Source organism: Bubalus bubalis, chromosome 4 (genome assembly GCF_019923935.1).
Source record: "Bubalus bubalis isolate 160015118507 breed Murrah chromosome 4, NDDB_SH_1, whole genome shotgun sequence".
NCBI lineage: Eukaryota > Metazoa > Chordata > Mammalia > Artiodactyla > Bovidae > Bubalus > Bubalus bubalis.
In genome coordinates, this window is record NC_059160.1 from 62,936,599 (window position 1) to 63,194,155 (window position 257,557).

Genomic DNA, 257,557 nt, shown 5'->3' on the forward strand with positions numbered 1-257,557 from the left:
TTTGTGTCTGCCTTAATAAAAAGTCATTATTTCAAGCCCTTGATGAGTCTGGAATATGTGTGTGGGGGAGTGGAGGTTAACTAGGAAAGGAAGAAGTAAAGTCTAGAGCCTGCCCGCAGGGAGGTTTGCAGACAGGGTGAGATCAATTCAAATACCTGAAATGAGGGGAACCAGGATATCAGGCAAGAGGTGTCCCATCCTGAGGATCATGAGGCTGTGGGAAGGTTCGCAGAGAAGGCAGGCTTTGAGCTGGGCTGTGAAGGCTGGCTATGAGTTGGATGGGGTCAAAGAGTCCTGAGGAACAGGGACAGTGCTGGTCTTGAGTAAAAGCGCAGAGAAAAGTCAGTTGTGCTCAGTGAGAGGTTCTAAGGGTCTGCTTTATTCACCACTGAGTCCCTAGTGCCCATTCCAGGCTAGCTCAATGCTTTCGGTGGTGCTTAATAAATGTTTGTCAGACGAATGACCAGGGTGGGAGAGTGACTGGCAGGCAGAGTTTAGAGAGGGTCTTCAACGCTATTTAACATAGAAGAGAAAAACTTACGTTAGGAAAACCTACTTTAAAAAAAAAAAGGGAGAAGAAAAACCTACTTTGGACCCACCAAGGTTATATGATTTTTCCGCACTGTTAAACTTCATTGTAATAGAATGAGAAGAAAAAAAAAAACAAAACTTTGTGTCAGGTGATTTCTGTATTGTGCTGTGCTAAGTTGCTTTGGTTGTGCCTGACTCTATGTGACTGTAGCCCATCAGGCTCCTCTGTCCATGGGATTCTCCAGGCAAGAACACTGAAGTGGTTAGCCATTGCCTTCTCCAAGGAATCTTCCCCATTCAGGGATAGAACCTGCATCTTCTGCAGCTCCTGCATTGCAGGTGGATCCTTCATCGCTTGATCCACCAGGGGAGCTTTCCATTTCTATATTATTCCATTTAATTCTCACTATCCTCCTATGAGGGAATAATTATTCTGGCCCCTTTTTTTTTTTTTCTTTTTTTGTCTTTCCCATGGCTTTTTTTTTTTTTTTTTTCAATATTGTAGTGGTTTTTGCCATACATTGACATGAATCAGCCATGGGTGTACATGTGTCCCCCATCCTGAACCCCCTCCCACCTCCCTCCCCATCTCATCCCTCAGGGTCATCCCAGTGCACCAGCCCTGAGCACCCAGTCTCATGTATCGAACCTGGGCTGACGATCTATTTCACATATGATAATATACATGTTTCAATGCTATTCTCTCAAATCATCCCACGCTCGCCTTCTCCCACAGAGTCTAAAAGTCTGTTCTTTACATCTATGCCTCTTTTGCTACCTCGCATGTAGGGTCATTATTACCATCTTTCTAAATTCCATATATATGCATTAATATACTGTATTGGTGTTTTCCTTTCTGACTTACTTTGCTCTGTATAATAGGCTCCAGTTTCATCCACCTCATTAGAACTGATTCAAATGCATTCTTTTTAATAGCTGAGTAATACTCCATTGTGTATATGTACCACAGCTTTCTTATCCATTTATCTGCTGATGGACATCTAGGTTGCTTCCATGTCCTGGCTATTGTAAACTGTGCTGCGATGAACATTGGGGTACACGTGTCTCTTTCAATTCTGGTTTCCTCAGTGTGTATGTCTGGCCATTTTTTAAGAGAGGAAATGGAGAGCCAAAGAAGGAAACGACTAAGGACATGGAGCTCCTAACTGGCCTGGCATATGTTCAACTCCTTCTGCCAACTCGTAACCTATGCTCTTTCCATTCACCATGCTGACTCTTAGAGCCTTTTTCTGTGAGTGGTTAGGAGCCGCTGCAGTTTCCACCATCATTTGTGCATCACACATTTCTATGCCATTCATATGCACAAGGAAGTAGGGATAGAAATGAGGGAAAGGGTTACTGAACTCATGTTCTCAGTAGGATGCAGTTCTGAGCCTTTCCCCACACCCCAGGCTGAAAGACTGGCAGGCCACTGGAGAACCCTTCACACCCCCGGAGGGAGGTGGGGGATCCTCCTGATTCATCGTTGGCCTCAATGATGCTGGTCGTCTTGACCCACTCAGCACTCAACTGGCTCACAGTCAAGTGACTAAGCCTCAAATGACTGGTCAAGCAAGCAAGGACAGAGCCACCAACTGATGAGTGACAAAAGCCATGAGTGAGGCCATGATCAAGGCTGATGCCCCCAGGAAATGAGAGAACTTGGGAACCAGCCCCCTGCAGGGTTTTTCTCAGCTCTGCCCTTCTCTCCCTCTTTCTATCACCGCTCAATCCCTCTTCTTTTAGAATAGGACATGGGCCAATTGAAAATTATATATTTTTTTCTGATTAAAGTCTTCTCTATTTTTTTTTCTGAATAAGTTATCCATTGCTCATTACAGTAAATTTGGAAAATACCAAAATGAGCAAGAAAGAATGAAAACCACCAGTAAATTCTACCCAAAAGAGAACCACTAGCAACATTTTGATGCAGTTACTTGAACCTGTCTGTGGCTCTGAGCTCAGCTCCAGCTTTGTCCACCCAGCCTCAGGCCCTGGGTGGGTGGAATGGAAGAGAAAGTGATAGGAAATACTGAAGTTAGTAGGGGAGGGACAGGAGCTTTGCAGGCTGTGGAGAGAGGGAAAGGAGTAAAGTAAAAAGAATGTGATGGCAGATTACTCCTTCCCTCTAGACACCTCATAGAGGAGGGGAAAAAAAGCGGGAGTTGGGGAAGAATGTTTAAGAGTATCGTTAGCGTGTTAGTGAGAGAGATAGTTGTTGTTGATGCTGTTTAGTCACAAAGTCGTGTCTGACTCTTTTGCGACTCTAAGGGTTATAGCCCACCAGGTCCTCTGTCTGTGGGATTTCCCAGGCAGGAATACTGGAGTGGGTTGCCATTTCCTTCTCCAGAGAATCTTCCCAATTCAGGAATTGAACCCCTATCTCCTACGTCTCCTGCATTGGCAGGCGGATTCTTTAGCACTGAGCCATCCAGGGATGCCCAAGAGATATTGTGGTTATTATACAAGGTAAAGTGTGGACACTCACTCTGGCCCTTGAAGTCCCTAGGGGATGGAGTCACATTCTAGACATTAAGGAGCCAGAGAGAGAACAGAGAGGGAAACTGTAAAAGCTGCCAAATAGTTTATCTCATTTAAATCTTGACAACATCCCTGTGGGCTGGCATTATCACTTTCTACAAAAAAGGGAGGGCTTCCACATGGCTCAGCAGTCAAGAATCTTCTTGTAGTGCAAGAGATACAGGAAGCATGGGTTTGATCCCTGGGTCAGGAAGATCCCCTGGAGGAGGAAACGGCAACTCGCTCCGGTATTCTTGCCTGGAGAATTCCATGGACAGATGACCCTGGTGGGCTACCATCCATGAGATGGCAAATAGTTGGACACAACTGAGCACAAGTACAAGAGATCACAGAAAAAGGAACTGAGTTTCTAACAGGTCATTTCAGGTCACACAGCTTGGAAGCAACAGAACCTCAGGCTCAAGCCATGATCTTTGCAGTCTCTCAAGAGTTTCCACAGGCACCCAAACAAACCCCCCAGAGCCAGAAGCTGCAGACTGGATGTGTATGCAGGATTGCATGACTAACTGTTCCCATAATGGTATCAAGACCTCCCTGCCACCAGTCCCCACCTCTAAGCCATGCTGACTCAGCTCTTTTCCCCTCTGAATTTGTCATCACTCACTGGGGGACATGTGGGAATGTGTGTGAGGGGTTAGGACGTGCTGTCTGCCTGACCCAAAAAGAGAACTTAAGTCTGAGAGAACTCCTGGTTCTTTGGCTGGCTTGATCCCATCCTGCAAACTGGTTTTCCTCTCTGCTGAAGGACTGTGGCAAAAGAGTTTGTATAGAAATATTGTTTAAATTAAAATATTTTAACAGTAGGAGCAGGAAGTAGGTTAAGACTCTGAGAGTATTCTCTAATGTTCAGGGTCTAGGGGGCTGTGGGTGGAGGGCAAAGGTTGTTAGAGGTCTCTAAGCCCAGGAGAAGCCAGTCTCTAAAACATCCCCACCCGTCTTTGACAATATCCTTCCCTGAAGGGGGTGACTTGGAAGGCTGGACATCCTAGTTAGTATATAAAGGGCAAGTCCGGGGTCTAAAACTGGAGGTGAGAAAAATGTAGGGTGTAACCAAGTTAGGACTGGCCTAGACATTGCTCTTGACGTAGAGAAATGTGGGAAAAACAGTGTTAGCTTCTGGCCTGTTTTCTCCTTGGAGACCTGAGACAGTCAGGAAAGAGGGAAGTTTCCCTGGCTAAATGGGATTGATTTCTCCCCAAGCCGTTACCTTGGAAACCTCTGTTTTTAAGAGTACACCCCCTCCCCTTCCACACACACTCCTTTAATTAGTCATGAGTTCCTAGAAGCCAGATGGGAAACGATTTGCCAGGACTGTGCACAGCTGGATCTGTTTAGTAACTGGGAAGTAGGAGGGGCCTGGGGATGGCTCAGGCCTGGCCGGTGTATTCTGTTCCCCGAATGCCCCCAAATTCCTCAACCTCCATTACAAACACTTTTTGGCATTCCCTCCTGCTGCTCCTCAAACAGCCCCACAGACACTAGCTTGAACTGTCTCATTTGACAGGACATCAGACCCAAACCCCTCAGTCCTTCAGTTCCTGTCAAATATTAGGGAGATCAAGATCTTCTCCCCTTCTCCAATTCACAGACAAACGTATTATCCCACAGGACTCCCCTGGAGATGCTGGAGGCTTCTGCTGGTCCAGCTGGTGGTCCCACTACCCAGCACAAAGCAGAAGGGATGCATGAAGGGGTAAATTCTAGCGTCTGGAATAGGAGGGGAGGAGAGGAATGAGTTTAAGTGTTCTTTCAGCATCTGGAATGACAGAGAAATGATTTTTGCTCCTTCTGGAAACATCAGCCTTTTTCTTAATAAACAGCAGCCTTTTTCTTAACAAGACTCAATTTTTTTTTTGTTTTGAGTTTTTCCAAATGAAGTGGGATGTCGGGGAGCACTTTCACCGTCTGTTCTCACTCAATGACCGCAGGAAACAGATCTGTCTTCAAGTTTGGGGACTGTCATGGGCCTGGAAATTTCATGTTTGGCTCCCTTTGGTGTTGGCAAAGTGTTCCATAGGGGGTTAGCCAGGGAAGGAGTTCCGCACTGACTTCCCCTTTTGAAGAGGGCAGTAACTAGATGAGGGAGGGAGACTGTGGAAAAGACCCAAGTTTCTGTTTTCTGTCAGGTCAGCAACTGCTGAGGAGAGGGCTATTGCAGTGAGAAGACTGCACTTGACCTCAGGGTGGGGCTATGTAGGAAGAGAGTTCTCCTCTGCATCCCCTTTTTTGCCCCTTGCTTAAGGATAGTGGGTGTTCACCACTGTAGTTTTATGTATATTTATTTATTGGCTGAGGCATGTGGGATCTAGTTCCCTGACTAGGAATCTAACCTGGGGCCCCTGCATGGAGAGTGCAGAGTGTCAGCCACTGGACCACCAGGGAAGTCCCCCACCAGCACCAGCGTAGTTTTGTTTTTGCTTTTTAGTGCGTTCATTAATTTGACAATGGGGTAAGCACCGACACTGTACGAGTATATCCTGCGCAGAGTGAGGAAGAAAGAGCTAGAGAATTTTAAAGTGACAGAGACACAATTCCCATCTGAGTTGGAGCTGCCAGCCGCTTTGGCATAGTGAACACTTCCCCTCAGCTGTGAAAGAAGTTTTGGAAAAGAGAAATAGGGGGAAAAAAATAGCAGAGGAAGAAGACCACTGATCCTAAGGAAGACTGTATTCTCAGATTTTTTTATCTAGAAGCTATTACTAAGTATGTATGCTTGCCTGTTGCCCATTTTTGTAAGACCTTAGTGTGTGTGGATGTGTGTAGATGTGTTATTACAAGAATGTATTGTAAAAAAAAAGTGAAATGTTACATAATTATCTGCCTACTTGCAAAAAGGAAGCCAGATATTGATGGGATAGAAGCATACGGAGAGGAAAGAGCAGAGAGATCTTTGAAAACCAAAAAGATCACTGGCCACAAAGCATGGCTGGAAACTGACCAGAGTAGCTATGGTGATCAGTAAGTTCAGAAAGAACTGGTTGGCAAGATGTAATCCCTCTGCTATGAGGCCAATGGTGGTGGTGAGCAGTGGCCAGAAGAGTGTAAAAGAGAAGCAAGAGAAAAGGGCAATTAGATTAGGGAGCTGAAAGAACACACGAAACCAAACCCAGCTTGGATTAAGTTTATGTATTGACAGCAAATTGAAAGTGGCTTTTCTGACTAGACAAATACAACAAATGAGCATTCATCTCTCATACATTACTTTGCTTACTGACTCTATCAGTGCTTTTCAAACTTTTCTGCCAAAATTCCCTAGATAGAGCATGAAAATAAATGTGTAGAGGGTAGAAGTGTATGTAGGTAACTGCAGTGTTTACTTCCTCAGGGTATTTGTCCATCTCATAATGATTACTCCTTCTCTGTCCCCCTTCCACGGGGTCAGATGGGTGGCTTCCAGCGACTATGTTTATGCTATGTAAAACTAAATATAGAATTATATGTTGATAGTTTTTTTGTGTGTGTACTTAAAACTGTCTTCTAATCTCCAAAGTTTCTGATGAGAAATCCGTGGTAATTCAAATCACTGATCCCTGTATGGTAACATGTCATTTTTCTCAAACTACTTTCAAGATTGGCTCTAATTTTGGGGTTTTTAACAGTGTGACTGTGATGTGCTTAAATGTGGTGTGTTGAGCTTCTTTATTAATTTTTACTTAATTTTATCTATTTTTATTGAGGTATAGATGACTTATAGTATCATATATTTCATGTGTATAACATAATGATTCACAATTTTTAAAGCTTCAGATCAGATCAGTCGCTCAGTCGTGTCTGACTCTTTGTGACCCCATGAATCGCAGCATGCCAGGCCTCCCTGTCCATCACCAACTCCCGGAGTTCACTGAGACTCACATCCATCCAGTCAGTGATGCCATCCAGCCATCTCATCCTCTGTCGTCCCCTTCTCCTCCTGCCCCCAATCCCTCCCAGCATCAGAGTCTTTTCCAATGAGTCAACTCTTCGCATGAGCTGGCCAAAGTACTGGAGTTTCAGCTTTAGCATCATTCCTTCCAAAGAAATCCTAGGGCTGATCTCCTTCAGAATGGACTGGTTGGATCTCCTTGCAGTCCAAGGGACTCTCAAGAGCCTTCTCCAACACCACAGTTCAAAAGCATCAATTCTTCGGCGCTCAGCCTTCTTCACAGTCCAACTCTCACATCCATACATGACCACAGGAAAAACTATAGCCTTGACTAGACGGACCTTTGTTGGCAAAGTAATGTCTCTGCTTTTGAACATGCTATCTAGGTTGGTCATAACTTTCCTTCCAAGGAGTAAACGTCTTTTAATTTCATGGCTGCAGTCACCATCTGCAGTGATTATTAAATATGGGTTATAGCTCTGTGCTATACTATATATCCTTATAGCTTATTTATTTTATATAAAGTAATTTGTACCTCTTAATCCCCTATCCCTATCTTGTCCCCCTTCTTCCCTCTCCCCTCTTGTAACCACTGGTTTATTCTCTATATCTGTGAGTCTGTTTCTTCTTTGCTATATTCATTGGTTTTGCTTTTTTTAGATTCCATATGTAAGCGATATCATACAGTATTTCTTTCTTGGTCTGATTTATTTCACTTAGTATAATACCCTCCAAGTCCACCTATGCTGTTGTGAATGGCAATTTTCTTTTTTATGGCTGAGTAGTATTCAATTGTGTGTGTATCTCACATCTTCTTTATCTGTTCATCTGTTAATCAACCCTTAAGTTGCTTCTACGTCTTGACTATGGTAAATAGTACTGCTATGAACATTGGGGTGCATATATTTTTTTGGATATATACTCAAGAGTGGAATTTCTGGCTCATATGATAGTTCTATTTTTAGTTTTTGTGGAATCTCCATAATGTTTTTCCACATTGGCTGAACCCATTTACATTTCCTATTAACAGTTGTGGAGCACCTTTGATCTGAAAATTTATGTCTTTCACCAAATTTGGAAAGTGTTCAACCATTATTTCTCCACAGAGTTTTTTACCCCATTCTCTCTTTCCTCTCCTTCTGTGACTCCAATTACATATATATATATTAGATTTCTGATATTATAAGTTTCTGAAGTTCTGTTTACATTTTCAACCTTTTCTTTTTCTCTATAGTTTTCAAACTGAATCATGTCTATTAATCCATCTTCAAGTTCACCAACTTTTTCCCATCTCTAAAGCACTATTAAGTTCATTCAATACTTTTAAATTTTCAGATACTCTATTTTTCAGTTCTAGAATTTTCATTTAGCTCTTTTTTATAGTTTCTAGCCTTTTTAAAAAAAAAAAAGAATTAAGCTACATTGGTGATCATTTTGTAAAGTATAGAACTATGGAATAACTATTTTGTGCAACTGGAACTAACATAGTGCTGTATGTCAATTATACTTTCACTTTAAAAAAAAAGAATTAGGGGATTTCCCTGGTGGTCTAGTGGTTAGAATTTCAGGTTTTCACTGCCACAGCCTGGGTTCAATCTCTGGTCTGGGAACTAAGATCCCGTAAGCTGCATAGTGTAGGGGAAAAAGAATTAAGCTATAAACATTAGCAAGTAGTGGATCATGACAGAGTTAGGCAAAGGCACCAATTTAAGCAATAAAATAGTTCCAAGTCTAGACAAAAGAAACAAAGAAAATGCAGAAGGAAAGAAAGGAAGGAAGGAATAAGAGGAAAGAAAAATCAGGCCAATCAAAAGGAGTTTTGCTAGTCATGGAGGTATCAAAAAGCAGTCCCAGAAGCCAACATTGGCAATGGCCATCCAAGCACTGTGTTGAGAAAGTGAATCTTGGCAATGGATTTGAGTATTCAGGCCATTTGACAAGGCTCTTCCTGCTGTGAAAGTAAATGTATCACACAGTGCAGTCTGGTGCCTTCAGCGTTTCTAGTAGTATAATTTACTTTTCAGATCTCAATTTCCAACCTGTGGTAGGCTGAAAAAATGTGTATCCCCAGAAAAGATTTCCATCTCTGAATCCCTGGAGCCTATGAATATTACCTTACATGGCAAAAAAAAAAAAAAAAAAAAAAAGTGAGGGAGGGCTTGGCAGATGTGATTAAGGATTTTGAGATGAGGCGATTAGTTTGGATTATCTGTGAAAAGTGAAGTCACTCAGTCGTGTCCGACTCTTTGCTACCCTGTGGAGTATAGCCCATCAGGCTCCTCTGTCCATGGGATTTTCTAGGCAAGAATACTGGAGTGGGTTGCCCTTTCCTTCTCCAGGGGATCTTCCCAACCCAGGGATCAAACCCCGGTCTCCCGCATTGCAGGCAGATGCTTTAACCTCTGAGCCACCAGGGAAGCCCTGGATTATCTGAGTGGGCACTAAATGTAACCAAAGGAATCCTTACAAAACAGAGAGAAAGGCAAATTTCACATACAAAGAGGAGAAGACAGTGGGAAGATGGAGGCAGAGATAGGACTGATGCTGTCACAAGCTAAGGAATGCTGGCACCCACCAGAACCTGGAAAAGGTCAGGAAGAGGTTCTCCCTTCCAGCCCTGAGGGGAGTGCTGCTTTGGTGTACCTTGATTTTGATCCAGTGATGCTGATCTTGGACTTCAGGGATCCAGAACTGTGACAGAATAAGTTTTTGCTGTTTTTAGTCACCCACCATGTCTGTGGTAATTTGTTACAGAAGTCATGGGAAATATGCATGTTCACCAAGTGACCTTCTGAATACAGTTTGGTAGACCAAATTAGGAGCAATGTTTGTGGGAAGTGCTGATTGTGCTGACTTAAACTTTCTGTTTCTCATGGGAGATGGAATAGGTGTAAATTGGTGAATTGGCACTATAGTTTATATGTTCTGGTTTTTACATGTCTTGTGAGCTTGACTAATATAAGTCTGACCCCAAGATTTCCTCTTGCAGTGACAAAACCAGATGTTTGAACTTGCAGGATATTTGTAAGATCCTGCCTATGGGAAACATACCAAGAGAATTAATACCATCTTGTGGAGGCTTTTGGGAGTCATATATCTGGTCTCTCCTGGTTATTCCATGATCTTACAATCATTTCTCTACTTTAAGACTTCATTAATAACAAATTTATCATGGGACAGACAGTTTAAAAAACTTTCCTATTCATTCTTTCATTTAATTCTCATAACAATGTTACAGTCTAGGCACTGCCAACGGAAGGCAGGCTCCCTGTGCCATGAAGGTGAAGGTCAAGTGCTGAAACAGCATGGTCATTTGGCTCTGGGTGGCCAACCATGAGAACTACAGCATCTTCCACATGGCCTTCAGTGGCAGCTGCCTGGACATCAAGATGCTGAGTGACGACTGCCTGCTGCTGTGGGGCCAGTGCTTCTACTGGTTCCACATGCATAACATCCTCAAGAGGCTCAAAGCACAGCAGGTACAGCAGAGCCCAGTGTGCCCCCAGAATAGGAAGTTCAAGGAATGAGGCTAGTGCGGCCCAAGGCTCCCTCTTTGCTCTGAAACAGCCCCACCCCACAGTGGCTCTGAGTGGCCATGGTCTCCACTGGCCAGTACCCTTTGGGCTATGACAGGGTTGAAACAAGGACCAGAGATGCGTTTGTTCTGGTGTTGTTTTATTGATTGATTTTGCTTACACTGGATCTTTGTTGCTGCGGCCAGCTTTCTCTACTTGCTGTGGTCTGGGGTGAGGGGGGCCTCCTCTCTAGTTGCAGTGCTCTGGGTTCTTATTGAGGTGGATTCTCTTGTTGTAAAACACAGGCTCTAGAGTCCTTGGGCTTCAGCAGTCGTGGCTTCCAGACTCTAGAGGGAGGGCTCAATAGATGTAGCACACAGGCATAATTGCTTTGTGGCATGCAGAAACTTCTCAGACCAGGGATCAAACATGTGCCAGCCGATTACTAGCCAGGGTGCCACCAGGGAAGTCTGACATTTGGTTTTTTCCATTGCAAAACTGACACTTTTATCCAATAAATAAAACTCATTAAACCACCTGAGCCTGGCCAAAAAAAAAAAAATCTGATTTTTATAATGGAGGAAAGTAAAATTCAGGTCAACTATGAGTTTTGACCTTGGCAAGTGGAACTGAGATTTGAACCCAGGTCTTCTGACTCTGAATGCTAGTGGCTAGGGTTTTTAGTTCAACAAACATCTGTATTATGTTTCATTATATACTAGGTAACAAGAACCAGGAATTCATATATGAAAAAGACTAGCCTTATTTCTACTGCCATAAGGAGCTCCAAATCTAGTAGGAATAAATATGTACAAAGTGCAAAAAAGTTTATACCAAGGGCAGAAACAAATGGAGCAGAAAACTCTATACCTTACATTGTGCATTAGGAACTATAATTCACTGAATTTGTATTTGTATTTGACTGTTTTAGCATATTATTATCTGGGACATTATTGCTAGATAAAATATTGTTTTTTAACAATCCAGTTAAAACAAGCTTGCCATCTAAGAAGAGGAACTCTAAGCAGAGGATTGGCATTAAACAAAAACACACTTGTAATTAATTCTATGTCTGTCTATGTTAACTGCTTGATGAATATATAAGTAGTTTACATAGTGCTGTTCTTCCCAATAATTTCCTTTGTTTATAAATCCTAAGTTAAATAAGTCATTCAAATATCATTAACCTTAGAAATAACCTGAATTCAGGATGACCCAGTCCTTTCTCTAGATCAGTTTTGGTGTCTAGATCAGACTAGCTCCTGTTAGGGTGCTAATCTGAGTCATACAGATTGTTAATCAAGGGACTTCCCTGGTAGTCCTGTGGCTAAGACTCCACGTTCCCAATGCAGAGGGCCTAAGTTTGATCTCTGGTCAGGGAACTAGACCCACATGCCACAACTAAGAATCTGCATGCCACAACTGAAGATCGCACATGCCACAGTGAAGATCGAAGGCCCTGTGTGCAACCACCGAGACCCGGTGCATCCAAATAAATAAAAACATTTTTTTTTTTTTAAGAAAAGATTGTTAATCAAGTGGCGTGGAAATAGTCAATATCCCTGATTTAGGTAGTGCCTGATAAGGTAGTCAGTCCCACATATGCTCAGCAGGAGAGGCAAATCAGATTCATATTAATAAATAACTTTAATACATGGCGTATGTGATAAGTACCATGAGAGACATATAAGGGGTTATAGAATTTGGAGAAAGAAAGAGTCATATTCAGTTGGAAGATTCTGAAAGCAGTTCACAGATGAACAGCTTTTCAGCTGATCTCTGAAGGATGGATAAAACATTTAAAAATTAACTTCATTTCTTTAGTACATTAAAATTCATATTTATTGTAATAAATTTAAAACAGAAAAAGTACATAAAAGAAAAATTTCCATTTATAATCCCAGTATCCAGAAGTAACCACCGCTAACATTTTACAGTATTTCTTCTTAGTCTTTCCATGTAATTCAGTATTCTTCTTAAAAAGAACTTACTTCTTTTTTTAAATGTCTCTATGGCAGTTTATCGGAGAAGGCAATGGCACCCCACCCCGGTACTCTTGCCTGGAAAATCCCATGGATGGAGGAGCCTGGTAGGCTGCAGTCCATGGGGTCTCAAAGAGTCAGACACGACTGAGCGACTTAACTTTCACTTTCACTTTCATGTATTGGAGAAGGAAATGGCAGCCCACTCCAGTGTTGTTGCCTGGAGAATCCTGGGGATGGGGGAGACTGGTGGGCTGCCGTCTATGGGGTTGCACAGAGTCGGACACGACTGAAGCGACTTAGCAGCAGCAGCAGCAGCATGGCAGTTTATTGTCCATCATAGTATATTTCATCAATGGCTTGTTTTAGGATAATAAAATTGTATTCTAGGGAATTACCTGGTGATTCAGTGGTTAGAACTTCATGCTTTCACTACTGGGGCCTAGGTTCAATCCTTAATCAAGGAACTAAGATCCCACAAGTCGGGTACCACTGCCAAAAAAAAATAAATTGTATTTGCTTTTATTTTGTCTCATTTTGTTTTTGTAAAAATACTCTTAACAAAACATTCTTGTGATTAAATCTTTACATACTTCCTTGTATTTTCCTTAGGATACTGTCTTGCAAGAATAATTGCTTTCTCCAAAAAAAAAAAAAAAAAGGCAAAAAAAACCTTTTGTAGGCCTCTCATTAACATTTTTAAAAATTGTGATAAAATATACATAGTTTAAACATTTTTTAACTAAAAATAAAATGGCATTAAGTACGTTCACAACATTGTGTAACTATCACCACTGTCTATTTCCAGAACTATATTATCTCAAGTAGAAACTCTTTACCCATTGTAGCAATAATTCCCCATTCCACTTCTCCCAGCTCCTATTGCTCTCTACTCTACCGGTCATCTCTATGAACTTGCCTATTCTAGGTACCTCATTTAAGTGGAATTATATGTTTGTCCTTTTTGTGTCTGACTTCTTTCACTTACATGTTTCCAAGGTTCAATCATCTTGTAGCATGTAGCAGAATTTTATTGATTTCATGGCTAACATTATATTATATGTATATACCACATCTTTTCTATTCATTCATCTGCTGATGGAAACTTGGGTTTTTCTTGATTTGGGGCTAAAGGCCTCTAATCTTTTTGATAAATTGTCCCTACAAGAAAGCTTTGACAATGTGCACTACCAGAAATATATATGCACCCATTTCTCTTTTACTTATGCACGCTATACTCTTTTTTATTAGCAACATAGTAGTAAAATATATCCTATTGTTGTCTTACTTTTCATTCCTGATAAGGACACATTACATTTGGAAAAACAAAGATAGCAGTGCAAGACAGAAGACAATGTCTTTAAAGAATAACATCTTTGAAGTAAAAAAAAAAATCCAACTATAATTCTATAATGAGGGAAAATTTAATTTTCTGTTTATTTCTGACATGGAAAAGTAATCTGACAGACTAGCTCTCCCACCATTCAATTTAAAAAACTAGAAAACTACAGAATAGATGAAACAACTGTTTTAAGATATTGGACAAAGGCAACACAAGACAACAATCCCTGAGAGAAGAGGAAAGAAAGCAAATTATGTTAGCCTTGAATTCTCCCAACTATCTAACAAGAGATATTCTCCAAACACTATTACAGGGACAGCAAATCCAAGCAGAGTACAGTGGTTTTGCTAAGATGAAGGGACAGAGATTAGATTTGGGGAAGGCTGAGGAGATATGATCTTGTGGAAGAACATACTAGAGAGAAGAGAGCTATGCAAAAAAGGAGCTCCACAAATTTTCATAGTGGCCCTGTGAGTCTTTGACTAATAAATAGACTGCGCATCCATGGAAGTGCAAGGGGAGGTTACATGAAACTGGCCAAAAGTCAACTACCAGGTAAAAAACAACTGCTGAAAAATTACAAAGTGAAAAATTACTGGCACCTACACAGGGATGGGAAAATTTGGGTTCCAACAGTCAGAGTGAACAGACCTTGTTGAATACTCAGAGCATTCAGTAGAGATCTCAAAAAAGCTATGTCTTAGAAGTAGGACTCTATAAACCTAAGAATAAAACTAGACCTATCCTATGGCACCCCACTCCAGCACTTTTGCCTGGAAAATCCCATGGACGGAGGAGCCTGGTAGGCTGCAGTCCATGGGATGGCTAGAGTCGGACACAACTGAGAGACTTCACTTTCACTTTTCACTTTCATGCATTAGAGAAGGAAATGGCAACCCACTCCAGTGTTCTTGCCTGGAGAATCCTAGGGATGGGGAAGCCTGGTCAGCTACCGTCTATGGGGTCACACAGAGTTGGGCACGACTGAAGCAACTTAGCAGCAGCAGCAGCAGACCTATCCTAACATAGTTTAAATACATGCCTCAAAAGTATCAAGCTGATAGTCAAGTAAATTAGCTGCCTGCCAAAACAAAGTCCAATACTCTTTAAAAGAGAGAAATAAAATCCAGAAACTGAACAATGTAACATTTACAATGTCTAGCATCTCATAAAAAATTACTAGACTTGCTTCTTCCAGCCACCAAATAAATAAATTAATTAAATTAAAAAAGAAAATGTGACCTATAGTCAGCAGAAAAATCAGACAATAAAAATAGAGTATTGTATGGCTAAGTCCCTTTCCTGTTCACCTGAAACTATCACAAGATTGTCTGTTAATCAGCTATACCCCAATACAAAATTAAAACTTTTTTAAAAAAATGAATAAAAATAGATGCAGAAAAGAGAGAATTTATGAAATTAATGGCTAAGAATTTTTCACCATCTATTATAAGTTCAAGAACAAAGAAAACCATAAATAAAGTGAGGAAAGAAATAGAGACTACAAAAAATAAATGCAAAAAATACTGTTATGGCTAACAGCAAATTAAACAATGCAATTAAAAGATCAGTTATCTTGAAGACATAGAAATTAAAAAAACTGTATAAAGTAAAGCATAGAGAGAAAAGAAAGCTGGCAGGGGGATAAATAGAGCCTCAGTGACCTGTTGGACAATAATCCCTTAGAAGAAATGGACTAGCCATCATGGTCAACAAAAGAGTCTGAAATGCAGTACTTGGATGCAATCTCAAAAACGACAGAATGATCTCTGTTCGTTTCCAAGGCAAACCATTCAATATCACAGTAATCCAAGTCTATGCCCCAACCAGTAATGCTGGAGAAGCTGAAGTTGAACGGTTCTATGAAGACCTACAAGACCTTTTAGAACTAACACCCAAAAAAGATGTCCTTTTCATTATAGGGGACTGGAATGCAAAAGTAGGAAGTCAAGAAATACCTGGAGTAACAGGCAAATTTGGCCTTGGAATATGGAATGAAGCAGGGCAAAGACTAATAGAGTTTTGCCAAGAAAATGCACTGGTCATAGCAAACACTCTTTTCCAACAACACAAGAGAAGACTCTACACATGGACATCACCAGATGGTCAACACCGAAATCAGATTGATTATATTCTTTGCAGCCAAAGATGGAGAAGCTCTATACAGTCAACAAAAACAAGTCCAGGACCTGACTGTGGCTCAAATCCTGAACATCTTATTACCAAATTCAGACTTAAATTGAAGAAAGGAGGGAAAACCACTAGACCGTTCAGTTCAGTTCAGTTCAGTTCAGTCTCTCAGTCCTGTCCAACTCTTCGAGACCCCATGAATCGCAGTACGCCAGGCCTTCCTGTCCATCACCAACTCCCAGAGTTCACCCAGACCCACGTCCATCGAGTCAGTGATGCAATCCAGCCATCTCATCCTCTGCCGTCCCTTTCTCCTCCTGCCCCCAATCCCTCCCAGCATCAGAGTCTTTTCCAATGAGTCAACTCTTCGCATGAGCTGGCCAAAGTACTGGAGTTTCAGCTTCGGCATCATTCCCTCCAAAGAAATCCTAGGGCTGATCTCCTTCAGAATAGACTGGTTGGATCTCCTTGCAGTCCAAGGGACTCTCAAGAGTCTTCTCCAACACCACAGTTCAAAAGCATCAATTCTTCGGCACTCAGCCTTTTTCACAGTCCAGCTCTCACATCCATACATGACCACAGGAAAAACCATAGCCTTGACTAGATGGATCTTTGTTGGCAAAGTAATGTCTCTGCTTCTGAATATGCTGTCTAGGTTGGTCATAACTTTCCTTCCAAGAGTAAGCGTCTTTTAATTTCATGGCTGCAATCACCATCTGCAGTGATTTTGGAACCCAAAAAAATAAAGTCTGACACTGTTTCCACTGTTTCCCCATCTATTTCCCATGAAGTGATGGGACCAGATGTCATGATCTTCATCTTCTGAATGTTGAGTTTTAAGCCAACTTTTTCACTCTCCACTTTCACTTTCATCAAGAGGCTTTTTGGTTCCTCTTCACTTTCTGCCATAAGGGTGGTGTCATCTGCATATCTGAGGTTATTGATATTTCTCCTGGCAATCTTGATTCCAGCTTGTGCTTCATCCAGCCCAGCGTTTCTCATGATGTACTCTGTATAGAAGTTAAATAAGCAGGGTGACAATATACAGCCTTGACATACTTCTTTTCCTATTTGGAACCAGTCTGTTGTTCTATGTCCAGTTCTAACTGTTGCTCCTTGACCCACATATACGTTTCTCAAGAGGCAGGTCAGGTGGTCTGGTATTCCCATCTCTTTCAGAATTTTCCACAGTTTCTTGTGATCCACACAGTCAGAGGCTTTGGCATAGTCAATAAAGCAGAAATAGATGTTTTTCTGGAACTCTCTTGCTTTTTCCATGATCCAGTGGATGTTGGCAATTTGATCTCTGGTTCCTCTGCCTTTTCTAAAACCAGCTTGAACATCAGGAAGTTCATGGTTCATGTGTTGCTGAAGCCTGGCTTGGAGAATTTTGAGCATTACTTTACTAGCATGTGAGATGAGTGCAATTGTGCGGTAGTTTGAGCATTCTTTGGCATTGCCTTTCTTAGGGATTGGAATGAAAACTGACCTTTTCCAGTCCTGTGGCCACTGCTGAGTTTTCCAAATTTGCTGGCATATTGAGTGCAACACTTTCACAGAATCATCTTCCAGGATTTGAAATAGCTCAACTGAAATTCCATCACCTCCACTAGCTTTGTTCATAGTGATGGTTTCTAAGGCCCACTTGACTTCACATTCCAGGATGTCTGGCTCTAGGTCAGTGATCACACCATCGTGATTATCTGGGTCATGAAGATCATGTTTGTATAGTTCTTCTGTGTATCCTTGCCATCTCTTCTTAATATCTTTTGCTTCTGTTAGATCCATACCATTTCTGTCCTTTATTGAGCCCATCTTTGCATGAAATGTTCCCTTGGTATCTCTAATTTTCTTGAAGAGATCTCTAGTCTTTCCCATTCTGTTGTTTTCCTCTATTTCTTTGCATTGATCGCTGAGGAAGGCTTTCTTATCTGTCCTTGCTATTCTTTGAAACTCTGCATTCAGATGCTTATATCTTTCCTTTCCTCCTTTGCTTTTCGCTTCTCTTCTTTTCACAGCTATTTGTAAGGCTTTCCCAGACAGCCATTTTGCTTTTTTGCATTTATTTTCCATGGGGATGGTCTTCATCCCTGTCTCCTGTACAATGTCACAAACCTCAGTCCTTAGTTCATCAGGCACTCTATCTATCAGATCTAGGCCCTTAAATCTATTTCTCACTTCCACTGTATAATCATAAGGGATTTGATTTAGGTCATACCTGAATGGTCTAGTGGTTTTCCCTCCTTTCTTCAATTTAAGTCTGAATTTGGTAATAAGGAGTTCATGATTTGAGCCACAGTCAGCTCCTGGTCTTGTTTTTGCTGACTGTATAGAGCTTCTCCATCTTTGGCTGCAAAGAATATAATCAATCTGATTTCGGTGTTGACCATCTGGTGATGTCCATGTGTAGAGTCTTCTCTTGTGTTGTTGGAAAAGAGTGTTTGCTATGACCAGTGCATTTTCTTGGCAAAACTCTATTAGTCTTTGCCCTGCTTCATTCCATATTCCAAGGCCAAATTTGCCTGTTACTCCAGGTATTTCTTGACTTCCTACTTTTGCATTCCAGTCCCCTATAATGAAAAGGACATCTTTTTTGGGTGTTAGTTCTAAAAGGTCTTGTAGGTCTTCATAGAACCGTTCAACTTCAGCTTCTCCAGCATTACTGGTTGGGGCATAGACTTGGATTACTGTGATATTGAATGGTTTGCCTTGGAAACGAACAGAGATCATTCTGTCGTTTTTGAGATTGCATCCAAGTACTGCATTTCAGACTCTTTTGTTGACCATGATGGCTACTCCATTTCTTCTGAGGGATTCCTGCCCGCGGTAGTAGATATAATGGTCATCTGAATTAAATTCACCCATTCAAGTCCATTGTAGTTTGCTGATTCCTAGAATGTCGACATTCACTCTTGCCATCTCTTGTTTGACCACTTCCAATTTGCCTTGATTCATGGACCTGACATTCCAGGTTCCTATGCAATATTGCTCTTTACAGCATCAGACCTTGCTTCTATCACCAGTCACATCCACAGCTAGGTATTGTTTTTGCTTTGGCTCCATCCCTTCATTCTTTCTGGAGTTATTTCTCCACTGATCTCCAGTAGCATATTGGGCTCCTACTGACCTGGGCAGTTCCTCTTTCAGTATCCTATCATTTTGCCTTTTCGTACTGTTCATGGAGTTCTCAAGGCAAGAATACTGAAGTGGTTTGCCATTCCCTTCTCCAGTGGACCACATTCTGTCGTATCTCTCCACCATGACCCGCCCATCTTGGGTTGCCCCACGGGCATGGCTTAGTTTCATTGAGTTGGACAAGGCTGTGGTCCTAGTGTGATTAGATTGACTAGTTTTCTGTGAGTATGGTTTCAGTGTGTCTGCCCTCTGATGCCCTCTTGCAACACCTACCATCTTACTTGGAGACCATTCAGGTATGACCTAAATCAAATCCCTTATGATTATACAGTGGAAGGGAGAAATAGATTTAAGGGCCTAGGTCTGATAGATAGAATGCCTGATGAACTATGGACTGAGGTTCATGACATTGCACAGGAGACAGGGATCAAGACCATCCCCATGGAAAATAAATGCAAAAAAGCAAAATGGCTGTCTGGGGAGGCCTTACAAATAGCTGTGAAAAGAAGAGAAGCAAAAAGCAAAGGAGGAAAGGAAAGATATAATCATCTAAATGCAGAGTTCCAAAGAAATGCAAGGCAGATAAGAAAGCCTTCCTCAGTGATCAATGCAAAGAAATAGAGGAAAACAACAGAATGGGAAAGACTAGAGATCTCTTCAAGAAAATCAGAGATACCAAGGGAACATTTCATGCAAAGATGGGCTCAATAAAGGACAGAAATGGTATGGACCTAACAGAAGCAGAAGATATTAAGAAGAGGTGGCAAGAATACACAGAAGAACTGTACAAAAAAGATCTTCACGACCAAGATAATCACGATGGTGTGATCACTGACCTAGAGCCAGACATCCTGGAATGTGAAGTCAAGTGGGCCTTAGAAAGCATCACTACTAACAGAGTTACTGGAGGTGATGGAATTCCAGTAGAGTTCTTTTAAATCCTGGAAGATGATGGTGTGGAAGTGCTGCACTCAATATGCCAGCAAATTTGGAAAACTCAGCAGTGGCCACAGGACTGGAAAAGGTCAGTTTTCATTCCAATCCCTAAGAAAGGCAATGCCAAAGAATGCTCAAACTACCGCACAATTGCACTCATCTCACATGCTAGTAAAGTAATGCTCAAAATTCTCCAAGCCAGGCTTCAGCAACACATGAACCATGAACTTCCTGATGTTCAAGCTGGTTTTAGAAAAGGCAGAGGAACCAGAGATCAAATTGCCAACATCCACTGGATCATGGAAAAAGCAAGAGAGTTCCAGAAAAACATCTATTTCTGCTTTATTGACTATGCCAAAGCCTCTGACTGTGTGGATCACAAGAAACTGTGGAAAATTCGGAAAGAGTTGGAAATACCAGACCACCTGACCTGCCTCTTGAGAAACGTATATGCGGGTCAGGAAGCAACAGTTAGAACTGGACATAGAACAACAGACTGGTTCCAAATAGGAAAAGAAGTATGTCAAGGCTGTATATTGTCACCCTGCTAATTTAACTTCTATACAGAGTACATCATGAGAAACGCTGGGCTGGATGAAGCACAAGCTGGAATCAAGATTGCCAGGAGAAATATCAATAACCTCAGATATGCAGATGACACCACCCTTATGGCAGAAAGTGAAGAGGAACCAAAAAGCCTCTTGATGAAAGTGAAAGTGGAGAGTGAAAAAGTTGGCTTAAAACTCAACATTCAGTAGATGAAGATCATGACATCTGGTCCCATCACTTCATGGGAAATAGATGGGGAAACAGTGGAAACAGTGTCAGACTTTATTTTTTTGGGTTCCAAAATCACTGCAGATGGTGATTGCAGCCATGAAATTAAAAGATGCTTACTCCTTGGAAGGAAAGTTATGACCAACCTAGACAGCATATTCAGAAGCAGAGACATTACTTTGCCAACAAAGATCCATCTAGTCAAGGCTATGGTTTTTCCTATGGTCATGTATGGATGTGAGAGTTGGACTGTGAAGAAAGCTGAGCGTGGGAGAATTGATGCTTTTGAACTGTGGTGTTGGAGAAGACTCTTGAGAGTCCCTTGGACTGCAAGGAGATCCAACCAGTCCATTCTGAAGGAGATCAGCCCTGGGATTTCTTTGGAAGGAATGATGCAAAGCTGAAACTCCAGTACCTCATGTGATGAGTTCACTCATTGGAAAAGACTCTGATGCTGAGAAGGATTGGGGGCAGAAGGAGAAGAGGACGACAGAGGATGAGATGGCTGTATGGCATCACCAACTCGATGGAAGTGAATCTGAGTGAACTCCAGGTGTTGATGATGGACAGGGAGGCCTGGTGTGCGGCAATTCATGGGATCCAAAAGAGTTGGACACAAATGAACGACTGAACTGACTGAACTGATTGACTGACCATATATGTGATTTGGAGAAACAGAAAAGAATATTTGAGGAAATAATGGCAAAAAAGAAAGCACATTTAATGAATAAAATATCAACACACCAAGATCCAAAATGTTTGACGAACTACAAGCAGTATAAACACAAAGAAAATGACAGCAACACACAGTACTGACAAAATTGCTGAAAACCAATGATGCACCAGAGATCAAATTGCCAACGTCTGTTGGATCATAGAAAAAGCAAGAGAATTCCAGAAAACATCTACTTCTGCTTTAATGATCACACTAAAGCCTTTGACTGTGTAGATCACCACAAACTGTGGAAAATTCTTAAAGAGATGGAAATACCAGACCACCTGACCTACCTCCTGAGAAATCTGTATGCAGCTCAAGAAGCAACAGTTAGAACTGGCCAGGGAACAACAGATTTTTTCCAAGTTGGAAAAGGAGTGTGTAAAGGCTGTATATTTTCACCCTGCTTATTTAACTTATATGCAGAGTATATCATGCGAAATGCCAGGCTAGATGAAGCACAAGCTGGAATCAAGATTGCCAGGAGAAATATCAATAATCTCAGATATGCAAATGATACCACCCTTATGGCAGAAAGTGAAGAGGAACTAAAGAGCCTCTTGATGAAAGTGAAAGTGGAGAGTGAAAAAACTGGCTTAAAACTCAGCATTCAAAAAATAAGATCATAGCATCTGGTCCCATCGCTCCATTGCAAATAGATGGGGAAACAATGGAAACAGTGACAGACTTCATTTTGGGGAGCTCCAAAATCACTGCAGATGGTGATTGCAGCCATGAAATTAAAAGATGCTTGCTCCTTGGAAGAAAAGTTATGACCAACGTAGATGGCATATTAAAATGTAGAGGCAATACTTTGCTGACAAAGGTCCGTCTAGTCACAGCTATGGTTTTTCCAGTAGTCATGTATGGATGTGAGAGTTGGACTGTGAAGAAAGCTGAGCTTTCTTGGGAGAATTGATGCTTTTGAACTGTGGTGTTGGAGAAGACTCTTGAGAGTCCCTTGGACTACAAGGAGATCAAACCAGTCCATCCTAAAGGAAATAAGTCCTGAATGTTCTTTGGAAGGACTGATGTTGAAGCTGAAACTCCAATACTTTGGCCACCTGATGCGAAGAGCTGACTCATTTGAAAAGACCCTGATGGTGGGAAAGCTTGAAGGCGAGGGGAGAAGGGGATGACAGAGGATGAGATGGTTGGATGGCATCACCAACCCAATGGACACGGGTTTGAGTAAACTCCGGGAGTTGGTGATGGACAGGGAGGCCTGGTGTGCTGCAGTCCATGGGGTCGAAAAGAGCTGGACACAACTGAGCGACTGAACTGAACTGAACTAGTCCCATTCATGAGAACTCCATCCTCATAACCTATTAACCTCCCAAAGCTCTCACCTCCTAATACCCTTTGGGGGTTAGGATTTCAACATATGAATTTGGGGTGACATGAACATTCGGACCATAGCAACTGTCTTGATTATTTGATGAAGGAGCTTGGTCTTCATTGGGTAGATGAAAGGGAAATAACCAAAGGTTGTTGTCTGATGAAATGATACCATCAATGTTGGGCTTAGGGGAAGTAAATCTTTCTGAAGAACAAAGTGTGTGGGACTGATTGGGGAAGTGGGTGGTGGAGAGAGATCTAAGTTGAGACTAGTTAGTGTGTTTTTGCAGTTGCTCAGACAAGTAGTGACTAAGACTCACCTAGATAAGGATAAAAATTATATGACTGCTGTGAAAACCAATAGCCTCAGGCTGCTTTCAGTGTTTGGAGATACTGGATAGGCTTATTTTATAGATGGTCTGGTTAGAGAAAGATTAGGAATTATTAACACAGGTAATTATTGAAATCACAAAATTGAAAGCAAATTTACCACGTACTTTTCATGCTGCCATGCGTTTGTACTTACTTGCTCTCCCCTACCTTTCTTGAGATGCTAGTCATGATCTTCTTTAACATCTAACTCCACCATTTAGCCTCCCCATCCTCCACAGTCAGAATAGCTTCTTTCTTAGCTCTCCCTCAGCTCATTACTGATACCTCTACCACTGCACATTTGACTAGTACTTAGTGATTTACATGACTGGTGCAAAAGTAGTTGCAGTTTCAGACCATGAGTTTTAAATCATTATAACTAGGCTCCGACACATCTTTATTAATCAAAATAAGAATCATTACAATCAACACATTTTTGTCAATGAAAAATAAGTTTTTTATTCCTATAGTGTAAAAATCCATGCTTCAAGATTCAATGAACTCTTGAAAAGCATTTTCTGCATGCTGCTGGTCGTGGAAATGTTTTCCCTGTAAAAATTATGGAGCTGCGTGAAGAAATGGTAGTTGGTTGGTGAGAGGTCAGTTGAATATAATGGATGAGGTGAAACTTCGTAGCCCAATTTGTTCAAATTTTGAAGCACTGTTTGTGTGACATGCAGTCGGCATTGTTTTGGAGAAGAACTGGGCCTTTTCTGTTGACCGGTGCCAGCTGTAGGCTCTGTAGTTATCAGTGCTAAGCTAAGTCACTTCAGTCGTGTCCGACTCTGTGCGACCCCACAGACGGCAGCCCACCAGGCTTCCTCGTCCCTGGAATTCTCCAGGCAAGAACACTGGAGTGGGTTGCCATTTCCTTCTCCAATGCATGAAAGTGAAAAGTGAAAGTGAAGTCGCTCAGTCGTGTCAGACTCTAGCGACCCCATGGACTGGAGCCTACCAGGCTCCTCCATCCATGGGATTTTCTAGGCAAAAGTAGTGGAGTGGGGTGCCATTGCCTTCTCCGGTAGTTATCAGTACATCTCATCAATTTGCTAAGCATGCTTCTCAGGTATAATGATTTCACCAGGATTCAGAAAGCTCTAGTGGATCAGACCAGCAGCAGACCACCAAACAGTGACCATGACCTTTTTTTGGTGCAAGTTGAGCTTTGGGAAGTGCTTTGGAGCTTCTTCTCAATTCAACCACTGAGCTAGTTGTCCCCAGTTGTTGTATAAAATCCACTTTTTGCTGCATGTCATAATCCAATCGAGAAATGGTTAGCTGCTGTTATGTAGAATAAGAGAAGACAACACTTCAAAATGAATTTTCTTTTTTGATTTGTGGTCAGCTCATGAGGCACCCACTTATCGAGCTTTTTCACCTTTCCAACTTGCTTCAAATGCCAAATGACCTTAGAATGATCCATATTGCATTCTTTGGCAATTTCTCATGTAGTTGTAAGAAGATCACCTTCGATGATCCTTTCATTTTGTCGTTGTCAACTTCTGATGGCCAGCCACTGCACTCCTCATCTTTGAGGCTCTCGTCTCCTTTGCAAAACTTCTTGAACCACCACTGCACTGTACATTTGTTAGCAGTTCCTGGACCAAATGTGTTGTTGATGTTGCGAGTTATCTCGCTGCTTTATAACTCATTTTGAACTAGAAAATTGCTCGAATTTGCTTTTTGTCTAATATCATTTCTATAGTCTAAAATATATATAAAATAAACAATAAGTCATTAGCAAAAAATATAACACATCAACATGATATAACATAAATACATTTATTTAAGAATGTATTCTAATATCAAACAGTAAAGTTCAACAATGCAAAAACCACAATTACGTTTGCACCAAACTTAATACACTGAGCTCATAACTGCCTCTCTCCAAACTAGCCCAATGATTAAGATCCAACAAATAATCAAAATAAACTTTAAGCAAACCAAAGATCCAGGATATTTCAAGGTTTACTGTGAGAAGTCCTGTTGCAAAGCAAATAGTCTCTCCTTAATAATAATTGTGAAAGTATAGGGACTTTCCTGGTTGCTTAGTGGTTAGGATTCCAGGCTTTCACTGTCATGGCCTGGGTTCAATACCTGGTCAGGCAACTGAGATTTCACAAGCCACACTGCATGGTTAAAAAAAAAAATCTGAAAATATAGATTCCTCTATAACCTATGAGCTTACAAATCATCAAACACCTACTTATAAGTTAATTAAATCTTATTTAAAATCTTTATAATTGTAGGGGCCTTATACAGGGGAGTTTCTCTTTCAGTATCCTATCATTTTGCCTTTTCATACTCTTCATGGGGTTCTCAAGGTAAGAACACTGAAGTGGTTTGCCATTCCCTTCTCCAGTGGACCACATTCTGTCATATCTCTCCACCATGACCCGCCCATCTTGGGTTGCCCCATGGGCATGGCTTAGTTTCATTGAGTTAGACAAGGTTGTGGTCCTAGTGTGATTAGATTGACTAGTTTTCTGTGAGTATGGTTTCAGTGTGTTTGCCCTCTGATGCCCTCTTGCAACACCTACCGTCTTACTTGGGTTTCTCTTACCTTGGGCGTGGGGTATCTCTTCATGGCTGCTCCAGCAAAGCACAGCCATTGCTCCTTACCTTGGACGAGGGGTATCTCCTCACAATGCCAAAGAATGCTCAAACTACCGCACAATTGCACTCATCTCACACGCTAGTAAAGTAATGCTCAATATTCTCCAAGCCAGGCTTCAGCAATATGTGAACCGTGAACTTCCTGATGTTCAAGCTGGTTTTAGAAAAGGCAGAGGAACCAGAGATCAAATTGCCAACATCCGCTGGATCATGGAAAAAGCAAGAGAGTTCCAGGAAAACATCTATTTCTGCTTTATTGACTATGCCAAAGCCTTTGACTGTGTGGATCACAAGAAACTGGAAAATTCTGAAAGAGATGGGAATACCAGACCACCTGATCTACCTCTTGAGAAATTTGTATGCAGGTCAGGAAACAACAGTTAGAACTGGACATGGAACAACAGACTGGTTCCAAATAGGAAAAGGAGTTCGTCAAGGCTGTATATTGTCACCCTGTTTATTTAACTTATATGCAGAGTACATCATGAGAAACGCTGGACTGGAAGAAACACAAGCTGGAATCAAGATTGCCGGGAGAAATATCAATCACCTCAGAAATGCAGATGACACCACCCTTATGGCAGAAAGTGAAGAGGAACTAAAAAGCCTCTTGATGAAAGTGAAAGTGGAGAGTGAAAAAGTTGGCTTAAAGCTCAACATTCAGAAAATGAAGATCATGGCATCCGGTCCCATCACTTCATGGGAAATAGATGGGGAAACAGTGGAAACAATGTCAGACTTTATTTTTCTGGTCTCCAAAATCACTACAGATGGTGGCTGAAGCCATGAAATTAAAAGACACTTACTGCTTGGAAGGAAAGTTATGACCAACCTAGATAGCATGTTCAAAAGCAGAGACATTACTTTGCCAACAAAGGTTCGTCTAGTCAAGGCTATAGTTTTTCCTGTGGTCATGTATGGATGTGAGAGTTGGACTGTGAAAAAGGCTGAGCGCCGAAGAATTGATGCTTTTGAACTGTGGTGTTGGAGAAGACTCTTGAGAGTCCTTTGGACTGCAAGGAGATCCAACCAGTCCATCTTGAAGGAGATCATCCCTGGGATTTCTTTGGAAGGAATGATGCTAAAGCTGAAACTCCAGTACTTTGGCCAGCTCATGCGAAGAGTTGACTCATTGGAAAAGACTCTGATGCTGGGAGGGATTGGGGGCAGGAGGAGAAGGGGACGACAGAGGATGAGATGGCTGGATGGCATCACTGACTGGATGGACGTGAGTCTCAGTGAACTCCGGGAGTTGGTGATAGACAGGGAGGCCTGGCGTGCTGTGATTCATGGGGTCGCAACGAGTTGGACACGACTGAGCGACTGATCTGATCTGATTTATACAAGGGAACTTGGGCTTTTGGTCTCATACTGAGGTGGCCAATCAAGTTCTCATTAACCTCTCAGGTGTGCAAGGCACAAATTTTCCCTCATTTTCTGTTTCTCCATAAGGCTTACAGCTTCATTCATTCAACCAAATATTTGAGAATTTACTATATTAGGCATTGGGATGCAATGATAATAAACACAAGCCTAATGCTCCAGGAGCGCAAGATCTAATGAGGAGGAGGATGGCTAACAAGAAAATAAGTGTGATAGCATAATGTAATAAATGGCATTATAAACATTAAGGGTGGAGTGTTAAGGAAGGAAATTAAAACACCTAGAGGGCTTCCCTGGAAAATCCCATGGACGGAGGAGTCTGGTAGGCTGCAGTCCATGAGGTCGCTACGAGTCAGACACGAATGAGTGACTTCACTTTGACTTTTCACTCTCATGCATTGGAGAAGGAAATGGCAACCCACTCCAGTATTCTTGCCTGGAGAATCCCAGGGAAGGGGGAGCCTGGTGGGCTGCTGTCTGTGGGGTCACACAGAGTTGGACACAACTGAAGTGACTTAGCAGCAGCAGCAGCAGCAGCAGAGGACTTCCCTGGTGGTCCAGTGATTAAGACTCTGAGTTTCCACTGCATGGGGTATGGGCTTGGTTCCTAATCAGGGAACTAAGATCCCAGATGCAAAAAAAAAAAAAAAAAAAAGACCCCTAATTAATATTTGAGGGTAACAGAAGTCTTCCCAGGGAAGATAACATTTAGGCAGAGATCCAAAGGTTAAGAAAGAATTGATTAAGGAGAAGAGATCAGCAAGTGTTCTTGGCAGAGGAACCATCAGGGACAAAGGACTAAGGCTCAGAGAGAATATGGCTCATTTGATGAACTGAAAGTAGTTCAGCAGAATTGAAGCCGTTTGACCAGAGTTAAGGAATGGCAAGAAATAAGGCTGGATTGAGTAGGACCTTAATAGTTAAGCTAAGAACTTTTGAACTCTTCAGGTAGTTCATTAAGGCTGACTTCCCTTCTATTCTGGTAGTTGGCTAGAAAGATTGTGCTAAGTGAATGTGTGGAAGTCAGAGGATATGCAAAAATTAAGTGACAGCTTAATTTCGGCTGTAAATTCCTCTTCTTGTTTGCCCCACAATGCCATCTTGGGGTGGCATCTGATAAGGTAAAATTTCATAAGAGCTGTCCTGGGACCTCCTTGGTGTTCCAGTGGTTAGGATTTGGTGCTTTCACTGCAGTGGCCCAAGCTCAATCCCTGATTGATGATTTTCAGAAATAAACAGTAAGGGAGATACTAGGGCTCCATTGCTAGGCAGCACGATAACGATAATACATGCAAATTAATATCAAATTAAATTTGTTCTAAGTTACATTTTATTATAACACTAATTTCTGTTCACTGATGTCTGAGCAAACATGTACAGAAATCAGTGTTGCTAATTTGGTGATATATGTAATTTTACAAAAGCAAAAAGACACTACTCTGAACACATATCTTCCTGTGCCCAAATGAAGAGGATAAAACAACTACTAGAAGCTGAAAAGAAAAGAGACAAAGCAAGACATGTTGTCTACTTGAGTTTATTCTGTTCTTTTTAAAAAAAGGAAAAAAAAAAAAAAAAAAAGAGGTGAGGGATGGAAGGGGAGATAACCCATAAACACTGTGAACAGGAACCAAGACTCCAAGACTTGGGTGTACTTCCCCAATCCTCAACCTCAGTTCTCCAAGAGACTCCCACCCACCCAATTTTCTTTTAAACAAGACACCCAAATCAGCAGCAAAGGTACCTGGGATAGTCACTGAGATCTTGAACACTGGGGACAGGAGAGAGAGAAGTCCAAAAAAACAGGAGTTAGGGGAAAAAGGGAAGGAACGAGGGAGAGGCTAGGCTCTGGAGGACGGAGTCGGGCCATGAGAAGTGGAAGTGAGCCAGTCCGGGTAGGGGTATCCCCTCCCGACTGCTGCTGCCCACGTTCCCCAGGACCCCAGAGAGCCCCACGGTTTGTTCTGCAGTCCATCCCCTAATCCCCGAAGGCCTCACAGGCCCAGCTCCAAGTCCTCAAGCTCCTCCTCCAGTGCCCTCCTCCTCGCTAGCTTCTCCAGCTGCTCTTTGCTGGGCTGGCTGATTTCTCCAGCCTGGATCCGCTGCTGCAGCTCTTCCACCTGCCGAAGCTTCTTCTTTAGGTTCTTTATCTTCTTGGCCTTCTCAGTGGTGGCAGCTGAATCGGGCTGGTCTGAGGCAGCCGTTGGCGCTGCCCGGGAGGCCTGTGGGGCACTGGGGACCTGGGCTGTCTCTCCCAGGGACACTTTCTCAAGAGTCCGGCTCAAGGCCTCCGCCTCCCCTTTCTCTTGCTGCTGCCGTCTCTTCTCCTTCCGCTTCAGGTTGCGTTTGGCGGTCTTGGAGAGGGCTGGCTCACCGCCTTCAGGCCTGGAAGCGGTGATGGGGGCAGTGGCCTCTGGGCTCAGGCCGGGGGGCAATTCTGGTTTACTCTTGAAAAACTTCACATACTTGTTCTCATACCTGTGGGGAACAGTGTCAAAGAATCACTGACTTTTCAAGTCCTTTTCCCAACCTCATAATTTACATCAGCCTTTTCATTTTCCTGCTGCCCTCCTCTCCCTCCAGGCCCTCCCCAGCTTTCCTCAGCTCTGCAGATTGGAGGATCCCTAGGTTTTGGTGGCTGATGGTAAGGCCTGCGATGCAGGAGACTCAGGTATGATCCCTGGGTCAGGATGATCCCCTGGAGAAGGGAATGGGAATCCACTCCAGTATTCTTGCCTGGGAAATCCTATGGACAGAGGAGCCTGGTAGGCTACAATCCATGGGGTCGAAAAGAGTTAGACTGAGTAACTAACACACATGTAGGTCCTAAAGCTCTGGATCTCTGAATGCTTTTACAGATTCTGCTGATCAGAGGCCCTAGAAACCGAACTAGTCATTCATTTGGTTACTCATCCCTCACTCACCCCTGAATCGCAGCCCCCTCCTTCCATTTCTTAGGATCTTGGGACCAGGAAATTCACATGTTCTTTCTTGCTGTATGGTGCCCATTAAATACCCCCACCTCATGCCTAACCACTCACACTGGGACCTCCTCCTGGGGCACATAGCCTTCTTTCACCCTCCGCTGCTTTCGCCAGGTCCCGTCAGGTCGCTGTGTTGAGGCGATGTACTTGCCTGAAATGGGAGAATTAGGTTGGAGAGTTACTCTAATTTTCAAATAGCTCCCAAGATGAAAGAATGCATGAGTGCATGGTTTCCCCCAGTCCCTTCCACTAAATGCACCCATTAAGGCACTCTTTTCTCATATCAACCTTTACTCTCTATTTACTGAGTGCCTATACACTGTATAATACACCATTCCTGCCCTCAGGGAGTTTCTATCTTTATAATCTAGTTGGCAAGATGCGGCAGACACAGAGGAAGTTTAAAAAAACACAAGCAACATGAGGACATCAAAAGACAGTACATGAATAAGAAGCCAGAAAGGGCAAAAACAAGAATCATAAGAGGGAGAAATAACCAGAGATGTTATAGAAAAGAAGTTTTACTAAGGTGGATGGTTAAAAACATTGGTCAACTTTCAGGAATCCATACTGTAGAAATAAAAGGACCAGCACACAAGGCTATATGCAAAGGATGCTCACATTATAATAATGTTGCTACATTATTTAAATTAGCAAAAAGCTGAAAGCAACTTGAATAGCCATCAACAGATGAGTGACCAAATAGATGTAGGTCATCCGCAGGCTATAACACCATGTTATTTTTAAAAAAAAGTTAGATACAAATGAACTGACCTTGAATGGTATCCATGATATACTAAGTGAAAATGCAAGCTGGAGGATAATATGTAGAGATCCTCAAACTTTTTTCAGAATCTCCCATACACTCTTATTTTGTAATATTATACATTTCATGATGAGATTTGTTTTTAAATCATAGCCATTGATGTTATCAGAAAACTCTTTACTGTGAAGCTGCTGTGCTCATAGTGGCAGATACAAGTTTTCCAAAATTCTAATTTCCACTTGAAGGCTTGAATTTTATCACTGGCAATAAGCGCTGTCAGTTGATTTCCATGAAATGACAGGCTCACTTCTTTCATTTACAGGAAAATGCCTATCAGATACTCAGGTCTGAATTATAGTTGGTCAGTCTTTCTTCCAAGTAAAAATAGAGTTCCAAGAAGAGGAAGCTTGTTTAGCTTGCAAGTTGGACAACCATGGCAGTGCTATTCCTTGAGAGGCCACATCACTTCAGGGGGCAGCAGTGTCTCATGTTTCCTTCCCATTTAATTCACAGAGAACACTAAAAAGATGTGTAATTTTCAGTTATAAGATCAATAAGTTCTGCGGATATCAGGTACAGCACGGTGACTATAGACAGCAAAACTGAAATACATACTTGAAAGTTGCTGTGAAGAGTTTTCATGTTCTTATCATAAATCAATGAAATGGTAATTATGTGAGGTAAAGGGTATGTTCAGTTCAGTCCCTCAGTCCTGTCCAACTGTTAACTAACCTTATTGTGGTAAACCTTTCACAACATATGTAGTGTATCAAATCAAATCACTACATTGTACACCTATAACATTGTACATAATGTTTTATGGCATACCTCAATAATGCTGGAAAAATAATAAATAAAAAGATGTGTATTTAAGGGCCAGCCAGGGTTTAATCAAATTAATAATTTTTAAACTTTTGAAAAAAAAAAAAAAATTTTTGGCCATGCCTCTGGGCATGTGGGTCTTAGTTTCCTGACCAGTGATCAAACCTGTGCCCACTACAGTGGGAGTGTGGAGTTTTACCACTGCACCGCCAGGCAAGTCCAAAATTAATCATTTTTATTGCATCATCAAGGACATTCTTAAGTGAAACTGGCATTATTTATTATAAGCATGTGGCAGTGAAGAACACAGTGACTAGTACAGTGTTGGTCCCACCACCTTGATTAGTGCTAAAGGGTCAGTTTTACCCACCATTCCTTTTGTACTCTCAGTGCAAACCCTCAGTAAAAGACGCAAATAGCATCTTAGTACATTATCAAAATAGTTGTGCTTCTAGACCTCTGGAAAGGGTCTTAGGGAATCCCCAAGGCTCCTGGACAACATTTTGAGGAGTGCTGGTCTAGAGGAGGCTCCCATTCTTGTTGGGGCAAGGACAGGCACTTAGACCCATACGGTTTGTGTACAGGGACAAAGGGAAAGGTGTGGAAGGACACATACCAAGATTATCAAGACTTTAATGCTGGTTACCTTAAGAGGGACAACCTGGAAGAAGATGTAGTAGAAACCATTAACCTTTAATAACATAAGTTTTACAAACATATATTTATATCTTATGTTACACGTGTTTTTGTTTTTTTTTTACTATAACTTCTGTTTTAAAAAGGGGAGGCAAGAAAGTAAAAAAGATTAAAAAAATAAAAAGTCAAGTCTAGAGCCTCCCACATGGATTACACAGTGTTATCTGTGTTCATAATGCAAACATCATTAATAAACTAAAACCAAAAAATATGAAAGAAAAATGGATAAGATTTGACAGGTAGAGGGGATGGGAGAAAGAACAAACATGAGCCAAGAAAGGCTTGGATTGTGGGGACGGCCTGGAGTATGCAAGGATCATAAAACAGAGGCGTGCAGGAGAACCAGACAGTTCATGTTGGGGAATAATACAAAGCCACATTGAAAACTACAAATAGGGCCATGTCTTAGAAAGTCTTAAAAAGGTCAAGGAATTCAGAATTTATCGGTGAATGAAAGAGGGACACTGAGAACATTGCTTAGCTGCAATAGCTTAGAGACAAAAATAAAAACTCAGTAAGGAGAAAACAGAGGCTCCAAGAGAGGACTGAGATTAGGGCTTTGGAGAAAGAATCAAATTAAAGCCAATGAAAATGGAAGGAGAATGGATTCTAAACAGAATCCTATTCTAAAACAAAATTTCCAACATGGCAGTGTATTCGGCCTGGGCAGGACATGGTGACTAGACCAGCATGGCTGAACCAGGGCTGATGTAAAGTAATGAGAGAATGTTCAGACTTTGAAATGCCAGTTAAGGAGCTTAATATCTGGCACATGGCATGCATTCACTAAATAGCTGTCAAATGAATGAATCTTTTATCCAATGCAGAGTTTTAGGGCAATTAATCTGGCATGATGAAAAGATGAATTGTTAAGGGAAAACACTGGAAACTGGGGAAATCAGTTAGGAAAAAAAAGACTGCAATAATCCTGGTATGAGACAGAACTGGCTGAAAAAGGAAAGGAAGAGAATGATGCCAGATATATTATCAAAGAAACAACAGCACTTGGTAATTCACTGACTGGGAGAGGGGTAAAGACTTTTAAAGTCAAAGACAACACACTTTGTTTCCGTAAAATCAATCTTGAAAATTTAGCATGAGGAAATAGTTCCAACTGGAAAAAACAAAGAAAAAAGAGACCAAAGAGAAAAAAAGATTCATGGTAATCGTGAAACCATGGCAGTATTTATAAATAGCTAAAAATTAAAAACAAATCACATCCAGCTATATAGGAATGGTTTATAATACAGCCATTAAAAAATGATAATTTTAATCATTAATATGATGTAATGGAATGTGAAACATATATATACTATGATTTCTGATATTAAATGTTAGATTCATAAATTACAAAAAGAATGTGCAATATGCAAAGCTATGTTTGGTGATTGTATTATGAATAACTTTTCCTTTCAAAAATTCCCATTGTTATATTGTGGGTTTTTTAAAATCTCATTTTGGGTTTCAGAGCTAAACGGCTTAGAGAATGAGTACACAAAGGAGGGTGAAATCATTTTTGGCTAGGTGACTTATAAAGATTTTATGTAGGACAAAGCAACTTTGTGATCTTGGGAAGACAAGCAAGATTTAGACAGGTGGGGGTAGGGGTGTGGTTATGAGGAAAGAGAAGAAAGGGAAGTAGTTCAGGCTTTTAGGACAATGTAAACAAAGGGACAAATTAGTCATTCACCTACCTAAATTTCTTCCTGGATTCCTGTTTCCCTCAGGGTATTTGGATGGACATGAAACCACACACAAAAGCATTCTTGACCCTGGTCTTGCTAGTCTCCAGCCTCTATGCCACTCTCTGCTCTGGCCACTGACATAGTCACAAATCTCACCTGTGTCTTTATTCTCTATGCCCTTCCTTTGGCGTGGAATAGACTTTTCTTCTTATCTTAATGACTACTGGTCTTTAATTTTTATGGGCTCCAAAATCACCGCGATGGTGATTGCAGCCATGAAATTAGGAGACGCTTACTCCTTGAAAGGAAAGTTATGACCACCCTAGACAGCATATCAAAAAGCAGAGGCATTACTTTATCAACAAAGGTCCATCTAGTCAAGGCTATGGTTTTTCCAGTGGTCATGTATGGATGTGAGAGTTGGACTGTGAAGAAAGCTGAGCGCCAAAGAATTGATGCTTTTGAACTGTGGTGTTGGAGAAGACTCTTGAGAGTCCCTTGGACTACAAGGAGATCCAACCAGTCCATCTTAAAAGGAGATCAGTCCTGGGTGTTCACTGGAAGGACTAATGTTGAAGCTGAAACTCCAATACTTTGGCCACTGGATGCGAAGAGCTGACTCATTGGAAAAGACCCTGATGCTGGGAAAGATTGAGAGCAGGAGGAGAAGGGGACGACAGAGGATGAGATGGTTGGATGGCATCACTGACTCAATGGATATGGGTTTGGGTGAACTCCGGGAGTTGGTGATGGACAGGGAGGCCTGGCGTGCTGCGGTTCTTGGGGTCGCAAACAGTCGGACATGACTGAGCGACTGAACTGAACTGGTCTTTAAAGGTCAAGTTCAAGTATAAACTCCTCAGTGAAGTCTTTCCTGACCTTTCCACCCCAAACCCATTTAGAAGTTGCCCTTTGTGCACTCACAGCACCTGTTTTGGCCTTTTATCAGGATCTAATGTTTAACATGATTGTTTGCTTGCTTGAGAGCAGAAACTTTGCCCTTGATCTTTGAAGCACAGGGCCTGAACCATCAAAGACTGTAATCAATTCAAATTAATGAATAAATAAATCTAAATACCATATTAGGGAACAGTAAGAATCCAACATAGTTTGGGCAAAAAACACATGTAATGGGAAAAGAGACTAGAAGTAAGTTAATCAGAATATGAAGGATATCCACCTCCTCTTGAGCTTGAACTCAAGCTTCCTAATGTGAGAGAACAATGAAGGCCATTAAGGGAGTGGAGATGATCTGCTCAAAGCAGTGCTTTAAGAAGGTTAACCTGAAAATGTGTAACATAAACTAAAGGCAAAGGAAAAAAAAAAACAATAGTTTCAATGTGAGAAGACTTGATTTAAATGGTCTGTATGGATGTTGAAAAGAAAATGAAAGAAAAATTTATTATAAAGAGTAAGACAGGATCTCAAGACTGCCAACATTTGAATGAGAGGAAATTATTGCGCTACAGTGGATTTAATCTGGTGCTTTTCACGTCTCGTATTTTTCACAACATATCTGTGGGTACACAGGCACACAGTAATAACATTCTTCACACATGGATTTTAAATGTTTATTGAGTACCTGCTGTTGTGGCAGGCACTATAACAGGAGCTATAGATACAACAATGAATAAAGAAAGAAAGCAAGGGTCTTGCCTTCTTGTAGCATTCATTCTAATGAAAAAGAAAGGTAAGAACACTAACTGCAATATCACTCTTGAATGTGGACAATTTGGAGGAGAATATAAACTACTGATATACTGAAAATCCAAAGGAGAAGACAATTTTGTGAAAATGACTAATTCAACTCTAGGAAGGCAGTGTTTTTACATGGAACTAAGAAGAGACAGCTGGGGCTTCCCTTGTAGCTCAGTCGGTAAAGAATCTGCCTGCAGTGCAGGAGACCCAGGTTTGATCCCTGGGTTGGGAAGATCCCCTGGAGAAGGAAATGGCAACCTACTCCAGTATTCTTGCCTGGAGAATCTCATGGACAGAGGGGCCTGGTGGGCTGCAGTCCATGGAGTCGCAAAGAGTCGGGCACGACTGAGCGACTAACACACTAACACACAACACAAGGAGAGACAGCTAGGAACAGACGTTTAAGTAAACTGCATAGAGATTACAGTTGAAGGCTTAAGACTAGTAAAGATGGAATGTGAAAAAGGACAGGGACAGAAACTTCTTGAACAGCCATCCTAACTGGAAACCGCTGGAGATACAAACAGCCCATTATCACAAAGGAGCACCTATTTTATGTTATCTTTGGTTTCACTCTCTGGCCTTGATGGTATCCAAGTGAAGTGAAGTGAAAGTCACTCAGTCATGTCCAACTCTTTGCAACTCCATGGACTATACACAATCCATGGAATTCTCTAGGCCAGAATACTGGAGTGGGTAGTCTTTCCCTTCTCCAGCGGATCTTCCAAAGGTAAAGTCAAAAAGGAAGGAGAGATTTACAGATTCCTAAACCTAGAAATAAAAACCGTGGGCAGAATATCATGGGCCGGGAGGAGCAACCCCACGCCCGAGGCCAGGGGCGGCGGCCGGGAGGGCCAACCCCACGTCCAAGGAGCGGTGGCTTCGCAGCAGGTGCAGGAGGGCCTAGAGGAGCTATAACACGTTGAAGGTCAGGAAGGGTGGCGGTGAGGAGATACCCCTCGCCCAAGGTAAGGAGCAGCGGCTGCACTTTGCTGGAGCAGCTGTGAAGAGATACCCCACGCCCAAGGTAAGAGAAACCCAAGTAAGATGGTAGGTGTTGCAAGAGGGCATCAGAGGGCAGACACACTGAAACCATACTCACAGAAAACTAGCCAATCTAATCACACTAGGACCACAGCCTTGTCTAACTCAATGAAACTAAGCCATGCCCATGGGGCAACCCAAGATGGGCGGGTCATGGTGGAGAGATCTGACAGAATGTGGTCCACTGGAGAAGGGAATGGCAAACTACTTCAGTATTCTTGCCTTGAGAACCCCCTGAACAGTATGAAAAGGTAAAATGATAGGATACTGAAAGAGGAACAATACCCAGCTGTGGATGTGACTGGTGATAGAAGCAAGGTCTGATGCTGTAAACAGCAATATTGCATAGGAACCTGGAATGTCAGGTCCATGAATCAAGGCAAATTGGAAGTGGTCAAACAAGAGATGGCAAGAGTGAATGTTGACATTCTAGGAATGAGGGAACTAAAATGGACTGGAATGGGTGAATTTAACTCAGATGACCATTATATCTACTACTATGGGCAGGAATCCCTCAGAAGAAATGGAGTAGCCATCATGGTCAACGAAAGAGTTCGAAATGCAATCTCAAAAACGACAGAATGATCTCTGTTCGTTTCCAAGGCAAACCATTCAATATTACAGTAATCCAAGTCTATGCCCCAACCAGTAACGCTGAAGAAGCTGAAGTTGAACAGTTTTATGAAGACCTACAAGACCTTTTAGAACTAACACCCAAAAAAGATGTCCTTTTCATTATAGGGGACTGGAATGCAAAAGTAGGAAGTCAAGACACACCTGGAGTAACAGGCAAATTTGGCCTTAGAATACGGAATGAAGCAGGGCAAAGACTAATAGAGTTTTGACAAGAGAACGCACTGGTCATAGCAAACACCCTTTTCCAACAACACAAGAGAAGACGCTATACATGGACATCACCAGATGGTCAACACCGAAATCAGATTGATTATATTTTTTGCAGCCAAAGATGGAGAAGCTCTATACCGTCAACAAAAACAAGACCAGGAGCTGACTGTGGCTCAGATCATGAACTCCTTATTACCAAATTCAGACTTAAATTGAAGAAAGTAGGGAAAACCACTAGACCATTCAGGTATGACCTAAATCAAATCCCTTATGATTATACAGTGGAAGGGAGAAATAGATTTAAGGGCCTAGATCTGATAGATAGAGTGCCTGATGAACTATGGAATGAGGTTCGTGACATTGTACAGGAGACAGGGATCAAGACCATTCCCATAGAAAAGAAATGCAAAAAAGCAAAATGGCTGTCTGGGGAGGCCTTACAAATAGCTGTGAAAAGGAGAGAAGTGAAAAGCAAAGGAGAAAAGGAAAGATATAAGCATCTGAATGCAGAGTTCCAAAGAATAGCAAGGACAGATAAGAAAGCCTTCCTCAGCGATCAATGCAAAGAAATAGAGGAAAACAATAGAATGGGAAAGACTAGAGATCTCTTCAAGAAAATCAGAGATACCAAGGGAACATTTCATGCAAAGATGGGCTCGATAAAGGACAGAAATGGTATGGACCTAACAGAAGCAGAAGATATTAAGAAAAGGTGGCAAGAATACACAGAAGAACCGTACAAAAAGATCTTCACGACCAAGATAATCACGATGGTGTGATCACTGATCTAGAGCCAGACATCCTGGAATGTGAAGTCAAGTGGGCCTTAGAAAGCATCACTAAGAACAAAGCTAGTGGAGGTGATGGAATTCCAGTTGAGCTATTTCAAATCCTGAAAGATGATGGTGTGAAAGTGCTGCACTCAATATGCCAGCAAATTTGGAAAACTCAGCAGTGGCCACAGGACTGGAAAAGGTCAGTTTTCATTCCAATCCCTAAGAAAGGCAATGCCAAAGAATGCTCAAACTACCGCACAATTGCACTCATCTCACATGCTAGTAAAGTAATGCTCAAAATTCTCCAAGCCAGGCTTCAGCAATACATGAACCATGAACTTCCAGATGTTCAAGCTGGTTTTAGAAAAGGCAGAGGAACCAGAGATCAAATTGCCAACATCCACTGGATCATGGAAAAAGCAAGAGAGTTCCAGAAAAACATCTATTTCTGCTTTATTGACTATGCCAAAGCCTCTGACTGTGTGGATCACAAGAAACTGTGGAAAATTCTGAAAGAGATGGGAATACCAGACCACCTGACCTGCCTCTTGAGAAGTCTGTATGCAGGTCAGGAAGCAACAGTTAGAACTGGACATGGAACTACAGACTGGTTCCAAATAGGAAAAGGAGTACATCAAGGCTATATATTGTCACCCTGCTTATTTAACTTCTATGCAGAGTACATCATGAGAAACGCTGGGCTGGATGAAGCACAAGCTGGAATCAAGATTGCCAGGAGAAATATCAATAACCTCAGATACGCAGATGACACCACCCTTATGGCAGAAAATGAAGAGGAACTAAAAAGCCTCTTGATGAAAGCGAAAGAGGAGAGTGAAAAAGTTGGCTTAAAGCTCAACACTCAGAAAATGAAGATCATGGCATCCCGTCCCATCACTTCATTGGAAATAGATGGGGAAACAGTGTCAGACTTTATTTTTTAGGGTTCCAAAATCACTGCAGATGATGACTGCAGCCATGAAATTAAAAGACACTTACTCCTTGGAAGGAAAGTTATGACCAACCTAGATAGCATATTAAAAAGCAGAGACATTACTTTGCCAACAAAGGTCCGTCTAGTCAAGGCTATGGTTTTTCCTGTGGTCATGTATGGATGTGAGAGTTGGACTGTGAAAAACGCTGAGCGCCAAAGAATTGATGCTTTTGAACTGTGGTGTTGGAGAAGGCTCTTGAGAGTCCCTTGGACTGCAAGGAGATCCAACCAGTCCATTCTGAAGGAGATCAGCCCTGGGATTTCTTTGGAAGGAATGATGCTAAAGCTGAAACTCCAGTACTTTGGCCAGCTCATGCGAAGAGTTGACTCATTGGAAAAGATTCTGATGCTGGGAGGGATTGGGGGCAGGAGGAGAAGGGGACGGCAGAGGATGAGATGGCTGGATGGCATCGCTGACTGGATGGACGTGAGTCTGAGTGAACTCCGGGAGATGGTGATGGACAGGGAGGCCTGGCGTGCTGTGATTCATGGGGTCGCAAAGAGTCGGACACAACTGAGGGACTGAACTGAACTGAAACCTAGAAATAAAAACCATGGGCAGAATATCAAGATTCTTAGGTAGCATCTTTTTTTTTTTAAGTACATATTTACTTTTATTCATTTAACTTGGCTTTGTAGGTCTAAGTTGTGGTATGTGGATCTAGTTCCTTTACTAGGGATCAAACTCAGACCCCCTGCAGTGAAAGTGCAGAGTCTTAACCACTGTACTTCAAGAAAATGCCCTCAGGAGGCATCTTTGAGAGAACCAAAAACAAAGAGGTTAGAGACTGCTACCGTATAAACTTCGTAAATTTTGTTATTTCCTCACATCTCCTGTTTTATAATTCTCAAACTATTTCCTTAAATTGAAAAAGTTTTCGGGGAGTGGGGGTGGGGAGACAGTGAAGATACGACACAGGAAGGCTTGAAAGAACTCCAAAGGGTGACATGGAAGTGACTGTTAAAGGTGTGTTGAAGCCCTGGTGCCTGCTTCAAAGTTAAGATCAGGGTTACAGATCTGAGCCTGAGGATGACCTCAAGGCCACCAATTATAATATTCGGGTGTGGTTTCTAACATAGAATATTAAAAGAGAAGACCCAATTTGGAGGAGTGACCCCAGAAAAACAGTCCTGATTATTCTCCTTAAGAAAGAAAAGGTGTCAGAGACACCAGGAAGTAATCCTAGAAAAGAAAGACTAGGACAGTACTATTCCATGGAGACCAAGAGTCTGAAGGTAGGCCAGGTGATTAACAGTATTAAATACTACAAAGGGATTAAGGAAAAGGAGAACTGAGAAGAAAAAGGTTATTGATTTTGGCAATTTGGAAATTCCTAATTATGTTCAAGAATACAACTTCAGAAAAGTAAAGTGGTCAGAAGCCAGACTACAAATTAATCAAATGCAGTAAACATTTATTGAAAGCCTATGAGAAAAATCCTCTACTAAATGCTACGGAAATTATCAAGATCAGTAAATTGGCCCCCGCTTTCAAGAAATTTACAGTTTAAGTAAGGAGAAGGGTGAACAAGTTAGGTAAACAAAGAATAAGATAAATATATAAATGTCTTGGGACTTCCCTGGAGGTCTGGTGGCTAAGACTCCACTCTCCCAAGCAGGGGTCATGGATTTGATCTCTGATTGGGGAACTAAGATCCCAGATGCTGCATGGTTCTGCCAAAAATATACAGATACAGATATATATGAATGTTTTAGGTACCCCTAAGAGACACTGATACATACTAATAGGCGATTTCAAGAGAATAAATTACCACACCCTACTTGATGGGGGAAAGTGACATGAAATTAGGAAAAACTCAGGGACTTGATCTCAAAGACTATGTAATAGTAAATAATAACAATAGTAAATCAGTGGCTGATATTCGTGTAGGCAGAGAAAGAAAGGGCATTCTAAGAATAACAACAAGCAAAACTATGGCAGTGCAGGGACTTCTCTGGTGGTTTAGTGGCCAATACTCTACACTCCCAATGCAGAGGACACAAGTTTGATCCCTGCTCAGGGAAACAGATCCCACATGCCACACCTAAGAGTTTGAAGGCCACAACCAAGATCCAGTGCAGCCAAATAGATAAACATGAGTAAATAAATACAAGAACCTTTCAAAAGCAACACAATTTTTTCAAATATTTGACAGAGCCGGATCTTGGCATCTGTGGCCTGTGGGATCTGTGGATCTGGATCTGGATCTGTGGCCTGTGGGGTCTAGTTCATTGACCAGGGATCAAACACAGGACCCCTCCATTGGGAACTCGGACTCTTAGCTGGTGGACAACCACGGAAGTCCCAAAAGCAACACAATTAAAAAAAAAAAATGATGGCAGTGTAAAACTCACAGTATGTTGAAAACAATTAGGAAAGAACATTAATAAGTGGCCACAATACACCAGGAATTTTACATATACTACCGCAGTGATTCTAGACAATAGGTAGATTATCATCATCTACAGCTGAGGAAACAAAGCCTTCAAGAGATCAAAGATATGATTAAGATCACAAAGGCAGCATGTATTAATATGTGCAATCTGAACTCAGTTCTGATGTGATTACCTATCAGCTTACTGATATGTAGTTTCCCTTGCTTTATACTTTACTGCCCAGTTTCACTGGAGGATTTAAGCAGAGACATAGTGTGTGAAAGGCTTTCCTTGTGGCTCAGCTGGTAAAGAATCCGCCCGCAATGCGGGAGACCTGGGCTCGATCCCTGGGTTGGGAAGATCCCCTGGAGAAGGGAAAGGTTACCCACTCCAGTATTCTGGCCTGGAGAATTCCATGGACAGTCCCAGGGGTCGCAAAGAGTCGGACACAACTGAGCGACGTTCACAATAATAGTATGTGATGATACTGTATTGAAAAGTGGTTTGTGCTCATACTAGAGAGGAGTATCTTTAATGTAAGAGCAAATAGGCTGTATGTTAGATAGCCAATTCCAAAAAGATAATAGCAGCTACCCTTTATTAAGTGTTTGTTTCATGCCAATTAATATAAACATTCAGTATTTATACTAATTTGCCCAAAGTTACAGTGTCAGTAAACTGCAGAATTCGAATCCAATCTGTGGGTTCCGAAGGCTATGCTTTTTACACTACTATTGTGTATTGTGTTATAAGTGAAAAAGAATACCAGAAAGTTCAACCTCACTAGTAATCAAAGGAAATAAAAATTAAAACAATAGAATATTATTTTAATCTATCAAAGCAGTAGAATTTTTAAAGATAAGAATTCCAATGTAGTCAAAGAAGTGCTGAAACCAGTATTTTCACATATTGTCAGTGGTAAAATCCTTCAGAAAGCAATCTAAGCAAGGGAATAAGGTAGTCCTAATATTTAGCAGCATTTCCAAAAAATATCGTTATATAAAACACTACTTCTGTAAGATATTAACAAGGGTTACCCCTCAAAATTTGTTAAGTTTGAGAAATTCTGGGTTAAAACACAGGAAAAAAATTTTTTTTGTTCTTATCAACAAAGACTTAAACACATTATGTTCTTATTCATGTGAATATTCTGATGGGAATATGGTTTACAGTGTTTCTCAAATTTATTTGACCACAGGAACCTTATTTTTATTTTAGCCTTTTATTTTATAGCACATCTCACAGGACTACTAAGTGTTCTGAGAGTTACATCCTGGAAAGCACAGCCATTCAGTATGATCCGAATTATGTTAAATAGATAATGCTATATATGTGCATAGAAAGAAAAACTAAAAGGAAACATTAACTGTAGTCATCTTTGGGCTCTGGAATTACCAAACATGCATGTGACTTATACTTTACACTAGTTATGAAAATATTTCCTAAGTTTTCTATAATCAATATGAATTTTATAATTAATTAAAAATAAATAAAAGTTTGTACCCTCCAAAACAGTAAGTCTATTTCTGAGAAATCTATCCTAAGAAAAAATCCTTAATGCAGACAAAAACATTCATCAAGTTTTTATAACAAAAATTCTAGAAACAATCTGGAAGTCCAATAACAGAAAAAAGGTAACAGGGTGCATGCTCAAATAAAACACTCTGCCAGTATTTTAAAAGATGTTTACAAAGAGTTTTTAATAGCAAGGAAAAATATTTATGTCATGAGGTTAAATGAAAAAGCAACACATAAAAACGTAAATACCGTCTGATTAAAAAATGTTCTTAAAGTGCACAGAACAATAAAGATCAGAAGGGTATATGCCAAATTTAACAGTTGAAAAATTAAACTGAACAAACTTTACATAATTAAACTGCACTTGAGCAGTAATCTGGCAACAGTGTGTCAAACCGCAACAGAGAGACAGAGGTAGAACCACCGTTTAGGAAGTCATGGCAATATCTGCAGGTTAAAGGAAACTAGAATTTTATCAGGCAGTTAGATTGACTCAAGTCTTCTGCTTGATACTTTACACATATAATTTCTTCTAAACCAAATCTTTACATAAAAAGTAACAACTACAGAACCATGTCTTAGGTACTGTCCATGTGCTTCCTTAGGACTTACGTACTTTCTTAGGACTTCCCTGGTGGCTGAGACAGTAGGTAAAGCGTCTGCCTACAATGTGGGAGATCTGGGTTTGATCCCTGGGTCAGGAAGATCCCCTGGAGAAGGAAATGGCAATCCACTCCAGTACTCTTGCCTGGAAAATCCCATGGACAGAAAAGCCTGGTAAGCTACAGTCCATGGGGTCACAAAGAGTCAGACATGACTGAGCAACTTCACTTTCTTTCTTTTCTATGTACTAGACATGTACCTTAATTCATTTAAATTTTAATTAATTCTCACAATAATCCTATAATGTAGGAGTTACTATTCCTATTTCATTGATAAGAAAACTAAATCTTGGATTTCCCTAGGCTTAAAATTCCCAGGCCATATAGCTAACCAATATTGAAGATGGAATAACGGTAATGGCAGCAGGAGGAGAAAAATGATACTTTGATTGAGGGGGTGGGATTGAAAGACAATGCGAAAATAACACCCCAGTTACTTTTGTTGATAATAACAAAAACATCTAGTGTTCTGATCTTGGTTTCCTACATCATTCTTCAGTAAAAAGAACAAGGGTTCCTTGGAGAAAAAGACGACCTTAGTTCTGGGACAGGAAATATACAAGATGAGCCTGGAGCACCTTCTAGTGTCAAAAAGGAAGCACTGAAAAACAACAAAAACAAAAAACCCAAAACAACAAAAACCTACACTGATGAGGGTATGTCAAAGGGACACAGGGCCAACTAAACCAGCTCTCAATGTTCAAAGCTGGAACATCTGAACAGTAAAATAAGTAAAATAACCCAACGTCCATATTGATACAAATAAATTCAGTTCAGTTCAGTCCTTCAGTTGTGTCTGACTTTGCAACCCGATGGACTGCAACACGCCAGGCTTTTCTGTCCATCAATAAATTATTGAATAAATGTATCATGGAAAAGAGAAAAATCTCCTGTGCAGATGAATTCCAAACGTGTATAAATATTACATTCTTAAAGGAAGTATAACTCTTTAAGTGTGGACTGTGGATAGTGACTTTCTTCTGAAGAGTACAAAACAGAAAGGAGAAGGGGAAAAAAGTAACTTCACAGTGGAGAAATCTTACAAATACCACCTCTGGCAGGAGATCATGGTAACTATCAAGAGTAAAAAAAAAAAATCGATGTGATACTATGTAACTTCAATATGATACGATGAAAATATCACTTTACTTCTATGGTCCCTCCCTAAAAAGCACTTTAGTTCAGTTCAGTTCAGTCGCTCAGTCATGTCCAACCCTGCGACCCCATGAATCGCAGCACGCCAGGCCTCCCTCTCCATCACCAACTCCCGGAGTTACTTAATCCCAGACTAATTATGAGAAAAACATCAAATTCCTACAGAGGGGATCCTACAAAAATACCTGGTCAATACTCCTCAAAACTGTTAAGGTCATCAAAAACAAGGAAAGTCTCAGAATCTCTCAGAGTTGAAGGTGACATGAGAACTAAATCTAATAAGGGATCCTGGAACAGGTTAAAAAAAAAAAAAGGTAAAAACTGAGAAAATCTGAATAATGTATGGACCTTAGTTTATAACGCTTCCCTGGTAGCTCAGATGGTAAAGAATCTGCCTGCAATGCAGGAGACCCCAGTTCGATTCCTGGGTTGGGAAGATCCGCTGGAGAATGCATAGGCTACCCACTCTAGTATTCTTGGGCTTCCCTGGTGGCTCAGCTGATGAAGAATCTGCCTGCAATGCACGAAACCTGGGTTTGATCCATGGTTTGGAATATTGGTTCATTAATTGCAATAATAATCTCATACTAATGTATGACGTTAATTAACGGGGCAACTGAGTTTAAGGTATATGGGAATTGTCTGTATCATTTTCTCAATTTTTCTGTAAATCTAAAACTGTTCTAAAAAATAGTCTATTTAAAATTTAAAAAGGGAGAAAGAAAGAGAGGAATGATGCAATAAGTTCATCTTAGGTTGGGTAGAACAGTGGTGCCTTTAGCAGAAATAAGGAAAAACTGATAATGATTTTGGTCAGACAGGATTTAAGGTGTGACTGTATATCTAAGAATAAAAGCTACTCACCAAACAATTAGAAAAGGGAACTGACAACTCAGGAGAGAAATTGGTACTAGAAAGAAGCCATTGTAAAGACTTAAGGAACAAGGAAATTTCCTGGCAGGCCAGTGGTTAGGAAGATTCATTCAGTACTTTCACTGCTGTGACCTGGGTTCAATCCCTGGTCAGGGAACTAAGATTCTGAAAGCCGTGAGGCCAAAAAGAAAAAAAAAGTTAAGGAACAAGTAAGCAGTAAGGAAATGGAAATAGTATGTGTGAACCTGATATTCAAATCAGGCTATGAAAAGGAAGGAAAGAGAAATAACAGACCTTAACTTAATGAAATAGAAAGTGAGGCCAGTTGCCACAAGGAGAAGGGAAAGTCACAGAGCTGAGAAAGGTAGGGAAAATAGCCATGTTAGGATGTAAGCATATGGAGAAAGAAGAACTGGATGCAACTTCCCTAGTGATCCAGTCGCTAAGACTCTGCGTTCCTAAGGCAGAAGACCCAGGTTTGATCCCTGGTCGGGAAACTAGACCCCACATGCTGCCACTAAGTAAGAGTCTGCATGCTGCAACTAAAGATTCTGCATGCCACAACTAAACACTCAGAGCAGCCAAATAAATTAAAAAAAAAATTTTTTTAATAGAAAGAAGAATTGGAGAAAATCCATGACCTTGACAGAAGTTAACATTGTTATATTACACCAAATGTGCTGCAGTCCATGCCTTTTCTCTAGCCATGCACTGTGGCCTAGAAGCAGAAGCCAAGAAAAAAGTTGATGGGTATGATTCAAGATAACAGAAGTGCTTGCTTAGTACAGAAGATCAAAATGAATGAAGAAAGCAATGAGGATAGTGACTGGTCACAGAGATCCAGCAGGGCAGCATCAAAAGTAGTCACAACAGGGATTTCCCTTGAGGCGCAGTGGATAAGAATCCATCTGCCAATGTGAGAGACACCAGTTGGATCGCTGGTCCAGGAAAATTCCACATGATGTCCAGCAACCAAGTGCATGTGCCACAACTACAGAGCCTGAGTGCTGCCAACTGCTGAAGCCTGTGCACATAGAGCCTGTGCTCTACCACAGAGAAGCCAAAGCATCACAAGAGTAGCCCCTGCTCCCCACAACTAGAGAAAGCCCATGCACAGCAACAAAGACCCAGCTCAATCAAAAATTAATTAATTTTTTAAAAACTAAAAAAAAAAGAAATAGTAGTCATAAAGGTGCTGGTAGACTCAATGAAATGAAATGGAAGAGGTCAAGGACCAGAGAAACTAAAGAGGGCAAAAAGCTGATTCTATGGGTGTGTGGAAGTAAAAAAGGTGACTGAGTAAGGAAGTAAAGTAAGTGATGGGGAGCCCTGTCACTGGTGGTGTTCTGTGTAGTAGGATATGTAGTAGGTCCAGACTGCAGTGGTTCTGATGTGTAACTGGCTTGAAAATTCAAAGGAAAATCAATAATCTCACGTTGAGGAATTATAAAAGTATTGCAGGGACTTCCCTGTTGGTTTAGGGGTGAAAAGTCCACCTTGCAATGCAGAGGACACAGGTTCAATCCCTGGTAGGGGAACTAAGACCACACATGCCCTAGGGCAACTAAGTCTGTGTGACCCAATGGAAGATTCCACATGACACAACAAAAATCCCCTGTGTGGATGCAGCCAAATAAATAATAAATATGTATCTTTAAGTATTCCATAGATGCTGAGTGGAGACACTGAGAAACAGAATGAAATGATATGATACGTCTTGTCCTTGTGGGCAGTGGATGTTGGCCCTGAAGTTTTAGAGAAAATGCTACAATTGCATGGCAGCATCTTCCAGGAGAATTACAGTGACAGTGGTAGATCAATGATCTGGAAGCAGCAAGGGAAAGCAAAAAAGCAGTGTGATTCCTTCTCTTCTACACAGTCACATGAGAACAGAAGATACCTCTTGGGAGGGTAAGGTGAGATGTCATATCTGAATTTTCATTAAATCAGTTTAAAGAAAACAGTTAATAAGTAGAAATGTACTGGACAATGAGTAATATTTTCAAAGCACACATCAAAAGAGGCAAATTGAAGAAGTACCTACTATGTAGAGAGCAAGAGAACTTGTACCACTTTGAAAGGTGATGCTGCAGAGAAGTAGCAGAGACTTGGGTTGTCATTAGATACCATATGAGAGGTGGGTTGAGAAGTAACATGGAAAACAAGAAAAGCAAGAGGCATAAAAGGTATATTTTAAAACAGACTGCATGTACCAAAGTACACACACACACTCACTGCTATTACAAATACACAATGAGGACTACAAAAAAACAGTAACTCCTTGCCTTGCACAGCATTTTATAAATCGCTTTCACATATACTATCTTATTCGACTGTCACTGAATAGATATGCACATTTTTCCTAAAGATGAGGCAATTAGGAATGGGGCATAGCCAAAATGAAAATCTTGATTCCCAGTTTTCAATATATAAACCTCACATACACAGCAGACACTTCAGCATCTCAATCAGCCAGGTTGGAAAATCTTCCCTGACTAGAAGAAATAGTGGGTTCCATAAACTTGTCAGAGGACTTGAGAGGCCACTAGACACCTTCTCGTTTACCTTCTACCGCCTCAGATCCCTCAACTCTTATCACCATCACCAGAGAAGGTACCGAAGGGTGATGGGTGGTGTTATCAAGGAGAGAACTCCAGCTGAAAGTTGTATTAGGTTCCTCTTCTCCTCACACCTCTGGACCTCAGTGAACTAACAATTAAGATGAGGAAGAGTGGAAAAAGAACTATGTAGCAATGAGGAGGTCTCCAACAGATACAGTTTTGATAAATAGTATTTAAAAGGAGCTCCGGTAGGGTAGAAAGCAGGTACACTGAGAGATGGGGGAGGGGGAAAGGGGGGGGATCAGGAATTGGAGGGAATTGAGAGTGGAGGCGCCCCCAGGCTGAAGAACCCAAAAGAGATATGGGAGCTCCAAGTGCTGGAGAAAAGCTAAGGGCTCGTGAGGGTCCTGGATCAAGGACCAGCATTGAAGGACCCCAGGGCTTGGGTGACCGGAAGCGGAGACCCCCAAACAAGAGACCAGAAGGGGGCGCAGGTGACACCCCGTAGGAGAGAATGAATGGGGAAGGCGGTCCGGAGGGCGGGGCAAAGGAGGGGCCCCGGGATGGGCGGGGCACAGACCCCTTTCTAAGTCCGAACCCCTGCCCCGAGAGCCCGGGGAGAAGCGGCTCCGCGACTCCCGCACTCACCGCCGGTCTCGTCAGTTACATAGGGAGTCGCCATCTTGAAAACGCAAACCACTTCCGGCGTGAGCGGGCTGGGGTCCCGCCCCCCTCCCCACCGGAAGTGGAGTCCAGATCGTAACAAGCCACCATTTTAGTCTTAAAGGGAGAGTACACCATTTGGTGGACAGAAGTGAAGGAGGCGGAAAGAAGCTGAAGACTAAAATAAAATAAGAGCTGTAGCCTCTTTTACTGCCATTGATAGCAGTATTGAGCGCCTGCTGCGTATATAGCAGTTCTCTGGGCGCCGAGAGAAGTTCCGAAGCACAGCCCCTATCCCACAGGCACTCTTCGTCTGTCTAGGACCTGCGGGAGAAAAGGGGGCAAGGCCCACCTGCATCCAGAAGGCGGGGGAGAGGGAAGGCTAGTGAATGAGGAAAAGAAGGATATTCAGGTCCTGGCCTGCGCCCAGGTTCCAGAGCCGCTTGGGGATACGGGGCGGGGCAGGCAAACTCCGGGAACGCACTGGGGCGCACCAGTGTTGGGGGCGAACGCAAGACCCCAACTGACCCTCTCTTAGAAGATGGGGAGGTAGAAATCGCGCGCCGATTGCCCTTGGCCGCTCAGCTCAACCCTCCCGAGAGAGACGTGCAAGGCCGAGGGCGCTGCCTGTCGGTCATTTGTCCCCGCAGCTACAGGGTTGCTGGCGACTTCTACGGCTGAGAAGGCGCGGTGGGCGGGCGGGGCGGATAGCCCCGGCCTGGCCCTGCCCCTGGGGCGGCCCCAGGGACTCGGGCGGCGAAGTGACGACGCCCAAATTTGTGGCCTTCGACCCGGGAGCCTCCTCGGGCTCGCCCCAGGGTCAGAGGGTGAGGTGAAGGCTGCTGGGCGGACCCAATTAGTATTCTAATTAACCTCGGCCAAGTCTCAGCGCTCTGGGGATCCAAATCAGGGCAAAACGCCAATAATCCGAGCCGCACGTTCACTCCCTTTGCAGCCCTGCTGGGCCCCGTGTCTCCCTTTTCTTTAGAGGAACCCAAATGTTCTCCCTCCCCCGCTTTTTTCGGCAGCTCTTGTTCCTTCAGGGCTAAGTCCTGCTAAACTCGTTTCCCCCGCAGCTTGGGAGGGGCCGGCTACAGGTTCCTCTCCTCAGGTGTCTGCCCGGCCCTCCCTCACCCCCTGTGTTGTTTTTTCCTCAACAAGTTTTATCTTCCTCCAAATCCCCACTTTGGCCTAGGTTAATGTCCAACAAAAAAAGTGACCACCTCCAACACTAGGCTATATGTCCCACTTAAAAAAAAAAAAAAACAACAACAACCCAGCTGAGAGCAATGGCTGACTAGAAATTTACTAAAGCTTTGAAATGAAGCTTCTGAAGTTTTATTGGGGTCACAGCTTGCCTTCTCTCCCGTACTCCACCTTCCTGACTTCCACCAGAGGCCCAGCTCAGAAAATCTCAAAAAGACTCGTGTAAAAACTGATATACATTCAATACATAGTCATTGCAAGTGTTCTAACACTGCCATCCTTAACCCTTGCCCTTCTTTCACCAATCGTTCTTCAGCCCTTCTGGATCTCCTTTCCATAACCCTGTTACTAATGATTAAAGGTAAGAGTGAGATAAAGTCTCTAAAAACTAGAGGAATGCATTGTTCCTGTCTGTACTATCTGAGGTGTACTTTCTGCAAGAATCAGTCCTAAAGTGGCTCCAGTTGACCACCCAACCCTAGGCCCCCCACTGTGCCCTCAGACATCCTGTCTCAGCTCTGGGGCTGACAGGAAGTGAAACTCAATTGTCTGCATAGCAGACCTGCCTGGGACCCAGCCCTGAGCCCCGGATGTGCCACCTCCCCCCTCCAACCCAAGGAGGAAGAGGAGAACGAAGAGGCTGGGGAGAACAAGGCTGTTGTTTTTTCCTTTCCCTTTGTTCGTTGCGGTTTCTTTCTTTCTGATTTTTATGATGTGGTTGATTAAAGAAATGAGCACCTGGAACTGTAGGCATTAGAAGCCTCCTCCTTAGATGTTTCTTGGCCTTTCTTCCTCTCACACCCATCAGTAAGTTACTGAGGTATGATGGAGCACAGACCTTGAAGAAGATTCAAGCCCAGAGTATAATTGATTCCATCTTATTCCTTATTAGAGGCATCATCTCATGCCCCACTTTGAAGTCTCAAAAAAATGTCTTAAAAGGAGTATCTTTAACTTCATGTAGGAACACAGCTGAGCATGACAGAGTGAAAAACACACGTTGTACATAGGGTGGTAGCACTACAAATGTTATTTACGAGGAAATCTGAGTTCCTTGAGGATTAGTATCATACCAAGATTTCTAGGTGAGGTGCACAGGAGAATAAAACTGATTGGAAGAGGGGCTAAGGGAGCCTGTTCTTACATCTTTCAGGATGGTTTACACACATACCCATACTCTTTGGTGCAGTCCCTAAGCTGGGCTATCTATGTCTTTGGCCGTTCTGCAAAACAAAGTAGAGGACCTGATGCATAATAATCCTTCAAAAGTGCTTATGATTCCATGACTAAGATCATGTAGGAAGACGAGACGAAGGATAGAGGGTGGCAGGGTTCTTGTCTTTTTAAGATTAGAGGGGAGACAGAAGCAGAGAGACAGGCTGTCTCCACTCCCTACCTCAGATCTCCAGTTCAGATTCAACAATAATACTCCAAACTCTATTACTCAGCAGCTATATTTCTGATAAAAATGGAGGGTTCTCTTCCAAGTCTCAAAAGTCAAGAGCTGCTTAGATCCCTGTTTCCACTAGAGGGCCTCATGTATTCATTCCTACTCCTCTCCAACCCCCACCAAAAATATGTGTATATTACACGTGTGTTTATGTGTACTTACACGCACAACATACACACAACACCCAAATACACCCTTCCAATCAGAGTTCCCCGCTCCCTACTCTCCACCACCAGGTGTAAAAGGTAAGATTCCAGGAACTCAAGCCTTTGTTACTGTGTCCTATTTCAATGAAGGGTAGGACGGGGTTAGACCGGCGTTGGGGCGGGGCCAGGGAGCTGGATGCCTGGGTCCTCAGTTCCTACCAGTGAGTCCCTAGGCCTCTGTCTTTCTCCCCTGCTCTACCAGCCTCACCACCATCCATGCTGCCCCAAGAGCCTTAACTCGGAGCAGATTCCAGACAGGAGAAGCTGAAAGGATCTCCTTTCACCCCGACTTTTGACCAGGGCCTCCACACCACCTGCCAAGGCCAGCAGGTAAAGTGAGAGGGTTAGAGCACAAAGAAAGGGCGGACACAGAGGAAAATGCTCTTTGCACCTGAACCTTGACCCCAGAATTAAGGGAAGAATCTGTGTCTTGAGAGGAGTTGTTCTTAGCCTGGGGAAAACAAATCTGAGACATCTGGGGTTTGGGTTTAACGGAGGCGAGAAAACTGGAGGCAAAGGTGGGCAGATTCTCTCAAACTGTGTCAAGCACTGTGGAGCCCGTGGTGGCAGGGAAGTGTTTGGTCATAGGATGTGCAGTTTGGCACTCTGGCCTTGCTGCTGAAGCATCTCCTGAGAGTAAATTCAATCCATGGTGGACGGAAAGGACTTGGGAAGTCCCCTGATGGCAGCATTTAGGAGAGGGTGAGACGGTGGCTGGGTGGGCAACTGCCAAGCTGTCTCATCAGCGGGCTCCCCCTCCCATTCCCACCTATCTTCGCCTGCCTGGGTTGGGATTCGGGGAGAGGCTGTAAGTTACTGGAAAGACGGAAACAGAGCTGTTACCGGGGCGGGAAGATGAGCAGCGTTGGAATGCGGAGAAAGTGGCACAAACCAGAGCCTTGGAGATCTGGGGATCGGGGGAGGAGGGAATCGGGTCTGATGAACTAGAAGTTCCCCGAGTTGGGGGCGCTGGGCGCCGGCTGGCGGGCGGGCTGGCCGGGGTGGGGGGCGGGCAGCTGTGTCGTCAGGAGCGGGGCGGCCCCGCGGCGGCCGCGCCTGCCTGGCCCGTCCCCTCCAGCCCAGCTCGAGCTCCAGCTCCCGCGCCGGCGCTCCAGCTCCGACCGCGCGCCCTCCGCATGCAAGGTAGAGACCCCGCGAGCCCCGCGCCGCCTCCCACCCTCCCGCACTCGAGCGGGTCGGGTCGAAGGCCGCGGGAGGGGACGCCCCACGGGCTGGGGTAGGGCTGCTGGGCCGAGAAGGAGGAAGCGTGACAGATGGAGTGGGTAGCTAGAAAGGTTTGCGCCAGGAGCCGGGGGCAGCAGGAGGGTTGGCCAAGAACCCCATAGGCAGCATTTTCCCTATACCTTTCCCTCCATCTCTCGGATCCCTGATCACTCGGACGGATGCTGAAGCTGGCTCCTAGGGACCCGAGTCGGAGGAAACTCAGCTTTGGAACCTCCACAGCGCTGCACGGGTGAACGGTACTTGTTTGGCCTCCTGGTGCCCAACTTCCCACCCCTCTCCTTTCTACACCTGTCAGCGGGAAGTTTCTGAAACTACCTGAGTCTGAATCCCACTTTTCACCTTTAAATTGGGAAAATGAGGTTTATGGAGGAAGGCATGCAAATATTACCGGGCATCTTCCCAACCTCCTAACCATATGAACCCACATCCCCCAACCATGCCAACATTGTAACTTCCCCCTGTACTACACAGCGACACTCCCCCTACCCCACACACACAAATAGCACCCCCTTAATCAGACAACACTACCGTCTGCGATGTTTGTGGAAGCTTAACAAATTTCAAGGCTTCAAGCCAAATGATTCCCTCTCAGGGGCCACTGATAGCAAGGATGGGCAGGAAAGAAGGGATCCTCCCTCAATCCTCAGAAAGAGGAGGAGGATGCAAGCCCTGGAATGGCTAAGGGATTCAGAAGTCCAGGTAATCTGTTCTGGGCGGTCAAAGAGGAGTGCTTGCCCCTTGGGGTTCCTTGCTGATCAGCCTGAGTGTTCTGGGGACATAGCTGATTCTTGGGTAGTGGTAAACCTACATGACTTGGAATGTGAGCCGTGAGTGTTGAAGTGAAAAAGAAACTTTAAATGTTAGCATAGGCTTTGGAAATCATATTTATCTCTCAGTTACCAGCAATTTTAGTACTTAATGTTTAAAATAAGATCTAGACGACCAGAGACACTAAGATTTAATGGAATGGACTAAGGATGGAATGTCTAGAGTCTGGGTGTGACCTTGAGAGAGTAGTTCACTCTCTGGGCCGCAGTTTTCTCCTCTGTAAGATAAGAGAGTTGGTGCCTCCCAGCTTGGAGGATGTTCTAGGATTCTCTGCCTCCATGTCAACTTCTTACTTTCTCACCCCAAGTTAGTAGGGGCAGGCAGGGAAACCAGAGGAGGGAAGGGAAGGGTGAGTCACAAATAGCTGGCAGGCGGGCAGCAGACCCCACCCTCCCAGCCCTAGAATTTGCCTGGACTAGCCCAGGTTATGGCTTCAGGGTTGGGATGGAACAGGACAAAACTGGACTTGTTTCAGATTTTTAAGGCCCTGGACACCTGAAAAAAATCCCAGGAGGCTTTATGTCCAAGTTCTCAGCCCAGACGTGTCGTTGGACCCTGATCATCTAGTTTCTATAGCCACCTCCTCACCCTCCCAGAGGCATAGTGCAGGATCTTGATATTACATGTCTGTGCCTGAGACACGGCACAAGTGGGAAGCTGTACAACTGGGCTTCCCTGCCTCTGGGAGTCCCTTGGAATTTATGCCATCCTGGGTCCAAGGCATCATTTTTCCTAATCTTCAGACATGTTTCTCTAGGTACCACCCTTGTATAATAACAACAAGCTAATGTTTATTGAGTTATTTCTCTGTGCCATGCAGTTTGCTAAGTATATTGCATGTTTTACCTTATTTAATCTCCACGTGGTGACTGATTTCTCCAGGTACCCATTTTACAGATAAGAAAACAGGTTCAGGGAGATGAAATAACTCATCCGAGAGCTAGAATTCCAATCCATGCCTATCTAATTCAAAAATCCATTCTTTTAACTTCTACTATATACTACATTTAAGACCAGAAGGGTTTGAAAAGACAGGCAAGAGAGGAGTATTGTGCCTTTCCTGTTTGCCCCTTGCTTGCTCACTCAGTCATTTTCTCTCTCAGATTCCATTTCCTGGAAACTTGGAGCCATCTAAGGATCCCCAGGGGTAATCAGAGGCTAATTAAGCCATACAGGCCCCATTAAGCATAAGACAATTATGTATTCATTAGATCTGTTGGCAGGCGAAGTTAGATTATAGTCATTGAAAGGGCCAGATGGGTGGAGTCCTTTCTTCAGAATATTAGTGTCTCAGTACCTGCTTTTAAGTGTTCCCAGAGAGTGTCCAGAATAGGAATGCTATACTTGGAGGTATGTGGCAGAGATGTCCCAAAGGCAGAGGCTGCAGAGAATGTTCTTGCGTCATCAGAAAAGAAATTTTAGTGGGCCCTAACAGCCTCCTTAAGCCTGCCCCAACAACCCTAAATAAGTGGGCAGAAGTGAGACAGAAGGTTAGGGCCTTGGGTTGAGTACCACAGTAAGTGGCTTTTAAACATCATTCATCATTTTCCTTCTTCAGGGGATCTTCCCAAACCCAGGGATCGAATGGGTTTCGATCCCAAATCAGGTCTCCTGCATTGCAGGCAGATGCTTTAACCTCTGAGCCACCAGGGAAGCCAACAAATAATTAGTTAGCACCTACTGTGTGTGCTCCAGGCTTCCCAGTGGCTTAGTGGTAAAGAATCTGCTTGCAATGCAGGAGACCTGGGTTTGATCCCTGGATTGGGAAGATCCCCTGGATGAGGAAATGGCAACCCACTCCAATATTTTTGCCTGGGAAATCCCATGGACAGAGGAGCCTGAAGGGCTACAGTTCATGGGGTTGCGAAGAGTCAGACATGACTTAGCAACTAAACCACCACCACCACATGTGCTCCACGTTTTCTTGTATTCCCCTCGCTGTCCAGATGGATGCTCTAGCATCCCATTTATCATTTTTGGATTAATATTCCCCAAATATGACTCCCTAACTTAATACAACTATCTGTACAACTGTTACGGAAGACTTAAAACATGATGGGCATTAGGTACTGAGGACAGAGTGGTGAACAAGTCTGATAAGCTCCTGCCCTGTGAAACTTACATTTTGGTAGGAGATGACAAACAACAAACAAAGAAGCAAATGAATTGACAAGATAATTTCCAGTTGTGATAAGTTCTGCCAAGGAAACAAAGGAGGTTGCTATGTAAAGGAGGGGGCCTACCTTAGGACAGAATGATCTGGAAAGGTCTCTTGGAGGAGCTGACATTTCAGCTTAGGCAAGAAGTCATCTTTGCTAAGAGCAGGGAAGGGTGTTCCAGGCAGACAGAACAGTAAGTCTCATGGCCCTGAGCAGGGAAGAACTTCGTGTGCTGGAGGAACAGAAAGGAGGGCAGTGAGACTAGAGAGCAGTGTGTGAAGGGGAGAGTGGAACAAAAGGACAGAGAGGCAGGAGTGTGTGTGGGGAGAAGTGGGCGGGGGTAAGGGGGGAATGCACCGCACAGTTCTTGGGTTGGAGCCTTGGCGCCTCCACTTTTCACCTGCCATGGGAAGTCCCAACCTCTTTGAGCTCGGGTTTTTTTCATCTATCAGATCAGATCAGATCAGTCACTCAGTCATGTCCGACTCTTTGCGACCCCATGAATCGCAGCATGCCAGGTCTCCCTGTCCTCCCTGTCCTGTTTTTCATCTATAGAATGGCTATACCAATTATTTCTTATCTCATAGAGTTTGATTTTACTTCTTAATACGATAATAACTACCATTCCTTGTAGACCGTCTATATATGCCAGGTGTTATACTAGGTACTTTTCATACATTCTTTTTTTCTTTTCTTTTCTCATACATTATTTGACTTAATCCTCGCAACTATGAAAGACAGACATCATTCTCCCCATTTTATAGATATAACTTGCCCAAGTCACACGATGGTATCAGAGCTAAGAATGGAATCCCCATATGACTAACCCCAGTTCTGTCTGATTCCAAAATGGTGCTGTACTATGCTAATGTAATTTATTATTGTTACTGCTGTTATTGAATCTTCAAGGCAAGTTGCCCCCTGCAGCTTGGCCCCTGGGCCAGCAGTGGTCAACATGATCCACACACGGCTCCTCCTTCGTTCCTGAGTCCCACAGCTGAATGCTGGGGCTCCCTAAACACTGCCAACCTAGCAGGGTGGAAAGAAAGCTCCCTCACTCAGCACAACCGTCCTGGAGCTGATGCTCAGCGCCTTCTTCCCCTACCTCCTCCCACTTGTCTCCTGCCTGGGGCCCGCCCTTCCCCAGTGGAGCTCCGCAGGACGCAGACAGGCGGGGCCGGGGCTGGGGGCCCGGCTAGAGGTGGTTCTGTGTCGCGCGCGTCAGAAGCGCTAGAGGTCGTTGCGGGGCGTGGGTGATTCTGGGAGTGGTGGCTGAGCGGGGCTGGGGACCAGGGCTGGAGGCGGAGCAAGATGGGGTCGTGGCCCGGGAGGCGTGCGGCCATCTCAGTGAGAACCACTGCAGGGCCGGGACTGCGGGATCGAAAGGAAAGGGAGATGGGACTGAGCTCAGGGCCGGCCGAAACTGAGATTGTGGAGATTGGGGGTGGAGGGAGAAAAGGTAGAAAAGCGGCCGAAGGACACACCCGCAGAGACACTGTAGCCTAGGAAAGCGGGGGTGGGGGCGGGGAAGTGAGGGTGGTCAAGAGATGAATCAAGACAGACTGGGGCAGAAATCAGAGAGCTGGAGAAGGATCCAGAAATGTTGGAGATGGAGTCAAGGATGAGTCAGAGAAACAGACACAGAGAACAGACACTGTCAGGGAGAGATGGAGACACAAAGGCAAGTAACAGAGGAAAAGGAAGATACTTGGGGAGGGACTCAGAGAAGGAAGAGAAACAATAGTAGGAGTGGGAAATGAATGGAGCAGACAGAAGCGAAGAGGCACAGATAGTTGATCAGTCCTACCACATGCTCTTGTCATCTTCCAGAACTGCCCTTGGAAGCAAAGTTCCAAGGCCCAGAAGTACTACAAACAAGCTGCCTTTGTGTTCATCCTTAAGAAAAAAAGAAAGATGGCCAAGGAGAGGGGCCTAATAAGCCCCAGTGATTTTGCCCAGCTGCAAAAATACATGGAATGTGAGTCTTTCCTCTCAGTCATTCAGTCCTGGAGACCTTACCCTTAGACAATCCCTCCTCCTCATTCCCCCCAGCTCCCTCTCTTTTCCCTAGTGGCCTTGAGACTGGATGCTCTTGAGATATGCCTGACTGGGAGAAGGAGGGCAGGCAAATCAGGAGACACCTGGGGTCTTAGCTTTCTACTCACCTTCTCTAAATCTTAACTGCCTGCTTCAAATCTCAGAGAAGAGAAGTAAAGAGGGCAACCAATTTGGAGGAACTGAAAGGTTTTTCTCTCTGTATTTCTGTTTTTTCTTGAAATTTCTTTTTCATCTCGCTGGAATCTTCTTTCCTGTTGGATGTCTGGGGGGTGACTAGCAGAGGGTAGGGAAATCTGAACCAGAATAACACTATCTTCCCCCTCTTCACTCCCTAGACTCCACCAAAAAGGTCAGTGATGTTCTGAAGCTCTTTGAGGATGGTGAAATGGCTGAATATCTCCAAGGAGATGTAAGTGGCCACTGGGAAATCGTCTCCTTCACCAACTCTTCCCACCTTTGTTTTTGCTACTCGATTGGGATCCCCAACTTCCAGGGATTATTCTGGCCGAACCCTTGCTGTCCTCTCTCCAGATTCCCCCAGCACCCATGGTTACTGCAGCTGTTACTTAGGACAAAACGAGATTCTGTGAACTCGGGACTTAGCCCAATAAACCACACTCCTGCCTTGGATGCTTCTCAACTCTGCATTTATTGTCATGTCCCCACCACTCCCAACGCAGTCCCCAACTCCCATCCCGCAGATCTCCCTGGGGTAATGCTTGCTCTCATCACAGGCCATTGGATACGAGGGGTTCCAGCAATTCCTGAAAATCTACCTGGAAGTGGATAATGTTCCAGATCACCTAAGCCAGGCACTGTTTCAGTCCTTCCAGACTGGCTACTACGTAGAAGATACTGTAAGAGAAGGTATGGTCACACGTGGGTGGGACTGGGCTGGGCCTCCAGCCCAGAAGAAAAGTCAAATTACGTGGGAGTTTGGGGAGTGAGAGTTGAATTGAGTCACATCTTGGGGGCAGGGTGGTGGGAAGGAGAGGTAGAGGGTAGCCAGGCTGGTCTAGGAGCCAGAGGGAGAAAAGTGAAAGGTGAAAGGGGAGAGTTGAAACAAACAAAGGAAAAGAGAAGAGCCAGATGGAGGGAGCCCCAACCTGAGATCTGCTGCACTTTTTGTGACCAGATGTGGTGTGTCTCAGTGATGTCTCCTGCTACTTTTCTCTTCTGGAGGGTGGCCGGCCGGAAGACAAGCTAGAATGTGAGTTGCCATTCTGGACTGGGAGAGGGGAGGAAAGGTGAAGGGAAAGAGGGTATTCCCTAGCCAGACAAAGGTGGGGTCAGAGAATGGGCCCCATTTCCTTTGTTTCCCCAGACTCCTTATACCTAACGCCATCTACCAGAGTCACCCTAGTTCCCATGTCTTGTATATTTTCACGTGGGTGACCTAGGATGTTCTTGGGATTTGGGAGGTGTATACTGTTGCCCCTCCCTTTTTGTCTCCTGTCTCAGTCCCAGCCCCAAGTCCTGGGTTCTTCATCCAAACAGTCTCTCCTTATCTCTTTGTTTCCCCTGTATTCGGTTATGAATTCTTTGGATATCCCTCACAAACTGACCCCTAAAACACCCCACAGTCACCTTCAAGCTGTACGACACGGACAGAAATGGGATCCTGGACAGCTCAGTGAGTTGGGGGACCTATATGCTGGGCAAGGGAGTATGTGTCCGTTTGTCTGTGCCCTCCTGTCCCAACTCTTCCAGGACCTTAAGCAGAGGCAGCTAGAGGGAGAAGCTGAGTCCTCTAGGACTAAATTTGGGAGTAGGTCCCAAGCTCTTGGGGCTTCCTTGATGGCTTAGCGGTAAAGAATCTGCCTGCCAGTGCAGGAGACTCAGGTCCGATCCCTGGATCAAGAAGATCTCCTGGAGAAGGAAATGGCAACCCACTCCAGTATCCTTACTGGATTCCATGGATGGAGGAGCCTTGTGGGCTATATAGTCCATGGGGTCGCAAAGAGTCAGGCATGACTTAGCGACTAAACAACTACAACCCAAGCTCTTGACGCCTAAAAGCGGATGCTGGAGACATGATCTGGGGACTCCCTTGCAAAGATAAACACATAGGCACTCATTTACTTGACAGAGGCACTTGAGAATGAGAGGGGATCTGTGGGTGGAACCTTGATCTCTAGGGAGTTTGGACAGTGGTAGTGAGGTGGGATATGGCTGTGGCTCTTACCCTCTTGGTCCCCAGGAAGTGGACAGGATCATCATACAGATGATGCGAATGGCTGAATACCTGGATTGGGATGTGTCTGAGCTGAGGCCGGTAAGGCGATTCTTCCTGCATGTCCCTTCTTATACTTCCTCCTTAGTCAGTCCTTTATTTGTCCTCCCCCATTTCTGACAGGCAGCTTGGTTGCCCTCGGCTAGGATGGCTAGGCTGAGTGTCCTAGGGGGCAGTAGAAGTAAGGGGTTACTCACCCCAAAAGTCTATCTCCCTGCCTTCTCTGCTCAGATTCTTCAAGAGATGATGAAGGAGATTGACTATGATGGCAGTGGCTCTGTGTCCCTGGCTGAGTGGCTCCGGGCTGGGGCCACCACCGTGCCACTGCTCGTGCTGCTGGGCCTGGAGATGGTGAGTAGGAGAGATTTGTGAGGATGGGTAAAACAGTTGTCTTGGGTTGTAATTGCCAGAGTTGGCTCTCTAAGGGCTTAGACATTCCCCAGTGTCTGCTATGCCCTCCCAGACCCTGAAGGACAATGGGCAGCACATGTGGAGACCCAAGAGATTCCCCCGACCAGTCTACTGCAACCTGTGCGAGTCGAGCATTGGTCTTGGCAAACAGGGGCTGAGCTGTAACCGTGAGTGATGGGGCCTAGAAGTGTGGGAGCAGAGGGGAAGCCCAGCTATCTGTAGGAACACGGTGCTCTGAACTCCGAGAGACCTGAGTTTGAATCCTGGGCTCTTCCAGTGACTGGTTATGTGACCTTGTTGTGATTGTTTCAGGTCTCAGCCATACATATACATGTATCCATTCTTCCCCTGACCCCCTTCCCATCCAGGCTACCACATAACATTGAGCAGAGTTCCATGTGCCATACAATAGGTCCTTGTTGGTTATCCATTTTGAATATAGCAGTGTGTTCATGACTTTGCCAAACTCTCTAACTATCCCTTCCCCCCAGCAACCATAAGTTCATGCTTTCAGTCTGTGAGTTTCTTTCTGTTTTGTAAGTTCATTTGTATCATTTCTTTTTAGATTCCACATATAAGGAATGTCATACGATAGTTCTCCTTCTCTGTCTGACTTACTTCACTCAATATGACATTCTCTAGGTCCATCCATGTTGCTGCAAATGGCATTATTTCATTCTTTTTAATGACTGAGTAATATGCCATTGTATATACATACCACATCTTCTTTATCCAGTCCTTTATCGATGGACATTTAAGTAGCATCTAGGTCTAGCCACATAACATCTCTAAGTCTTAGTTTCTTCAACTGAAAATGAGATAATATGAGCGTTAAATAAGTTGATACCAGAAAAGTACTTCATTCAGTGCATGTACCTACTATTAAGTCTGCAATAAAAATTAGCTATTATTTTTGGTGGTGTTATATCTGGGCATCCTTTTACATCATCCAGCTCAGTTTCTTGACACGTGAATGGAGTGGGGTTGAGCATTTGGTAGCAATTGCTCTTTTAGGGGGAAGAGTGAGCAAAAGACCCAGGTCTTGGAGGTGAGTCCAAGTCCAAGTCCACCTCAAACTTTAATTCTGTGCCACACCCTCACAGCAAGGGGTTAGATGTCAGCTGCAATGAGTAATGCTGTCTGTCTCCCAGGTAAGGAGGAAATAGGGGATGGGGGCAGCAGCTAAGGTGCTGACCTTTCTCCCTCTGGCCCAGTGTGTAAATACATCGTTCATGACCAATGTGCCATGAAGGCCCTGCCCTGTGAAGTCAGCACCTATGCCAAGTCTCGGAAGGACATTGGTGTGAGTGACCCCATGCCCACTCAATCACCACCCACATCCTGGCCCTGGGTCTTGGCCCATTGCTGCCCTGAGACCTTCCCCGAGTCCCTGCCTCAGACCCTCTCAGACAAGAGATTGCCTTTCTCCCCAAGGTCCAATCACATGTGTGGGTGCGAGGAGGCTGTGAATCTGGACGGTGTGACCGCTGTCAGAAAAAGATCCGGATCTACCACAGTCTGGTTGGGCTGCATTGTGTGTGGTGCCACCTAGAGGTCAGTTTGGGAGCTATCAGCCCAGCCTTGGTCTGGGCCCCTCGATGAGCGGCCCTTTCCACCCCACCACCCACCACCACCCACACCCGCCTCCTCCAGCACGTCTCCCTAACAGCCTTGGTTATACTAGACTGCAAGTTGACAGGTGATGGGGTTCCCTTCACGATCTCTCCACGCCTGCCTTGTCTTTCAGATCCATGATGACTGCCTTCCAGCCATGGGCCATGAGTGTGACTGTGGGCTGCTCCGAGATCACATCCTGCCTCCGTCTTCCATCTATCCCAGCGTCCTGGTGAGACTCTTGGGCAGCACTTGGGAAGGGAGCAGGAGAGCTTCCCCACTTTAAACACGGATACATACAATGTCACTTAGAGCAGAGAGCCTATATTTCTAGGATTCAAGTCAGATTCTCATCTGTTTATGGAGTCACACAATCCAGTTTTCCTTCCCTCTGCCTCCTTCCCTTCCTAGGCCTCTGGACAGGAGCGTAAAACTAGCAAAATAAGCCAGAAGACCATGGATGATTTAAGTTTGAGCACGTCTGAGGCTCTGCGGGTACAGGGCCAGGAGGGCTTCATGGTGGGGACTTCATGGGAGGAAACCTGGGTGTTGGAGCCTGCTCCCTGGGAGGGGAGGGGAAAGCCTTCTGGGGGGAAGCCAGCCCTCTGCCCCTGTTTCTAGGGTCCATCTTCACTCTGACAAAATCCTGCTTTCCTTATCCTTATTTTCTTCCCTCAATGCAGATTGATCCCGTTTCTAACACCCACCCACTTCTGGTCTTTGTGAACCCCAAGAGTGGCGGGAAGCAAGGCGAGAGGTGAGGAGAGAGAGAGAATAGCCTTTGTGAAATTGAGGGAGAAGACCAGCAGAAGTTGGGAATCTGTATGTATGGAGGGGACATACCTTACGGACATTAAGAGTGTGGAGTACAGGGTCTTCCTTGGAGGTCCAGTGGTTAAGACTCTGAGCTTCCACTGTGGGGGGCAGGGATCCCATCACTTGTTGGGGAACTAAGGTTCTGCATGCCACGCAAAAAAAAGAGTGGAGTACAGAATGTCCATCCCCTCCATGAGCTTTCCTTTTTCTCCACACAGGGTGCTTTGGAAATTCCAGTATCTGCTGAACCCTCGACAGGTGTTCAACCTCCTAAAGGATGGTCCTGAGCCAGGGTGAGGATAGATTAGGGGCTGTATCACAGGGTTGTGTGTGTCTGCCTTTCTGTGTACGTTGGAAGAGAGCAGGAAAGAGTGCATGTTGGGAGGGAAGGGCCAGGGAAGCCCAGAAAACCAGACTTCACGATGCTGCTTTTGCTGGGTATCCCCAACCCTGAATTCTCTGGCTCATCTTTGCTCTGCTCTCAATGGAAGGAGATAACTGTTTCTGTCTCTTCACTGAGGAGTGGCTATAAGGTTGTACTTTTTTTAGCCTTAATGGAAACAAGTCTTTTGACAAAGGGAAAGGGCATTATAAGGAATGAGAGACAATGAGTACTTACCCTGCCTTTCCAAGAGTTGGGTAGCCTTAGTCCTGATAGCCTTCGTCATTTTCCCTTTCACTTTTTGTCTCAGACTCAGATTCTTCAGAGATGTTCCTGATTACAGGATTTTGGTGTGCGGCGGAGATGGCACAGTAGGCTGGATTCTAGAGTCCATTGGTCAGTGAAGGGAGAGGCTTCAGGCTGGGCTCAGGGGGAGTGTCCCTCCAGAGCTAACTCTCTCCATCCATCTCCTCACCTACCTCCCCAGACAAAGCCAACTTGCCTTTTGTGCCTCCTGTCGCTGTGTTGCCCCTGGGCACTGGAAATGATCTGGCTCGTTGCCTAAGATGGGGAGGAGGTAAGTGATTAGAAATTGTTTGGTAGCTCAGCTAGTAAAGAGTCCGCCTGCAACGCAGGAGACCCCGGTTCAATTCCTGGGTTGGGAAGATCCCAGGAAGAAGGGATGGGTTATCCACTGTAGTAATCATTGGCTTCCCTGGTGGCTCAGACAGTAGAGAACCCACCTGCAATGTGGGAGACCTGGGTTCGATTCCTGGGTTGGGAAGATCCCCTGGAGGAGGGTTTGGCAATCCACTCCAGTATTCTTGCTTGGGGAATCCCCATGGACAGAGGAGCCTGGTGGGCTACAGTACATGGGGTCACAAAGAGTTGGACATGATCGAGCGGCTAAGCACAGGGGAGTGAGGGAGTTGGGTAGGAAGGGGAAGGCACATAGAGAAGGCATTTAGGGGACTTCCCTGGTGGTCCAGTGGTTCAGACTCCAAGCTTCCACTGCAAGGGGTACAGGTTCAATCCCTGGTTAGGAAACTAAGATCCCGCATGCCATGTGGAGCAGCCGAAAGTTTTTTTTTAATTTAAAATAGGCATTTAGGCATCTGGTGAAGAAAAAGTGTTGGTGGAGAAGAGAGGCACAGATAGGTGGGTCCTAAAGTAGATCGTCTCAAAGAGGGCTCTGGAAGAAGCCGAGGACCTGAAGGGTCAAGGATGACAGTCTGGACTTAGACGGGTCAAGGGAGACAGTCTTCTTCCCTATAAACTTGAAAATACTCTTTTGTTTCTCCCAGGTCTTAGAGCTCAGAATCAAAGAAAATGTGGGTGAAGAAGACAATGTGGGAATAAGAAAGAGCTATATGTAAGAGCTACGTACAAGAGCTAAGCCAGATACTGAGTGATGAAGCTAGCAGGGAACTTGGCTGTGGCTCATTCATTTGTTCAGCCAATTACAGTTGGATCTTGAACTGTGCTGATCCACTTACTGAGGATATTTTTTGGTAGTAAGTGTTACAGGATTACAGAGTCCATGGTTGGTTGTATCCACAGATGCAGAGGAACAGTGGATTTGGAGGGCTGACTATAAGTTATACTCAGATTAACCCCTATGTTATTCAAAGGTCAACTATAATCAGAAATCATTCATTCATTCATCATAGTTTTTTTCCCAAGTCTATTGCAACAGTCCCCTAAGGGCTCTCCCATTTCTAGTCTTTTTTTATCCCTTCGAAGAGAAGGTTTGAGGGATGGTATTGATAGATAAAGAGGTCAGTGTGGGGGAAGGTTGAAACTGTCTTGGAATGAGGAAGTTGTCTTGGAGTTGAGGCTCTTGGATTCAGAGTCGAGCTTTGAGATCTCACAGGAGATTATGGAATGGGAGCTTTCCTAAGGAGAGAGAAAGGTATTCTAGGTGAAAGAAGTTGTGTAAGACCAGCAGAGCCACCAAACAACATGGTGATGTGTTTTGGGAAGTGTGAGTCATTCACTGTGACTGGGACTAGGACGCACAGTGGGCTGTGGGGAGAGGGAAGACCGACCAAAGCGGGGTTCAGATAACGGAGGGTCATGAATGCTGCGGAGTTTCTAACTTCATCCTGCCAGAGACTGAAAGCTGACAGCCCACATGATTCTTACTGTTTCATACTAGTATGTTTGCCTTGCAAAGTTTTAAACTTTTTTGACCTTGGCTATATCTAAAAATGGGTCATGTATTCTTCAGTTCACCATAATTCTCTCAGCTCCCTGCTACTCATTCACTTTACCTTTCTAGCCTCTGAGGCATTTGAATGTGCCATCCCTGAACCATGGGGAACTCTGGAACTCATGAAATACATATATAGGTATATAGATATATATATATATTACTTTCTATCAGTTCAGTCACTCACTTGTGTCCGACTCTTTGGGACCCCATGGACTGCAGCACGCCAGGCTTCCCTAGTCCATCACCAACTCCCGAAGTTTGCTCAGACTCATGTCCATCAAGTCAGTGACACCATCCAACCATCTCATCCTCTGTTGTCCCCTTCTCCTCAAAGTAATATGTAATATTACTTTGTATATAATAAAATTTTTTTTGGCTGCATTGGGTTTTTGTTGCTTTTGCAAGGGCTTTCTCTAGTTTCAGCGAGCAGGGGCCACTCTTCATCGTGATGCTCAGGCTTCTCATTGTGGTGGCTTCTCTTGTTGCAGAGCACAGGCCCTAGGCGCGCAGGCTTCAGTGGTTGTGGCTTACAGGTTGGAGCACATGGGCTCAATAGTTGTGGCACATGGACTTAGTTGCTCTGCGGCATGTGGAACCTTTCCGGACCAGGGTTCAAACCTGTGTCTCCTAAATTGGCAGGAGAATTCTTATCCACTGTGCCACCAGGGAAGTCCAAAATTACTCTTCATATAAAATATTATTCCAGAAAGTAGAAATATCTCTATATAGTAATTTGAATCTTGTATGTAAACATATGACCATTTTTGGAGGGGTGTTCTTAAATTCTCAACATCTGACTTTGTTTCTTTTTTCATTACAGTTACTGTTTTTTTAAACACTTACTTATTTTATTTGGCTGCATTGGGTCTTTTTATCTTTTTTTGGCTGCTCTGGGTCTTTGTTGCTGCTTGGGCTTTTCTTTAGTTGCGGCAAGCAGGGGTTACTCTCTAGTTGTGTTACACAGGCTTCTCATTGCAAGGCTTCTCTTGTTGTGGAGTATGGGCTCTAGGTGCCGGCTCAATAGTTGTGGCACACGGGTTTAATTGCCCTGAGGCATGAGAATCTTCCCAAACCCGTGTTCCCTGCATTGGAAAGCAGATTCTTAACCATCGAACCACCGGGGAAATTCCTGACTTTGGTTTCATTGCAGTATTAGACTCTTTGAAATCATGAACTTTGAATCGTCACTCTTTTTTTTCTAAAGAAACATACAGTTATTTTATTTATTAGTTATTTATTTGGCTGCACCCAATCTTAGTTGTGGCATGCAGGATCTTTAGTTGCAGCATGCACACTCTTCGTTGTGGCGTGCAGGATCTAGTTCCCTGACCAGGGATTGAACCCAGGCCTCTGGCATTGGGAGCTCAGAGTCTTGCACCTGGACCACCAGGGATGTCCTTTCACTTTGTGCTTTACAAATGAGATCTCATAGCAGTTTCTGCTAATTCCATCTGAACCATGAAAATAATTATTTGAATACAACACTAATGAAAATTTGTGTTGATATTGAAAAAAATCCTAAGATTCGAAGAGGGATTGATGAAAGGAATACTGCTATGGGAGCTCTATGGAGGATGGATTGGAGGCAGGAAGCAATACCTCAATTGCAGTAGTCTAGTTGATTCCTCAGTGCTTAAAGAATGTGCCTGCAATGCAGGAGACACAGGAGATGCAGGTTTGATCCTTGGGTTGGGAAGAGCCCCTGGAGGAGGAAACAACCCACTCCAGTGTTCTTGCCAGAAAAATGACATGGACAGAGGAGCCTGGTGAGCTACAGTCCATGGGGCCGCACAGAGTTGGACACTGAGCACAGTACACAGTCAAGAGAAGATGAACACAGAAGCAAAGGCAGCATGACCAGTGGAGTCATGAGGTAGAAGCCACAGTGAAAGTGAAAGAAAGTGAAGCCGCTCAGTCGTGTCCAGCTCTTTGCGACCCCATGGGCTGTAGCCTACCAGGCTCCTCCATCTAAGGGATTTTCCAGGTAATAGTACTGGAGTGGATTGCCATTTCCTTCTCCAGGAGATCTTCCCGACCCAGGGATCGAACCCGGGTCTCCCACATTGTAGACAGATACTTTACCGTCTGAGCCACCAGGGAAGCCACAGTACTTGGTAACTAACAGACTGGGGGATGAGGTGAAGACAAGTCTAAGACATTTTCTAGGTTTGTGAACTAAGCAGATGGGGTACTATTTATTAAGACAGGGAATTTAGAAGGAGGACCAGTTTAAGGAAGAAAGATAGATTCTGTTTTGGATATATCAAGTTCAGGTATCAGTGGAGCTCCCAGATGGAGATGTGTGGTAGGTAGTTAGAACTTGACGTTAGGAATTTAGGAGAGAAGTCAGGGCTGAAGATACGTGTTTGAGAGACATCTGCTCCAAAGAGAGAATTGATGTCCTCAGAGGAGATGAGTTACCCAGGGAAAGAGATAAGAAGAGAAGGTAGATAAGGACAGCCAGATCTTGGTAAACATTCTATTTAAAGGTTGAACAGAAGAAGATGAATTATTAAAGGAGTCTGTACTAGTGTCCTATTGCTGCTGTAACAAATCACCATGGTGCCTTAAATCAACACAGATTTATTATCTTAACAGTTCTGGAGGGCACAAATCCATAATCATTTCCACTGAGCTAAAATCTTGGCAGGGGTGAAAACATACTCAGAGACTTAGAGAACAAACTTATGGTAACCGGGGGAAAGAGCTGGGGGAAGGGATAGTTAGGGAGCTTGGAATCAACATGTACACACTGCTATATTTAAAATGGATAACCAACAATGACCTTCTGAATAGCACAGGGAACTGCTCACTGTTATGTGGTAGTCTGGATGGAAGGGAGTTTGGGGGAAAATGGATACATGTATGTATATGGCTGAAACTATCACAACGTTCTTAATTGGCTATACTCCAATATAATACAGGGCTATATTTTTTTCTAGAGGCTCTAGGGGAGAATCCCTCGCCTCGCCTTTTCCAGTTACTAGAGGCTGCCTGCGTTCTCTGGCTCATGGCCCACCTTCCGACCAACAGTGTTATCATTGCAAGCTCTGCTTCCTTGTTGTATCTCCTTCCATGACTCTTCTCTCTTGTAGCTTTCTTTCACTTATAATGAGCCCTGTGGTTACACAGGGCCCAGCCAGATAATCCAGGATGATCTCCTCATCTTAAAGTCCTTAGTTTAATCTTGTCTGCAAAGTCTCTTTTGCCATTTATTCACCAATTTTGCAGATTAGGTTGTGGACTTCCCTGAAGGGCCATTGTTTTGTTTACCACAGAGACTCAGAAAAAACAGAACAGGTCCTCTGTAATTTGGTGGTATTTTAGAGGCTAAGTGAGGAGTTTCATGAATTAAAATGAGAACTAAAGATACACTGTTGGTTTTGGCAGGAATCACTGGCAGTCTTTGCCAGAAGAGTTTCACAGGGTGGTATTGAGAAAGGCAAATTATAGTGGGTTGAACCATTGATGAAATGTGAGGAAGCGAAGATATTTTTTTAATCTTTTTTTCTTGATTACAAAAATAATACATGCACGTGGTAAATAATAATAATAATAATTCAGGACTTCCCCAGTGGTTCAGTGGTTAACACTTCATTCTTCCACTGCAAGAGGCAGAGAGGTTCGATCCCTCATTAGAAAAGTTCCATGTCCTGGCCAAAAAAAAAGTCAAACATCTCAAATATACTTGCCAAGAAAATGAAAGTTCCCTGGAATCTACTCCCTCAAGTTTTGGAGTCTGTTCTTCCATATTTTTCTCTCTAGACACATACTAATATGTATTTAAGCAATAAGATCATTTTATTGATGTTTTTCTATTTTCAATAAACGGTTCATCTTAGTTATATTTCAATATGGTCAGGTTTGCCTCACTTTTTTTTTTTTAACTACTGAGCGGCATTCCATTGTGTGAATATGCCATAATTTATTTAAGTAGCCCCCTCCACCCACCCACCCTTTTTTTTGGCCATACCATGAGACTTGCAGGATTATAGTTCCCCAACCAGAGACTGAACCTGAACCTTGGCAGTAAAAGTATCAAGTCCTAACCACTGGACCACCAGGGAACTTCCTAACTAGTCTCATATTGATAGACATCTGGGTAGCATTCAATTTTTTAATCACATACCATGCTACACTCTATCTCTGTACACAGCTGTGAGAATTTCTCTAGGAGAGATTTCTAAAAGTGGAATTGCTGGCTCAAAGAGTATAAACATTTTACTGGTTATTTTATCTTTTAAAAATTATACAAATATTGCATCAGTACATTTTCACTGTGAAAGATTTTAAAAAGTAAAATATGTGAGTCTTCACATAAAAGTTTCCTCTTCCCTACCCCCTCACCAAATTCCACATTCCTCCCCAGAGATAACCACTGTTCCCTATTTGCGCTCATTTTTCTGTTTACAAAAACACACAGAGCTTTTAAACAAACAAATGGGATCACACATTGTCCTGGCACTTCTTTTTTCTTTGAATATGTCTTGGAGAACTTTCCAAGTTATTTCTTAGAGATTTGATTCAGATTATAATAGCTGCACATTATTTCATGGCATGGATTTGGCATAATTTATATAGCTTTCCCCTCATAATGGATATTTAGTTTTTTGAGGGTTTTTTTGCTGTTTTAGAGAGTGAGTACATCAGCAAGAATCCTTTTACATCCATCCATCTCTATATACATTTGTGTTTCTGGAGGAGAAATTCCTAAAAGTGGAATTGCTGTGTCAGAGAATATGTTTTGATAACATTTCAATAAAAGTTGCCAAATTGTTTTCCAAAAATGAAATACCAATTTATGCTCCAACTAACAGCAGATGAGAGTGCCAGTTTATTCATAATCCCATTAACACTTGGTTTTCTCAGCCTCTTTATAGTTTGTCAATCTGATAGGCAACAAAAAGTTAACTACTTTACAGTTTTAATTTACAATTCTTTTAGTCATTAGTAATACTAAGCATCTGTAATAGGCATATTTGCCATGTATATTTTTTCTTTTGTGATTGGCTTGAGTTGTTTGCCCATTTTTCTATTGACTTTTTGAATATAATGTTTTGTAAGTACTTTTCAAATGTTGGATAAGTTAGTCTGTTATATGTGCTACAGGTACTTTTTCCCAGTTTGTCTTTTTTTAAAGGTGTGTGTTTATTTAACCATACAGAAGTTGTATGTTTGGGCCTTTTTTTCTTTTGGTCAGAACTATTTCTGTTTATTTTATGTCAATTTTGAAAATTCCAAATATATTTGCTTTACTTTTGTTTGATTTCAGAAATTTTTAATTTAATTTTAATATGATTGGATTTATTGGCCTTCTTATTTGGCTCTAAGTTTTGTACTATGTTCTTTAAATTTTTTATTTTATAAAATAAAAGTTATATTTTTATACAAATATTTATAAAATAAAAAATTTTATATATTTTATGGCATACAGATGATTAACGATGTTGTGATAGTTTCAGATGGACAGCAAAGGGACTCAGCCATACATATACATGTAGCCATTCTCCCCCCGCCCATCTAGGCTATCCTATGCTTTAGAAAGGCTTTTTCCACTCAAAAATGATAAAACATTCATTCATGTTTTCTGCTAGTACAAATTTTGCTTACTTTTAAATTCTTTGACCCATCTTGAATTTATCTTAGTATCAGGGGTTGTTACTTCTACATCCAGCACCATTTACTGAATAACCTTTCTTTTTCCATTTCTTTGAAATGTCATCATATACTAAATTCCCACATACACTCAAGTCTATTTCTGGGACACTCTGTTCTTTGCTATTGAACTTTTTATTCTATTCATGGCATTCATGCCAGTATCAGCCTGTTTTGATACTGTTGCTTTATACTGTGTTCTATCTGGGAGAAGAGAAAGCATCAGAGAAAGAGATCATTCCCATTCATCACTCATCTTTTTCAGCGCTTTTCATTTTCCTGGCAATTTTCTTTACTTTTCCAGATAAACTTTGGCATTATGGTTAGATGTGCACACACATTGGAAACTTTCACCCTCTATGACAGTGACAGTGTGGAGAAAAGGGTCAGTAAGTGTCTGACCTTAAGACTGGTTCATGGAAGCCGAGACTGAGCACCCTGCCCTTTTGTGCTTAGGGCTGGTAGGGTCTGCAGCACAAGAGCATAGTATCCCTGAGAATTTGTGGAGCTGGGAGCTTAGAGGAGGTCCCTCCTCTGGGACCCAGGGCTTGGTACTAACCTGTTTTCTCCCCCATCCTTAGGGTATGAGGGACAGAATCTGGGGAAGATCCTCAAGGATTTAGAGACAAGTAAGGTGGTACATATGGATCGATGGTCTGTGGAGGTGATACCCCAACAAACTGAAGAAAAGAGTGACCCAGTCCCCTTTCAAATCATCAATAACTACTTCTCCATCGGTGTGGTCAGTAGAGTGGGGCATGGGCAGGGGAGGGAGGGGGGGGCTGGGGGTCAAGCAGGGAAAGGCTAGAAGAGGGCAGAAAAGGAACGTAGAGGCTAAGGGAGCCATGACCCAGGGAAATGAAGAGTTGGGGGATAGTGGTATGAATTGCAAGAAGAGAATGTGGGATGTATCACTCCCAAACTGGAGAGTGAAAGAAAGAGGGTTCTGTGCTGAGAAAGGAGGCAGTCTCTGATCTCACTTGCCCTGGACTCCCCAGGATGCCTCTATTGCTCACCGATTCCACATTATGCGAGAGAAATATCCTGAGAAGTTCAACAGCAGGTGAGGGAAGGGAGAGTGTGGGCATACACAGTGGCAAGGACCAGCTTTGGCCAAGTTTGACTCCGTGCTTTGGTGGGCAGTGACACTTCTAGGAAGCCCCTTGACCAAGCTTCCCTGTTCCCACTGGGACAGCAGTTGGGGGGTTGATGCCCTTCCCTGTCATTTAATCCACCTCTGCCAGCACTGTATAACTTGTCCCGTCCCTCCTGGGCCTGGCGTTGGGGCCAACACAGAATGAAGAACAAGCTATGGTACTTCGAATTTGCCACTTCTGAATCCATCTTCTCAACATGCAAAAAGCTGGAGGAATCTTTGACAGTTGAGGTGGGTGTGTTGAGAGCCAACCCCACATCCTTTTCAGCTTCTTGTATCTTATTAATAATTTCACCCTCCGCAGGAGGCCTCAGGAACTTCCCATATTCTTGAACCTATACTTTGACCTCTCAGCTCTCTAATTCTGATTTCCCAAGCTCTCAAGAAACACCAGTCTTTCATTCTCTCCACCCCTTGCAAACCTGCACGTCCTAGCCTTCCCTGTGTGTTACCTGGTGGAGGGAATGGGCACGGCCATTGTGATGCCATGAGGCAAGGATCTGTGCTCTCCCCGTCTCAGATCTGTGGGAAACCACTGGATCTGAGCAACCTGTCCCTAGAAGGCATTGCAGTGCTGAACATCCCAAGCACACATGGTGGCTCCAATCTCTGGGGTGACACCAAGAGACCACATGGCGATATCCATGGGATCAACCAGGCCTTAGGTGCTACTGCCAAAGTCATCACCGACCCTGATATCCTAAAGACCTGTGTACCAGGTAAGAGGAGCAGCCTTGGGAGCTGAGTTGGGGGTGGGTGGGCGGTACTAAGGGCAAGGTATGACTCTTTGGTGGCACCCTGCTTCTACAAAACCTATCTCCCTACTTCCCACCCCGCAGACCTAAGTGACAAGCGGCTGGAAGTAGTGGGGCTGGAGGGTGCAATTGAGATAGGCCAGATCTATACCAAGCTCAAGAATGCTGGACATCGGCTGGCCAAGTGCTCTGAGATCACCTTCCAGTAAGAAAAACTCCAGCTGGGGGCTCTGAGGGAAGCAGTGGGGCCAGGAAAGCAGACAGAGAATGGGAATGGTGGGGAGGGCCTGTCCCAGATCTTCCTTGGTAACAAAGGGGCTCAAAGCCAACCTGGGAACAGAGTTGTGGTACTCAGCTGGCAAAGAGGCCGCCACCAATTTGTCTTGACCTTACACAGCACCACAAAAACCCTCCCCATGCAAATTGACGGAGAACCCTGGATGCAGACACCTTGTACAGTGAGTATTGTCTATGCCTGCCAGAAACAACCTCTGGGCTCTATGGATCCTAAATTTCCATTCCATGGATTCTTTACTTCCTTCTGAGGCCTGAAGTTCCCCTGTGCACCTTCCTCCTAAATCCTGATTTCTCAGCCCCTGGCCTTCCAACTGTGGCCTCTCTAGGACCCCTGAACAGATTTTCCCCCAAGTCTCTGCTGCTCTAGCCCCAAGGCACCAGGTCCTACCTCTGAATGTTCCTCCTTCCCTTCCAGATCAAGATCACCCACAGGAACCAGATGCCCATGCTCGTGGGCCCACCCCCTCGCTCCTCCAATTTCTTTGGCTTCTTGTGCTGATGGGGACATCTCAGCCTCCAAGCCAGCTGTGAACCTCCTTGTCCCTGGACTGTCCTCCCCAGGCTCTGTAAATTGCTGCCACACCCTCCTGCTAGCTCAGGGGGGTGTTCCTCCACCCTCACAGTATTTATTATCCTGCACCACCTCCACTACTCCCCATGCATATGTGCACATACACACACAACACACACACACACATCACAAATAATTCATTGAAAGTGCCTCATCTGAATAAAATGAACTTTTTTCCCCACTGGGATAGCTGTTAAGTAAGTGGTACACCTCCTTCCTTTATCCCTCCACTCCTTAAGTGACATAGATTCTTCCTGAAACAAGGAAATAACAGCATCAAGTTCTGAGTCTTTATTTCGGGCATTGGTAGTCTCTGAGGGAAGACCAGAGAAAAGACAGGCCTTGCTCTCCACTTGGGTAAATCATGACGTCACATAAGAGCACTCAGACCTGCTGTCCACTGAGGAGGGGTTTGCTCTCACCAATGGGGCAAGAGCGGAAAACCCAGGGCAGACGTAGCCACTGGGTTCTACCGTGTGGCAGCTGGGGAAGGGGGACTGCTGAGCCTTGCTTCATAAGTCTTCGCCTGATATTGGGAGAAAAGCAGGGATACTGGTTAGTCGTGGCCAATGGCAACCTCTTTGTGCTTCTCCAAAAAAAAAAAAAAGACTAAACCATAACCCAGGTTGACTTGGCCTTGATCCTGGCTCCCTCCTCTTCTCACCAACAGGGTTTATCCTCTCTTATGTTTATGGTAAGCTCTGACCATTTCCCTCTCACCCTACAAGCTTCCCTGCTTTGAGGACCTCAGCCCTCCAGGCCTAGGGATTTGCCTTTCTGGCAGGTGGAGAACTCAGTTCACTGAGTTCTCCACTGTTGATATTATTCATAACAACAGTCATTGAGATCATTCCACTTTTGTTTCAGAACAAGGTGTTTTACTCACATTGTCTAGAGCCCTGAAAACAGCCCCACAGGACAGGTATTATGTTTCCTACTTTTCAGAGGCTCAGAAGGGTTAATTGACTTCCCCAGGGTCCCACCAGCAAGACTGCAGCCTAGACCTGTTGAACTTCCAAGTCTGGGCTCTTTCCTGTACTCTACACTTTCCCAAAGGGGTTGGTGGTTTCTTCTTCCCATGAGGAAGAGTGGTGGTGGTAATAAGGGGTAAAGGAGTGGGAGCAGGATGGCAGGGATCTCACCTGTATATCAGAGATGCAAGCAACAAAGCTGTCAGCACTAGCAAGATGCCCACGAACAGAGGAGCCTGCCTGAGGCCTGCTTCTTGCCCTATGGGTGGAATCCCAGAAAAGGCTACATTCAGTGTCTGCTTCCTCTAGTAGGTAGCCTCTACCATCTCCCCGTGTCTTCATCCTACCTCTTGTCCAACTACCTACCAGGCATGACAAGCTGGGTGCTGACCATCGCCAGACTATTGGCATCAGCCAAAGACACATTGAGGCAGTAGGTCCCTGAGCCACCCTTCAGTACCTGGTGCAAAACCAGCTGGCAGGCTGGGCTGGGGGGCACAGGCTGACACAGCCGCTGGGCAGGCGGCTGACACCCTGGCGATGAGATGTCCATGCAGGCTTCCTTGGGTAGCCTGGGAAAGATGTCAACTTACGTCAGGGAATCTGGGAAGGGACACTAGACACCAGAGAACAGGACAGCAGTCACCCCAGGAGTTCTCAGGGCAACCGTGGGACACTTACCCGCCTTGGCAAGACACGGTCAGCTCAAATGCATCTCCTTCGCTGGATGACACAGCCTGTAGGATCTCAGCACTCTCAATACCCTCTGCAAAGTTGCAAGATTTTTTTAAGTCTGAGACTCCTCTACTTATCCTCCCCCAAGGCCCATGGCCAGGAAGGTCCTCGGGCTGCCTCCCTAATCCCATTCTCCTGCCTTCATATGAAACCCCTGAGATCTGGGTATTCTCCTTGTCCAGGTGAGTAATTCCTTCCAAGGTGTGCTTCCACTGGGCAACCCTAAGCAGCACAAGCCTCCCTCCACCAGCTCACGGACAATGCAGGCAAGACTCACGGACAATGTCCAGGGTGAGGGAAAAGGAGCCATAGCGATACAGAACACAATCCAGGGGGGCTTGGCGCTTCTCCAGGACTAAGGTGGCAGTGTCATCTGGCAGGGGACTCAGGGAGCCTGGAGGAGAAGATTAAAGAGGCAAAGTCAAGAAGCAAATGACTAACCTGAAAACAGGCCCAACAGACATTTTTCCAGGTAGAGTCAGAGCTACTGGATCCAGGCTTAGAATCAGACAAGAGCTGGAAACTCATTTTTTAAGATAAAGAAACAGGCCTAAGAGAAATGACTGCCCCAGAGTCACAGGGTTTTGAATCGGAATTTTAGACATCCCAAATGTTTATCACACCCTACACTGTGCCAGGTCCTGGGTCAGACATTTGACATGTGTTAAGTCATTATAGTGTCACTATCTCACTTCTCCCTTTATAGTGTTCCTACCACAGTTCCAGGTAAACCTACTTTGGGATGGGAATCCAGGGGTGGGAAGTGGTGTCAGAAAGATTTCTGTGTGTTTACACTTAATCAGAAAATGAGATACAAGTATTATCTAATGATCACATGGGGCTTTCTAGGTGGCTCAGGGGTAAAGAATCCACCTGCCAATTCGGGTTTAATCCCTGGGCAGGGAAAATCCCCTGGAGAAGGGAATGGCCACCCACTCCAGTATTCTTGCCTGGAGAATTCTATGGACAGGAGCCTGGTGGTCCATAGTCCATGAGGTCGCAAAGAGTCAGACATGACTGAACACCACCACCAAATGATCACAGACTGCTCCCTGAACTTCTCTTCAGGAAGAGAGAAGCAATAAGCTCTCTACCCATGGCCTAGGAGAAGACCCTGGTTTCCTGAACTCTGGATCTATTCTGTGCCATTAAGAGGGATTTAAGGGGGTTTTAAAGCCAGTGAAGATTCTGAGGGGACTCCACTGCTAAGCTAAGGACTGAGTAACATCTGGGTCCTGAGCAATTCTTTCAGGTCTTCAGAACTGTGACAAATGCCCCACCTCTATGAATTCATTCATGGTGGCCCCCTTACCTGCAGTACCTTCTGTAGGCATGAATGAGCTGGTATTTGAACCCGCAGGCTCAGGAGTGGACACCTCTCCAGCTGTGGTCTCCACCAGCTCTGGAGTTGTTCCCTGTGTAACCGTGGTTCTAGAGGGCTCTGTAGTTGACACTTCAGGTGTCCTACCTGTAGCCTCTGCGGTTGGCATCTCCGCTGGTGTGGTACTTAAGACTTTGGAGGTTGCCACCTGCTCAGGTGTGGTACCTACATCCTCTGTGGTTGGCGCCCACCCAACCGTGGTGCCAGGGGCCTCTGCAGTTGGCACCTGGCCAGGTGTGGTGCCCATGACTTCTGTAGTAGGCACGTGGCCAGCTGTGGTTCCAGGGGCCTCTGCAGTTGTCACATGCCTATCTGTGGTGCCTGGAACTGGAGAGGAGCCACAGGAGGTGAGAGGAATGGCAGCCTGCAGCACCACCTGTGCAGTGACTGGGCCAGACTCGAGGTAAGTGTGAGTGACCGTGAGTGCCCGAGAGATCAGGGTCCCTGTACTGTCACCAAAGTCCCAGGTGTAGGAAAGGTCAGCCCCAGCCAAATAGCCACTGGGATCATGGAGCTGGAGGGCAAAGGTCAGAGGCTGCTTTCTCAGGAAGCGCTTGTTCCTTCCATCCAAGGCCTGCAGCTGAGACACACTCACGGAGAAGGGCACCTGGTCTGGGATTGGAGTCAGAGAAAGTGAGAACCATAAGTTCTTCTTTCTGTCAGCTTCTTCTTTCACAGCCATATTTTTCAACCAACCCAAGCTGCCTGGCCCTTCACGGGCTCCAAGCCCCACATCCCTCTGCCCACATCTTCCTGGTTCTGCCCCTGCAAGGTTACACACCATTTCCTCTTTCCCCTTTCCTGTCCAGCCCAGCCTCCCCACCTTCTCCTGCCCTGCAGCTGGCCTTGTCCCCTCCTCAGTCCTTACCAGTAATGGTGAAGGCTGAACTGGAGTGAGCGAGGGGCACATAGCTCTGGGACCCCCGGCGGTGGTAGACAGTCACTTCCATGTTATGTGTGCCCAGCACTGCCTTGTCTGTCCCGATGCTCAGTCCAGACACTGGGCCCCCCAGAACTTGCCAGTATTGGTCTGAGGTTTTTGGAAAGAGGAGTAGAGAAGGGGGTTACTGGTCAAAGGAGACTGGGGCAGGGTTAGAGATGGAACCAGAGAAGGAAGGTCAGGAGATGTATCAAGGATGGTTATTTCAGAGAGTTTAAGCTTGCATACGTTGGTCAGGAAAGGAGTCCTTATGAGAGGGTCCATGGGATGGGACTATAATTGGAGCAGGGCTCCCAGAAAGAAGTATAATAGAGTTGACTAGGTGCTGTGGAAGAGGAAGGAGTCATGGGGGAAGTGAAGATTAGGGAAACTCACAGAATTTAAGGATGAGACCAAAAGAAAGGGGATCAGGTAGGAAGAAGTGAATTTAAGTGTGAATGACAGGCCAGAGAAAGGAGACTCTTACCCCAGGTCTTCCAGACATAAACAAAGCATCTTTTCTGAGATAGAGGGCCAGAAGGGCAGGGCTCTCCATCGGGGAAGATGCAGGTATCATCAGGTTCTTGGGGATATACCAGCTGTCCTCCCCACACCTGGCTCCCTGAAAAGAAGACATTAAGTCTCCCTCAATCCCTGGCATTCCTCACTGTACACCAAAACCTTTAACATGACTCCCAGAGAGGGGCTCCAGGAATACTGCCTAGCTACCAAAATACATTCTTCTTGGTATAACCTATTTGGAGTGGTAGAAGGGAGAATGGAAACTATAAAAGATTCCTGTGTATATACTTAAGGGGTTTCCCAGGTGGCTCAGTGGTAAAGAATACACCTGCCGATGCAGGAAACACAGGAGATGAGGATTCAATCCCTGTGTTGAAAGATCCCCTGGAGGAAGAAATGGCAACCTGCTCCAGTATTCTTGCCTGGGCAATCCCATGGGCAGAGGAGCTTTCGCGGGCTACAGTCCATGGGGTCACAAAGAGTTAGACACGACTGAGCCACTGAGCACACACATGTATATTCTTACACTGGAAACAAATTGGTAGGCCATGTACCAAAATGTCTAGGATGATGTGCTCTAGCTAGTGGGATAAAAGTAAAAATAACAGCATCAATTAATACTGTAGGCTAGGACCTGGGTTCGATCCCTGAGTTGGGAAGATCCCCTGGAGGAGTGCATGGTGACCCACTCCAGTATTCTTGCCTGCAGAATCCACATGGACAGAGGAGCCTGGTGGGCTACAGTCCATGGGGTTGCAAAGCGTCTAAACTAAGCTACTAAGCACAGCACAGGGCAGGCATTATGCTAAAATCTTTATATATTATCACATTTTAATCCTTACAAGAACCTTTTAAAGTGTTATCATCCCCATTCTATAGATAAGGGAATGGAAGCACAAAACAATTCAGTGACTTGTCCAAGGTCACATACTGGTAACCAGTTTAAATCCAAGTCTATCCAACTTCTATGTCCACCGGGTCTTCTGTGCCGCATTTGGGGAACTATAATTTTTTTTCTTTTTGGTTTATCTGTGTTTTCTAATTTTTCTGCAGTGAATATGTGTTACATATATAATTTGTAAAAAAAAAAAAAAAAGAGGAGGAGGATTCCTTGAGCTCATTGGGAATACCAGGGATTCTGGACCTTGGGAAGGAGGTGGAGAGGTACTCACCATTGATGATGGTGTTGTTGGCCCAGATGACCTGCCCATCTGGCAGCACCTTTTGGCTTTTAGGAAAGTGCAAGGCAATAGAGAAGGAAGCATTTGCCCCAATCAGTGTAGGCCCATCATTGCTGACCTTCAGGGATACGTGGCCACCTGAAAAGGGCAGCTGCATTAGCTCCTTGGCTTCTCCTCCCCATATGCCTTTTCCTTCCCTATCTTCCTAAGTACATTCAACCCCATTCCCCTCCCCACCCCATTTCCACCATATCCTCCCTGGAAATTGCCAAATTCCTACCTCTCCAGCAGTCAGGCCCCTGGCTTTCTGTCCACTCTGGATACAGCTGTCTGTTCCATGCTTTAATTCTGAGCTGCCTTGAGACACCAAGCCAGTCCCTGTCTCTGGGTCCTAAAAAGGAAGATATACTATGAGGGCCCTCAAATCATTACTCACTCCCTTCTCAGGGGACAACACTGTCTGTGACACATCATTCATTCTCACATTCAAAGTGCATTAAAAAAATATATTTAACTGCACTAGGACTTAGTTGCAGCACAAGGGATCTTTGATTAGTTGTGGCATGTGGGGTCAGGTAGTTGTGGCATGCAAACTCTTAGTTGTGACCTGTGGGATCTAGTTCCCTGACCTGAGATTGAACCCTGGTCCCCTGCATTGGGAGCACAGAGCCTTAGCCACTTGATGGACAACAAGGGAAGTCCCTTAAAGTGCATTTTAATCTACTGAATACCCACCACGTACCAGGCACTGGGCTAGGTGCAAAGAACTTAAGAAATGAAAAAGAAATGGTTCTGAAGGGGTTCAGATTAAAATATATGAAATAGACATATACATAAATTACTATAATCCAAGGCATTGCTTAATATGAGCCATAATAGACATGCACAATGTATAACAAAATGATAGATTTTAAACAGGTAAATTGCACTCTGGTCGACTGAGGAAGACAGTAAATAGTTGGCTGGGGCATAAAGCATTCTAGGCAGAAGGCCATGAGCAGACACTAGCAATGTGGCTGATGTACATCATGAGAGATGAGGCCAAGAAGACAGAGTGGGGGCTTTGAGTGCCAGGCAAAGGAGTTTGGACTTTATCCTGTAGGCAAGGGCACCTCAGATGATTTTGTTTGTTGTACTGATATATGGCACATACCATAAAATTTACCCTTCAAAAGCTTTTTGAATATGATCAGATTTGTGTTTTAGAAGGATCACTTTGGCAAGCAGTGAGGAGGATGGACTAGAGGCAAGTAGAAATTGGGAGTGGGGACAAACAAAATGATTATAACTGACCAAGAAAGAGGTCTGAAAAAAAGTGATGTGATGGCTCTGCATGTGTCTCCCCAAGGTCCAACAACTATCAGCATTTTGTCACATTTGCTTTATCTATCCTTTATTTTTGTTGTTCATTTGTTTTTTGGCTGCAGCATTCAAAAGCAAATCCCAGACATCATGTTATTTTAAAACCCTACAAATTCAGTAGGTTTCTGTAAAATATATATATATATTTTTTTTCTTAAATAAACACAATGTTAATTCACACTAAACAAAATTATCAAACTCAGTCCATGCAAAATTTCATGAAATATATAAAAATGTCTTCTTATGATTTTAAAAATCTGGATCCAAAAAGTAAGCACAACATATTAAGAGCCTTGGGTGGACACATATGAAAAGGATATTTCCAGAATACAATAATGAACATAGTAAAAGAAAAAGACTTGAAATGACACCATGAATGAGGGAAGTCAGATCAAGGAGAAGTTCCAAGAAGTCTGTGAGGCCAGGGATCTAGAGAAAGGGGGCACTGGGGTACAATGTAGATATTTCTGCACAGCACAGACTATCCTCACTCCATCTCTAACATGTACCAGAAACCTGGTTGATTCTCCTGGGGGAGGATCTAGAATTATCCCACTGAATACCTCACCGCAAGAACAAGAGAATCATAAAACGCCCCATTCTTTCTCCACTCCCAATCCTCCCTCCTCAGAGCAGCACGGGACATTCCAGACCCCCTCACCATCCCCACCCCACCCGCCTTGCTCCTGTCACGAGGCTCCAATCCCCCAGAGCCCTTTCATGTGATGCTCAGCTGAGACCCCTCTGCCTGTCTCTTCCAGCCCCAGAACAAAAGCCTGGGCTGTGTTCACCCATGCCCATCCCAAAGAGGGAATGAGGTGCCTCTTTACCCTTCTATCCAGTACCACATCCTCTTTCTCCTTTCTCCTATCTCCTATCTTTCTCTGTCTCCTAAATACCCTATCCCAAGTGCCTGAGACAAAGCCTAAATGAGTTTCCACTCATTTTACTACTTTGGCACCCATGTTCCAGCTCACTATTCAGAGCATCTCAAAATTAGGGCCACGGAGACATACTGTTCTCTCACCCATCCAGGTAGATGGGTTTGTTTTCAGGTTCAGTCCCAAGTGCCTGAACACACATGCACCCAAATCTTCATGTGGGGAGGGAGCTCAGTTGCCCATGTCCTCACTAAATCAAATGGGTGGGAGACACCTGAAGCACTACTGATATCTTCCATTTTAGGGAGAGAAAAACCAGAGCAGGTGTGTAACCCCAAATTCACACTTGTTCATGTCCAACATCCCACACTCACCTTCTGTGGTCCCTACAGCCAGAAGAACACCCATCAGAGCCACATGGAGAAGGTATTTTCTCAGCACCAGATCCATCCTGTTCTTCCTTCCAGCAACCAGACTCTGGGGCATTGGACAAACCCCTGTATAAGAAGGGGGTGCTTATTTGCATAGCCCTTCCTCCCCTCCCTCCAGGCAAATCCTGGGAGGAGCAGAAGGACCTGAGAAAGAACTGAGTAGGGATCCTGGTCCCTGGACATCCTGCTACTCATTGACAGTTTCTGGCTTCACAGGGTCAGTCTCATCTTAAAGCACTCCATCTCCCCTCGGGGGGAAAAAATGACTGAAGGGCAGCTACAAAACATAACACATACCGGACACACACAGTTCATCATTGGAGAGAGGATCAATCTATTGTGAGTCAAACCAGGAACCTCTCAAAATAACTGTAGAAGCAGTGACCCTGGATCCAAAAACAGACAGTATTGGGGTAGGCTGAGAGAAGCGGGACAACGACTCTTCGGAGCCCCAGGAAACCCTTACAATGAGATTTCCAGTTTCCTGCTTTCAGAGGAGGCTCCAGGGCGAGGTGGAATTTAATCTTAGATCAATACATATTTTCCTAGGGGTGGTGAAAACGGCGAATTAGAGATCAGGAAATCCCTATAGACTCAGGACACAGGGAGACAACTCGATCCCAAATCAGATACTTGGAAAAAGGTGTTCAGCCTCCCCTCCCAGATAAAAATTTATCCTTAATACTCCTCGGAACCAAAGTTGCTCTGGGTGGGGTCGTTTGCATCGAGGGACGCAAGGATGGCCTCGCCCTCCCTGACGTAGACCAATAGGAAGGTCTGAGGGAGGAGCCAGGGAAACGCGGGAAGGAGAGGCGGGGCTTCTGGTGGCGGTAGGGAACTAGAGGGGGGAGGCGGCAATATTGTTTCAAGTTGGACAAATTGACAAGAGCGGGAGATACACTGCATTCCATCCCGACCTCGGGTCGCGGTGCTGGGCCCTGTTCCCCTCCTCGGCCCCCGAGAGCTGGGTGCCGTTTTCTGCAGGGTTCCCAGGCCCCCGCTCCAGGGCCGGGCTGACCCGACTCGCTAGCGCTTCATGGAGAACTTCCAAAAAGTGGAAAAGATCGGAGAGGGCACGTACGGAGTTGTGTACAAAGCCAAAAACAAGTTGACGGGAGAAGTGGTGGCGCTTAAAAAAATCCGCCTGGACACGTGAGTGGCCTCTGTACCCGGGACTCCTAACTCGGGAGCTCCTTGAGTGCCCCCCACCCCCACCGCAACAGGCGGGTAGCCTTCCAGGGACCGGAAGGTAGCAGGGAGGGAAGTCTTTTGAAGTGGAAAGGTGGGTTGAAGGACGAGTAGAAGGTTTCCCGGTGGAGACTATAGGGTAGTGTCGAATCCATGGGAAATTTCCTCCCCCAAAGCGGGCAATGTCCCCAAATGTACAGTCAGAAAGAGTCAGGAAGAGGAAGGAGCCTTTTGAGATGGGATCCAGGACTCCCCGACGAGGAGATGGGTTTTGTGATAAGCGGTAAAGAGCACCCTTATAAATGACTAGACAAGCCCTCAGTACCCCAACCCCACCCGCATCTTAGAATTCTCCCTTTCAAAAGAATGGCAGTTGAACCTCACTGGCACCTCTAGAGAGGCTGGGTGCTGTTACTCCCCCCAGACATACACACTCTTTTCCCCCTTTTAACTTCACCTTCACCAAGAGGCTTTGCTAACCTAACCCTGGGCAAAGAAGAAATGATGATCTTAAAGTGTCTAAAAAGCCACTCCTGTCCATCCATGAATTAACCCCTGAAGCACCCTTTCTCTCATTTTCTTAGGGGATGCTGGGATGGTGGGGGCTGGGGGTGGTGTGGGGGGAATGACTGTACTGCTGAGGGAAGAGGAATATTTGTAACCACATTCCCATCTCTGCTTTCCCAACTTCTCCAAGTGAGACAGAGGGTGTACCCAGTACTGCCATACGAGAGATCTCTCTGCTTAAGGAGCTTAATCACCCTAATATTGTCAAGTAAGTATGTATCTAGGAGGCGGGAGGTGCTCTGACAGTAAAGGAGGATGTCTTCTGTTTGTATTGTCTGGGACTTTCTCTCCCTCACGTGTATTCCTGGACCTCCCCCTTCCCTAGGCTGCTGGATGTCATTCACACAGAAAACAAACTCTACCTGGTTTTTGAGTTTCTGCACCAGGATCTCAAGAAATTCATGGATGCCTCTGCGCTCACTGGCATTCCTCTTCCACTCATAAAGGTACTCCTTCTCATCAACTCCTCCCCAACATGGGCGTGTCTTGGGGGGACTGAAGGCAGACAGTCTGGACTGAGTGTTGATTTGTGATCTTGGCTTCCTTCCCAGCCTTCACCCCCCGACACACACACACACATACACACCTTTTCTTGTGGCTCTTTCACTGCTCATTATGTTTTAACCCTAGGGCTGGGCAGGGGAATCAAAGACGTTGAAACTCTAGTGAGTCAACTTAGCAGCTCAGGTGGAAGGTTCTTGAGATGAAACTCAGATAAATGGGACTGGGGGGTACTTGGTAGACGCCTCCAGAAAGCCCTTCCACCTGTTTGGTGGGAGAAATAGCCAGTGAGTCTCTGTTGTCCATTTTTCTGGGTTCCTTATTCCAGAAGCTCCTTTCGATTAACCAGCAAACATCCAACACACATTTATTGAACACCTTCAATGTGCTGGTCTCACGATATGGAACGTAAATGCAAAACTGAATGAGACCTGATTTTATCCTCAATGGATTGACAATCCAATTGGAGAAATAGCTTGAAAACATATAATTACAATTTAACTAGTAAAGGCTTTAGTAGAACTTTGGAGTTACAGAGGAGACCCTAATCTGCTCATGGTGGTGGAAAAACACAGTCTTTTCTCTCCCCTTGTCAGAGCTACTTGTTCCAGCTGCTCCAGGGCCTAGCTTTCTGCCACTCTCATCGAGTCCTGCACCGAGACCTTAAACCTCAGAACCTGCTTATCAACGCAGATGGGTCCATCAAGCTAGCAGACTTTGGACTAGCCAGAGCTTTTGGGGTCCCTGTTCGTACTTATACCCACGAGGTGAGTCCTCCTCTGCATGTCTTCTCTGAACTTCCTGGGAGGTGTTAACAAGGACATTCACAGAGTTTTTAGTAACGATCTGGCCAGCAGTTTCTCACTACATGGAAAGTATTTCTGACACCCCGAGAAGTCTTAGAGTATGCATAGAGTTCATATACTGATAGATACCGAGCCAGGAGACAGGTGGAAGGCATGAAATTTAAAATTATGACCATTTGCCTCAAGTTTTCCAAGAGGTTGCAAATTGGGGGTTCAGAATATATGTTCCCCAGAACCATGGATTAGGCTAACTCTGGGCTAAGAAGTTGTGCCCAGTTATTTTACTTAGGGGCAATGAGAGGGAAGGGAAGGATGTAGGGATAGAAGCTGCTTGTTAAGAATTGAGTTAGCAGAATAGTGTTTAGGAACTGACGTGTGGGTATCTTCATGTCCTGTACTCTTGTCCTCAGGTGGTGACTCTGTGGTACCGAGCACCGGAAATCCTTCTGGGCTGCAAATACTACTCCACAGCAGTGGACATATGGAGCCTTGGTTGCATCTTTGCTGAGATGGTATGGAGGCATGCCCATGGTCTACCCAGCCCACTCCTTCCCACACTCAAGAACAGAACTGTTTCTTGGCCCAGACCCATGGTCCTTCTCTTATCACAGGGTTTTTCCTCTAGAGTAGCACAAAGGGGGTGGTGGAGAAAGGAGAGGGCTGTCATCGCTGATGTCAACCACAATGTTAGGATAGCCTCAAACAGCTTAGCATCCAGTATACAAATCTTATCTCAAACTGAGCTAAATCATTTCTGCAGCTCCGCTAGCTTTAGCCTACATTTATTTGGGAAAATAAGTTCCATTTAGCATCTCCTTCATTTGCCTATAGTCCTTATTTTAGGGCATCAGGAAGTGGTGAGGCCAGCTGTATTCACCTTATCCACACCTTTTATTTAAACTGCAGACATGTCCCCCCCTCAACCTCTGGCTTTTCAGATTGAAGGATCCCTGAGGCCCAGCCTTATAAGGGAGTTCTCATTCCCTTTAATACAACAGTGGAGTGAGCTGAGTTTTCAAATCAAATCAGCAGTATGTTTTATGGTCCCTTATCTGGGTTGTAACTGGGGGCATGGAGACCATTAGCCCATATATATAACATGCATTTATCCCCCAGTGCAATACTTTACAATTGCCCATATACGTCTCTCAATTCATCAAAAAATATTTGTTAAGCACCTAGTGTGTACCCAGCACCATGGTAGGTGCTGTGGGGAACACAGAAGAAATGGAAGACACAGTCTCTGCCCGCTGTGCTCCTATCTAGAAGTGGCTGCATCACAAGGAGGGGGGATGACCGCAGTGTCTACCCCATACCCCGTGAGTGGCTTGACATCCCTTTGCTACATGTCAGTGGCACCCCAGACATTCACCCCCTCCCAGCCCCACCCAGCCTTGGGGATCTGCAAAGCCATGGTTGGGGGAAGGAAGGAGGGGGCGAAGAGGCAGATGAAGGGACTTCATTGTCTCAGGCTCTGTGTGACTGATCCCATGAAAGACCCTGGGGAGGGAGTCATGGGGCCCTACTGACCTTCCACTGCCTGTGGGAACCTCCATTATCCTTTGGGCAGTTCTGATTGACGTCAATGTCAGTCTTGGCCTTTCCTCTTTCCCCATTTTCAGGTGACCCGCCGGGCCCTTTTCCCCGGAGATTCTGAGATCGACCAACTCTTCCGGATCTTTCGGACCCTGGGAACCCCAGATGAGGTGGTTTGGCCAGGAGTTACTTCTATGCCTGATTATAAGCCAAGTTTCCCCAAGTGGGCCAGGCAGGATTTTAGCAAAGTGGTGCCTCCCCTGGATGAAGATGGACGGAGCTTGTTATCGGTGAGACTAGGGAGTGGGCATCCATTTCCTCTTGTTCCCTCCCCCTGGGCAGAGTTTTTCTAGCATGAAGGAAAAATGAGGTCCTGGACTCCTGGTCTCAGCATTTCCCTTGTCTCTGCTTCCCTCTTGTTAGATATAGGGAGGAGGAAATGGGAACTCAGGGTGAAAGAATTCTGTTTCCCAGTTTCTCAATACCTGCTGCCCATTTAGTCCATTACCACATTACTGAAGTCAGCATGCATCTCTCCCTCCAGCAAATGCTGCACTACGACCCTAACAAGCGGATTTCAGCCAAGGCAGCTCTGGCTCACCCTTTCTTCCAAGATGTGACCAAGCCAGTACCTCACCTTCGACTCTGATCGCCTTCTCAAGCCCCTACCCCCAGTATCACCCTCTTCTCCAGTGTGAGTGTGATCTGGCTCAGCCTGGGCGCTTAGCTCACTGATCTTGTCTGGTTGCCTTAGCACTCAGCTGCCCCTCTTAGCCAGTCCACTCTGGAGTGATGGGGTGGAGGGAAGAAATAGGTGGAATTGAAAGGACGCTTCAGTATTAGATGCACTTAAGTCAGCCTCCACTACCCTCTCTCCCTCCTCTTAGTCGTTGCTTAAGAGGGCTGGTATTTTTAAAAAAAGACAAAAAAAAAAGACTTTCTCCTCCGTCCACATAGGTTTGCCATCCCAGTCTCTGAAAGCCCCACTATTAATTATTTTCTGTTTCTGGGATGATAAAGACCCCAAGCCTCCAGAGCCACTGTGTAAGGCCAACTTATAGCAGTGGGGGCTAAGTTGGAACCTTTGAAAACCACTCAAAACAAAAACATTATGGAGGGGCCTGTTTCAAAGAATTAGGTTTAAAAAAATAAATCCAACCGGTTTATACCCTAGTTTTAGTGTTTCATCTCACCTAACTCTGGGAGACTCAAGACTCCCAGTCTCTGTGGTCCCAGTGGGGCTGCAGTAGAAATGATGGCTCCTAGGCTTCTTGCCTGTCCCTCCTATGGGCAAGATGTGTCTAGGAGGCTCTGGGACAGGGACTGTGCTTCACCTTGGCCTTATTAGGCAAGTGAAAGATGTTTGAATTTTTCTCTTAAGATTCTTAAGGTGCTAGGTCCCATTTTCCTCTGAAGGCCACCCCGTAAAAGTTAAGGTTGAGACATCATTTTGAGAATTCTGACACTTAGGGCTGTGACTGAGTGGGGACATTGGGGAAAAAATATTTCTTTAAAAGAAGGATGAACAATTATATTTATATTTCAGTTTATAGTAGTTTTTTAAGTGGGAATGGGTGGGGATTTGTTGCCATGTGCACCTTGGGGTTTGTAATGCAAATATGTTGTGTGTTTTTTAAAAAAGCTTTTTTTCTTTTTATGATTTTGTCTCTCTTCTCCCACCTTTTGTCCTTGAGTGTTCTTGCTGTTAATATTATTTGTAATTTAGTTTGTAACTGATTAAAAAAAGTTCCTAGTTTTACAGTTCATCTCTTTCCCCTTTTGTGTATTTATTGAAAGAATGGTGTGAGAGAGAATATGGATGTGTGTATGTGATAATAGATTTCAGACCCCTCTTAATCTGTCTGAGCACGGCTACCCACCTCACTCCATTTCGACCTCTGTGAAGCAATGTGATAGTGTGTGGGTGGGCCAAGAGGGAATTATTGCCCCCATTTTACGGCTGGGTAAAGTGAAGCTTATGTATTTCCTACTTCACTTTCCCCTAAACCTGCGCGTCTTACCACCCTACCCACCACCTATATATCACACATATATACATACAAGGCTCCAGTTCGAGATTTGCAATGTTAGGGCTCAGGAGCAGCACTACGTTGGAAGTGAGCTCCAAGGGAATTCGCATTTACGCAGCGTTTCCCAATAAGTTTGCCTTTTTTTCTTTTCTTTTTGCATATTACAAACAGCAGAGTTTTTCAAATATATTTATTCACATTTACATATGATTCTGAATGTATCAACCGTCTGTACGAAATTATTGTAAAGGGGCTAATTTTTTTTTTTTTTTTTGCTAAGTCACTTCAGTCGTGTCCGACTGTGTGTGACCCCATAGACGGCAGCCCACCAGGCTCCCCCGTCCCTGGGATTCTCCAGGCAAGAACACTGGAGTAGGTTGCCATTTCCTTCTCCAATGCATGAAAGTGAAAAGTGAAAAGGAAGTCGCTCAGTCGTGTCCGACTCTTCGCGACCCCATGGACTGCAGCCCACCAGGCTCCTCCGTCCGTGGGATTTTCCAGGCAAGAGTACTGGAGTGGGGTGCCATCGCCTTCTCCGGCTAAAGCCTCCCCAAACTACCAGTTCTTGGACCTGCCACTGTCTCAGCTCACCACAAAACATCTCAGACTGCCCGAGGACCACCCCCGAAATTCCTGTGCTCTGAGGCCCCAACTAAAAGGAGGAAGCACCGACGTGAAGGCTGCTTAAATTCCCAGGCTCCGGGTCCTTAGGAGAGGTATTTCCCTTCACGCCCGCGAATTTGTCATCCAAGGCGGGGCGCTGGAGGCAGCCCCCGCCAAACCCCAGGGGAGGGGCGAAGGTCAGTAGCGGCGTTCCTAAGGCCTCTTTCAACCCCGCCTTGCCTGCCATTCAAGTCCCGACTTTTCTCAGCACTGGTTGAAGTTTCACTTTGACCCGCCTCCATCGCTCACCTGATTAGATGTTTATAAGTTAAAAGGCGGGGTCATGAGGGCATCGAGATTTTATTGGTTAAAGTATACGCCTATCAATGGGGTGCCGCCCCTTATCTTGAGGAGTTCGCCCTTTAGTGGCTCCTCACCTTGTCCATCTTCAAGGTTTCCCTCACTGTATTGGTCTGGAGTCTCGCCTATCCAGTCCTTTGCTCGTACTCGTTGGTGACAGCGCCGAAAGAGTCCCGCCTTTCTCCAGAGGATTGGCGGATTAGCACGCAGAGAGCCCACCCTTGATGGTAGGCGGGTAGTCGTGCAATTGGCTGGGGCCCCGCCCCAGGGCGAGGAGGAGGAGGAGGAGGGGCAAGAGGGTTTGGTTGAGCTGCAGCTGTTTGTCTGTTCGACACAGGCTTGGGCCCGACGGGGGAGACGGAGCCCCAGGTACCGGGCTGATGGAGCCCGCAAGGGCAAGGGGCGGAGGCACCCCGGAAAAGAAAGCGGCCTGGCCTGAGGGCAGAGGAGGGTCTGGGCCTCCGCGAGGGGTTAGAATGGCCCACTGGAGAGGGGAGAAGGGGACCAGGCCCCGGCAGGCCTAATGGGGGCGCTGAGGAGGGGGCCGGGCGGGCTGGGAGCCCGAAGTTGGTGAGTCGGGGAGGCGGCCGGGAGGTTTTGGCGGCTGGGCTGGGGGCCGGCGCAGGAGGCCCGGGGCTCGCGTGAGGCAGGGGCAGGCCTCAATGAGCGGCGCCGAAGAGGGAGGAGCTGGGGGAAAGGGACTGGGCGGCGGGTGAGGTAAGTCATTCGCCGGGAGGTGAGGAGGGGTCAAACCCGACGCCCTGGCCCCGAGGGGAACCGGGGCGGGACTCTCGAGAGGTCTCATTGGAAGGGTGAGGGAAGGGCTCTTAACTGGGTAAGAGGCATTCTTTTCAGGCAAAGTGGCTATTATAAAAATAACTAGGGTGCCCCAGAGTTGAGCCGAGAGGGATAAGTGTGGGAGAACTGACACAAGCGAAGAAAGCTTTCCTAATCTAGAAGACTCAGGTAGCCGGACTAGTGGAAGCAGGGCCACGAATCAGTGATGGGAGCTTCAGGGAATGCTGAAGGGTGAGCTGGGGGCCTTGGGTTTTGCGAGTACTCGCGCTTTTGTTCCCATTGGTGTGGAGATGTGGCAAGTTGAAGTTTTCTGATACTCTCAGGGTAGACAGTGAAGACAAATTGTTTTTTTTTCTGTGACTGTTGGCAGTTCCCAACTCAGCCCCTACTCTCTCCCTTGGTCTCAAGCTAGTTTAGGCTGCAGTCTCGGTGTTTCTTCTTACCTCCTGCTTCATGTCCTGTGAAAAAGCTAAGAAGTTGGGTTTGGGGGATGTTTGTTCCTTTCTTTCCTGCTTAATAATGTGGTCTATATTGGGGACCATATCTCTCACCTGGAAGTGGGGAATTAGTGATTCATTTTCTGCTCTAGAAATGGGCTTAGGTATCCCCAACCATCCAGAGATCTTCTGACCATAGTTGGTGAAACTTTTGTGGTACTTAGACTTGGGTATTTCCCAGGAAGGTAATGATTATGTGGAATCAAGCCTGGAAATATGAGGTGATATCACAGAGGAAGGGATTTGGGGAAGAGAGAAATTTCATTCCAGAAGGTTGGCATCACCCATTCTTTGTCTACTTCTTCAGGAGCCGGGGTTTCTGAGCTATTAGAAAGCTGGGTCAAACAGAGGCACTCGGGGAAGGAGGTGAGTAGAGAAAAGGAAGATGGATTTCTAAGACCCAGAGGTCCCTTCCTCTCATATATTTTTAACAGTCTACTGACCTCCTTAGTTCCCCCCATAGATTGGAGCTTATTGGATTTTCCCTTATTATACTTCCTCCTTTTTCCATTTTATACCTCTGTATTTTATAACTACTTTCTTTTTAATTAGAAAAGTGGTATGTACATATTAAAGTATTCAGGTTTTATGGAAGTGTAAAAAGTGTAAAACCTCCCACATATACCCTGCTCATTTCATCCAGAAAGGTCAGAGACAAGAGACAGCAGATCAAACTAATCTTACTTCACTTTGGGGGATGTGCCACCAAAGGCAATTCTGTTTTCATGTTCCCACCATGCTCTGGCTTCTCCTTTCCAGTTTTCCCTTCTGGGATGATACTCTGTTATTTATTGTGCTCCTTTCACAGTTCATTCTGTCTTGCTTTTATCAAATTCAGAAAAGTAGAGAGCTGTACTCTGGGTTATCCCTTCACATTCTTACACAAACACACACACCCCACTTGTGCACTGGGTATCCTAAAAGGAAAGTGAAGTCGCTCAGTCATGTACGACTCTTTGCGACCCCATGGACTGTAGCCTATCAGGCTCCTCCACCCGTGGGATTTTCCAGGCAAGAGTGCTAGAATGGATTGCCATTTCCTTCTCCAGGGGATCTTCCCGATCCAGGAATCAAACCCAGGTCTCCCTCATTGCAGGCAGACACTTTACCGTCTGAGCCACCAGGGAAGCCTCTTCAAGAGGATCTTCCCAGGTGTCCTAAGGAAATGCCCAAATAGATGGCCAAAACGTCTTTCTCTTTTATGGGCAGGAAAGAAAAGTTAAAGTGAATCATTTTGTTTGGGAAAATTTATTGGCATCTTTGCTAAAGTGAGGAATTTGAGATTTCTGTCCTGTGGTTCATGGTCTCTGCATGTTCAAATTATATGACTCTCCCTTCATTATCCCCAAAGAAGATGGTGGTTCTTCTAAAGGCCCTCTGTGTCTGTCTTTCTATAGTGATATGAGAAGCTTCCAAATTTTTCTGGCTTTGAAATTGGTTTTCCTCTAAACCTCAACACAGCTGGGACACTTTAGTACACCACCTTATTAATTGAATTTGTCCTTACTGGCTTTAGAAGCCCTGTGATGTGCCCAGCCTTTGTACAGTGCCCTTGGAAACCTTGATTGTTGTCCCTCCAGAAGCTTTTGTTTTCTCTTCTACAAAGCCAGTCCTAGAGAAAATTGTGTAGATGTGTATGTGTTTTAAATCCTCACTAGGCTTTGCCATTTCCTACATCCTGATGGTATCCTGTCCCTTTTTTTTTTTTTTTTGTCACTTTCTTCTATACATCTCTTCTCATCTTTTCTACCTTCCCCTTAATCAAAGCCTACTTTCAAGAAAAATGGTCTAAAATTGCTCCACATTAGGGTGTAAATAACGAATAGTCATTTAAAGTATTAATCCTCCCAAGAGTTTTTGCTTTTTAAAGAGGGAGTTAAAGAATGGAAATTATTAGTATAGAATTTCAAACATAGATCTGGAGTTACAAAAATATATTTGGAGAAGAGGAGTTTCCCATTGCCCTTGAAGTCATACCTCATCCCTTCTTTTTGCCCAGGAGCAAGGATTGCTCTTTTACAGTTTGCTTGTTTGTGCTCACTGATACGAATTTGACTTAGGAGGGGACATAGGTATGAGAAGCAAGTGCCTGCTCCCTAATCCTATGGCATTTCAGATTGGTAAGTAATAACCAAAGTGTGAGACAGTGTATTTAAATTAAGGAAATGCAACAGCCTGGTTGGAGGAGAGATACCTTAAAACCCTACACAATACACTCCCACTTCCCAAAAGAGTGTTTTAGGAAAGATTTAGTCATTGACTGAACAGTAACTGAGCTGAGTAAGGAGCCACCCAGGTGAGCAAAGTGTGCAGATTCTAGGTCAGGTTGTAGTTTCTGTTGAGGGGCAGAAACCTTTTCAGATGTATGATTTTTTATTTTTCCTTTTTTAAAACTTGTGTTTCTTAAGTTTAGGAATTAATGGAGATATTGAACCAAAGTTTTTTTTAGCACTTAACATTAACTGAAGATTCAGAAAACTTTGTTTTTAACCACAGTTGCCTCAGTGTTACAGTGGGAGGGCTGCATATTTGGTGTGATTAGGCCATCTGAAGCATAGTAAAGTAACGGGTGACAGGAAAAGCAGTTAGCCCATGTGAGTTGCAACAGTACCTTGTGGGCTGGGTCCCAAGAGGGCCCTCTATCCAGGGGAGATGACAAACAGGCGAGAGAGCAATTTGGCCTATTAAAAACGTTCCCAAATGGAAATAAGATTCTATCCAGAAGGGAGGAGTAGATGGAGGAAGCAAGCAGGATTGCTTTGACATTAATGAACACCTACTAGGAGACGACAGAGAAGGAGATGGCTGGATGGCATCACCGACTCGATGGACGTGAGTTTGAGTGAACTCCGGGAGTTGGTGATGGACAGGGAGGCCTGAACTAGGGACCCTGACATTGTGTTTTGCTCTGGAGATTGAAAATGACATAAATAGTCACTCTTTTTGAGAAGTTCTTGGTTTAGCAGAGCAGACAGATACACTTAAATAATGTAGTAAATGTTGTGATAAGAATGCAGTCTTTTTTATTTTTTGACCAGGCCACATGGCTTGTGGGATCTTAGTTCCCCAACCAGAGATTGAACCTGGCCCCAGGCAGTGAAGGCTCTGAATCCTAACCACAGGACCACCAGGGAATTCCCAAGAATGTAGTCTTAATACTATGGGATTCCAGAGGAAGCAGTGGTGAATTCTCTTGGGGTGAGAGGGTAATTACACAATTTCACAGAGAATGTGACATTTGAGTTTGTCCTTAAAAGATACATTAGGCATTTGCTAGGCAGACAAAGTGGAGAAAGGCATTCCGGTCTTTCCTAGGTCAATATGAGGGACTTTGCAGTACCATGCTGATAAGAGATTAAGTGTGCTTTTTGGCTTTTGGGGAAATATAAGGGAGAGGATTGGAGAAGAAACTGGCAACGCACTGCAGTATTCTTGCCTGGGAAATCCCATGGACAAAGAAACCTGGTAGGCTACACAGAGTCAAACACGACTGGAGCTACTGAACAGCAAGGGAGAGGGTAAGGGGAAGTGGAAAAACTCTTTTAAGCCCATGACTCATTGGTTAACATTGGATCAGTGCAATCAGCCAAGTAGTGAAATTCAATTTAAGATTTTGGTAACTTGGGGTCTAAACAAAGTTGGAGAGTTGAAGACACTTACTAGCTTCTGTGCTGTCTTTCTATTCAGTAAATCTCACATTAATCCCACAGCCCATTGAACTCTGCAGAAATTACCACTTCTTTCCCTAGTGCCTGCCATTGAATTGCTCCTATTTCAGCTCTCCTGGCAGGGGTTGGTCAAGACCTTTTAGAGAAGCATAGTAATAAATGATTGCTTCTATCAGAAGGATATGGGACTAGATTCTAGTTCTCAGGGAAGGCCTGGGGCTTCCTAACTTGTTTTCAGTCCCAAAGGAAGTACTTATCCAAACTGTATAGAGGCAGAAACTATCCAGTCTAAGCTCTTGTTCCTGTCCTGGTACTTTCTTTGAATTTCAGTTCAGAGTTCAGCATTTCCTGCTTCCTTAAGTGGTATAGTGGTATTATAGGAGCAAGAGTGCCTTACTAGGAGTACTTGCTAGAAGGATATTTGCTACTAATCTGTTGTGTGATAGCTGGCTGTATGGGCAAGTTGGTTGATTTTATTTGCCTCAGTTTCCTCACTGTAAAGTACAGATTGGACTAGATGGCCTCTAAACTGCCTCGAATCTGCAAAACTGAATTTATAGGGCTAACATAAGGGAGGGAGCTAGACTCCAGTGGCTCTTTATCTGAAACTCAGTCTCTATTGATAGATGACAGACTTCTGGAGGCATCCATTATATGTAGTTGGGCTTCCCTGGTGGCTCAAATGGTAAAGAATCTGCCTGCAGTACAGGAGACCCAGGTTCAATCACTGGGTTGGGAAGATCCCATGGAAAAGGAAATGGCAACCTACTCCAGTATTCTTGCCTGGATAATTCCATGGACATGGACAAAGGAGCCTGGCAGGCTACAGTCCACGGGGTCACAAAGAGACACCACTGAGTGACTAACACACACATCATATGTAATTGACATAGGAACTCAAAGTTACCAAGTGGGAAGGGATCTGAGGAATGGAGTCCTGCCCTACTAGGCATCAGCAGGCTAAGCTGCTAACAACCCTTTGTGTTGGTTTGTTTGTTTGTTTGTTTTGCCACGCTGCTTGTGGGATCTTGTTTCCCCAACCAGGGATCAAACTCTTGCCCGCCTTGCAGTGAAAGCTCAGAGTTTAACCACTGGACTGCCAGGGAAGTCTCTTAGAAAGCTTTCCTATTCATATTTTCCTCTGCTGGGAGAGCTACCTACACTAAAGAACTTGCCCTTCATTCTCCACGTTCCCCTTCCCCAGTGGACTGATGACAGAGTCAAGCCTTAGTCATTTGATAAGCCATTCTTGTGGAGCTGGAATTCTGAGGGAAGTTAAGTCATTCTCGTCTGAACTGAAAGGGCTGAAGGGAAGAAAAATCTCCTCCCTTTCTTGCCTCAGGTTTGAAGGTAATAATCATCACACCACCTGACTGGTTGGCTGTGTTTAGTTTTTTGCCTTCGGATAGCTCGTTTGCCCACTGTCAATTGTCAGCCAAAAAAATCATCACCAAAATAGGGGAGAAATCAATTGAATCTTATGTGTATTATTCCATTTCTGTACCCCTGATCTTTCAAGAGTCTAGCTGTTGCATAGAAAACATGATACTCTTATTAACAAGCTGGGATTAAAGATGAAGGCACAGAGATGGGCAGCTGATCAATTACCGTGAACAGAGGAGATATAGGACACAGTCTTGAGCTGAAACACTGGAGTGGGAGTTAGTCTTTCCTAACCCAGTAGTTACTAATCTCTGACAGTTCAAGAAAGTTTGCTCATTGACTCTGGCTTGACTTACCATCTGTTGGGGTTAGTGACAAAGGGCTTTTCGACCCGAGTGTCTGTGACTGTTTCCTACCTTTTTTTTTTTTCCTGGCCACGCCATGCCACTTGCAGGTCCCTGACCAGGGATTGAACCCAGGCCACGGCAATGAAAGCATGGAGTCTTAACCACTGGACTGCCAGGGAATTCCCAACTGTTTCCTATCTTCACACTTCCAACTCCTACTGTTTTCCCAGGCCTAGAAAGATGTGTCTGCAAATGAGAATTCAGTTCACTCTAACTTGGTGTTCTGCCCCTTGGATCAGTTGCTTTGAAATGTGAGGAAGTAAGTCAAAGAATCTAGTCACTTTTCCTGTTGTTTCTTAAAGAGTATAGTATATGTGTATCAACCTAAAGGAAACTTAATCAGCTTATCATCTGTAGGGTTTTTTTTTCTCCCTATCATTTCATCTGTTTTCAAGTGTAGAATTATAATGGCCTATCCTCTTTACCTATGAAACAATGTATATGAAGTATTACATAAATATATTTTTAAAAATAATCCTCACAGATGCTGAGAAACTGTATAAAGAAACATATTTCTTAAATGTATCCAGGACTTTGAATTCAAATTCTGCCTTTTACTATTTTCCCCTATTATCCTTCTTATTCCACCCCCAGATCCTCATAGATAAGGAAGCTGAAGCTCAGAAAGGTAAAAGGAGTGAGTGGCCTAGGATCACAGTGGGTTAATTGACAAAGCAGAGAAAAAACTAAGGCTTGCCTGATTCCAGGGCCCTGACCACTGTGCAGGACTGCCTCTGTCGACTTTAGCATTCCGTTTTCCTAATTGCTCCATAACTTTAGTGGCAGGATTAGAAAACCTCTGACCCCTGGAGAGCTATATTCAGCCCTCATCTTAATTTCACCTGGAAGTGCTTTTGTAGGCCAGCCAGAGATTAGACTTCCTACTAACCCATCTTCAGTGGCAGGCCTCTCCAAAGCAATGTTTGTTGAACTTTTTTTTTTTTGATCATGGCTCAAAAAAAAAAAGTTTTTTTACATCAAAATTCAGTGTGTGTACATACAACCACAAGTGAAGAAGCATTTTCACAAAATGATTCTTGTGCTTATTTGCATGCCACATGGTAATTTCTTTCTTTCTTTTTTTTTTTAATACACTGATCATGATCCACCAAGCAATTTCAAGATCACTACTTGGCTTACAGAATAAAAACACTCCTCTAAAGGTTTGAGGATGAAAAGAGCTAAAAAACTGTGACTAGTAGTTAAGAAGCTAATTAATACTAATTCTTGCAGTTGCAGTACTGGTTCCCAGAATTTTGGATTTAACAGACAAATTAAATTTAAGGGTTTCTGTTTTTCCACATAAGTATATTTAGAAAGCTTACTACTGACTAGCAACACCATTATTTATTTTAAAAAAAAGTTATGTAGGAAACTTTAAATATATATAATTCCTGTTAATAAAAGAAAGATTTATGTAGCATGAAAATATCTGAGTTCTTTACATACCATTTTCCTTAGTCTCATTCTCCCTAGAGGGAAGATGAGCATGTATCTTTCCATACCTTTGTCTTTGTAGAATTTTGCTTTGTTTATAGAAATAGAATCAGCCGAGTGTTTTGCTTTTTTTAAAATTGAACTATAGGTCTTAGAGGCTTATCCATGCAATAAATACATATTTACCTTTTAGAGAAAATTGATACTAAAAAGCTAGAAATCGTGTTATAAAGGATACTCTTAAATTGAATAAATTTAGCTTTGTGAAAAACTTGCTGTATCGTTTTAATTTTAATCATTTCATCATAAACCAGTGAAAAGTTCATCACAAAGTGGCACATGTATATCTGAATTCTTAGGACTCATTGACCTGGGGGACTACAAAATACCCAGTAAGATCAGAGTGATTTTATTCAGTCCTCTGTCTTAATCTAGTCTATGCTGAGACTTTCCTGGGCTTTCTCATTTCTATCTCATTTCTCTGTTAACTTCCTCTTACACTTTTTTTTTTTCTCTTTTTTTCCTCTACCTCCCAACTAATATTGAGATGTCCTTTAATATATTAAATTGATTATTTCTGTGAATCAGGGCCACTAAATAATACCTGTCTTACTATTTATTAGCTCTATATTAAACACATGTTTCACGTAATCCTTAGGGCTATTGTACGAGATAGGTATTTTTTCCATTTTATAAAGGTAGAAGGTAAGGCTCAGGAAGAGAAATTTTCTTGATGTCATATTAATAATGATTAGTAGCTTAATATTCATTGATATAGTACCTTTTGTCAAATATTTATGTTCTTTATATGTATTATTGCATTTAGTCCTCACAACACCTTTTGAAGTAGGTGCTCATAGACTGTTATCCCATTTTACAGATGAGGAAACAGATGCACAGGTAGATTTAGTAATTTGTCCAAAAGTTCATAGCTAGTAAGCAGAACTAAAATGAATCCAATGAATTGGACTCCACAGCTTTTGTTCCTCTATGCTTCTTCCTCTATGGCTTTTCTATCCTTTCCATGTTTACTAATATTGCAGATATTTTTAACCCTGATATTGCAGATATATTTAACCCAAAGCAATTATTTTTTTCACAATACATGTCACAGAATATGATGTTTATGGAGTCACTAGAATCAGTCTTGGAGAAGGGAAACATCAATTTGAACCAACAAAGTACAATCCAAGTAATGCTTAGTTTTGGGGTGAGGTGGTTTTGCATGTTCTGATCATGCTAACACTTCTTTGAATCTCATAGTTCTTTTCCCCTCAGAGTCAGGTTTGGATGATTGAACACTCAAAGTCCCAACTTCTCTCTCTCTCTCTTTCCTCTGCACCACCAGCTTTCCTAGCCACTTATAAGGTAGAGAAGGTGGTTCAGTTATATTCTTTCATCAAGTATTTATTGCTTGAAGACTTATTCCTGTGCCATCTTCTGGAGATTGCTGCATGTGTTTAGAAGGTACACCTTCTTTCTCTGCCTCTGATTTGGAGGGCTATAGCTGTTAGGCCTTTTCAGTGTGGAGAGTAGTCTTATCCCAAGAGTAGTCTTATCCCTAGGCATCAAGAAGAGAGCTGCAAGTTGAGAGTAAATCAAGCCTACTGACTCAGACTTGATAGATTTTCAGACTCAGAGGGGTGGCAGAAACAAAGGGAAAGAGTTAACACTGAATGTAGTCTGTTTCTCTGTTACCTTTGAGCAGAAATGAGGATAGATTTTTCTGGTATTGGATCCTGGTTTGATTTTCAGAAATGTCAGTTTTCAGAAATGGTCATGTATGAAGGATATAGAACCAGAAGCTATCCCTTTGCTCTTCAGAGGGATGACTGTTACCTACACCCCTAGAGTGAATTTCTCATTTTGAAGGCTAGAAAAAAGGGGGGGTAAAAAAAGGACAGCACCAGGACACCAAAGAGATAGTGGGGATCTGGGGCACTTTTGGGTGGACCTGGGTGTTCTTTAGGCCAACTAAAAGTTGATCGATTTGCTATTCTTTGAAGACCTGGTGGGGAATGGTTGGGAGATTAAAGACTACTCTCACACAGTTTTCAGTCTCTCTGTTGCAGCACACTCTACTTTAAATGCTATTATTTTCTTGATCCCCACTCTTAACCACTGAGTGCCAGGTGCCTGGGACCCTCTCAGTGGTGTAAGCTTTTAATGGTGGGTGATTATAAGACTTAAGTCCTTATTGGAGCAAAGAAATGAAGAGATTCTGTCCTTTCTCTTAAAAAATGATTGCCATTGTCATGGCCCTGTGTTTAATTTTACCCACTTTTTTTCTTGCAGAATTGTTGAAGCCTGGACGTCCCCTCCCCTCCCCCTCCCCCCTCTGCCGCTTTGTGGCATCCCCCTCCCTCCACCCTTTCCCACTCTGATAACCTAGCCATGACTAGCAGAAGCACAGCCAGGCCCAATGGGCAGCCCCAGGCCAGCAAAATATGCCAGTTCAAACTGGTCCTGCTGGGTGAATCTGCAGTGGGGAAATCTAGCCTGGTATTACGTTTTGTCAAAGGGCAGTTCCACGAGTATCAGGAGAGCACCATTGGAGGTAAGTACTTCAGGGAGAGAAGAGAGTTAGTGTTTAGAAGGTCTGTTGAAGGGGAGATCTAGGGATCTGATTATGCCGCTGGCCCTCTTAGCTCCCTGAAAAGGAAATCTTTTATGAAACAAAAAAAGTGCCAAAATGCCCCAAAACAGGTCTCTGTTCATCCTCTTCCTAGAAGAAAGAAAGGTTGGCCTTTGAGCACCAAAAAAACCACTTTTTGTTTTAATCTCAGACTATTTTCCTCTTCCCGCTCTCATCTTAATGCCAGTGAAGTTCAGTTGAGGGTCATCTTGAGCAGGGTTGATTTGAGGCAGTGGCTCATAATCAAAGGTGTACATCTAAAACTCCTGGGGAGCATGCTGGACCCTACCTCAGATTGGCTGATTAGTTTCTGAAGGAGGGTGAGATTGATGGCAGTAATGACGTGTGTGTTTGGAAAAGCTCCTTAGATGATCTTCGATGCACACATCTGGTAAAGCAGAGGTTAGAACTAAATACAAAAGATAAAGTAATATTCCTTTCCTACCTTGGCTACCTTCTCTCTGCCACTATCCCGAAATAGGGTGCTAATTCAATATGAAGAACTCCCCATATTTCTCCTTCTCCACTTTTATTACTTACCTTGGAAATACATTCTTAGACCAGCAGAAGTGATACAAAAAAGTTTAACAGCCAAATAATGTAATGGTGGGACCTCACATCAGGCTTTAAAATCTTCTAATCAGTTCTTTATGTGACTTTTATCTGATGCTTATTGTCTCTCATTATCTCTTAATCTGTTTTGGTTAGAAGAGTGTTGACTCTGGTATTAAAGCTGGTTCTTTCTAGCCCTCAGAGTTTTACCATGGCGCCCCCATTCCTTAGCTGCAAAGACTTCTGGCAGGAATGATTTAGCCAAGAGCAGGCTTAATTCTGGTGCCAGGACCCGAAGGAAAATGCTAAACCTTTCCAGGGTATAAGGAGGAGAATGCTAAACCTTTCCTGTAGCTGAACAGCCTGGGTAGTGACTGGTCTTAGACTGACAGTGGAGATATTTTGAAGGAGGGTGGGATGTTCCAGTGCATTCTCCCACTTACACCAACTTTTCCTCTGTTTTCTCATTCATAGCGGCCTTCCTTACCCAGTCTGTTTGTCTAGATGACACGACAGTCAAGTTTGAGATCTGGGACACAGCTGGGCAGGAGCGATACCATAGCTTGGCCCCCATGTACTACAGAGGTGCCCAAGCTGCCATTGTGGTTTATGACATTACTAATCAGGTAAGTGGGCTGAGAAGATTGTCCTTGCTTTTATTTATAGGAATTAAATTAGGTGGGGGAGAGAAAACCAGTTCTTGAAATAGCAAAATAAGAATACAAATTACGCTTCCAAGTGTTGAGAAGACAGAGGTAATGAATTACCAGAAACAGATGGTTTCAATGAGTAACGGCTGCTTAGAAGAGGTGAGTTTTGAGATCAGACTTGAAGGTGATAGCCCTAGATTGGCAGTCGTTCCAGCCTACCCATTCTTATCCTTGTGTTTTCCCAGGAAACCTTCGCCCGAGCGAAGACATGGGTAAAAGAACTACAGCGACAGGCCAGTCCTAGCATCGTTATTGCCCTGGCAGGGAACAAAGCTGACCTGGCCAACAAGCGCATGGTGGAGTATGAAGTAAGCTGGCCACCGAGTCCTTCCTGACACACTCCCTCTATGCTTGGGACCTCTTTTTTCCAAACCTGCCCTCTCTGAAAACCTCATCTGAGGACATTCATCATCTCATTCCCCAGTTCTGCACCAAGTTAAATACAGCAGCACTGTGACCCTAATGCCAGCCAGGAGATTTTAGAGGAGTCAGAAGAAAATTCCAAAGCAGAGGGGTAGGGGAGTACCAGTACCAGCTGTGGGGGTACCAGTGTGAAAAGAGGAAGGAGGGAGCAGTTGAATTTGAGGTAAGGGACTCAAGTGTCAGAACCCCAAAGCCCCTAACCAACTTACCTTCTTCCCTGTAATTAAGTTTCCTGACATCTGTTTGTTGGATTAAGTGGTGGAGACCATGGGATATCCCTTGAGGGAGTCATCACCAAATTATGGGTCCAGGGCCAGCTGGCTCAGGGGAGGGAACCTAGGATGTTGCCTAGCTCCAGTGCTACATGGGAGTGGAAAGGCAGTACTTGTCTCTGCCTCACAGTCTGAGTACCAGTACACCCCACCCCTTGCAGGAGGCCCAGGCGTATGCAGATGACAACAGCTTATTGTTTATGGAGACTTCAGCCAAGACAGCTATGAACGTGAACGATCTCTTCCTGGCAATAGGTAAGGTCAGAGAAGCCTGAGGTCTTCCTGTCGTTTTTCCCTTGCCTCTAGGCAAGATCACTAACCCAGGTCATAAAGGTAAATGGGAGTGTCTCCCTTTATGAAAACTTTAGGTGTGGAAATACTGTAACTTTCCATCGTGACCTCCATCCTTTCGTTCTAGCTTGAGCCCCCTCATCTTCAATGTTGTTTGCAATGAACCCTCCCCTCTTGAGAACATGAGTCTCTCACATTTCCCCTTTCCCCCAATAGTCTTTTTTGGGGAAATGAGTAAAATCTACCATACTTTGTTCCCTTCTGTTTTTATCTCTAGCTAAGAAGTTGCCAAAGAGTGAACCCCAGAATCTGGGGGGTGCAGCAGGCCGAAGCCGGGGTGTGGATCTTCACGAGCAGTCCCAGCAGAACAAGAGCCAGTGTTGTAGCAACTGAGGGGGTGGCTAGCAGCAAACAAGTATGGAGCTAGCACGAGAGCTAAGAAATAACCTCCATCCCCACCCCTCAGCACACAGCCCCTACGGTAACAGCACACTGAGCCCTGGCTCCCAAGGGCTGCCTCTTGACAGCTCCGTCATGGCACTTTTTAACGCTTCAGCAACAACACCAGGCAGCTGTTGCCACTGGCCTCCTACCCCTACTCTGGGGCTTGGAGGTCAGATCCCCCAGGACTTACCTTCCAAAACAAACTTTCTTCACTTTGTATTATAGGTGCAAGACAGTGACCTACTCATCTTTCCTCCTCCTCCTGCCCATTTTTTCAGAAAACTTTTGTTTTTTTTTGTCTCCTGCCCCTTCCCCTTCTGCTTTTGGTCAGTCTCTGTTCTTGATCTCCTTTTCCTCCTCTCCCCAGGATGGAGAAGGTGGTAAACCCAGGAACTGAGGAAGGTTTCCAGTTCAGTCACATTAAGGGCCTTGGGGGAAAGTAAGGCTCAGAGCAGTGGGGAGTAAGGAAACATTGCCTTTTTGTTTTTGTTTGGTTGGAGATTCTTCTATTTGAAAGCACTGCAGCGTCCATGAGTTGGCCTTGTGGAGGGTTTTTCTAGGTAGAGGTGGGAATGGGACGGCCAGCTCCCGGGCACCAGGTTGGAGTCTTGCTGTTGTCTGACTGGGCAGAAGTGGAAGAGGTGGAGAAGCAGTGGCCCATGAACTCTTCCAAGGCCTATTTCCCCCTCACCCAGCTTCTTAGGTAGCTTCTCCCCCATAATGGGGGAGATTCCGGACCCCAGAGTCCTCCAAAGAATCTTCACTGGTTGCCTGCCTCTTTGGCTCTGCTGTGATCTAAATGGAGGAGGGACCAGTTTCTGATACCCATCCTCTGACTTAGGCATTTTTTTCTCTCTGGCCTTCAGATGGCCTCAGCCCCAGCCACCATATCCCCCTGCAGTTTGCACTTTAATTGATGGTAGTTCAGTTGTGATACTTGTTTAATGGGCGGTTTGGTTGATTTACTTGCCCTCTTTTTAATTAAGTGGAATCCAATGTGTATATGAGATTTGACGAGGGGCTGCAAAGAACCGTACCGGTGGCAGCTAGTCAAGCCCAATCTCCACTGCTAGCTTCCTCTAACTCTAATTCTTATTTCACCTATATTCTTGCCAACCTGACTCTTGGGTATACGTTTACCTTTCCTGGGAAATTAACTGAGCAGCCGGAGAGCAGTCTCAGGATAGCATAGGCGACTCACTGTAGGGGAGTGAAGAAGAGTCCGGCCAGAGGGAGGAGTTTTCTGTGCTTTTCCAGGGTTCCCATTCAATTTGATCCACCCATTACCGTGTCTTTTCTACTTCCCTGTAAATAGGTATGATCTTTATTCCCACTGTACAGTCTGTTCTGCCCCCCTACCTCCCATCAGGCCCGATTTCTTTTCTCCTTTGTTAGTATCTTCAGTTTGTCATGCTTACCGCCCCAAACCCATCCCCCATGCAGCCAGTGGTTTAATCTACATACCACTAGGGAGTTGTACCACAGAGGTCTACCTGTGGCCCCCTCATATCATAACACCTGTTCCTGTGGACAGGGAATGACTGGCACTCAAGGTCCCTCACGACTGTCTCACATCACCAGAGGACATTGGTCGTTTCTAAATCTCTAGCCTCTCTCCACGTCCCTCATCAGGTATTTTAGGATGTCTTTGGGAAGCCATCAAGGCAAGAGAGAACTCTAAATTCCTTCTTGTTCTAGCTTAGAATTTTGGGGAAATTGGGGGAAATAAGATAGGAGAGGCCATAGTGAACTAGGAACCGTTCTGCCCTTTGGGCTTGTAGACTGCTTTCTGTCCCAGAGCAGCTGAGAAATCCATGACGCTGAGATTCTGAAGGACTGAGCTTAAGTTCTTCCACTTATGCCTCAATTCCCTTCCTTTCCCAGGGGCAGCCTTAGTTCCCACGGCCCTGAGACGCATATGTTCCCCCTCTTTTCCCAGCACCCATTAGCCCCCTAAAGCACCCAGTGTGTCCTTAGAAGTGGAAGAACTAGGATGGCTCTCATACGTTTCTGAGAAATAAAGTTCTTTGTGCAGTTTTCCCCATGGAGCAGGAGTGAAGACGTTTCATTGCCTTGGGGCTGGGAAACCATTTCTCCAGGCTTCTTCTCCCTTCCACTACCCCCCTTAGGAACAGGATTGGCCTTAACTTACCGGCCTGTCTGCTGCCTTCCTTCTACTTTCTAGCAGCTCTTCTGCTTTTCTTTGAGCTCTGGTGGGCTTGGGGAATCTTAGTTTTTATTTCCCAGCTCTTCATTTTTTCTTCTGATCAGTTTGTTTGTTTTTTAAGGGGGGTATCTTTTGTTTCTTTTTTTTGCCTCTAAGAAAGCATTTGCCTTTTTCCCCTTTTCTTCCTCTCCCAACATAACAATCGTGGTAACAGAATGCGACTGCTGATTTACCGATGTATTTAATGTAAGTAAAAAGGAGAAAAAAAAGTGTATTGGAGTGTTGCTTCTTCTCTTTTTTTTTTTTTTTTTTTGCTATTTCTCTAATACTAGAAATTTGCAAGGCAACCCAATAATGTTTTACTGAACCAGAAACACACCTGCCTTTGCATCTTGGTGCATGCATGTGTGCGTGCGTTTGTATGTTCATGCTAAGTTGTTTCAGTCATGTCCAACTTTGTGACCCTATGGACTGTAGCCCGCCAGACTCCTCTGTCCATGGGATTCTGCAGGCAAGAATACTGGAGTGGGTTGCTATGCCCTCCTCCAGGGGATCTTTACCACCAGGGATTGAACCCATGTCTGTTATGTCTCCTGCATTGCAGGCAATTCTTTACTGCTAAGCCACCAAGGAAGCCCTGCATCTTGGTAACTCCTCATTACTCATCTTTCCTTGAATAGTGAGATAATCCAATTTGTAAAATAGCCCCTTTACTGCTGTTTAATCACTGTTCGCAAGCCATTAGAGAGCTCATCAAATCTGTCCCTAGCTTAGTTTTTTAGGCTATCCTTACAGAATGTATATATGGAAGGGGTTGGTCATCTATGGACCTGTGGGCAGACAGTTGATGAGACTGGAGGGAGAGGTGGTGTTTGTAAATACTTTTAAGTATTATGCAAAAAATGTACGTGCACCTCTCTAGGGAGAGGGCCCACTGCCTTAATTAGTATCTCAAAGGGGTCCATGACCTAAAGAAAGTTTTTTAAAAATCACTGAATTAACATTGTTGATTGATCATGTGACTTCTACCCCAATAGGAAAATTTCAGCAGGAAATTCTACTCCTTTTCCATGTATTCTTGAAGCTCTGACCCTCACAGTCTTAAGTGGAAGTGGTCGGGGAGAATGATACAGAGAAAAGATTAGGTGTGGTTGCAGGAGGAGTTTTAAATTCCAAAGAATCTGAAGGACAGGAAAGATAGCCTGGAATTCAGTCCCACCTCTGACAGTTTATTAACTATGGCCTTAGTCAAGTTACTTAGCTGTTCTCTGCCTCAGTTTCCTCTGTAAAATGAAAATTTTTGAGATTTAAAAGGTCAATTCTATAAAGCCTGTGTGTAGCTTTATGTAGGGTGACAGTTACAAGGCAGAAATCTCATCCCATGGCTTCAGATAATCCTTTACTGATTCCTCTGTATTCTTGGACTGAGCCTGTTTTTTAAGACTGGAAGGATAGGTTGGGCATCAGGCCTGTCTGATGATTAAATTGTACAGTTAAACTGGGAATCTTTTTTTCCAAAAACCTTAGAGCCAAAATTACCTTTTCACTGTCAGTTCCCCTTTCTTTATATTTCTTAGTATTCCACACCACCCCCACACGACTTCTTCATTTCTAGTAAAAGCTCTTCTAGTTCAGTTTTGGAAAGAAGAAAGGGAAGGAGGGGAAATGATCTTCCAAAGGTGAGGTGGGAAAAAAAAGTGAAAGTGTTGGTCGCTCAGTTGACTTTTAAAGTAAGGTTGTAACTGAGCCTTCTCACCTCTAGAGGGCAGTGTTGGGTACGTTTGCCCCAAGTCCACAGCTCGCCAATGACAAGTTTTCCCTGCTGCTGTTAAGTCGCTTCAGTCGTGTCCGACTCTGTGCGACCCCATAGACGGCAGCCCACCAGGCTCCCCCGTCCCTGGGATTCTCCAGGCAAGAACACTGGAGTGGGTTGCCATTTCCTTCTCCAATGCATGAAAGTGAAAAGTGAAAGTGAAGTCGCTCAGGCGTGTCCGACTCTTGGCGACCCCATGGACTGCAGCCTACCAGGCTCCTCCGTCCGTGGGATTTTCCAGGCGAGAGTATTGGAGTGGGGTGCCATTGCCTTCTCCGAAGTTTTCCCTAGCCAAATGATAAAAGGGTAATAGCAAACAATTTATGTTAGTGTCCTTTACTCTGATATTATGAGCAACTATAATCTTCCTACTTTGGGGTGTTAAAATGCATTAAATAACGACCTTTTAAAATAAATTGACAAAAAAAAATAAATTGACAACTAAGCAAAATATAAAAGATGGTTATTCAGTGTTGTTATTTCTACAATTTGAGGAGAAATTGTTAGACCAAGGAATCTCGAAGCCTTTGAACCACTGTTTAGACTCCATTTCTGCCCTCATTCCTGAAAATAAAAGACTTGAGGTTTGATCTTGTTTTCTTTAAAAGACAAACAGGGCTGTGGTAGTTGCAACAGAGACGCTTGACAAGAGGCGGAGCTCACCACCGGGAGAAAGCCGACTGGATGCCGAGGCCTCTAGCGAAAGCACCTTGTGTCTCAGCGGGCGGGGAGGGGCGGGGCGGGAGCACCTCTCAGCCCAACCCTTGGGAGTCCTCATCACCTTACACTGCTCGGGTTCCGAACATCCTGAGGGTCCCACTCCTCGTCTGGCGCGGGTGGAAGGAAAAACGGCCCGTCCTATCTCCAAGCCGGGGTGGCGCCCGGCCTTCCTTGGCCTCCAGGAGGCGGGCACAGCAGCTGGGAGGCGGCCCGCCGCCCGCCAATGGCTGGGGGACGAGCCGAGGGGTGAGAGTGGTCCTTTACTCCGCAACAACGTCACGGCCCAGGCCCCGCCCCTTCGCCGACAGCCGCTGGGTGCGGAGCGGGTAAAACAGCTACCCAGCGTACGTTGAGCAGGGTAAGGAGCCTGGGGCCAGGAAAGGGAAGAGGAGGGGGCAAGGCCAATAACCTGAGCGGTAGCCGGGCGGGGGCTTGGCACCCGGGGGTGCTCCGAATCCCAGGCACAGCAAAACTGCCGGTACCCGCCTCCACCCCCTTTAGCCGGGTGCTCCTGGGGCCTTGGGCTATTGCTACAAGATACTCTCGGGCCAGCTGTTAGGCAGTGACGTGGAGCCAGCTGCTTGCGCCCCGGTAAAATATCCATATTCTGATCAGAGTGACCCTGGGGAGTGACTAGTCACCACCCGCACAAGGGGGTGTCATCTGTTCTGTAGCAGAAGACTGCTTCTCCCAAGACTGGGACCTTGGGCTTATCGAGTTCCACTATAAGTCAGCTCTACCTCACTGCTCCAGCATAGAGTGGGCTGCTGGCACTGATGGGAAGTGGGAGGGAGAGTGAGGGTCCTAAGGGCCGGGAGTACAGTGCAGCCTCTGCTCCTACTCCTAGCTTTCTTGCATCTCATCAGCAATTCTGACGCGTCTCACCCCACCCCACCCCCAACGTTGGCCCTCCTGTGATCAGTGATCTGCTTAGTGCTATGAAGAAAAAACTGCTGCGAGCCAGAGCAGAAAAATTACCTTCTTCCTTCTCTAGCCAGTTCCCTGACACCCTGACCATTAACTACTCAATTTGCTGAGCTCACCGAAATGGCATAGACAAGGTAGGGGTGTGGACCCAGGTTGGGATCCAGTTCCCAGCTGGGTTCAATTTTCATTTTTTTAGGGGTGGGCGGAGGGAGAGGAGGGAAAGTCCTTCAATGACCATGTTATTACTTGTTTGCACATCATAGCAACTCTGCTAGATAGATCTAATTTCATAGATGAGGACACAGGTTCAGAGAGGCCTGGTATCTTGCCCAGGAACAGGGCTGGTTAATGGCAGGACTGGTTTTTATAAATGCAAAGCAGTTTTTGACTCCAGAATCTGAGCTTCCTTTACCTCATTAGGCTGCCACTATCTATATTTTACTTTTTTGTCTCCTTTTATGTGAGCATACCCCTCAGTTGTCCTCTGCTAGCTTCAGAAAGAATTAACTGGCAAACTGGACAATAGACTTTTGGCTCCCATTGTTCTCTGTAGTGGACAAAGTAGAGAGTAGAGGATGTAGAACAGGTGATTCTCAGAGGACTCCCTCCCACCCCCTGTTCCTTTCCATTCTGTCAGCATATTCTGTCTCTGAACTCCTCCAGGTTTTCTCTAAGGGCCCATTTGGACCCCCTACTCCCATTCTTTGGCCTCATTACCACAGAAAAAGTTTCCCCATTTGTCCAGAGAGCTCCTAGCTGGTCTCTGTGTCATCCTCCTACCCATTGCCTCAAGCTGCCCTAATCTCATCACCTCTCAGCACTCCCTATCTTGATCCTGGAATCTTCCTCCTATCCTAGGTCTGTCATAATGCTGCTGCTGCTGCTGCACAGAGCTGTGGCCCCAGGGCTCCGACAGGCCTACAGGTAGGCCATCCAGTTCCTAGTCCATATCTCCTTTTAAGTACTTTTATGACACTTATCTTAACTGTCAGATAAGATGGTTGAGATAGTGGCCTGGGAGGAAAGGCAAAGCCACATTTCATTTGTCCCACCCATTGCTGAGAAACTAAGTCCCAACTGAAGGAACCAATGGCTAACCTGGGAGAGGTACACCCCAGGCCTTCCCCAGCCCTTTCTTATGATCGGAAGTGTGCTACTAAGACTTCTCTCTCTTCCAGACTCAAGTCAACCCCGGCAAGGCTCTGCATTCGGGCCTGCTGTACAAATGATTCTTTTCAGCCCCAGCGCTCCAGCTTCACCTTCTCTGGTGATAACTCCAGCACCAGGGGATGGAGAGTCATGGGCACACTGCTAGGCCTTGGGGCAGTGTTGGCCTGTCATGATCAGCAGTGCAGGGTAAGTAGGGAAGGAAGGGACTTCACTATCAGAACCAAGGGGCCTGAGTGAGTTCCCGTGGCAACCCAGGCTTTATCACAGACCCCATGATTACACAGCCTTCATGGTCTTCATGCACAGCACAGATGGAATCTTCTACCTTCCCAGTGGCCATAACTTTGTGGGTTGGGTCAGGGTGTTAGTCACTCAGTTGTGTCTGACTCTTTGTGACCCCATGGACCTCATCAGGCTCCTCTGTCCATGGAATTCTCCAGGACAGAATACTGGAGTGGGTTGCCATGCCTTTTTCCAGGGGATCTTCCTGAACCACGGATCAAACCCAGGTCTCTCGCATTGTGGGCAGATTCTTAACCATCTGAGCCACCAGGGAAGCACAGGGTCAGAGTGAGGTAGAGTGATTTCTTCTTAACATTCTGTTCCCTTTTGCCTCAGGCTTCTCAAGAGTCACCACGCAGATATACCAGGGAGGAAGTGAAATCCCACAGCAGCCCTGAGACTGGGGTCTGGGTAACTTTGGGCTGTGAGGTTTTTGATATCACAGAATTTGTGGACATACACCCAGGGGGGGCATCAAAGCTGATGCTAGCAGCCGGGGGTCCTTTAGAGCCCTTCTGGGCCCTCTATGCTGTTCACAACCAGCCCCACGTGCGAGAGATACTAGCTCAGTACAAGATTGGGGAGCTGAACCCTGACGACAAGGCACCCTCCATCTTGAAGACCTCTGATCCTTATGCGGATGATCCTATACGTCACTCAGCTCTGAAGGTCAACACCCAGCGCCCCTTTAATGCGGAGCCCCCCCCTGAGTTGCTGACAGAAAACTACATCACACCGAACCCTATATTCTTCACCCGGAATCATTTGCCTGTACCTAACGTGGACCCAGACACCTATCGCCTGAATGTAGTAGGGCCACCAGGGGGTCAGTCACTGTGCCTGTCCCTGGATGACTTGTACCAGTTCCCTAAGCATGAGATCACGGTCACTCTGCAGTGTGCTGGCAACCGGCGCTCCGAGATGACTCAGTTCAAAGAAGTAAGAGGTCTGGAGTGGAGTTTAGGGGCCATTAGCACTGCACGCTGGGCTGGGGCACGGCTTTGTGATGTGTTAGCCCAGGCTGGTTACCAGCTCTGTGAAACTGAGGCCCATGTCTGCTTTGAGGGACTGGACTCAGACCCCACAGGGACTGCCTATGGAGCATCCATACCTCTGGCTCGGGCCATGGACCCTGAAGCTGAGGTCCTGCTGGCATATGAAATGAATGGGCAACCTCTGCCTCGTGACCATGGCTTTCCTGTGCGAGTGGTGGTTCCTGGTGTGGTGGGTGCCCGCCATGTCAAATGGCTGGGCAAAGTGAGTGTGGAACCAGAGGAAAGTTTCAGTCACTGGCAGCGGCGGGATTACAAAGGCTTTTCTCCATCTGTGGACTGGGACACTGTAGATTTTGATTCAGCTCCATCTATCCAAGAACTTCCTATCCAGTCAGCCATCACACAACCCAAAGAAGGGGAGACAATAGGGTCAGGGGAGGTGACTGTCAAAGGCTATGCATGGAGTGGTGGAGGAAGAGCTGTGGTCAGGGTGGATGTGTCTCTGGATGGGGGCCTAACCTGGCAAGTGGCTGAGCTGAAAGGAGAGGAGCAGCATGCCCGAAAGGCCTGGGCCTGGCGACTATGGCACCTGCAAGCCCCTTTGCCAGCTGGGATAAAGGAACTGAACATTGTCTGTAAGGCTGTAGATGAGAGCTACAACGTGCAGCCAGACACGGTGGCCCCAATCTGGAACCTTCGAGGGGTGCTCAACAATGCCTGGCACCGTGTCCATGTCCATGTCGCCCCATGAGAAGGTGAAACAGAACCACATTCTGAGCCTCTTTCCATACCCATTCTTTGGCCTCATTACCACAAAAAGTCTTTTCCCTCCACTCCTCTCCATGTCTTGGATCACAACCCTGACTATGCACTCTGAAGCCACACACAAATACATTCCTCACACATTTCCACCCAAGCACTCACTCCTCCTTGGACACTATTTATAGTCACAGGCCACTGACCCTGTGCCAGAAGGTAAGAGCTATTGGAGCAAAGGGCTAGAAGCAGGAAAAGTAATTCTGGAAATAAGCACTATTTTCTCTATCTGCCCTATTTCCATTTCTAATGACTGTCACCACTGAGGCCTTATTTTGCCTTTGTCCTTGGGATTCTTCAGAGAATGTGGGTATATGTAACTTTTTACTGCCTCTAGGTTGCCAAGGGTTGTGAAGAGCGCAACACAACCCTCTCCCTTTATAGTTCCAATTTTCTAAATACATCAATAAAATATCTGCTTAAGACTACCACTTTGAAAAAATTTTTAAAGATGATTTGGGGGACTTCTTGAGGCTGGGGAGTGAGCAAATTGAAGAGAGGGAAATGCACTGGTATTGGGATATCTCTTGAGAACCCAAAACAAAAGGTAAAGGGAAGTCAAGAAGTGGGGTTTCCTTCTCTGAAGTCTGTCAGTGTCTGCAGGGCTACTTAGGTGAATGACCTCAAGATACCCCTCCAAGAGGAAATTTTTTTTAATTTGGCATCCTTAAGCCCCTCCCCTACACAATTCCTACGCCTTTGCAGGAAAGGCGAAGAATGTTAAGGAGGTTAAAATCAATATTGTCGTAGAAGGGGCAAAGGCAAAACTTGGCAGTAGAGGCAGGCATGCCAGGGCAACTAGAGCGCCCGAAGTGGACTTGTTTGCAAAGTAGATGTAGATGAAGGGTCAGGCCTTGAGTTTTCCTTTGCCTGCGACCGCGCCTTTAGGACTTGAATCTTTCGGCGCTCGACTACTCTCCCCTAGCTCTCCTTCCCTTGTCTCCCCAGCTTGGAGGCGCTCGGTGTTCGGCCACACCGCCTGTCGCCTGGTAGTGGGACCGGAAGTTGTTCAGGGGAGGGGGACAGTCGTACTGGGGGGGTTTATGGGGGGGGGCCTGTCCCTCCTCAGGTGAAGCCGCTGATGGAGATGGAGCCGCCGCCGCCGCTGAGCGCCCGGGTCCCGCCTCCGGCCCGGTTGTGGCCAACTCAGTGACCCCACTCCCCCCGCACTGGGCCGTCCGGGCCAGAGTGGGGGACCCCCGCTGCCCCGCCTCCCTCTCTCCCAATTCCGTCCCCTCTCCCTCACCCCCCCATCCTGCGCGCGCGCGGAGCTGCCTCAGGTGAGTGAGGGGCGGGGTTTGGGCGAAGCGCGAGAGGCGGGGCCTCTGCCGCCGGGGGCGGGGCCTGAGGGGCCTGGGCGTGAAGGGAGGGGGACACGTGGGCGGGGGCCTGGTGGGGAGAGGGTCGCTGGGTGGGCTGAGGCCTAAGGGAGGAAGCTGGCAGTGGGGGGCAGGGGTTGACGCGAGGCCATAAGATTGACAGGGACGTAGCAGGGACCTAGTCGTCCTGAAAAGGCGGGAGATGGGTCAAGACAGAGAACCGAGGACAGGCAAGACCTGGCGTGCGCGACGCTCCTTCGTTGGGTGAGGCTGGGGTAGAATAGAAGGATAGGGTGGAGAAAGGATTAGACTGGGTACTTTGGCAAAGAAGCAAGAGGCTGCAGGTGGCTAGGGGGAGATGTCGGTCAAGAAGGTTAGCGAGAAAGACATAGGCCTAAATGAGAAGGCAATGAGCATAGTGGGAGTAACAAGTGGTAGAGAAGAAACTTAGGGTGGAGCAAAAAGTGCTGTGTGCGGCACTATGCAGGGTGAGAAGTCCAGGGAACCTGAGAAGCAAGGCTGGGAAGGAAGAGATTCATTGCATAGGAGCCTTAAGAAAGAAATGTAACAGGCAAAAGTCCTGGGGCAGACAACCAGAGAGAAAAACAGACCTGGGAAGCAAGTCTAAACTAAAACAGCCTTCCTTGTACCTCCTCACACAGCCCCATCCCAGTTATTTTCTTCCCCCAGTTTGCTAGAGTTGTAGAACCTCATTGTTTGATTTCTGTGCTTTTTAAAAAAAAAAAAACAAACAAACTATGAGTGGTCCTGTCTAGTGACAATGTTTAACGGGAACATGGGACTTTAGATAGGAGATATTTAGGAAATATGGTACCCCCTTTCCCCTTCCAAGGTCATGAATTTACTGACTCTGCTTCCAGGAAGATTTGATATATCACCAACCACAGTGTGTCAACACTGAACAACTTCTTTCACCTCAGTCCCTTCTCTTATAAAGCAAAATTGTCTACTGTCGTGACTTAAACACCTCCATTTATTTACATGTTTGAGAGCTCCAGCTATGCCCCAGTCTCCCCAGTATGAGCCCTCAAAGCATCAGTGGTGAGCTTGGTATGGTTGTGACTTATAGGTCAACTCTAGGCCTTGCAATATTATGACCAAACAGAAGTCTGTTGAGGCCAGGCTATTTCCCCTTACTGCTACTTGTTCACTTTGCCTGTGTGAAGCTACATGTTCATATCCTTGGGGAAAAAAAAAGTGAAAGTCCCTCAGTTTTGTCTGACTCTTTGCTACCCCATGGATTGTAGCCTGCCAGATTCTTCTGTCCATGGGATTTTCCAGGCAGTAATACTGCAGTGGGTTGCCATTTCCTTTTCCAAAACTGTCTACTGTTGTGACTTAAACACCCCCACTTACATGTTTGAGAGCTCCAGCTTACCCTAGTCTCTCCAGTCTGAGCCCTCAGAGCATCAGTGGTGAGCTTGGTGTGGTTGTGACTTGCTCATAGGTCAACTCTAGGCCTTCCAATATCATGACCAAACAGAAGACTATTGAGGCCTGACTGTTTACCCTTACTGCTACTTTTCCTTGGGGGGAAAAAAAAAAAAAAAAAAAATGTCGCTCAGTCTTGTCTAGCTCTGTGGCTACGTGGACTGTAGCTTGCCAGGCTCCTCTTCCCATGGAATTCTCCAGGCAAGAATACTGGAGTGTGTAGCCATTCCCTTCTCCAGGGGATCTTCCTGACCCAGGGATTGAACATGGGTCTCCTGCATTGCAGGCAGATTCTTTACTATCTGAGCCACTTTAGGAAGCATTAACAACAGGTGTCTGACTACCTAGAATATTTCCACTTAAGATAACTCAAATTCTGAGGACAAGACCAGATAAAAGGCCAAATTAGACACTCTGGGTGTGGCATCTTATTTGGTAGGGTATGTGAAATGCCCAGCCAGGAATTCCTCATCTCCTCATGGGTCTGCCAGTAGGTCAGTGAATCTTTCTTTGCGGTATGCGGTATGCGGTATTCAGCCTTCCCCACTTACAGCCTAATTCAGAGAATCCAGACAGCTCCCTGGATCACAAGAACAGTCAAACTAGTGGCTCCTGAGATAAAGTCTTTATAAAAGAAAATAGCCTTACCATTGGGAATCAGAAGAGGTCTCACTGGACCTTCTGGGGTGGGCCCCAGGTTGGTGGGAGATGCCCTCAATTTGGCAGCTTCAGAATTATATCTTGTTCTACTCAACAGATGTTGACTTGTCAAGCACAAAACATAATGACTTTGCTGCCCACTGAGTGGATATATGTGTAAGAGATTCACCTTGCTATACACTGGAAACTAACACAACATTGTAAATCAACTAAACCTCCATAAAAATTAAAATCATCATCATCATCATCACTGGGGAGGGACCTCCCGGGTGGTCCAGTGGCTATGACTCAACGCTCCCAAGGGGGCCTGGGTTTGACCCCTGGTCAGAGAACTATATTCCACATGCTGCAAGGAAGATCAAAGATCCCACATACCACAACTAAGACCCGGTGCAGCCAAATAAATAAATATTTTAAAAATAATAATGATCCCTGGGCTTCACTTTAGATCCTAAGTGAGACCAAAGAAAAAAAATTCCCCTTCTCCCTACTGCAACCAAAAGGATGACATGGAGACTTAGCCCTCTCTCCACTTGCACCTGCATTTTTCAGCAACATCCTCTTCACTACCTTTCTACCCATGAAGCCACATGGAGTGTGTTTTAAATTCCAATTTTGGAGTATCACTGGGTCAAACAGGATTCTTTGGAGGATTTGAAGAGCTTTCATTACTTGTGATGTCCACCTTATTTCAGGCTTTCAGAGCCAGTACGTAGAGAAGACTTGACTTTCTGATATTTTCGTCACCAATAGTTAGAGCTGTGGGTATGTTTTTGTGGAGATGGGGATGGTAGCTGAAGCCTGACCTTAGAAGTCAGACCTTGGACTGGTCTCGCTGCTTGTCAGGAATTGTGGTGGGAAATCTTCTGTCTAGAAGGGAATACCTGTTCCTGCCCATTCCTGTTCAAATGCAACGTTATGTTGATGAGAGAAAGCCAGGGCCTTGGAGGGCTCTTTTTAGGGTGCCAGGTGCATTTGAAAGAACAAGGAAGAAAATCTTTGTCTCAAGTTACAATGACCAACCTTTCCTCCCTCCTCACAGAGATACTTCCTTTTAATTGGGAGGCTGGCTGTTTCTAGGTACTTTGTATTCAGCTCACTGAACTGAATTTACAGTACATATATGCCTACCTCCATCACTGAATGATGTCTGTGTTGCTATAAAGTCAGTTTCCTTTTGAGATCTTTGAACTAAGCCTATCTTGTGTCGCTAATTTCTCTCACGTTATACCTCCTCCCCCTCTGGTGTGTCTCCAATCTGCACTGCCTAATTTGACCCAGTTCCTCTAAGGAGAGGCCTGGCAGGCCAGGGGGCCGGAATGGGAAGGTGGAGATGGATATGCTGCCTGGAGATTTGAGCAAACAGTGAAGTACATCTCTTGATGTGCTCCTGGCTCTCAGAATACCAGAATCAGGAGCAGCAGAATCTCAGTTCCATCCCACTCCCAGGGCTCTCAACTTGGCATTTAGACCAGTTGGAGGCAGCTAAAGACTGATTTTGCCCAAGATGTGTCATAGAGCACCTGTTGAGAACAATTAAGAAGCAGAAGAGCTCAGTTTACTTCCAGGAATCAAGTTCAACTCAGAAAACAACTCCTTCAGACCCTTCTGGAAATTGTTTTAAGACCATTTGGACAGGTGTCCAAAAATGAGATGCACTTCCTGAGCCAGTACTAACTGAAATGCTATGCTTCAACTGCTTTGCCCACCTAGTGCCTTTCTAGCTCCGGGTTCATACAAACACACAATCCCATTAGGATGTTTCTCCCGGTAGAGCCTGCTCAACTGGCTTTTTCTTTTAAGTAACAGACCACTCCCATGGGGATCACAGCAAAGGAAAAGATGTAAGAACCAGGGAAATTGATACTAGAACCAGGGAAAAGCAAGAAAATCCAAAGGCATTGAGTACCCTGGCTTAAGAAAGGAAGTAAGATGGTTTAATGGAAAGAGCACACCTCAGAGAGACAGGAAACTGGGGTTCCTTTCATTGTTCCAGCTTCACTGTTAGCCCTAAGACAAGTCACTTAGCTGCTCTGAGCCTCAGTTTCTCCAAGCAGAAAATGGAGAAAAACCTGCTCACTCTTGCTTCTCCTGCATTGGGGTGTGTGTGTGTGTGTGTGTGTGTGTGTGTGAGGGAAATAACCTGTGGCATCTTGAGTTTTACAAAATCCCAAAGGGCAATTATGTAGCTAATGATTCGGAAATGAAAGGGATCCCATGAGTATGGGAACGCCCTCCCTCATATTTGCATCTCTAACCATGGAAGTTCTAGGCTAATTCCAGAGAGTTCACTAGCCACTGTGGACTTGGGCTCTTCTCATCATTGCCCCTAAGAGACCCTTCAAGGAACCACTTATTATTGGCATGGTCTAGCAGTCTGGTCCCAAAGCTCAGTCCATACCAGGGAGGATGTCAAGAAAAGAGGAGCTGGAAATAAACCTAGAGAATTTTTTTTTTTCCACATCCAGGCTTCCTAGGTGAGACTAGAAATCTCTCTAATGAAATCTAGGGAGAACTGCTTTGTGAAGTGAAGCAAAGCCCCGTGTCTCAGGCTTTCTCGTGAGACTTTTTAGAGCATGATATCTCTCAGCACTAGACAAGAACGATGAGGGGTGTGGTGGTGGTGAAACAGGATAATAGATACTTTCCTGATATGTGCCCTCCAGAACCCCCCACCCTCACCTCAGTCAATATAGTAGTACACTCAAACCAAATTTTCACCCATTTGCTTCAGTGAGATCCTTCAAAGAGACCCAAGAATCCTGATAGCAGCTCAGGCTGTTCTGTTGCCCCACTCTGTTGTTCAGTCACTAAGTTGTGTTCAACTCTTTGCAGCCCCATGGACTGTAGCACGCCCTCTGTCTTCCACTATCTCCCAGAGTTTGTTCAATTCATGTCCATTGAGTCAGTGATGGTATCTAACTGTCTCATCCTCTGATGCCCCCTTCTCCTTTTGCCCTCAGTCTTTCCCAGCATCAGGGTCTTTTCCAGTGAGTTGGCTCTTTGCACCAGGTGGCCAAGGTATTAGAGCTTCAGCATCAGTCCTTTCAATGAATATTCAGGGTTGATTTCCTTTAGGATTGACCGGTTTGATCTCTTTGCAGTCCAGGGAACTCTTTAAGAGTCTTCTCCAGCACCACAATACAAAAGCATCAACTCTTTGGTGCTCGGCCTTCTTTATGGTTCAAGTCTCAAATCCATATGTGACTACTGGAAAAAATAATAACTTTGACTATATAGACCTTTGTCAGCAAAGTGATGTCTCTGCTTTTTAATACCCTGTCTAGGTTGGTCATAGCTTTCCTTCCAAGGAGCAAGTGTCTTTTAATTTAATGGCTGCAATCACCGTCCACAGTGATTTTAGAGCCCAAGAAAATAAAATCTGTCACTGCTTCCACTTTTTCCCCTTCTATTTGCCATGAAGTCTGGGATCGAATGCCATGATCTTAGTTTTGTGAATGTTGAGTTTTTAAGCCAGTTTTTCACTCTCCTCTTTCACTCCCATCAAGAGGCTCTTTAGTTCCTCTTTACTTTGTGCTGTTAGAGTGATATATTTGCATATCTGATATCCAGATATGATATTTCTCCCAGCAATCTTGATTCCAGCTTCTGAGTCATCCAGCCTGGCATTTCGCTTGATGTACTCTGCATAGAAGTTAAATAAACAGGGTGACAATATATAGCCTTGACGTACTCCTTTCCCAATTTTGAACCAGCCAGTTGTTCCATGTAATGTTCTAACTTTTGCTTCTTGACTCACTTTCAGGTTTCTCAGGAGACAGTAAGGTGGTCTGGTACGCCTGTCTCTTTAAGAATTTTCCACAGTTTGCTGTGATCCACACAGTCAAAGGCTTTAGGGTAGTCAATGAAGCAGAAGTAGATGTTTTTCTGGAATTCCCTTGCTTTCTCCATGATCCAACAAATGTTGGCAATTTGATCTCTGATTCCTCTGCCTTTTCTAAACCCAGGTTGTTCACTTGCATGTTCTTGGTTCATGTACTGCTGAAGCCTAGCTTGAAGGATTTTGAGCATAACCTTGCTAGCATGTGAAATGAGCGCAATCGTATGGTAGTTTGAACATTCTTTGTCATTGTCCTTCTTTGGAATTAGAATGAAAACTGACCTTTTGCAGTCCTGAGTGCAGCACTTTGACAGCATCATCTTGAGGATTTGAAATAGCTCAGCTGGAATGCTGTCACCTCCACTAGCGCTTTGTTTGTAGTAATGCTTTCTAAGGCCCACTTGACTTCATACTCCAGGATGTTTGACTTTAGGTGAGTTACCACACCATCGTGGTTAGCCAGGTCATTAAGACCTTTTTTGTATAGTTTTGTGTATTTTTGCCACCTCTTCTTAATCTCTTCTGCTTCTGTTAGGTCCTTCCTGTTTCTGTCCTTTATTGTGCCCATCCTTGCATGAAATGTTCCCTTGATATCTCCAATTTTCTTGGAAAGATCTCTGGTTTTTCCCATTCTATTGTTTTCCTCTATTTCTTTGCATTGTTCATTTAGGAAGGCCTTCTTACTTCTCCTTGCCCCACTCTAGCTCCCCAAAATCTGCCCCTGGGGTATTTATTTTTCATTAGATGACTGGTGGAAGCAATTTTAGATGTATGTAGTGGAGAAGGCAATGGCACCCCACTCCAGTACTCTTGCCTGGAAAATCCCATGGACAGAGGAGCCTGGTTGCCTGCAGTCCATGGGGTTGCTAAGAGTCAGACATGACTGAGCGACTTCACTTTCACTTTTCACTTTCATGCATTGGAGAAGGAAATGGCAACCCATTCCAGTGTTCTTGCCTGGAGAATCCCAGGGATGGTAGAGCCTGGTGGGCTGCCATCTATGGGGTCACGCAGAGTTGGACACGACTGAAGCTCTGCAGCAGCAGCAGCAGCAGCAGTGAAAGTCACTCAGTCGTGTCCAACTCTTTGTGACCCCATGAACTGTATGGTCCATGGAATTCTCAAGGCCAGAATACTGGAGTGGGTAGCCTTTCTTTTCTCCAGGGGATCTTCCCAACCCAGGGATCAAACCCAGGTCTCCCGCATTGCAGGCAAATTCTTTACCAGCTGAGCCACCAGGGAAGCCCTATTCAGCCAATGCTACTACTATATTTGCTTATTTAATAAACTTTAAGTTCCATTCTTCTAGACTGTTGCTAGTATTCTCAAAGACTTTTCTCAAAACTTTGCATTTTTGGTTTTCACTTTTTGGAAAATGTAAGGATGAATTCCACTGCTCTGAACATCTACTATTGTTCTAGATAGGAGATGGATGTATGTAAATTTCTACCAAATAGGGATTTTTTTTTTCTCCTCCCACAGGCTCCTAAGGAGATAATTCATTGCAACAAATTATCATTTTTAATTGTCCTCACTTCTGGATTGTTTAATACTCTACTGCCAATTACTGTTTGCCTTCCCTCAAATAGACTAATCTGCATTTTAAATTCAGGTCCCCCCTCAACTCCCCTTAAAAAAAAATAAAGGTAGCAAAGTAATTGACAAAAAGTAAGAAGAAACCACTTAAGGATTTAATGTCCCCTCTCTGAACCTGAGGTGGGCCACTCTCCTCTATCTTCTACTTTCCTGTCCCCCTTCCTCTGCCCACCCAAACATGTATCCCTTGAATGACTGGATCTAAACTTCTTAGATTACTACTCCCTTCTTAACAAAGTGTAGCGACTCTGTGGGGTTGTTTCTTTGCCTGATGAGCACTGAGCTGTAACGTGTCTCCTTTCCTACACCATCAGCTTCACTTACAGAGAGAGGGTCTACTCTCCAAACAACACAATCAGGGACCAGTTCAGAATGAGACAGCATTTCCACCTGAGAGACTGGGGAAGCCTGCAGAAGTTGGGGGTTGGAGGAGACCCTGGGGTTTGGAAGTCAGGGTACATTGTCTTTGTCATCAGGACAAAGTCTGAGGTTTTGCTTTGTTAGAATAGGGTCAGAGCACACTTAAGTAGTCCTTTAGGGTTCTTGCTAACTCCAGGATGTTAGAGAGAAAAACTACTCCCTTTCCAGATCTGGCTTCTAATAGTAGCTGTTTTCTCTTCCAGCAGAGTCTCTCTAAGATGGACATAGAAGACTGCAATGGCCGCTCCTATATGTCTGGTATGTCCTCTTGTGCTTTCTGTATGTCAGGGGCTGGGAGCGCGCTCTCCTGTGGAGCAGAGTGGAGAGCCTTCAGCTTAGCACGTGACCTCCCAGTGCATCGCAGTCTTGGAACTGTCACTTTTGGTAGTGCTAGATAGAGTGGTTTATTTTGTTAATTTTACTTTCCCTAAAAAGTGATTCTCTTCCCAGACTTCTTGGAGGATAGGAGCAAGGGAAGGAAATAAGAGGGGTACTGTGAGTGGAGACTACTAGAGAGAAGAGATTTGAAACAAAGTAGTGGAAGCAAGATCTGGTTCCTTTTCCTGTGCCGAGGTCACTAACCAAACATGACACCCAGGGTTTCAAACCTCAAAGGCCTGCAGGGGCCAGGCAGGATGTAACAGAGTGAACTGGGCTCAGATAATGAGCAGAAGAGAGTGATGGGGATGGTCATGGGCTGGAGAGTACATGTCCTTCCTCAAGGAGCAAAAGCTCTGCAGGGTCCACCAGAATGTGTATCCAGTGTGGCCAAAGCTTCCAGTTTTTCAAAAGAAATCAGAAATCAGGATTTTATATGGAATGTCTTCCTTTAAAAATAATAACTTTGTATTTTAAGAAATGTTCCATGGGGCAAGCCAAATTTGTCTACAGTCTGAATTCAGCCAGTGGGCCAAGAGCTTACACATTTGAAGTAGAGAGAGAGGGAGACCAGTTCTCCCCCTATCTTTTCCATGATCATAAAGCTGTTTATACCTGCCAAATACTCTTATGAGGCAGAAGAGATCCCAGCTTGTAGTATGGATGACTTTTAGGGATATGAAAGTAATCACGATCCTCTTAGTTTCACAAGATGAAAAGAAATGAGGAACCTCATTTGGCTCTCTCTCTCTGAGGGTGTAGAAAATGGCCTAAGACAGAATTTGTCTCTGGGATGGGAAGGAACCATTTTTGGGACCATTAGAATTTTAGGGCAGGAAATGAGTGTAAGAAATAATAGAATCCAGAATTGGGTTTTGACATAACACGTATCCCCATCAGTAATCCAAGCACCATTGTAGTAATGACCTATAGTTTATTTTTTTTTACCTCAAAGTGGGACCAATGGAGGAATTATAGGCATGCACTAAGGGAGATAGCAAGATGGGCCAGACACACATATGAGAGTTATTGGCAGCACCCACATAATGTCAAAGTAAGAAGTTGACTCTGACCCCTTTCTCGCTTAAGGAGGGAAGGAGTTGGGATTGGTACAGGCATTTGATACCTGCTACATGCTGGACAACACCTGTTCTCAGGACCCTGCCTTGGAGCTGAGGACACTCAGAGGAAAACTAGTCCCTCCTCTAAGGCAGGCAAGTGAGAAACTGGGAAGCTGGCTGAGGAAATACCCACGGAGCACTTTTCAGCCTATCTCTGGAGAACGTTGGATATTAGAAGAAAACTGAGTGTATTAGCATCACTGTGCTATGAAACCAAGCTTTCCCGGCTTTCAGAAGGTTGGCACTTCCTAGACGAGAAGAGTCCTCAGCAAAGGATTGTTTTTGAATGAAAGTGGAGGCCAGAAACCACTCGCCTGTGTTTTGAGAATTCTAGATGTCAGCAGCTACCACAGAGAGGGACGGGGACTCGGGGAGGGAGGCCAGGAGTCAAGGAAGGGCTAACATGAGCTCTGAAAAGCAGGCCCTACAGGACCAGACATGGCTGAGACAGTCCATGTGAGGGTCTCCTGAGAGCTGCCTCCGCACCCCTGCCCTGCGCTGAGCCATCTCTCCTGGACTGATGGGGAAGCGGTGGGAGAGGTCGCAGTGTGCACCCCCTAAAGCGCATGGCGGAGGGTCACCACCACTCTTCTGCCTCTACATCCGGGGACTTTCCCTTGCCTGGCCAACTGATGAAGGGGGAATCTCTCCTGTTCTCCAAAGAGGTTTTCGCTGCACAGAACCAATTACAGAAAGTCCACCTCTTCCTTCCTTATCTCTTTCTTTGGAAAGATCATTCCCTGGGGTTGGCGGGGGGGGGGGGGGGGGGGGGGGGGGGGGGGCAGTGGGGTGGGGAGAGAGGGAAGAAAGGAGAGTCCATTCGTTTACCCCACAGATGCTCTCCCCGCCCCCACTCCCTATCTTTCTAGGGAAACTGAGTTGCTCAAACCTAGCTCATGCAATTAAATTGACTGAGCAGTGCTTGTTCGAAGTTTTCTGGGACTGTGAAATGTTTAAGGGAACCTTGGCAGAAAGGGGTCCAGAGGTAGGCAGCCCAAAGTTTCCCAGCCCCTCCCATCCCCTAATTCTTGGAATCAGAAAATCTAGTCTTCCAAAGTAGGTCAGCACGGCCGTGAGCAGCTCTTCTGGAAGGGAAGGGAGCCGAGGCCTTGTCTTGATGGAGGGCGGATTCATCCAGGGCTGTCGGCGGCTGGGGCCCCAGAGGCACAGGAGGGGATGGGAGGTGGGGAGACCGGACCAGCACTTTGCCTGGGATCCGAAAGGGCTCCAGGCCACAGTGCAACACTAGCCCCGAGATCAGACTGTGCAGGGCCCTCTGGCTGCTAGGAAGGGGGAGGCTGTCAGTCCCGCCCACCCCCCCCACCCCCCCCAATCTGGAGAGCGACCTCCCTCCTGGAGGAGGAAGAAAAGGAGGGAAGACAAGGGCCTGAGTTCGGTGGGGGAGGGGCTTTCTGCTGGTCTGGAGCCTTGAAGCTGCCCCTTGTCCTGGGCCCCATGACCTCTGAGGCCTTGTCTTCCCCAGCTGGCAAAGGATTGGGCCTTCCCTGGGGCCCCCCTCTTTCTCCCCCTACCCCGCGGGCCCATCCATCTCCCTCTTTCTCTTGCACACACTCTTGTGTCTCTCAGGCATTTGTTGTGCAGTTCCTCTTTGTCTGCTGGGCACGAGGGCAGCAGCATCTGCCTCCCTCCCTGTGCACCCCCCACCCCAAGCCCTTCACTGTATTGAGAAAGGGATGCTGTAGCCTAGCGACCCCCCCCCCCCCCACCAGAGGCACAGACACATTCTCTCCAGCCCCCTCCCCAGGCACATTCAAGCGTGTGCTGCTTGCGCTCTCTCCCTCTCTCTCTCTCTCCCCCCCACCTCTCGCACCCTCTCTCTCTCCCTCTCCCTCTCTCTCTCTCTCTCTCTCTCTCTCACACACACACACTCACACACACACACACACATTCACACACACACACACTCACACACACACACACACACACACACCCTGGGCTGAGTTCTTCTCGCTGGCTGCAGCCGTGGGCCTCTGCTCACCGAGCCGCTGCCGCTGCCTGCGAAATGACGGCGGTTCCCCTCACTTCCAGGAATCCACGCTTCCTGGAAGGTGAGTGGCTGGGCTCACCCCTGCCTGCCACCGAGACGCAGACATGCACACACCACCCGCACTCGCTCGCCGTTTCCAAGGCGGCGGCCGCGCTCGCACCCCAGGGTCTCACCGGCAAGGGAAGGATAATGTAAGTTCAGGCAGAAGGTGGCTAGTGGAGGGGGGCGGGGAGGGGGGGCTGCTGCTGGGGCTGGGGAGCCAATTCAGTAACAACTCCCCGAGCCTGAGGAGAGGGAGAGGACTGGGGGCTGTGTGTGGAGCGGGGGAGGGGGCGTTCCTCCTCACACTTGCGGAGGATGGGGAAGGGTGTTTGGTGTTGCTAAGCAAAGGCTGCGACTTGGTCAGTGCGAGCTTGTGGTGACATCTTGATTAGGCCTTGGGGACAGATGTAGAGCTGCCTGGGGTGAAATGCCGAGACAGGCTGGGGTGGGAATGGGTCATAAAAGAACCTAGGTAAAGAGGGGTGCCCCGGCAGCAGATGCCTCCACCTGGAACTGAGATGCCAGGGGCCTCAGCCTCCTCCCCACAATAGAGCTGGGGATGGGCGTCTTTCTCTGCTCAAGTCCCCAGTCTTCCCTGCCAGCAGGCTAGCATCCCGCCCCCTGGAGCCCATGGTCAAGAAGGCAAAGCAGTTAGGACGAGGTCCCTTCAGAAAAGCGTGGAGGCTCTGGGACCCCACAGCTGGCTCCTCCCTCTCTTTGGAGGAATGGAGGAAGGGCAGCAGGACCCGAGGGCTGGGCCCCCTCAACTGGGAAACACATCTAGCTGGTGGGACACTGCTCCAGTTCCTTTCTCTCCTTCCTGCTTTTCTGCCCTTTACCCACCTCCTGGTTCCTCTGATGTGAACCTCATGATTTGGCTTTGCCCTCCAGGGGGTTTGGATTCAGCCAACCTAGGATGACTTTGACCAAGAAAATTTCTCAGAGACCTAAGGGCAACCCTAATTCTCGGCTTTGATAGTCTGGAATTTCTCGGGAGTCCCAGGCATTTGAAATTCCCTCACTGGGTTTTCTGGGGCCGAGAGAGGAACTGCTGAACTTTCTAAATCGGACTCTTGTTCTCTTCACCATCCGGATAAAACTCAAAATCCCTGGAGCCCCCAAAGACTTTCTAACCCCTGAAATTGATTTATTTCGGGTATTAGTTCCATAAAAGTCAACCTGAGCCTGTTTCGCCTCTTACCTGTATCCTAGGGAGGGCAATGGCATCAAAGAGCCTCTTGAACTACAGGTGTGACCCTGGAAGTACCTGCTCCTCCTGTACCCAGGCCTTAAGAGGGAGAGCTGAAGAGAACGTTTTCCCCTTACTGTCCCTAAATATCCCTTTAAGGATGTTTTCCCCATATATCAAGCCCCAGGCCCCAAAAGGCAGCCTCAGCCCAGTAGGCTGGGACCAGCGATGGATTTCCAGCAACCTCACTCATCCTTTTAGGGTTAAGGACTTAGCACCAGGCCCCGGAGCCCTGTTCTTCCCCCATTACTAACATCCAGTAATTTAGGACAAGTCAGCCCTTTCAGCCCTTCCAACCTTAGCAAACCCTACTCAGTTAAAAGGACATATTTTAAAACTGGGTCTGAGTCTACAGGTCTCAACCCACAGCTCTGAGATGCTCACTTGGTGATATGTGTGTGGTATTGATAGGGGGCAACATTTTTTTTTTTTTTTTTTTTTAGATAACCACGGCTCATCTAAAGAGCCGCAGCTGGGGAACCTCGGTTTCAAGCCGTAAGGCTTCTTCGATAGGTAGTGAATGAATGTCCTCAGGCTTTGATGGGCTAGAGTGGGGGAAATGGGACTTTTAGTAGAGGAGATGAATGGGAAATGGTCCCAAAGTCCTGAGTGGTTGTTTTCTTCCCACTGACCAAAGCTGGAGAGGGATCCCTCAGGAGGGTGTGTTCCGGATTTCTTGCCTCAGGCCCAAGACTCCAACCATTTTATAATGGAATCTTTATTTTGTGAAAGTAAGTATGTGCATAGCTGGTAAAATGCTAATAGGTGGACTTTAGGGATGAATTTTAGGGTTTCTCTCTCTCTCTCTCTCTCTCTGTGTCTTCCATATTTAGACCTGTGTGCACACATCTATGCATGTTCATGTTAGCAGATAATGTAGACAGCTAGCCCAGTGTTTATCCCCGTAGGTATGTTCTCTTTATGTCTATCTACCTGTGTGATATGTGTCCGTGTCTGTGTTTATCTACATGTGTTTTATTTCACATGTATATTTGTGCAAAAGATTGTGGGGAGGAGGGTTTTTTTTAAAGACATGATTCGTATATTCAGGTATGTTATCTGATTTTTAAAAACATACGTGACACTCATAGAAAGCATTTTTACAAAGCTATTTGTCAACAAGTTAAAATGCATATATATTGAGAATACACTGATTATTTCACTGTCAAGGGAATGTCAAGTAGTAACTATGTGATTGGAATACTATCAGATGGAGGTTTTCTAGAAGAGCTACATTTTTGCTGATTTTAGAGTGAGATGGACCCAGGTCTCCCCTTCTGAAACAGTGACTCCCAGTTAGCTCTACACAGGTGAGGGTTAAGGACACGGGTACTTACTATTTGTGATCAGATCCGGGTTCCACCGCTACCAGCTCTATGACCTTGGACAAGTAACAGAGCTGTTTCTGTGCCTCAGTTTCCTCATTTGTAAAATTAAAGATCATACCAGCCCTTATTTCACAGGGTTGTTGTGAAGATTCAATGAGATAATTCTTTTAAAGTGCATAGAATGATGCCTGGCATGTAGTAAGCACTCAATTAATGTTAGCTGCTATCATTATGATTACTATTATTATCATTAGATTCAGGGACAATTCCAGCTGCCCTTCCTGCAGATCCCGAATCCGGTGTCGGGGGCTCCGGAGAGTAACAGTAGGGAAGAACGTCTGTCCTGAACTGCCTCCCTCGCAAGGCCCCCATTTTCCTCTCCACCCCGGCCCGCCTAGCCCCAGCCCTGCTTCCTGTGGACGTCAGGCAGTGATGCTCTTCCCCTCAGGCCTAGATGAAGGTAGGGTGGGCAAGGCGCAGCCACTGAGCTCACAGAAGTCAGCGCCGGGCACCCAGGCTGGCAAGGGCACCAGGTATGGTGCCCCACATACAACGCTGCCTTGTACGTGGCTACAAGATAAATGTTTGTGAAATGTAACTGAACTTTGAAGAGATCAGACGTAGACGGAAAATGGCTCAAGCTGCAGCTTCACCTTCCTTCTTGTTCTCTCCTACAAGGTAGCGGGGACTCATCTCTGGAGAAGGAATTCCTTGGGGCCCCAGTGGGGCCCTCAGTGAGCACCCCCAACAGCCAGCACTCTTCTCCCAGCCGCTCACTCAGTGGTAAGTGCAGCCTCCAGCCTCCTGGGCCCTGGGCACCCAGTGTGTGTCTGGCCCTCAGTTCACCTTCCATGGCAGCCATTTCCCGCTCACTGCCTCCCTCTGATTTCCGGCCCAGAGTACCTAACAGCACTAAGGAGCTCCATGTCTAGGGTTTCCGTGACTTCTGAGAGGAGGATGAACCTTCACTGCCTAGTGACTAGGGTGGAATTGAAAGAGGCACGGGTGGGATTAAGGTAAAGGCTCCAAAGAGAAACTCTGGAACTGAGCAGATGGAAGTGGTCATGAGCTGGAGTTAGATAGGAAATAGAGATGAGAAGGATCCCTGCCTCACCCCCGCCAGTCTCCTGCCAGACAGGGTCCCCATGACTGCCCCTCCTCGCTGGCCCTGGATCTGTGACATTCTCTAAATGGTTGGAATAGCCAGGAATGTAGGTCAGAGCCAGAGCCAAAGCTCTCTCCTCAATGGCTCCTCCCTCCTCCAGTCCCCTCCAGATTTTCACAGAGGGGAATAGAGGTGTCCAGTCCTATGGGGTGGGAGGATAACGTGAGCTCTGTCTGTCTTCCAGTTTTGCTCTCTTTTCAGCCCGCCGTCTCCATCTTCCTAGGACCGTTTTCCCGCCACTGTTACTCCCTGGCTTCCTGCCCGGGGCCAAGCCAGACATCTTCCTTAATGACAAGAGAGTGGAGGGAAAGGCTCCGCTTAGTCTCCTCCTCTCCCCAGTAACCGAAGACATCCCATGTACCCCAGCTTTTTTCCTCTGGAAACCTGTTTGCCTCCTGGGTGGGAGAGGAGGACAAAGGTTGTCTCAGGTCCCAGCAAGACCCCATAGCACCACCCAGGATACTTAGGAGATCAGCTTCTCTTAAAGCCTGAATGTCTCAGGGCTTGGAGACAGTCTATGGGACTTAAGGAGGGCCTCTTTGGCCCATGGGCAGGCTCCCTCCTTGGTCTGTCTCTATCCTAAACACGCTCCCAACCCTCCAGCCAACTCCATCAAGGTGGAGATGTACAGTGATGAGGAGTCGAGCAGACTGCTGGGGCCGGACGAGCGTCTCCTGGAGAAGGATGACAGTGTGATCGTGGAAGACTCCTTGTCGGAGCCCTTGGGCTACTGTGATGGAAGCGGGCCGGAGCCTCACTCCCCGGGGGGCATCCGCCTGCCCAATGGCAAGCTCAAGTGTGACGTCTGCGGCATGGTCTGCATTGGACCCAATGTGCTCATGGTGCACAAGCGCAGCCACACGGGTGAGTACCACAGACGCCCCAGGCCCAGGCCATGCGGGGTCGTCTGAGGAAGGGGAGGTCTCTCCCAGCACTGTTTCTAGCTGCTAAAAAAAGGTGGGGGATGAAATCTGGACTCCATCAACACCTGTATTTCCTGGCAATTTCCTCAACTGTAGTTATAAAGACAAGCTGGTGTTTGTCTCAGGAGGTGATGGAGGAGAAGACGTGTTGCCTCAAGAAGTGTCCTATAGGGGACTTCCCTGGTGGTCTAGGGGTTAAGTCTCCAAACTTCCACTTCAGGGGGCATGGGTTCGATCCCTAATCAGGGAACTAGATCCCACATGCCACAACTCAGAGATGCCACAACTAAAGGTCCTACATGTTATAACGAAGAGCAAAGATCCAAGGGCTGAAACTAAGACCGGGCACAGCCAAATAAATAAATTTTTTTACAAAAAGAAGAAGGATCCTATAGTCCAACAGGGTATTGTTTGGGCTCTTCTGTCTTATGGGTTTTTTTTTTTTACTATGCCAGTTGGCATGTGGGAACTTAGTGCTCCACCAGGGATCAAACCTGTGCCCCTTACCATGGAAGCGCTGAGTCTTAACCACCGGACCACCAGGGGAAGTCCCTGTCTCATAAGCTTTTAAATAAAGGAAAACAGAAGCCTCTTCACAGCTATCTTGGGCTCCAGGCTCCTGGGGCAGAGCAGGCCCTGCGGGGCTCAGTTCTTGCTAACAGTCTTAGGCCCAGCATTCCAGGCCCGGTACCCTTCGCCCTGCCACACACCTCTAATCCACTTCTCAGGGTGAGACTGTACCCAAGGGGTCCTTTTCAAGCAGCATTTGTGTGTGTGTGTGGCACTGCCCTGCCTTGCAAACGTGTTCTGAGCACCTTCCTTCCCTGGGCTGGGTAGAGCGGAGGGTGAGGGACTAGGTTAAACCTTCATGGTTCCTCACCCTTGCTCATCTGTGATCTCTTCTTCCCCTCACAGGGGAAAGGCCCTTCCACTGCAACCAGTGCGGTGCCTCCTTCACCCAGAAGGGCAACCTGCTGCGTCACATCAAGCTGCACTCCGGGGAGAAGCCCTTCAAGTGCCCCTTCTGCAACTATGCCTGCCGCCGGCGAGACGCGCTCACTGGCCACCTCCGCACACACTCGGGTAGGCTGCATGTCCGGAACACCCAGTAATAGAGCTCAGCCACTTCTCTAGTATTGGAGGGTTACAGTGTCTACCACTGAGTGGGGAGAGCACTCCCAGAACAGAGCAGCAGGCCCCAGGGCATTTGGGGTTCTTTGATGGGATATTTTACATCTGCCATGCTCTGCGACATGGAGCAAGAAGAGCATGGATGATATTCCTGGCTGTCAATAGTCACCCTCCCTAACTTGGCTTTTAATGTTCATGCTGATGCCAGAACCATCCGGGGCCCATCACCCTCCCTTCTGAGCACCAGGGACACCCCTCCTTCCACTCTGATGTGCTCCAGCCCCACACCTGTCACCACCCCACACAAACACCAGAGGTCTCTGGCAACATCTGTCTGTCCTCCCCGAGACTTCCAGCTGGTTCCTGTAAATTTCCACAGGCCTCTCAAACTAGAAGAAAGGAAGCCTAGGAAAAGAGTGTCCCATTTCTGTTTCCCATCTCACAAGGTCGTCACCTTCCTAGAGGCAAGAGCAAATCCAGAGGGTGCCTGGAGGTCAGTGTTGGGAACACTGCCAGGGACCCGGACTAACCAGGTTTCCTAGCCCCAGCCAAGACAGGTTAAGTCAACATCTTTCTGGATCAGCTGGACAGGCAGCACTTTTGAAGCCTTTCACTAAGTTTTAAGCTTTTGAATTGGACTTGGGAAAAGGCCAGGAGCTGAGCTGGCAGGAAGGAGGGAGCTCAAGATTGGGAAAAGGAAGGAAGAAGGGCAAAGGGGAAACGATTAGTAGGGTCTGTCTTTGGAAACCTTCCTTGTTTTTTCTTTTCTTAAACTCTCCTGGGCCAGGATTTAAAGGGCCAGAACAGTCACCTCACCACCCTCTTGTTCCAGATTTCCCTAGCCACCTATCTTGTTCTAGATTCTCTTACTTTGGAACTGAGACCTCTTTCTCTCTATGTATGTGGAGAACTAGGGAGAAAGATCATTATTGATTCAGGCATTATAATCTACAAATATTTTACATGTGTCTCCTCCCTCATGTAATTCTCATAACAATTCCAAGGTAGATGTTATTATCACAGAGCTTTCTACAGCCTCGCTGGAATCCAGTTAATGGCAGGTGTGAGCAGCAGGTGTGAGCAAGTCAGACTCCTTTTCTGAGGAAAAGGGTGGCTCCCTCTGCTGGTTTGGAACAAGGATGGCTTGGCCCCCCTAGAATTCTTACCAACCACAGCGAAGCCAGCTGGGAGGACACTGGATGTTGTTGTGCAGGACATTTTAGGGACACAGGTGGACAGAGATACACTGTTGGGTCTCATCTCTGTGAGATGTTTTCTATCACAGCCCACACTATAGGAAAGAAAAGGGAGTTCCCCTCCCAGATGTTAGACCATCTCCCCAAGAGTCTTGGGTGGACGAGGACCACGGCATTCATCTTATCCCCCAACCGCTTGGGTTTACAGAGAAAGAGCAAAAAGGCAGTAGGTGACTTAGTCTAGGCCCAAGTTAGGTGTGTGTGAGTAGGGGCAGGGGCCAGTAGTAAGTACCAACCTCCTGAAGATACCCTCTCCTGTCTCCCTGCTCAGTAGTGGCAACATACTTTCACAAATATCCTCTCTCAAGTTGTTTTCAAAGGAAGTGTTGATCTCAGTTTTCCCAACCTTTTTTTCATCACTGGAAACAAAATCTTTATAACCTCTTCTTTGTTTAAAAAAAAAACAAGACCCCCAAAATTGGTGTTTTCTCCCTTTACTTTCCTCTGGTTATTTTATTTATTTTTCTCTTCTCAGAATTTCTCTATCAGTTATGGTTTTTCTGGGGCTCTCTTGGTATATCTCAGTGTAGCGAAAAAGAAAACTGAGCAGTTAAAACCAGGCTGGGGATGGAGGTAAAAATATAAGTAAAGGTCAGTGAACATGCCCCTCCCCACCCTGGCAGAGCTGAGGGCTCTCATTTCTGTCACCCCAGCCCACCAGTTTCCCCCAAACTGAAGCAGATAGTTCGTAAGCAAAAAAATCCCCTTGTCTGATAAACAGCCCTTACACCCGCCTGCCACATGGAAAGGTTAAACCACAGTCTGGGCCCCAGACTCTGAGATCCTGGGGTGGGGCCAGCCTGCCTGCCAAGGATGATCCCCTGCAAAGTCCCCGGGTCCTTCCTCCCTTTAAACAGCAACGTGGCCATCTTGAGGCCCACCAACAGTCCGAAGCCACGTGCCCTCTCTCCTCCCATCCCAGTGCGTTGTCTCTCTTCTTCAAGGTTCAACCATCTGTCCACCCTGGCCACTGAAGCTGGGGGCCAGAGAACTCAACTGAGCCACGTCCCTTCCTCCTCACTCCCATGCATACCTGCTCCTGGATGATTCTGCAGCGCCAGCAAGCAGTGACTCTGATGCCCTCTCTTCCCTCTCCTCTGCAGTCTCCTCCCCTACGGTGGGCAAGCCCTACAAGTGCAACTACTGCGGCCGGAGCTACAAACAGCAGAGCACCCTGGAGGAGCACAAGGAGCGGTGCCATAACTACCTGCAGAGTCTCAGCACTGAAGCCCAAGCTCTGGCTGGCCAATCAGGTGAGGCCGCAGGCAGGACCATCAAGGAGTGCAGGACAGGGGCGACCCCAGCACCTATCCTCACAGAGGGATGGGATCTCTGGAACAGATATATGTGCCAAGCACCCAAGTTGGTGCAGAGCCCCGTGGTGGGTGCTGCAGGGCAATCCAGAGGTAGGAAGGATTTCATCTATGTTGTCAGTCTAATGGGAGAGAGAGAGAGCACCCAGGAGGTATGCACTCAAGGGTCAGATGCATATAATTGTCCCCACATCACCGGAAATGTGCTGTAGTGAGCTCTAGATGGGGTGCAGTAAGCAGAGTGCCATTTCCCAGGCATCCGATATTACCTTCCTCAGCTACTGACCTGCTGGTTTTCTCCAGGCAAAGGCAGCTGGGCCCCTGCTTCCCCTGCTCAGCTGCTCCTGCCTGTCGCGCCCTCCCCACCCCACCCCACCCCTGCTCCCTCCCACCAGGTGATGAGATACGGGACCTGGAGATGGTGCCAGACTCCATGCTGCACTCATCCTCTGAGAGGCCAACTTTCATTGACCGTTTGGCTAACAGCCTCACCAAACGCAAGCGTTCCACCCCCCAGAAGTTTGTAGGTAAGAGTTCAGTTGGAGAGGAGACATCAGCTGGAAGCCACCACTTGTCTAAATCTGAGCACTGGTGGCTATTAGACCAGCTGGGTCTGGAGATTTGCCTGGGGTAGAAGAGAGAGCAGCCTGGTGGTCTCTTAGTGTTCAGAATGTATCGCCAGAATCCGGGGGGAGTGAAGAAGGAGAACATCCCTCACCAGGGGGAAGAGGGGTCAGAGTTGAGGGCTCTCAGGATGGTTGTAAGAGGAGAGGGTTGGGGGTCAGGCTTTTCCAGTTTTTGAAAATGGTAAGGACTTCTGTTTATGGGGGCTGAGAGAAGGGCCCTTTGAGTCAGGGAGAAAAGGTGTGTATGGGGGTCCTTGGCCATTAGCTCTCTTTATGGAGAGCAATGAAGGAAGGAAGTTTTCAAGACCAGTGGGTTGGGACCAAGTCCTTCTCTAAGATTATAGCCCAGGGTTGGGGAGCAGCCCCACAGAGGACCTGACCTTGTGGGAGGTAAATGAAGGGTGGTGAATAATATTACACCCATCCCCAGGGAAAGGAGGGTGTAAAGGATTCTTTACAGGAATCCTTTGTAGGATTCTTTAGGATCCTTTTTAGGAATCTTTGTAGGATTCCTACAAAGAAGGAATCCTAGGGGAGCTTGGACTTACCCAGAGTCAGCCCTCCTGAGACCCTTCTCTCCGCAGGTGAGAAGCAGATGCGCTTCAACCTCTCAGACCTCCCCTACGATGTGAACTCGGGCGGCTACGAGAAGGACGTGGAGCTGGTGGCACACCACGGCCTGGAGCCTGGCTTCGGAGGTTCTCTGGCCTTTGTGGGGGCCGAACATCTGCGTCCCCTCCGCCTCCCGCCCACCAATTGCATCTCAGAACTCACGCCCGTCATCAGCTCTGTCTACACTCAAATGCAGCCCCTCCCTGGCCGACTGGAGCTTCCGGGGTCCCGGGAAGCAGGTGAGGGGCCCGAGGATCTAGCTGATGGAGGTCCCCTCCTCTACCGGGCCCGAGGCCCCCTGACTGACCCTGGGGCCTCCCCCAGCAATGGCTGCCAGGACTCCACAGATACAGAGAGCAACCACGAAGATCGAGTTGGGGGGGTGGTGTCACTCCCTCAGGGCCCCCCACCCCAGCCTCCTCCCACCATTGTGGTGGGCCGGCCCAGTCCTGCCTACGCCAAAGAGGACCCCAAGCCACAGGAGGGGTTACTGCGGGGCACCCCAGGCCCCTCCAAGGAAGTGCTTCGGGTGGTGGGTGAGAGTGGTGAGCCGGTGAAGGCCTTCAAGTGCGAGCACTGCCGCATCCTCTTCCTGGACCATGTCATGTTCACTATCCACATGGGCTGCCACGGCTTCCGAGACCCTTTCGAGTGCAACATCTGTGGTTACCACAGCCAGGACCGGTACGAGTTCTCTTCCCACATTGTTCGGGGGGAGCACAAGGTGGGCTAGCAACCTCCTGCCCCACCGCAGTCCACCACTCCACTGCCCTGCCTGCAGGAGGCTAGCCCTGCCCCCACCATGTCCCTAGCAGTTGGGTTGTGTAGCCCCCACCACTGGCTACCTGACTTCACCCTTGACCCTGACCCGTCCTCACCCGTGCCCCTCCTCCCCCCGACTGATCTAAGCGTTGTGATGAAACAGGTCTTTTGCTTATCTTTCTCCTTTTTCTCTTCTCCTTTCATCCCACCATACTCACTGAGTTATTTATTAATATAATTTGTTGAGTTTTCTTTTGCTTCTTTTTTTTTAACTTATATCGCTTACCACACCCCCACCTTCCTGCCCAGTCCCCTTCCACTTTAGGCCTAATTTTTCTCTTTGCGCTTTCTCCAGCAGCCCCAGGAGTAGGAAGCTCCTCTTAGTGCTAAGAGGCCTTGGGCTTCCTGATTTAGGTCCTCATCTTTTGCCGTATCTGATTCTTCCGTTTTGATGCTGATCGCTCTCTCTATTCCTACCTTAGCTCTGTGGCATTACCTCTGCTCTCTGGGACCCTTCAACCTGGTACTCCATACCTCTTGTGCCCTCTCACCTTAGGCAGCTTGCACAACTCCTGATCAAATGAAGAAATCCCTCATTTGGAAGTAGGAGAGGCTGAAGAAATTCTCCCCAGGCACCCTGGGACTGAGGGTCCTCTTGACATCCCACTAGGAATTAGAGTTCCCCAAAGCCCACATTCGGGATCTGCCTCTCCAATGTGATCTCTCTCTTCTCTCCTCGAACAACCCCCAACACTGCTTACTCTCTTCAAACTGCCCGTCTACTCAGTGGTGGTTTTTCTCTCCTTGGAATGCCCCGACTTTATATTCTCAGGGGCCAAGGCTAGGTCAGCAATCCTCTGTCTCTGACACGTGTGGAGCCACAGGTGCCTAACTGGGAACCAGGGAAGGGAATGGGTCAAAATTCCTCTCTTTCTCTCCCACCTCTCAAACTTCCTCACTCTAGTGACCTACTTGGGCTCTCAGGGGCTCCTAGGTCCCTGTCCTGTGAGAAACTGGTGGGTTGCTGCCTGATAACAAGGGGGTATCCTCAGCCCCCAAGTCATGCTGCCTTCTTCCCCCTAGCAGGATTCACCCTCTCATCCCCGGACTCCTGGGCCCTGTTCTTAGGATCAGTGGCAGGGAGAAAAGGATGTCTCTTTTCTCTCTCCTAACTCTCAGTATAACCAAAAATTATCCCCAGGATGAGCAAGGGCATAGGCCCCTCTCCCCATTCCACTCTTGTGCCAGCAAGAATGGGATGGACACAACTGAGCTGGGAGAGTCATCCTTTACTACCCCCTCTACACTCAGCTCCCAGATGTAGGGCAGGAGGGGGCACTCTCCTGGCTGCTGCAGAGACTCCTGGCTATTTGGGTAACCTAGATAGTGAGACGGGGGCAGGAGGAGATAGCCAAGTGGAGGTCTCTTTCGACAAGAGTTCCCTGCCCAAGGCCACAGCCATCCCATTCTCTGCTTCCTTGAGATTCAAACCAAAGCCTGTTTTTCTATATTTAAAGATTAAAAAGTAAAAACCAAACAGAACACCTCACAAGTTGTAACACTTGGTCCTTTCTCTCTCTCTCTCTCTCTCTCTCTCCCCCCACTTTTCTCTCCCCTTCCATTTTTCTTTCCACATGTCCTTTCCTTATTGGCTCTTTTGCCTCCTACTTTTCTCACTCCCTATCAGGGATAATTCAGGGGGATGGTAAAGGGTTGGCTAAGGAACAGACCCTGGGATTGGGGCTCTTAAGGGCTCTAAGAGAGTCTACCTTATCCTATTATGGGAAGGGAGACCCTAAAAACTTCTTTCTCCTCTTCTCCCCCACTATGTGGTCTCCCCAAGAGAACCAGATTGTCAGGGAGGGACACTGTGGGTTGATTGTTTCTCCTTGACAATGTAGCAATAAACAGATGCTGCCAAGGGCAGGGGATCAGGGAGCCACTTGGGAGGCGAGTGGTCTCTGGAGAAGGGGAGAGTCTTCTTGAGAGCACCCCCAGGGAACTGGCTCCTTGTTTCGGAATGGCAGCAGAGTTGAGATTCATATCTGGGGTTCCCCTCAATTCTCCTGGTTATCGAGCCCCTTCCTATTAGACCTGCCCTCACCACCTCTTCTGCGTCTGCTGTGTATTTGGTGATACCTCATAAGGACTAGTCCCTTCTGGGGTATCAGAGCCTTGGGGTGCCTCATCCCCTCCCTGTCAGTTTTGGCACCTGTAACCTCCTGGAACATGAAGGACTATGCTCTGAGGCCATACTCTGAGCCCATGAGAGCAGAGACTGGAAGGGCAAGACCAGGTGCTAAGGAGGGGAGAGAAGGGCACTCTGTCTCTCTCCAGACCATCACTGCACTTTAACCAGGGTCTTAGGTACAAAATCCTACTTTCCAGAGCCTTCCAGCTCTGGAACCTCAAACATCCTCATGCTCTCTCCCAGCTCCTTTTGCATAAAAAAAAAAAAAAAAAGTAAGAAAAAACACACATTGAAACCCACATGGAGAAAAGAGGTGTTTTCCTTTTATATTGATATTTAAAATCAACACCACACAAAAAAATTTCTAAATAGACACTTTTCCAGACCTTTGTTTTTTCGTGTCAGTGTCCAAGCTGCGGATGCGATTTTGTAATACTTCTGGCAGCTTCTTTCCTTGTGTACATAATATATATATAATATATATTTTTAATCAGAAGTTATGAGAACAAAAGAAAAAATAAAACACAGAAGTAAGTGCAATACCACCTCTCTTCTCTCTCTCCCAGGGTTTCATTTGTAGCCTATGCTTGGTGTCTCCTTGGATCTTACCCCTTCACCTCCTCCTCTTCCTCTGGGGCCCCCTCCCTCCTTTTTTTTTTTTTTAAAGAGTTTTTCTCCTTTCTCAAGAGGAGTTAAACTAGCTTTTGAGACTTATTGCAAAGCATTTTGTATATGTAATATATTGTAAGTAAATATTTGTGTAACGGAGATATACTACTGTAAGTTTTGTACTGTACTGGCTGAAGGTCTGTTATAAATAAACATGAGTAATTTAACACCCCTGGTTGTTTTTGCAGACTTCCTTTGCCTTGCTTTTCTGCTGGGAGGGAGGAGGGCCTCCTTGTAGCATATTATACCAACTACTAAATGTTTTGAGGCTCAGCTGGTAAAGAATCTGCCTGCAACGTGGGAGAACTGGGTTGGGAAGATACCCTGGAGAAAGGAAAGGCTACACACTCCAGTATTCTGGCCTGGAGAATTCCATGGACTATATAGTCCATGGGGTTGCAAAGAGTCGGATACAACTTAGCATTCACTTTCACTTTTGCACGTTTTTGAAGATGAACAAGTCTTAAGACTGAGAGGAAACCAAACAAGAATGCTCAAGATGTTACTACAGAACAGAAGAATTTTCAAACTAGAATGGGAAGTGGAGGAGATTTTCCCACCGGGAGTGCCTTCAGGATAGGAGAGAAAGCCCAAACTGCCCATGCATACCAAGCAGAGATTCATCAAACATTTGTTGAGTACCTACTACATGTAAGACATACTATACACCGAGGGAGATACAAGACACATAACATGAATAGTTATGTATGATAATGATATGATGATAGTAAGTCTACCAGTTCTTGAGCATTCCATAAATGCAAAGCACTGTGCCAAGTATTCATTTAACTTAGGGAAATGAATAGGTAGAGACAACCTATAAAATAATTCATTACTAGTGAAGAATTAAAAACCAAGAGAGAATAAATAACTTGTCTAAGACTTATCAATAAGTGACAGAACCCATATTTGAACCCAAGGACATGGAGTCTTATTCCAAAGTCTCTGTTTTTCCCTTAAACCCCAGAAATCCAGCCAGTAAAACTCAGGCTATGAAAATCCAAAGAAAAATCAACATAGAAACATTCAGTTCAGTTCAGTCATTCAGTTGTGTCCGACTCTCTGCGAACCCATGAATTGCAGCACGCCTGGCCTCCCTGTCCATCACCAACTCCTGGAGTTCACTCAAACTTATGTTCATCGAGTCGGTGATGCCATCCAGCCATCTCATCCTCTGTCGTCCCCTTCTCCTCCTGCCCCCAATCCCTCCCAGCATCAGAGTCTTTTCCAATGAGTCAACTCTTTGCATGAGGTGGCCAAAGTACTGGAGTTTCAGCTTTAGCATCATTCCTTCCAAAGAACACCCAGGACTGGTCTCCTTTAGGATGGACTGGTTGGATCTCCTTGCAGTCCAAGGGACTCTCAAGAGTCTTCTCCAACACCACAGTTCAAAAGCATCAATTCTTCGGTCCTCAGCTTTCTTCACAGTCCAATTCTCACATCCATACATGACCATTGGAAAAACCATAGCCTTGACTAGACGGACCTTTGTTGGCAAAGTAATGTCTCTGCTTTTTAATATGCTATCTAGGTTGGTCATAACTTTCCTTCCAAGGAGTAAGCATCTTTTAATTTCATGGCTGCAATCACCATCTGCAGTGATTTTGGAGCCCAAAAAAATAAAGTCTGACACTGTTTCCACTGTTTCCCCATCCATTTCCCATGAAGTGATGGGACCAGATGCCATGATCTTAGCTTTCTGAATGTTGAGCTTTAAGCCAACTTTTTCACTCTCCTCTTTCACTTTCATCAAGAGGGTTTTTAGTTCCTCTTCACTTTCTGCCATAAGGGTGGTGTCATCTGCATATCTGAGGTTATTGATATTTCTTCTGGCAATCTTGATTTCAGCTTATGCTTCCTCCAGCCCAGCGTTTCTCATGATGTACTCTGCATATAAGTTAACTAAGCAGGGTGACGATATACTGCCTTGATGTACTCCTTTTCCTATTTGTTCTTAAATATTAACTATTTTCTGTCCCCATCACTGAAGTTTTTATCAGTCCTATCTACCTTATTACCATTCCATACAATATTGTCTGCTTTGTGTTTTCCATGAGACTATGTTGAAGTGAAAACTGGAGACACTTCCATCTAGAGTCTATCATTTTCTATATCCCATTGAAACTAGCAAATTGAAACTAGAAAAGACCACAAACATAATTGTTTTGAAGCCAAAACAAAAGTTAAGAAATAAATTTTAACTCCAATTACATGGGTTACAAATTAGCAGAAACCATAATGGGTTGTTAGATGGACAGTGAATCTGGTGTGTTTAGACTCCTGAATGACTCACAAATGAAGGGTCCATCTCCATCTGTACTATCTTGGATCTGAATGCTGGGAGGTCACATTGATACCAAAGTTTCTTCAATTTTGGAGACAACTGTGTGGTTAGTTCTAGAAGGTCTTGTAGGTCTTCAAAGAACCATTCAACTTCAGCTTCTTCAGCATTACTGGTGGAGGCATAGAATTGGATTACTGTAATATTGAATGGTTTGCCTTGGAAATGAACAGAGATAATTCTGTCATTTTTGAGATTGCATCCAAGTAAGGCATTTTGGACTCCTGTTGACTATGATGGCTACTCCATTTCTTCTAAGATATTCTTGTCCACAGTAGTAGATATAATGGTCGTCTAAGTTAAATTCACCCATTCCAGTCCATTTTAGTTTGCTGATTCCTAAAATGTCGATGTTCAATCTTGCCATCTCCTGTTTGACCACTTTCAATTTGCCTTGATTCATGGACCTAACATTCCAGGTTCCTATGCAATATTGCTCTTTATAGAGTCAGACTTTACTTCCATCACCAGTCACATCCACAACTGGTTGTTGTTTTGCTTTGGCTCCATCTCTTCATTCTTTCTGGAGTTATTTCTCCACTGATCTCCAGTAGCATATTGGGCACTTACCAACCTAGGGAGTTCATCTTTCAGTGTCCTATCTTTTTGTCTTCTCATACTGTTCACAGGGTTCTCAAGGCAAGAATACTGAAGTGGTTTGCCATTCCCTTCTCCAGTGGACCACGTTTTGTCAGACCTACAAGACCTTCTAGAACCAATACCTAAAAAGATGTCCTTTTCATTATAGGGGACTGGAATACAAAAGTAGGAAGTCAAGAAATACCTGGAGTAACAGGCAAATCTGGCCTTGGAGTAGAGAATGAAGCAGGCCAAAGGCTAATAGAGTTTTGCCAAGAGAACGCACTGGTGACAGCAAACACCCTCTTTCAACAACACAAGAGAAGACTCTACACATTAGACATCAAGAGATGGTCAATACCAAAATCAGATTGATTATATTATTTGCAGCCAAAGATGGAAAAGCTCTATACAGTCAGCAAAAACAAGGGCTGACTGTAGCTCAGATCATGAACTCCTTATTGCCAAATTCAGATTGAAATTGAAGAAAGTAGGGAAAACCACTAGACCATTCAGGTATGACCTAAATCAAATCCCTTACAATTATACAGCAGAAGTGAGAAATAGATTCAGGGGATTAGATCTGATAGACAGAGTGCCTGAAGAACTATGGACAGAAGTTCGTGACATTGTACCCCAAGAAAAAAAATGCAAAAAGGCAAAATGGCTGTCTGAGGAGGCCTTACAAATAGCTGTGAAAAGAAGAGACACGAAAAGCAAAGGCGAAAGGAAAGATATATCCATTTGAATGCAGAGTTCCAAAGAATAGCAAGGAGAGATAAGAAAGCCTTCCTCAGTGATCAATGCAAAGAAATAGAAGAAAACAATAGAATGGGAAAGACTAGAGATCTCATCAAGAAAATTAGAAATACCAAGGGAACATTTCATGCAAAGATGGGCTCGATAAAGAACAGAAATGGTATGGACCTAACAGAAGCAGAAGATATTAAGAAGAGGTGGCAAGAACACACAGAAGAACTATACAAAAAAGATCTTCATGACCCAGATAATGACGATGGTGTGATCACTCACCTAGAGCCAGACATCCTGGAATGCGAAGTCAAGTGGCCCTTAGGAAGCATCACTATGAACAAAGCTAGTGGAAGTGATGGAATTTCAGTTGAGCTATTTCAAATGTGAAAGTGCTGCACTCAATAGGTCAGCAAATTTGGAAAACTCAGCAGTGGCCGCAGGACCAGAAAAGGTCAGTTTTCATTCCAATCCCAAAGAAAGGCAATGCCAAAGAATGTTCAAACTACCACACAATTACACTAATCTCACAAGCTAGCAAAGTAATGCTCAAAATTCTCCAATCAAGACTTCAACAGTACATGAACCGAGAACTTCCAGATGTTCAAGCTGGATTTAGAAAAGGCAGAGGAACCGGATATCAAATTGCTAACATCCGCTGCTGGATCATCAAAAAAGCAAGAGTGCCAGAAAAACATCTACTTCTGCTTTATTGACTATGCCAAAGCCTTTGACTGTGTGGATCACCACATACTGTGGAAAATTCTTAAAGAGCTGAGAATACCACACCACCTGACCTGCCTCCTGAGAAATCTGTATGCAGGTCAGGAAGCAACAGTTAGAACTGGACATGGAACAGACTGGTTCCAAATTGGGAAAGGAGTACAGCAAGGCTATATATTGTCACCCTGCTTATTTAGCTTATATACAGAGTATATCATGTGAAATTCTGGGCTGGATGAAGCGCAAGCTGGAATCAAGATTGCCAGGAGAAATATAATAACCTCAGATATGCAGATGACACCACCCTTATGACAGAAAGTGAAGAAAAACTAAAGAGTCTCCTGATGAAAGTGAAAGAGGAGAGTGAAAAAGTTGGCTTAAAACTCAACATTCAGAAAACTAAGATCATGGCATCTGGTCCCATCACTTCATGGCAAATAGATGGGGATACAGTGGAAACAGTGACAGACTTTATTTTTTTGGGCTCCAAAATCACTGCAGATGGTGATTGCAGCCATGAAATTAAAAGATGCTTGCCCCTTGGAAGAAAAGCTATGACCTACCTAGACAGCATATTAAAAAGCAGAGACATTACTTTGCCAACAAAGGTCCATCTAGTCAAAGCTATGGTTTTTCCAGTAGTCATGTACAGATGTGAGAGTTGAACTATAAAGAAAGCTGAGGACCGAAGAATTGATGCTTTTGAACTGTGGTGTTGGAGAAGACTCTTGAGAGTCCCTTGGACTGCAAGGAGATCTGACCAGTCCATCCTAAAGGAAATCAGTCCTGAATATTCATTGGAAGGACTGATGTTGAAGCTGAAACTCCAATACTTTGGCCACCTGATGAAGAACTGACTCATTGGAAAACACCTGCATGCTGGGAAAGATTGAGGGCAGGAGGAGAAGGGGACAACAGAGGATGCGATGGTTGGATGGCATCACCGACTCAATGGACATGAGTTTGAGTAAACTCTGGGAGTTGATGATGGACAGGGAGGCCTCGCATGCTTCAGTCCATGGGGTCACAAAGAATCAGACATGACTGAGCGACTGAACTGAACTGTGTGGTTGGCTACCCATGTATAGCCACTCTTGTTAGAGAACTTGGAAAAGACAAAGTATTTTCAGAAGGGGGTCAGATTCATCAGAGAGTGGTGCAATCACCTTGGTGTGGATTGATCAACATTTATTAAAAGTATTTTCTTTTAATATTTTCTTTTAAGCATAACAGTGCACCTTATGTTGTAAGGGCATGGTTTCATGAAGTTTGTATTTCACTTCTGTGTGTGTGTATTTGTATATATACTGAGTACCAATGTAAAATATATTTCTACTCACATTCAGAGTCAAATCGTCTTAAGTCACTAGTCCAGGCTATTTCTGCATCCATTTGTTTGTTAGGTAAGAGGCAGCATAGTATAGTGAAGCCAGAACACCTCTTATTAGCACGATGTGACTTTGGCCAATTTCAATTTCAACCTGTCTACATGGTTCTTCAATCTGTAAATTAAGGATAGTAACATAACCTACTTTATAGGTTATAGGCTTGTTGAGGTTTAAATGAGTTAATATTTACACAATGGTTACTACAGCACCTAGCATTGTGCTAGCAGGTTCCAGAAATTTTTTTAAAGTGAGAAACAGCCCTAGCATCAACGCATCAGTAAGTTTTCCTCCATATTCATTGGTCGGTGGTTGTTCAATTGCTCAGTTGTGTCCCCATGTACTGACTCTTTGTGACCCCATGTACTGCACCACGCCAGGCTTCCCTGTCCTTCACTATCTCCCAGAGTTCGTTCAGACTCATGTCCCTTGAGTGGATGTTGTACTGGAAGGAGGAATTAAAATGTTTTATTCCCCTCCCACCACGCCCCACCTTGGGTTTCTCAATCCTGCACCAACTGGAACGTCAGAGAAACAGCGTCTCCCAGTGGTGTGGTGCAGACTTCGGTCTAAGTGCTTGGAGCCCATGGCCTGCCAACCTCACACTACAACTCCCACCATGCATCTCTTCCCCTCCGGCCGCTTAATAGGTATTGTAACTTGCGTTCTGCGTGGGGCAACTTCCGCGCCTAGCATCGCAAAAACGGATAGTTATAGTGGCCAGAATTACGTCCGGAGCAGGGCGTCGCAAGGGTTGCTGGGAAACATATAACTCTAATTTTCTTCCGCCAGTTGATTAAATAGTCCCATAGTCACCTTGCGCAACGGAAAATAAACTCGAGGAGCACCTTCCTACCCTAGATTTAAGTAGGAACACTGAATAATAAAGAAAATTTGAGTAAAGTGGATTCCTATTTTGGCGTGCGGCCTGGAGACATCTAGGGGACGCGAGCGGAGGGATCTCACTCTATATAAGAGAGCCGGCCCCGTAGCCGGATCCTCTCTCGCCTCGGCGTTTCCAAGATGGTGAGTGCTAACGCGTGGGGAATATAGTACGGGGCCGGGTGGAGACTGAGAGGAGCCGATTCTGAGATTGCGGGGAGGGTTGAAAGCCTGGACAGCGGTGGAAGAAAGGAAAGAGGGTATGTTTCTTCCCGGCTTGGAGGGATCTGCGGAGGGACTGGAGATCTGAGTCGCGCTTTTTTGGGGGTGGCTGGCAAGGAATGTGGCCCGATGGGGGCTAAGGCCGGGTAAGTTGCTTCTTCTTAATGGAATCTTCATCCTGACACAGACCAAGAAAAGAAGGAACAACGGTCGTGCCAAAAAGGGCCGCGGCCATGTGCAGCCTATTCGCTGCACCAACTGTGCCCGATGTGTGCCCAAGGATAAGGCCATTAAGAAGTTCGTCATACGGAACATCGTAGAGGCCGCAGCCGTCAGGGACATTTCTGAAGCGAGTGTTTTCGATGGTGAGTCCGCAGCTCGAAATGTGCGAGTATCGTGATATCTAAAACCACCTCCCGCCGCCACCCCATCCGTGGACTCTGTTCTTTGGAGCATCCCCAGCACTTTTCTTGCACTGTTACGGTTGTTGTCGGTAGAGGAGAATGGTTTTGCTGCGTTGTGTGCCGTTTTGAGCCCTGTCTGGACAGAGAGAGTTTTTTTTGTGGTCTTGCACAGTCTTTGAGTCTTACTTTGTAACTGCCTCTGTAGGGGATGAGATTCTGGAAGGACTTTCAGTGCTTATCCTGTATCAAAACTTGGGGAGCACTGGCTGTAAACGTGGTAAATGTAAAAAAATGTTCTGAATTGGTGGCAGACATTTGAGTTGGCAAACTTGTGGAAAGGAGTTTTTTTAAGACTGGAAGGAGTCTAGTTGGGTTGACAAGGGTGATTTTTAGAGCGATATGGTGTCTTCTTGTCATTTTCTTTTTTTAAGACTTGTTAGATTTCTTAGGTAATTGGGAATGGGGACAGAAGTAGGCATTAGGGCTGGTGCAATTACTGAAGGAACTGCATTCCATCCTATTGCATCTGGTGTGGATTTAGTCCCTATGGTGACAGGATGGGCTGGTAGGGGATCATTTATTTGTGAACTCTGTGCCTGTGTTTAGGTATAAACCAAACAGTTGGCTTTGGGAGTGAAGTCTTGTAGGTATGCCTGACTTCTAAGTGAGTTTATTTTTGAGGGTTAGAAGGAACAAGGAAGAACAGGGCAAGGTGGGTACTGTATCTAATATCACAGCTCTAATTATTTTTGTTTCTTAGCTTATGTACTTCCCAAGCTGTATGTGAAACTACATTACTGCGTGAGTTGTGCCATTCACAGCAAGGTAGTCAGGAATCGCTCTCGGGAAGCCCGTAAGGACCGAACACCTCCACCCCGATTTAGACCTGCGGTGAGTACCTTAAAAGAGATATGGAAATCAGAGGGGTGGTTCAGTTTAGTCACTCAGTCGTGTCTGACTCTTTGCGACTCCATGGACTGCAGCGAGACTTCTCCAATACCACATTTGAAAAGCATGTAGAAAGTCCTTTTGTGAGTTTTTTCTGGCAGTCAAAAGTCAGAGATTATCTTCTAATAGACAGCTACACCAATTCTTAGCCTTCAGGCTCTTGAATCCTTGGAGATAGGATTGTACTTTGCACATTAATCCATTTTTAAACCCATGGGAGAGCCAAGGATAGGCTATGCCTACCTATAAACATCTCAGGAGACATCCCACAGCAGTTACATGGTCTGGATTTACTACTTGAATCTCGTTTTATTGAGCAAAACCAGATCTGGGATTTAGTATCTGGGTCATGAAGATCTGTTTTGTTGGGGTAATAGAGGAAAGATAAATGAGGACAAGGAAAATCAAATTAAGATCTCTGCCTATGGGTGGGGTCAACTAAGTCTGGTAAGACCCACACCTGAAACATTTGCTTTCAAGTTAGTCTGTTTCAGATTGAGTAGTGTCGTCTCCTTCCACATCTATCCATGCCTTTATGGACCAAAGAATACACTGTTAGTGATGGGAAGGTAGTGGTCGGGTTTTTTGAGAGGGGACGCTTTCATGGATGGTTTTTTAATTCTTTCACTTTGTCTTTCAGGGTGCTGCCCCACGTCCTCCACCAAAGCCCATGTAAGGATCCAAGTCCTTAAAGACTGAAGAAATATTGGTTTCTCTGAAAAGACAATAAAATGGAAATTATACTTTTATGTTGCATGTTGAATATATGTTGTCAGATGAAGTGGGGGTTGTGTACATTTGGTCTCCCCAGTTTGCATAGCTTAGGGATGGGGGCAAGGAATTAGGGCATCTGTGTTTGATTAATTCAGCTTGGCAAACGGCTTAAGTTGGTGTCTTAAAAATGGGGAGGAAACTAGCAGAGTGAGGAGTGCATCAGGAAGTCATTTAGACTAAGGTGTGCATTCCTCTTTTGGCAACATGAAGACTTTAATAAAAGTCCACAACTTGAATAGCATAAGGGGATCTGTATTCAGGTCCTTAACCTCAGGTCAAGTTTACCTGCCTACCTTGATCTGCTGCTAAGCTAATCACCCAGCCTTCATCTTTCTGTGGTACGTTGCTCTGTGAGGTGACAATGCCCTGAATGGCAGGCATTTGTAGAAATTTGTGGAAGGCCCATAAGAGGGGAGTTTGTGCAAAAAGTCTGGGAAAAGGCTGTAGTCTGTGTGACAATGGCTCATTTGTTTCAGAATTCAGAAATTAGAGGGTTCCCAGCTAGCAATACACAGTTGACCCTTTAACAACATGGGTTTAACCTCAGGGGGCGGGGGTGGTTTTGTTTTCAGTAAATACATACTACACCATCCACAGTCGTTGAATCCTCAAGTGTGAAAGTACAGACAGATACAAAAGGCTAACTCTAAAATTATACAGATTTTTGAAGAGATGGTGCTTTGTTCAAGGGTCAAATGTACATGTATATTTGAAAAAATTATATGTAAATGTGTGCTAAGGACTTTGCTGGTTAGGTTATATGATTTTTTTACCTTAAGCTAAACTAGTAGCTTGGAAGTTTTGATTAAAGTACACATTGTTCTGGGAAACAAGTTTTCACAAAGGTTTGTATTCAAAGGATATGACAGCAAAGAAGGGGTGGATTGTTTTGGAGCATAATGGTGGTCCTATTAATGGGAGAACCTTTAACTAAAGAAACCCAGTTGGAAATTGTTGATCTGTCTTGCTTATGGTCTGCATACTTATGCATGTGCTGAAACAGCTGTGGCAAGTCCTGGATTTGTTAGAACACTGTAGGTGTGGGTTTCCATCCTTTCGGGAGACTCCCCCCAATATCTGTGCTCCTTCATTCCTCTACATTTATGACCCCATTAACACCAATGATAAAACATTGGATAGAAGAAAGTCCTGTTCATGGTGAAAACAAATGGTAAACCTGGTGGTCCCAAATCCCAGTTTGCTCAATAAAACCAGGTTCAAGTAGTAAATCTGGACCATATAATTGCTGTGAGATATCTCTTGAAATGTTTATAGGTAGGCACAGCCTATCCTTGGCTCTCCCATGGGTTTAAAAATGGATTAATGTGCAAAGTACAATCCTATCTCCAAGGATTCAAGAGCCTGAAGGCTAAGAATTGGTGTAGCTGTCTACTAGAAGATAATCTCTGACTTTTGACTGCCAGAAAAAAACTCACAGAAGGACTCCACATGCTTCAGGCTTTAAAATAGCCCCACCCCACCTCCCAGTCTACCACCAGTTGCGAAGTTGTGTCTAATGGGCAATCAGGATATCTAATGTTCCACCTGTTAAAAGTTTAAGCCCTATATAGACATCCATAATTTGTCTTAGGAAAGACTGCCACTTAAATCAGAAGTGGCCCACAAGTCATTTTCAAATGTTTGCACTGTAAGATCAGTGGTCTGTTCTTAAGCTCTTGTGGGCTGATAATTTTAGTGAAGTGAAGTGAGCTCGCTCAGTCGAGTCCGACTCTTGGCGACCCCATGGACTGTAGCCCATCAGGCTCTGCCATCCATGGGATTCTCCAGGCAAGAGTACTGGAGTGGGTTGCCATTTCCTTCAGGGGAACTTCCCGACCCAGGGATCGAACCCGGGTCTCCCGCATTGCAGGCAGGCACTTTACCCTCTGAGCCAGTTAGTCACAAAAAAAGATGATACAGATCTTTAAGCCCTTACCTCTTACCCCTCACCCCCAGCTTGTTTTAATGGACTATTAGAAGCGGGAGAATTGCAGTCTCACCGCCTCACCTCTAACATTTCTGGTGAAGAGTATTCAAGCCAGGTAGAAGCTTCAGGGCTCTTCAGTCATTGGTCCAATGTCCACCTGTGAGGTTACTGGATTTCAAGTCAATTCCCTGTGGTAACCAGGTTTCATTGAGGTCCTGGACCATCCTTTCCTTCAACCTCAATTCCTGGCTTTTCATATTTGTTTGCCTATCTCTCCATAACTTAGCATGTATGGGTACTTTGAGTCCAAGTTCTCTATTAAAACAAGCATCTGACTGTCTCGTGATCAGTGGCTAAGACTGCTCCCAATGCAGGGGGCCTGGGTTCAATCCCTGGTCAGGGAACTAGATTCCACATGCGGCTGCTAAGAGTTTGAAAGTTGCAACTAAAACGATCCTGTGTGTGTAGTTAAGACCTGGCACAGCTAAATAAATACACAAAATGCTAGTTGATTTAAGAGAGCTGACTTCTAAATGTAAATCTCACCTCATACTTGGAACTATGCGACCTTAGGTAAGTTCAGTTCAGTTGCTCAGTCGTGTCTGACTCTGACCCCATGAACTGCAGCACTCCAGGCCTCCCTGTCCATCACCAACTCCGGAGTCTACCCAAACCTATGTCCATCAAGTCGGTGATGTCATCCAGCCATCTCATCCTTTCCCACCCCTTCTCCTGCCCCCAATCCTTCCCAGCATTAGGGTCTTTTCCAATGAGTCAACTCTTCGCATGAGGTGGCCAAAGTATTGGAGTTTCAGCTTCAATATCAGTCCTTCCAATGAACACCCAGGACTGATCTCCTTTAGGATGGACTGGGGATCTTGCAATCCAAGGGACTCTCGAGTCTTCTCCAACACCACAGTGGGTGAGTTACCTAACCTCTGTCTTCAATTTTCTAATCTTTAGGAAAGTCATTCCTATATCAGTATTTTGATGTGGCTTAAGTGATACAAAACGATCTTTTGTTCAAGAAATATTGAAAACCTACTATGTGCCAACATTTCTAAGTGCTAAAGACATAAGTGGTGACCAAGACCCTGGTCTCAGAGCATTACATTTTATTTGGGGAGGAGTGTGAGAGGGTGGTTAGGCCTGAGGAAGGGCTACAGTTTTATAAAAGATGGTCTAGTAAGATTGATAGAAAACAATTAGGAAAATGTGAAAGAGAAGCCATTTACATAAATGGAGAAATAGCTCTCCAACAGAGATAATAACTACAAATGCCCTGAGGCAAGAGTATCCCTTGGTTCAGTTCAGTCACTCAGCCGTGTCTGACCTTTGCAACCCCATGGAATGCAGGGCACCAGGCTTCCCTGTCCATCACCAACTCCTGGAGCTTGCTCAAACTCATGTCCATCGAGTCGGTGATGCAGGCTAACCATCTCATCCTCTGTCGTAATTTTCTCCCACCTTCATTTCCCAGCATCAGGGTCTTTTCCAATGAGTCAGCTCTTCGCATCAGGTGGCCAAAGTATTAGAACTTCAGCTTCAGCATCAGTCCTTCCAATGAATATTCAGGACTGATTTCCTTTAGGATTGACAGGTTTGATCTTGCAGTCCAAGGGACACTCAAGAGTTCTCTCCAACACCACAGTTCAAAAGCATCAGTTCTTCAGCGCTCAGTTTTCTTTATGGTCCAACTCTCACATCCATACATGACTACTGGAAAAACCATAGCTTTGACTAGATGGACCTTTATTAGCACCTGGCATGTCACAAAAAGCAAAGCAGTCAGTGGCTGAATTCCAGTGGCCTGGGGGAAAGTGGTTCAGGTCTAAAATCCTTTATTTGAAATCCTTGGAAACTTACGTGCTTTGGAATTACTTTTTGATTTTAGAACGGTAATACAGACCATATACTATTTAATAGATAACATTCTCAAAGTGACATGAAAGTGTTAGTCGCTCAGTCGTGTCCAACTCTGCAACCCCATGGACTGTAGCCCCCAGGCTCCTCCGTCCATGGGATTTTCCAGGCAAGAGTACTGGAGTGGGGTGCCAAACTAGCTACAACTAAATTTTTAATTAACTGCTTAAGTCACTTCAGTCGTGTCCGACTCTGTGCGACCCCATAGACAGCAGCCCACCAGGCTCCCCCGTCCCTGGGATTCTCCAGGCAAGAACACTGGAGTGGGTTGCCATTTCCTTCTCCAATGCATGAAAGTGAAAAGTGAAAGTGAAGTCTCTCAGTCATGTCCGACTCTTAGTGACCCCATGGACTGCAGCCTACCAGGCTCCTCCGTCCATGGGATTTTCCAGGCAAGAGTACTGGAGTGGGGTGCCATTGCCTTCTCCGAGGGTTTCTGCAGTAAAATACAAAAATGGTCATGTTAAGTAGAAAAAAGGAAGACTATATTTCATGTCAGGTTGTGCTGCCATGAGTTCAAAAAATCTTGAGTTTTAGAGCTGTTTTGTTTTTTCAGTTGCAAACAAGGGATTGTGTAACTGGTACACAAAGTTAGAGAAGACAGGTCCAGAGGACTTCCCTGGTGGTCCAGTGGTTAAGAATCCACCTTACAGTGCAGGAGACACAAGTTCAATTTCTGATCCAGGAACTAAGGTCCCATGGGCAGTGCCGAGGGGCAACTAAACCCCAAAGCTACAACTTCTGAGCCCAAGTGCTCTGCAGTCCACATGCCACAATGAAGATATTGCATGCTGCAACAATGACCCAAAGCAGCCAGCAGATAGATACTAAAAAATATAATAAAAGACATGTCCAGATCACATGGGGCCTTTTAGGCCCTGGCAGACTCTGGACTCTACTCAAAGTCTGATAGTAAACAATGAGATATCACTTCACACTACTAAGACAGCTATAATAATAATAATAAAGTGCTGGTGATAGTGTGGTGAAATGAACCTTTACACACTTCTGATAAAAATGTAAAATGGTGTAACCACTTTGGAAAACAATCTGGCAGTTTCCTAAAAAAATTCAACAGGGAGTTACCATATCACCCAGCATTCCATGTACCCAAAAGAACATGAAACTTATACATATCCACACAAAGACTTGTACATGAATGTTCAGAACAGCATGATAGCCGAAAAATAGGAAAAAATGTCCATCAACTGCTGATTGTATAAATATATCTATAAAGACAGAAAATAGATTAGGGATAGGAAGGTGGGGGAAAGGGGACCAGTTGTTAAATGGTATGGGATTTCTTTTAGAGGTAATGAAAATATTCTGAAATTGCAGTACAGTTGCACAGTTCTGTGAAACTATTAAAAACTACTGAGTTGCACATTTTATGTGGGTGATGTGAATTAGTGTGGTATGTGAATTACAGCTCAATAAAGCTATTACAAAAATATATCACACAAAAAATGTGATAGTAATCTATTGGAAAATTTTGAGCAGAGCAGTGACATGATCTGACTGATCTAGTCAGTTCATAAAAAATACTAGCTATTCTTTTTCTTTTTTTCTTCCAGTTTTATTGAAATATAATTAACATACAACACTGTATAAGTTTAAGATGTGTAGCATAACGATTTGACTTAACATAAATCATAAATTACTACCACAATAGTGAACACTGTCTCATTTAAATACAAAATTAAAGAAATATTTTTTTTCCTTGTGATGAGAAGTCTTAGGATTTACTTATAACATCTTTCATATATAACATACAGTGATGTTAATTATATTTATCATGTACATTACATCCCTAGTACTTACCTATCTTATAACTGGAAATTTGTGCCTGTGACCACCTTCATCCAATCCCCTCTCCCCTCATGCCCAGCTATCCTTTTTCTGATACTTTTGCTTGGTTGGTTTTGGGCCATGCTGCACAGCATGTGGGATCTTATTAATAGTTCCCCCACAAGGGACCATACCTGTGTGCACCCTGCAGTGGAATCACGGAGTCTTAACCACTGGACCACAGGGAAGTCCCTCTGATTCTTTTTCTTATATCATAGGTACCTCTGGAGGCCAGATGAGTATCTCCCAAACGTCAGGCATTTTTGTACCTCTTGCTATTTCTGGTGTACATATGCAGTCATTTTCTTTAAATTGACTCACTTTTCACATATGTTTATTATTATTATTTGCTGCAAAAAGCTTTATTGTTTCCATTTGGTCATATGTTTAATATCAAAGAAAAAAATTGTATCAGTATTCCTCCTGGAAAACTAACAACTCTTAGAAAGTAATTTTTAAACTCTGCAGTGTAAATTTGGGGTCCACCGGGGACTTCCCTGGTGGTCCAGTGGTCAAGAATCCGACTGCCAATGTGGAACATGGGTTCAATCCATGGTCCGGGAAATAGGATCCCACATGCCACTGGGCAACTAAGCCTCAGTATTGTATACTGAGGCTGAGAGCCCTAGAGCCTGTGCTCCACAACAAGAGAACCCACTGCAACTCACAGCAACAAAGAGCTGTGCACCACAACACAGTGCAGCCAAAAATAAGTAATTTTTAAAAGGGTTCATCACTACTTTTTATCACCAAAATGGTACAAAAAACTGGTAGCATCCCAAGAATGTCCCTGGGAAGTGCTTCACAAGGTCAGGGGCGTGTCTAGATGGTCAGTTATATTGCCTGACATACAGCAGGAGCTCAACATTGGTGGATGAATACATATGCTTGACCAACGGAAAAGTCAGGGGTTAATGAAATAATTTCCCTTGTAGAATCACCCCTACCATTTAAATACAATGCACAGCATGATTCAAAGTGCCTGGGATTTGGTCTGGAAATCTGCAATTTAACAGCATCCCCCCAAAATTCTGACACAATTGGTCTGCAGACCACACTTTGAAAAATATTAAAGAATTGTTCTAGAGAAAGAAGAAGACTAAGCATGATTGGTTTGCTCTGGTTTGAGAATATAAACATGGAAATCATGGTGCTCTTTCAGTCATGGCTGATTGGTGGATGGAGGAGTCCAAGATCAACCGAGAGAAAAGAAAGGCCAAAAAGGAACTGATTGGGAAAAACAAGAGTGACTGAGAGACTCAGAGTCTTGAGCAAAAGGGCAAATTCAAAAGATATGGTATGGGGGAAGTGGCTTGATCCCCCTTCACAACTAGTTATAATGCAGAAAGTAAGGAATTCAAAAAGTGCAAAAGCATACAGGGTGAAAATAACTTAAATCCCCCCAGCTATACAGGAGATAAACTTTTATAACTAGTTTCCTGAATAAATATATATACTACAAGCAAATACAGGGCTTCCCAAGTGGCGCCAGCAGTAAAGAACCTGCCTGCCAAAGCAGGAGATGCAAGAGATGCAGGTTTGATCCCTGGATTGGGAAGATCCCCTGAAGGAAGACCTGGCAACCCGGATTCTTGCCTGGAGAATCTCATGGACAGAGGAACCTAGCGGGCTACAATCCATAGGATCATAGAGTCAGGTGTGCCTAAAGTGACTTAGCATGCAGCACACAAGCAAATACATATATATTTTACACATTGTGTGAGTGTGCTCAGTTGCTCAGTCATGTCAGACTCTTTTCGACCCTATGGACTGCATCCCTCCAGGCTCCTTTGTCCATGGGATTCTCCAGGCAAGAATACTAGAGTGGGTTGCCATTTCCTCCTCCAGGGGATCTGCCTGACCCAGGGATCAAACTCCCCTCTGTGTCTCCTTCATTGGCAGGTGGTTTTTACCAAAAGCCACCTGGGAAGCCCAGACACATGGTGGCACACTATATTCTGCAAGAGAAGAAAATTGGGACTTCCCTGGTGGTCCAGTGGTTAGGGCTCTGCACTTTCACTGCAGGGGAATGGGTTCCCTCCCTTGTCAGGGAATTAAGATCCTGCAAGCTGTGCAGCACAGCAATAAATAAAACATATGGAAAATATTGATCTGTTTTTGTCCCTGACTAGGCATTGAACCCTCAGCAGTGAAAGTGCTGAGTCCTAACCAGTAGAATGCCACATCCCACTCTCTGAAATGATGCTTTTGAACTGTGATGTTGGAGAAGATTCTTGAGAGTCCATTGCACTGCAAGGAAATCAAACCTAGTCAGGGAATTAAGATTGTGCAAGCTGGGACTTCCCTGGTTGTCCAGCGGCTAAGACTCCATGTTCCCAATGCAGGAGGCTGGATTGTGGCTCAGCAGTAAAGAATCCACCTGCCAAACAGGAGACGTGGGTTTGATCCCCCGGTTGGGAAGATCCCCTGGAGAAGGAAATGGTAACCCACTCCAGTATTCTTGCCTGGAGAATTCCATGGGCAGAGGAGCCTGGCAGGTTACAGCCCATGGGGTCTCAAAAGAATTGGAGGGGACATAGCGACCAAACAACAACAGCCACAGTTAACTAGATCCCATGTGCCGCAACTAAGAATCTCTCATGCTGCAACAAAGATCGAAGATCCCTCACGCCACAGCTGAGACCTGGCACAGTTGAATAAATAAATACGTAAAAAGATCCTGCAGTTGGGGCTGTGGGGGCAGGAAGCAGAGAGTTTCCATTACTGGTCAAGGGTCCTTTTGGGAGAACCAGGTTTCCTTTAGAGCAGATGGTGAAGGCAGTGTTAAAGTTGGGGGTTTTTACTGATAATGAACCCTGAGGTCTAGAGGGCCATGAAAATGTTTCAGCAGATGGAGAAAAAAAATGGGATCAGAAATGACTGCATGGGCATTTGAACCTGGGAGATGCCTGAAGGGTGACCTGGAGTCCTAGGCTCCTTATGGTGACCTCACTGCACATGAACAAGGATGAGGGCCGCGGTACAATGAGTCCTGGTACAATGGCTCCTGGCAGACATTATGGCTCACAAGCCCCATATGCAGTGGGGCACTGAGTCCCAGCTCACCTGTCTACAGGCACCCAGACAAATGCTTTGTCTCCTGCATCGCAGGTGGATTCTTTACCCACGGAGCCACCAGGGAAGCCCCTGAACCTCCATATATTCATTTAAAAATAGTAGTAGCTGTATAGCACAGGAAACTCTAGTCAATGCTCTGTGGTGACCTAAATGGGAAGGCAATCCAAAAAAGAGGGACATATGTTTATGTACAGCTGATTCACTTTGCTGTGCAGTAGAAGCTCTGGAGGAGGGCATGGCAACCCACTTCAGTATTCTTGCCTGGAAAATCCCATGGACAGGAGAGCCTGGCAAGCTATCGTCCTTGGGGTTGCAAAAGAGCCGGATACGACTGACTGTATGCACAGGAGAAACTGACTCAACACTGTAGAGAAACTATACTCCAACAAAATTTTTAAAAATAAATAAAAAATAAAAATGGTAGTAGTAGTTATTCCACGGGACTGTTTTGAGAATAAAATAATATATGTAAGGGACTTTGCATAAAACCTGCTAGGTAATGTAGCATTACAAATGGTGGTACCTAATATTCCTGGCCCAGGCTTCAGCTTTGCATGTTTTACACACTCAGATTTTATTTATTTATTTTTTGAGTCAACTTTAAAAGAAACAACTTTATGTATTTATTTATGTATTTTTGGCTGTGCTAGTTCTTCATTGCTCCACAGGCTTTTCTCTAGGTTCGGAGGTCGGGGCTACTATCTAGTTGTGGTGTGGGGGCTCCTTGTTGCCATGGTTTCTCTTGTTGCAGCTTCCAGGCTCTGGAGCACAGGCTTAATAATTGTGGTGCAAGGGCTTAGTTGTTCTGAGGCATGTGGGATCTTCCCAGAACCAGGGATTGAACCTGTATACCTGGCATTGGCAGGCAGATTCTTTACCACTGAGCCGCCAAGGAAGCCCAAAAAACTCAATTTAAAAAATAGCTTTATTAGGAACTTCCCTGGCAGTCCAGTGGTTCCCCTACAGGGGCCACAAGTTCAATCCCTGGTCTGGGAACTAAAATCCCGCAAGGCAGGAGGCATGGCCAAAAAAAAGCTTTATTGAAGGTAATTGATATACAATAAATTGTAGATATTTAAAGTGTACTATTTGAAAAATTTTGACATGTGTTCCTAAGAAACCATCACAACACTCAGGATAATGAACATATAGGTCACCCCAAAAGTTTCTTCCTCCTTTGTAATCTCACTATCCTGTAACTCCCAGTCCCATACCCAGATAATCACTAATCTGCTTTTTGTCACTGTATATTGGTTTGCATTCTTTAGAATTTTATATCAATGAAATCCTACAGTAGATACTTCTTTGCCTTGGCTTTTTTTTTCACTCAATTATTTTGAGATTCTTCACTATTGCATATATCAGTAGTTGTTTCATTTTTATTCCTGAGTAGGATTTCATTTTATAAATATCCCAGTTTGTTTATCCATTCACCTGCTGATGGGCATTTGTGTGTGTTTCTAATCTTGGCTATTATAAATAAAGCTGTTACAAACATTTATGTACAGCTTGTGTAGACATATGTTTTTATTTCTCGGTATAAATGCCTAGGAATGGAAGCACTGGATGAGTCACACTGTAGGTATATACTTAACTTTTTAAAAAACTGCCAAATTGTTTTCCAAAAGTGATTGTATCATTTTACATTCCTACCAGCAGTGTATGAGAGTCCCCGTTTCCTGACATTCTCTTCAACACTTGTCTGTCTTTTTAATTTTAGAAATTCTAACAGATGTTTAATGATGTCTCATTGTAGTTTTAATCTGTTTTTCCATAAAGACTTTTTTGTTTTTCCATAATAACTAATGACGTCTGGAATCTTTTCATGTGCTTATTTGCCAGATATATATCTTTTTTTTTTCTCTGCCACACAGCATTCAGGATCTTAGTTCCCTGAGCAGGGATCAAAATGTGCTGCTTGTAGTGGAAGTTAAGAGTCTTATTCCTGGACTGCCAGGGAAGTCCACAGATATACAGCTTCCTTAGTGAAATGTCTTTTCGAATCTTTTTCTCCTATTTTTAAAATTAGGCTGCTTGGTTTTTTTTTCCAGTTTTATTGAAATATAATTGGCATACAGCACTGTATAAGTTAAAAGTGTACAACATAAAGATTTGACTTACATGTGTCAGTTTAGTGACCATGTATCATCTCATAAACATACAAAATAAAAGAAAAAAATGTTTTTTCCTTGTGATGAGAACTCTTAGGATTTACTCTTAACTTTTTTAGTTGTTTTCTGTAATAAAGGAAATGTATTGGTTCACTCAATTAAAAACTCTAGATGGGACTTGCTGGTGGTCAGCAGTTAAGAATTGGCCTGCCAAGGGAGGGGAGGAACATTCCATCTCTGGTCCAGGAAATAAGATCCCATGTGCCCCAGAGTAACTAACCCGGAGAGCCACAACTACTGAGCCCTCAGGCCTAAAAGCTGTGCTGGGCAACAAGAGAAACCACGGAAATGAGAAGCCCATGCACCTGAACTAGAAAAAGCCCTAGAGCAGCAATGAAGAGCCTGAGCCCACAATGAAGACCCAGGGCAGCCAAAAATAGATAGGTAAATGAATGAATGAATGAATTACAAAAAACTATAGAGGTACATACTGTATACTACATTTCTAGTACTTATTTATCTTATAACTTGAAATTTGTAACTTTTTACCCGCTTTCTCCAATTCCTCCCACCCCCCCATGCTGGTAACACAAATCTAATCTTTTTCTGAGTTTTTTTCTTTGTTTTTAAAGTATAATTGACCTACAATACGATATTAGTTCTTAATGCATAACGTAATAATTTGATATTTTATATCACAGATTGCTTGTTTTTTTTTTTATTACTGAGTTTTTCAAGTCCCTTATTCTGAATGCAAATCATTTATCAAATATACAATGTGTATATTTTTCCTTCCACTTACCCTTTCATTGTTTGAACAGTGTCTTCTGAAAGCAGAGGTCATTAATTTTGTTAATCAAGTTTGTTTTCTTTTATGGATCCTGCTTTTGGTATTGAAACTAAGATATTTTCCTTACTCGTGTCACAAAGCTTTTCTCCTGAAAGCTTTGTACATGTAGGTTTTACATCAGGTTTGTGATGCATTTAATTAATTATTTAAAAAATTTTGGCCATACCCTGTGGAATGTGGGATGCGGGATCTTTAGTTCCCTGCCTAGGGATTGAACCCATGCCCCCGACAGTGGAAGCACTGAGTCGAGTCTTAACCACTGGACCACCAGGGAAGTCCTTGTGATGCATTTAAATTAATTTTTGTATTCAGTATGAGGTAAATATTGACATTTTTTTTTTTTGCTTAATGATATTCCATTGTTCCAGTACTTTGTTTTTATTTATTTAATTAATAATTTTATATATTTATTTTTGGCTTTGATGGGTCTTCATTGTGATGCAGCCTTCTCATTGCAGTGACTTCTCTTGTCATGGAGCACCAGCTCTAGGCTGTGGGCTTCAGTAGTTAAGGCAGTGTGGACAAAGTAATTGCAGTTCCTGGGCTCTAGAGCACAGGCTCAATAGTTGTGGCATACAGGCTTAGTTGTTCCAAGACATGTGGGATCTTTCTGGACCAGAGGATTGAGCCTGTGTCTCCTGCACTGGCAGGCAGATTCTTTACCACTGAGCCACCAGGGAAACCCATGTTAAATTGATTTCTTTCTTTTCGGCAGCGCTTGGTCTCCCACGCTGTGTGTGAACTTTCTCTAGTTGTGGTGATCGGGGACTACTCCTTGTCGCGGTGCTCAGACTTCTCACTGTGGTGGCTCCTCTTGTTACAGAGTGCAGGCTCTAGGATTCACAGGATTCAGAAATTGGGGTGCGTGTGCTTAGTTGCCCCGAGGCACGTGGGCCCTTCCTGGACTAAATATCGAACCCGTCCGTGTCCCCCACATTTGTAGGTGGATTCTTTACCACTGAGCCACCAGGGAAGTCTTCCAGTGCTATTTATTGAAAAGACTACCCTTTCTTGAATTCCCTTTGCTCTTTTCTCAAAAATCACTTGACTGTATATTTGGAGGACTATTTCTGGACTCTTTTCTGTTCCATTGATCTGCTTGTCTCTCTTTATTCCAATATCACATTATCTTGATCACTGAGGCTTCATAGTAAGTGGTCCCTCAGGTTGCACTCCTGGTTAATGCCTTCTCATCCTTGACCCTAAGCCAAGACCACATACTCTTAGAAGCCGTCTCTGACACCTCCAAAGAGGTGGCTGCTCCTGTTCTGTTCTCCCATTGCACCTGCCCCAGTGTTGGTCTCCCTGTAAGGTTACTGATGGTTTGTCTCCCTTTCCAGGCCAATTGTTAGCTCTTTGAGGGCACTACCTCTAGGGATCCCAGGTGCACAGTTTGAAAAGTATTTCAGAAAAAGTAAAAACAAAGCAATCCACCCCTCACAGGTGCTATAATTGCAGAATAGCTCCAAAAGTAAAGAAAGTGACACTGTTGAAACCAAACTGTTGGCTTCTAGGAAGCATCATCGTGTAACCACATGATGGGAATAATTCCTCTACTGATGTTAAGAAGGAGATTGAGAGTGCAAATATAAGATGCAAAAATGCTGGCATTAAAAGCTGAATGTAGAAAAGCTGAGGACCCTTATGTTATCCATCTACAGTGGCCACTGAAGACAGGAGCTTAGAATCCTGCTGCCCAAATCCTCTGAGGTCTTTCCCTCCAGGCCTCCCTGCTCCATCGGTGCGGCCTGCAGCCTGGGTGCCACCAGCCCCTAGTGCTGTTGCCTTCCAACTCGGCATAGTCCAAACGGACCTCACCTTCTGTACGAAGGGCATGGTTTTCTGCTTACTCCTGCTCTCTTTTTTTCTAATTATTAAACACAATAAAAAGGCCCAGATTTATTCTTTGTTCAGCTGTCTCCTAAAATGAAGGTGCCAATCTATGTATGTATTTCTAATAACACCTATCCCTAACAAAAGAATCAACATCAGTTACTTCTGTGAGTCAGTCCCTCCAGGCAAGTGGGTTAACTCAGGAGACCAAAGTAAAAAACAGGATTGTTTAATCAGCACAGGATCAGGGCTGAAGAAGTAAATTGCCCCTCTCTCCTCTAGGGACAATTTTATATAGAGAAGATCATTTCAGTATAAACACAACACACCCTCCTTCTATAAGAAGGATGCATTCCTACTAACCTTTTTAAATTGTCATTAAAAAAAAAAAAAATGGGACTGCCATGTTGGTTCAGTGGTTAAGGGCTTCCCTGGTGGCTCAGCTGGTAAAGAATCTGCCTGCAATGCAGGAGACCTGGGTTCAATCCCTGGGTTGGGAAGAACCCCTGGAGAAGGGAAAGGCTACCCACTCCAGTATTCTGGCCTGGAGAATTCCATGGGCTGTATAGTCCATGGGGTCGCAAACAGCTGGACACGACTAAGCAACTTTCACTTTCAGTGGTTAAGAATCCACCTGCCAATGCAAGGGACATGAGTTCAATCCCTGCTCTAGGAAGATTTCACATGTCACGGGGCAACTAAACCTGTGAACAACTATTGAGTCTGCCTGCTCTAGAGCCTGAGCCCTGCAACAAGAGAAGCCCTCCCTCCCCAACAATGAGAAGTTCCTGCACCACAACTAGAGAATAACGCCCACTCGCTGCAACTGGAGAAAGCACTCTCGCAGCAATGAAGACCCAGTGCAGCCAAAAAAATCAACAAAAACAAATTTGCAAAAAAAATTTTAAAATACACTTGCTGTGTTTGTACGTGAAACAGTTCTAGAAGGATTTTCAAGAAACTGCTGTGGTTGCCTCCAGGCTGTGGTCTAACCATCACCACCTCTCACCAACATTGTAGTGGGTACAATGTTTGAAGTCACATAGGAAGGCTTCAGCTTGTTGACTGTAGTATTAGTTCCCGTGGTGGTTGTAACTAATTACCACAAAGTCAATGGCTTAAAACAGCATAGATTTATTATCTTACAGTTCTAAATGTCAGAAGGCTGAAATGAGTCATACAGAGCTAAAATCAAGATAGCAGCAGAATAATATCGCTCACATGTGGAATCTAAAGAAATGATACAAATGAACCTATTAACAAAGCAGAAATGCAGTCACAGATGTAAAACACAAGCTTACGGTTACTGGGGAGAATGGAGGAGGAGGGATAAATTGGGAGACTGGGATTGACACATACACACTACTATACGTAAAATAGATAACTAATAAGGACCTACTGTATAGCACAGGGAATTCTACTCAATACTGTACAATGGCCTATATGGAAAAAGACTCTAAAAAAGAGTGGATATATGTATTACAGATTCACTTTGCTGTACAGCAAAAACTAATGCAATATTGTAAATCAATTATACTTTAATAAAAAATTGATTAAAAATATGTAAAAGTGGAATTCCTTGGTGGTCCAGTAGTTAGGATTCCAGACTTTCACTGTCAGGAGCCCAGGTTTGACTCCTGGTCAGAGATCTAAGATCCCACAAGCTTCGTGATGCGGCCATAAAAAAGGGAAAAAAAAAAAAAAGACAGCAGTAGAGCTGAGTTCCTTCTAGAGGCTCATGGAGAATCCACTTTCTTCCCTTTTCCAGTTTTGACAGGCTATCTGCATTCCTTGGCTGTGTGGCCTCTCCTTCCCTCTTCAGGGTCAGCACCATAGCATCTTCAGATTTCCCTGACAGTTGTACCTCCCTCTTGTAAAGATCCTTGTAATCTCAATGGGCCAACCCAGATAAAGCAGGATAATTTTCCAGTCTCAAGATTCTTAACATCACATCTTCAAAGTCTCTTTTACCATGTAAGGTAACATATTCACAGCCTTCATAGATTAGGATCTGGACATCTTTGGGGGTCATTAATCAGACTACAGCAACCAGAAGTATCTATCCTAGTTTAGTCACCCTAACTCAAGGATTGCTTCCACCCTGAAACCTTCTCAGACGCTGCCCCTGCAGAAACAGAGCAGTCAGTTCAGTTGCTCAGTCGTGTCCAACTCTTTGCCACTCCAAGGACTGTGGCACGCCAGGCTTCTCTGTCTATCACCAACTTCCGGGGCTTGCTCAAACTCATGTCCATCAAGTCGGTGATGTCATCCAACCATCTTATACTCTGTCATCCCCTTCTCCTCCTGCCTTCAATCTTGCCCAGCATCAGGGTCTTTTCCAATGAGTCAGTTCTTCCCATCAGGTGGTCAAAGTATTGGTGTTTCAGCTGCAGCATCAGTCCTTCCAATGAATATTCAGGACTGATTTCCTTTAAGATGGACTGGTTGGATCTCCTTGCAGTCCAAGGGACTCTCAAGAGTCTTCTCCAACATGACAATTCAAAAGCATCGATTCTTCGGCGCTCAGCTTTCAGCGTTCAACTCTCACATCCATATATGACTACTGGAAAAATCATAGCTTTGCCTAAGATGGACCTTTGTTGGCAAAGTAATGTCTCTGCTTTTTAATATGCTATCTAGGTTGGTCATAGATTTTCTTCCAAGGAGCAAGCATCTTTTAATTTCATTGCTGCAGTCACTATCTGCAGTGATTTTGGAGCCCCCCAAAATAAAGTCTGTCACTGTTTCCACTGTTTCCCCATCTGTTTGCCATGAAGTGATGGGACCAGATGCCATGATCTTAGTTTTCTGAATGCTGAGTTTTAAGCCAACTTTTTCACTCTCCTCTTTCACTTTTATCAGGAGGCTCTTAAGTTCTTCACTTTCTGCCATAAGAGTGGTGTCATCTGCATATCTGAGGTTATTATATTTCTCCTGGCAATCTTGATTCCAGCTTGTGCTTCATTCAGCCTGGAATTTCACATGATGTATTCTGCATATAAGTTAAATAAGCAAGGTGACAATATACAGCCTTGACACACTCCATTACCAATTTGGAACCAGTCTGTTGTTCCATGTCCAGTTCTAATTGTTGCTTCCTGACCTGCATACAGATTTCTCAAGAGGCAGGTCAGGGGGTCTGGTATTCCCATCTCTTTCAGAATTTTCCACAGTTTGCTGTGATTCACACAGTCAAAAGCTTTGGCCTAGAAAATAAAGCAGAAATAGATGTTTTTCTGGAACTCTCTTGCTTTTTCCATGATCCAGTGGATGTTGGCAATTTGATCTCTTGTTCCTCTGCCTTTTCTAAATCCAGCTTGAACATCTGGAAGTTCTCGGTTCATGTACTGTTGAAGCTTCGATTGGAGAATTTTGAGCATTACTTTACTAGCGTGTGAGATGAGTGTAATTGTGTGGTAGTTTGAGCATTCTTTGGCATTGCCTTTCTTTGGGATTGGAATGAAAACTGACCTTTTCCAGTCCTGTGGCCACTGCTGAGTTTTCCAAATTTGCTGGCATATTGAGTGCAGCACTTTCACAGCATCATCTTTTAGGATTTGAAAGAGCTCAACTGAAATTCCATCACTTCCACTAGATTTGTTTGTAGTGATGCTTCCTAAGGGCCACTTGACTTCACATTCCAGGATGTCTGGCTCTAGGTGAGTGATCACACCATCGTCATTATCTGGGTCGTGAAGAGAGTTTTTGTATAGTTCTGTGTATTCTTGCCACCTCTTCTTAATATCTTCTGCTTCTGTTAGGTCCATACCGTTTCTGTCCTTTATTGTGCCCATGTTTGCATGAAATGTTCCCTTTGGTATCTCTAATTTTCTTGAAGACATCTCTAGTCTTCCCATTCTATTGTTTTCCTCTATTTCTTTGCATTGATCACTGAGGAAGGCTTTCTTATCTCTCCTTGCTATTCTTTGGAACTCTGCATTCAAATGGGTATATCTTTCCTTTTCTCCTTTGCCTTTAGATTCTCTTCTTTTCACAGCTATTTGTAAGGCTTCCTCAGACAATCATTTTGCCTTTTTGCATTTCTTTTTCTTGGGGATGGTCTTGATCCCTGCCTTCTGTACGATGTCACGAACCTCCATCCATAGTTCTTCAGGCACTCTATCAGATCTAATCCCTTGAATCTATTTGTCACTTCCACTATATAATCATAAGGGATTTGATTTAGGTCATACCTGAATGGTCTAATGGTATTCCCTACTTTCTTCAATTTTAGTCTGAATTTGGCAATAAGAATTTGACTTCCCTGGTGGCTCAGACAGTAAAGCATCTGCCTATAGTGCGGCAGACCCAGGTTCAATCCGTGAGTCGGGAAGATCTCCTGGAGAAGGAAATTGCAACCCACTCCAGTACTCTTGCCTGGAAAATCCCATGGACGGGGGAGCCTGGTAGGCTACAGTCCATGGGATCACAAAGAGTAGGACACGACTGAGTGACTTCACTTTCACTTGGCAATAAGGAGTTCATGATCTGAGCCACAGTCAGCTCCAGGTCTTGTTTTGCTGATTGTATAGAGCTTCTCCATCTTTGGCTGCAAAGAATATATGTATATAAAAAAGAATATTATCAATCTGATTTCAGTGTTGACCATCTGGTGATGTCTCTGTATAGAGACATCTCTTGTTTTGTTGGAAGAGGGTGTTTGCTATGATCAGTGTGTTCTGTTGGCAAAACTCTATTAGCCTTTGCCCTGCTTCATTTCATACTGCAAGGCCAAATTTGCCTGTTACTCCAGGTATCTCTTGACTTCCTACTTTTGCATTCCAGTCCCCTATGGTGAAAAGGACATCTTTTTGGGTGTTAGTTCTAGAAGGTCTTGTAGGTCTTCATAGAACCATTCAACTTCAGCTTCTTTAACATTACTGGTAGGGGCATAGACTTGGATTACTGTGATACTGAATGGTTTGCCTTGAAAATGAACAGAGATCATTCTGTCATTTTTGAGACTGCACCCAAGTACTGCATTTTGGATTCTTGTTGACAGTGAGAGTTACTCCATTTCTTCTAAGGGATTCTTGCCCACAGTAGTAGATAAAATGGTCATCTGAGTTAAACTCACCCATTCCAGTCCATTTTAGTTCACTGATTCCTAAAATGTTGATGTTCATTCTTGCCATCTTCTGTTGATCACTTCCAATTTACCTTGATTCATGGACCTAACATTCCAGGTTCCTAAGTAATATTCTTCTTTACAGCATCGGACTTTACTTCCATCACCAATCACATCCACAACTGGGTGTTGTTTTCACTTTGGCTCTGTCTCTTCATTCTTTCTAGAGTTGTTTCTCCACTCTTCCTCAGTAGTTTATTGGGCACCTACCAACCTGGGGAGTTTATCTTTCAGTGTCATATCTTTTTGCCTTTTCATACTGTTCATGGGATTCCACCCTGAAACCTTCTCAGATCCTGTCCCCTGCAGAAACAAATAACCAGTCCTATTTTACCTGCATGATTCTGTACTCTGTAACAGCATTGACAGCACTTAATAGAAAGTAATGGATCTATTAGGCTTCCCTGGTAGATCAGTTGGGAAAGAATCTGCCTGCAATGCAGGAGACCCTGGTTCAATTCCTGGGTCAGGAAGATCCCCTGGAGAAGGGATAGGCTACCCACTCCAGTATTCTTGGGTTTCTCTTGTGGTTCAGTTGGTAAAGAATACACCTGCAATGTGGGAGACCTGGGCTCAGTCCCTGGGTTGGGAAGATCCCCTGGAGAAGGGAAAGGCTACCCACTCCAGTGTTCTGGCCTGGAGAATTCCATGGGTTGTATAGTCCATGGGATCTCAAAGAGTCAGACACGACTGAGCGACTTTCACTGGATCTATTTACCTATATGTTCCTCCATTAGGTTATATGGAGGGGGGGGGCAGGATCCAATGTTTATTCACCTTTGCATCTTCAACACTTAAAATGCTGAGTGATCATTCATTCAAAAATATTTCTTGAAGGCCTGCTATGCTCAAGGTACTGGGGATATAGTGCTACCGACACAGAGATGGTCTGTGCCCTCAAAAAGCTTATAATCTATTTGGAAAAGAAGTCAGTGAAACCACTAACTGTGAAAAAAGACCAGCAATGGGGCGGGTGCAATGGGAGAGCAGAACAGAAGCAGCCTCTCATTTAGCGGTGTCAGAGAAAGCTTCTAAGAGTAACCTGATCTTGGCTGAGGGTCAGGGATGAGAAGGAATTAGCCAGGAGTACCACCTGAGGGAGCAGCCCCTCAACCACCCCTGAGGCAGTGTTACTGCCGCCAGTGCGACCCCCACACCGCTGAGTCCCGACACTGTGCAGGTGCCCCCCAGGCCACCACACCCAAGTGATGCATTAGAAATAAGTGCTGCTGAGGAAACTGTGGGAGTCGTAGACACATTCATTATCTTGACCGTGATTATGCCCTCATATACAGTTGTCAAAGCTTATCAACTAATACAGGCTCCCCTGGTGGCTCAGAGGGTAAAGAATCCGCCTGCAATGCAGGAGACTGGAGTTCGATCCCTAGGTCGAAAAGATCCCCTGGAGAAGGGAAAGGCTACCCACTCCGGTATCCTTGCCTGGAGAATCCCATGGACAGAGGAGCCTGGTGGGCTACAGTCCATGGGGTCACAAACACTCGAACACAACTGAGTGACTAACACACACATCAGCTTATACTTGGGGCTTTTCTGGTGGTTCAGTGGTAAAGAATCCGCCTACAGTGCGGGAGACACAGAAGAGAAGGGTTCGATCCCTGGGTTGGGAAGATCCCTGGAGAAGGGAATGGCAACCCACTCAAGTATTCTTGCCTGGAGAATCCCATGGACAGAGGAGCCTGGTGGGCTACAGTTCATAGGATTGCATGAAGTCAGACAATACCGAAGCAACTTAGCACACAGCATCAACTTATACACTTGCAGTTCACTGTATGTCAGTTATACGTCAATAAAGTTTAAAAATAGCAATGAGTGGAATCAAATGAAATGTTTATTTAAAAATAAATCATTATCAGGACTTCCCCGGTGATCCAGTGGTTGAGACTCTGTGCTCCCAATGCAAGGAGCCAGGGTTCAGTCCCTGCTCAAGGAACTAGATCCCACATGCTGCAACTAAAGATTCTGTGTGCCGAAACTAAGACCTGGGGGAGCCAAATAAAATTAAATAAATAAATATTTAAAAAAAAAGACTCTGCGCTCCAAATGCAGGGAACTAGGTTCCCACAAGCCAAGTGTTATGGCCAAAGAAAGAAAAAGAAAACATGAGCCAAGGATTTTATATCTTCCTTATGTTTTAAGATTTTTCATTTTCTCTTGAATTCTTTTACTTCACTTCTTTTTACTTTAAAAATGTACCTATTTTTCTTCTTTTTAAAAGACATTATTTGTGTGTTTATTTGCTTGACTTCCTTCCCCTTACTTTTTCTTTGGCCGCACTGTGAGGCTCGTAGGATCTTAGTTCTCTGACCAGGACTGAATCTGAATTCCCCATGTTGGAAGGCAGATTCTTAACCACTGGACAACCAGGGAAGTCCCTGAGTCTCTTTATTGTTTTAGTAATTTTGTATAGCATTTAAGCTGATACTTTCTGCTGCTCATTTTTAGCAGAATTTAATTTTCTGAAGGATTTGTTTAGATAGCTTTCTGATCTAGACAATGCTTTTTTGTTTGTTGCTTTGAATAGTATTCAAATATACAGTCGGAGAAGGCAGTGGTACCCCAGTCCAGTACTCTTGCCTGGAAAATCCCAGGGATGGGGGAGCCTGGTAGGCTGCAGTCCATGGGGTCGCTAACAGTCGGACACCGCTGAGCGACTTCACTTCCACTTTTCCTTTCATGCATTGGAGAAAGAAATGGCAACCCACTCCAGTATTCTTGCCTGGAGAATCCCAGGGATGGGGGAGCCTGGTGGGGGGTCTATGGGGTTGCACAGAGTTGGACACGACTGAAGCGACTTAGCAGCAGCAGCAGCAGCAAATATACAGTGGCTTGCTCTCAGATTTTCCAGCTTTGTACCCCCACCGCTCTTTTCTCCAGACCTTCTCTTCCTTTGTCTCTGTTGACCCTGTCCTTCTCAATTTTGATTCCTCTCTCAGCAGTCTTTCTTCAGTATAGGACCTACCCTAAAAGGAAGCCCTGATGGTCAGTTTGGAGAGTTCAAAGGGATGCTGATGCTAAGTCATTTCAGTTGTCCGACTCTGTACAACCCTATGGACTACAGCCTACCAGGCTCCTCTGTCCATGGGATTCTCCAGGCAAGAACACTGGAGTGGGTTGCCATGCCCTCCTCCAGGGGATCTTCCCAACCTAGGGATTGAACATGTATCTCTTAGTCTTCTGCACTGGCAGGTGGGTTCTTTACCTCTAGGCTACCTGGGCAGCCCATGAATAACAATACTTAATATGAGAATTACTCCGAACTCCACATTCCTGGGTCAGGGAGATCCACTGGAGAAGGGATAGGCTACTCACTCCAGTATTCTTGGGCTTCCCTTGTGGCTCAGCTGGTAAAGAAACCGCTGCAGGAGACCTGAGTTTGATCCCTGGGTTAGGAAGATTCCCTGGAGAACGGAAACGCTATCCACTCCAGTATTCTGCCTGGAGAATTCCATGGACTGTACAGTCCATGGGGTCGCAGAGTCAGACACGACTGAGCAACTTTCACTTCACTTCAGTTCTTACTAAATGTGCGGGCCCTTGCCTTTATCCACCACTGGGGGGCGCAAAACTTCTCTCAGTTGCAACCGCAGTTGTCAAGACTGGCCTGCCAGGCTTTCCATTTGGCGCTCCTGTTCTCATATTTCTCTGACACTCCTGTTGTTTCCTCTGCTCCATAGACACCCATAACAAGCAGGTCTGGTGATTTCTGGTGGTCATTCTCACTGCTTGTATTTGGGGTTTGTGGGGATACCTAATTGTCATTGCTGCCCGTGATTTTTTGTTTTTGCCTACTAGTTACTGTTTTGTGTTCATATTTGTTTTGATGAGGATTTGCGAAATCCCAAAACCAGGTAGGGCTGCCATATCCCCCACCACACATACCCCTCTCTCTTACTTTGGTATGGGACTCTGCTTATGCTTTCTTCTCTTTTCATGTTGTAGTGACATGTGTGCTTGTCTATTATCTCTTTATCCATAGACTCTAAGTGCCATGGGAGCTCAGGAACAGCACCTGGAGATATAGTTGGGGCTCAAAAAATAGTTGGTGAAAGAACAATGTTCCTTATTTGGAGGTTGAGAGAAAAGAGTCAGTCTGTGGCAGATACACAAAGGAGGATAGAAGTGGTAAGAAATAAAGCTGGAAGACTGGGCCAGGTCAGTGTAGGGTCTTGTAAGCCAGTTAAGGAGGTTGTCCTTTATACTGAAGGCAATGAAAATCCTTTAAAAGATTTGAACAAGGGAGTGATCTGATGATCTATTTTTTTTGTTTTGTTTTGTTTAACATCACAAACTGCAGTAAAGAGAATGGATTGTAGGAGGCAAAACTGGAGATTAGACTCCATCGGAATAATATAGCATTCGAGTATAAATAATGAATAAAAAAACTGAATTGAAGTGACCTGATTTTCAGATAGCTTACGCAGTGGAAAACATAATTAGAACCCAAAGGGCAATAGAATGACCAGAAGAAGGATGAATCTCAAAAAGATGATAGTTAGCCTAGATAAATGAAAGCTCACTCATTCAGGCCTCTAATTCGTAACTGATGAACAAGTAAGGCTGGTTTAATTATAGCTTGTAGAAGATAAATATTATGTGATTTCACATATGTGGAATCTGAAAACTAATACAAATGAACATATTTACAAAACAGAAACAGACTCACTGACTTAGAAAACAAACATTTCTAAAGGGATGGAGGGATAAATTAGGAATATGGGATTAACAGATATACACTGCTATACATAAAATAGATAAGCAATAAGGATTTACTGTATAGCACAAGAAACCATGGGGCTTCCCAGGTGCCGCTGCTGCTGCTGCTGCTAAGTTGCTTCAGTCGTATCCGACTCTGTGCCACCCCATAGACGGCAACCCACCAGGCTCCCCGTCCCTGGGCTTCTCCAGGCAAGAACACTGGAGTGGGTTGCCATTTCCTTCTCCAATCCAGGTGGCGCTAGTGGTAAAGAATCCGCCTGCCAAGGCAGGAGATGCAAGAGATGTGAGTTCAATCCCTGGGAAGGGGGAAGATCCCTGGAGTAGGCAATGGCACCCCACTCCAGTATTCTTGCCTGGGAAATCCCATGACAGAGGAGCCTGGTGGGCTACAGACTGTGGAGCCACAAAGAGTCAGACATGATTGAGTGACAGAACACAGAGAACTATATTCAGTATCTTATAATAACCTATAATGGAAAAGAATCTCAAAAAGAATATATATAACTGAAATACTTTGCTATACACCTGAAATGTATCTTTATTGATTTATTTTTGGTTTTGGTTGTGCTGGTCTTTGTTGCTGTTGGTGGACTTCCCACTGCAGTGGCTTCTCTTGTTGGGAAGCATGGGCCCTAGAGCACATGGGCCTCAGTAGTTGGGGATCTCAGGTTTACTTGCCCTGTGACATGCAGGATCTTAGTTCCCAGACCAGGGATCAAGCCTGAGTCCCCTGCATTGGCAGGCAGATTCTTAACCACTGGATCACCATGAAGTCCCTGTACATCTGAAATTAACATAATATTATAAATCAACTATAGTTCAAATAAGAAAAGTAATAGCTTGTGTAACAGCAATATACGAAGTGACACTATGGTTAAGTTGAACAAAAATGCTAACTTGCTTTTTTTTAAAACAAAAATAGCTTGTTTAAAATTCACATTGAGGGCTTCCCTGGTGTCACAATGGTAAAGAATCTGCCTGTCAACACAGGGCACACAGGTTTGACCCCGGTCTGGGAATATCCATATGCCATGGGGCAACTAAGCCCATTCACCACAGCTACTGAGCCTGTGCTCTAGAGCCCAGGAGCCACAACTACTGGAGCCCATGTGTGTACTCCACAACAGGAGAAACCACTGCATGAGAAGCCTGTGCACCACAACTAGAGAGTAGCCCCTGTTCTCTGCAACTAGAGAAAAGTCTGAGCAGCAACGAAGACCCAGCACAGCCAAAAAAAAAAAAAAATCACATTGAGATATGATTCATGTATGACATAATTGATCCAGTAAAATATATGATTCAGTATTTTTAGTATATTCACAGATATGTGCAACCATTACTAGAATCAATTTTAGAACATTTCCATCACCTCAAAAAGAAACCTCATACCCATTCAATATCATCCTCCTACCCCTAATTACCCTTCTCTCCACGCTAAGCAACCACTAATCTACTTTTTGTCTCTATAGGTTATCCATTTCAGGACCTCCATAAAAATGGAATTATATATTATGTGGCCTTTTCTGACTGGCTTCTTTCATTCCGTGTAATACTTTCAAGATACATTAAATTGAAATTTATTGAAATTGAAAATTATCAGTGCTTCATTCTTTCTATGGCTTCCCAGGTGGTTCAGTGGTAAAGAATCCACCTGCCAAACAGGTTTGATCTCTGGGTTGGGAAGATCCCCTCTAGGAGGAAATGGCAACCCACTCCAGTATTCTTGCCTAGAGAATCCCATGGACAGAAGGAGCCTGGTGGGCTACAGTCCATGGGGCACAAAGAGTCAGATATGACTTAGCAACTAAACAGCAGCATTCTTTTTATGGGCAAATAATATTCAATTATATGTATACACCACATTTGGTTTCTCCATTTTCTGTTTATAGACATTTGGGTTGTTTCCATTGTAGGGCAGGCAGAAATTTACTTCTACCCATCTCAAGTCCTCAGTTGGAGCTCTTTAACAAAAAGATAGATTAACAGGAGAAAAATAAATTTATTAACACATGCAATGCACATCACACATGAGAAACTTCAGCAAAGAGTAACTCAAAGCAGTGACTTAGAACTCTGGCTAACATGGTATCTTCAAGAAAAAGACAATAAATCTGTGGAGAAATGCTAGGACAAAAGAAAAGGGTTTTAGGCCTCTAAGGGCGGCCAACTATGGGGAGATAAATTAATGGGAGGAAACTAATGCAGTAAGGTTTGTCTGCAGATTTTTCTGGTGCCATCTCTGGGCTGATAAGAGTCTAGACTGTGGAGTGTCTCTAGTAAAGGAGAATTTATAGCCTGCCTTTAGGCAGAAAAGGAGGAGGGTAGAGAGAGAGCTTTTTCTCTGTTTGCTGTTTTTAATTGCCTTAAGCTCAAATATTTTTTTTTTTGGTCAAAGAGACATATTTTGAGATGACATATTCTGGTTTCCTTCAGCATATTTTGGCTATTAGGAATAATGCTGTAATAAACATTCATGTACAAGTTTTGGTGAGGACACGTGTTTTCATTTCTCTTGAGTGTGTCCGACTCTTTGGGACCCTATGGACTGTAGCCCAGCAGGCTCCTCTGTCCATGGGATTCTCCAGGCAAGGATACTGGAGTGGGTTACCATGCCCTTCTCCATTCTTTTGGGTATATAACCAGAAATGGAATTGCTGGGCCATTTAATTTGGTCTTTGGCTCCATTAATAGACAGTGTTCAGGATGTGCTAAGGGATAGCGCCATCTGTCATCTGATTTATAGTCTCGGGCGACACATTTTGACAAACTGGACCATGTACAGTCAAGAGAGACAGGGTGATAGGGAAGAGATTGTTAAGTGAGTCACTTGAAGAACAGCGGGAAGATTTAGAGGCATTTAGCTGGAGAAAAGAAAACTAAAGAGGAAACAAGAGACATCCTCAAACATCTGAAGGGTTGTGACATAGAAAAGGGATTAACCACAAGATAGAATGAGGCCTACTTGGTAGAAATCAGAGAAACATAATTGGTCTGAAGATTTTCCTCCTTTCCTTTCTTCTTTCCTTACTCCCTCCTTCTTTCCTTTCCAATTATTTTATTTTTTAAAATTAAGTAATTAATTTTTAAAAGGTTTTTATTTATTTCTTAAAAGTTAACATGTACATAATAGGAAACCAAACACTACAAGAAAAAAAAAACATATTGTAAAGTTAAAAAATAAAATAAAATAAAAAATAAAATAAAAATGCAAAAAAAAAAAAAGAAGAAAAACAAAGTCAGTTCATTATCACAGGCAGTTTATCGTTTGATGTGTCCTTCTAGGTATAATTTGACTATAAAATTTTATTAATTTATTTATTCATTTTTGGCTGCACTGGATCTTCACTGTTACGTGTGAGCTTTCTCTTGTTGCAGCGAGTGGTGGCCACTCTCTAGTTCAATTACTGGGCTTCTCATCGCGGTGGCTTCTCTAGTCGCAGAGCATGGGCTGTAGGGCATTTGGGCTTCAGTAGCTGTGTTACATGGGTTTAGTTGCACCAAACAGGTTTTGTTGCCATGTGGCACATGGGATTGACCTCAACCAGGGTCTGAACCCATGTCCCCTGCACTGGCATGTGGATTCGTAACCACTGAGCCTCCAGGGAGGTCCTCTTGAGTTCTTCTGACATAACCTTAGTAGTCTTGGATAGTTTCTCCCATTCTTTCTCAATCCAGTCTAAATCAGGTTTGCTGCTACTGCTGAGTTGCTTCAGTTGTGTCTGACTTTTCGCAGCTCCATGGACTGTAATTTTGCTAAGTACTCTGTACCAAATTTTTAAAAGTTCCTATCTATTCCTAGTTAGTTAACATATATATATATATATTTTGGCTGTGCTAGGTCTTTGTTGCTGCTTGTGCTTTCTGTAGCTTTGGTAATTGGAGGCTATTCTAGTTGCAGTCTGAGAGCTTCTCATTGCAGTGGCTTCTTTTATTATGGAGCACTGACTGTAGGCACTTGGGCTTCAGTAGTTGTGGCCCATGGGCTTAGTTGCTCCAAGACATGTGGAATCTTCCCAGACCAGGGATCGAACTCATGTCCCCTGCGTTGGCAGGAGGATTCCTAACCGCTGGACCATCAAGGAAGTCCAATATGTTTTTTTTTTTTTTTTTAATATTTTACATTTATCTTTTATTTTTCTGCCATGCCACATGCAGGATCTTAGTTCCCCAACCAGAGATCGAACCCAGGCCTTGGCAGTGAATCCTAACCACTGAACTGCCAGGGAATTCCCATGTTTTTTTAAAAAATCATCAATGGGTGTTGAGTTTTATCAAATAGTTTTCCTACATTCATTGAGAGGCTTATATGATTTTTCTCCTTTATACTGTTAATGTAGTAAATCATATTACTTGGTTTTCCAGTGTTCACTGGAATTCCTGAAATAAATCTTACCTGACTACAATGTTGTATAATTTTAGCATATCAATGGATTCTGTTTGCTAATATTTTGTGTAACTAATATTTTGCATCAAAGTTAATGAGAGATGGGCTTATAATTTTCCTGTTTCTTAATAAATTTGTTCAGTTACATTGTCTCATAAAAAGAATAAGAAATTGTTTCTTTTTAAAATGTTTATTTAAAGTAAAAAAATAAAATAAAATGTTTATTTATTTATGGCTTCTACCGGGTCTTCATTGCTGAGTGTAGGTATTCTCTAGTTGCTGCGAGTGGGGACTACTCTCTCATTGCAGTGGCTTCTCTTGCTGCAGAGCAGGGGCTCTAGGGTGCTCAGGCTTCAGTAGTTGCGGCTTGCAGGAAATTGTTTCTTTTTATCTATTATCTAGAAAAGTTTTTGTAAGATCTTCCTTAAATGGAATAATTGACCAGTGCATCTATTGGGGTCTAGAAGTTTCTTGTGGGAAAGTTGTTATATTATGTATTCAATTTATTTAAGCAATATGAAACCATTCAGGGTTTTCTTTTTTCTTTTTAATTTATTTGGCTGCAGCAGGTCTTAATTGTATTATGTGGGATCTTTCAGTTACAGCATGCAGGATTTTTCAGCTGGGGCATGCAAGCTCTTAATTATGGCATGTGGGATCTAGTTCCCTGACCAGAGATGGAACTCAGGCCCCTTGCATTGGAAACTCCAACTTTTAGCCACCAGACCACCAGGGACGTCCCCAGAATTTTCTGTTACTTCTTTAATCAGCTTAGGTAAGTTTGTTTTCCTAAGAATATTTCTCTTTCAACCAAATCTTAAAACTTATTTTAATAAAGTTACTCATAATATTCTCTTGTTATCTGTAGAATTATAGGAAGTTTCCTTTTTTATTCCTGATACAGAAACAAACTTAGTTTTGTTGATCTTCAATATTGCATAATTATTTTGTATTTCATTAATTTCAGTTCTTACCTTTATTATTTACTTTCTTCTACTTTCTTTGAGTTTAATTTGTTCTCTTTTTCTGATTTCTCGAAATGGATGCCATGTTGGACAACAAAGACCTAAATGATGCAAAGGTAATGATCCCACTTGTTATCTTTAATTTACCAATCTGATCCCTGCAGAAAACAAATAGATCCTGGAGGATTGCAGTGAACTACTGCAAACTAAACCAACTACTAGCCATAGTTGCAGATGCTTTTCCATATGTGGTATCATTGCAGAGCGGAAAAATAAATAGGCCTTAAATATATGGTATGGGCTTCCCAGGTGGCTCAGTGATATAGAATCCACCTGCCAAGCAGGAGATACAGGTTCAATCCCTGGGTTGGGAAAATCCCCTGGAGAAAGAAATGGCGACCCACTCCAGTATTCTTGCCTGGGAAATTCCATGGACAGGGTAGCCTGGCAGGCTCCAATCCATGGGGTCATATAGAGTTGGACATGACTTAGTTAAACCACCACCACTAAGCACATGGTGGAGAAGGCAATAGCAGCCCACTCCAGTGCTCTTGCCTGGAGAATCCCAGGGACGGGGGAGCCTGGTGGGCTGCAGTCCATGGGGTTGCTAACAGTCGGACACGACTGAGCGACTTCACTTTCACTTTTCACTTTCATACATTGGAGAAGGAGATGGCAACCCACTCCAGTATTCTTGCCTGGAGAATCCCAGGGACGGGGGAGCCTGGTGGGCTGCCGTCTACGGGGTCGCACAGGGTCAGACATGACTGAAGCGACGTAGCAGCAGCAGCAGCAAGCACATGGTATGCAACCACTGCTCTGGAAAACATTCTTTTCCATCCCTATCAGAAAGTAGAACAGACACAGTTCACATTCTCTTGGAAAAGGCAACAATATACATTTTCAGTCTGGCCCCAAGACTATGTTAAATCTCCTACACTTTGTCAGAAAGTAGTCTAGGGGCTTCCCTGGTGGTCCAGTAGTTGAGAATCCACCGCCAGTGCAGGGGATGCTGGTTTGATCTCTGGTCAGGAAGATCCCACCTGCTGCTGGGGAACAAGGCCAAGCGCCACAGCTACTGAAGCCCAGGCACCTGGAGCCCATGTTCCACAGCAAGAGAAGCCCTCGCACTGCAACTAGAGAGTAGGCCCCCGCTCACTGCAACTAGAGAAAGCCCCCGAGCAGCAACACCTGGCATATCCCCCAAAATGAAAAAATTTAAAAAAGAGAAAAGAGTCTAAAGGGACCTGACCAGCTGCAGCTGTACATCTCTCAGAACATCACTATATTGATCTGCTATATTAATAACATCATGTAAATTGGACTGGTTGAGCAGAAAGTGGCAAGTATGTCAGATGCCTTTTGATAAGACACTTGTTTTCTAGAGGGTAGTATGTTACCAAGTCTAAGCTTGCTCTGCTCGCTGCATGACAGGCCAAGGCCAATGAATCAGAGACGAGATGTTGAGGCAAGGAATAAGATTTTGGCAGACTAATGTCTCAAAATAACCACTTTATCAGGGTCTAGAGGCCAGGTTCTTTTATAGATCAGAGATGCGGGGAGGTGAAGAACAAAGTAAAAAGGCCATTAATCTTGCAAATATCTCCTAGAATGACAGGCCTCAGGCAGGGGATGTGTTAATTTCTTCTTTCTTGCCATCCACAGGTAGACAAGGTTCCGAACAAAGGTACTTTAGTTTAACAGTTAGGTAGAGGGTCAGGGTCCTCTGAGGCAGGCCATTGTCTATGATTATAATAACAAATAAGCGTATGATTGTGCTCATTTCATATGCTAGTAAAGCTATTCTCAAAATCCTTTAAGCTAGGCTTCAACAGTACCTGAACCAAGAACTTCCAGATGTGCAAGCTGAGTTTAGAAGAGACAGAGGAACCAGAGATCAAATTACCAACATTCGTTGGATCATAGAGAAAGCAAGGGGATTCCAGAAGAACATCTACTTCAGCTTCACTGACTACGCTAAAGCCTTTGACTGTGTGGATCTCTACAAACTGTAGAAAATTCTTAAAAAGAAGAGAATACCTACCAGACCACCCTACCTGTCTCCTGAGAAACCTGTATGCGGTTCAAGAAGCAACACAAACAACTGACTGGTCGTCAGAACCAGGCATGGAACAACTGACTGGTTCAAAACTGTGAAAGGAGTACGACAACGCTGTATATAGTCACCTTGGTTATTTAACTTATATGCAGAGAACATCATACCAAGGCTGGGCTGAATGAATCACAAACTGAAATCAAGATTGCTGGGAGAAATATCAACAACCTCAGATATGTGGATGATACCACTCTAATGGCAGAAAGTGAAGAGAAACTAAAAGAAGTGAAAGAAGAAGTGAGTGAAAAAGCTGGCTTAAACCTCAACATTAAAAAGCTAAGATCATGGCATCGGTCCCATCACTTCAAACCAAACAGAAGGGAAAAAAGTGGAAGCAGTAAAATATTTTATTTCCTTGGGCTCCAAAATCACTGTGGATGGTGACTGCAGCCATGAAATTAAGACTCTTGCTAGGATTTCCCTGGTGGTTCGGTGGTAAAAAATCTGCCTGCCAATGCAAGACACACAGGTCCCTGGTCCAAGAAGATCCCACATGCTGCTGAGCAACTAAAACCTATGCACCACAAGTATTGAGCTTGTGCCCTAGAGCCCAGGAACTTCACCAAGAGAAGCAGCCACAATGAGAAGCCCCAACTCCACAACTAGAGAAAAGCCTGTGAAGCAACAAAGACCCAGCACAGCTAAAAATAAACAAACAAAAAAAGATGCTTGACAAAAAAAGCTATGACAAACCTAGACAGCATATTAAAAAGCAGAGACACCATTTTGTTTACAAAGGTCCCTATAGTCAAAGCTACGGTTTTTCCAGCAGTCATGTACAGATGTGAGAGCTCTACCATAAAGAAGGCTAAGCACTAAAGAACTGATGCTTTCAAATTGTGGTGCTGGAGAAGACTCTTGAGAGGGCCGTGGACTGCAAGGAGATCAAACCAATCAATCCTAAAGGAGATCAACCCTGAATATTCATTAGAATATTCATCAGTCCATTAGGACTGATGCTTAAACTGAAGCTCCAATACTTTGGCCACCTGATTCGAACAGCCAACTCATTGGAAAAGACCCTGATGCTGGGAAAGATTGAAGACAAAAGGGGAAGGGGGTGGCAGAGGATGAGATGGTTAGATAGCATCACTGATTCAATGGATATGAATCTCAGCAAACTCCAGGAGACAGTGAAAGACAGGGGAGCCTGGTGTGCTGCCGTCCATGGGGTCATAAAGAGTATGACACGACTTAGCAACTGAACAACAATAACATAACAAAAGCAACAAAAAGCAAGTCAAAGAAACAGTTCCAACATGGAGTCAGAATTGGCTTTCCCCTGCAACAGAGGTATTAACCATTTTTCAGAGTTCCTTTCAGAATTAGCTATTGCATTGTGACTGCTCAGCAGTCCAACTTCTCCTTCTGTCCAGTCCTGTTTCCCTCCTTTCTTGAAAGTGTTGATCCCAAGAGCACTCACTAATAAACTGCCTGCACTCTAACCTCCACTTTAGAATTGGCTTCCCTGGAAACTCAACCTGTGACCAAGGGAAAGGTTTACCAGGCGAAGATAGTTCAGTTCAGCTGAGTTCAGTCGCTCAGTCGAGTCTGACTCTTTGCAACCCCATGAATCGCAGCACGCCAGGCCTCCCTGTCCATCACCAACTCCCGGAGTTCACTCAGACTCACATCCATCGAGTCAGTGATGCCATCTAACCATCTCATCCTCTGTCATCCCCTTCTCCTCCTGCCCCCAATCCCTCCCAGCATCAGGGTCTTTTCAAGTGAGTTAGCTCTTCACCTCAGGTGACCAAAGTACTGGAGTTTCAGCTTCAAAATCAGTCTTACCAATGAACACCCAGGACTGATCTCTTTTAGGATGGACTGGTTAGATCTCCTTGCAGTCCAAGGGACTCTCAAGAGTCTTCTCCAACACCACAGTTCAAAAGCATCAATTCTTTGGCGCTCAGCTTTCTTTATAGTCCAACTCTCACATCCATACATGACCACTGGAAAAACCATAGCCTTGACTAGACAGACCTTTGTTGACAAAGTAATGTCTCTGCTTCTGAATATGCTGTCTAGGTTGGTCATAACTTTCCTTCCAAGGAGTAAGTGTCTTTTAATTTCACAGCTGCAGTCAACATCTGCAGTGATTTTGGAGTCCCCAAAATAAAGTGTGACACTGTTTCCACTGTTTTCCCATCTATTTCCCATGAAGTGATGGGACCAGATGCCATGATCTTCATTTTCTGAATGTTGACCTTTAAGCCAACTTTTTCACTCTCCTCTTTCTCTTTCATCAAGAGGCCATTTAGTTCTTCTTCACTTTCTGCCATAAGGGTGGTGTCATCTGCATATCTGAGGTTATTGCTATTTCTCCCGGAAATCTTGATTCCAGCTTGTGTTTCTTCCAGTCCAGCATTTCTCATGATGTACTCTGCATATAAGTTAAATAAGCAGGGTGACAATATACAGCCTTGACGTACTCCTTTTCCTATTTGGAAGCAGTCTGTTGTTCCATGTCCAGTTCTAACTGTTGCTTCCTGACCTGCATACAGATTTCTCAAGAGGCAGGTCAGGTGGTCTGGTATTCCCATCTCTTTCAGAATTTTCCACAGTTTCTTGTGATCCACACAGTCAAAGGCTTTGGCATAGTCAATAAAGCAGAAATAGATGTTTTTCTGGAACTCTCTTGCTTTTTCCATGATCCAGTGGATGTTGGCGATTTGATCTCTTGTTCCTCTGCCTTTTCTAAAACCAGCTTGAACATCAGGAAGTTCACGGTTCATGTATTGCTGAAGCCTGGCTTGGAGAATTTTGAGCATTACTTTACTAGCATGTGAGATGAGTGCAATTGTGCGGTAGTTTGAGCATTCTTTGGCATTGCCTTTCTTAGGGATTGGAATGAAAACTGACCTTTTCCAGTCCTGTGGCCACTGCTGAGTTTTCCAAATTTGCTGGCATATTGAGTGCAGCACTTTCTCACCATCATCTTTCAGGATTTGAAATAGCTCAACTGGAATTCAATCACCTCCACTAGCTTTGTTCATAGTGATGCTTCCTAAGGCCCACTTGACTTACATTTCAGGATATCTGGCTCTAGGTGAGTGATCACAACATCGTGATTATCTGGGTCGTGAAGATCTTTTCTGTACAGTTCTTCTGTGTATTCTTGCCACAGAGATAACAAGAAAATATAATCATAATAAATATGTTTAGCAATGTAGGCTCAAAATATATACATTTTAATAGTTAACTTTATTGAGTACCTTCTTTCTGTTGGGCATGCTCTATAGGCTTTACATGCATTAATTCTTACTTTTTATTACAATCCTATAAGAAAGTACTGAGAATTCCCTGATGGTCCAGCGGTTAAGACTCTGTGCTTCCACTGCAGGGGGCACAGGTTTGATCCCTGGTTGGGAACTAAGATCCTGCACACTGTGCAGCCAAAAAAAGTACTGTTATTCTCCCTATTTTGCGATTATAAAACGACTTACAAATTTAGGAAAGAAAAAATAAATCAACTGTTAGAACTAGAAATATTTACATAGGTCTCTTAGAAACAGATGGATCTAGAAGACAAACAGGGACTTCTCCGATGGTCCAGTGGTTAAGAATCCACCTTGCAATGCATGGGAAGAGGGTTCAATACCTGGTTGAGGAAGTAACATCCCATAAGCCTCGTAGCAATTAAGATGTGAAGCAGCCAAATATACAAAAATAATAAATAAATAAGGAAAGACAATAAGCAGAGATATAAAAGATCTGAATACTACAATTAATAAGTTCAATATATTATATATGAAGAATTCTACGTCTAACAGATAATACACTTTTTTTTAGCACGTGTAAAACATTTACAAAAAATGACCATGTACAAAATTACAAAGGAAGCCTTAATATTACGTTTTAAAGAATCAGTTTTACACAGCCATGTTCTATGACTGTAATACAATAACATGAGAAATTACTAAGCAAAGGATAACTTTTTAAAGTTGACAAATGTCTGGAGACTAAAAACATATCGCTAATAGTAAAATTTGGGTTAAAAAAAGTCAGAGAAATGATGAAATACTTTAAATAAAAGTTTATCCAACTTTCTAGGCTACAACTAAGGCTTTAATTAGAGATGTATAAGCATCTGAATGCAGAGAATGCAGAGTTCCAAAGAATAGCAAGAAGAGATAAGAAAGCCTTCCTGAGAGATCAATGCAAAGAAATAGAGGAAAACAACAGAATGGGAAAGACTAGAGATCTCTTCAAGAAAATTAGAGATACCAAGGGAACATTTCATGCAAAGATGGGCTCGATAAAGTACAGAAATGGTATGGACCTAGCAGAAGCAGAAGATGTTAAGAAGAGGTGGCAAGAATACACACGTACGAAAAGAGCTTCATGACCAAGATAATCACGATGGTGTGATCACTGACCTAGAGCCAGACATCCTGGAATGTGAAGTCAAGTGGGCCTTAGAAAGCATCACTACGAACAAAGCTAGTGGAGGTGATGGAATTCCAGTTGAGCTATTTCAAATCCTGAAAGATGATGGTGTGAAAGTGTTGCACTCAATATGCCAGCAAATTTGGAAAACTCAGCAGTGGCCACAGGACTGGAAAAGGTCAGTTTTCATTCCAATCCCTAAGAAAGGCAATGCCAAAGAATGCTCAAACTACCGCACAATTGCACTCATCTCACATGCTAGTAAAGTAATGCTCAAAATTCTCCAAGCCAGGCTTCAGCAATACATGAACCGTGAACTTCCTGATGTTCAAGCTGGTTTTAGAAAAGGCAGAGGAACAAGAGATCAAATCGCCAACATCCACTGGATCATGGAAAAAGCAAGAGAGTTCCAGAAAAACATCTATTTCTGCTTTATTGACTATGCCAAAGCCTTTGACTGTGTGGATCACAAGAAACTGTGGAAAATTCTGAAAGAGATGGGAATACCAGACCACCTGACCTGCCTCTTGAGAAATCTGTATGCAGGTCAGGAAGCAACAGTTAGAACTGGACATGGAACAACAGACTGCTTCCAAATAGGAAAAGGAGTACGTCAAGGCTGTATATTGTCACCCTGCGTATTTAACTTATTTAACTTATATTTAACTTATCATGAGAAACGCTGGACTGGAAGAAACACAAGCTGGAATCAAGATTTCCGGGAGAAATAGCAATAACCTCAGATATGCAGATGACACCACCCTTATGGCAGAAAATGAAGAAGAACTAAAAAGCCTCTTGATGAAAGTGAAAGTGGAGAGTGAAAAAGTTGGCTTAAAGCTCAACATTCAGAAAACGAAGATCATGGCATCCAGTCCCATCACTTCATGGGAAATAGATGGGAAAACAGTGGAAACAGTGTCACACTTTATTTTGGGGACTCCAAAATCACTGCAGATGGTGACTGTAGCCATGACATTAAAAGACACTTACTCCTTGGAAGGAAAGTTATGACCAACCTAGATAGCATAGTCAGAAGCAGAGACATTACTTTGTCAACAAAGGTCTGTCTAGTCAAGGCTATGGTTTTTCCTGTAGTCATGTGTGGATGTGAGAGTTGGACTGTGAAGAAGACTGAGTGCCGAAGAACTGATGCTTTTGAACTGTGGTGTTGGAGAAGACTCTTGAGAGTCCCTTGGACTGCAAGGAGATCCTACCAGTCCATTCTGAAGGAGATCAGCCCTGGGATTTCTTTGGAAGGAATGATGCTAAAGCTGAAACTCCAGTACTTTGGCCACCTCATGCGAAGAGTTGACTCATTGGAAAAGACTCTGATGCTGGGAGGGATTGGGGGCAGGAGGAGAAGGGGATGACAGAGGATGAGATGGCTGGATGGCATCACTGACTCGATGGACGTGAGTCTGAGTGAACTCCGGGAGTTGGTGATGGACAGGGAGGCCTGGCGTGCTGCGATTCATGGGGTCGCAAAGAATCGGACACGACTGAGCGACTGAACTGAACTGAACTGAACTGAGAATGTTAAATATACTTGAAAGAAACCAAAAAATTTTGGAACCTAATGAACAAAGCATTCAACTCAAGAATGAATCAACTATTAGAACTGTAGTTTTTAACATACCCTCTCAGGCGAACAATAGGGTGCAGTACAGAAGATCTGAAGGATAGCATTGAGAAGCTAAATTTATGAAATATCCCATCATGTGCATGCTCAGTTGTGTCTGACTCTTTGTGACCACATGGACTGTAGCCTGCTGAGCTCCTCTGTCCATGGGATTCTCCAAACAAGAATACTGGAGTGGGTTGCCATTTCCTCCTCCAAGGGATCTTGCCGATCCAGGGACTAAACTCCTGTCTTCTGGGATTTCTGCATTGGTAGGTGATTTTTTACCACTGCTCCACTTGGGAAGTCCAGTGTCAAATATATGATGAGGAAATAGAATAACTATAACCTGTGAACAAGAGAGGAAACAAGAGAACAGTATCTAGAATAATAAGAAAAAAGAGCGGCAGTAGCTGCAGCAAATAAGCAAAATATAGAATGAAAATAGGACAGACTCCACAGACACAACACAAAGACAACAGATTTTTTTATGTTAATTTAAATGCAGTTTTCCATTATGGCTTATCACAGGATATTGAATATAGTGCTCTGTGCTATACAGTAGGACCTTGTAGTTTAGCCTCTCTGTACATAATAGTTTTCATCTGCTAGTCCCACACTCCCAATCCTCCCTCCCAGATACCCTTCCCTTGGCAACCACAAGTCTGTTTTCTGTTTCATAGATATGTTCATTTGTTGTATTTTAGATTCCACATACAAGTCATATCATATGGTATTTGTCTTTCTCTGACTTACATTGCTTAGTATGATAATCTCTAGGTCCATCCATGCAGCTGCAAATGGCATTATTTCATTCTTTTTAGTGGCCTATATTCCATTGTGTGTGTGTCTGTATATATATATATCTGTGTGTATATATATATATATACACATATATGTGTGTGTGTGTGTATATATATATATATATATATATATATATATATAAAAGAAGGAAATGGCAACCCACTCCAGTATTCTTGCTGGGAAATCCCATGGACAGAGGAGCCTAGTGGGCTCCATGGGGTCGCTATATATATAGAGACCACATTTTCTTTATCTGTTCATCTGTCGATGGACATTTTTATTTCCATGTCTTGGCTATTGTAAATAGTGTTGCTATGAGCATAGGAGTGCACCCATCTTTCTGAATTATAGTTTTGTCCAGGTCAATGCCCAGAGGAGTGGGATTGCTGGGTCATACGGCAACTCTAGTTTTCTGAGGAACTTTCATACTGTTTACCATAGTGGCTGCATCATCTGACATTCCCACCAACAGTTTGGGAGGGTTCCATTTTCTCCATACCCTTTCCAGCATAGATTGCTTGTAGACTTCTTTAAAAAATGGTCATTCTGTCTGGTGGAACATGGCACCTCATTGTTTTGATTTGCATTTCTCTAATAATTAGCAATGATGAGCATTTTTTCATGTGCCTATTGGCCATCTACATGTTTTCTTTGGAGAAATGTCTATTTGGGTCTTCTGGGGAATTCCCTGGCAGTCCAGTGTTTAGGACTACAAGCCATGTGGTGTGGCCCAAAAAAATTAAATCTTCTGCCCATTTTCTGATTGGGTTGTTTGTTATTGAATTATAACAGACTGTTGATATATTTTGATATATATAACAAGCTGTTGATATATTTTGGAAATTAAGGCCATGTTGGTAGCATCATTTGCAAATGTTTCTCTCAGTCCGTAGGTTGTCTTTTTGTTTTATGGTTTCCTTTGCTATGCAAAAGCTTATAACTTTGATTAGGTACCATTTGTTTATTTTTGGCTTTATTTCTATTCCCTTGGGAGACTAAGCTAAGAAAACATTGGTAAATTTATGTCAGAGAATGCTTTGCCTGTGTTTTCTTCTAGGAGTTTTATAGTGTTATATCTTATGTTTAAGTCTTTAAGCCATTAAGAATTTATTTTGACACAACAGGTTTTTAAAATTTTATTCACTAGATTATTGGTTTATTATAAAAGGATACAACTCAGGGAACAGTCTAATGGAAGAGATATAAAGGGCAAAGTATGTGGGAGTTTCCATCCCCTTTCCAGGTACCATTGTCCCTGCATCTCCACACGTTCCCCAACTCAGAAGCTCCCTCAACAGATTGAAAAAAAAACCAACAAACCAATATTGGACTTCCCTGGTGGTCCAGTGCTGAAGACTCTGTGCTTCCACTGCAGGGGGTGATAATTCCATCCCTGGTTGGGGTAAAGTCCCACGTGCCGTGTGGCCGGAAATGAAATAAAACAGTACAATAGTATTAACAACCATACACTAATGAATTTATAAGCCTAGATGAAATGTATAAATTTCTGGGAAAATACAAATAGCAAAATGGACTTCCCTGGCCATCCAGTGGTTAGGACTCCATGCTTTCACTGCGGAGGGCCCAAAGGGGCCATAAACAAATGAAGTTTAAAGATAAATAAATACATAAAATGTTAATCAAAGACTTTCACTGGGACTTCCCCCGTGGTGCCTTGGCTAAGACTTGGTGCTCCCAATACAGGGGCTCCAGGTTTGATCCCTGGTTCGGGGAACTAGATCCCACATGTCGCTACTAAGAGTTTGCAAGCCACAACAAATATCTTGCCTGGTGTACAAAGATCGAGGATCCTGCCTTGCGGCAACTGCTACTGCTACTGCTGCTAAGTCGCTTCAGTCGAGTCCGACTCTGTGCGACCCCGTAGACGGCAGCCCACCAGGCTCCCCCGTCCCTGGGATTCTCCAGGCAAGAACACTGGAGTGGGTTGCAGTTTTCTTCTCCAATGCATGAAAGTGAAAAGTGAAAGTGAAGTCACTCAGTCGTGTCTGACTGTTAGTGACCCCATGGACTGCAGCCCACCAGGCTCCTCCGCCCATGGGATTTTCCAGGCAAGGGTACTGGAATGGGGTGCCATTGCCTTCTCCCTTGCGGCAACTAAGACCCATCAAAGCCAGATAAAGAAATATTTTTTGAAAATTTTTAAAGGACTTTCCTACCAAAACTTTTGACCCAGATGATTTTACAGATATGTTCTACTCACCTTCAAAAACAGTTTCTTGCTACTTTTATGCAAGCTTTTCATAAACTAGAAAAAGAATTGTGCAGGTTTTTTTTTTTGGTTGTACTGGGTCTTCGAAGCCTGGGCTTTAGCTGTGCCATGTGAGCTTAGTCGCCCCACATCTGATGGGCTCTTAGTTCCCCAATCAGGGATTGAACTCATGTTCCTTGTATTGGAAAGTGGATTCTTAACCACTGGACCCCCAGGGAAGCCCCCAGAAATCTTTTTAATGTTCTTATTAGTTGTAATTGTGTATGTGGGGTTTTATTTGTTTCTTTCTGCATTAATTACTCTTGCCAAGGCTTTACGTTAAGTGAAATGTACTTGGCATATAGCTTTTACCTCTACTAAGTATTTATTTGACAAGGTCCAGTTCAAAGGATTCTGTATGTAAAATACCTTCTCTGAAGTTTTCTCTCCTAAAAAATAACTTTTAAAAAAATGCCCATTTTGGACTTTTCTGGTGGTCCAGTGGTTAAGAATCCACCTTGCAATGCAGGGGACACAGGCTAGATCCCTGGTTGGGGAACTAAGATTCCAGGGCAGGACAGCTAAGCCCGAGTGCCTCCAGCCCTAGCATGCTGCAACTAAGACAGGAGGTAGCCAAATTGAAAAAATAAAAAATTATCCAGTAGAGAGAAATATTGATAATACAGGGGAAAGACAAGAAGACTGAGGTATAGAACAAGAGGGCGGGGGTGAGGGACAGGAATGGGAGGATGACAGCTGGCTTGTGCTGTGTGCTTAGTTGCTCAGTCGTATCCTACTCTTTGTGACCCCATGGACTGTAGCCCACCAGGCTCCTCTGCCCATGGAATTCTCCAGGCAAGAATACTGGAGTGGGTAGCCATTCCCTTCTCCAGGGGATCTTCCCACCACAGGGATCAAACCCCGGTCTCCTGCATTGCAGGTGAATTCTTCACCGTCTGAGCTACCATGGAAGCCAGACAGCTGGCTTAACTAGCAACAAAGACAATTCATTTTAATATGATGGAAGTCAGAGTACCTAAGCGAGGATGAAGGTAAATTGGCCAGATTGCTGGTAGATAAGGATGCTTTCCTTTTTTTCTTCCCTTTTAAAATTGTATTTATTTACTCTTGTCTGTGCTGGGTCTTGTTGCTTCATGCAGGCTGTCTCTAGTCGTGGCGCGCGTGGGCTACTCTAGTTGCAGTGCACTGGTTTCTCATTGCAGTGGCTTCTTTTTCTGAGCACAGGCTCTAGAGCATGAAAGCTCACAGCAGTTGTGGTGCAAGGGTTCAGTTGCCTCGAGTCATGTGGAATCTTCCCGGACCAGGGATCAAACCTGTGTTCCCTGCATTGGCAAGCAGATTCTTAACCACTGGATCACCGGGAAGTCCTTTATTATTATTACTATTTTTTAAAATAGTGTGGCATGTGGGATCTTAGTTCCCTGACCAGGAAATTGAACCTGTGTCCCCTGTATTGGAAGGTGGATTCTTCCCTGGACCACCGGGGAAGTCCTAAGGATTTCTTTTGATTACTTTCACAGTAAAATAAGAACCAAAGTTATCAGCTAAGAGTAAGGAAAAATAAATAACTGCATTATGCATAAAAAAATAACTGCAGAGAGTGTTAGTAAATAAAGTCTCCATTGGTTCATTTATTGGGTCAGCACAGCACCCAACAGAGATGGCCCCTTACTTGTCAGATATTTCCAGTGCTTACATCCCAGATATTTACAATAACGTATTGAAGAGTGAATACCAGCAAGCGCACCTGGATACATCTGGTTGCAGAGGGAAGGATTAGGGTTGCTGATAATAATAAAATACATACAGCTACATAAGATACATAAGATATATGAGTACATAATACATAAGATACATAAGATATAATAATAAGATAAATACAGCTAGCATTCAGTAATGAAGATCTCCCTGCCTTTTCTTAGTAAATACAGACAACAACCTTTAATAAATATGACTGCTCTACAAACAAAGAAACTAGGGAGGGGTTCCTCCTTCGAAATGAGAGCCTTGAACACTAGGTCGAAATGCATGAGTGATCAAATGAAAGTCCCCGTAAGTGTAATAGCTCAACTATCTGATAGGATTTTGATTCTGAGCAGATGAAGCTCCAGTCTAGAGCTTGTAACCCAAGAAGTCCTAGGCAAAGACCTGATCCTCTCCTTCTGATCACCTGATCATCTAAGCACTGTCACCGGGTGGATGATCTTGGAGTAGTCCCACATTTCCAGTTCTGTAAAACTGAGAGTGATGTCACCTAATTCACATAATTTTTATATTAAGTGAAACATTCTCTAAGTTTGAGAAAGTGCTTGCAAACGATCTTGTATACTAATGTATATGTTAATGTTGCTATTACTATCATGACTGTTAAGTAAGTGGTCAGGACAAGGTCAACACTCAGAGGGCAAAGGTAGCCTCCAATCACAGAACGGGCCCTCCAGGGTGCAAAGCAAGTTTAAAGAATTTTAGCCAGTACTCTTGGCTCAGAGTGAGAGGTGGAATTTTTCTTATTCAAAGCTCAACTGTTCTTGAAGTCTTCAGGCTTGAAACTCTGGGGAAAATAATTAGGCTCTCAGGGCAAGATCCGGAATGCCACACCGTGTGAGGTCACTGCCGCCGGCTGGGCACCAGGAAGTGCCCATCCGATCCATTTGGTGTAGGCCTGGGTTTGGGGCATCCCCTCGTGGTGGTCAGTAGCGCCTCTGGCTAGGATCCGGGAGCTGGTGCCCTGGGTTCATGCCTTTCGGGGACGCAGTCTCTAGGGCCCTCTCCGCGTCCCCCTCCTCCTCCTTTCCAGGAAGACCCCAGGCCCCGAAGGCCTGGGAAAGTGAACGCCTGTGGTGGGAACAGCGGCCGCCCCGACGGCGCGGTCCAACTCCAGTGTGCAAGGGGAGGCAGCTGTTCTCCCAGGCGGCCGTGGGGGGCAGCAGAGGGGACGGCGACAGGTGCGGGAGCCCCTCCCGGGGTGGAAGTGAAAAGGCGGGCTTCGGGGTCTGTTCCCAGGCTGGAAGCCACCCCCGCCCCCCTACCAAATCCCCGGGAGAGGCCGGGCCGGCGCCGGGTCTGGAGGAGGAAGCGGCCGGAGACAGTGCAATTTCACGCGGCCTCTGGAGCTCGGGTTCCTCGGCAGGGCGGATGAGTTATGGGGTTTGGAGGGGGCTTCCGGGGAAACTGAGGTGGCCTGAGCGGGCGACAAAAACACCCTCCCCCTCAAACACACACACACACAGGCAAACACATTGAGACAGAAACTCCCCCAAGTGACCCAACCGGCTAGGGGAGTTGAGTGATTTGGTTAGTGGGCGAGGCCAACTCGCAGGGGGTCGGGCTTTGGAGCGTTCGCTCCCCACCCCCATTACCTTTCTCCTCTGGAAGTATTTGGGGGCGTTCGGAATCTTGGACTCTGGGAGAATAATTAGGGCGAGAGCCGTTTAGGATCTGCGCGGCCAAACTGCCGGGCACTGGGCGTGGGGCGCGCTAGCTCGGGGCGGGCCGCCGAAGCTCCGGCAATCACTACTCCAGCCTCGCGCCCGAGGGGGCGCGGCCGAGACTCACCCCCTCCCCCTGCGCTCCGTCCTGCGCTCCCTCGCAGACTCCACTCCTCCCCTGCCATCCCGCCCCGGACTCCGGCTCCGGTTGCACTTCGCAGCCTCCTCTGCCGCCGCTACCGGGTCGCTGGCGGCTCAGGTGGCTTCGCTTCGATGTCCTAGTCCAGGGCCCTTCCCGGCCGGCTTGGGCTGGGCTCCCCTCACCCTCCGCTGGAGTCATGAGGGTGAACCGGGCTCTGCAGGTGCTGGGTTTCCTCCTCAGCCTGGCCCGGGGCTCCGAGGTGGGCAACTCGCAGGCAGGTAAGCGGCGCGGGAGCACTGGCGGGCTCCGAACCCGGGATTCCGAGCCGGATTCGTGGGGTGCCGGAGGCCAGCGGCAGGAGCTTGGGCTGCGCGAGGCTGGGGTGCGAAGCCCCCGCCGGCTGGGACCCCCTGGGCCCGGGACCGTCAGGATGGGGTTCTAGGCGTGGTCCGGGCGGGGACGCGATTCCGGGACCTGCCCCCCGGCCACCGCCTCCTGGGCGCATCGCAGACCCTCAGATTTGTCTCTCCGGCGGATGCTGAAACCATTCACACTTCTGAGGGACCCTGCAGGGATGGGAACTAGGACCTCCATTCTGTAAACGTGAGGGGGTGATTGGAGGTGGAGATCTTGGAGGAAGAGGGACACGGAGGTGGGGGTCTCGGTTTGCTCCAGACCTCCTTGGCCCCTGGGGCTCAGCAAGCTCCAGTTTCGTTGTTTTGCCTACAGGGCGGAGCTGTGGAAGGGGGGAGGTTGTTGTTCTCTAGTGTTGGAAAACAAGAGTGGCACCTCCTCTTCCGTGAGTGGGCCTGCCCTGGGGAGAGTGAAGATTAACCTGGGGGCTAAGTCCAGGCGACAGCAGGGGGAGAGGCCACGCAGAGGCTGACTGCCCTCGTTCTCTCAAAATAATAAAGTTGGCTCGTTCCCAACTTGACCAAACTTTTTTTGTTAAGCCCCAGATCATTTAACCAATATTTACTGAGCATCTACTATGTACAGAGCCCTGGACCACGAGCTATAGGGTGAAGAATTTCCAGCCACTATATTTCTGCCTTTTCTCTCCCCAACTTGAGGGCTGACAGGGCACCTGTCCTGTCTTCTGAGCCCCCTATCCTGGGGAGGGTCCTTCTCAGACCCAGCTTCACCCCCACTCCCATTCTGTTTATTGTCTGGCTGTCTCCAGCCCTCTAGACAAGAGTCAGATCACCCCTCTGTTCCTTCTCCCACTCCCATGCCAGCTAAGCCCCCCTCTTTGGGGTGTCTCCGGGGCGGTGGACACCTGAGGGGTGCTGGGGATGCTGGCACTGGAGGAGTTCTGTTGATTTCCTCCCCTCCCCCCCAGATCTCAGCTTGAGGTTTGGCACTGTCAGGGCCCCTTCCCCAGGGTGGGAGTGGGAGAAACACCTGTGCTTCCCTCACAGTTGCTGGGCCTAAATTTAGACCCTGGGATCTTGGGATGTGAACACTCCCAGCTGGTAGAGGGTGGGGGTCTGGGGATTGGAGTGGGAGAGATGGAGTAAAGTGACTGTCTCACTGTTCCGCTCAGACCCCTGGAATCTTCAGCCGTGAACCCAGGAGTCCCGGATCCTGGCCGCCTTCCCTGAGGGAGACAGGAGGCAGGCATGGTTGGGTCTCTTTACCCTTTATCTGGCTCCTGCAGCCTCTGGGCATCCGGCCCCGTCTCAGTCCTTCTATAGCCCCTTTGTCCTGGTGGTGATGGGGGCGGGGGACTTGGGGGAGAAGGCCTCTAGTTGAGGAGGGGCTGAAGATTCTTGCTGCGACCCACCCCAGTGCTCTCTACCAAAGGGGAGCCTGTGACACTGGCCCTCCCGGTGCCCCTGGTCGCTGGGTATAGCAGGGACTTTTGAATTCCCCTCCCCCTCCTCTCCTCCCCTAGATGCCTGGTTCCTCGGAGGTGTTGTTCATAGTTTCCCGCCCAGCCCTTTGCTCTTGTTTGTGTAATATGGACTTTACCCTCAGGGTGGCAGGGAACTGGGACCTCTAACACTGTAGTCTCCCCAGCTCGACACAAAGTCTGCACAAACACATGCGGGCAGGTGGGAAGGATGGGGCCACCTGCAATACTTCCTAACAAGGAAACCCGAGGACGGAACCTGTGGAGACTTCTGGGCCAGTAGGGGAGCTGTGTACGTGTTTGTCTGCGTGTGAGTGTGTACACACACACACCCCGCTTCCCTGTGCAGAAATCTTGGCTCCTCCTTTATCTGGGGAGAAAGGTTGGCGCCTTGACTTGGAAGAGGGGGTGTCCTGCCAAGAAGGGAGTTGGGGTGGGGCTGTTGCAGAAAAGACCAGCCTCCTAGTGGTTTTCTTTTCAACCCAAGGACCCTAGGGTTCCCAGGCACCTCTGGGAGCTCGTGTCTGTTTACTTCTCTGCTGGGTCTAGCTCACCCTTTTCCCTTCGTGGGGAATGATGGGGAATGGGAGCCCCTCAAAGGTCGAGTGGTCAGACTAGGGGTGCATCCAGGAGAGGTTGGGGCCTCACCATCTCCCTTCCTCCAGTCCCACTCCTGCCTCCCACTAGCTGCCACCGCCTCAGGGAAGGGTGGCTGGAACAGGTGGTATCTACCCGTTCCCCCGCAGCCTTTCACCGAGCCAGAGGAGAGACAGGGTAGGGCTTCAGGGTCCAAGATTGCCCATAAGCCCCCATGTCCTCCTCCGCACTTAAAAGTAAAGCGCACCTCCAAGACTGACATCGAGTGAGGATTGAGTGAGTGAGCGATGTTGGAAGACTTCTTAATGGATCTCCTCTGACAATGAAATTGGGTAGAAGGCTGAGACTGGAGGCAGTCGACTGCTGTTTCCATCCAACTTCTCTGTATTTGCTGAAAAATACTCTAGGGCTGGAAAGTGTGATGTGGAGAGAGCTGGCATGTGTGGGGATGAGGAAAGGAGTGAGAGAGAAGCCAGAGTTTAGGGAGGGGGTGTGGGGTAGGCAACCAGCTCCCTGTCTTCCAGCTTGAAAGACAAAGCTTACATTGACCCCCCCACTACCACCATCACCACCACCGCCAGAGGCCCCCCACTAGTGAGGTCACTGGTCTGAACCCAAGGCTTGAGGGTGGAGGGGGGTTGCTGCTGAGGACAGGGTGTCTGGGGACAGGGTGGAGCAGCCCCCTCCTCCAAGATAGAATTGCCTCATTGTGGGCTGGACTGTGGCCCCAGGCACTGCCCCCACCCTCTGCCCCCATCCCACCCTCCCTAGACACAATAGGGGCTGTGTGCTGCCCCAAAGAGATATTTATTCCAGGACCTAGAGAGGCAGGATGGGGGTAGAGAAGTGCCCGGTTGGAGTGGGGGCGGGGAAGAGGAGGGTAACCAAGTTGTGGTCCATTTCTAACTTCTTCTTAGGGAGAGGAAAACAACCCCACATCCTCCTTGATTAACTCCTTAGCACCCAAAGTAGTACCCAAAGAGGCCCAGAGGAGGCCCAGGTGGGAGAAGGAAATCTTTTCACCTTTCTGTTCAGGGGGATAGTGAAGGGATCTTGGGAAAAGAGGAAGTTAAAGCTCTCAGTCCAGCCTTGGTATCTGCCTCTAGGGTTGAGGGTTGGGGGCAGCTGCCTTCTGGTCATGTTGAGTGTTACTAGAGGAGGGCGACCAAGGGGGTGGTCTTGGGGGGATGGGGCTGAAAACTTATGTCCAGCCCCCTGCCACTCTCCGCTCCACTTGGAACAGTGTGCCCTGGGACTCTGAATGGGCTGAGTGTGACTGGCGATGCTGAGAACCAATACCAGACACTGCACAAGCTCTATGAGAAGTGTGAGGTGGTGATGGGGAACCTGGAGATCGTGCTCACAGGACACAACGCTGACCTCTCCTTTCTGCAGGTTAGAGCGCTGACCTTCTCCCTCAACTTCTTCCCCCTTGTCCTCCTTATTGAAGCCTGTTTCCTGTCCCCGGGGCTACCCTGTGCTGGAGCTGGAGCTCAGCATTCCTAAAACTCAGTGGTTTCTAAGATCCAAGCCTGTGTGTTTATGGAGCAGTGATTGGAATCTAGGGCCTGTGGACTGGTGGCTGTATCTGGGGATACACAAGGGCTGGCCACGAGAAGGGACAGGGGTTGGGTAGATTCTATACCAGGGACTGAGGGGCACCTGGGGAGGTGAGGCAGGGATAAGCAAAGACCGTCCTGGCATGAGGAGCCCTTGGAAGGAAAGGCTTGGAGCCTAGAATTTCTCAGCCATTTCCACAGCCCATCTTCACTTGTAGAAGTCATGTGGCACCTGCTATTCCTTACTCCAAAATAGGACTTGGAAAGAATTAGAGGAGTTAGGGAGGGAAAGGGGACTGAGACTTCTTGCCCCATTTCTTGTCCCTCTCACCGACGCGATCTGCTCCATCACAGTGGATTCGAGAAGTGACCGGCTATGTCCTCGTGGCCATGAACGAGTTCTCTACACTGCCACTGCCCAACCTCCGAGTGGTGCGGGGGACCCAGGTCTACGATGGGAAGTTTGCCATCTTTGTCATGTTGAACTACAACACCAACTCTAGCCACGCTCTGCGCCAGCTCCGCCTTACTCAGCTCACTGGTCAGTTCCTGGTGATTCCTTCCAGGCCTGCCCTCAGCCCACCTGCTGACAGGTGCCTCCTTGACCAAGGCCCCAGACTGCTCCCTCTAAGGGCCTCGTTCACAGCACCCACCAGCTTGACCACTAAGATGTAAAGGTCCACTCCTCCTTGAACAATAGAGAGACAGCCCTAACAGGGAGCTGGGGCATCTTGCCCCGGGGGAGGGCCCTCATGTCTTGGTGGGGCTGAAGTTGGAGCCAGGGCTGTTACCCGTTCCTCTAACTTCAGTACAGTGTACCTTAATGTCCCTTCTTCTCTGGGAATGGGAATCCCTCCCCCACCCCCAAGAACCAGCCCCCCAAGCCAGAGGGCTACAGGCTGGGTACTAAAATTCTCCCTGTCCCAGTCAGCTGAAAAACAGGCAGGTAGGGCACGCGGGGGTGTGGGTGTGGGCTTGAGTCAGGGATCTTCTCTCCTTCTTTCCCTTCCCCTCCCCCACTGGCTCAACCGGATCTGGACAGGTGTCTGAGGAGGCAGGACTTTCTTTCAGCCTGGCTCCTCCTCTTGTAAGGCGTCTGCAGTTTGGACTTAATTGGATGTACCTGTCTGCCCCACATCTCCTGCTTCTGACTGGGGTGGCCTCTCAGACTGGTGGGGAGGGATGGAAGAGGGGGGACTCCCCTGACTAGCTCCTGACCCTCCCACTGGTCTTCCCTACCTCAGAGATTCTGTCAGGGGGTGTTTACATTGAGAAGAACGAGAAACTTTGTCACATGGACACAATTGACTGGAGGGACATCGTGCGGGACCGAGATGCTGAGATAGTAGTGAAGAACAATGGCAAGACCTGTGAGTGGCTATGATCAAGACTGCCCCCCACCCAACCAGAGTGACTCCCTTCCGTTCCTCAGTATGTCCCTAATCTGAACCCAGTCTCCCTTGAACGAACCTCAGGCTCTAACCCAAGGAGCTTGCCAGGTGGAAGCAGGTCGGTCGCCTAGAACCGGAACTGCAGACGCAGGGTGCCAGGGAAAGGGGCTGAAGAGCTCTGTGCTGAGTGAGAAGCCAGGTCTCGACTCCAGATCCATTTCTCTTTCCACTCCAGCATCCTCCCTTCTTGGAGCCCACCTACCCGCAACTGCAGGCTGCCACTCCCTGTCCACTCACTTGCACTTATTCCTACTGAGTTCAGTTTGCCAAGAAGAACCAAATTCCTGGCTTGAGACTGGGCTGAGCCGGGCATGTGCCCCAGGCCCTCCCCTTGGCCGCCCTGTGGGTGGTGTGGAGGCGCGGCTCCACCCCTTGCTGACAGGTTCACTTGAGCCCAGCCCTGCTCTGCGAGGGCAAGGAGGGACACCGCCCTGGCTCCTCACTTCCCGGGACTGGGTGCCTGTGTGCTGACATCATACCCTGTTGATTTGAGCAAGCCTTTTTGACGGCTTTTTTCTCTCCCAAACAGGTCCCCCCTGTCATGAGGCCTGCAAGGGGCGATGCTGGGGTCCTGGACCAGAAGACTGTCAGACATGTGGGTCTACTTCATTTACTTCATCTACTCCATGTACACTTTCTTATCCTTTTCCACCCCAACTGTGTCAGGAGGGTGGGGATGAGCCTAGAGGGCAAGAGGGTGAGGGAGAGCCTCAGAACACAGTCCCGGAAGCCCTGACAGCTGTGCTTTCTCTCCTTCTACAGTAACCAAGACTATCTGTGCCCCACAGTGTAATGGTCACTGCTTTGGGCCCAACCCCAACCAGTGCTGCCATGACGAGTGTGCAGGGGGCTGCTCAGGCCCTCAGAACACAGACTGCTTTGTACGTACTGTTGCCACCACCTGACTGTTCTGAAATGGGATGTGGGCTTTGGGGAGGAAGTTAGGGTACATATGTAACATGAGTCTTATAAGCCTTCTCTGTTCCTAGGCCTGCCGACTCTTCAATGACAGTGGGGCCTGTGTACGCCAGTGTCCACAGCCTCTAGTCTACAACAAGCTAACTTTCCAGTTGGAACCCAATCCCCATACCAAGTATCAGTATGGGGGAGTGTGTGTAGCCAGCTGTCCCCGTAAGTGTCTGAAGGGAAGGAACAATGGTAGTAGAACCAGGATTTTATTCTTTTAGCCATTTTTTACAAAAATTTATTTATTTATGAATGGTAGCACTGGATCTTCATTGCTTTGCGTGGGTTTCTCTATTTGCAGTGAACCGGGGTCTTCTCTTAGTTTCAGTGTTTGGGCTTCTCATAGTGGTGGCTTCTCTTGTTGAAAAGCACGGGCTCTAGGCATATAGGCTTCAGTAGCTGCGGCTCGTGGGCGCTAGAGCTCAGGCTCAGTAGTTGTGGCACATAGACTTAGTTGCTTCACTGCATGTGGGATCTTCCTAGGGATTGAACCTGTGTCTCCTGGATTGGCAGGCAGGTTCCCTTCCACTGTGCCACAAGGGAAGTCCTATCCATTTTATTTTTTTAATATTGTTTTTGCCACACTGCACAGCATGTGGGATCTTAATTTCCCAAACAGGGATTGAACCCATGCCCCTTACACTGGAAGCACGGAGTCTTAACCATTGGACCACAAAGGAAGTCCCTGACAGGATTTTATTTATTTTATCTTATTTTATTTGTGTGTGTGTGTGTGTGACCAGCAACCTGCTGTTTTTAAAATATAACATTTATTGCATAGATGGTTTGATACAGAAGAGCTTTTCTTCTCATTTTGACTTTGGAAGTACTATGTGACTGAAAACAAAGAGGAAGTACCAAAACTGAACTTGGGATTCTGTGTTCATGTGCTATAAACCAATTTCATATATAATATGTAGCAGCAGTTTTTAAGTTTCCTTTAGAAAAATATGAATTCCACACATTTGTTATTTTGTCCTGTTTAATTCATGGGCTGAAATCACTAGGATCAACTTCTTTCTAGAGGAAACAGAGGAACAGAGAATGGAAGGAACAGTGAATCTTTCTGAAACCAGCATCCGACTGACACATTGCTTCCCCGGAGCTGGTGGAAAAAACAGTCCTTTGGGTTTTTTGTTTTGTTTTCACAGCCGGGTGTTTTATGTAGTGATTGAATCTCAGCATCATGTCCATAAAATCACAGAGAAAAACAAAACAGAGAAACTTGCACCTCAAGAGACTTTTAGGAAGATCTATCTATCTATTTATGTATCTATACATATATACACACACATATATATATTGGGTAAATACCCTGAGAGAAGGAGAAAGAGAATCAAAGAAAATGTATAGAAACAAATTAGCTGGACATGCAAACTAAGCTATGATTCATCCAGAGTTTAAACAAATCAAATTTCACAGTTTAATATTGGGGGAGGGGAAAGAACAACAAACAAATGATACATCTTCCAACTTCACTAATAAAATGTGGCAAGACTTTATCGACTTCAAGGGTATAAATGAAGGCTAAATAAAACGTTAAATCAATGGTGATTATTTTGAGTGGCAGTCCTGGCCATGTTGCCAGGCTGGTTCCTGCTATACATCTTACCCCAGGGGTAAGCACATCCTACCCCTTAAGGTGTGCTTCTTCCCACAGTATGAACCAGGGTTTTAGATGAAATTTTTTCTTTTTTTTGGCCATGTCCCTGACTAGGGATCGAACTCGAGCCTTCAGCAGTGAAAGCACGGAGTCCTAATCACTGTACTGCCAGGAAATTCCCTAGATGCGATTTTAGGAGGTGAAATGGATCAAGTTGGGAGGTTAATTGAGAGTGTAAAGGGCAATGGGTTGTGATCATCATCACCCTTAACAAATGGCCCCTATGTCCTGTTCCCCCCATCTATTTCCCCATGACTTCCACCAATTGCTCCTAGTTCTGCTTTTTGGATCCAAAGAGCAAAGGGCGTTTCTAATCCATGCTTAGAATCCAGCACTTGAGGAACCTCCGGTGGTCAACTGGAGCAAATCCATGCAGATGAGGAGGGAGGCGGTTCAGCTGGTAGTTGGCAGTGTTCCTCTCTCATCTCTTTCCTCTTTCCTAGATAACTTTGTGGTGGATCAGACGTCTTGTGTCAGGGCCTGTCCTCCTGACAAGATGGAAGTAGATAAAAATGGACTCAAGATATGTGAACCTTGTGGGGGTCTGTGCCCGAAAGGTGAGTAAGAGATGGAAAGGAGTTGGTGACGAGAGACCCTTTCCCCTGACTCACCCCAGACCCCTCATCCCCACACTGAGCTTCTTCTATTTGCAGCCTGTGAGGGGACAGGCTCCGGGAGCCGCTTCCAGACTGTGGACTCGAGCAACATTGATGGATTCGTGAACTGCACCAAGATCCTGGGCAACCTGGACTTTCTTATCACTGGCCTCAATGGGTTAGAGATCCTGTTTTCATCCTCTGATCCCCCACCCCAGCAGTCCCCTCACAGTTCCTTGCACTGGTTCAAGCCTTCATATGGGGAGCTGATCAGGAGGTTAGATTATAAAATCTTAAAGGTCACAAAGGACCTGGCAGTGCTTAATCCCCAGGGCTTGAATCCCCTCAGACACCCCGGAGCAACCCAGCCAACTGTATGGCAAGGGACAGGGACAGAGTGTCCTCCTTCTTAAAGGCTTCTAAATATTCTTAAATTGGATAAAAATCTGTCTCCCCATGACTTCCAGCTGTTTCACCTAGTTCTGCTCCTTGGTATGGAGCCACAAAGAGCAAGGGACATTCCAGTCCATAGGACAGCGTTTACAGTGAGTGTTTGTGTGTGAGAGGGAGAGAAACATTAGGACCACCTGTCTTTGGACAATATTATATCTAGAGTTGCAAAAAGTGGTATAAAGATTTTCCATATGCTCTTTATTCAGATCCCCCAAGTGTTAATAGTGTACCATAAAAAAAGGAAAGGAAAGTGAAGTCACTTAGTCGTGTCCAACTCTTTGCGACCCCATGGACTGTAGCATACCAGGCTTCTCCATCCATGGCATTTTCCAGGCAAAGGTACTGGAATGGGGTGCCATTTCCTTCTCTAAACAGTGTACCATATGCTTTATCATTTCTCTCTCTACACATCACATGGGCGCACACACACACACACTCATTATATATGCTCTTGTATTTCTGAACCACTTGAAGGTAAATTTCCAGACATGGTGTCCTCTCACCCCAGTGACATTTCAGGGTGTATTCCTTGAAAACAAGAACATTGTCTAACTTAACCACAGTACATTTGTTTAAATCAAGAAATTAGCACTGATACAAAATGTTCTCTAATCTACAGATGTCAGATTTCTCTTAATTGTCTTACTAAAGTCCCAGATCATACATGTGCATCCATTGTCTCTTCAGTCTCCTTTAATCTGTAACAGTTCATGTCCTTGACATTGTTTTTTCTTTTTTTTTTTTTTAATTTTATTCCTTGACATTGTTGATGAGTACAGGTCAGGTGATTGGTAGAGTGTTCTTCAGTTTGGGTTTGTCTAATGTTTTCCTCACACTTAGATTCAAGTTAGGCATTTTTTTTTTTACATAATTCTTTTTTGTTGAAATATAGATGATATATAATATTACATTGATTTCAGATGTACAGCCTAGTGATTTGGCATTTAAATGCACTATAATATCACCACAAGTCTAGTAACCACCTGTCCCCATACAAAATCATTACATTATTATTAACCATATTCCTTATGCTGTATGTTACCTCCCTGTGACTTATTTTGTAATTGTAAATCTGTACCTCTTTTTAAAATTTGTTTTTAATTGAAGGATAATTGCTTTATAGTATTATGTTGGTTTCTACCAAACATTAGCATGAATCAGCCACAGGTTTACCTATGTCCCCTCCCACTCAAGTTAGGCATTTTTAATAATACTACAGACGTATTCTCCATGCATCATATCAAGAAGGCACATGATATTGATCTGTCCCATTACTGGTGATGATGCCTCTGGTCATTTGGTTAAGGTGGTGTCTGCCAGCTTTTCTACAGTAAAGTTATTTTCCCTTTTCAATTAAATATCTTTTGGGGAGATACTTGCTTGAAGCAGTTTTTTGTGTTTTAAATATTTATTGGGCTATGCCAGGTCTTAGCTGTGGCATGTGGAATCTAGTTCCCTGATCAGGGATCAAACCCAGGCCCCCTGCATTGAAAGTGTGGAGTCTTAGCCAGTGGACCACTAGGGAAGTCCCCCGAACCAGTTTTTATGAGAATTGCCAAATGATGATTTTCTAACTCCATTGTTGTTGTGTTGATCACTTGCTAAGTTGTGTCTAACTCTCTGTGACCCCATGGACGGCAGCACACCAGGCCTTCCTGTCCCTCACAAATAAATGCCAATTTGTTGGCATTCTGGTATTAGGCAGAGCCTTTCCTTCCTATTTATTTATGTGTTGGTGTGTTTAATCTGTGTGGATACTTGTTTTAGTCAATGTTTCATAGTCTCTTAAAATCATTATTCCAGGTAACCAGTTCAGTTATTCTTGATTCGCTCAAGCTGGCTCTCGTGAAGAATGGTATTTGGAAACTAGGCATGCTTACTGCTACTAGGTTATGCTTCTACTTTGTTGACTGGTTTTCACTGTTCTCCCCAGAGACCCCTGGCACAAGATCCCTGCTCTGGACCCTGAGAAGCTCAATGTCTTTCGGACCGTGCGGGAGATCACAGGTGAGTGGAAGGGGAAGAGGACACCCTTTCTGAGAGGGCTAGATGAACCACTGGTACAAACTGCAGTGTAACCACTTGAGAAAATCGTGTCCCAAGCAGCAGGGGAAGGACCAGGTGAAGCTGAGAAGGGAAGGGGAGAGACTCCCCACTCATACACCCTTCTCTGTCCCCTCAGGTTACCTGAACATCCAATCCTGGCCTCCCCACATGCACAACTTCAGTGTCTTTTCCAACCTGACGACCATTGGGGGCCGAAGCCTCTACAAGTGAGTATGAGGTGTGGAGGCAAAGAATTGTTTCTTAGGCATCTTGAGTGAAATATAAGGCCTGGTCTCACACCTGCTTCCCAGGTGGCGCTAGTGGTAAAGAACTTAACTGCCAATGCAGGAGACAGAGATGTCATGTGGGTTCGATCCCTGGGTTGGGAAGATCCCCTGGGAGGGCATGGCAAACCACTCCAGCTTTCTTGCCTGGAGAATCCCATGGACAGAGGAGCCTGATGGGCTGTATAGTCCATGGGGTCACAAAGAGTCAGACATGACTGAGCGACTTATACAGTGGGAGTTTGATGGGGGCAAAGACTACAGGAGGGGAAGTCCCTCTCAGTGACTAGTTCAGAGCAAATTTGTTGAAGGAAAATGAATCCAAAGCATGGTCAGTTTTTCCTCTGTGGTCTCCCCTCTCATCTGGTCTCCTTGCTCTCAGCCGGGGCTTTTCACTGTTGATCATGAAGAACTTGAATGTAACATCTCTGGGCTTCCGATCCCTGAAAGAAATTAGTGCTGGACGTATCTACATCAGTGCCAACAGGCAGCTCTGCTACCACCATTCCCTGAACTGGACCAGGCTGCTTCGGGGGCCTTCAGAAGAGAGGCTGGACATCAAGCATAATCGGCCCCGCAGAGACTGCGGTGAGAGAAAGGGCCCAGGACAGATGGGTGGGGGAGTCAGGTGCGAGAGGGGTGTAAGGACTGCTCTGCCCTGCAAGTGGGAGAACAGATAAGGGATGGAGCCAAGGAAAGGGGGACATTAGGCTGGAAACAGTAATGAACAAAAGTACTCTTGCCTGGAGAATCCCAGGGACAGAGGAGCCTGGTCTATGGGGTTACTGTCTATGGGGTCGCACAGAGTCGGACATGACTGAAACGACTTAGCAGCAGCAGCAGTAATGAGCAAGAGTAAGGAAAAGGCTTGTTAGGAGACCTCAGGCTCCTCCTAACTCAGCCCTTCCTTTCCAGTGGCAGAGGGCAAAGTGTGTGATCCACTGTGCTCTGGAGGATGCTGGGGCCCAGGCCCTGGCCAGTGCCTATCTTGCCAGAACTACAGCCGAGGAGGTGTCTGTGTCACCCACTGCAACTTCTTGAACGGGTACAGTGAGGGGAGAGAGTCAAGAAGGGGTAGGGGGATTGGGCCCTGGGAGAAAGATGTTCAGGTGGCACCTGAAAGCCTTTAGATAACTTTCTGCATGTGCCTTGGTGGGAATTAGGTAGGAGGCCCTGTGGTTGGGGGATCAGGGCAGGTCAGGCCTTGGAAGTGACTCCCCTCTCTTTACCTCCTGCCCCACCCCACCCCAGGGAGCCTCGTGAGTTTGCCCATGAAGCTGAGTGTTTCTCCTGCCACCAGGAATGCCAACCCATGGAGGGCACTGTCACGTGCAATGGCTCGGTACAGTAGCAGCACCAGGATCTCTATGGGAGAGAGGGCAGGGCTGCCCTGGAGGGTCTAGGGAATGCTGTGGCCAAAATTCAAGGCCTTAGAGAGGCACAGGGAGGCCAGATGATGCTAGGGCCTGAGGCTGGAGGAAACCGAATGACTGGGTGAGTTCTTGTTGGGAGTATAGAGTTGATCTTGGGATCCCATACTTCCTGACCATCTCTCTTCCATTCAGGGCTCTGATGCTTGTGCCCAGTGTGCCCATTTTCGAGATGGGCCCCACTGTGTGAGCAGCTGCCCCTTTGGAGTCCTCGGTGCCAAGGGCCCCATCTACAAGTACCCAGATGCTCAGAATGAATGTCGGCCCTGTCATGAGAACTGCACCCAGGGGTCAGTGATGGGATGATAAAAGGGTATTGGAGGAGGGATAGCAGCACAGAACTAGGGGGAAAGTAGAGCCTGAGGAGACCAGAAAGGAACTATGATGTAAGAACCACTCCCAGCTGTGTAGTGAAGGACTAGAGAAAGGGAAACTCAGTAGCTGCTCAAAATGACACCACAATTTGAGACCTGGAATAGCCTCAATTCAGGGGAGTTTCATGCAAGAGAGGGACTCAGGGAGGGTTGCTGAGCCAGAGATGGGGGCCATGTCTTGGGATATGCTTTGGGCTCCGGGACTGGATGCCATGGAAGGGTCTGAAACAATGTTATATGTTGAGGCTGTTGGAATTGAGCCTCCAGTGGGAGTCTCCCAAGCTCCCATTTAAGGAGCTGACTTTCTTCTCCAGGTGTAAGGGACCAGAGCTACAAGACTGTTTAGGCCAACTGCTGCCACTAATCAGGTATGGTGGGCTTAGAGGTATAGGGAGCTGGGGATATTTGGGGAAGGGCAGTTACTTCCTGCAAAGAGTTGAGTCTATTCATTCTGGCCTTCTATATATAGGCTACTATCATGGGACTCAGGGACACAAGAATCCAGGTTTCTGGCCTTCCCTTCCTATAATTAGCTTGCAGTAGTCTTGGGGTGGAGATTGAGGTTAGCCCCTTCATCGCTCAAGGATATACGCAAATGTGCATGCTAACTTCTTGCCTAAGATCTGTCTTATACATTTAGTACAGGTATAAATGACATTTGTACAGGAAGCGTAGACCAAGGATAATTCTGGACTTCTCTGTCCTACAGCAAAACCCATCTGGCAATGGCCTTAACAGTGGTAGTTGGGTTGGCAGTGACTTTCCTGATCCTGGGCAGCACTTTTCTCTACTGGCGTGGACGCCAGATTCAGAATAAGAGGGCTATGAGGCGCTACCTGGAACGGGGGGAGGTGAGTGTCTATCTTACCCTGGAAACGTGCCCGATACCATCACCCTTGGAGAGCCTCTTCCTTCCCCAGAGCCTTGATCCCTTTCTTCAAGGAGGTAGTATGGTCCACCGGAAAGGACTCTGCCCAGAGAAATGGGAGACTCCTGATTTTGCCATTAATTTGCCATGTGACTTTGAAGAAGTTACCTTCCTTCTCTGCCTGTTTATGCACATATACAGAGGAAACAATAACACTCATCCTTACAAGATAGCTGTAAGGGTAAAAGGGGATGATGTATGTGAAAATGCTTTGAAAATCAGAAAATGTATAAAAGTACTCAAGGCATGGCTGAGTTCTTTCTCTGTTCACATGAAACTATCACAACATTGTTGATTGACTATACTCCAATATAAAATAAAAAATTCAAAGTTTGAAAAATTAATCAACGTGATAGTATTACCAACCCTCTCCGCTACCCCCCTATCAAAGTGAAAATCCAACCCTCTTGATTCCTGATCTCATGAACACAACTTCCTCAGTCCTCAAGGTCTGTTATTCCCCAATAGGCCTGAAATGTTTTCTAAGACTAGAGACATTTCTCCTCCTGTTCCCACCCCTTCAGGCTTCGCTGCTCTTGGCAGGCACCTGGGGCGAGGGGGTTGGAGATGGACATGGGAGTGGGCTTTCCTGAGTACCTCCTTCCCATCTGTTCTGCAGAGTGTAGAGCCTCTGGATCCCAGTGAGAAGGCTAACAAAGTCTTGGCCCGAGTCTTCAAAGAAACAGAGCTGAGGAAGCTTAAAGTGTTGGGCTCCGGCATCTTCGGAACTGTACACAAAGTGAGTGGCCCACAGGAAGTTTGGGGAGGTGGGGAAAGGATCTAGGGCAAAGAGGAGAGAGATCGGGGAAAGATCTTTTCATTCCATACCTTTTAATAGTGTTCTAGGTCTGACTTCAAAAACTAGCAAACTCAGAAAAAAAGAGATCAGATTGGAGAGATTGAAGGTTACCAGAAGTAGAGGTGGGGTAGAAAAGAAAGAAAGTGAAGTCGCTCAGTCGTGTCCAACTCTTTCCTACCCCATGGAGTATATAGCCCACCAGGCTCCTCTGTCCATGGGATTTTCCAGGCAAGAATACTGGAGTGGGTTGCCATTTCCTTCATCCAGGGGATCTTCCCAACCCAGGGATCGAACCCAGCTCTTCTGCATTGCAGGCAGATGCTTTAACCTCTGAGCTACCAGGGAAGCCCAGGTTCTCCACTGGGGTAGGAGGAGGAGGAACTGGATGAAGGCAGTCAAAATGTATAAACTTAGTTATAAGATAAATATGTACTAAGTAATGTGCGTGCATGCTAAGTTGCTTCAGTTGTGTCCGACTCTTTGCGACCCTGTGGACTGTAGCCTGCCAGGCTCCGCTGTCCATGGCATTTTCCAGGCAAGAATACTGGAGCGGGTTGCCATGCCCTTCTCCAGGGGATCTTCCCGACCCAGGGACTGAAACTGCATATCCTGCAGCTCCTATATTACAGGCGAATTCTTTACCGCTGAGCCACCTGGGAAGCCCACTAAGTGATGTAAAATGCGATAAATGTAATTAACACTGCTGTATGCTATATATGAAAGTAGTTAAGAAAGTAAATCCTCTTAAAAGTTAAGATTTCCCATCATAAGAAAAAAACTTCTATTTCTTTAATTTTGTTTCTGTCTCAGATGATGGATATTCACTAAACTTATTGTGGTAATCTTTTCATGATACATGTAAGTCAAGTCATTATGCTGTACATCTTAAACATATACAGTGGTATATGTCAATTATACCTCAATAAAACTGGAAAAAGAAAAAAAAGGTCCAGGGAAAGGAGTAGCCTGGGGAGAATGACCTTAGGCTGACTCCTGCCCAAAACTTCCCAGGGCGTGTGGATTCCTGAGGGTGAATCAATCAAGATTCCAGTCTGCATTAAAGTCATTGAGGACAAGAGCGGACGGCAAAGTTTTCAAGCTGTGACAGACGTAAGTGAAGGCAGGGTGTTCGGTGTGCCACTAAGAGAGGATAGCTGTTAGATACAATTATGTAGAAACACGGTCTTGTGTTAGCAGGTACTATATTAGCCACAGAGATGTCCCTGAATGTTGGGGGAGCCCTGGTCTGGTTTTATGTGAACCTGTCTGTTCCCAGGATGACCTTTCTTGTTGTGTCTTTCAGCACATGCTGGCCATTGGCAGCCTTGACCATGCCCACATTGTACGGCTGCTGGGACTGTGTCCAGGGTCATCTCTGCAGCTCGTCACTCAGTATTTGCCTCTGGGCTCCCTGCTGGATCACGTGAGACAACACCGTGGGGCGCTGGGGCCGCAGCTGCTGCTCAACTGGGGAGTACAAATTGCCAAAGTGAGTGCGAGGAGCCTGGAGAAGTTTTAAGATGGAACTGCCTATGGGCCTGCAGGGAGGGGCCCAGGGGGTTGGAAGTGTTGAGAGGTACCTGAGGGTTTGAAGTGATTCTGGGGCTCAATTGAGAACCAATTTCTCCAACCTTGAGAAAACTTCCTTCCCTACAGGGAATGTACTACCTTGAAGAACATGGCATGGTGCATAGGAACCTGGCTGCCCGAAATGTGCTACTAAAATCACCCAGCCAGGTTCAGGTGGCAGATTTTGGGGTTGCTGACTTGCTGCCCCCTGATGATAAGCAGCTACTGTACAATGAAGCCAAGGTAAGGTGATGCGAAGGCTGGGTAAGGAGTGGGAGTGGACTGAAGCATGGGAATAGGGACTGAGTGCTCTGTGGTCTCCTTCAGAGGCCATCAGATGCTGCAGGGGCAGTTCAAGGAGAGGAACCTGGAGATGCCAGAAATAAAAGTTTAGAGAACAAAAAAGGAAAGAACAATGGAGAACCTGGGTTTAGAAATGCTAACACAATGTGTAGAAATCAGCTGGTAATGCTTTTGTCTTTGATCCCTCAGACTCCAATTAAGTGGATGGCCCTGGAGAGTATCCATTTTGGGAAATACACACACCAGAGTGACGTCTGGAGCTATGGTCAGTCCATCTGGATGCCCACCATAAGATTAATAGTCCAAATTCCAAAGTTGCCTTTTGAGACCCTTTCTTAGAATCTCTAAGCCCTTCAGATCCTGGGTCAGATCAAGTTCTGCCTTCCCTTAATCTGCATGCCCATGTCTACTATTTTGCCATCAACTAGTCATGTCTTCCTATACCAGGAGTGACAGTTTGGGAGCTGATGACCTTTGGGGCAGAGCCCTATGCAGGGCTGCGACTGGCTGAAATACCAGACCTGCTGGAGAAGGGGGAGCGGTTGGCACAGCCCCAGATCTGTACCATTGATGTCTACATGGTCATGGTCAAGTGTGAGTTACCTGCTGATCTCAGCCTTTTTTTTTTTTTTAAACTTCATTATTGCTTCATTGAACTGAAGAAAAAAGAAAAATAAGGGCACAGATAAACAATGCTCAGTGGTGAAAAGTGAACACCCAGAACAGCAGTGCATGCCCCAGATGGTCTCTGCCCAATAAACATTAAGCACTTTCCACATTATTGTGATGCTGTTGGATGTCAGGCTCTCCACACAAAGACAAGGGAACAGAGCATTGGCTATTTTCTAAGTGACTTCCCTCCCTACTCCCTACTCCACTCTCCTCTTATGGCTCTGCTTCCTACATCTTATCCCCAGGTTGGATGATTGATGAGAACATTCGCCCAACCTTTAAAGAACTAGCCAATGAGTTCACCAGGATGGCCCGAGACCCACCACGCTATCTGGTCATAAAGGTGAGTAGGGACCCGGAGGTGCCAAGGAGATCTAGAAAGGGGAACTTGGCTGGAGCCAGGATCTATCTTAACAATCACCTGGTCTCATAGAGAGAGAGTGGGCCTGGAATTACCCCTGGGGCAGAGCCCCCACCTCTGACAAACAAGGAACTGGAGGAAGTAGAGCTGGAGCCAGAACTAGACCTGGACCTGGAGTTGGAGGCAGAGGAGGAGAATCTGGCAACCACACTAGGCTCTGCCCTTAGCCTGCCAATTGGAACACTTAATAGACCACGTGGGGTAAGACACTTTCCAGTTTCCTAAGACTTTATAAGCCATCTGCACACCTGCACCCTCATGAATCCCACAGATGTCCATATTAATTACTCAAAGGCCTCTGTAGTGAGCAGATTTCTTTCTTAATCTAAACCTTTTCCTCACTTTTTTCATCCTAGAGCCAGAGCCTTGTAAGTCCATCATCTGGATATATGCCTATGAACCAGGGAAATCTTGGAGAGGTTGGCCAGGTAAGGTCTGTTTAGGAGGAGGCCAAGATGCTATATTTAAAATGGATAACCAACAAGTACCTACTGTATAGGGCAGAGAACTCTGCTTCAAGATTCTGTAACAACCTAGTTGGGAAAAGAATTTGAAAAAGAATAGATGAACATACTTTGTTGTACACCTGAAACTAACATAACATTGTTAATCGACTAGGCTCCAATATAAAATAAAACATTTTTTAAAAAAATTAAAAAAGAGGATACCAAGAGGTTGGGTGGCAGTGCCTTAAGATTGGTAGGGAGTAGCAGGGGAGACTTTGGAAATCTCCGGTTTGATCAGGGTCCTACAAAATAGAAGGTGCTGAACAGCCCAATCTCTTTCTAGACAAATTTCTCTTCTTCCCTCGTTTCTGTGTAATTCACCATGAATTATTCTCCTCCTTAGGAGTCTGCAGTTTTTGGAGGCAATGAACGGTACCCCCGTCCAGCCTCTCTGCACCCAATGCCACGGGGACGCCTGGCATCAGAATCATCGGAGGGCCATGTGACAGGTTCCGAGGCCGAGCTCCAGGAGAAGGTGTCTATGTGTAGAAGCCGGAGCCGGAGCCCGCGGCCAAGAGGAGACAGTGCCTACCATTCCCAGCGCCACAGCCTGCTTACTCCTGTCACCCCACAGTCCCCACCAGGGTTAGAGGAAGAGGATGTCAATGGTTATGTCATGCCAGATGCACACATCAAAGGTGCCTGATTCTGCAGTGCTTTCCTCAAATCTTTCTCTAATCCTCCTTTTGCAGGCTCCTCTTAATCCTTCTGTCTTCTCTGAGCATATCCTTCCCCAGTCATTTTTTCCTAACACCCTTCTACTCCCCACTGCCTATTACCATGAAGTAATACCACATACCTAGCCTTTCTTCTCTACCCCTAGGTACCTCCTCCCGGGAAGGCACCCTTTCTTCAGTGGGTCTCAGTTCTGTTCTGGGTACAGAAGACGACGATGATGAGGAATATGAATACATGAACCGGAGGAGAAGGTGCAGTCCATCTCGTCCTCCTAGGCCAAGTTCCCTCGAGGAGCTGGGTTATGAGTACATGGATGTGGGATCAGACCTCAGTGCCTCCCTGGGCAGCACACAGAGTTGCCCGCTCAACCCCGTGCCCAACATGCCCAATGCCAGCACAACTCCAGATGAGGACTATGAATATATGAATCGGCGACGTGGTGGAGGAGGTCCTGGGGGGGACTATGCAGCCATGGATGCATGCCCAGCCTCTGAGCAAGGGTATGAAGAAATGAGAGCTTTCCAGGGGCCTGTACTCCATGGTCCCCAGGTCCACTATGCCCGCCTCAAAACTTTACGTAGTTTAGAAGCCACTGACTCTGCCTTTGATAACCCTGATTACTGGCATAGCAGGCTTTTCCCCAAAGCTAATGCCCAGAGAATATAACCCCTGCTCACTGAGGTGCTCAGGGAGCATTTGATGGCAGCTAGTGCCTCTGGAGAGTAACTCTCTTCTTGGTCTCTCTCCCTCACAGGTCTCAGCCCCATTTCCTAGTCCTAGACAATTCCATTCAAACTTTGGAGGCCTTAAACACTTTGACACAAATTTCTTGTGGTTATGTAGCCAGCTGTGCACTTTTTCTCTTTCCTGATCCCAGGAAAGGAGATGGTTTTCCCTATTTTGTGTGCTTTCCCAATCCCATTCCTCAGCTTCCTCAGGGGAACTCCCTGGAGATATGAAGGATTACTCTTGTCCCTTTTCTTAGACTCTGACTTGTTGACACTAGGCTTTAAAGTATGCCTTTATTTCCCTTTAGACTTTAAAGGAAGAGGAAAGAGGGGAACCCGGCAGGGGAAAGGAAAATTTTGGCTTACGATCCTTAATCCCGCAGAAATAATGAGAAGTGAAATCTTGTGAAGAAAGAGGTTGGGAGTAGATATTAATGATTACTATTAATTGAGCATTTACTATGTGCCAAGCATCCTGCTAAACTTTACCTATAGTTATCTCATTTCATCCTTGACACCAACTCTGTGACCTAGGTATTATCCTATTTTACAAATAAGGAAACTGAGCCTTAAAGAGGGACTTCCCTGATGGCTCAGTGGGTTAAGAATCTGCCTGCAATTCCGGAGTCACAGGAGACACGGGTTCAAACCCTGGGTCGGGTAGATCCCCTGGAGGAGGGAATGGCAACCCACTCCAGTATTCTTGCCTGGAGAATCCCATGGATAGAGGAGCCTTAAAGAGATTAAGTAAATCAAGTAGCAGGTCCATGATTCAAAATCTTCCAATGCATGTGCTCTTACTGTAAGGTATCAAGGAAAACTGATGTAAGCCAGAGCCCTGATAAGGGGCATTGTCTTCTTGTTTTTGCACTGAATCAAGTCTAACTCCAACAACTACTGTAGCCTCCTCCTTCACCCTGACCTCTTATCCTAGAAGTGGAAGGGGGTGGTCAGAAGGAAAAATAACTATAGACATCTCTGTGTAAACCGTAGCCTACATGTGCTGTATATGAGCTCCACCCAAGGGACAGATTCACAGGGGTCCCAAGAGCCACTTTCAGGAGCTATTCTCATCTACTCGTGGGAAGCTTCCAGTAGGGATAAGAAAGAGGACCCAGCTTCAGACCTCTGTCCCTTTGGATGGGAAACTGGGGTATGTTTTTATCCCTGAAATTTTTTGTTTTGTTTTTATACGTCTGAATAAAAATGCCAAAGTTTTGCAGCTTTCTGTCTGTCAAATGAAAACCTGTCAAAGTGTATGAGATAGAACACTCTTTTCCCCTGTCCCTCAGCCGTGGATGCTTCTTTCTGTCTCTTGACAATCCTACTGGGCCCCATGTCACTTTCTCCATCCCTACTTTTCCTTATTCCCTTAAGACGAGCATAGAGCACAGTCCTTTTCATTTTAGGGTTTTACTATGAAATCTCTATAGGGCAACCGACTGGGAATAACAAAACAAATAACGCGTTCGGGGCAGTTAGAAAAAGCCCTAAGAGGTAGAATACTGAAATTCATGTTTTAAAACTCATTCTCTTAAAAAAAAAAGTCTGTGAACACTTCCCCCAGATGGCCATCAAAACTTGTTGGAACAACAGTGCCATCTTCAGTGAGAGTCCGGTCTCTAGATCGGGATAATCCCTCAGAAATCTGGCTGCCCAAGCAGCCCCTGCTTCCCGGATTCCCGATCTCTTTCCACACCCGCTCTGCCCCTCCCGGTTCTCCCAGCACCTGAGGACTAGAGGACTGGCCCGGCAGGTCTCGCCGGTAGCTCCAGGGACTCAGGGAAGGGCGTAACCCACCTCCCCACCCTTATTACGATCCTCCCAACTCGCTACGGCTCCACCCCGCCCCTCAGCCTCCAAACCTATTTCCCTGCCGTAGCTCCGCCCCTCCTCCCTTACCCCGCCCCTCTCTATTAAGGGTTATCGCTCGGCGTTCCTGGTGGATTTGGTTTTTCCGGGAGAAACCACGCTTCCCCTCGTGCTTTCCAACGGCTCCGCCTTCCCGCCGGAGCCTGACCCTTCCCAGCGTGCTCGGCGATTCCAGCGTGCGAGGCTCTCGGAGGGCAAGGCCCCAGGGCCTGGCTTAGGGGCGCGAAAAGCATGCTGGGGATTGTAGTTCGGCAGTCCGCGAGGACGGCTAGGGGCTGGCAGTAGGAGGGACTCGTTGTCCCAGCGTGCCCTGCGCCTCAGCCCGCGCGTTCGCAGTTTCTCGCTCTCGCCCGCCCTCCCGCTCCCTAGCTTGCTCGCGCTTTTGCTCGCGGTCTCCTCGCGGATCGAAGGGGTTCTGACCACAGCTTGTGGCTGAGAAGGGCGACAGAGGCGGCGACTCAAGAGAAACGAGGCTGCAGTGGTGGTGGGAAGATGTCGGGCGAGGACGAGCAACAGGAGCAAACTATCGCCGAGGACCTGGTCGTGACCAAGTATAAGATGGGGGGCGACATTGCTAACCGTGAGTGCGGCCTCAGGGGTCCGGATATCGAGGCTGGGAAGGGAGAGTCAAAGGAGACGGTGATGGGTTGGCTTCTGAGGGCTGGAGCGGTGGGGTCACGCAGTGTGGGTTACTGAGGGCCCAGTTCAGGTCTGCTGGAGGTGGCGTGGTGGGGAGGCTCCGTGTCGCGCCTGGGACCCGAGAGGCTGGGCCTGGGCTGGAGTCTCTGGAGATGCTGGCGGACGGTCGGCAGGGCGGCTGGGAGAAGATCAGAGCTGGGCCCCTGGCCAGCTCCGACCCTAGGCCGTTGGTAAGGAGGCGAGGTGTACCTCCTGCCCCTCACCTTTCAGTTCAGATTTCTGTCTCTGATATTGGTGGCAGCGAGACCACCTCGAAAAGGAAGTGCTTCTATTTTGTTGCGGCTCCCCGCCGTCAGGAGCCTGGCCGGCACGTGTTGCCAAGTCCCCTGCGGCTCGCCGGCTACCTTCCTCCGCTATGTCCCTGACACCAGCTTGCCTACCACGTGCTTTGTGTAGTCTTTCGTTCTTCAACTCCTTCCCTGGTGGGGGCCGCCTTCTACTCTAGGGCCAACTCAGGGACCTTTAGAGAGCACCCCGTAACTCTTGTTTGACTGTTCTTGAAGTTGTTCATTGTACCTCCAACCTGCGGAGTTGGCTTTAGTTAGTCGTCTAATTTGATCTTAGGTGTTTAACAACTTTAGGAGTGTTTTGAGGTCCTCCTCACCCCAGCCAGTCAAACCTCTGAAGAGTGCTGTTAAAGGGGGCCTGAAGTTAGAATCTCAGAAGTCATCCTTAATAAGATTGTGCTCTTGACTTTCTCAGCAGCTGCCTGGCACTCTCTGCAGATGTCTCGCTTTCTATTTTCTCTCTTTCCAATTAAAAACCCAGTTAGGGGACACAAAATGCTTGTCTTTGGGCTTTTAAATGGTTCTGACAGTAAAGATAGGCATTTAGGATGCTTTTGATCCTGTGACTGAAAATCTGAGTTTTTCAAACTTTCAAAGAACCACCAAAACTTGGTTCACAAAAATAAAATCTGAATCCACGATGGACCATGGAGAGGGTATCGGTGAACAGAATAAATGCTTTGTAACACAATGGATATGTAGTGGTTTAAATCAGAAAAAACAATTTTTCCTCTTGCAGTTTATAACTTCTGAGGCACCTGTGAATCCCAGTACCAGTTTGAAACTCTTTTGGGTCACATACTTCTTTGAGCCCGGAGACCTAGGTTAAGTCTTCTTGACTTGTTATTTGATGAAATAAGTCTGCATAAATTGAGATTACTAACACCCCCTAATTGGGGTGTCTGGGAAAGGAAGAAGGTAGCATTTAACAACGCATCAGCTTAGAGTCAGCAATTGTATGTCTACCTTCGTGTTGTCCTTGATGCATATAAATTTCCTCCAGTCTGCTTTGCATGTGTTGGATATCTTGGTGAGAATGCCCTTGAAGTTCATAAATCTGTCCTACCATACCACAGGTATCATCTTTGGAAAGTCTCCCTTGCCTTAGGAGACAGGTGGTGCATACCTAGCTGTCACACTATATAAAGGAGGGGAGGGAGTGTTGGATTTTTTAAGTTAAGGAAAGGAAGGTAGAGATTTATAGAGATGACAGGTACATTCTAAGAGGCAAAACATATTCCTTTTTTTTATCCTTAGAGCAGTGGTACTAGGGAATATTTCTAAGTTGGACTCAGAAACTCTAAGTCCAACTTCTAGGTGTTTCTTGGACGTTAACTTAGACAACACATTCAGGACTGATACATGGGATTCTGTTCCCAGGGGTACTTCGGTCTTTGGTGGAAGCATCCTGTTCAGGTGTGTCGGTACTGAGCCTGTGTGAGAAAGGTGATGCCATGATAATGGAAGAAACGGGGAAGATTTTCAAAAAAGAAAAAGAAATGAAGAAAGGTAAAAAAAAAAAATCCCCTACTAATTAACTAAGTTTCACCCTTATTGAGTTCTGTTTTATTGTAATAATCCAACCTTTACCCCAGCACTGGTTGAGATATTTGGAATTGGAATGGCAAGGGGAATTCAGTTTCCCACTCAATCCAGACTGACCAAACTTAAACAAGACCCTGAAGAAAATCCATTCATTTTTCGGAGGGGCAGGAGGGTTCCGAGAGAGCAAGCAGGGCAGTAAGGCTGATTGTCTCTTTACAGGTATTGCCTTTCCCACCAGCATTTCAGTAAATAACTGTGTATGTCACTTCTCCCCTTTGAAGAGCGACCAGGACTATATTCTCAAGGAAGGTGACTTGGTAAAAATGTAAGCTTAAACCATTTTAGAGCACTTGTCTTTTTCCTCGGCATTCACAATAGTGCCAGTTGCTAATGCTGTACTCTGCTCTTGCCTTTCAGTGACCTTGGGGTCCATGTGGATGGCTTCATCGCTAATGTGGCTCACACTTTTGTGGTTGATGTAGCTCAGGTAGGTGGACTGCTTTGAACTCTATTCAGGCAGTGGGGAGCTGGGGAGGGCCCACTGCTGCTGGTTTGTTTTTTTTTTTCCCCCCACTGCTGCCTCTTATCCTCACCTACTACCACCACATTAAGTTTTGAGAGTCTCTAGAGAAATAACAGGGGAAAGGGTGTTTTCTCTCCTGAGCACTGGATACATAATGGACACACAGATATTAACTGATCAGCTTTTCAGGAAGGCACTGACTGCGTTTCCTCCTCTACAGGGGACCCAAGTAACAGGGCGGAAAGCAGACGTCATTAAGGCAGCTCACCTTTGTGCTGAAGCTGCCCTCCGCCTGGTCAAACCTGGAAATCAGGTGAGCTATTTAGTCCAAGTCCAAAGTTTGATAGAGCCAAAGATGCATTCAGGATGTACTGCTATTCTGTACTGAAAGAGAAGGAACTAAAGAGTTTAAAGAGTTAAAACCGAAGAGCTGTTAAATCTTAGTGCCTACCTTTGGTGGTATGATGCTCTCTGTAAGGGGATGGGTGGTCCCTTTCTCATGGAGCCTATAGAGATCCTTCCTTTTTCATGTTTTGGATGTGTATTGTTCCTGGAAATAATTTGAGATAGATAGCTCAATAAAACAGATTAAAACTAAGTTTTAAGAGCTTATAACACAAAAATAATAATAGTACCAGTAAATTGGTGGCAAAGAAAGGCCAAAGACCCTTGCAAGACAATATTAGGAAGTTCAGGGATCATAAATTTCTCATGAATTCATACAATAACATGTTAGACTACTAGTGGAGACTTTGTCTAACACTTAGATTTCAGAACCTGTTCAATACGTAAAGCATCCTCTTTCTCTGTGCTCTTCACCCTTTTCATCCGTTTGTCCCCATTATCACTTAATTGCATCGTTTTTACTTCAGCCTCTGTTGTAGTTTTCTTGCGGTGGTATCTATCAAAGAGCTATTATAAAGCACTTTGAACAGTACCTGGCACATAGTTAACCCTTTTGTTAGCTATTATTATTTTACACGTTGATTATTTTTATTATTTATATGCTTACTATTGTTGGAAGATACTATTAATGTAGTGGCTGTTGTCTAACTATGACATGAGACTTTCTGGATTCTCATGCCATTACCACCCACTACTGATTTAAAATGAAGTAACTTCAAAATTTCCTCATCTATAAAGTGGGGAATATTAAATTGTGCCTCATTCTCACAGGGTTGTGAAGATTGAGATGATCCATATAAAGTGATTATCACAGTACCTGACATGTAGTTTAATAATAACTATGATTGGAAATTCACTTTCCTTTTTTTCTTAACTATAATTTAGGTGAGGATCAGCTCATGATTGAAAGAGGTAGAGGGGAAAATAAAACTTTCTGTACCCTTTCAACAGGTTAGAATGCCAGGTATCATGGACTGAACAGTGTGATCCGAAAACCTGGGTTTATACCAGGTTCTTTTGGTTAACTGGTTTAACCTTGAGCAAATCATGTAACCCTTCTGAGCCTCAGTTTCCTCCTCCAGATTAGGATGTAGATTACCATACAGAATTGTTGGCACTAGTCACCTTGCAGAATTGTTGTCTAAGTAGACCATCTTTGTGATAGCGCTTTGTAAAATGGTATGCAAATTTGATTTCTAGGTTGTAGGATGCTAGGGCTATGAAATGAAAAATTACTGAGAATCATTGCATATGCTGGAGGATGTTAGAACTCAGTTCTTTTGTGCTGCTGCTTCTCATAGTAGACAACTTACTAGCTCCTGGTATTTTACGTTTTATTTGATCTTGTACTTCTAGAACACACAAGTGACAGAAGCCTGGAACAAAGTTGCCCACTCATTTAATTGCACACCAATAGAAGGTGAGACTTCAGATAGTGGGGTTGAGGGTCTCAGTATGAGTGGTTTAGCAGAATTAAGACTTTTGTTCCCTTGAGCATCCATCCTGGCTCTGGCATAATCCAAGCCCCAAACCTCAGTGCCCCGAGTTTCCATAGCTGGGCACTTTGCTCTCATTGCCTGCTCCGTGGTTCTACTTGGGTAGGTGGGTTGGAAACCTTTGGGGATTCTAGATGAGTGGTACCACAGGCTTTGTCCTCTCTACAGGTATGCTGTCACACCAGTTGAAGCAGCATGTCATTGATGGAGAGAAAACCATTATCCAGAATCCCACAGACCAGCAAAAGTAGGTGCCCTGTATCCTACCCTCCACCTTCTGTCGTATAAGACTAGTTATGAACTTCTTCCATACTCCAGGCTAATCTTATCCACCTTCTCTTCTAAGCTCCAGGAACCACTTATTGCTCCTTATTGTTCCCTTTCTGTTCCTTTTAGGAAGGACCATGAAAAAGCTGAATTTGAGGTACATGAAGTATATGCTGTGGATGTTCTCGTCAGCTCAGGAGAGGGCAAGGTGATGAACGTTTACCAGAGCCGGCAGAGAGGGGAGGCTGCGGGTGGGTTCCAAGAGCACTAGATCAGATGTGATCTTTTATAGGCCAAGGATGCAGGACAGAGAACCACCATTTACAAGAGAGACCCCTCTAAGCAGTATGGCCTGAAAATGAAAACTTCCCGTGCCTTCTTCAGTGAGGTCGAAAGGCGTTTTGATGCCATGCCCTTTACTTTAAGGTACTACTGCACTTAGCGAGGACAGGACTTGGAACAGTCTGACCCGTAGACCATACAACCAGATCTCTTTCCTTCCCCTACCCCGCTTGCCCTCCTTCCCTCTTCTACCTAGACTTGTAGCTCCAGCCTGCGTGCATGCCTTCTTTCTCCCTCTCATAGGAAGTAGTGTAAAAACAATCCTACACATGATTTCTGCCTGAGGGTAGGAGTTATTTAAAAACAGGAACAAAGTGGTAAGACATGACAGGGAGTTAAGGATACCTGAATTTGTCTTTCCCTCCCCAGAGCATTTGAAGATGAGAAGAAGGCCCGCATGGGTGTGGTGGAGTGCGCCAAACATGAACTGCTACAACCATTTAATGTTCTCTATGAGAAGGAGGGTGAGTTCTGAGAAGAGAGTTGTAGTTTGAAGCCCCCAGTTATGGTCCCCTTCTCCTTGAAGGCAAGGGGACATTCTATCAAAACACTTTGTTTCTCTCATAGGTGAATTTGTTGCCCAGTTTAAATTTACAGTTCTGCTTATGCCCAATGGCCCCATGCGGATAACCAGTGGTCCTTTTGAGCCTGACCTTTACAAGTCTGAGATGGAGGTCCAGGATGCAGAGCTCAAGGTTAGTATGTGATGGAAAGGAGCAGGGACGTGGCACTTTGTTGGGGAGTGAGGACTGAGGGACGGGAAGTCCCGAGAAGAGCTACAGTGCCAAGAGTAGCACTTGGCATTTGCTCCATGTTCCTCAAAATTTGTTTTCCTTCTTCTGTTTTGCAGGCACTCCTCCAGAGTTCTGCAAGTCGGAAAACCCAGAAAAAGAAAAAAAAGAAGGTTTGTTACGATCATCCCTTCCTGGTGGGGTGAACCTGATCATCTTTATTCACCTTCCTGGGTCATGGTGGGGATATAGGTGTCGATATGTCCTTATTTCTCCCCATCTCAGCCCTGACCTAGAGAATTAGGAATATTCTTGTCCTTGGTCCCCCAGACAGTACCCTAAGTTATTGAAAACTGACACATCTTCTCTCCTTTCCATGAATGTAGGCCTCTAAGACTGCAGAGAATGCTACCAGTGGGGAAACTTTAGAAGAGAATGAAGCTGGGGACTGAGGTGGGTCCCATCCCCCCAGCTTGTCACTCCTGCCTCATCCCCTTCCCACCACACCCCAGGCTCTGTGAAGTGCAGTTCGACTTCTCCACCCAGGACCGCGAGCAGAGCGGGGTCTCCCTGTCCTCCTCCCAGTCCCCTATCCCAGCCCCCTTCCAACAACAACCAGCTCCAACTGACTCTGGTCTTGGGAGGCCAGGCTTCCCAGCCACCGAAGACTACTTTAAATAGAAAAGAGAAATTGAATAATAAAATCAGGAGTCAAAATCCATTGTTTTCAAGCCCCTCTTTCTAGCCTTTTTCTACTATTCTCTGCTTGGTCAAGGTTTATGGCCCTACAACAGAACGGGAGGAGGCTAACAGCCACCACCACTATAAAAACTCAGATGAAATTTTTTTATACCACTCCAGTGTCAGCATTTTCCCATCTGTTGGGGCTTGTTCCTTTCTCTGTTCCCACTTTCCCCAAGTCTTTTATCAGGCCTCAAAATAGAGAGGAGCTATTCTTCAGACTATTTTTCTTCACATGTGGCCGATTCCTTTTATGATCCAGGCTGTCGAGCCAGGCCCCTCCCATTTTTAGGAGCTGGAGCCTGCATTTACCAATGGATTCTCATCTGTCAATTGGATCCTCATTTGTAAATCTTTGTAGTCAGTTTTGTTCTACAGGACAGTGTTTCCTCCCTCCACAAGGCTGTAAAGAAGTAACCCATCTCAACCTTGTCCATTTCTTTGAAGTCAGTGGGGTTCTTACCTTGCTCCATCTTAGAAACCTGAGCTGGAAGCTCCACTGTGGTTTTGTCCCTGTTCGAAATATTTTGACCTCCCTTCCTTGAAAGAAAGATGCGTAACCAGAGGAGCAGACTGAAGAGACAAAACTCCTGGCTTTCTGAAGCTGTGGACTTGGATTAATGGCTAGGGGTTTGGAGAGAAAGGTGACCTTTCAGTACCTCTGGCATGCTGTCCCAGGGAACTAGGGCTCCCACTAACTTATGAGGTTTTTAAACACATTGAAAATGACATGGCATTAAAATAAATTTGGATTTGCTCATAATCATGTGTCTGTATGCTGCTCTTATTTGATGGTGGTGGGAGAGTGAGCTGAAATCATGTGGAACCAGTTTTTGGGGGTTTTTTGGCCTTGCCTCATGTCATGCAGGATCTTGGTTTTCCAACCAAGGATCAAACCTGTACCCCCTGCAGTGGAAGCATGGAATCGAAACCACTGGACTGCCAGGGAAATCCCTGGAACCAGTTTTCTAAAATACTGAATACCTTGGGTTGGGGGAAGACATAAAAATCCTGGATTTTGTGATTTAACAGTACATTTTCTATGGGAGTTTGGTCTAGTTTTCTGAAGTAAAAACAGCCCTTAGTGCTGACACTATTTAGAACACTTAATGTATGGATGTGAGAGTTGGACTGTGAAGAAAGCTGAGCGCCAAAGAATTGATGCTTTTGAACTGTGGTGTTGAAGACGTTTGAGAGTCCCTTGGACTGCAAGGAGATCCAACCAGTCCATTCTAAAGATCAGTCCTGGGTGTTTTTTGGAAGGAATGATGCTAAAGCTGAAACTCCAGTACTTTTGCCACCTCATGTGAAGAGCTGACTCATTGGAAAAGACTCTGATGCTGGGAGAGATTGGGGGCAGGAGGAAAAGGCGACGACAGAGGATGCGATGGCTGGATGGCATCACCGACTTGATGGACGTGAGTTTGAGTGAACTCTGGGAGTTGATGGTCAGGGAGGCCTGGCCTGCTGCGATTCATGGGTTTGCAAAGAGTCGGACACGACTGAGTGACTGAACTGAACTGAACTGAATGTTTATTGCAAAAAAAAAAAAAAAAGCAAAGTGATTATCTTGGTTTAGGAAGCCAGGAAGAATGCCTTTAGCGTTAACGCATTTTTTCAAGCCACCCTGAGGTTTGATGGGTAATGCATGCATTAGAGCATTTTTTATGTTACTGCTGACGTGAAGATACATAATTATGAATTAAACTGAACACAGATCTCTTCATAAGCGTTTATAGCAATCAACAGGTGAAATCCCAGTGGGTTTGATATCTTGGCGTGGGTGGGGGTCGCAGTATTTTTGTTTTCAAACACATTACAGTCCATTGGTGACAATACTAGAACCACTTAAGCACTTGAAACAAGGGTCGGAAATTTAGAAACCTAATTTTCCAGAACTAAAAAGGTTAAATGTTCTAAAGAAAACACTAAAAAAAGGAATCATAACAAGCCTCAATCCATCTTACAGTGAATAAGGTGAACATCCTTCATAATACACGTTTTCTGTAGCCAAATCTTACGGTGTCTTTTTTGGGTGCTTCTGACCTAACCATATCTTGATACTGGGAAGCTGTCATATCACCAAATACAATTCGTGCCTAAAGATACATGTAGCTGATCGGGCTTTCCTTCTGTCCATTAATTAGATCTGTCTTTAATTTGTTAATTTGACACGACTGAAGCGATTTACACACACACACTATGCAGAGGGAGAATCACTGAAGTATTTTCTAACAAGATGCATTGTGGCCAGGAATGTTATGATATTCTGCCTCAGGCATTATAAGGAAAGACCACAGTTGACTAGGAAAAAAAGTTTATTTTCCACAGTAACAAAGGTCTCTTTTTGTAGTAAAACAGCTTTCTCAATTCCCCGCTGAGTTGCAATCTTAGGACCTTTGAAAGTTCCAAAATCGAACCTGCAGATATTTAGTTTAATAAATAAGGTAAACCAGTAAAACAAATCAGGACTTTTTGTACAGTCCGCCTGGATCCACAGTAAAATGGAGGATGTCTCCAGAAAACTGCAACTCCCATGAAGCAACGAGAGGGAAGGCGGAAGTAGCTACCCTTTGCTCGTTTGCACCTCTAGGTCTCTTCTTGGAAATATGTGCTCATATCTACATAATACGGTATCCTCATAATAAAACAGGTGAGAGGAATCTTGTACATCAAAATACTAATTTCCAACAGAATTTTCCTAGCTCAATCACTTTTCACACACCAGCGAACTGCCAAAAGCTATCGTTACGCCCCTTGGGCAACCCCGCCCCCGGCGGAGGGGGTGGGGCCAGGGCGAGAAAGCGGAAGTGACGACACTGAGTATTCCATTAAATATCCGTAGGCGGGCCCCTGCCGATCTCTCGGCCTTAGCGCCATCTTTTGAGGTGAGTGTTAGTGATGGCTGTGTTCGTGTTCCGACTACAATCCATAAACATCTGATCTCTGCACTCACCATCATTACAGCAAACTAACCGCAGACTTTTTTTCTTTACCCGTAGAAACCTCTGCGCCATGAGAGCGAAGGTAAGCAGTCCCTGCCAGTGAGCTAAAGCTGTAAGAATTGGCTGTTGGTAGGGGAGACCTTGGCAAGGGAAATCGGCCATCGTTCCGGTGTCGCCGGGTTCTCAGATTGTGCTCACGAGCTAGTGGGAGAGGAAGGATAGTTTGAGGAGAAGCAGAATAAGTGGTGGGTAAGTTCTGTGGGGAGAAGCAGAATAGGTGGTAGGTAAGTTCTGTGGCGAGAGATGCTGAAAGTGGGAGAGAGCGCATGCAGGCAGGATTCAGGGTTTTACGTCTGGGATCCAGGTGGCAGTCCAGATTGCTGATGGATTCGGGGTTTTGCGTCTGGGATCCAGGTGGCAGTCCAGATTGTTGATGTGGTTTACTGCGACTAAGCCCTCCTACTTGATCAAGAATCCACCCGGTTCTAAATAGTGCTTTTCATGAAAGTTGTGAAAGTGTTAGTCGCTCAGTCGTGTCCGACTTTTGCGATCCCGTGGACTGTAGCCCGCCAGACTCCTCTGCCCATGGAATTTTCCAGGCAAGAATACTGGAGTGGGTTGCCATTCCCTTTTCCAGGTAATCTCCCTTACGCAGGGATTGAACCTGAGTCTCCTGCATTGCAGGCAGATTCTTTACCGTCTAAACCACCGAGGAAGCCTCCCCTAGTGTTCTTCATATCCCTATCTAAACTTGTTACTGAAACTAATGATATCTTGTTTTATTCTCTGTCTTTGGTTGCCAGTGGAGGAAGAAGCGAATGCGCAGGTATGCTGGGACGTAGTTAGTACTGGCGGGGGGCGCGGGGGGAGTGGAGCAAAGTGGACAAAACTTGGGACGAACATTTGGTTTAGAAATCCAAAACAACTTATGAGCACTGACTGGCCAAAGCCATGAATTGGGCAGAAGACGACAGAATCGTAGTGTTGATTGATTTTACCTGTCCCTTGTATTGGGTGCACATTTAAGATTGGAGGGAAAGACTGAACTCGGGTTTGTGGGCCCGAGGTGTATTCTTATGTCTGGTTTTCAGGCTGAAGCGCAAAAGAAGAAAGATGAGGCAGAGGTCCAAGTAAACTTGTACACCCATGGAAGCCACAGAAGCAGAAACAAGGGAAGCCAGAGGCCAGGGACGCTGGTACAAAGTGTGGACTGCATGCCTACTATCTAGAACTTATCAATGGATCTGGAACATCTGTGGCCATTCTGATCGCCTTGACCACCTTTTCGAGACCTACCTTGCTCATATCAAAGCCGTCCCTTTTGGTCCATTGCCCTGGACCTGTGATAACTATGGACTAGTTCTCTTCTCAGTTGTGGCTGAATGTAACGTGTACAATAAATCATCTCTTTTGCTGTCTTAGCTGAAGAAAAATTTTGTGTGTTATGTGGTTTTTTATGGTTACACTAGCTGGGGATTCTCTATCAGTACAGTCTGTCTCTACTCCCTGCTGTAGAAAAAGTCAAGCTTTATATCTACAAGTCGTGGGGCGGGGAGGTGTGGGTTCCGGTCTTACGAGCTGCTAAAGTATTGGGTGGCCTTTACTTCCTGGAAAGGGCGTAAACGCCAGGGACGGTTTTCAAGTTGATTTCGCGGGCATAGGAGTAACCAGGTCCGCTCTTACCTAGGTCCACGTTACAGAATTCCGCTTTGAGGCGTTTTGCCATTGGGTCGGGTTGCCATGGTGACACGCAAAGCTTGCTGGGAACTTCCTGCTGCTAGTCGCGCAAGTACTTCGCTCACCACAGAGTGTGGTTCCGGGTCTGGTAGCTAGAGCGTCATTTCTTCCGCAGGAAGCGGAAGGGCGGTAGGGTAGGCGGCTCTTTGTCGAAGCTAGAGGACCGGCAGGCGGCAGCAGCAACTACGGCGGCGGCGGCAGGTGAGGGAGGCGGGAGACTTAGGTGGAGGCCGCGCCCGGAGGGGAGGAGTCGGGGCCGGCCCAGCGGCTGGGCTCGGCCGGGCTACACAAGGCCCCCCAGGACCGAGTTGGCTGTTCCTCACGTCGTAGGGCCGAACCCCTTTTCTGACTGACCCCGCTTCGCGAGCAAACGCCAGCTCCATGACGTCACACCCTTGCCCATCCCCTCTGCTTGATGTCACCTGGAGTTCCCTTCCCCGCTTCACTTCGTGCTCCCTTAGTGTCCTATTCATGTGGTCCCCGGCAGAGCTTCGGCGGCACTGCACAGAACCTGCCAGGCCAAAGACTTGCTCCGGGAAACTCCTAGGACTTTCCCCCCCCCAAACTCTGGGGTGTTGAGAAGCGTCATAATCACCACCCCCAAGTCTAACCCGCTATCCCATTGCACTGTCAGTCGCAGCCCTTGCACGGCCCCCTATTCGGAGTTCCTAACCCCAACCCGACTCCGGGCTTTGATCCCTACATTCTCCATCTCCAGAAGCGTCCCTTACCCTTTGTTCACTCAGAGCTGGTTTTCCAACTCTTTCTCCTAGGCTCTCCAAATTAGTTCTGTCCCATACTACTACTCTTACTGGCAGCTTCTCCCCTTGACAGGGGAAGTTCAGTTTGAATCCGAAGGAAATCTTGGAGTGCCTAGAGCTCTTTCCATTTTGTCAGACTTCATTCTTGCAGCAGCAACCACCCTGTAGTTCTCCATTCTTACCCCTTCTCACACCCAAGTCTCTGTTTTTCTCCTGCTCAGAACCCAGCAGTGATGTGGAGGTGGAGACCCACAGGAGCCCCGGACTTCACCTGAGCTACCTCAGGTATCACGCAATCCTGGGAAAGTTGGGTGGGGAAGAGATCTGCTTCTGGTGGGACTTGTAACATGGGTCAGGCTTGGATAGATGCCATTTATTATTCAGCAGGTCAGTTCCCTTTTAGTAAAAGTTTGTATCTTTTCTTTCCCCACTCTTTTCCTTGATTGCTTTTACTATTCTGGGACTACCTCCCTTTGGAGGAAGAGGACCTCTTTTTTACAGATTCTCTTGCAACTCTGGCCTGTGATCCAGTCGGTATATTTTCGGGATCATTTTGCCTTGAAAGCAAAGTCAAGGTAACAGACTGGGTGGTTGGGGGCCATCAAGGCCAAAGAAGTTGTAAAGATTCCTTATACTCAAGGGGAAACAATATGAAGTTTTCCTATTTGAACAGCAGGGGGAGCCTGAACACTGCTTAGGAAAGGCTTAGGAGGTCAAACACGTGGTAGCAGGGACTCCTAGTCTTGTTGGGGGTGGGGAAAGGAGAGGGCTAGAACCAGGGCAGTAGACTGACATTCCTGAGATCTCTTGGGAAAGAGGAGACTTAAAAAGCTTTTATAGAGTCTATAAATAAAGAGGATCTACTTGGAGTGAGGAATGGTGTGGTTTGATGTCAGATCTTTCCATGGAGGGTAGGAGGGGTATAGAGTAAAGAAAGACAGGTTACTTGTTCCTGTGAAATTAACACCTTTCTATTGCCTTGATCTTGCCACGAATGGTTTTGTCCTTTGGGGTTCTATAAGTGGAGATTCTAGCTGTCAAACTCTTCCCCTGAAATGGAGGGGAGGGGGCTGACTATCCTAGAGTTGAGAATAGTGGTAATCTGGGAGAGAACTCCAAAAAAGGACAAATTTAGATATTGCCCTCAAGGTGGTGATACCAGTCTCTTTACTCAGGACTTCCTGGGGTCTGGAGATCTATTTCTTCACCTAGTCCTCGCCTCACATCCCATGGAAGAGGGGAACAGGGAAGCAATGTCACCAGTATCCCATTATCCATTGCCATTAGTAGCTCACCAGCTTATCTTAGCCAGAGTTCCTGGTCTCCTCTTAGCCTGATCAGACAGCGACAGCAGTTTTAATTTTGCTTCCACAAATTTAATAAGGTCAGTTCAGGAGGGGAAATAAAATCCAACGCTAATCTCTCCCTCTGCCTCTTTGGCATGTCATGGTTATATGAGGTGGCTTCACCCCAACTCTTCCTGCTCCATCAGCCAGGCAAGTGTGAATCATTCTGACACAGACCAGGAGCACAGGGCCTGGGCAGGACTTCTGATAAGCCAGCCAGTCCAGGCAGAGTGCTCATCCGTTAGCTTCTCCATCTCCAATACCATTGTCCCTCTGGCCTGCCTGTTGCTGGACTACCTGCCTGATCGTCAGGAAGAGTTTGGCCTTTCTGGAGGACTCCAGTTTGACACAGTTCTTCTCTTTCCTAGTGGTCACCAAGAGTGGCAAGAAAAGGAAGAAAGCCCTGAGTTGGGAGGGACCAGGATGCCTGACCGGGACAGCTATGCCAACGGCACTGGGAGCAGCAGTGGAGGCCCTGGAGGCGGTGGCAGCGAGGAGGCCAGTGGGACAGGGGCAGGCAGTGGCGGGGCCAGCTCAGATGCCATCTGTAGAGACTTCCTGAGGAATGTGTGCAAGCGAGGGAAGCGTTGCCGCTATCGCCATCCAGACATGAGTGAGGTGTCCAACTTGGGGGTAAGCAAAAACGAGTTCATCTTCTGCCATGACTTCCAGAACAAGGAGTGTAGCCGCCCTAACTGCCGATTCATCCATGGCTCCAAGGAGGATGAGGATGGCTATAAAAAGACAGGAGAGCTGCCCCCTCGGCTGAGGCAGAAAGTGGCAGCCGGCCTAGGCCTGTCACCAGCTGATCTACCAAATGGGAAGGAGGAGGTCCCAATCTGCCGTGACTTTCTCAAGGGTGACTGCCAGAGAGGAGCCAAGTGCAAGTTCCGTCACCTGCAACGGGATTTTGAGTTTGATGCTCGGGGTGGAGGCGGCACTGGTGGTGGGGGTTCAACAGGCCCCATTCCCCCAGGACGACGTCATGATCTCTATGATATTTATGACCTCCCTGACAGGGGCTTTGAGGACCATGAACCAGGCCCCAAGCGCCGGCGAGGTGGATGCTGCCCCCAAGATGGTCCCCATTTTGAATCCTATGACTACAGCCTGGCTCCACCCCGAGGGGTGGAGTGCAGACTGCTAGAGGAGGAGAATGCCATGCTCAGGAAGCGGGTAGAGGAGCTCAAGAAGCAGGTCAGCAACCTGCTGGCTACCAATGAAGTACTGCTGGAACAAAATGCGCAGTTCCGCAATCAGGCCAAGGTCATGACCCTGAGCTCCACTGCACCAGCAACTGAACAGACTCTGGCCCCCACCGTGGGTACTGTTGCCACTTTTAACCATGGCATTGCCCAGACTCACACTACTCTCAGCAGCCAGGCTCTGCAGCCTCGCCCTGTGTCCCAGCAAGAACTGGTGGCCCCTGCTGGAGCTCCGGCTGCTCCCCCAACTAATGCTGCACCTCCTGCTGCCCCACCACCCCCACCCCCACACTTGAACCCAGAGATCGCACCACTGTCAGCTGCTCTGGCTCAAACAATTGCCCAGGGAATGGCACCCCCACCTGTATCCATGGCTCCTGTGGCTGTATCAGTGGCTCCTGTGGCCCCCGTGGCTGTATCGATGGCCCAACCCTTGGCAGGAATCACAATGAGCCACACCACCACCCCCATGGTGACTTACCCCATCGCTTCCCAGAGCATGCGAATCACAGCTATGCCACACTGATGGGGCTAATGGACACTCCCCTGGTGTAGTCTCCCAGGGCTGGAGTTGAGGGGCCTTCACCCACTCGCCTAGTCCTCCAGAGCCCTGTCCAAAGGGCTCACTCATGAACTAGGATGAGAGACTGCGAGGAGTTTGCTTCTGAGAAGGGATTGGGTTGGTGTGTTTCCTCCCACCTGCCTTTTATGAGGCTCCTCTTGTCCATCTTCCTTCAAGCCTCACGGGCTTGCGTAGGAGTGCAGACTGAAGGCCACAGACGAAGGACTGACTGAGGGGCATGTGTCCTCTGATGGGAATTTGGGGGACATCCTTGGTCTTGTCCTCTTTTCTGCACAGCACAGGTTCCAGCACTGGCTTTGGAAGAAAAAAATACCCTGCCCAGAGGGGAAGCCAGAAAAGAATAGGAAGTGGGTGGCCAGGAGAGAAGGCCTGTTAGGAGCCTTCATACAGTTTGGGGCCTAGTTGAGTTGGACAATACAGGAACTGCTCCTGGGCCCGTGGGAAGATGGGGACCATAGTACTCCAGCCCAAAGACTAGGGGAGGCATTCATTACCTTGGCTTGACCTGGACATCCAGAGGGCAGGGCCAACCACGTTCCAAAGAAATAAAAAAAAGTTATTTTTGACAAAGGAGGCAGTGAAAACTTGCTTAGATATTCTGTGTGGAAGATGGGAGCAGTAAATAGATGTCATGCCAAAATGGAATAAAGACCCCACTCTCACATAGCTTGGGTGAGGATGGATGAAGGCCAGTGAAGAAGGGTAAGGGCCCAGAGAAAGATCAGATGGGGCTTCAGGGAAGGTACTTTGTGGGGTAAAACCATTGGAGCCACCTTGTCTAGTTTAAAAATAGTCCCATCCATTCTGGTTTCTATCTGCATGTACTATTCCCAGGTTGCCTTAGTAACCAGGGTTCCCAGGGTCATTTGGAGGGGCAGGTACTAAGGAGGGTGGATGTGCTGGGAAATGGGATTGGGATATGTGTCGACAGATCCTTCCCTTATTCAAACACAGCAGGGCAGGTGGCAGTTCCTCTCTCAGTTGTTGACAGCAACATCCCTCCTACCGCATCCTTTTCTCAGTTCCCAGTGCCTTAAGCCTTTAAGGCTTAAGAGGTGCTGGGGAAAGGAGAGTTCTTCTGGGGACACAAACCTCGGGGTTCATCCCTTACTTTCCTCTGCTTCCACATAGGACCACAGAGGTTTTACATCCAGTTAAGAGTCAGTAAAGCCAAGGGTCCCAGTAGCCAAACCTCAGTTCCTCCTCAGCTCGTGGCTGATGTAGGGGAAACAACTCAGGGGAACAGTCTAATGGGACAGTGGATTTGGGGGTGGAGAAAGTGATCCTGGTTTATTCTTCCCCCATCATATCTCGTGCTACCTCTTGCTCTTGTTTGGTTGATCATTCAGTATACACCTGGGATTGGAGATGGTGGGCTAAGTCAAGGCCAGTCATTTTAAAAAAGGGGAGGGGGTGCAAAAGACTGAAGATGGGCAAATACTGAAATATTGTTTGTGGATTCTAGAAGCCACACATTGATAAGCTTAATGTTGATTTTCTGATATAATTCTGGATTATTAAAGAGATGGTTTATGAGCATTTAGACAAATGTGATCATAGATACCAACATTAATTCGTCCTAGCCAAACTCTGACGAGCTAACTTTTATTTTTTTTGCCAAGTATCTCTAAAGAGGTAGATTTGGGAAACTGTAGATGTTGTATGTATTTTTTAATGTGTTCCAGCTAAAGACCACCAAGAATATACCTACAGTTGAGTGAGTTGGATGGATTTTACACCGTTTGTGATGATGGAGAGAGGACACTATGTGCAACTATTGTGTGTCTTGCAAGAGAATGTTAGAAAGGACCTATAGGACTTGGACTTACATTGAATTTGGAGAAGGTTCAAGGAAATAGAGCTTCACTCTAAACTGGGTGCTATTAGGGAAGCAGGGAAAATTCAATGATTGGGTATCTTATCTAGAAAAAGGACAGACTAAAGTGAAGCTGAAACTGCAATAAGTAATGAAGCAGTAGTCACTCATTAGCTGGGAGAGGGGGATGTTTGCAGTTTAAGGTTTGCACACTGACCTTGTTTAGCCCTTAAACAAAATTGTGATCTTGGTTTTTGTTTTGTTTTTTTGACTCCCTTCATCACAATCACTGAGTGCCCTTGTCTCATGTTGGTGTTTCGTGAGATTGTGTCCAACAGTACCTGTGAACTAGGGTCAGCCCCCTAATAATTCGAAAGGCCAGCTGTGTCAGGCCATTTCCCAGATGTCAGAAACTGCTTTCCTCTTTCTCACCTAAGTCATTGCAGATAGAATAATTATGGGTCAGTTAATAGTTTGATGAAATCAAAACTGAAAGTTTGTGCCTAGTAAATGTTGATGAGCACATTCATGTTAGAGATATACCCAAGGGCTATATTTTTTTCATTGTATAAAAATATGAAAAGCCTACTCACCAATATAACACAAAAAAATACTAAGTAATACTGGAAATGTCGGTAACTTGGATTGACTAATGTGAAGGGTCGATTTCAATCGACTCTGCCCCTAAAAATTACTTGAACCTGCCTGAGAAACAAATGTAGCGACTTGCCTGGTGGCTCAGACAGTAAAGCATCTGTCTACAATGCGGGAGACCTGGGTTCGATCCCTGGGTTGGGAAGCTTCCTGGAGAAGGAAAAGGCAACCCACTCCAGTACTCTTGCTTAGAAAATCCCATGGATGGAGGAGCCTGGTGTCCATGGGGTCGCAAAGAGTTGGACACGACTGAGCGACTTCACTTTCACTTTCATATTAGCAATAATTCACATGAGAACAACATGGGACTTCCAACTGGCTGCAAAAAAATTAAAATATTATTCTTCATAATTTGGCAGTTAATATTACGAGCCTGTTGTGTTCTAGCACCTTCCTAGAAGCTCCATAGGATAAAAGAATCATAGTTGCGCATTGTAAACGTAGTAGTTGTACCATGTCTGTCTGATAGGAGTCAGTTCTAAAGTATTTTGTGTTCTTCTGAATAGTTTTTACAGAAGACCATTGGCAAACCAGTGGGGTATCTGGGAAAAAAAATGATAAGACTGTGGGTAGACCCCATAGATGTCTTCAGATATTTGAAGGGCTACCTAATAAAGTTCCTGTCTTGCTGCACAAGCAGAGAGTTCTAGAAAATAGCTAACATGTGAGTACTTAATATAAACCAAGGCACTGTGCTTGTCACTTTACATGCAGTATTTCATTGACACAATGGGCATTATTATTGTACTTGTTTCCCAGAGGAGAAAGATTTAAAGAAGGTAATCAACCCAAGGTTCCACAACTAGTAAAGAATGGATCGACGAATCTCTTCAGGCAGTCTGACTCCAGCTTGGCATAAGATAAGTGCTAATAATAGAGCCATCCAACAATGGAACCACTACCTTCCAGTAACTTGTAAGGAATAACACAGAGGAAGTTTCCTCAAATTTTGTTGCCACTGCCATCTTGAAGAGTAGTCAGGGACCAGATTACCATTTCCAACCCTGGGAGGCAATTGTAATTTCATATAAAGGCAGAATGCAAAACCAGGAAGTCTCAATGCTCCCCTCCCTTAGATACTTCCTCTAACAAATGGCCATCCTTTTTCCTGTTACCCACTTACTGCTTATCACCACCAGGTGGCACCTGGGCAGCAGAATTGTCAATGGGTGGGGACCCACCCTGTTTACTTGTTCTGGTGCCTGCATTGCAGCTGCTGATTCTGTGGTTGCTGGGTGCCAGTTGCGAAGAGACCTTCCTGAGGATGAGCTTTTGTTCTCCACACACCATCTTCAGTAGGAGGGTCTGATCTGGATAGGATGAGAAAGGGGAAAAGTTTGGAAAGAAACTTCCATAAGTCATCCTCTTCATCCCCCAGCCTAAGGGACTCCCCTCTACTCCAGTATTTGGCAAATTTTAGTTTTATTAGAAAGGTTTTCCTCTAAGGATGTTCATCCATTTTCCTGCTCTGGTTCTGTTTCATCAGCTGGTGGGCAGATAAATCATTCTTACTTCCTCCAAGGAATCAGAAATAACCCCTTGAACTCCTTTTATACCTGCTCATCTCAGGATATGGAGAACATAGACAGAAAATTGTTCTTTATACAGTTCTGCAAACTGAAAGAAGCAGTTTAGTTACTGTTTCAGAGAAGTACAGAAAGGGAAGTGAGAAAATTTAAGGGAGGAAGGCTGGGCAGGGATGTTTTAAACAGCTTTGATGAAACATAGCCTGATAAAATCTATGCCCTGCAGAGCTAAATAAAAATTTTAACAGCTGCAAATCAAACAGTAACACAAGCCCCACATATATTGCATTAAAAAGTAATCATGGCCAATCTGCCCCTCCTGGGCTTCCAATCGCCCAGTTTCTAAGTCCCTAGACAACACTTTCAGTCCAGTTAACTGGTAACAAGAGTCCTCATTCAGTGTACCCTGAGTTTTTTCATTCCTAAACCTACACAGTGCAATGTAGCACTGAGTTCCACATCTGACTATATTCTAAACCTTCCTTGTAACACAGGCAAATGAGAAACAATTGTCTCATTACTCTTGATTATCCATTTTAGTGTCCTAGCTCTTCCTCAAAGTCAGGAATTCTTGGAAAATATAATCACTTCTGCTACAGCTGAGCCCCCATCTCCCTTTGGATCCAGTTTAGTTTTAATCTTTTTAAAATAGAGATGACTAATTCTTGGAGGCAGAATGGACATACTTGGAGATTTCTAAAGATAAAAAAACCTCACTTCCTATTCACCCTGCTTTCCCCCTCCCCAACTCCTTTCCTTAAGTGAATTATCTAAACTCTGTAATTTTCATACTTTCCAAGTTTTTGTTTTTTTGTTTTCCAGAGGCTGTCATTACATAGACGAGGCAGAAGACTGGGAACAAGATAGACAGGGTAGGTCACTGAACACTTTCATTCCATATAGGGTAATTTCCTTTCCTTTTGTAAGGACAGCCAGAAAAAAAGTGGAAGGATAAGGAATATGCTTAAAGAATGAAAACAAGGGAAAGGAGACAAATTAACACGTAGGAATCCCAGACCAAGTTCTGCCAAATCGTCTGAACAGAGTGGAAGGAAATCCCAACCCTCCGCAACCCCTCAACTTCGCTACTCAATCTACCTCTAAAACCGAGTAATTAGCGGTGCGGCTCCGCATGACGTCATACCGCAGGCACGCCAATCCCACGTGGGGGAGCTCCTGGTCCCGCCTCTCCGCTTTAAATGGTAGCCACGCCTCCTCCTCTTTTTAACTAATGACATGCTAGTCTTTAGCCTTTTACCTCCTTTTCCCGCCATCCCGGGCCGCCCATCTTGGCACTCAGGTCCAATCAGGAAGGTCCTGCTTCTCCCGAGCCCTTTCCCCCTCCTCGCGGAAGGGGGCGGGGTTTCGAGCTTTTGACTCCACCTTCGTCTATGCGGTGCGGACCAACCCAAATAGACAGAACGAGGGGGCGTGGCTTGAAATCCCCTCCCCCATTCTGGGGTTTATGGTTTGTAAGTGGGGGAGCTAGTCGCAAAACTAAGCAACCTCTAGCTGATCTCTGGGTTGGGCGGGTCCTCCCTGAGGTGGCAGCATGGAGCCCTCTCCTGAAGGCAGCTCTAGCCCTAGCCCCAGCCCCAGCCCGGTGGACCAGCCCTACCCTCCCTCCGACCCCCCTGACCAACCCACCACTGCTCACGCAAAGCCAGAGCAGAGTTCTGGGGACCAACCTGCCGGCCCAGGAGCGGCGGGTGAGGCCTTGGCGGTGCTGACTTCGTTCGGGCGGCGGTTGCTGGTGCTAGTGCCGGTGTACCTGGCCGGGGCAATGGGACTCAGCGTGGGTTTTGTGCTCTTCGGCCTCGCCCTCTATCTGGGCTGGCGTCGGGTCCGCGAGGAGAAAGAACGGAGCCTTCGAGTCGCACGGCAGCTGCTGGACGATGAAGAACGGCTTACGGCGAAAACTCTTTACATGAGCCATCGAGAGCTACCTGCCTGGGTGAGCGACCACCTTCAATCCTCAGTGCAGAATAGCCCCCTTTTGGCGCCTCAGTTCGAGGGCTCTCCCTATCCTTAAAGTCAGCTCCCCACCTTGGGACGATGAGCCCCAGACTTACCCCTTTGGCCAGCTAGCCGCCTGCTTGCTGGGACGCGCCACTCTTGGGAGCGACTATCCACCCCCTTCCGCACGCCCGGATCCCGATTCTTCCACAAAATCAGGACTTCTTCCTCCACGCTTAGGCAAGAACAGTAATAACATCTGGGAAGCCCGTCTCAGGCGTGGCTCTTCCTCCAGCCTACCATTCCAATGCCCCTCCTTGTTTCTGGTGCCATTCACTCAGCTCCTGGGCATCCCCGTTCCGGTGGCCGCTCAGAGGGTTTCCTCCTCTTTCCTGTCCTCCCCAAGACTTTTTTTTTTTTTTTTTTAATCCATTTAAGGCCATAAGGTTTTTCTCCCTTTTCCCGCTCTTATCCTCGAGTACCCCGAGCCCCTCCCTGGGAGCACTGCCCAGTCGAGGCCCCGCACCTGGACAGACCCTCCGACCCTCTTCTTTTCAGCCTGTGGTGGCTGGGCCACGGAACAGCGGAGGCGGCTGCTGGACAAAGGGCGGGGGTGCTGGGGGGGGGGGCGCATGCGACTGCTGCAGTGCCCGCTGCCCACACTCCACCGCCCCTGGCCGGCCCCACCCTTTTCCGGACTGCGGGCTGCGCTTGCTGGGTTGAAGTTAGGACCCGTTTTCTTCGCCCCCTCTGCTGTGGTGAGGGGCCCGGATGGCTTCTCTCAGGCCTTGCAGGTGCCCAGCCCGTTATCCAGCCCCTCCCGGCCCCTCCCTTCCCGCTCCTCCCAGCAGAGCTGCCCGTCTAGGGAAAATTAAAGTTGACACTTGGCAGACATATCCATGCTTCCCAGACTCTGAACTGGGGAGGAGAAAGGGGGAGCAGTGGTCCCACAGGACTTGGAGCCCAAGCAGCAACTGTTTCTGTTCATCCTCTTCCCTAAAGCGAGGAGAAATTAATCTTCCTCTTAAAGCGACTACCCCTCCTCCTCCCCCAGTATAAAGCACAGGTACACTTCCTTTCCATGAAAGGAGTCACACTGATTAAAAAGAAAGAAGACACCAGCCTGAGCCCAAATAGCTCTTCTGGCCCCTCCCTAACTCAGGAGCCGCTTCCTGCTTCACCTCTTGGTGTAGAAGCAGTGGTTCCCAGGGCAGAAGGAAGGCTGGTAAAAGGAGCCAGGATCCCAGGATTTCCTCCTCTAACTCTGATTTGTCAGGACCTTCCCCTCCAGAAAGAATGTGCTCTTCTCTCCCCTCCTCCTCTCCACCTCAGCAGCTGTCCTCATTTCATACCCTGGAGCTATCTGCAAAGCAACTTTGTGTGGCCAACTCTGTTGGCTCCCTTTGTTAAAGAAACCTCAGTGCCCCCAAGCCCAGTGGAGGACTGAATCCTCAGGACATCCGGCTCCTCCCCCAACCCCTGGGTGTGAGGAGGCCCTGTCACACTTATGTTTCCTCAGAGGGCAGCCAGTAGGCATCTTAGCAGGAAACCACAAGCAAAGGATAGTGCTCATCACTATCTCCATTTTTTTCCACCTCCAGGTCAGCTTCCCAGATGTGGAAAAGGCTGAGTGGCTCAATAAGGTGAGGGTTGATTGTCCTGGTTTTTGTTTTTCATGAGGGGGAATAGGGTTCGTCTGTCTTGCCAGACCCTGCCACACTTGAATTGTAGCCTCCCCACGGGGAGGATTCTAAAGGAAATTGCCTTTAGAGGGAAAGCAAGGCTCTTCTGTGACCAGTTCCCTTTCCTCCCAGATTGTGGCCCAGGTCTGGCCCTTCCTGGGCCAGTATATGGAGAAGCTTCTCGCTGAAACTGTGGCCCCAACTGTTCGAGGATCTAACCCCCACCTGCAGACATTTACATTTACACGAGTGGAACTGGGTGAAAAGGTACTTGTATAGGAGGGGAAGGAATGGAAGGGAAGAGATGGGGACGGGGGAGGCAGGTGGCCTAAAGGGGTCTTTCCCTTCCCTCTCAAGCATTCATCTCTCTACAGCCACTGCGCATCCTTGGAGTCAAGGTTCACACTGGTCAGAGCAAAAAACAGATCCTGCTGGACTTGAACATCAGGTACTGCCACTTGTCACTTTTCCCGGGTCCCCTTCCTGGTGACTCTGACTGCTTTACTCCCCTCACCCCACTTCAGCCTAGGATTCACCCTCTGTTCTCTTTCTTCCCAACACCCAGCTATGTAGGTGACATTCAGATTGATGTGGAAGTGAAGAAATACTTCTGCAAAGCAGGAGTCAAGGGCATGCAGGTAGGGCACATGCCTGGGGCCTCCACAAGAAGCCTTTTCCTGGAGTTTCAGTAGATGGGGGAAGTGGGAGGTTGGGAAAACCAAGGCTGGGGAGGTCTGGGAGGGGAAAAAGACCTTTTCTGAGGAAAGGCTTGATTCATTTCTTCCTTCCCCAGCTCCATGGTGTCTTACGGGTGATTCTCGAACCACTCATGGGGGACCTTCCCATCGTGGGGGCTGTGTCGATGTTCTTCATCCGACGCCCGGTAAGAGAAGACATCCAGGAGCAGCAGGGAAATGCGGGAAGCAGAGAGGACTGGGAGGTAGAGGATGGCCACCTCATCTCCCCAGTGGGGAATGGGGGAGGGAACTGACACACAGGCTGAGAACTGGCAGGGAACTGGCAACAGTTGTATGGGAATGACTATACCCCCGTGTGCTGTGTCCTGATCCCCCTGCTCTTTGCTTCCAGACCCTAGATATCAACTGGACGGGGATGACCAACCTGTTGGATATCCCAGGACTCAGGTATCAAGGACTTACTGAGCACCTGCTAAGTGTTCCAAACCTGATTTGAAGGTTTAAGGGGTACAGAACGGTGAAAGATGCAGCCGGGAGACTTCCCTGGTGGTCCAGTGGCTAAGACTCCGACCTCCCAACATAGGGGGCCTGGCTTCCATCCCTGGTCAGGGAACTAGATCCCACATACCACAACTAAAGATCCTTTGTGCCACAACTAAGACCCAGTACTCCAAATAAATATTTAAAAAAAAAAGAAAAATGCAGCCGGTTTCCTCTAGGAGCCCTGAGAAGTTTCATACTGTGGTTTTTCTCCTGTGGAGACTGCATTTTGGTAGAGAATGAAGAGGGCTACGGGATCCTCAGCAGGGACAAAGGGAGAAAGAAGAGCTGGATGGCAACGAGGAAGGGACTGAGCAGGAGGTGGGAAATGGGGGTAGAAGAGTAGCGAAAAGGTATTCTCAAGAAAGACCTTCCCTCTAGCTGTAGGTCTCTCTCGGTGGTGGGAAACATAGTTGGGGGTGGGGAAACAGGGACCCTCACACTCACCTCCTTTTCTACTCCCCCATTCAGCTCCCTCTCTGACACCATGATCATGGACTCCATCGCTGCCTTCCTTGTGTTGCCCAACCGATTATTGGTGCCCCTTGTGCCTGACCTTCAAGATGTGGCCCAGTTGCGTTCCCCTCTTCCCAGGGTATGGCCTCTCCCCCTAGATAGAGCCTTCGCTCAGGAACCCTGAGGTGGGTCTTTAATTTCTCACAGTCTGATTCCTACCCTTCAGGGCATAATTCGGATTCACTTGCTGGCTGCACGAGGGCTGAGCTCCAAGGATAAATACGTTAAGGGCCTGATTGAGGGCAAGTCAGACCCCTATGCGCTTGTGCGAGTGGGCACCCAGGCATTCTGCAGCCGTGTCATCAATGAGGAACTCAACCCCCAGTGGGGAGAGACTTATGAGGTGGGAGAGCCAAGGAGTGGGGGGAGCATGGTCAGGTGGGGAAGTTCCAGGAGGTGTTGAGAGAAGATGCTGATTGGATGCTGCTCACCTACAGACCCTTACCCTCTGTGTTCCTCAGGTGATGGTGCATGAGGTCCCAGGACAGGAAATTGAGGTGGAGGTGTTTGACAAGGATCCAGACAAAGATGACTTTTTGGGCAGGTGAGACTCTGCCTACGTTAGGAGTCTAAATCCCCAGGGCCACTGACATCCCAGAGGTAATCCTTTTCCAGGCCAGGGGAATAGTAATCATTTTCTTTCCCAACTTCTCACCCTTCATCCCCACCATGCACACATACTTAAATACCTCCTGAGTGTAAGAAGGGAGTCTGAGATCTGCCAGTTATTTCTGGGTGAGAAGCGGGCCAGTGAATGACATTCTGCTAATTATAACACTCTCTTCTTTTTTCCCTTTCCCTTTCCCCATCATTACCACTACCATCCCCTCCCCCACAGAATGAAGCTGGATGTAGGGAAAGTATTGCAGGCTGGAGTAATGGATGAAGTAAGTTGAGAGAAGAGGAAGGTGGAGGGTAGTGTCCCCCATTGTGTAGACAGTGGTTACTGCATTGGTGGGGAAGAAGTTGGGTGGGTTTCTGATCCTCTACCTCACTCTCTTCTACCTCTCCCTCCAGTGGTTCCCTCTTCAAGGTGGGCAAGGCCAAGTTCACTTAAGGCTAGAATGGCTTTCGCTTTTGCCAGATGCCGAAAAACTGGAGCAGGTAACTAATGTGCAAAACAGTAAGCTAGCAGGGGAGAAATAGGTAACTAGAAGCATGGGGGACTGAGTGGATGAAGGTCTGACCATGACCACCCCGCCGCAGATTCTACAGTGGAACCGTGGAGTCTCTTCCCGCCCAGAGCCCCCATCGGCCGCCATCTTAGTTGTTTATCTGGATCGGGCCCAGGATCTTCCTGTGAGTGTGGCTTCTGAGGGCAGGTGAACAGGAAGCCGTGGGGTCAGCATTCCCACACCCTCCCTTGCCCCTGACCACTGTGCTCCAGTAGCAACAGCATGTAAACATGAGGACTCCACAGACGGGATCAGAGTCACCTCAGGGGACTCTGATGAGAGCCCACCTTCCTTCACTGAAACACAAAAACAACCAAGATGGTGACTTCTGAATTCTCCCACCCGCAGCTGAAGAAGGGGAACAAGGAGCCCAACCCCATGGTACAACTGTCAATCCAGGATGTGACCCAGGAGAGCAAGGTGAGGGCCAGGACAAGGATACCACTGTGGGAGCATTGTGTGTGGGGACAGGAGGAGGCGGGACTATTCTTGGGATGAAGTGTTCCCTTTAGGCTGCCCATAAGGGCAAGGGTTTTCTGGAGAAACAGAACTGGTACTGGGCCATGTACCCTTGACCGAGTCCTGCATACCTCCAGGCTGTCTACAGCACCAACTGCCCAGTGTGGGAGCAGGCCTTCCGGTTCTTCCTGCAAGACCCTCAAAGCCAGGAGCTTGATGTGCAGGTGAGTTACAGGTCCTCCTGGATACGCTATTCTGTCTTCCCAGGTCTGCACCATTTCTTCTCTGCATCTTCTCCTTTGATCTCTTATTTTCTTGGGGTTTTTTTGTTTGTTTGTTTGACTGTGTGGCTTTCCAGGTCATAGTTCCCTAACTAGGGATCAAACCTGGGCCATCTGCAATGAGAGTATGGAGTCCTAAACCACTGGACTGCCAGGGAATTCCATGATCTCTATTTTCAGTCCATCTACCGAGACTCTCCACCTCTTACACTCTCCACGTTTCCCCACCCATCTCTCTAGGCTCATTCTTATGATTGAGAACTGTGTACTTCAAATGAGTGATTTTTGTGCTTTGTAAATTATGCCTCAAAAAAAATATTTTTTTAAAGAGAAGAACATATTGAGCACTAGTTTGACACCTAGCATTTTTTTTCTGGCATATTTTTATTTTTAAAAGTTTTTAAATTTAAATTGGAGTATAGAGTTAGAACGACATTGTGTTTCAGATGTACATCAAAGTAATTCAGTTATACATATTCATATATTTATTTTTCAGATTTTATTCACATATGTTATTACAGAGTATTGAGTATGGTTCCCTGTGCTTAGAGTAGGTTCTTGCTGATTATCTCTATCACAATATGGTAGTGTGCATATGCCAATCCCAACCTCCCAGACATCTAGCACTTTTAAGGTCATAGAAAAAGCATGTACACAGTATCTGCTGTCATGAAACTTACTGGCTAGTTTCATAGAGGAGACAAACATATATAAGGAAAGATGATTCAGCATCAACCAGTGGGAGTTAAATACCCAAAGTATAGTACTTAGGATGGCTGGAGAAAAGTACAGAGGCTGGAGTAACTAGAGAGACTTTGTGACAGAAGTAGGATTTTCAGAGGGACTGCAAGTATCAGTAGGATTTAAATAGGCAGAGAAGAGCAGAATGAGAACTTGGCCAGGTAACAAGACCAGAAAGAGCAGAGGAGGAAGGGACCGTGGAGTGGACAAAGGACTATAAAAGGATGGCCCGGAGTGGAGCAGGTTTGTGACTGGCACAGAGTGAAGCTGCAGCCACGTCACATTTCCATAGTGTACCTCCCTGTTCCCTAATCTTTCTCTCCATCCCCTCTTCCTGTGCCTACAGGTGAAGGATGACTCCAGGGCCCTGACTTTAGGGGCACTGACCCTGCCTCTGGCTCGCCTGCTGACTGCCCCGGAACTCACCCTGGACCAGTGGTTCCAGCTCAGCAGCTCTGGCCTAAACTCCCGTCTCTACATGAAACTAGTTATGAGGGTATGGAGGTGCAGAAAGTGCTATGGGCGGAGAAGGGCCTTGTGGATTCCTTGTGGCATTAAGAGTAAGGAAAGGTGACTCGTTCCTGGGTTTCAGCACATACACACAAAAAAAAGTAAGGAAAGGGAACTTCCCTGGCGCTCCAGTCGCTTAGACTCTGCACTACCATTGCAGGGGGTGCAGGTTCAATCCCTGGTCTTGGAGCGTGCAGCCAAAAAAAAAAGGGAATCCTCTGCAATGAAATGATCTAGTATATGTGGAAGCATCTAGCAGACACACAAAAAGTTTGTTGATCTAACTGGGGGAAGAGGTGGTGTCTGAGTAGGGTGAGTGTGGAGGGAACCCTCCAGAGATGAGCCCAGCCAAGGCAGGGACCTAGTTTCCCTGTCAGAGTCCCTGCTCTGCCTGCCAGGCCCCACATACCTTGCCTGCTGATGGCTAAATTTTGATTAGCCACTTTGATTTGACAATCACTCTGCCCTTCCCAGCTCTTATACTTGGATACATCAGAAGTGCGGTTCCCTGCTGTGCCTGGTATTCCTGGGGCTTGGGACCTAGATGAGAGCCCTCAGACAGGCAGCAGTGTGGATGTCCCACCTCGACCCTGTCACACTACTCCTGACAGTAGCTTTGGGACGGAGGTAAGTCTGTATCCAGATAGGACTAGGCTCTATTTGCCCACTGTAGTCTACATGTGCAAAACCTGTTTCAAGACTGGGTCTGACCGGTTTCTCTCTTTGACTGCCATCTGGTGTCCCCATCTGTCCCTTTTGCAGAATGTGCTTCGGCTCCATGTATTAGAGGCCCAGGACCTGATTGCCAAAGACCGCTTCTTGGGGGGATTAGTGAAGGGCAAGTCAGATCCCTATGTCAAACTAAAGCTGGCAGGACGAAGCTTCCGCAGCCGTGTTGTTCGGGAAGATCTCAATCCCCGTTGGAACGAGATCTTTGAGGTCAGAATTGAAGGCTAGAACTCTTCCCAGTTCTGCCCCATCTTTCCCCCACCTCTGAAAGTAGTCCAGAAAACTTCTGGGGTTCAGTTGACTGGAGGGGGAATCCAATCATTCGGAGAAGAAAAGGAAATGATTCCACTATTTTCTTCCACTAGGTGATCGTCACATCAATCCCAGGTCAAGAGCTAGAGGTTGAGGTTTTTGACAAGGACCTGGACAAGGATGACTTTCTGGGCAGGTGAGAGGGTGAGGTCCGATGAGGAAGACAAGCTGGGTCTTGTAGACCAGGACGTCTGGCCTCGTGGGGACAAGAGACTTGGCTCTTGACCATAGACCTTAATTTTAATCTTTCTACTCTACAGGTGTAAAGTGAGTCTCACCACAGTCTTAAACAGTGGCTTCCTTGATGAGGTAAGCATGAAATGAGAATCAGCAATCCCTTGGGACTTACCTGGCAGTCCAGTGGTTGACTTCACCTTCCAGTGTGGGGCGTATAGGCTTGATTGTTGGTGGGAGCTAAGATCCATATGCCTTGCAGCCAAAAAAAACCAAAAAAATTAAAAACCTCAAAAAACATTAAAAAAAACAAAAAAAGAAACAATATTGTAACAAATTCAATAAAGGCTTCAATTATGGTCCACAGATGGTATATTAAAAACAAAGAACAGTCCCTCCTGATCCAGTTGCACATCTCATTCTTATGGTCCCTGTCCCACACACTCCAGTCTTAACCCTGCCTACTTCCACAGTGGCTGACCCTGGAGGATGTCCCTTCTGGCCGCCTACACTTGCGTCTGGAGCGTCTGACCCCCCGCCCCACTGCTGCTGAGTTAGAGGAGGTAAGGAAAGATACTGGAAGAAGGAAAGGACCCAGGGTGGGTCAAAGTAAGCTCTTCTGTCAGCTTTCAAGGCATATGCCAGCCCTCCAGAGTATCAGTTACCACCCCCCAGTCCCTGTGTCCTCCCCTAGGTGCTGCAGGTGAACAGCTTGATCCAGACCCAGAAGAGTGCAGAACTTGCAGCGGCCCTGCTGTCTGTCTACCTGGAGCGCGCTGAGGACCTGCCGGTGAGATCTGCTCCCCACACCCCATAGCTCCCAGGTCCTTCTATATCCCTTAGGTTTGGATGCTCCTGGTGTATTTGGAATAGTAAATTGCAAATTCCTCTCTCCCAGGGTGGTGCTGGGATGGGAAGAATTGTCTGCCCAAGGCCAGGAGGGTGGTGGCTGTCAAGTGGCAATAGGGATGTGGGCCGCTGGCTATGGGGCAGGGAATTTGCCTTAACTGGGACACATTTAAGACCAGTATTTGCTTTACAGCTCCGAAAAGGTACCAAGCCTCCCAGCCCTTATGCTACTCTTGCTGTGGGAGATACGTCTCATAAAACTAAGGTACTTTATTGGGAAATGCTGCAGGACTAAGAATGGGAGGGCTGAGAGGAATAGAGGAGAAAATGTCAATCACTGAGGATCCTCCTCATCTCCACCAGACTGTTCCCCAAACGGCCACCCCTGTCTGGAATGAGAGCGCCTCCTTTCTCATCAGGAAACCAAACACTGAGAGTCTGGAGTTGCAGGTACTATAAACTCATCCTACAAACATTTACCAGATTGCTGTCACAGTCTAGGCACTGAACCAGGCACAGGGCATTCAGAGATAAAAGAGCAAGTTCTAATCTTTTTGGAGCTCATACTCCTTTTAGGAGAAAAATAACCAGAGAATACTTCCAGACTGGTAACTGCTGAGGTAAAAGGCAGTGAGGGGAGAAGAGGTGGGAAAGGTGAGGGTGGATAGTAAGAAAGGCATCCTTAGCTTAAGGGTAGATAGGCCCTGACCAAGGAAAGGAAAGGAAAACCTTTCAGGCTAAGAAGGGAATGGAGGCAAATAATATATTATGGAGATAGGCAGGAGCAAGATCACAAGAGCTCTTAAAAATTATGTTGAGAATTTAGATTTTATCCTAAAGGCATAGGAAAACACTAGAAAGAATGAGAGATGACATCCAGACTCATATATTAGGAAGACTGTTGATGTCAGGGTAAAAGATGAGCTGGAGGAAGGCAACACTGGAGGCAGGTGGATCAGTTAAGAGACTGTTAAGAGTAATTGAAGCAAGAATTGACAAAGGCCAGATGATATTCAGCTGATATTTTGATATGGAGGGGAAGAAGTTGGGGAGGAGCAAAGAACAGTCTAGGTGTTAACTCCTGGGTTTTTAGTGTGGATGGACAGATAAAGGTGCCATTGCCAACAGAGGGAATGCACAGAGCAGGAATTTTAAAAACTGAGATCTCTGAGGACCATCCAAGGGGAGCCAGCCATTCGGAAGGTAGATCTCTGGCCCATCATGGGCTTCCTTCCTGTCCCTCTTGTTTGAGCATCATGAGCAAGCAACAGGTAGTAGCTGCAGTCACGAGCATGAGCACGATCTCTCAAGGTGTGTGTAGAGTGAAAAGGAGACAGACAAAGGTGGGATATGCTGGGCGCTGCAACAGATGAAGGGCAGATGGAGAGTAAGAGCCCTGAAGTACAGTGGGATGCTCACCAGGAAGGAGTGGGTTATAGAAGCCACAGGAAGTGACCAAGTGTTATTGAGAGGTAAACTTAGATGACTAAAAACTATTCACTGACTTTGAAAACCAGGAGGCACCGATGATTGGAACAACTTCAGGAGCTAGAATGGAGTAGAAACTAGATTCCAGTGGGTTGAAGGGTGACCAAAAAGTGATGAGGTATGGGAGGTGAAGAGAGGATGGGGGAAGTTAATATAGGAGTGCTGGGCTCTTTCTGGAGTAAGGAGTCAAGAAATACCTTCCCAAGTTGATAGAACAGTAAGTAGAGAATTACATGATAGAAACCAATAGAACTTAAAGTAATGCAGCTATTAACAACACTGACAGAGGTAGAGAAGAGATGTAAATGAGCTCCGTTAATCATCTTGCACAGTAGAGACTCAGTAGATAATAAAGCTGGCAAATATGAAATAGAGATATAGGCATATTAGTTTAGTTAGAACTATGCCAGTATAAGGAAAACAGGAAGAGCTCTGGTAGAGTGTGGACATGCGGGTAGGAAGGGCAGGAAGCAATTTCATTTTACTGTTCTTTTCCCACCCTGTGCAGTTATTACTGGGATAATTTATGAAAGCTGAGAAAGTAAAGATCATACAGTCTATTCTGGTTGAAAAAGGGAAATGGGGCCAGCAGCAACTATTACCACAGCTTCCCTGCGTCTTCATGAAGGGAAATCTCTCACCAAAACCACCCAAATGTCCAAGCATTTGGACCTGGAATGCCGGGATTAAATCACCTCTCTCCCTTTATTGACCATGCTGTGAGGCTTGCACTGGGATCGAACCTGGGCCCCAGCAGTGAAAGCACCCAGGCCTAACCACTGGACTGCCAAGAAGCTCGCTTCTCTCTTGATGACAGTCCTATTGCTTCATAGGTTCGGGGGGAAGGCTCTGGCACGCTGGGCTCGTTATCCCTGCCCCTCTCCGAGCTCCTTGTGGCTGACCGGCTCTGCCTGGACCGCTGGTTTACGCTCAGCAATGGTCAAGGGCAGGTGCTACTGAGAGCACAGCTCGGCGTGAGTGTGGGAGACATGGTGGGTGTGGGGAGGCGGGAGCAGAGGGCTGTGTGGCTCACGACCTTCTTGTCCGTCTAGATCCTGGCGTCGCAGCACTCCGGGGTGGAAGCTCACAGCCACAGCTACAGCCACAGCTCCTCATCTCTGAGCGAGCTAGAGCTCTGGAGTGGACTCCCTCAGGTCACCTCTTCAGCCCCAGAGCTCAGGCAGCGCCTAACACACGGTGACAGGTAAAGTGCTGGGACAGAAAGATGGGACTCAGTCAAGGATATAAAGGACAGGCTACGGACTCCTGAGGCACTGCCTGCTCCCAGCGCTGTCTCCATCTCTCCATAGTCCCCCTGAGGCTCCAGCCGGGCCGCTGGGCCAGGTGAAACTGACTGTTTGGTACCACAGTGAAGAACGAAAGCTGGTTGGCTTCATTCACAGTTGCCGGTGAGACCCCATCTGTCCACCCTCCAGGTTCTACCTGTCCCCCCCACCCTGGGTGGCCTTGTCACCTCCTTCCTCCTGTCACAGGGCCCTTCGACAAAATGGACGGGATCCCCCCGATCCCTACGTGTCACTGTTGCTACTGCCAGATAAGAACCGGGGCACCAAGAGGAAGACCTCACAGAAGAAGAGGACCCTAAATCCTGAATTCAACGAGCGGTCAGTCAGTGGGCTTTCCAGTGAAGAGATGGCAGGCTTGGGAAGGGCTCTGCCCCTAACGCCCAGTCCTTCCTCAGGTTTGAATGGGAACTGCCCCTGGATGAGGCCCTCCAGCGAAAGCTGGATGTCTCTGTGAAGTCTAGTTCCTCCTTCATGTCAAGAGAGCGTGACCTGCTGGGGAAGGTAAGAGGGCAGGGTAAAGGTGAGAAAAGTTGCTGGTGGAAAGGCTTGTAGTCCCTGTTAGGGAGGAGGCACCCTGGTGACGCTACTTTACAGATGTTCTTTACGGTACTTTACTACCCAATTTGGAGAAGGAAGTGGCAACCCACTCCAGTACTCTTGCCTAGGAAATCCCATGGACAGAGGAGCCTGGCAGGCTACAGTCCATGGAGTCACAAAGAGTTGGACAGCACTTAGTGACTCAACAGCAAACACTACCCAATTGCCTCTGTACCGGTTTGGGACCTGGAGTGTGACAGGGTGGGACGTGGTTTTTGGAGACATGAAAAGTAACGTCACCCCTACTACTCTCCAACACAGGTGCAGTTGGACCTCGCTGAGATAGACCTTTCCCAGGGTGCGGCCCAGTGGTGAGTACCTGATGAGCTGGCAATGGCCCAGGATGCTTAAGTAGGAAGGAAAAAGGATGTAAGCCAAGCTGAGAACCACTGATCTGAAGTAAAGAGCCCTAAGATCTTGTCTCATTTATAAGAGAACACAAGAGTCATCTTTTTACCTGAGCCTTCTCTGCTCGTTCCCACAGGTATGACCTCATGGATGACAAGGACAAGGGCAGCTCCTAGGAGCCAGGGATTTCTGCCTGACTGCTCTGTCTCCTTGCCTCGCCTCTTGCTGCATCACCGCCTCCATGCGATGAGCCTAAAGCTTGGGGCCCGAGGGTAGCGCCTGCACCGCTCAGCCCTCACCCTTCCCGGTCCTGTGCTAGGGCCTTTGCGCAACCAAAGAGCAGGACCGTATGTTACCCTCTACTGCACGGCCTTTATCCTTCCGGGCTCCTGGGGCAGGGACGTGAGCTGGCTATTTGCTGCTCCGCCCACACACTCTCCTTTCTGCCCAGCTCCTCAGGGCCTTCTGTGTCTGTGCCTGGCCACTGGCAGCACCAGCAGTGGCATTAGCTTATGCCAAATATAGCTTTTGGAAAGACCTTTTTTCTTTGATTGGATGGTCTCCTTCTTCCCAAACATGAGCAGTCAGGGAGAGAGGAAAGGCTAACCATGTATGCTGAGCGCCTCCTGGACCACTTCATGCAGCAAGTGTACCAACCCAACCACGTCCCCTTCCGTACCCACTTCCTCCAGCCTGTCCCGAAGATGACACCTGCTGTGTTGACTCAGGCCAGCCAGTCTCTGGATGGCTCTGGGAAGAGATGCATCAAAGCCTTCAGGTGGCCAGTGTCGGTCACGGTGTGAGCCTCTAGCCGGGGCATACAGAGGGCTCTGGAGGACTCGGGACAGCATGGTCAGTATTTGTCCAGGTGCCTCTGCTATTCAGTCACTGTCTAGAACTGAATCTCCTAATTTTGTCCCAACTCTGCCAATCCAACGTCTCTTACATTAAACCTTATACTCAAACCAGCTGGGGCTCTTTTCCTTAAGGGCAGAGAATCCCGCCTACCCATCAGGTGTTTATTCCAAGTGTCAAAAGCCTTTGTTCAGTTCACAAATCAGGTCTGTTTGTTTATATTTTTAACTGATTATCAGTTATTAAAAAAGCTGATTTATTATCTGCAGTGGTGACATCAACCTCGACTCCTGGCTCAGTACTGACGGCTCTGTCTTATTAACAGTCTCAGAAAGGACCCTGCACGTCCATGAGTTGCTTGTGGATCCTCATCAGAAAAACGATTCCAAGTTGTAGAACCTTGTAGTTATTTTCCTTGTAGTTACTCTCAGAGTTTTGGGGGGCCTCCCAACCAGGCTTTGAGAGTGTTTCCCTTTGCATCTCTGATCAAGTCAGCATGTACTTTCTCCAAAGATGTTACGCTGCAGCTGCTTAGACTTGGAGTTAGATTCCTAGAACCTTTGGTTCCTGGAGTCTAAATCCAGGCCGTGGGGCAGCTTCTGACTGACATGTTCCTTCATGAGAGTGAGGAGTGGGGAGGTAGGCAGGTGGGCAGGAGCTCCCTGCAGCTGAGACTGTGTCTTCCTCGGAGATCAAGTCAGGTGTTTAGAACCCACTGTGGTTGCAGCCAAGATTGCTGGTAGTGCTGAGGGTGCTCATGTGACCTGTGTGAATTCACTGTGAATTTCTGGTGAGAGTCATTCCCAGTCACGGTGCTGATGTCTATCACACATTCTCATCTTCTGAGCTTTCCAGGGAAAGGATTCCTAAGGCTGGTGAAGCTGGGAGCTCTGTGCCACGGCACAGAGTCACAGATGTTCAGCCACATCCAAAAGGGCTGAAGGCCCACGTGGTGGGCAGCTACAGGAGAAAAATTTTATACGCATTCAAAGCTGCTCACCCTTGGGGCTCTTCCTGGAATGCAAGTACAGAAGCTGTGCCCTATTCCCTCTAACTACCATGTGAAGGGAAAGTGAAGTGGAGGAAGAAGAAATTACTGAAAACTGGGTCACTGAAATAGGAACTTGGAGATTCCATAACTGCTTCAGGGGGGCTTTATCATCCTTCTCTGAAATCTTAGGATGCTGTCCACTGGGAGAAGAAAGGCTCAGGGAAAGAACTCAGTTTGGAGTTGTCAAAATCCACCTTATCAGCAAAAGCTAAATTTAAACTCTCCATGCCATCAACTCACTCAGCTCCAAATTTTTTTTTTCCAATAAATCTCTAGTATTCACTGATGGTTCTTGTGCCATCTCTACTTCCTTCCCATCAACGTAAGAGCCTTGGCCATGAGCAAAAAGTCTCTGTTGCCCTTCCCTAAACCCACAAACTTAACAGGTGAAAACCCCAAAACACAGGGCAGAGGAACTTATATTTCTAAGGTTTCTCATCTTATTATTCAATACTGGGCAGGTAGCCCAAGGCCTGCCGTTATAGCTAGCTTCTGGGATCTTGAAATGTGTGATTTTTAAGAAGCACTCTTTACCTAGTTCATCACTTCCAGGTAATTAAATTTCCAGAAAACTAAAGGACATGGCACAAATTCTCCCATCCCCGAAGGGTCTCTACTCTTGCCCAACCTTTTCAAGTTCAGGATACATAAGAGAAGGGTCACTGATTTACATACTATTAATAAACACAAGATGAGACACAATTTAACTGATGCGCTTATATAAAATGAACTAAGGGTTGTTAATCACAGCAATTACACAAATGCCAATTTGGTATTTCTTAAACAGCTGGCCGTTGACAGGCACACATGAGGCGCTACCTCTGCCAGAGAAAAGGCAGCGATGACAGCACATGGGCACTGTCACTGATGTTTACAAACACTGCCCTTTTGGAAGATGGCTCCATTGGCCGAAACAATGTGCTGCAGTTAACTGGACGTGGCAACACATCTGTCTACCTAACAGCCATTTGCTCCAGAGCATTCTCGGTGGCAGTGTGCCAGCCCCAAGGGATTAATCACAATCCTTTTTGCTGGATACTCACTTTCCCAGACTCCACTGCAACTTAAAGAGTGGCTCTGTGACCAGGCTGTGGTCAATGAGATGTAAGAGGAAGTCACCTGGGGATGGAGCGTCAGCAGAAGAAAGTCCTTGTTGCTCCCTCCCTTTCTGCTGAGTTCTTAGTGGAAAGATGTGCTATCTGGAGCTGCAGCAGATTTAAGGCCTGAGGTCACTAACACAAGGACGAAAAGCTAACACAATTACAGGAATAGCTTTTAAAGTAGGATTATAACTTGCTTTTTTTCCTCTTAACACATAATAAGCATTTTTACACTTCAGTAAATATTCTTTGAAAATATAATTTGTAACCGTTACAACATGTACAGTTCTAAAGAACAATTGCCCCATAGTTAAACTGATTCTGTATTGTCAGAAATAAAGGTAGTTCTGTTTTGTTATTCACTGTGGGAACACACAAAATTTATTTTTGGCCACTTGGTGTGGCTTGGGGGATCTCAGTTCCCCCATCAGGGACTGAACTCATGCCACAGCAGTGAAAGTGTGCAGTCCTAACCACTGGACCACCAAGGAATTCCCTGATGACAATATATTCTTCCAAACTGCATTCTAAAGGAAATTACGAGTTTTCTACTCCTACCAGCAATACACATATTTTTCTATATTCTTTTTTAGATATTACAACTTAAAAAAATCTTTGCCAACTGATGAGCAAAATTTTGCCTACTTTTACAGATTTTCCTGTCTCTTCCCTCACTGTCAAATTACCAATTGTCATTTCTTGGTGAAATCAGTAGGCATTCTCTCCAGCAGCAATTCCCCTACCTATCAGTTTTCCACTCCTGGCTTGGGATTCAGGTAACATTTGTGAAGCACTGCACTGGGAAGGCTACTGAAATGCAAAGGTACGACTACCCTAAAGAACTAAAAACCAATCTGACACCAAAAGCAAAGGTAAGAAAAGCAAAAAGAAACAAGTGGGAATGCATAAAACTGAAAAACTTCTGTAGAGCAAAAGAAACAATCAGCCTATTGAGTGGGAGAAAATATTTTAAAATCACTTATCTGATAAGGGATTTATATCCAAAATATATAAAGAACTCATACAAGTCAACACAAAATCCATAAATAATCTTTTTTTTTTAATGGGCATAAGATCTAAATAGACATTTTTCCAAAGAAGATATACAGATGGCCAACAGGTACGTGAAAAGGTGCTCAACATCACTAATCACTGGGGAAATGCAAATCAAAGCCACAATAAGATACTATTTCATACATGTCAGAATGGCTATTATCAAAGATAAGAAATAGGAGTTGGCGAGGATGTGTAGAAAAGGGAACCCTTGTGTACCGTTGGTGAGAATGTAAATTAGTACAAACACTATGGAAAACAGTATGGAGGTTTCCTAAGAAATTAAAAATAGAACTATGATCCAGCAATTTCACTTCTGGGTATTTTTCTGAAAGAAAGAAAAACAAAACAAAACACTGGTTAGAGGCCCATTGCAGGACACACCCTCTTTGCCCAGGGGGTTTCTGTAGCAAGTTTTCATATTCTTTTCAAACAAAGGTTTCTCTGTTAATAGTTGAAGGAAAAAAAAAAAAAAAAAGCAGAGTAGGCACGCCACTTATGCATGATGTAGAGAGCTGTTGATTTGTTTGTGTTTTTTTAAAGGAAAACAATTTGTAAGATGTTGCACTAAAATGTTTTATATACACTTCAGAGAACTGTAGTAAATTATGTTAAAAAATGACTAGAAAAGATATATGCACTCCTATTTCACTGCAGCATTACTGACAGCAGCCAAGATAGGGAAACAACCTCAGTGTGCACCGACAGGTGAACAGATAAAGAAGATGTGGCATATCAATACAATGAAATGTTATTCAGTCATAGAAATGAAGAGAATCTCGCCATTCCATTCCAAGGATGGAAGCTGAGGGCATTATGGCAAATGAAATAAATCAGACAGAGAAAAACAAATACTCTCTGATTCCACTTGTAGGTGGAATCTAAGACAGTAACAACAGCAACAAAACCAAGCCCAGAGAACAGACTGGTGGTGGTCGGTGGCTGGTGGCAGGGGAGGGAGGGGGGGTGAAATGGGTGAAGGGAGTCAAAAACTATAAAACTGCTGTTAAAAGCCCTGGGGATGTGGTGTACAGTACAGCATGGTGACTATAGTCAATACTGTATTTCATATTTGTAAGTTGCTAAGAATAAATCTTTAAAAAGTTCTCATAACACATATACCAATTTTTTATATGGTAACATGTTAACTAGACTTATTGTGATGATCATTTCACAGCATATACAAATATCAAATCATTATGTTGTACACCTGAAACTAAAATAATGTTAAATGTCAGTTAAAAAAAAAAGAGAACTAAAAACCTAGGAACAAACAGGGTGATCGGGCAGTAGAGTAATTATAATACCCCTGCACATAAGAAAGGTATAAAGAGTAAGAGAGCCGCTGAAGGGCCTTCTCAAACCTTTCCACTGCACCCTCTGCAAACCTAGTTCCATATAGCACTTCCCACTCACTCTACTCCTTACAATTCTTTATTTACACAAAGCTCACTCTGGCCTCCCCTGAAACCTGGCTCATCTCTAAGAGAACTCATTCACCAGAAGCACCCTCCAGAGGAGACCATTCTTTCTCCTTAACTCCATGTACTTGTACTGGGAGATAGGCTCTCACTTCTCTTTGCACCCCAATGCTGCATCCCCATCATTATTCTCAGGGGAGTGAAAAAAATCTCAGCTCCTTTGGAGATGATGCCAATCTGATATACTGTCTCTACCTTTTCCCATTGCTGTCACTCCCCAAATACACACACACAGTATTTACAGAAGGGTGTGGTGCCCTCAATATTGCTGTCACCCTGGAGTCTTCAATGTACACTGCAAGTTATTCAATAACTAGAATCATAGTTCCTCATTTGGTGGACACTTGGTTTCCTCCCCAGTGCCCTTTCCTCCCCATCTGGATGAACTCCAATTCACCTCCAGTGGCAGGTGGATCCACCACCCTGGGTGGCCTAAGAGAATCAAAGTAACACCATCCTCCTTACCACAGGGTAGGCAATAACCCAGTCTGAACCTACCAGGGCATATTTATTTCCCTGACCATAGTTATTAGTTCAAGAGTCGATGTGCATTTTTCTAAGTGGGTCTAGTCAGGAACTGATTGCAATGATCAAGAGAAGCTCTCTCCCTTCCTTCTGTGGTATAAGGATGTGCAGCTAAGCCATATCTGGCTCCAGGAAAGGATCCAAGGAAGAAGCTTACACAGGGACAGTGGCAAGAGAATTAGATCCCTTGGTGATGTCATGAATTTCTGGATCAATATGAACTGAAAACCCACCCTACCTCTTTCCAGTTACTGAAGCCAATAAATCTTGTTTAGCCAGTTTCAGTCAGATTTTTTTGCTATTTGCAATTGAAAGAACTTTAAGGAACACTCTCCTTAAACCCAGTGACCTTCATCTTATTACTCTTTCAACCATTTACCCCATGGTAACTCCCCTAGTTCCTGTCTTCTCCTATATTCTTTGAAATTCTAATCTCCAGTGTGCTATTTTCTCCACCTACAACTCTGAGGTCTCCAAACACTTCACTTATTCATCCTCTTTGAGACACCAGTCTTGTGACCTCCCACATTCTCTCAATTTAATCAGCCACTTTCATATTCACTCCTTCTCTATTTGGCCTGGACTACAAACCTTTTAGTTAGACTCTCAACTTCCTCGTTCTCAAGTTCACCCATTATCCCTATTCCATAAAATTTAAGCCACTACCATTCCAGCTGCCTCTATTCTCTAGCTCAATTATCCAAGTAGCTAATACTGGAAGAAGAAAATAACTACCTGTGGATCAGCGCCATTACAAATTTATGATCTCCTTTTACAACCAGCCTCCAAGCTATTCAGCAAGCTCGTGTGGAGCAGAGTAGCCACCCAATAAATGTCAAATGAGTGTTTGTCAGTGGGTCCCCAGTAAGCTGTCACCTTTCAAAGCACCTATTTCAAACCTTCACTACTTTCTCAAGCCAACTGCTTCTACTTCTTCTTTCTGCAAACTGCATCACCTCACTTAAAAAAAAAAATACTGTAGGTGCTTTACAATATTCTGTTAGTTTCTGCTGTACAGCAGAGTGAATCAGCCACGTGTATACCGAGCACAGAAGAATTGATGCTTTTGAACTGTGGTGTTGGAGAAGACTCTTTAGAGTCCCTTGGACTGCAAGGAGATCCAACCAGGCCATCCTAAAGCAGATCAGTCCTGGGTGTTCATTGGCAGGACTGATGTTCAAGCTGAAACTCCAATACTTTGGCCACCTGATGTGAAGAGCTGACTCATTGGAAAAGACCCTGATGCTGGGAAAGACTGAGGGCAGGAGGAGAAGGGGACTGATAAAAATAAGAGCTCAGTACATGGGAACTCCCTCAGTCTCTTGACTCCCCAACCTATCTCCCTATTGACTTACTAGTATCAGTGTCCATTCTTCACTCTTCCCTTTCACCCAGACGGCCATTCACTCTACAGATATTTGGGTGTCCAGCATATGCCAGGAGCTGTGCTCTGCTTGGCCCTGGAAATAGTGTGTGTTGGTGGGGAGAGGGGGCAGGAATATAAAAGAGGTAACAACCTAAGCCGAGAAGAAGCTTTCTTTTGAAGATCTAAAAGCTAGTAGGTATGGTTGGTTCCGGAGAAAGCAATAGCACCCCACTCCAGTACTCTTGCCTGGAAAATCCCATGGACGCAGGAGCCTGGTAGGCTGCAGTCCACGGGGTCACTAAGAGTCAGACATGACTGAGCGACTTCACTTTCACTCTTCACTTTCATGCCTTGGAGAAGGAAATGGCAACCCACTCCAGTGTTCTTGCCTTGAGAGTCCCAGGGACGGGGGAGCCTGGTGGGCTGCTGTCTATGGGGTTGCACAGAGTTGGACACGACTGAAGTGATTTAGCAGCAGCAGCAGCATGGTTGGTTCAGGCAAGGAGTGTTTCAAAACTATGCTGGCTTTTGTGGGTCAATGTGAGGATTCTTTTTTATCAAAGCATGTGAAAGGATTTTAAGCAGGAAGATGACATGATCAAATGCACATTTTTAAAAGATCACTTTTATTACCTGTGTCTGTTAGTTTATTCTCTGTGCTTTCCAGCAGGCTAAAAATATTTCAAATAGATTTCCAGGCCCTAACACAGACCTAGAATCAGAGTCTTTGGGAGCAGAATCTGGAAGTTTGTCTGCTTACAGGAAATTCTGAAGAACAGCTAAATCTGAGTATCACCGTTTTAGAATATTACAAAAATAAAATTAGCATTTCTTACCAGAAATGCTATCTTTCTGTTTATATGTGGCATCTAGTATGCATCTATAAAAACGGGTCTTGGAGAGGACTTCATCCATGACCCGTGCATCATAAAACATCCTCCTCACCCTCCCTCTTCTATCACGCATCACCACCAGTACCACTTTCTGATCAAAATGCCAGAGGACCGAAAACATATTTCCTATTTACTGAGGAAACTGGGGTCTCTCTACCTAAACTATTATCCATCTTAACACATTAGTCACTGGTGAAAGAGCTAGGTAAGATGTACAGGTTGAAACCAAAATTATTCAAGTTACTAAAGATCTACATAGTGCCATGTAACTCCAGAAACTGTCCCATCAGGCTTTAATGGACATTAAAAGGTAGACCTTTCATAAGCTGTGCCCGTCCTCAACTCATACTGTCTGAATGGCTATCATCAAAAAGAACACAAATAAAAATGTTGGCAAAGATGTGGAGAAAAGAACCCTTGTATACCATTGACAGGAATGTAAATTGATGCAGCCACCATGAAAAACAGTGCAGAAGTTTCTCAAAAGGCTAAAAATAGATTACCATATGACTGAGCAATTCCACTCTTGGGTATATATTAAAAAAAAAAAACAAAACCCAATATCCCAGTGTTCACAACAGCATTATTTAAAATTGCCAAGAATACAGAAGCAACTTAAGTGTCCATTGACAGATAAGTGGAACAAGATGTGGTGTGTACACACACACACACACACAAATGGAATACTACTCAGTCACAAAACAGAATGAAATTTTGTCATCTGTAGCAACATGGATGGACTTGGAGGGCACTATATTAAGTGAAGTATCTCAGAGAAAGAAATACTGTATGATATCACTTATATGTGGAATCTAAAAAATACAACAAATCAGTGAATATAACAAAAAAGAAGCAGACTCACAGATATAGAGAACAAACTAGTGGTCACTAGTGGGTAAGGGTGGAGAAGGCAATGGCACCCTAACTCCCGTACTCTTGCCTGGAAAATCCTATGGACGGAGGAGCGGGGTAGGCTGCAGTCCATGGGGTCACTAAGAGTTGGACACAACTGAGCGACGTCACTTTCACTTTTCACTTCCATGCATTGGAGAAGGAAATGGCAACCCACTTCAGTATTCTTGCGTGGAGAATCCCAGGGACGGGGGAGCCTAGTGGGCTGCCGTCTATGGGGTCACACAGAGTCGGATACGACTGAAGCGACTTAGCAGCAGCAGTGGGGAAGGGGCAGGGGCAGGGGCAGCTTGGGGTAGGGGAGTTGGAGGTACAAAGAATGGGTGTAAGACATGCTCAAGCATATACTTTAAAACATGGGGAATATAGCCAATACTTTGTAATGACTCTAATTGGAAAGTAACCTTTAAAATTGTATTTTAAAAAGCTCTGCTCTTCCTAATTATTTTGTGTTGACTAATATTAGAATATGCAATCCTTAAGAACACACAAGTCACATCCTAGGTGGCGCAGAAGAGAGGAGAGTTGGGCATTTGTCACAGAAAGCCCACATACATGATGCATAAATCACCTATGCCCAGTTAAGACCACGTTCAGTCTGGTTTGTGTTAGTTATGATTAAAAGACAGAGATAATACAGAAAATGAAGGATAGTCCTCCAACTTGTATTTGCCAAGGGACTTCATCTTTTCTTCTTGCACTGCTTATCTACAAATCAGACAAAATGCTAGAGAGTCAGGTGATGCCATAAGCACTTCTCCTTGGCAAACTGCCAAAAGGCAGTTATGAAAGGTAAGGAGAAACAAAATCAGATAAACCATCTTCAAAACCAACTTCTGTGGAAGTGATGAAAGACACAAAAAGTCATCTTTGATGTGGCCCTCCCCTAAACAGTCTTGTAACCAAACACTTAAGACAAATGTATTCTTTCTTGCTCTCCATCTGTTCATGCCTAGTAATATTTTATGGATGAAAAATGAGGAAATACCAACTACTTCATATATTGGGAAGGATAAAGGAAGTTTAGCTAACAAATCACTTACTCTGTGCTTGGTCCATTCTGTCTTACAAAAATTAACACACT

The 257,557-nt window shown here is 45.5% G+C and overlaps 12 protein-coding genes, 1 long non-coding RNA gene and 2 pseudogenes across 38 annotated transcripts; 11 read left to right on the forward strand and 4 right to left on the reverse strand.

The window, feature by feature from the left end:
- Positions 1-10,209: 10,209 nt before the first annotated feature.
- On the forward strand, positions 10,210-10,461 carry LOC102401593 (annotated as a pseudogene).
- Positions 10,462-23,576: 13,115 nt separating this feature from the next.
- LOC123333253 lies at positions 23,577-24,876 on the reverse strand (annotated as a pseudogene).
- Positions 24,877-28,696: 3,820 nt separating this feature from the next.
- Positions 28,697-49,409, reverse strand: PYM1 (PYM homolog 1, exon junction complex associated factor). 3 transcript variants are annotated; one of them, XM_006075074.4, is made up of 3 exons: positions 49,280-49,409; positions 30,217-30,310; positions 28,697-29,653 (listed from the first exon to the last, which is right to left on the reverse strand). In XM_006075074.4, the coding sequence occupies exons 1-3, from the start codon at positions 49,311-49,313 to the stop codon at positions 29,170-29,172; spliced, it is 612 nt and encodes a 203-aa protein (XP_006075136.1). In that variant the 5' UTR covers positions 49,314-49,409; the 3' UTR covers positions 28,697-29,169. The 3 variants fall into 3 exon arrangements, with proteins under 3 accessions (XP_006075136.1, XP_006075135.3, XP_006075137.1); XM_006075073.4 differs by lacking the exon at positions 49,280-49,409 and adding an exon at positions 48,115-48,848; XM_006075075.4 differs by lacking the exon at positions 49,280-49,409 and adding an exon at positions 30,934-31,391.
- Positions 49,410-52,301: 2,892 nt separating this feature from the next.
- Positions 52,302-74,748, forward strand: DGKA (diacylglycerol kinase alpha). 9 transcript variants are annotated; one of them, XM_025283709.3, is made up of 25 exons: positions 53,174-53,299; positions 53,569-53,637; positions 58,219-58,366; positions 58,782-58,855; positions 59,181-59,313; positions 59,582-59,656; positions 60,030-60,079; positions 60,647-60,721; positions 60,911-61,030; positions 61,143-61,257; positions 62,305-62,393; positions 62,525-62,644; positions 62,838-62,936; positions 63,116-63,199; positions 63,388-63,461; positions 63,739-63,813; positions 64,213-64,298; positions 64,390-64,479; positions 72,354-72,514; positions 72,771-72,835; positions 73,069-73,159; positions 73,449-73,647; positions 73,768-73,888; positions 74,081-74,141; positions 74,396-74,748. In XM_025283709.3, the coding sequence occupies exons 3-25, from the start codon at positions 58,303-58,305 to the stop codon at positions 74,477-74,479; spliced, it is 2,205 nt and encodes a 734-aa protein (XP_025139494.3). In that variant the 5' UTR covers positions 53,174-53,299; positions 53,569-53,637; positions 58,219-58,302; the 3' UTR covers positions 74,480-74,748. The 9 variants fall into 9 exon arrangements, with proteins under 9 accessions (XP_025139492.3, XP_006075133.3, XP_025139494.3 ...); XM_025283707.3 differs by lacking the exons at positions 53,174-53,299; positions 53,569-53,637 and adding an exon at positions 52,302-52,486; XM_006075071.4 differs by lacking the exon at positions 53,569-53,637 and having other exon boundaries at positions 53,146-53,299.
- A 79-nt stretch (positions 74,749-74,827) lies between these two features.
- Positions 74,828-83,628, reverse strand: PMEL (premelanosome protein). Of its 4 annotated transcripts, XM_025283710.2 has the most exons (13): positions 83,401-83,628; positions 83,232-83,320; positions 82,878-82,980; positions 80,541-80,651; positions 80,252-80,398; positions 79,045-79,179; positions 78,507-78,668; positions 77,570-78,250; positions 76,535-76,651; positions 76,204-76,288; positions 75,889-76,094; positions 75,694-75,781; positions 74,828-75,077 (listed from the first exon to the last, which is right to left on the reverse strand). In XM_025283710.2, exons 2-13 carry the CDS (start codon positions 83,250-83,252, stop codon positions 74,936-74,938), a joined length of 1,998 nt encoding a protein of 665 aa, XP_025139495.1. In that variant the 5' UTR covers positions 83,253-83,320; positions 83,401-83,628; the 3' UTR covers positions 74,828-74,935. The 4 variants fall into 4 exon arrangements, with proteins under 4 accessions (XP_025139495.1, XP_025139496.1, XP_025139497.1 ...); XM_025283711.2 differs by having other exon boundaries at positions 77,579-78,250; positions 83,232-83,628; XM_025283712.2 differs by having other exon boundaries at positions 82,878-83,000; positions 83,232-83,628.
- Positions 83,629-83,757: 129 nt separating this feature from the next.
- Positions 83,758-89,298, forward strand: CDK2 (cyclin dependent kinase 2). 2 transcript variants are annotated; one of them, XM_006075063.3, is made up of 8 exons: positions 83,758-84,086; positions 84,820-84,897; positions 85,015-85,135; positions 85,787-85,957; positions 86,407-86,508; positions 87,172-87,315; positions 87,619-87,822; positions 88,077-89,298. In XM_006075063.3, the coding sequence occupies exons 1-8, from the start codon at positions 83,971-83,973 to the stop codon at positions 88,179-88,181; spliced, it is 1,041 nt and encodes a 346-aa protein (XP_006075125.1). In that variant the 5' UTR covers positions 83,758-83,970; the 3' UTR covers positions 88,182-89,298. The 2 variants fall into 2 exon arrangements, with proteins under 2 accessions (XP_006075125.1, XP_006075126.1); XM_006075064.3 differs by lacking the exon at positions 87,172-87,315.
- Positions 89,299-90,754: 1,456 nt separating this feature from the next.
- On the forward strand, positions 90,755-106,483 carry RAB5B (RAB5B, member RAS oncogene family). Of its 3 annotated transcripts, XM_006075061.3 has the most exons (7): positions 90,790-90,894; positions 92,128-92,186; positions 101,011-101,272; positions 102,377-102,528; positions 102,798-102,920; positions 103,469-103,562; positions 103,876-106,483. In XM_006075061.3, the coding sequence occupies exons 3-7, from the start codon at positions 101,110-101,112 to the stop codon at positions 103,989-103,991; spliced, it is 648 nt and encodes a 215-aa protein (XP_006075123.1). In that variant the 5' UTR covers positions 90,790-90,894; positions 92,128-92,186; positions 101,011-101,109; the 3' UTR covers positions 103,992-106,483. The 3 variants fall into 3 exon arrangements, with proteins under 3 accessions (XP_025139501.1, XP_006075123.1, XP_006075124.1); XM_025283716.2 differs by lacking the exon at positions 92,128-92,186 and having other exon boundaries at positions 90,755-90,894; XM_006075062.2 differs by lacking the exons at positions 90,790-90,894; positions 92,128-92,186 and adding an exon at positions 97,326-97,537.
- A 1,992-nt stretch (positions 106,484-108,475) lies between these two features.
- LOC102408940 lies at positions 108,476-108,827 on the reverse strand. Its single transcript, XR_006550488.1, has 2 exons — positions 108,686-108,827; positions 108,476-108,586 (listed from the first exon to the last, which is right to left on the reverse strand). It is a non-coding gene; the product is annotated as an uncharacterized LOC102408940 (long non-coding RNA).
- On the forward strand, positions 108,581-113,360 carry SUOX (sulfite oxidase). Of its 5 annotated transcripts, none has more exons than XM_025283717.2 (5): positions 108,581-109,100; positions 109,590-109,803; positions 110,528-110,593; positions 110,848-111,025; positions 111,458-113,360. In XM_025283717.2, the coding sequence occupies exons 3-5, from the start codon at positions 110,538-110,540 to the stop codon at positions 112,865-112,867; spliced, it is 1,644 nt and encodes a 547-aa protein (XP_025139502.1). In that variant the 5' UTR covers positions 108,581-109,100; positions 109,590-109,803; positions 110,528-110,537; the 3' UTR covers positions 112,868-113,360. The 5 variants fall into 5 exon arrangements, with proteins under 5 accessions (XP_025139502.1, XP_025139505.1, XP_006075121.1 ...); XM_025283720.2 differs by having other exon boundaries at positions 109,665-109,803; XM_006075059.3 differs by having other exon boundaries at positions 109,737-109,803.
- Positions 113,361-113,503: 143 nt separating this feature from the next.
- IKZF4 (IKAROS family zinc finger 4) lies at positions 113,504-139,166 on the forward strand. Of its 6 annotated transcripts, XM_044941502.1 has the most exons (10): positions 113,504-114,212; positions 122,424-122,478; positions 125,769-125,918; positions 127,656-127,749; positions 129,025-129,129; positions 130,115-130,375; positions 131,350-131,517; positions 133,925-134,074; positions 134,530-134,661; positions 135,345-139,166. In XM_044941502.1, exons 3-10 carry the CDS (start codon positions 125,832-125,834, stop codon positions 136,103-136,105), a joined length of 1,758 nt encoding a protein of 585 aa, XP_044797437.1. In that variant the 5' UTR covers positions 113,504-114,212; positions 122,424-122,478; positions 125,769-125,831; the 3' UTR covers positions 136,106-139,166. The 6 variants fall into 6 exon arrangements, with proteins under 6 accessions (XP_044797437.1, XP_025139507.1, XP_025139508.1 ...); XM_025283722.2 differs by lacking the exons at positions 125,769-125,918; positions 127,656-127,749; XM_025283723.2 differs by lacking the exons at positions 125,769-125,918; positions 127,656-127,749 and having other exon boundaries at positions 122,427-122,478.
- A 6,467-nt stretch (positions 139,167-145,633) lies between these two features.
- Positions 145,634-147,977, forward strand: RPS26 (ribosomal protein S26). The gene is made up of 4 exons (XM_006075053.3): positions 145,634-145,798; positions 146,064-146,241; positions 147,041-147,171; positions 147,869-147,977. The coding sequence occupies exons 1-4, from the start codon at positions 145,796-145,798 to the stop codon at positions 147,902-147,904; spliced, it is 348 nt and encodes a 115-aa protein (XP_006075115.1). The 5' UTR covers positions 145,634-145,795; the 3' UTR covers positions 147,905-147,977.
- A 42,706-nt stretch (positions 147,978-190,683) lies between these two features.
- Positions 190,684-212,616, forward strand: ERBB3 (erb-b2 receptor tyrosine kinase 3). The gene is made up of 28 exons (XM_006075052.4): positions 190,684-191,794; positions 195,212-195,363; positions 195,882-196,068; positions 196,772-196,897; positions 197,508-197,573; positions 197,741-197,859; positions 197,968-198,109; positions 200,051-200,164; positions 200,261-200,381; positions 202,590-202,663; positions 202,839-202,929; positions 203,369-203,574; positions 203,902-204,031; positions 204,238-204,328; positions 204,552-204,706; positions 205,105-205,158; positions 205,500-205,641; positions 206,338-206,457; positions 207,529-207,627; positions 207,821-208,006; positions 208,174-208,329; positions 208,579-208,654; positions 208,837-208,983; positions 209,307-209,404; positions 209,495-209,683; positions 209,839-209,910; positions 210,332-210,626; positions 210,812-212,616. Exons 1-28 carry the CDS (start codon positions 191,713-191,715, stop codon positions 211,330-211,332), a joined length of 4,011 nt encoding a protein of 1,336 aa, XP_006075114.1. The 5' UTR covers positions 190,684-191,712; the 3' UTR covers positions 211,333-212,616.
- An 847-nt stretch (positions 212,617-213,463) lies between these two features.
- Positions 213,464-220,282, forward strand: PA2G4 (proliferation-associated 2G4). The gene is made up of 13 exons (XM_006075051.3): positions 213,464-213,846; positions 215,633-215,761; positions 216,017-216,122; positions 216,215-216,284; positions 216,541-216,633; positions 218,082-218,145; positions 218,390-218,468; positions 218,618-218,696; positions 218,781-218,914; positions 219,200-219,294; positions 219,398-219,525; positions 219,681-219,734; positions 219,948-220,282. The coding sequence occupies exons 1-13, from the start codon at positions 213,759-213,761 to the stop codon at positions 220,011-220,013; spliced, it is 1,185 nt and encodes a 394-aa protein (XP_006075113.1). The 5' UTR covers positions 213,464-213,758; the 3' UTR covers positions 220,014-220,282.
- Positions 220,283-227,199: 6,917 nt separating this feature from the next.
- Positions 227,200-231,700, forward strand: ZC3H10 (zinc finger CCCH-type containing 10). Its single transcript, XM_006075048.4, has one exon. It carries the CDS (start codon positions 227,200-227,202, stop codon positions 228,820-228,822), a length of 1,623 nt encoding a protein of 540 aa, XP_006075110.2. The 3' UTR covers positions 228,823-231,700.
- A 2,622-nt stretch (positions 231,701-234,322) lies between these two features.
- ESYT1 (extended synaptotagmin 1) lies at positions 234,323-248,373 on the forward strand. Its single transcript, XM_006075050.4, has 31 exons — positions 234,323-234,829; positions 236,433-236,474; positions 236,646-236,780; positions 236,888-236,961; positions 237,079-237,151; positions 237,307-237,396; positions 237,603-237,658; positions 238,223-238,346; positions 238,434-238,610; positions 238,729-238,811; positions 239,106-239,154; positions 239,285-239,371; positions 239,474-239,566; positions 239,791-239,862; positions 240,039-240,125; positions 241,270-241,419; positions 241,908-242,060; positions 242,196-242,372; positions 242,528-242,610; positions 242,735-242,783; positions 243,122-243,211; positions 243,343-243,438; positions 243,691-243,762; positions 243,861-243,947; positions 245,819-245,959; positions 246,038-246,189; positions 246,296-246,394; positions 246,479-246,610; positions 246,688-246,793; positions 247,151-247,200; positions 247,374-248,373. The coding sequence occupies exons 1-31, from the start codon at positions 234,428-234,430 to the stop codon at positions 247,411-247,413; spliced, it is 3,321 nt and encodes a 1,106-aa protein (XP_006075112.3). The 5' UTR covers positions 234,323-234,427; the 3' UTR covers positions 247,414-248,373.
- The last annotated feature ends 9,184 nt before the right edge of the window (positions 248,374-257,557 follow it).

Excerpts from the sequence above, each read along its gene's own strand:
- PYM1 (XM_006075073.4), bottom strand. The coding sequence starts at position 48,226 with ATGTTACTTCTCAACCCACCTCTCATATGGTATCTAATGACAACCCAA. Across the intron at positions 30,311-48,114 it reads GTTCTCTTGCTCTCTACATA|GCAAGTACATCGCCTCAACA; the intron begins GTAGGTACTTCT and ends CTCCCATTTCAG. Across the intron at positions 29,654-30,216 it reads CCCCAGGAGGAGGTCCCAGT|GTATGAGAACAAGTATGTGA; the intron begins GTGAGTGGTTAG and ends TGTTCCCCACAG.
- DGKA (XM_006075067.4), top strand. The coding sequence starts at position 57,989 with ATGTTGGAGATGGAGTCAAGGATGAGTCAGAGAAACAGACACAGAGAA. Across the intron at positions 58,367-58,781 it reads GCTGCAAAAATACATGGAAT|ACTCCACCAAAAAGGTCAGT; the intron begins GTGAGTCTTTCC and ends TTCACTCCCTAG. Across the intron at positions 73,648-73,767 it reads CCTAAAGACCTGTGTACCAG|ACCTAAGTGACAAGCGGCTG; the intron begins GTAAGAGGAGCA and ends CCCACCCCGCAG.
- PMEL (XM_025283710.2), bottom strand. The coding sequence starts at position 83,252 with ATGATGAACTGTGTGTGTCCG. Across the intron at positions 76,095-76,203 it reads ACCGTGTCTTGCCAAGGCGG|GCTACCCAAGGAAGCCTGCA; the intron begins GTAAGTGTCCCA and ends CATCTTTCCCAG. Across the intron at positions 75,078-75,693 it reads CTTGCATCTCTGATATACAG|GCGAAGACTTATGAAGCAAG; the intron begins GTGAGATCCCTG and ends TCCCAATATCAG.
- CDK2 (XM_006075063.3), top strand. The coding sequence starts at position 83,971 with ATGGAGAACTTCCAAAAAGTGGAAAAGATCGGAGAGGGCACGTACGGA. Across the intron at positions 84,087-84,819 it reads AAAAAAATCCGCCTGGACAC|TGAGACAGAGGGTGTACCCA; the intron begins GTGAGTGGCCTC and ends AACTTCTCCAAG. Across the intron at positions 86,509-87,171 it reads GTTGCATCTTTGCTGAGATG|CACCTAGTGTGTACCCAGCA; the intron begins GTATGGAGGCAT and ends ATATTTGTTAAG.
- RAB5B (XM_025283716.2), top strand. The coding sequence starts at position 101,110 with ATGACTAGCAGAAGCACAGCCAGGCCCAATGGGCAGCCCCAGGCCAGC. Across the intron at positions 102,921-103,468 it reads AGCGCATGGTGGAGTATGAA|GAGGCCCAGGCGTATGCAGA; the intron begins GTAAGCTGGCCA and ends CACCCCTTGCAG. Across the intron at positions 103,563-103,875 it reads CGATCTCTTCCTGGCAATAG|CTAAGAAGTTGCCAAAGAGT; the intron begins GTAAGGTCAGAG and ends TTTTATCTCTAG.
- SUOX (XM_025283717.2), top strand. The coding sequence starts at position 110,538 with ATGCTGCTGCTGCTGCTGCACAGAGCTGTGGCCCCAGGGCTCCGACAG. Across the intron at positions 110,594-110,847 it reads GGGCTCCGACAGGCCTACAG|ACTCAAGTCAACCCCGGCAA; the intron begins GTAGGCCATCCA and ends TCTCTCTTCCAG. Across the intron at positions 111,026-111,457 it reads GTCATGATCAGCAGTGCAGG|GCTTCTCAAGAGTCACCACG; the intron begins GTAAGTAGGGAA and ends CTTTTGCCTCAG.
- IKZF4 (XM_044941502.1), top strand. The coding sequence starts at position 125,832 with ATGCACACACCACCCGCACTCGCTCGCCGTTTCCAAGGCGGCGGCCGC. Across the intron at positions 125,919-127,655 it reads ACCGGCAAGGGAAGGATAAT|CTGGAGAGGGATCCCTCAGG; the intron begins GTAAGTTCAGGC and ends CACTGACCAAAG. Across the intron at positions 134,075-134,529 it reads AGCTCTGGCTGGCCAATCAG|GTGATGAGATACGGGACCTG; the intron begins GTGAGGCCGCAG and ends CCCTCCCACCAG.
- RPS26 (XM_006075053.3), top strand. Across the intron at positions 146,242-147,040 it reads TGAAGCGAGTGTTTTCGATG|CTTATGTACTTCCCAAGCTG; the intron begins GTGAGTCCGCAG and ends TTTGTTTCTTAG. Across the intron at positions 147,172-147,868 it reads CACCCCGATTTAGACCTGCG|GGTGCTGCCCCACGTCCTCC; the intron begins GTGAGTACCTTA and ends TTTGTCTTTCAG.
- ERBB3 (XM_006075052.4), top strand. The coding sequence starts at position 191,713 with ATGAGGGTGAACCGGGCTCTGCAGGTGCTGGGTTTCCTCCTCAGCCTG. Across the intron at positions 202,664-202,838 it reads GACCGTGCGGGAGATCACAG|GTTACCTGAACATCCAATCC; the intron begins GTGAGTGGAAGG and ends CTGTCCCCTCAG. Across the intron at positions 208,330-208,578 it reads TACTGTACAATGAAGCCAAG|ACTCCAATTAAGTGGATGGC; the intron begins GTAAGGTGATGC and ends TTGATCCCTCAG.
- PA2G4 (XM_006075051.3), top strand. The coding sequence starts at position 213,759 with ATGTCGGGCGAGGACGAGCAACAGGAGCAAACTATCGCCGAGGACCTG. Across the intron at positions 216,634-218,081 it reads TGGTCAAACCTGGAAATCAG|AACACACAAGTGACAGAAGC; the intron begins GTGAGCTATTTA and ends TTGTACTTCTAG. Across the intron at positions 218,469-218,617 it reads AATCCCACAGACCAGCAAAA|GAAGGACCATGAAAAAGCTG; the intron begins GTAGGTGCCCTG and ends TGTTCCTTTTAG.
- ZC3H10 (XM_006075048.4), top strand. The coding sequence starts at position 227,200 with ATGAGGTGGCTTCACCCCAACTCTTCCTGCTCCATCAGCCAGGCAAGT.
- ESYT1 (XM_006075050.4), top strand. The coding sequence starts at position 234,428 with ATGGAGCCCTCTCCTGAAGGCAGCTCTAGCCCTAGCCCCAGCCCCAGC. Across the intron at positions 242,611-242,734 it reads AAGGATGACTTTCTGGGCAG|GTGTAAAGTGAGTCTCACCA; the intron begins GTGAGAGGGTGA and ends TCTACTCTACAG. Across the intron at positions 246,190-246,295 it reads CGCCTAACACACGGTGACAG|TCCCCCTGAGGCTCCAGCCG; the intron begins GTAAAGTGCTGG and ends ATCTCTCCATAG.